The sequence below is a fragment of the Myxocyprinus asiaticus genome, chromosome 25, assembly GCF_019703515.2.
Source record: "Myxocyprinus asiaticus isolate MX2 ecotype Aquarium Trade chromosome 25, UBuf_Myxa_2, whole genome shotgun sequence".
Taxonomy (NCBI): Eukaryota; Metazoa; Chordata; class Actinopteri; order Cypriniformes; family Catostomidae; genus Myxocyprinus; species Myxocyprinus asiaticus.
The window spans coordinates 31,200,714-31,489,071 of record NC_059368.1 but is presented as its reverse complement, the minus strand read 5'-3'; the positions used below and the strand labels follow the sequence as shown (position 1 = coordinate 31,489,071).

At 38.2% G+C, this 288,358-nt stretch overlaps 12 protein-coding genes across 26 annotated transcripts in view; 7 read left to right on the top strand and 5 right to left on the bottom strand.

Moving 5' to 3' along the window:
- The window catches only part of LOC127416100 (myocilin-like), an 8,216-nt gene extending 7,213 nt beyond the window's left edge, over positions 1 to 1,003 (bottom strand). The window contains exon 1 of the mRNA XM_051655248.1: positions 170 to 1,003. Within this exon, the coding sequence (XP_051511208.1) occupies positions 170 to 647 (478 nt within the window). The 5' untranslated portion in view covers positions 648 to 1,003. The remainder of the gene's footprint in view (positions 1 to 169) is intronic.
- Positions 1 to 9,130, top strand: part of LOC127416091 (protein PRRC2C-like) — a 73,905-nt gene extending 64,775 nt beyond the window's left edge. The window contains exon 34 of the transcript XR_007893038.1: positions 8,025 to 9,130. The gene's annotated coding sequence lies outside the window, so the exon portion shown is untranslated. The remainder of the gene's footprint in view (positions 1 to 8,024) is intronic.
- LOC127416116 (vesicle-associated membrane protein 4-like) lies at positions 8,026 to 33,395 on the bottom strand. Of its 2 annotated transcripts, XM_051655269.1 has the most exons (9): positions 33,313 to 33,395; positions 28,542 to 28,673; positions 27,249 to 27,350; positions 20,351 to 20,397; positions 20,113 to 20,163; positions 14,748 to 14,848; positions 11,501 to 11,580; positions 9,427 to 9,478; positions 8,026 to 8,174 (listed from the first exon to the last, which is right to left on the bottom strand). In XM_051655269.1, exons 2-9 carry the CDS (start codon positions 28,542 to 28,544, stop codon positions 8,149 to 8,151), a joined length of 462 nt encoding a protein of 153 aa, XP_051511229.1. In that variant the 5' UTR covers positions 28,545 to 28,673; positions 33,313 to 33,395; the 3' UTR covers positions 8,026 to 8,148. The 2 variants fall into 2 exon arrangements, with proteins under 2 accessions (XP_051511229.1, XP_051511230.1); XM_051655270.1 differs by lacking the exon at positions 28,542 to 28,673 and having other exon boundaries at positions 33,313 to 33,382.
- Positions 33,396 to 48,998: 15,603 nt separating this feature from the next.
- On the bottom strand, positions 48,999 to 56,821 carry LOC127416114 (inosine triphosphate pyrophosphatase-like). The gene is made up of 8 exons (XM_051655265.1): positions 56,713 to 56,821; positions 56,466 to 56,523; positions 56,321 to 56,385; positions 54,956 to 55,029; positions 50,780 to 50,811; positions 50,553 to 50,665; positions 50,017 to 50,093; positions 48,999 to 49,671 (listed from the first exon to the last, which is right to left on the bottom strand). The coding sequence occupies exons 1-8, from the start codon at positions 56,815 to 56,817 to the stop codon at positions 49,539 to 49,541; spliced, it is 657 nt and encodes a 218-aa protein (XP_051511225.1). The 5' UTR covers positions 56,818 to 56,821; the 3' UTR covers positions 48,999 to 49,538.
- A 155-nt stretch (positions 56,822 to 56,976) lies between these two features.
- On the top strand, positions 56,977 to 64,720 carry mettl13 (methyltransferase 13, eEF1A lysine and N-terminal methyltransferase). 2 transcript variants are annotated; one of them, XM_051655233.1, is made up of 8 exons: positions 56,977 to 57,315; positions 58,674 to 59,415; positions 61,160 to 61,359; positions 61,445 to 61,628; positions 61,738 to 61,914; positions 63,267 to 63,479; positions 63,605 to 63,736; positions 63,926 to 64,720. In XM_051655233.1, the coding sequence occupies exons 1-8, from the start codon at positions 57,163 to 57,165 to the stop codon at positions 64,216 to 64,218; spliced, it is 2,094 nt and encodes a 697-aa protein (XP_051511193.1). In that variant the 5' UTR covers positions 56,977 to 57,162; the 3' UTR covers positions 64,219 to 64,720. The 2 variants fall into 2 exon arrangements, with proteins under 2 accessions (XP_051511193.1, XP_051511192.1); XM_051655232.1 differs by having other exon boundaries at positions 63,255 to 63,479.
- Positions 64,721 to 69,562: 4,842 nt separating this feature from the next.
- On the top strand, positions 69,563 to 135,379 carry LOC127416134 (dynamin-3-like). 3 transcript variants are annotated; one of them, XM_051655289.1, is made up of 22 exons: positions 69,563 to 69,844; positions 70,273 to 70,493; positions 83,526 to 83,599; positions 85,487 to 85,636; positions 86,357 to 86,560; positions 86,726 to 86,824; positions 89,385 to 89,545; positions 89,850 to 89,992; positions 90,467 to 90,602; positions 90,705 to 90,772; positions 92,723 to 92,861; positions 93,439 to 93,525; positions 93,691 to 93,761; positions 94,192 to 94,243; positions 96,136 to 96,165; positions 97,590 to 97,703; positions 108,791 to 108,900; positions 113,713 to 113,824; positions 118,226 to 118,390; positions 118,507 to 118,745; positions 120,402 to 120,557; positions 134,968 to 135,379. In XM_051655289.1, exons 2-22 carry the CDS (start codon positions 70,333 to 70,335, stop codon positions 135,005 to 135,007), a joined length of 2,511 nt encoding a protein of 836 aa, XP_051511249.1. In that variant the 5' UTR covers positions 69,563 to 69,844; positions 70,273 to 70,332; the 3' UTR covers positions 135,008 to 135,379. The 3 variants fall into 3 exon arrangements, with proteins under 3 accessions (XP_051511249.1, XP_051511248.1, XP_051511250.1); XM_051655288.1 differs by lacking the exon at positions 96,136 to 96,165 and having other exon boundaries at positions 69,718 to 69,844; XM_051655290.1 differs by lacking the exon at positions 69,563 to 69,844 and having other exon boundaries at positions 70,357 to 70,493; positions 83,528 to 83,599; positions 134,968 to 135,376.
- A 428-nt stretch (positions 135,380 to 135,807) lies between these two features.
- Positions 135,808 to 138,833, bottom strand: LOC127416135 (phosphatidylinositol N-acetylglucosaminyltransferase subunit C-like). Of its 2 annotated transcripts, none has more exons than XM_051655291.1 (2): positions 138,760 to 138,833; positions 135,808 to 137,912 (listed from the first exon to the last, which is right to left on the bottom strand). In XM_051655291.1, exon 2 carries the CDS (start codon positions 137,787 to 137,789, stop codon positions 136,908 to 136,910), a length of 882 nt encoding a protein of 293 aa, XP_051511251.1. In that variant the 5' UTR covers positions 137,790 to 137,912; positions 138,760 to 138,833; the 3' UTR covers positions 135,808 to 136,907. The 2 variants fall into 2 exon arrangements, with proteins under 2 accessions (XP_051511251.1, XP_051511252.1); XM_051655292.1 differs by having other exon boundaries at positions 135,808 to 137,792; positions 138,760 to 138,827.
- Positions 138,834 to 139,991: 1,158 nt separating this feature from the next.
- LOC127416362 (transmembrane emp24 domain-containing protein 5-like) lies at positions 139,992 to 148,657 on the bottom strand. Its single transcript, XM_051655677.1, has 4 exons — positions 148,404 to 148,657; positions 147,022 to 147,119; positions 146,740 to 146,920; positions 139,992 to 142,988 (listed from the first exon to the last, which is right to left on the bottom strand). Exons 1-4 carry the CDS (start codon positions 148,581 to 148,583, stop codon positions 142,770 to 142,772), a joined length of 678 nt encoding a protein of 225 aa, XP_051511637.1. The 5' UTR covers positions 148,584 to 148,657; the 3' UTR covers positions 139,992 to 142,769.
- Positions 148,658 to 151,171: 2,514 nt separating this feature from the next.
- Positions 151,172 to 217,659, top strand: LOC127416037 (SUN domain-containing ossification factor-like). Of its 9 annotated transcripts, XM_051655123.1 has the most exons (26): positions 151,384 to 151,418; positions 151,698 to 151,750; positions 163,639 to 163,733; positions 183,416 to 183,524; positions 184,435 to 184,566; positions 184,814 to 185,190; positions 185,779 to 185,895; positions 186,272 to 186,425; positions 189,646 to 189,757; positions 191,148 to 191,275; positions 191,480 to 191,547; positions 191,784 to 191,891; positions 192,411 to 192,516; positions 196,114 to 196,134; positions 197,602 to 197,657; positions 198,926 to 199,017; positions 201,447 to 201,527; positions 202,253 to 202,336; positions 203,560 to 203,650; positions 205,459 to 206,715; positions 206,824 to 206,911; positions 208,439 to 208,543; positions 208,662 to 208,810; positions 209,086 to 209,177; positions 211,459 to 211,514; positions 213,997 to 217,659. In XM_051655123.1, coding segments are annotated over exons 3-26 (4,089 nt in total). In that variant the 5' UTR covers positions 151,384 to 151,418; positions 151,698 to 151,750; positions 163,639 to 163,731; the 3' UTR covers positions 214,501 to 217,659. The 9 variants fall into 9 exon arrangements, with proteins under 9 accessions (XP_051511082.1, XP_051511079.1, XP_051511077.1 ...); XM_051655122.1 differs by lacking the exon at positions 151,698 to 151,750 and having other exon boundaries at positions 151,172 to 151,418; XM_051655119.1 differs by lacking the exons at positions 151,698 to 151,750; positions 163,639 to 163,733 and having other exon boundaries at positions 151,172 to 151,418; positions 201,462 to 201,527.
- Positions 217,660 to 219,558: 1,899 nt separating this feature from the next.
- On the top strand, positions 219,559 to 235,352 carry LOC127416127 (secernin-2-like). Its single transcript, XM_051655275.1, has 9 exons — positions 219,559 to 219,649; positions 223,895 to 224,057; positions 224,261 to 224,442; positions 225,862 to 226,061; positions 228,042 to 228,257; positions 229,276 to 229,441; positions 233,467 to 233,635; positions 233,875 to 234,037; positions 234,133 to 235,352. The coding sequence occupies exons 2-8, from the start codon at positions 223,896 to 223,898 to the stop codon at positions 234,025 to 234,027; spliced, it is 1,248 nt and encodes a 415-aa protein (XP_051511235.1). The 5' UTR covers positions 219,559 to 219,649; position 223,895; the 3' UTR covers positions 234,028 to 234,037; positions 234,133 to 235,352.
- Positions 235,353 to 237,516: 2,164 nt separating this feature from the next.
- mysm1 (Myb-like, SWIRM and MPN domains 1) lies at positions 237,517 to 249,178 on the top strand. Of its 2 annotated transcripts, none has more exons than XM_051655402.1 (20): positions 237,517 to 237,706; positions 237,935 to 238,007; positions 238,153 to 238,223; positions 238,343 to 238,408; positions 238,521 to 238,593; positions 238,708 to 238,770; positions 239,929 to 240,409; positions 240,511 to 240,721; positions 242,372 to 242,502; positions 244,255 to 244,358; positions 244,509 to 244,586; positions 244,753 to 244,838; positions 244,964 to 245,018; positions 245,186 to 245,236; positions 245,360 to 245,434; positions 245,595 to 245,783; positions 245,894 to 246,026; positions 247,792 to 247,897; positions 248,033 to 248,090; positions 248,586 to 249,178. In XM_051655402.1, the coding sequence occupies exons 1-20, from the start codon at positions 237,648 to 237,650 to the stop codon at positions 248,880 to 248,882; spliced, it is 2,460 nt and encodes an 819-aa protein (XP_051511362.1). In that variant the 5' UTR covers positions 237,517 to 237,647; the 3' UTR covers positions 248,883 to 249,178. The 2 variants fall into 2 exon arrangements, with proteins under 2 accessions (XP_051511362.1, XP_051511361.1); XM_051655401.1 differs by having other exon boundaries at positions 237,518 to 237,706; positions 238,708 to 238,806.
- A 1,165-nt stretch (positions 249,179 to 250,343) lies between these two features.
- Positions 250,344 to 276,859, top strand: oma1 (OMA1 zinc metallopeptidase). Its single transcript, XM_051655403.1, has 8 exons — positions 250,344 to 250,879; positions 253,135 to 253,363; positions 254,040 to 254,213; positions 256,476 to 256,583; positions 260,944 to 261,072; positions 263,012 to 263,086; positions 267,140 to 267,289; positions 275,101 to 276,859. The coding sequence occupies exons 1-8, from the start codon at positions 250,509 to 250,511 to the stop codon at positions 275,362 to 275,364; spliced, it is 1,500 nt and encodes a 499-aa protein (XP_051511363.1). The 5' UTR covers positions 250,344 to 250,508; the 3' UTR covers positions 275,365 to 276,859.
- Positions 276,860 to 288,358: the final 11,499 nt, after the last annotated feature.

The window sequence follows — 288,358 nt, the reverse complement described above, 5'->3', positions numbered from 1 at the left end:
TTATTTGAAACAGTATTAGGTGAATATATTTATGATTATATTTTCATGTACCATATACCGTGATTAATCGCGATTAATTAGTTACAATTTTGTAATCATTTTTCAATTCACAGCCCTAATTTTTATATTTAGCCACACGTGATTCCTGTATGGGTTGGTAAGTACTGACCTGATCCTGGTCTAAAGCTGTTGTCATTTTGTGGCACTCCGGGAGGAGGTTGCTGCATGCAGGGTCTGCTCCTTAGCCTCACAGCCTCCTGTCGGAGCTCCTCCATCCTCTGCTGGAGGTCCTGGACCTTTCTGTCCAGTCTTTGCTTCTCTCTCTGGAGCTGAGTGTTCTCCCCCATCATCTGGTTGTAAGCCTCCTGGAGGCCTGACTGAGATCCAGAGCCCTGTGATAACTCAGGCACAGCTTCTCCTCCTACCAGTCGGGCGACCAGTGCCTCTAGCAGCCCCAGACGAGTCTTCAGGGCCTCCATCTCGGAGCTTGAGCCTAGTGATGGACAGCTCGCCTCTGTGGGACTGTCCACCGTGAAGCTGTACTGACAACGACCATTGCGATCATTTGCCCGACGAAAACTAGCACTGCTTTGTGCCTGAGTGCCCATCAACAAGCAGGAAACACACATAATTGTCAAAAACCACATGTTGAGGTGGACAGCAGAGATCTGGGAAGGTCTTTCTTGTCTATATATGATGCACTTCCTCCAGAAAACCTTCTTGTACCTCCTTGTTGCTGCTGATCACTCGTCTAACCTTTCCTCTTGAGCACCGGCACTAATCTGTTCCTTCCCTTTTATCTTGCTACTTGCACTTAGTGAAACCGTAGAGTTGCACAGTTCTTAGATGTTCCACCAATGACCTCTCACCTGACACTTTTCAGTCTTTTGCTCTTGTCTTCTCTTTCTTGGCTTTACAAAGGTTGGTTACAGATCTTCTTGCTTTGATTGGTGGTTGATCTCTGTGATTCTGCCTCAGTTTGTGTCTTCAGGTTGGGAGTCAGTTTCTCTGAGTCTTGGCACTCTACACTGGGGCTTATTTATACAGTCAGGGAGGAGAGGTAGGGAGGGACAGAGGTAGAGGCGGGATGCTGTGTACTTTAGGGATTGCCCACAAACAAAAAGATCATTCCAGAGCTCTTTCTTTGCCTCCACCTCTTGGAAGGGCATATGGGAGCATGTGTGGGATCGTTTGTGTGCCATTTGTTTGGCTGTGTGTGTAGGAATGCAGTGAAGAGCATAGGTGAAAACAGGTTTTGTTTATACCCAGGATATGCTACTTAATGCTTTAAGAGCTCAGGTATTTTCCTACTGTGTATTGTAGTAATGACTTATGTAATGCATATGTTTGTACAACTAAATCTGACAAAACCTCATTTTAATTCTAAAAATGCAATACGTTTTCTGTCAGGGTTTAGTTTGGGATGATGTTTAGAAATTATACATAGCTTTATAAAAAAGCAATCTAATTCTATTGTATGCCCTCATTTATATAGGTAGGTAAACATACACTCACCGAGCACTTTATTAGGAACATCTGTACACCTACTTATTCATGCGATTATCTAAATCATACCAATTGTGTGGCAGCAATGCAATAAATAAAATCAGGCAGATATGTGTCAGGAGCTTCAGTTAATGTTCACATCAACCATCAGAATGGGGGAAAAAATTTGATCTCTCAGTGATTTCCACCATGGCATGATTGTTGGTGCCAGATGGGCTGGTTTGAGTATTTCTGCAGAATAGCATCTCAGAATGCACAACACGTCAAACCTCGAGGCGGATGGGCTACAACAGCAGAACAACCACGTTGGGCACTTTATTAGGACCATAGTGTTCCTAATAAAGTGATCGGTGAGTGTATATATGTGTGTGTATGTGTGTTCTTGTTTCAGAATGTAACCAAAGGGAGAGTACATGCCTCTCTGCTGCTTTCTAATTTGGGTGTTGCGGTGTATGTGGCGCTATCAGTTTGCTGCTTAAGATTCACAGCCAGGGGATCTCACTGTGGGGTACCCAAGACACAGGCTACTGAGAGGGGGGTACATTTAGATACAGTTACCCCTGCTGGACAGCCCTGGATGGGGCTTTCACAGTGTTGTCTTACATGTGGAGTTTAGGTAAAGGGGTCAGAACGTGACACAAACAGGACAAAAGATCAAGACGTGTTTCGGATGTTACAGATAGTGATGATGGATGGCATTTGTGACCATTTAATATAACGTGAATTACAGCATGCTCCCTGGCTCGTTTCTTGTTTCTCATTTTGTTACCTTCACAACTTCTCTCTGTTTAGGTAACACTCTACTTTTCCACCCCTCTCCCCTCCATAATTCATCACCTCTTTTTCTCTCACTTTCTCTCCTCTGGTTTTTCATTTGTTTTTTTTTGTTTTTATTTCTTCTTTTCAGTTTGCTCTGTAAACAATGGTTCAGAGTGCTTACTCTTTTATCTGTAATAAGGCCCAGATGGCTCTGGACTTGAGCACTGGATCTTTCTAACCCTTCGTGATGGCCATTTGTTTTCTTTGTGTGTGCATGAGAAGTCTGAATTTCGTGCCCAGCACTCTAAATCTTCTGTGAAATTTAGATCAGCGTCCTCCTCCTCTCAACAACCAGGTTCAACTACATTGATTAACCTGGCAATCAGAATGAACAGTGATGTCAGACAGTCTTTGGCTCCTGTAATACAAACACCTTTTTGTTACATAGTCTCCCTGGCCTCTCACAGTTGTTATAAATGTACTTGCTTAAAAATCTCCCTTGACTCTCTCTGGACCACATCTATCCCTGTTTGTATTGCTTTTATCAGTGTGTGAAGGTGAACTGATGGTAACACTTTACACTGATGTTCCCTTTGTTGAGGGTTTGTTCATTAATGACTAACAAGTAATTTACAAATGCATTATAAGTCATTTCTACGCAGTTATAGCAACATGCATAAAAAAGGAAACTTTCATCCAGTACTGTTTTTTAAATAGTGAGCATTTTAACTTGTTATGAATGCTTAATAATACACTTATTCATAGCTTAATTTAAAAAAATGCCCAAATTCATGATTTATGTGACAGTGTAGCAAAATAGATTATTATAGTGAGAGTAAAAAGAGGATTGTGTTAATTAATGTATATTAATTACTGTAATGTCTTGACTCACTTGCGTTGTAACCTTTCTTGTCACATTGGTGTCAAAAGAATGGTGTTACTCCGAGTGCTGTCCCAACTTACTTAAAGTCTTCTGCCAAAACATTTCAGGTCTTCATGCTCGTTCACAACATGTATTATAGAATAAAGCCTGATGACCATTAAACAATTAAGAACTTTATGTACATACATAGGTTTCTAATGTTGGCAACTCCTTAATAATTGCCTCACAGCTGCCCACTTTACATTAAGGTTCATTTCCATAGGTCATAAATATTGGTTATGTGTTAAGCATTTATAACATGTGAGGTAAAAGGGCTCTATTTAAAAAGTCACCCTGTTTATGCATGTTGTCTTAACCACATATAAATTATTTATAATGCGTTTGTAACTGACATATTACTGATTTATGAACCCAGTTATAATTCCTTAAAGGGAACATTAATGTAAAGTGTTACCTGAATATACTGTATGTGTGTGTAAATACTTTTTTCCATCATAGTGAGGGCTCCATTGATTTCTATTATATTTAAACTGAGCAAATAATATTTTCTATCATCTACCTTTAACCTTAACACTCACAGTAACCTTTTTGCATTTTTATATTTTCATTAGGACATTATTCCATATGTTTATTAAGCTGTCGTTCTTGTGGGGTTGACTGGTGCCTACAATAGGCATTCATTTAATGTGATGATATTTGTAAATTTTTAAGTGTCCAAATGATAGGAAGTTGTAACATCTATTGTTTTCAACACCTTTGCACGCAACCCTCTGACCTCTCTTCATGGCCTGCCCCAGTGCTCTCGCCTCACATTCCCCATTTTCTCCGTTACCACATCCGATCTATGGGGGATTGAAGCAAAGAGATCTTTACAGGAAACACTATTTGCTTACAAGACCATGCTTGCAAAAGAAAATCTGGATGTGAAAAAATGGTGATATGCTTAATTTGGTCTGGTGACAGTAAAATATTTATAAAAAGATTTAGAATAAAAGCTTTGCTTCTAAACATCTATTCAATCCATAATCACATTTGTTTAGGCTGAACCCTTGAATGTCTTTAACAGAAAGGATTCTCTGAACTAATATTTCATTGAAGCTGTCACAAACGTGTACAAGTTGTGACCTTGAGACATATTTTCAGCAAGTTCAGAATTGCAAATCCTTAGCAAACATTTGTAGCATACACACTCAATCTCTTTATTCAAGTGCATGTTCCTGTCTCGCAAAGGTTTGAGACAACATGCAAAAAAATGACTTTGAACAGACTTAACATGTCTGTTTTATGTTTGCAAAGGATCTGATCCTGTTTGGGACACACACAAATACACAGATAAGACAGAGAAAGGAAGAACTTATCTTTAGTCATGTAAAAAACGGAACTAACGGTCTTGGTTGAGGAATTTGACAATGCATCACTATGGCCCTCGAGCAACCTAGTTAGAGTTTGAGAATTTCAAAAGCTGTTCTAAACACTTTCATTAATAAACTTGAGAAATTGAATTTTTTTTAAACCCTTAACCTAAGAATTACACCTAATCCTTCACCGTTTGTGCTTTGGACATGATATGTCAAATCATGTGGCTAGTTGAGGAAATGTGCATTATTATTTTTAGAGACTTTTTATTATTATATTTTATTATATTATATTTTATTATTTTTTATTATTTTTTTATCGTCTAGCAGACGATAAAATGGACACAAAAATCTAGAGATAAACCGATAATCGGTTAACAGATATTACACTTTCCCACTCAAAATGAGTTTTGTAAAGCGGTTCACCAGAGGTTAGTGATAAATGATCAAGTTGCTGATGTGCCTAATGTAGAAATAAAACAAGGATTAAAAATCGGTTGTGCATATCTGTTATCGGACACTTAAAAATTAACAGTATTGTAACGGTCATTAAAAACCAATATTGGTCGATTTCATCAAAAGACTTCCAGACTTGACTGGAAGTGATGAGCCACACAGGGATGGGAATGATGGGAAATGACAAGGAATGCCGAGCATTTACAGCAGGATAATCATCGAAATTCCATCTACTACATTTGAAAAGTACATCAGTCTAAACGCACTGATTTTAGCCAGTCTCTGAGCTCTATTTCCAGCAGGTTATAACATTTGTAAAGCTGTTTTCCGTGAACACATGGGAACCAGAGCACATGACTGAGATGAGAAGAACAGAGAGAGGCGTAAAAAAGCTGGAAAAGAGGGATAAAAGACAACAAGCAAAATAATACACTGTGAGGAATGTAGTGAGACTCGGAGAGAGGGATGAAAACAGATCCATCAAACCTTTAAGCGCTGACCAGGGAGTTGATTTTTAACATTAACAAGAAATTCAATACAAAGTGCTATAAAAAGTACCACAAATGGAGTGACTGAGCCAAATGAAAACTATTAGTTAGGGTGGCCCATTTTCTTTGATGTGCATGTGTTAAGCGGTTCTTAAACAGTGGGTCACAGGTTAAATCGAATACACCATATAACCGTGCATGGAAAGGATAGCAAAACAAATGGCTAAGTTTAGGCTTGAAAATCTGAATAGCGCAAGCTAATAGTTTTTTTTTAAACCGTTATGTTAGCCAATCAGCTCGCTCACGTCAGGTGCGATGTTAAGCCAGTCAGCTCACATGATGTAAGCTGACAGGTCCTTTGCCATGTAATCGGGTAGCCAATCAACTTCCATACTCTCTCTTTGCCTAACATCTACATTTGCTCAATGTGCAAGTAAGCCTGTTTCACTGCAGTGCACTATGAGAATTTTCTGTGAAACCCTCCAGCTCCCCAGCTTCACCTGTCTAGATCTGCTACATGGGGATTGTATTTGCGTCTAATTATGCAGCAGCATGTCCACATGTTTAACTTAGTGTGTCTGTGTATTTCCTAGCAGTAGCAAGTCTCTGTACTTGCTCTGCGGCAGAAGCATCAGTAGCGTAGCAGATCTAGTTCGACAGGACCAATTGCCTCTCAACATGTCATACCCACGTTCACATGCTTAAATCTCCATGAGAGTTGTCATGACTGAAAAAGGTTTGTCAACTTTTAAAAGGAGAAAACGATTCCCATGTCAAAAGGTCATGCGTCCAATCAAATAACAGTATTTTGCCACAAATGCGTGTCATTCTATAGAGGCTAGATGCCAAAATAGACATGTCATGTGACATGCCCTCATTCTTGAAAGTAATGAACAAAACTATTCAAGGTAAAAAAATACTGCATAGGCTATATTTAATGAAAAATGTGGTGAATTATTGGCTGATGAAATTGGCCTGAAACTATCAACATTCAAGTGAATCCTATTGCATCCTGTTTAGCCCATGTCATAGTAATTTTTCATATTGTTGGGCCTATGCTGTTCATTGTAATATTAATAAATATATACAGTGTGAAATTAGATTTTAAGGATATTTTATTCACCACATGACGTACAATGCAAAATCTGGATCTTGAAGCAAAACTAGTTTAGAATTACTGTGCCAACAGTCCATCAGTTTCCTTTTCTCCTTTGTCTACAAAGACTCACATCAGACGATCTTTAAAATCACTTTATTTCAAGATTCAAGAGTAATTCACAGTCTCCTAATGTAAAGCCAAGGTTGACATTAAGATAATGGATATTTACAAATAAAACGAAATAAAAAATTACACATACAGAAGTCAGTAAAATAATCTGGGCTGTACCGAGTTCACAGGTGTGTTCAGGTTCTCTTCAGTATCTCACCAACACTCAATCAAATCATCACACACAACTATCACATTACTGACCAGTCAACACCAGTGAAGATAACTACATTCTTTACATAAACAACTTTTACAAAAACACTTCCCTTATTTCAAAATAACTCAACACAATTATTAAAGGTGCTGGAAGCGATTTTAGCGTTCTGAAGCTTTCCTGTGACTGAGCCATTGAATTAGCCACGCCCCCTTATTCCAAAACCCCACCCTCCGAAGATCATTTCGAGACCAAATCAGAGCAAAATAGCAGCATTGTTTGTTCCTGTGTCTGTCAAATTCAACAGTGGCACAATAGCGCCCTCAACTGACAAACATTATGAATCAGGGCCTCGATGATCCGCTTCAAATACAACACTATGAGAACGAGCAAAATAACTGACAGGTGAAAAGCGTCATTTTTGTTTGCTGTTTACAAAGTCTACAGCTATCACAGAGACTGATGAGATATCAGGACACTTCATTAATATCTTTAAGGGAGTAGGAATGTTTTTTGCATACTTTTCCATGAAAAAAAAAATCACTTACAGCACTTTCAATCATAATAAATGAAAAGTTTGTATAGTTGCCAAATATGAGGGGGGAAATTTTTTTTTGAGAAACTGGTAATAGAGGCAAACATTAAGTAACATTACTTGTACCTTTCAGAGTAGCAGTAGATATACCCAATGTTTCATCGATTTTAAAACATACAGAAGTTATATAGACAGGTGATGAGATCACATCCATGGTGCAGAGTGACATCATTATTCATAAGAAAACATTATTCCATAGTCCTATCTATGTGGGAAATTATTCCTGTATAATTCTAAATGTGTGTTTGAATGTATGCGTCATGGTGTAAGCTTCTATCTCTAAAAAAGACATCAAAAACTAACAGGATGCAGGCCTAAAAGTTTGTCTACATGTTCCACTGTGTAAAGGTTTCTTAAATATTTGCCTTTTGTCTTATTGACTGCATATAAAACAAAATAACCGCAGTGGAGGCTTGTGTATGTGTGCATACAAGAGAAAGGTCTGCACCAATGTTGTGAATGTTTGATATGTTGTGTTGTTATACATGCACACATCCTAACACACACACACACACACACAGATGCCCACAAAATTAACTCTGCCCCTGTTTATGTTTCCAGACCCTGCCAAAGTAGGCAAACACAGTGGGCAGCCCAACTCTGTGCAGCGCCCCCTCTGGTATGGAGGAATGACAGCAAGAAGAGGAGGAAGAGTACGTGATGCCTCTAACCTCCCCTCCAGACACTAGCGATACCGCAGGATCACAGGAACTGTGAAAAAGATAGGGAAAAGAGGACAAGAGGGATATAAAACAAGAAAAAGACAACTTAAAGAGCACCTATTACCTTTCATGTAGTGTGTTATATAGCTGTTTATGTAAAAAAAAAGTCTGCAAAGTTTCAAAAATCAAAGTGAACGACAAATGGAGTTATTGACTCCCAAAAGAAAGAACCGATTCTGAACACCTGAAACAAGTCGTTAGTAATTCCAGACTTCCTGTACTAACCTACGTAATTTGGTAACAAAAAACCCGCCTCTGGTCTGTTTTCATGTACAGCCAGTGCACGCTGTTAGCCTCTGCTAACCGGCTAACTCATGTTGTTATTGTCAAACTACATATAAACTTACCACAGAGAAACATCCTGTTCTCGTCGTGCTTGCGATGGTGGTTCGGGTTGATCTTCCGATGTATCACTATCGGACTCGGGCTCAAATTGGTAAGGTAAAACAGACATTTTTTCAGACAGAGCTGAAACTCGGATATGGTAGTGGGCGTTTCCTTTCCGACACGCGCTGTAAGCGGTAGACCAATCAGAGCGGAGGAGTTAAGAATGAATCCTTTAGAACGGATCATTGAATGAGTCGTTTTTGACAAAAAAATTTTTTTTGCTGCAATTTAAATTATGAGCAAATTAAAGTGTTTTTTGACCATGGATGCATGTAAATCTATTGTATGAGACCTTTAAAACAAAATTAGGCAGGTTTAAAAACCATAATAGGTGCTCTTTAAAGCCAAATAGATATCTCAGGTGCAAAAGCAGTTGCTTTGACATTATGCTTGTGACTGGGTCATAAGGTTGTCTGAGATTATAACATCTTTTAAACAAATACAAATATGATATTTGGGTCCATGTTACAACAAAATGGCTATCTGCATGTTGGATAATCCACCTGACTTTGATTTCACTGCTTAATCTTTTAAGAAATAAAATATTTTTTCAATCTACTCATGTCAACATTTCTTTTTTCAAGACTTTAAGCCTTTAATGAGATTTATTTATTAAAAAAAATGTATGTCACTGGATGGTTACACCACTTTTTATGACTAAATCCCTTAAATTTTTTGTTCAAAATTGACTGAACTTGAACAACGTATACAAGCACTTGTTTCGTTTGAGTTGCATTTTTTTATGTTTTTTTTGAATAACTTTTTAAAAAATGAGCATGCGTTCTAAATCTCCCATTTTACACGTTTATTTTTTGTATGAGCGTGCATGCATAAATATGTGTGTGTGTACTTACCGATAATGATAAGTAGGAGAATGACCACCACCAGCACCACGATCATTGTCACCTGGGGACAGAAATAAAGAGAAAATGACAGTTATGATATATTATTTACTAAAGTATTGACACTTCAGATGAGCCATTGTGTAAGACATCTAAAAACAAATACATTTTGTCAAGAATATATGTCTGGTGCTTGCTCATGCAAAACTCACTGCCATGATGCTAGGGTGTTGTGGGTGGTTTCCAGGGTGTTGAAATACAATTGCTAAGGTGTTCTGAGTGTTAATTTTACACAGTTTTTTGTTTGTCTATTGACAAAAATGCCCTTTAACCTTAGTATAATATTTCATCATGTCATATTCATTCATTTTAGTTAGTTTTAGTCTGATGAAAATAATATCTTATAGTTGATGATGAATGTGCAAAATGAAAAAAGTATGTCAATTTGGAACAGACAAAACTTTAAGCATATATCAAACAGATAAAAGATACAAGCAAAATACAATTGTCCTTGTAAAAACCTGAGCTCCTGAAATAAAAATGAATAGACTGAAGAATTAGCTACTTTTTAGAAGGTAGTCGACTATATTCTGAATTCTTCATGCTTTAGAGACTGTTATTAATTTTCAAGGTTTATCCAGTTTAGGATTTAGCATTACGTGTGGCATGCTATTACAGAAACAGCATATTCACAATGCAAGTTACACATATTCTAAAAAGTGCTTCACTTCAAGTTCACCTCTTCATTCGATTCACTCTGCAGATGTTAGTTGTAATATAGTGATTTTTGTATAAATAGGATGCCTTTGAGTGTGGTAATTAAACCATTTTAAAGTGCTTCATTTTGCCAGTGTTCAGCTCTAGCGGAGAAATCCATATCTAATATTTCCTTCTATAAACAGATGTTTCTCTAGATGTTCCTTCTTCTGTTTATATCTTGCACTGTTAATGTCTTGTCATATTTTCATCAACAGTATGCTTTAGTAAAATCGTTTAATTATCGTCATGATGTGCCTTTTTCGTCGCGTTTTCATTATCGCTGACGAAATCAAATAACCCTACGTCAACAAACAATTTCGCCAGTGATTTCATAGACGAGATTAAATTGATAGTTCACCCAAAAGTGAAAATTCTCGCATCATTTATTCACCCTCATGCCATCCCAGTTGTGTATGACTTACTTTCTTCTGCAGAACACAAATTAAGATTTTTAGAAGAATATTTCAGCTCTGTAGGTCCACACAATGCAAGTGAATGGTGACCAGAACTTTGAATCTTCAAAAATCACATAAAGGCACAATGAAAGCAATCCATAAGACTCCAGATGTTTAATCCATGTCTTCAGAAGTGATATGATAGGTGTGGGTGAGAAACAGATCAATATTTAAGTCAAATTTTCTTTAAATCTCCACCTTTGACCGGCCCAGACCAGTAGGTGGCAATATGCACAAAGAATGTGAATAGACAAAAACAGAAACAGAAGAATGTAAAAGTGAAAGTGGAGATTTATGTTAAAAAAGAACTTAAATATTGATCTGTTTCTCACCCACATCTATTACAATAGTCCTGAAGACATGGATTTAACCACTGGAGTCTGATGGATGACTTTATGTTTCCATTATGTGATTTTTGGACCTTCTAAGTTCTGGTCACCATTCACTGGCATTGTATGGACCTACAGAGCTGAGATATTCTGCAAACAAAAATTGTGTTCAGCAGAAAAAAGAAAATCAAACACATCTGGGATGGCATGAGGGTGAATAAATGATGAGATAATTTTCAGTTTTGGGTGAATTATCCCTTTAACACTGATTGCTGTTCAGTTGTTAGGGTTTTCTGGGTGGTTGCTAGTTCCTTAGATATGATTCTTGTCCCTCCAACAATGGATTTTTTGGCCGTTTTACCATACACCAGGTGAGAATCATAAGTGCGATTGCTTAGGAATGAGTTACGTGTCGCAAGTGTAATGATTTCTGTAACCAATCAAATTTGAGCATTAACATGCAAACCTAAAAGGAGTGATTTTACACTAAAACCTGAACAAAGCACTTCAGATGTGGTAGATCATCTAGGGTGGAGGCCTTACCTTCTTGTCTCTCCACCACATCCTCCTGTGGATCTGCTTGGCTCTACTGCTGAATGCCGACGCATTGTCCGATAGGCTTTCTGAAAATCATGTGACATAAAAGAGGATGAACATGGGTACTAATGTTGGCTTTCTTGTATGATTGCGCCATTAAGATCTTTGTGGAGGAAATCAAGTGTTGTTCCACTTTTTTCATGGCCCTGTGTGCTATTACATGAGCTCTTATTCATCTGGGACTGTTTGAATACTGATACTTCTGTCTCAAGGAGATGCTTGTTGACTTTCTTAATGATGTAATAAGATGTCACCACTCTACAACATGTGGAAACACAGAGCTTCATTAGTGGACTAAACAAGAGTATATACAATAGTCTTCTATGGTTTAAATCTGCCACAATTCAACAATATCACAGAGACTGACTGTGTACTGGCAGAAAGATACAGAGAACAGAGATGTCTTACTAATGCAGACTGATTACACCAGCATTACACTGTTTCTTTGTGTTTAGCCTAAAAAAATCATTTTTCTTGGACTGATGATTGTTACATAACTACATAACAGCCTTTAGATTACATCTATTTTTCACCATTAGGGCAAAGCCATCTAAACATTGAAACCTAAACAATACTGTTTATTTAATCATATGTTCATCATTATGCACGCACAAAGGCAGCATTGCAGACAACACATGGCAAACATTCCCTTGTGCAAGTGACAATATCTTCCAGATGTTGCTCTATAAAGCTACTTGTTCTCCATTTGCAAGCAAAGAGAGGGGACGCCTTGTTATGCAAACAAAAGAAATAGTGAGCTCGTTTACATGGACATCAGAAAGACATGTTTTGTGAGAAAGCTGCTTAAGACATGTTTACATTAATCAAAATGCTGCTTTCTGCAAAAACCCTGGAATAAACTGTTATCTTAAGTGCATGTAAGTGGGGTCACTAATACATATCCTCAGAGAAAGCAAAAGCTCTACTCTTTATCCCTTAAAGGAACAGTTCACCCAAACATGAACATTTTGTCATTATTCTCACTCTAAATTCATTTATTCTCACTGTCATTATTCTAATGTCACTCCAAAACCAAACGAATTACTTTTTTTCCGTGGAACACAAAACAATAAATTAAAAATCTTCACATGGCTTTCTGCCATTTAATGGAAAAATGACAAAAGGGCAAAATCACAAAACATTAGTAAAAGTAGACTGAAAAGAAGTAATTCAGTCTCAAATCAAATCCTTGATGAGCTGTTTGCAGCACCCAAAACAAATATGGCTACTACAGCGCAGGTTGGATGTCAGTAACATCAAAAACATCATTGAGCCCACTGGCCCTCCTATTACTTATGGTCATTTTCAACCGTAATCGATTTTTCCAATTTAATAAAATTGGTTTCCTTTATCTGATAGGTACAAGACTTGATGACTTTGCTCCCACTTGCTATCTGAACACACACACACAAAACTGACTTGATTCCATAGGTTTAAGTGGTCTTGAAAAAAAAAAAAAAAGCAACACCTTTTACCTTTGCGGTCAATATTGACCGGCCATAGGACAATGTGAAAGACTATAATACAGCAATATTTGGAGGGATTTGTGAAATACAATCTATAAATCAGCCACAATGTAGAAAAAAACACATAGAAATGAAGGGGTGACTATAAAACATCCAGAGTGCAAAACATACACACCCACTCACAGACCCACAATATGAAAAAAAATGGGTGTGACTAAAACTGGCAGAAGGCAGAACACACAAACCAACACATACACAATCACATATGTACTCAGCGTGCACGCACACGCACACACACGCAAACACACACACATGCACGCAAACAAACATGCACACACACATGCACGCACATACACACACATGCACGCAAACACACGTATGCACGCAAACACACACACACACACACACACACACAAACATAAATGGATGAGACTGACACAACCAGAAAGGAGAATGCAGAATACACACTCATGAACTCACACGCATGCACGCAAACAAACGCACACACATACACACACACAAACATAAATGGGTGAGACTAACACAACCAGAAAGGAGAATGCAGAACACACCCTCATGAACTCACACACACACACTCAGAAAAAAGATCAGAGAACAAATTCTGAGTCTGAAAATTACATTTTCCACTGTGGGAAAGTTTACGCTTAGGTGCAGGGCCTCATCATCCAGACGTCCATCTTTTCAAATTGAGAAATGTACATGTAAATAAGATCCAAATAGCATAAAATCCTTAAAAAAAAAAAAGAAGTGCATAATTTTATTGGTATTACTCTAGGTAGAAGAAAGAAAGTCATTCAGGTTTGGAGTGAGTAAATGATTACAGAATTTACATTTTTGGGTGATACCTTTAATGCCAGTTTTAAGACTATTAACAGATATTATCAGATCAGCTTGGACGAAACCATCTGCAAATATATTTACACACCGGTAGTTTATTTTTCACATGAGGGCCCGAAACAAGAAAAATCTCACATCACTGTGTGAGACACGGGACATTTTACCCAAAAATGTCTCCTGGCTATGTGTTCCAGGCTGTTCCAAAACAGAATAACAGCAATGGGACATGACTCACTAGAGTTTAAGGTACAATGAAATATGAGCAGAAATGCTTTAAAACTAATATAAATGATTGTTCCTTTGAAACTGGGGATTCAAACCACTTTCCCAGCAGAGCGTACAGCTACCTAGATCAAGTTTGTTCAAATCTTTTCATTTTGACTCAGTTGGGATAGCGGAGTTTGGTGACACCTGGCTTCCTATTCTATTGCCTAACATGTGTGTTGGCCCAGGAGTGTGTTTGTGTGTGTACTAGGGCTGGGAAAATCAGTTGTATTTAAATGAATGTGCAATTTAATTTAATTGGATTGAAATATGTCGGAAACATGCCTGACATTCAAAAATACAGTATATTGCACCCAAAGCTAATGTGTAATTTAATTTAATTAGTTCAGGAAAATGGCTAACATTCAAAACTCAACTCAACATTTCCACCTGTTTGTTGCTGTCAATTCCGAACAAAGAACCCTCAAACAAGTACAGAGTTCTGAAAGAACTAAGCTAATCACTAGTTTGATCTCCAGCCATTCTGTTGTTGAAAAACTGAGATGCATTGAGAATGATTTGGAATCGCACTGGGACTCCCTGAAAAGTGACTGAAGACTACCTCTTCTACTTTCTATGTAGTGATCCGACTGCATCTGTCTTACCAGATTTGTCCTGCAGGTCTTCCAGACGTTCCCCTCGTTCAATCACTTTGGAGATGTTCTCCTGCATGACGTCAATGACTTCATCAACCTGAGACTGCACTCTGATGGCCACCAAGACAGAGAGGACAACATGAGAAATGCAACAATCTGCCACTTCCATTTCATTCAACAGAACATTTTAACAGCTTAGGTGCACATGTTCTTTTCCGTGACTCCAATATTTTGAAGAGAATTTAGGCAGAATCCATACTTATGTAAACACCTCAAAATTAAACAAGATATTATGACTATAAACTGTTGACCCTGCGGTGTTGCAAGGAGGTGAGAATGTTTTGTTAGACGTGGCCCAGACACATCCAAATAGTTTGAAATATTTGATCTGGTACGTGTGACACACAAAAGACGCACTAAACAGCTTGTGAGGTATTTAGCTGCTTGCACATAATTGGAAAGAGGGCTGGCATGAAGACACAGACCTGCCTAGTACCCATTGCCCGGTCCAATGATCTGCGCCAAAAACCCAATCACACAGGAGCTCTCACATCTTTTGCACCTGAGAGGGTAACTGCCATATGTGCCTATTCTTCTGAATAAGGATGGGTCACAATAGTTGACTAACTAGTCGTCCAATAACAGGGAGTCAATTACTGAGATCAACAAATCTTTTTCTATGTATTAAGGCTGTCAATTTAACATGAAAATTCAGCATGGTTAATATTTTAATTGTACTGTAATCGATTACACTTAATCATGCTCCCTGACCATATGTAAATTCTTTAATAAGGAATTTTCCTTCCAACATTCAATTCAAGCTTGAAGTGCCACCAACAAAAGTCAACGAGTCTTAGTCAGCAGGGGGCAGTAAGCACAACTCCAGCTGTACAGGCAACAAACCGACAGCTGTTTAAAGACAGCTGGATGGACCAGAGTGAAAAAAAATGCTAGAATGCTAGACAGCTAGAATGCCAAGGATCTGTAAATCTGTCATTGCTGCACGTGGACAATTTTTTGATGAGAACTCTTTGAAGTAGTTTAAGTTCTGATTTTTTTTTTTTCAAAAATGTAATAGTAATTTTTCACATTATTAATGTCCTGACTATACACTGTGATCAGTTGAATGCCACTTTGGTGAATAAACATACCAATTTTATTTCCATAAGAGCAAAATCTGTACATTATTCCAAACTTTTGGCCGCCAGTGTGTATATATACATACATATATAAATAAATATACATTTTAGTTTTTATATTTTTCAAATATATTAATCCCTATCCAGTTATCCTTCTGAACTTTAAAAACCCACAGACATGACTGAGGTAATCGCAAGAATCTGAGATGTTTGTGGAAAGGCAACAAAACCACTGGCAAAATCTGACCTTTCATGGTTCCCCTTTAAAATTCCGGACTTTTATGTGTTACTCCACCAATGACTGGCTGTCCTGCATGTGGTTACATAAACCTAGTGTGGCGCTGCTGCTCACACTAGGTCGAAATTCTCCTGGGTTTCCTTTGGGAGAATTACTGAAGCGTACGAGTTTGTACCAAAACTCAAAACAAAGCACAAAGAAAAGTTCACATTCTGGCTACGATAGCTACATCAGGACCCAAAGATGGAGATTTTTCAATTTTGTCTGTTGCTGTTTACTTCAGTCTGCAAATATTATGTTGTGTTATAGAAACCCAGATGGTTACAGTGACTCCATTCTTTTCAGAATGGAGGTGTGTCAGTGGGCAGGTGTTTTCACAGAGGTAATTTAAGAAGTTACATAAACTCTGCAAAACAGAGCGACATTGGCATTGCTGATGCAATGCCAGTGATTGTGCTGTCCACAACACAGTGCCATTGGACGTTATTACACATATGTGTCTACATTCCTCAAATGAACCTGTCCAGCTATTTCAGATTTTGCTCTGGCTGCCTTAATCTCTTCTTCATGTGTCCTTTTCATCTAACATCTGTTCATTTCACTTACCTTCTCACTGGGGTATTTAAAGTTATCTTCATAAGTTTACATACACCTTGCAGAATCTGCTAAATGTTTAATATGAAACAATTGTTTACTTTTATGTTCTGTTTCCTTGCATGTTTACTTACATGCTCTGCACAATGTTTCTCCATTGTGAAAACATGATGTTGAGATCCAGCTTTGCCAGTCAGGACAATTGAGGGACTTATGCACAACTACCACAAAAGGCTACAACCACAAATTTTTTCTCAAGGTAGTTTCACTATCGGTCGACCTCTAATGTATATACACTGGCAGCCAAAAGTTTAAATAATGTAAAGATTTTACTGTTTCGGAAGGAAATTGGTACTTTAATTCACCAAAGTATAGTCAGGACATTACTGATGCAATATATACAGTTGTGCTCATAAGTGTGCATACCCTGGCAGAAACTGTGAAATCTTATGGCATTGATTTTGAAAATATGACTGATCATGCAAAAAAACTGTCTTTTATTTAAGGATAGTGATCATATGAAGCCATTTATTATCACATAGTTGTTTGGCTCCTTTTAAAATCATAATGATAACAGAAATCACCCAAATGGCCCTGATCAAAAGTTTACATACCCTTGAATGTTTGGCCTTGTTACAGACACACAAGGTGACACACACAGGTTTAAATGGCAATTAAAGGTTAATTTCCCACACAGATACTGAGCCATGGGGAGCAGAAAAGAACTGTCAAAAGACCTGCGTAACAAGGTAATGGAACTTTATAAAGATGGAAAAGGATATAAAAAGATATCCAAAGCCTTGAAAATGCCAGTCAGTACTGTTCAATCACTTATTAAGAAGTGGAAAATTCGGGGATCTCTTGATACAAAGCCAAGTTCAGGAAGACCAAGAAAGATTTCAGCCACAACTGCCAGAAGAACTGTTCGGGATACAAAGAAAAACCCCACAGGTAACCTCAGGAGAAATACAGGCTGCTCTGGAAAAAGACGGTGCGGTTGTTTCAAGGAGCACAATACGACGATACTTGAACAAAAATGAGCTGCATTGTCGAGTTGCCAGAAAGAAGCCTTTACTGCACCAATGTCACAAAAAAGCCTGGTTACAATATGCCCGACAACACCTTGACATGCCTCACAGCTTCTGGCACACTGTAATTTGGAGTGACGAGACCAAAATACAGCTTTATGGTCACAACCATAAGCGCTATGTTTAGAGAGGGGTCAACAAGTATTGTGCTCCTTGAAACAACCACACCGTCTTTTTCCAGAGCAGCCTGTATTTCTCCTGAGGTTACCTGTAGGTTTTTCTTTGTATTCCGAACAATTCTTCTGGCAGTTGTGGCTGAAATCTTTCTTTGTCTACCTGATCTTGGTTTGGTATCAAGAGATCCCCAAATTTTCCACTTTTAATAAGTGATTGAACAGTACTGACTGGCATTTTCAAGGCTTTTGATTTCTTCTGATATCCTTTTCCATCTTTATAAAGTTTCATTACCTTGTTACGCAGGTCTTTTGACAGTTCTTTTCTGCTCCCCATGGTTCAGTATCTAGCCTGATCAGTGCATCCACGTGAGAGCTAACAAACTCGTTGACTATTTATACACAGACACTACTTGCAATTTAAAAAGCCACAGGTGTGGGAAATTAACCTTTAATTGCCATTTAAACCCGTGTGTGTCACCTTGTGTGTCTGTAACAAGGCCAAACATTCAAGGGTATGTAAACTTTTGATCAGGGCCATTTGGGTGATTTCTGTTATCATTATGATTTAAAAAGGAGCCAAACAACTATGTGATAATAAATGGCTTCATATGATCACGATCCTTAAATAAAAGACAGTTTATTTGCACGATCAATCATATTTTCAAAATCAATGCCAAAATTTCACAATTTCTACCAGGGTATACAAACTTTTGAGCACAACTGTATATTATATATATATATATACACACACACACACACACACACACACACACACACACACACACACACACACACACACATTATCGTATAATATATATACACTGGTGGCCAAAAGTTTGGAATAATGTACAGATTTTGCTCTTATGGAAATAAATTAGTGCTTTTATTCACCAAAGTGGCATTCAACTGATCCCAATGTATAGTCAGGACATCAATAACGTAAAAAAATACTATCACAATTTGAAAAACAAATTTCAGAACTTCTTAAACTACTTCAAAGTGTTCTCATCAAAAAATCCTTCATGTGCAGCAATGACAGCTTTGCAGATCCTTGGCATTCTAGCTGTCAGTTTGTCCAGATACTCGGGTGACATTTCACCCCACGCTTCCTGTAGCACTTGCCATAGATGTGGCTGTCTTGTTGGGCACTTCTCACACACCTTACACTCTAGCTGATCCCACAAAAGCTCAGTGGGGTTAAGATCCATAACACTCTTTTCCAATTATCTGTTGTCCAATGTCTGTGTTTCTTTGCCCACTCTAACCATTTCTTTTTGTTTTTCTGTTTCAAAACATTGCCTTTTTCTTTGCAATTCTTCCCATAAGGCCTGCACCCCTGAGTCTTCTCTTTACTGTTGTACATGAAACTGGTGTTGAGCGGGTAGAATTCAATGAAGCTGTCAGCTGAGGACATGTGAGGTGTCTATTTCTCAAACTAGAGACTCTGATGTACTTATCCTCTTGTTTAGTTGTACATCTGGCCTTCCACATCTCTTTCTGTCCTTGTTAGAGCCAGTTGTCCTTTGTCTTTGAAGACGGTAGTGTACAGCTTTGTATGCAATCTTCAGTTTTTTGGCAATTTCAAGCATTGTATAGCCTTCATTCCTCAAAACAATGATTGACTGACGAGTTTCTAGAGAAAGCTGTTTCTTTTTTGCCATTTTTGACCTAATATTGACCTTAAGACATTCCAGTCTACTGCATACTGTGGCATCTCAAAAACAAACACAAAGACAAAGTTAAGCTTCATTTAATGAACCAAATAGCTTTCAGCAGTGTTTGATATAATGGCAAGTGATTTTCTAGTACCAACTTAGCAATTTAGCATGATTACTCAAGGATAAGGTGTTGGAGTGATGGCTGCTGGAAATGGGGCCTGTCCAGATTTGATCAAAAATGACTTTTTTCAAATAGTGATGGTGCTGTTTTTTACATCAGTAATGTCCTGACTATACCTTGTGATCAGTTGAATGCCACTTTGGTGAATTAAAGTAACAATCTCCTTCCGAAACAGCAAAATCTGTATATTATTCCAAACTTGTGGCTGTCAGTGTGTGTGTGTGTGTGTGTGTGTGTATATATATATATATATACACACAGTTTTTTGAGAATCACCTGTGAACTTATCAGAAAAGGGGTAAATGTAATCATATGCCTGCAATGCTATACACACTGCTAGACACACACACACATACGTACTGTCTAATTTTATCATTTTGGGCACCAAATCTTGGTCCTGTCGGTCCTCTCCTGAAAGAAACCATAGATTCCATATTATTAACCAAAAAACAGCCATAAACAGAGCTTTGCCCAGAAGGCTGTATGCAAACGATAATTAATGTCAATGTTCTATTCATTCATCAATGCATGGGTCATAATGTTAAACTACTTCATATGATGTCATGGGAAGTCCAGCATAGAGGAAAAGCAGACTCACAGGAAAAAGTCTTCCTCTTCATCAGAGTCTTCCTCCAGTAGGGTTCTCTACAAGTTTAGAAGATCAGGATGACAAAATTGGTGGAGGGTGGGTTTATTGCATTTGTCAGAATTGAGGTGTTTGACATAACAGTGAGTAATCTAAGATCTAAGAAGATCTTATTGTGAAGTATATAGTCATCTGCAATCCATCATGGACAACAGAACAATGTGAAGAACACAATGTGGTAACGGCATGTGTGACGCAATATCCTCAGAACAAAATTCACCTGAGGACCGAGCCATCTAAAGTCATCTATACTGACCAAATTCATCTGATCAAATTTACTGTTTGCAATGAATCACAGATCAGGATGCATCTAGTCCAATCTTTCATTTGTTTTGCTGTAATGCCCATGAATGATCACATTTAACAAATACCTCACCAGTGAATTCAAGATCATTTCAACATCCCAATGATTAATATTAAATAAGACTCCATAACTACATGCAGACTGGTTACACTCCCCTAAAAATCCATCTAGCCAATTCTGTGCAAATGTCAACATGCAGTGTTTACCAAAGGACCAAACCTCTTCCATCGCAGAAAGTTGTAAATTATTCTAGTCAACTGAACATGTTTCTCTGTTAATTGCTGGAATGCTGTCAGCTACTTACATCACTGTCTTTTCATTCGCGATAATCTCAAGGTGTCACGCTTTTTGTCTGGCAGGCTGACCGGCCTTACAGGCTCCATAATGTTAGGGTCGTCAGTCGGTCAGACAAAAAAAGCATGACACGTTCTACTACGGATTCAGTTAAACTCAGTCTGATGTGCCCCAGTTTACTGCGCAGACAAAAGAGTGCAATGCCTTCACTTTGACACAAGCACTGAAAGCAGTGAATTTTAATTAAAAAAAATTGTAATTAAAATTATGGTAGTGTCAAAGAATTTTAGATTGTTTCCCATCATATTAGAATTGCACGTCTTTAACACTGGGATTTACTTAAAAAAAAATAAAATAAAAAAAAAAGAAGAAGAAGAAGAAGAAGAAAAAAGACACTTAAATCACATGTTCTTGAGAGATAACTCTTCTCCATTCTGTGGGTATTATAGTTCCTGAATTGTTAAATTGTGAAATTCAATTCACAGCCTTTCTACAAAGTGCATTGTGTCCCAAAAAGTGATATCCATTTTTGTCACATCTGTAATGCAAATTAATTTCCCCATCTAGATTGGAAAAAACATAGACTGATACTTTGATGTCTAGACAGACTTTTCTGTGTCTGCAGGGGTTTAGGAAAACACATTTAAATGATTCCATTTACTGGTAATTTCAACTTTCTCCGAGAAGTTAAATTTCTCTCTTGACTGCAAATCCCAGACTGATCTCATGAAATTAAAGTGAACATGACAACATTTTTGCAATTCAAAATGTACATGCTGTATATCACGTTTGGCTGCAGGTTTCCAGTGAAATGTCCAGCTGGGGGCACCAAAAGCAAGTAAAATGGTGTTGCATTTTATTGTGAATTTTACCTTAACATACCTCCCTAATGTGAAACTTTTGCCTGAATCTAACCAATATTGTTTTAAAATATAAATGAGACATTTAAAAAAAAGACATCCTTACAAAATCAACACCTAAACTTAACCATTAGTGTTTTAAAATATTTATGAGATGTTAAAAAAGACATCCTTACCTTATCAATGACTAAACCTAACCATTAGTGTTTTAAAATGCAGAAGCAAAATGAAAAATCACATTTTCGGAACCAACCACATCATTTCGTGCCGCTTCTATGACTCTGTAATGTCACTAGGGGTGGACCGATATATTTTTTTTTAGGGCCGATATGATAATGATTATTAGTAAACAAGGATATTGATAACCGATATTTGGGTCCGATATACTGTACATTTGCAGTAAAAATGAAAATTGTAGTGTCTAAATTTACACTTACACAAACTCCAACACAAAACGTCCTTTAAATGCCTATGAACACGTGTTTAGTGAAATACTGCAAAAAAGAACATTTCACTGTTATCTTTTGAAAAACACTAGAACACAACATATATATATATATATATAAAATTCTTCCAAAAATAAAGTGGAGGGAGCTCCTAGCAGCATTTCTTTTGAACTGATCCTTTAAATATAAAAAAGAATGAACTAAACAGCTCAGAATGTTATGTATTAACATGTGATAACAGATGACAATTAACGTTATTGGAGTTGACGCTCTTCATTGAGCTAGCTGGCTAGCCCGTTTAGTCAAGCACAAAAAGTACAATGGGATTTTATTCACAACGGAGGTAAAAGGATTTATCGCTAGCAAAGTTGACATTACGTTTGCTAAACCTCCTAACGTTGGTTAGCTAGCTACTACTATCAAAGCCATCATCAGCTATAACATGTAAAAACACCAACTCATGTGGGTGAGTCCTCTGTTAAATCAGTCCTTATCTCTGCCGCCCATGACTTGAGTGACAGTGAATAAAACACACACATTTCACCTGAAAACTGTAGGGAACTGTACCTGGAGATGTGACCTACAGAGTCACGTTTTCACTATGAGACCAGGTATCCTTAATTGCCCATTTCCAGATAGTCAAACCTTTACTACAGAATATAAAAAGAAAGACGAAGTCTTTTCACCAGTCACAGTCAGTGGCAACTACATAACCAGCACGTGGAAAGCCACATTCATCTGATGTCTTACAACTAAATTAAAAGTCCAAGGATTTAAATTAAATCCTTTAAAGTCCAGATGCAAATTGAAACATTTAAAAAAAAAAAAAAAAAAAAAAAAAAAAAAAAAAGCCAATAATAAAACACTGGTTTCTTTTCTACTGAAGACTTGAAGACTGGAATTACTGTTAATTTTGCTGCTACATTATCCAGTATACTAGTTAATAATAAAGTGTTTCTTAATAAGCTATACATTTATATTGAAATAATGTGTAGTTAGTGAGGTTTGTGTTTCTTTACGTATTAAAGAGTACACCCAATTAGTTCCACACAATAATGTAAAGATATTCTAAACTGATTATGCAAAAAAACAACACCGGTATCGGGATCGGGATCATTATCGGCCACTACTGAGATTTCAGATATCGGAATAGAATCGGAAGAGAAAAAGTGGTATCGGTCCATCCCTGCTCTTAATCACACTTCAGACAGGCGTTATATCCAAGTGAAATACAACAACAAGTTTATCACTATACCCTGGCTTTGGCTTCTGGGTGTTTTACTGTGGTTTTTTTAATGACCCAGTGTCTCAGTGCTCAAAACTTGCACAAGACAGACTCATCTAATGTCAATTGTAGGATCAGTACAAACAGATCCTACGGAAGGTCTCCACCAGTTTATAAACCCAGTGAGATCAAATCTTGACTTTTGTACTCCAACTGTAAGACATCAGATACTTCATATGCCACAGCCTGAACCTTGGACTTAGGATAGACCTCACCGAAATTACTCGCCGATTGAACTGTGATGCACCTCATTGATCTCTGCCTGGATCACCTTTGTTTACTGATGAACTACTCTCTTGAAATGGAATACCTAGATTATGATTTAATTGGCAACAAAACCCTTCATCAGCCAACTAACAAAGGACAATGCATCTATGTGAACTTCTGCAGTTAATCCAGGATGAACTTCAAAGACATTAGTCATTAATCTTACAGTTCATAAAAATCTTTGTTTAAACACTGACCCTTAACACTTACTTAGTTTAATCATTTTAAACCATGACTTGCACTGCACACAAATAACTACTATTGGCATTATATTCATGGTGTTTAGCCAGAGGGGAACTGGCCCCCACAGTGAGCCTGGTTTCTCCCAAGGTTAATTTTCTCCATTAACCAACATCTTATGGTGTTCCTTGCCACAGTCGCCTTCGGCTTGCTCACTGGGGTTCTAAATAGAATAATTAACTATTTAATTTTATAAATGATTTACCATTACACAATGATGACTCTCAGACTTTATAAATATTAAATTTTCATTTTCTGTTAATGCATGACTTTCTGTAAAGCTGCTTTGAAACAATGTGTGTTGTGAAAAGCGCTGTACAAATAAAAATTACTTGACTTCACATTGATTTTGCCATTTTCATCCTGATTTTTTGCTCACATACTGTATATAAGGTATTATTTGGGGTGTCCCTATTACCCAACTCTATTACCTTTGTTACAATTTAAAGGGATAGTTCACCCAATTTACTCACCCTCATGTTATTCCAAACCCTTATGACTCACTATCTTTCTTTTAAAGACTTTAAAAATGACACAGGGAGACACAAACTATATTTAATGATAATTTTGGTTCCTTTTTTAAGCTTTTAAACATCCACTGCCATTGTATTGAAAAGACAGACAGCAATATCCATTAAAACATCTCCTTTTGTGTTCTGCATAAAAAAAATATTAAAAGTAATTGGAGTAGCGACTCGTTTGTTTCAGAACACGTACAAATCTAGTTTACATATATTATTATTTTAAGTACTTATTCCTCCTTCACATCAGTTTGTCCATCAAAGCTATCATTAAGACATGTGGTTACTGCTTGTTGTTGTCAAGGGCAAATTGCTCTCTGAAGTGTTGTACAACACAAGGGTATAAAAGTGTGCAGTTGTGTGTGACAGTACATGGACACTGCTGTTTTAGATGAATTAGTTATGTAAGAGCATTTCTGTGTTCTCCTGCAGTGCAGACACTAAGGAACATGAGGGGAGAGCTGTTTATTCTTCCTGTAAACAACACAAGCAGATCACAGAGCACAAGGGCCTTCTGGGGTATTTAAAATTGCAGAGACATGCAATACAGGCCTGGCTCTGATCACCTACTGTACGAGCATCTTTAAACCTCATCACATGCTGTTCATTTAAAGGGACAGTTCACCCAAAAATGAAAATTCAGATTTACTCACCCTAATGCTGTTTAAACTCATAGCCTTTCTTTATTTCGTGGAACACAATGGAATGTTAGCCTCGGTCACTGTTCACTTTCACTGTACGAAAAAGGTGAAGAAAAGTGAATGGTGACCGAGGCTCTGAGTCTTGAGCGTTCTTTCTAAAGGCCCATTCACACCAAGAACGATAACTATAACTATGATAACTTTAACCGTAAAGTTTAAAAAATTGTTCTAACTGTAAGAGAATAGCGGAACGATAACTTTAACGATAACGACACAGAGGAAAGATATTGTTGGGATCACTTTCAGAGTGATTTTTTTTCCAGCTGATGAATCAAAAAAACATTGACAGCCAATCAAAAACCATCCAGCTTTAAAGGGCTCAAGCCGCAACGTGCACTCATCTTCAATGTAACACATTCCAGCACCGGATTGCCACTTATTATAACACATGCAAACTAAATGGAATCTCCTGCTCAAGAACCGTCAATGTGTTTCTGCATTTTTCTTCAGTATTAACGGAGATGAATAAAAGGCATTAAGGTATAAATTACCTTGGTTATCCAGCGCTAATGTCGACAACATTGTCTTGACTCTTTTGAAGTTGTTTGCGTCTGTTTTTCTTTTGGTTTCTTTGCAAAACGTAGAGCAGTAGCAGTTCATCTACATCTATTTTCTTGACTGTGAACATAACTGCAGCGCGCGCTTATAATAAGCAAAACGTTATCATCCATTGGTGTGGACGCTAATGTAGTGATCATCACAGTTATCGTTATAGTTATCTTCCTTGGTGTAATCGGGCCTTAACATCTATTTTTTGGGGTGAACTATCCCTTTAAATCAGTGTTATTACTGACATGTATTTTTGTATTATGTTTTTTACACAAAACATAAAAGGAGACTTTTTTTTTTTTTTTTACAAATCTTTATGCAGCTCTTGCCATACATAGACAGTTTATCGTGACCATGTCTGTAAAGCAAAAAATTTAAATAAAACATATTCATAAAAGTATCATAAAAGTAGTCCATTTCACTCAAAAAAAAATGTACTTTCATTATTGTCAGTTTTACTTAATACTCCCAAGTTCATATTACTCAAAAAATGTATGTAGCCAAGGGAACTTAAATTAACTGAGTTGATTCAACTAAAAAAGGTGTCTTGTTAGCTTTACTTAATCCATTTGCATTGGGACAACATTATTTTTTTTGTTTAGTTAACTGAAACTGGGCAGAGGATTTCTAGTTCCCAGCAGGTTTTACATGAGACTTAACACTCAAAATGTCTTATGTTGTAGTAGCCTAGGTTGAGGACCAGTACATGTTGAGTATTCTAAATATTGCTTTATCCACTGTGCAACTGCTGTGCTAACCATAGCTTAGTGACCAAGTTGCACTCAGTAGTTCTTCCCACCAGCACGTATTTAGAATGCTACCATTTACTGTCACTAGCTGGCATATCACTAAAAGGGTTTAATTGGACTTATATTGATATGTTAAATTTTGTTGGGTTTACTTGATTCAGTTAGGGTTCCTCTACTTTATTTCAAATCTTCTTAAGCCATATAACAGCTCTGCATGTGGTAAAGACCAAAATGTAAGTCTTTATTTAATTATACTATTATTATGCCCCAAAGCTTCCCACCACGGGTCATATGGCAAAAAGACCAAGCCACCCAACCCCCAACACCCACCCCTCTGCCCCAGTTGGATGGAGAAACAAGAGAACCTATTGCCCACCCTAAAGGTCAAAATGCCTACCAAAGATCTTATTCTTGTACCGGCACTGCTTTTTGTTCTACGGAATAACAACATTATACAGGATTGAAATGACATGAGGGTAAGTAAATAACAACAGAAATATTATTTTTTTGGGTGAATCATGCCTGAAGATTAAGGTCAAGACATGTTTATCAATGCAATATTACTCATCTACATGGTAAGAACTATTAGTGGTGAATCTTCCAGAACTCTCATTTTGGAGATGCCGTGACTTACCCTCTCACTGCGAACAGAGCCGGTGACCTCATCATCGTTCAGATGCCGTTTGAATTTTGGAGGCATGGTGGGGTCGAGCTGCTCCTCCCTCTCTGGCTCACTCTGCAGGCAAACACAGGAAACACAACTATGATTGACCAGTGTTTAAACTGAAATCAAATTTAGCTTATACTAAGTATAGGCTAACTAGCTAGAAGTAGTATAAAAAATATTTTCAAAAGATAATTTCGTTAAACTTGTTAAACGTACACCCAGCTTGAGGTGAGAGGTTTACTATTGCCATGCAACATAGGAACTTAGTGCATTAATATAAATACAGTCACGGGTGTGCATTTATTTGCTATTTTAAAATGGCACCAAACGCAGCTCATCCAATCAGATTTTATAGCTGAAACTATCCGATCTATAATCCTTAATTTAAACCACACTGTGACCAAAAAAAGAACACCTATACTGACTGAATAGCCAAGCACTGAACTCTTACTTGGTTAATTAGAGTGAACTTTAAGCCATAAAAGTGTGCTACTTTCAAGTAAATCCAGTCGGAATCCAGATGAGAGACCACCCCGTTATTTTTAACTAGTTTGGTCATGGGCATAAATCTAGCCGTATCAATTGTAATATGCTGCTTGCAAACATCAAACAGACCAGTTAAAGAGAGATTTCCAGGATTTGTGAAAGTCATAAGGATCCTTAAAGTGTCTTTACCTTAAATTCACACTGCAGTTCATGTATGGTTCTACCATTCAGCCTTTCTTTTACAAACCTGTAGCCCCTAGCTTTGATGTCACAGCAGGCTTTCATCTAACAACAATCAGACTTATTTAATTCTAGTATATGCTAAATACGTGACTAATTCTCATATGGACCCTCTAATGGCCCTAACAGTTTCTCACACTCGGTAAGAGTGTAAATCTGGGATCAGTCATGTCCTGATGAGTCTGAATATACAGTAATAACATGTCAGATAGTAGTGTAGTGTCCCTACTTTTAGATAGACAGCCTGCTCCCCAACACTGGTCAGCTGTGAGAATATGGAATAAGTAACGTGTGCATTTATGGAAGACTATGTATAAAAGCTGTTCCCCTAATAATAATTAACAATGCCATCCATACAGACTAGATTAGAGATTAATTAGAGGGTATCAAGCAAGCCATTAATTAATAATTAATTCTTGCATTTTTTGAGAAGTGTGGCCTATTCTCTTCTTCTAACAGATAAAACGAAATCTGCTTCCTTCCTTTCTTCTACCCTCTAGACAACATGCTCAACCCAAACTCCATGTCTGGTACCATTGAGTTCACTGTGGTCTCTTTGAGACTGCTCTCTGCTTCTCTTGCTGGAAGAGATGATGGAAAACGGCTTCTCTTTTATCCAGGAGCACAGCAGAACGTTCCAGAAAACAGGAGCAGGGGAAAGAGAGGCTGGGGATAGGGAAGTAGAGAGGGAGGTTGGAGGAGTGATGGGGAAGTTGAGAGAAAGCAGAGCATGAAAAGGTAAATAAGAGATGCCAAGACGACAGAGAGAAAATGATAAAGTATCTAACATTTATCCACTGAGACCATGCAGATATTTAAATATTTCCTGATCTTTCACACTCAATATTTCAGTGCAAGAATAATTAATTAGGCAAGGCCAACATGTGCAGGTAAGACTACTTAGTAGGGCTGCACAACTAATCTGAAAAATAACCAAGATTGCAATTACAGCTGGTGCAATTAACTAATCTTGAAAACTGTCAATTATAAAATTCCCTTCGGATATACTCCAGTCGTCTCTAAATTTTCTATTTACAATGCAAATTTTCTAACAGAATCTGACTTCTTGGCATTTTCTGTGCTGATTTTGATGGAAAATCTCAAATATTTTAAAGTACTACTGTCTTAGTGGCTACAGAAAGTATTATCAATTTAGCTAAAAGATTTAATCAACAAACACACAACGGGCAGGGAATGTTTGGAAATTAGTGGGTGATGTGTTTCCCAATTCTGCGGAATTCTGTGCATGCAAATTCCTTTTGCATATGGCCATCAGACAAAGTCATAAGGAGTGAGTTTAATCTGATGCGTGTTTTATGTCTCACATGGACACAGTTCTCAGGTTATTTTTGGATTTGTGGCCTAAAGAATATGGCATGCAGTTAATATTAAATGTTTTTTAATTTAAATACTATTAATAGAAATTAATAATCCCAATTAAAATATCAAGGGAAATAAATTGACAATTATTATTTTTAATTATGCAGCCCAACTACAGTGCTGTGAAAAAGTATTTGCCCCCTTCCTGGTTTCTTCTATTTTTGTGTATTTTTCATACTAAATTGTGTTAGATCGTCAAATGAGATATAACATAAAACAAAGGCAACCTGAGTAAACACAAAATATATTTTTCATTTCTTTTTTTTTTTTTTTTTTTATTGAAGCAAAAAAGTTATCCAACACCTATATCACCCATGTTAAAAACTATCTGCCCCCTTAAACTTAATAGCTGGTTGTGACAACTTTAGCAGCAACAACTGCAAGCAAACACTTCCGATAACTGGAGATCAGTGTTTCACAACGCTGTGTTGGAATTTTGGCCCACTCTTCTTCGCAGAACTGCTTTAGTTCAGCCACATTGGAGGGTTTGAGCATGAACTGCCCTTTTAAGGTCCTGCCACAGTATCTCAATCGGGTTCAAGTCAGGACTTTGACTAGGCCACTCCAAACTTTAATTTAGCTTATTTTGAGCCATTCAGAGGTGGACTTACTCCTATGCTTTGGAACATTGTCTTGCTGCATAATCCAGTTGAACCTGAGCTTCAACTCACGGATTGATGACTGGACATTCTCCTTTAGTATTTTCTGGTAGAGAGCAGAATTCATGTTTCTCTCAATTATTGCATGTCACCCTGGCCCTGAAGCAGCAAAGCATCCCCACATCATCACACTACCACCACCATGCTTGACCGTAGGTATGATGTTCTTTTTGTGGAATTCTGTGTTTGATTTACGGCAGATGTAACGGGACACCTGTCTTCCAAACAGTTCCACTTTTGACTCGTCAGTCCACAGAACATTCTCCCAAAAGGTTTGAGGAACATCAAGGTGCGTTTTGGCAAAATTCAGATGAGCCTTAATGTTCTTCTGGGTTAGAAGTGGCTTTCACCTCGCCACTTTTCCATGGATGGTATTTTTGGCCAGTGTCTTTCTGATAGTGGAGTCATGAACAGTGACCTTTATTGATGAGAGAGAGTCCTGCAGTTCCTTAGATGTTGTCCTTGGCTTTTTTATGACTTCCTGGATGAGTTGCCGCTGCGCTCTTGGAGGAATTTTTGGCACGTCGGCCACTTCTGGGAAGGTTCACTACTGTGCCAAATTTTATCCTTTTGGAGATAATCGCTCTTAATGTGGTTATTTGGAGTCCCAGAGTCTTTGAAATAGCTTTGTAACCCTTCCCAGACTGATGTATTTCAATCACCTTTTTCCTCATAATTTCTGGAATTTCTTTCGGCCTTGGCATAGTGTGCTACAGGGTGAAACCTTTTAGCTAACTTCATGCTGCTGAAAAAGTTCTATTTATGTGTTGATTTGATTGAACAGGGCTGGCAGTAATCAAGCCGGGTGTGTCTAGTCCAACTGAACCCCATTAGCAGTGGAGTCATTCAGGTTCCTACCATCTCACAGGACCTGAAGTGGAAGACCCACATTGACTCCATTGTGTAAAAAGGCCCAGCAGAGGTTCACCAGCTGAGGAAGTTCAACCTGCCACAGGTGCTGCTGATCCAGTTGTACTCAGCAGTCATTGAGTCTGTCCTCTGCACTTCAATAACTGTCTGGTTTGGTTCAGCTACGAAATCAGACATCAGAAGACTACAAAGGACAGTTTGGACTGCTGAGAGGATTATTGGTTGCCCCCTACCCCCCCTTCAAGAACTATACAATTCCAGAGTGAGGAAAAAGGCTGGAAAAATCACTCTGGACCCCACTCATTCTGCCTTTTACCTTTTTGAACTGTTGCCTTCTGGCCGACGCTTCAGAGCTCTGAGCACCAGAACCGTCAGGCACAGGAACAGTTTTTTCCCTCAGGCTATCCATCTCATGAACAGTTAAATTGCCCCATTGAGCAATAACTATGTGCAATACACAGTTTAATCTCTTTTTATATTTATCCAACACATCCAACCTCTTCTGCCATTTCATTCCTCTAAAAATAATAATAATACAAAAAAATTTGCACTGTACATAACAGATTTGTATTTTGCACTTTACATAACAGATAACAGATTTGTATTAGATTTGCACTACCCATGTGTATGTGTGTATGTATGTATGTATGTATGTATGTATGTGTATAATTACAATTATTTTTTATTATTATCTATGTCTTGCTGCTGTTTTAGTATTGTTGTACACTGGAAGCTCCTGTCACCAAGACAAATTCCTTGTATGTGTAAGCATACTTGGCAATAAATCTCATTCTGATTATGAATGCAGTTTCATAGATTTGGGGATTTAGTAACTAAGGGGGTATTGGATAACTTTTTTGCTTCAATAAAAACATTACCATTTAAAAAATGTATTTTGTGTTTACTCAGATTGCTTTTGTTTTATTAGATTTTGTTAGAATTTTTTGAAACAATTTAGTATGAGATATACACAAAAACAGAAGAAAACAGCACTGTGCATAAAGGTGCACTCAGTAATTTAAAAAGGTTTTACTCCTAAAGAAATGAATTCTAATTTGGAGCATATGTATAAAATCACGAGCACTCACACTGAGATGAAAACTCCAGTCATATCAGTAACCTTATAAAAGCGGTTTTATTCTACATGTAAAGGGTCCCCTCACGGGGGCTGCCACGTTGGGATCACATGACCAGCCGAATACTACTTGTTTTTTATCGCTTTAAGCAACCACCCTGTGCTTGGACACTTTTACTCTTGGATTAAATTAATCAGGGCTGACTGCAAATAGTGAATTTCAACAATGGCATCAATAACTGAAAACTATTTTGATTTTGAATGATGCTGCATCCACACTGCTCGGTGTCAGAGTGACTCCAGGACGACTGTCATAGCACCTTTACTGCACCTTTAAAAAGAACAGTTCACACAAAAAGAGGTGTATAGCTGGGAACTTGGGACATGATTAAATATATCTGGCCTTGCTGTTGTCAATACAAAACTCAAACAAACCCACAATGAACAGTCAAGAAATATGACTGTTGAAGCATCACTGCCATTAAATTAAGAAATGCAATCAAACTGAATCAGAAACTGCTTAAATTCCCATAAACTGAGTCTATCCATAGCCTAATGAAATTATCAATAAAGTCATCATTCACTCACCGGTGAATAAACTTAAAATCAACCTAACAACCTTGGCTTTAACGTCTATATGGCTCTCTATTATGAGTATAAAATCAAACAACTCCTAAATGTACAGGTCTTTCATATAATGACAACATATTTCCGTTAATTTCTAATTAAATCTGTAACAACCTGTTAAACAGAGCTGTATGCTAGTCCAGTGGTTCTCAACCAGGGGGCCGGGACCCACTAGGGGTCCTCAGCACACTTCCAAGGGGGCCTCAAGATGACTTAAATTTCATTTTAAATAAGAAATATTAAAATGATCCACCTTAATTAAAATGCTAAAAAAAAAAAAAAAAAAAAAAAAAAAAAAAATTACTTTAAAGTTATGCCTACAAATCATAAACAGACTCCTTCTGAAACTTCTAGAATCAAAAATTATCCATGATTAATTGTTTTAATCAGACACGTCTAGTTTCGAGCGGTGGGGGGGGGGGGTCTTGGAGTCAAAAACCACTGTGCTAGTCAACATGCAAGCATGTAAACATACTGACCCCGCACGATACTAACAAACCGAGACGAGAACAGAGATGTTGGGAAACCAACAAGCAAGGAATCAAATAAATGTGTTTATAGGAGAAGGGATTTGTGAAGAGATGGATACAATGACGTGGAAAAAGATGACATGACAGCTAGCATCAATAAACGCTACACTGACACATAAACACACGCACAGGCCTCACAAGAGTCAGCTCTCCACATGATCTACCTGAATGCGGCTGTTTGTAGCGATAGAGTAGATCCTTGTATGAATAACAGCGGCAGTTTCTTCTTCTTCGTTTTATGGCGGTTGGCAAACCAGCTAATGGTTCATATCCGCCACCTACTGGGTTGGTGTGAAACGAAGATGAAAGGGAAAAAACAAACAAATCCTAAGCTAAATCCTACTAAACAAGCCTGCTTCCTTTAAATATCTTAACAGAGCATTGTACACCCATGGCTCTTTCAGTGCATTTTAGGATATACTTTTTAATGACAGATTATTCATTCTTATGCTACTTAATACTTCTGTCTGCTGGATTCTTTCTCTCTCATACGCAGAGCAATACAACAGCACATGTTCAACAGTCTCTGGGAGGCCACACTGTGCACAACACTCAGATTCACTTTTCCCAGTGACAAAAGGAGAATGGTTAAGGGAGGTATGCCCAATACGGAGCCTGGATATTATAGCATCCTCCTTTCTGTTTCCATATTTATTTCTCTCAACCCCAATTTTATTTTGGATTGTATATACCATGGTGGCCAGAATTTTGGAATAATGTACAGATTTCAGAAGGAAACTGGTACTTTAATTCACCAAAGTGGCATTCAGCTGATCATAAAGTATAGTCAGGACATTACTGATGTAAAAAACAGCACCATCACTGTTTGAAAAAAGTCATTTTTGATCAAATCTAGACAGGCCCCATTTCCAGCAGCCATCACTCCAACACCTTATTCTCGAGTAATCATGCTAAATTGCTAATTTGGTACTCGAAAATCACTTGCCATAATATCAAACACAGCTGAAAGCTATTTGGTTCATTAAATGAAGCTTAACATTGTCTTTGTGTTTGTTTTTGAGTTGCCACAGTATGCAATAGACTGGCATGTCTTAAGGTCAATATTATGGCAAAAATGGCAAAAAAGGAATGAAGGCTATACAATGCTTGAAAATGCCAATAAACTGAAGATTTCATACAAAGGTGTACACTAGAGAGCAGGGTTGGGAGGGTTACTTTTGAAATGTATTCCACTACAGATTACAGAATACATGCTGTAAAATGTAATTTGTAACGTATTTCGTTAGATTACTCAAGGTCAGTAACGTATGCTAAATACTTTGGATTACTTCTTCAGCACTGGTAGATTTTTTCACTTGTTTTGACAATAAAAACTCTACCAGTACAGTAAGACAAAATACACGTTAAAAATACATTCTCTGAAAAACCGAAATATCTTCTGTAGTGTTGTTTCTAAAACAAGATAAATCAAATTGATCTTGTTTTAAGGATTTTTAGATATTTTTACAGGAAAACAATAAAACAATTATTATCTAAAATACGATTTTTGCCCTAATATCAAAGGTCTTACTAGAAAAAAAGAAATTATGATCCAACGTGAATTTTCTTGATAAAAAAATATGACGTGCCTGGTAACGTGTGCATGTAAAATGGCTAGAAATAGCATTTTAACTTAGCGTAAAGCTGACAAATTACACAAGGTTTATTTCTATTTCTTCTGCTCTAAACTTACTTCAAACTTACTTCTCTGTCTGCTTGTATGAATGTAACACATCATAAGAAAGTGTTTCACCGCTGTTCAAATGCACTTTGGATCGCATTATTTACATGTATAAATGTTTTCCATCTGAAAGGACTAAATATTAAATGAAACAAATGACAATAAAATGCAAAATGATCTCTTCAGTAATCAAAATACTTCTTGAATGTAACTGTATTCTAAATACTAATGATTTAAATTGTAACTGTGGTGGAATACAGTTACTTATACTTTGTATTTTAAATACGTAATCCCGTTACATGTATTTCGTTACACCTCAACCCTGACTACAGTCTTCAAAGACAAAGGACAACTGGCTCTAACAAGGACAGAAAGAGATGTGGAAGGCCAGATGTACAACTAAACAAGAGGATAAGTACTTCAGAGTCTCTAGTTTGAGAAATAGACACCTCACATGTCCTCAGCTGACAGCTTCATTGAATTCTACCCGCTCAACACCAGTTTCATGTACAACAGTAAAGAGAAGATTCAGGGGTGCAGGCCTTATGGGAAGAATTGCAAAGAAAAAGCCACTTTTGAAACAGAAAAACAGAAAGAAAAGGTTAGAGTGGGCAAAGAAACACAGACACTGGACAACAGATAATTGGAAAAGAGTGTTATGGATCTTAACCCCATTGAGCTTTTGTGGGATCAGCTAGACTGTAAGGTGCATGAGAAGTGCCCGACAAGACAGCCACATCTATGGCAAGTGCTACAGGAAGTGTGGGGTGAAATGTCACCTGAGTATCTGGACAAACTGCCAACTAGAATGCCAAGGATCTGCAAAGCTGTCATTGCTGCACGTGGAGGAATTTTTGATGAGAACACTTTGAAGCAGTTTAATTTTTTTTTCAAATTGTAATATTAATTTTTCATGTTATTAATGTCCTGAATATACATTGTGATCAGTTGAATGCCACTTTGGTGAATAAAAGTACCAATTTCTTTCCATAAGAGCAAAATATGTACATTATTCCAAACTTTTGACTGCCAGTGTAGATGTCTCCATTTTGTCTCCTTGTCCCATATCTCCTGCCACATCCTATTTAGAGCCACTTTAATTATTCCTTTAACTTCAGCTTTACTCAGAGGGACATTCATATCAATCTCAGTATGACTCAGAGCCTTCTCTGCTAAAAAATCCATCTACTCATTACCCTCTACCCCTACATGAGCCGGAACCCATGTAAATTAAATGCTTACTCCTAATTGGCAGATTCTGTACAAATTCTGTAGTATTTCATATAAGATATCCTGCCTGGATATTTATTTCCCACTGTTTAAACTCACTATGCTGAATATGAATCTGAACATACCACTACTTCCATAGGATGAATATCTTCCACCCATTGAAGTGCCATTAGAATTGCAATAATTTCCATTGTATATACTGAGACATGATCTGATAGTCTTTTCACAACACTATATTTAAAATGAGGAATATAAACAGCTGCTGCCATTTGTCCAGAGTCTGAGTTTTTTGATCCATCTGTACTGTATATACAGTATACATTATTGAATCATTCTTGGTCCAGATGCTGCTTCAAAACTATATCTTTTGAAATATATCTTCCTTTTTCATGTATCTTATTTAGCATCTGAAGATCAACGGCTGGTTTTGGGAACAGCCAGGGAGGTGTTACAGGCATTACCACAGTGGGACTTATGTTTATGTTGTCTATTCCTATGTTCTGGGCTTCTTTTTGTGCATTCCATCCAAAGCTATTTAATTCTGAACATTCATGTTCCCAAAATGTTTCTAAAACTTTTTTAACTGGATGCATTTCAGCGTGTTCCTTTAATGAACTCCAGTATGTCATTCTTAATTTTAGTCTCCGGATTTCCAAAGGCATCTCTGCCATTTCCACCTGTATTGCTGGGACAGGGGGAAGTTCTAAATGCCTGTATGAATATATAATTTATTATAATATTGAATAGGATTGGGCTACATACACTGCCTTGGGGAGTGCCATTATCTATTGAGTATATCTTTGATTAGCATGATCCAACACTGACCTGTATGGTTCGACCAAATAAAAATCCATGATCCAATTATATAACCTCCCTTTAATAGCCATTCTGTCCAATTTAATTAAAAGTCCCTCCTTCCACAGCATATCATAAGCTTTTTCTACATTGAAAAACATTCCCACTAACACTTCTTTATTCATTAACACCTTTCTGATTTCAGACTCTAAACATATAATAGAATCCATCGTGTTGCGACCTTTCCTAAAACCACTTTGATGTGGACACAAAATACTTTTATATTCTGTCATATAAATGAATGTAGCTATTACCATTCGTTCCCCAATTTTACATAAGTTAGATGTTAGAGCAACTGGTCTATAATTAGCTGCTATAGAATGGTTCTTTCCAGGCTTAGCTATAGGAATAATTACTCCATGTTTCCAAGAAGAGGGAAGCTTTCCTAACTCCCATACTTTATTAAAAAGATGTAAAATAGTATACAACGTTAAGTCTGATGAATGCTTTATTATTTCATAGCATAAGTCATCTTTTCCTGGAGATGTATGTCTTGCCCCTGACAATGCCTGCTTCAGTTCATACAATGTAAAATCTACATCCAAAGTGCATCCAGAAGGCCCTCTTTGGACCAGGATATCAGAATTGTCTCTCATAATTTATTCTCTTTGTGTTTTCATGTCCTCTGATATATTACTATTGCTGTGTACCTTAACAAAGGCCTTCACCAAGATCTCTGCTTTTTCACTGTAAGATGATATATTTAGCCCCGTCTTTTATTACATGCATACTCCTGTGTATTTGAATCCCTCCCATCTTCCTTATCATGCCCCACAATTCACTTATGCCTAAACTTTCACCGATTTCATCACAAAATTGTCTCCAGTCATTTCTTTTGGCAGCCCTAATTACTTTTCTGACAATTGCCTGAGTTCTCTAATATATTAATAAGTAAGGATTACATTTTCTTTACATTTCTAAGTGCTCTATTTCTGATTATAATTACCTCACTGCATTTCTCTGTCCACCACGGCACGGCCTTCTTTCTCCTCTCCCCTGAATTTTTCCCAATTATCTCTTCCGCTGTGCTACAGAAAATTTCATTTATTGTATTATTTAACTCCTCTACATCCTCTATATTATTTCTCATTCCTAACATCTTAGTTTCACTTAATTCTTTAAATTGATCCCAATCCATTTTTTTTAAATTTCCATCTTGGAATGTTCTCTTCCAGGCATTCTTCCACTCCTATCTCTATTTTGCATCTGATGGGGTAATGATCACTACCCATAGTACTTTGGTCTAGTACATCCCATGTGCATTGTCTAGCCAGACTTGTGACACAGTTGTTAAATCTATTGCCGAATATTGCCCCCGAGCTACATCTATCCTTGTTGCTCCTCCATCATTTAAGCACACTAGGTCATTGCAATCTAATATTTCTTCCACAATGTATCCATTATGATCATTATGTGCATTAAAATCATCGCACTACACCAATTTGAAGTTGCCCTCACCTCCAAGTTTTTGTATTAAGTCTTTTTTTTTAGTCTATCACATGGATTATAAAAAATTAATTACTTTTACACTCTGATTTCCTGTCCATACCTCCACCACTACGGATTCATACTCCCCATTCACTTCTACCACCCTAAATCCTACTCCTCATTTAATGAAAGTCACTACTCCACCACCATTACCTTTATTCCTATCCTTACGTACTGCTGAATACCCTTGAACCACTAAATTTAAGTGAGCTTTCAACCAAGATTCTTGAACACATATAACATGTGGTTTATCATTAAAATCATCTATACACTTATTACAATTATTGCCCATTAACTATTAAGCTTCTTGCATTCCACTGCAAGACTATAAGCACCATTATGATCCACCACTTACTGTCTGAATGCTTGTAGTTTGCATCTTCAATTTCTCATTTATCTGGTCTACTGTTATTCCTTCTACATTCAAGTACTCATCTGCTGCTCTAACACTTATTCTTATTCTTTCAGTTCTACTCTCAGTTTGGGCCGAACAATATACTACTTCTACTATAAAGGTAAAGAATGCCAATTTGTCCACAGTCATATAGTTATCGTTTACTATGCCTCGATTCAACCACTTGCTTTGCATCCTTGGTGCTTCTTCATTCTCTTCTGCTTTCTTCTGTTCTGTCCACTTCACTCGTTTAATCATGTCCGCATAAGTCAATCCCTCTGTTACCTTAAAATGTTGTATTTTGACAGCATTCTTTCTTACCTGACATCCTCCATATCCAGCACTATATTTACCCCCACAGCTGCAACACTTAGGTTTCACTCCTTCCTCACACTTCCAACATTCATAATCTCCACCACATCTTGTACAACGCTGCTTTCCATTACATACAGTCGCCACATGACCATATTTTTGACACTTATACATCTCAGTGGGGGAGGTATATATGGCCTTACTGTGTAACTCATAACTCCTAAAAATACTCTTTCTGGCATTTTTCCCTCATCGAAATGCAACATCACAGAGGCTGTCCATCTTTTCCTTATTTCTGATGTATTTTAATCACCTAGTGTCAATCACTGTAGCTTCTGTTATGCTTTTCTTAATTACATCAACAGAAACATTAGTAGGAATCCCTATAATCACTCCTCTCATCCATTTCTTTTCTCCCATCATAGAACAAGTGACTTTTTGTCCTAGCAGAGATTTTAGCCCTAGAACTTTCTTTTGGTGTGTGCTATCCTTACAAAACTTCCGCCCATCTTCACTCCAGTCACAACCCAGTGTTGCCAACCCCTTACCCTACAGTCCCTGATTCTGATCACACAGACGAGTCCTGATGTCTCTCAGCTTTACGGCAGAAGTCAGCACAGCTGCACTGATTCTGTTTCCTGTTGACACATGATCATCATAATCATCATCATTATCTTTACAGTAGAAGCCCAGTCACTGACTGTGAGTACTATATAGTGGGTCATTCATTCTGATTAAATGGTTACATAAGACCACATGACCAATTGTGAAAAGCTTGTCTTAATATGGTTTAAGAGCATAGTGTTTTGACTGGTCATGCCAGATTTCCTCCTACATATGTTATACATTATAAACTATATATTATATATAAGATAATTTGGTAATTTTATACCAGTATGTATCCTATATAGCCTACCATATACTGTATATAACCAGACCCGGTCTGCCCTTAAATATGATAAAATAGGGGCCTGGGTAGCTCAGCGAGAATTGACGCTGACTACCATCCCTGGAGTCGCGAGTTCGATTCCAGGGTGTGCTGAGTGACTCCAGCCAGGTCTCCTAAGCAACCAAATTGGCTCAGTTGCTCGGAAGGGTAGAGTCACATGGGGTAACCTCCTCGTGGTCGTGATTAGTGGTTCTCGCTCTCAATGGGGTGCGTGGTAAGTTGTGCGTGAATCGCGGAGCCTCCACATGCTGTGAGTCTCCACGGTGTCATGCACAACGAGCCACGTGATAAGATGCGTGGACTGACTGTCTCAGAAGCAGAGGCAACTGAGACTTGTCCTCCGCCACCTGGATCGCGGTGAGTAACCGCGCCACCACGAAGACCTACTAAGTTGTGGGAATTGGGCATTCCAAAATTGGGGAGAAAAGGGGATAGAAAAAATTACAAATATGATAAAATATATCATTTTGAAGGGGAGACTGGGACTTTGTAGTCACACTTTTTACTCCAGTGAATACTGAGAATGTTGAGTCAATTTGGAATGTATTTCCATTTCTAATGGGATAGTTCAACCAAAAATGAAAATTCTCTCATCATTTACTCACTCTCATGCCATCGCAGATGTGTATGACTTTTTCCTTTGCAGAACACAAACAAAGATATTTAGTAGGATATTTAAACTCTGTAGGTCCTCAAAATGCGAGCGAATCATGACCAAAACTTTGAAGCTCCAAAAAGCACATAAAGGCAGCATAAAAGAAAACCATACAATATGAGTGGTTTAATCTATAACTTTAGAAGCGATATGGTAAATGTGGGTAAGAAACAGATCAATATTTAAGTATTTTTTACCAACAATCTCCACTTTCACTTTCTTCATCTTTCTTTTTTTTTCTTTATTCACTCTCTTTAAGCATATTGCCACCTACGGGGCAGGAGAATGTATGTATTTAACTAAATATTAAACTATTATTTTGGCCAACAGATATTGTAATTAATCAGTTGTATGAATTTACTTAATTTTAACAATGGAAATGTGCCAACCTGCCCCAACCTGATATTTATGGAAAAATACCAACTGTTCAACCAATTGGCTACAATCTTATTAATCATTAATTGGCTCTTGCCAGAATGTATGCCAGTGTGGTTTTATTGTGTTCACTTGTTTACCCAACAGCAAGACAAAAATATGATTTTGGATTTCTTTTTTTGTCATGATTAACATTTGTATTTTTATTAAAACACAGAAAAACAAAACATAAATACACAAAATCAACTTTTAACACCCACTACCACCCCTCCTCCTCCTCCTCCCCATCCCCAACCCCACCCGAACCTCAACAAACACCCCTGTGGTCTTACATGAACACATATAAAAGAAAACTAAAACCAAACAGCTAATAGAGGGGGAAAAATAAATAAAAATACATATAAACTCAAAAAAAGAAACGTCCTTTCACTTTTAATTGCTTTTATTTTCAGCAAACTTAACACGTGTAAATATTTGTATGAACATAAAAAGATTCAACAACTAAGACATAAACTGAACAAGTTTCACAGACATGTGACTAACAGAAATTGAATAATGTGCCAGGGGCGGTCAGGAAAAAGTAACAGTCAGTATCTGTTGTGGCCACCAACTGCATTAATTACTGCAGTGCATCTCCTCCTCATGGACTGCACCAGATTTGCCAGTTCTTGCTGTGAGATGTTACCCCACTCTTCCACCAAGGCACTTGCAAGTTCCCGGACATTTCTGGGGGAATGGCCCTAGCCCTCACCCTCCGATCCAACAGGTCCCAGGCGTGCTCAATGGGATTGAGATCCGGGCTCTTTGCTGGCCATGGCAGAACACTGACATTCCTGTCTTACAGGAAATTACGTACAGAACGAGCAGTATGGCAGGTGGCATTGTCTTGCTGGAGGGTCATTTCAGGATGAGCCTGCAGGATGGGTACCACATGAGGGAGGAGGATGTCTTCCCTAGAACGCACAGCATTGAGATTGCCTGCAATGACAACAAGCTCAGTCCGATGATGCTGTGACACACCGCCCCAGACCATGACGGACCCTCGACCTCCAAATTGATCCCGCTCCAGAGTACAGGCCTCGGTGTAATGCTCATTCCTTTGATGATAAACGCGAGTCCGACCATCACCCCTGGTGAGACAGAACTGCGACTCGTCAGTGAAGAGCACTTTTTGCAAGTCCTGTCTGGTCCAGCGAAGGACCTGCCTTACAACAGGCCTACAAGCCCTCAGTCCAGCCTCTCTCAGCCTATTGCGGACAGTCTGAGCACTGATGGAGGGATTGTGCGTTCCTGGTGTAACTCAGGCAGTTGTTGTTGTCATCCTGTACCTGTCCCGCAGGTGTGATATTCGCATGTACCGATCCTGTGCAGGTGTTGTTACACGTGGTCTGCTACTGCGAGGACGATCAGCTGTCCTTCCTGTCTCACTGTAGCGCGGTCTTAGGCGTCTCACAATACAGACATTGCAGTTTATTGCCCTGGCCACATCTGCAGTCCTCATGCCTCCATGCAGCATGCCTAAGGCACGTTCATGCAGATAAGCAGGGACCCTGGGCATCTTTCTTTTGGTGTTTTTCAAAGTCAGTAGAAAGGTCTCTTTAGTGTCCTGAGTTTAAATAACTGTGACCTTAATTGCCTACTGACTATAAGCTGTTAGTGTCTTAACGACTGTTCCACAGGTGCATGTTCATTAATTGTTAATGGTTCATTGAACAAGCTTGGAAAACATTGTTTAAACCCTTTACAATAAAGATCTGTAAAGTTATTTGTATTTTTACAAAATTATCTTTAAAATACAGTGTCCTGAAAAAGGGACATTTCTTTTTTTGCTGAGTTTATATAAAATATATACAAATATAAAAATCACACACATTGACAATTACCCCTCTCTCCACTATTCCACCTGAGAACCCTCCAAGAATGCTAAATATCCACCCCATTTTCCTACAAACAAATCCAGATTCCCTAGCCTTCTATAAGACCCCTCCTCTAAGGCTGCAACTCTCCCCATCTCCGAGCACCACTCCTGAAATGGGGGTGCTCCAACTGACTTTCAACCCCTCAAAATCACCTGTCTGGCTACCATAACACAGGTTAGGACCCAATCCTCCACATGGTTATTCTCCACATTGATTACTGCCCCATCTCCCAAAATACAGAGTCTGGGGCAAAAGGAAACCCAAGTGCCCAATGCGTCACATACAAAATTCTGAACCCTCAATCAATACCCTTGGATCTTAACACACCCCCAAAAAACATGGGTTGTATCTCCATCCTCCAATTGGCATCACCAGCAGATAGGTGTGTCTTTAAGGCCAAGCCTATACAGTCTAGAGGGGGTCCAATAGAACGATGTAAAATCCTGAATTGCATAAGGCGCACCCTTGCATCTCTAGATACAGACTTGATGTTTTTTAGAATCCTAGCCCACACTCCCTCCTCCAATACCAAGTTTAAATCTTTCTCCCATAATCTCTTGAGAGAAGTTGAAGCTCCATCCCCCAGACTCTGAATTAGCAGGGAGTAACACACTGATGCCTCATGACCTTTTCCAAAAGCAGTAAGAGGACTTACTCTTAAGAAAGGGGACTTGTTGATACATAATTTGGGGTTCAGCCATATGCTTGAGGCAACATTTAAATAAATGTCCGAATTAAACACTCTGGGCACTCTTGTCCAAATCACGTGTAAATGTTAAATAACAGGGTGCAACTTAACTTCTCCAGTTAGTTTGATAGAAAGGCTTTGCAATGGCGAAATAGGGGCAAGGACTTCCTGTTCAATTCAGAACCAGGGAGGGGCTCTTTCAGGTAGAAGCAACCAATGAGCCAATTGCCTGAGACCGAACGCCTAATAATAAAACAAAATCTTGGGTAGGCCTAGCCTACCTTTGTCAATCGGCCTATGTAATTTGTTGATGATTTTGGATTTCTAATTTGGAGGACAAATTCAAACTAATAATAAAAATGACCTTGTAACTGTCAGCATTTGGAATATTAAAAGATCTTGATATCACTTAATCACTAATTTCAAGCACAGGTTCCCAAACATGTGTCAAATATTTCAAATATTTCAAATATTTGAAACTTTTATTTTAGACTTTTTTTTATGTAAGGTTTAGGTTATGATATTCCCTGAGATTGGAAACTGATCAAACATGCACTGAAATAAATAAATAGAAGCCAAGGACTTGAGAAGATTCATGGAGCATTTGGAGCTATAAATTCTGATCATCCTGTCACATGAACAAAAATTCAGAGTGATGCAGCTCTTCAGAGAAAAGGAGAAATGGTTTTGTGAGCAGGCCCGGAATGTGTCCTGTGAGGTACAGGAGGTATGATCCGTAAAACAGGCAACCTTGTGCGATGTTTCACATGGGGATAGAAGGTGTTTTGCTCTGTGAAAAGATTAGGTTGTGTTTCCCCAAAAAAGCACTTGTCAAAGGTGAACACTTCTAGCACATAATTCCCATGCAAGGATGCACAAACACAGAGACAGTTCATGATATTTCTTTTGCATGTGTCTTTTGTGCACAAAACTAGCTTGGTTTGTCTCGGCTGGACCATGGGTTTGGAATGTATAACAGAAAATTCTGTATAGATTACTGTAACCTTTCCATGTTACCATGTCCAAACTAATCCATTTTAGTTTGAAAACGATTTGGCTATGTTTAGCCTCTTTTAGAACTGCGTTTTTCCTCCACCGAAAACCGTGGAAAACGATGATGTTTCGTTTGTGTTTTCAAACTAAAACGGATTAGTGCGGATTGGGCCTCCTTAAGTCTCTTGTCAATTGTCTCTTCTTGAGATCCCTGTGAGACATTGAAGGATATGGAAAAACCAGTGAGAAATATAAGGAAATACATTAAACAGTAAGAGAGCCAGATCAGACTTTGAGTATTCCACTAAATCACTTGGCTGAAGATATTGATGCTATTCTAATGGGAGCGGCAACATTTTTGACGTAAGGAATAGTATTTGGAACCGTACAAAAGTACTGTAGCCAGCTCTTTCTTTGCCCTCCTTGTTTAAACAGACTCCTCCTTGTTCTGGCCTCCACTCTCTTGGACCTCTGAAATGTGCCCTCATACTCTTTAAGTTTCTGGATGTCCGCACTTCTTAACTTCTAATATCTTTCCATGTGATGAAGTGAAACGTGATTTAAAAGTAAAAAACAAATGAAGGCTTACTCATACTGTATCACAAAGCACACAGTATGCAATAAATATACTCCAAAATGTATTACAACACTGAAGCAGCAGATGTATGACCTTTGACTTCTAAATGTCATTTAAAGGAAGTATTTAGCTGACTGCTGATCCTAATGTTTATGCACACAATGAGAGTCCTGGGTTTGGCTCACGTTGAAAACGGGTCAAATAAACTGTCCCATAATCTTGATGAGATGAGCAGACTTTCCCCCAAGCTTGCAGCACATCTCTGGCGGAGTATAAGCAGGAGAGATACAGTCACAGAAGATTTGGTTGAGGTCTCTAGATGGACATTAAACTAAACTAAACTAAATTAAAACAGATTTTCAATGTTGTCTCAAACTTTTGGACCCCACTATATACAGACAATTGCAATTTTGTTCTTTGTCCTCTGGTAAAGGCCTCTCTTTTTACCACACCCCTCAATCTGCCCAAAACGCAATCACTTCCCTGCCGTCTAGTCAATATGGCAATAAACATGTTTTTCTAAAACAGGAACTTACCTTCTAATCACTGCACGAGTGCCACAGAGGTGTTACGCCACAAATATGTTGTTCTGAAGATGAGGAGCAGAACACCAGATGCTTCTGGCCTCCTAATGGCTCATTGCAATGTGCTGCCGTTGATTATGACCCCTTTAACTGGATTCCTACACTTTATAGGGCGTCTTGCTGAGCGAGAGTGCCGTTCAGGGCCTCATAACCCACACCATTTGTGATCACTTTCTTACCTGTGAACTTAAAGGTCCACAAGACCAGTGGGTTCATGGACCCACAGCCTTTGATGTCAATGACAAAATATATGCGAAACATTTTGTCCTTTCTTTTAAATGTTGATAGGCCTATTCCCCCCCGCCCCGCCAAAATCTAACTTTGCATTGCTATATGGTTACTTGCACTTTATTATTTGCATTTAGCATTTTCCCCTGCTGTCCGTGACTTGCCGATCAGAACAAAGGCCCAGTAGTCGAGAATCACGACATTAGAACATATTGAGATTGCATTGCTTTATGTTTGATTGAATTGTTTGATGTTACATCATATATTGTATGATTTTGAGTCATCTCCGCATGCATGCAACAAGATGCACGCAATAGTACAGGTCCTTCAAAGTTTTCGCAAAAATTATTGTAACCTACTGTTATTCTATGATAATGTCTATAATAATGTCAATTATTAGAATTGTTTAGAACTTCTCAAATTTTTTTGTGAAAATTGCCAGACTTATAGCTTTGGTTGTCTGTATTAATGATTACAGGATGTTTCTTCACCTGAAACACTTATTTTCACAAACCAGACGGACATCCAACAACATGTTTACACATTGTGAATTCCTGAAGCATTAAGGCAAGGGCATTTCCACACGATTAAGAGTCGAGGAATGTTGTTGGGTATAATTGAGGGTCATCAAGGTGCCTGTTTTTTTATTATTTCTGTCTGTCTTTGTTTGTTTTCCATGAATGGCACTCCTTGATCTTTATGGACACTCTCATAAGCCCAGCAGGAGTTGGGACGGTGACGCAGCACATGTTTTGATGTGGTTCGGACATATACAGTTTGCACAAGCTCCTGCATACCAGAGATATTTTCTTAGCCATTTGCCTCTGTTGTTTGCATCCCAATCATCCCTTACAACCATCAGGAAAGAAAACCTGTGGCACTTTAAAAAAATAATAATAATTTTACCAACGGGGTACACCAACAGTAAAATCTGTGATCCAAACTCGAACTATTTTTCTGAAATTTAGATTAGTAGACATAAAATTATGATCCACCAAAGGATATTAACTTTCAATAAGTTTCCTTTACAGCCCTATTAACTTTTGTAGCTAAGTGACTATTTTTCAATTCTTGATGCATCTAACAGGTTCATATAGAGATGTTGAACTCATTAGAGCTCATGTAACAGCATGGATCTATAGATCATATGCAGAGATCTTAGGCCTCTACTTCTGGCTTTAATAGGAAAGGTCCTGCAGAACAAAGAACTGTATTGCTCTGTGTAAAGCATATTGATATTTTTTCATGCAACTCACATATTTTTCATAAGTCTTTAGCACATACTTGGTAAAATCATGCACATGATACAGATGCAATGATTGAAGTAGATCTTTATATTGGTGGCTCTTATCCAGACAAAAATTGCCACTACAATGCCAGGGTGTTGCTATACGGTTGCTACGGCATTCTCAGTGTTTTTATTATATTGCTGTGTGCATGAAATGACATTGCTAGGTTGTTCTGGTTGTTTGCTTACTGTGTAAAAAGCACCCACCCCCAAGTCTCAATGAAATTCTGGACCTTAGATATGGTTTGGGTTCCATGTCATGCAAGGAAATGGGAAATGTGTCCTTGTTTTATAGTCTGCCGGGCACATATTCTAAGTCCAAACACTTAAAAGTAATAGAACTTCCTTAAAAGTAATAGAACACATGTCCTAAACAAGCCACATGATTTGAAGTATATCACTCACACCCATAGCATAAACTGTGCAGAATGAGTCACATAACAAAGTTTAAAAATAAAAGGTACAGTTCACCAAAAAATGAAAATTCTCTCATCATTTATTCATCCTCATGCCATCCCAGATGAAGATTTTTAGAAGAATATCTCAGCTCTGTTGGTCCATACAATGCAAGTGAATGGTGGCCAGAAAACTTTGAAGCTCCAAAAAGCACATAAAGGCAGCATAAAAGTAATCCATACGACTCCAGTGGTTAAAAAATTAGAGTTAAAAATTGATCTGTGTCTCACCCACACCTATCATATCACTTCTGAAGATATGGATCTAACCACTGGAGTCGTATGGATTACTTTTATGCTGCCTTTATGTGCTTTTTGGAGCTTCAAAGTTCTGGCCACCATTCACTTGCATTGTATGGACCAACAGAGCTGAGATATTCTTCTAAAAATCTTCATTTGTGTTTTGCAGATGAAAGAAAGTCACACGCATCTGGGATGATATGAGTGTGTGTACTGTAAATGATGAGAGAATTTTCATTTTTGTGTGAACTATTCCAATTCCCTACTCCAAGTATGAGCGATAGAATTGGTGATGATCTTTTTATTTTTTCAAAATGAAAGTTTCTCAAACCTTTTTTAGAGGAGTGTTGGGTGGGTGCAGTACTGCTTTTTGAATCACATGCATCCATGTGCATGTGTTACAAAAGGTTTCTTTGTCACAAGGCATTAAGGGACAGGAAGAGAAAAAGAGGGAGTGAGTGAATGAGAGAGAGAATGTGAGAAACAGCAGTGAAAACACTGACTGTATGCCATTAGTAATGAGAAACGCAAACCATAGATGATATAACTGTAATACAGAGTTACGTCCCCCCAGTGCGGGGTACAGATGAACAAACATGAGGTGTCACAAGAACATCCTGAAGATTTAAGACTCTCAATTCCCACTGTCTCTATCTCACTCACACACACACACACTGTTTTTGCATGCTTTTACAACTAATTACAGTATATTTACTTTAGACAAAACTTACTCAAATAAATATTTTAACAACTTAAATGTACGCATTTCAATTTCACAATAAAATTCCATCAAACTGAATCATGTAAAGTTTAACAAAAGTAAATAAAACTTAAAATATTTATTTTTTTAAATTTCAAAGATTATTTCATTCAATTTGATGGAATTGAAATGCGTAAACCTTGAAATAATTTTGTGTAACCATATCCCAAAAAGAAAACTTTTTTTGCTATTATAGAATTTTGTTTTATTTTGGTTTTATTTATGAATGGATTTTCCAATTATGAACATCCTGAATGTCCCCAAAGTGAGGTTAAGCCTGGTTTAGCTCACTTTTGTGAACAATTTGATTTTCAAACTATAGCGATGAACATGCACACACAAGACACCTGCACACCACAGCCACAGGGTGCGTTCACAAGTGTAACGTTATCTACAATAGATGACTACAACCAATCAAGTAACTAATTAACCCATTTAGGCAAAGGGTTGTACACCAGCTAACCAAGTTATAGAGCATGTAATGTCACATCGTCATGTAATGAGACCCCTTTAGCTAATATGCCAATTAAAATAATTTTTAAATAAAAATAAAGAGAACAGGAAGATATCAGTAGATAGTGATTTTCATCAACAAATAATTTCATTCAAATGCATGGAGGATGAAGTACAACCAGCTAATTGAACTATTCATTCTTTGGACTATTTCATGTTGACGAGCCAAAATGAATTCTGATTGGTCGAATCGGCTTGAAAAAGAACTACTCAGTCTCGTGCTTTGTGCAGTTGGTCTCTGGTGCATCGTTAAGCTGGGAAAAGTGTTCTGACAAGGCGGCCAGTGCACGGTACCGATGGGAGATGCTATTCTTCACTTCTTTAGGGAGCTCAGCATACCTGCCCCCAGAAACACAGCATGGAATGAGGATATTGTTGCAATAGGCTTCAACTGTGTTGACACGCTGTTGCCACAAATGTACATAAGGCATAGTTATCGTATTACCTTATCAATGTTTGAAGCTAAGGGTACATTCTTTGTGGATAGGTGCAACAATTTTTATAATACATTTCACATCAATGTCTTTTCACAATGTTAACAACTAAACTATAAGAGGATTCATTCAAACATTTTTGTAAACATTGCTCATCCAAGCAGGAGTCTCTTCAATTTCTTTAATTAGACCAATACTGTCATCTACTGGTGAAACCGAGAAACACCACTGTAAAGATGTGTATACTCACGTTTTCTCATACCCATCAGGCTGAAAACAGGGATCCCACCCGAAATCCCTCGGGCCCCTGGGCTCAACAATACGGCCCTGAAAAACATTAACAGGATTGTTGGAGGTAGGAATCAAAACCTGCAGGGTAACACTTGGATTCAGTATTTCGTGCGTGTACTGATTTCATTCTTGAATATGTCATGAGTGAATGCATTTGAAGGGAGAGAGATTTATTTGCCATTTTACTACTTCTGTTGGTAGTAATAGTGGAGAGAGAACAGGAGGGGAAGCAAGACTGAGAAATGATGCAATGTGGACTTACATTCGCAATGGGAGAAAGGTGCCCCAGGTTGTTCCTGGCAGGGAACTTGGTCTTACAAGCTCCATATGGTTATGATTAGGGCATCTGCTGCCTCCCAGGAACAAACACAGGCACCTTTGTACAATGGGCACTTACATTGCCAGCATGAACACCAGAACTCAATGTGTGCTAACCGCTACACCACGGCTCCGACTGGAGAGTGAATTTCATAATAGTCAATTGTGTGTCCTCACCTCAGTAATTCCTCTGAACAGCTGGACTGGCTCCTCTTTTCCAGCACAGAATGCAAATGTACACAGTGCCCAGGCTGATTTATCCTCAAAACCTGCCAGCAATTTATACAGTCCTGCAGATGGAATAGTAATAATAGCTCAGATTTGAGTCTGCTTTAATTTTGGTATCTGAAAGCCTCCATTGGTTCAAATAGATATAAAAGATGTAGCCTGTCAAAATGTCTTACCCTCTGGCTTCAGTTTATCCAGGAACCATTTTCTGTGCAGAGAGAGAGAGAGAGCGAGAGAGAGAGACTCAAACTGAATCATTTTAATGCAATATGCAATAGATCTATGTCATTTATTTATTAAACGCATACCTCGGGTCTTTAGTGAAACAGGATGTAATTTCACCCCCTGTACCTATCAATTTTTTGCCTACACTGCTTTAGTATTCCTCAAGCTTTCTCGTATAAATAGTGTAACTATTAGTGTAACACTATAAATAGTGTTTTTTTTATAATTATTATTATTATATATATTTTTTATAATGGCTTGAGTACCAAAAGTGCATAGGTTCACCAGAGACCTTAGGTATGTAATAGTGTTGGTTTTTTGTTTTGTTTTTCTGTACAAACATGGAGAATTATCAGTGTTCCAGATGCGTGTACACATACATATTATCCATGCTATTTGTTGCTCGAGGTGGCGCTGTTGTTTCAGTGACTGACTTGATTTACATTTGACATTGCTGTTTGATGAAGAAACAACATGGTGTAAACTATAGCAAGCGTAACACATGAATAGTCACTGCATGAAAAGAGTCAAATCTGGACAAATGTGGGGAGAATAAACTCCCACTTAACTTCAAGTTTGTCAGATGTATTAGGGAAAAAACGGACCCAAGAAACATAAAACCGTTTACGTCCACCAAAAGCCACATACAGTACCTCAATTCAGCAGACATGTACAGAGAACCATGAAGTTCGATGGAACTTTACAGTTCGGCTGGTTGTGATGACTGATGACAGTCCTGCTAAGAGGGCTTTTTAATGTTTTATTCACAGCCAATCACTTGTTTACCTCATTTTATCTCATGTTCTCATCTGATTATGACTTAACTACTGATTTGATTTAACTACTATACGAACTATATAAAGAGTTAAAGAAACAAAGTGAGCCCAGTTTAAAATCTCTTTGGTCCAACTGCATCTTAATTAGGCTATACAACAGAGTGTTGCCAGGGCACTTCTCAATGAAGTGAAGTAAAATATGTGCAGAATAATTCTCTCACAGACATTGCAAGTCTGCCTCTGCTGTTGGTGTGCACGTAGGTGACTTTGCGCAATGGAGTTCAGTTCAGTTCAAGAAGTCCTCACTGCGGACCATCATTACGTAGTGGATTAAATCCATGTTTTAATGGATTTAAAACGTTCGGAGCCGTGATATACTGGATGTTTTTAATGCAAATATTTTATTCAGCGTGTGCAGTATGTAGCATTATGTGTAAATAAAAAGTTCCTTAAAGTAGTATAGTATAGTATAGCGTATTAATAACTTTTGAGCTTTGGGGAGTTCGGTCTTCTAAAGAATATGAGAGGTTGCTGACTATTTGGAGCGAACTTGTTTGGTATGGATGATAACTATTAAATAGCTTATATATTTTTTTTATTCATTTGATTCCATTTCGAGAACATATACAGTCCTATTTCTTCTTTAATTTGGGATTCAAATCTTATTTTATTATAACATGCCTTTTATAGGCCTACTTAAGATGACAAGAATAAAAAGAAGAAAACGTTTCTTTATGCATCCTGCAATGGTCGATCACAATACGGCACAAGTAGTTTCTTGAAGATAAAATACAAAATGCATATATCCAGTTTTTCAAATAAACACTGAACTTTGAAGCTGCCAGAGAGAAAATAACATTTGTTATATGGATTATTTTAAACATTAAAGCTTATACAGACACAGATGTCTACCGGCAGTAGTTAAACTAGTAACTTTTAGTAGCCACTAGGCTAATATAACCTGTCAAACAAAATTGTGTATAGGCAGGTTAAATTGGGATTTCAGAGGAGGGGGGGACCCTAAAATCGGGTGATGTCGCACCATCTTCTTTTTTGGAATCAAAGGTGCTGGATCGCCGTTCCGGACCGTACCGGCCCAATTTATCCCCTGTGTATCCACCTTATTTTCCAGTGAAGCTAGGGCACCGCCATAATCAACCTTGAATGTGGTCCACTTCCGGTATCAGCCACTTAAAGCTATTTTAGCGATACAAAAAAATACTACATTATGCTGCTTTATATTACAGGTTGTAATAATAAATGTCCACATTATCATTAATGAAGATTTTCATAAACTCATTGGTTTTAAGCGCATATAGTTTTATCGTTTATCGCATTTTGCCATCGTTTTATCACACAGTGTTGCACAGGCGGAATGAATGAGAGATCAGGCATTGACAGGACAGTCTTCCGCACCGTCTGACACACCACAATCTTTAAACAACCAGCAGAGAGCAGAAAGCTGACGGGAAAATGCTGCTTTAACTTTCTTTGCACCAAAACTGCATCTTGTTTCATCTTGGCAAAATAATAAATGCATTTTACTCTCCGTTGTTGTCAGAGAGCATTCTCTCTTTCTTAGCGGTTTATAGTAAACAGACACGCAGATCAAATTCAGCATGGCTTATGAAACACTGCCTTTGGAATAAATAAATGCATCATCGGAGGTTATGTAGGTACATATGAATGGAGGTTCATATGGAGACAAGAAACACTACATTGTCACGACCTCGGTAAAGTAAGAAGCAGATTTTATTACTGTCTCTTCAATACAACACACAGCAACAAGTGAATGATTTACTTACTCTATTAAAAAAGCTGACGTTAGAAAATTGTCCAACATTGGCACATAATTCTGCTGTACATCCTGTGGTTGTGTGATAGTTTTTTTAAGCCCACGTCACTAGATTCTGGTATTATAACCTTTTAGTTATTCACACTGCGGTCAATGCCAGCGGAACTTTGCCAAATTCGCCGGAAATGCAGCCACTGCTTACTTCTGCGTTGCAAAATAAGGTGGATAGGCTATATGCCACACTGACAACACTAAATAATATAATATTGTAAAGAGAATCTAATATAATATGTAGCTGTGCGCAAGCACATTAAAACATCCAGTACGTCATTGAAGTCGACTACGATGCGGATTAAACCAAACTACGTCATTGTGCTACAGTCCGCAGCGAGTACAGTCTCCCTGAACCCGCGACACGAGCACCGTCTTGACTGCAAAAAACACGGTTCCACTATGAGAGAAAGCACGGCGGTTTTGCCGCGTTCCTACCAAGCCCTCCTGGATACTGGAGCATGCAGGCTGTGCAGATATCGCAGAAGACTGGTGTTGTCAATAGGAGGCCAGTGTAGGTTGTAAAACAAGCAGGTTTGCGAATCTCTGTTCCAGAAGCTACACAAGAGACTTGATGCAGACCCACACTATACTGAGAAATAATCACTTTTGTGTGATGACAAGTGACACAGGGTCAGATGCCAGCTAATTTACTGAACCCTAACTGAAGCTTCACACTGTTTCAGATGTTTGTATATTTTTACCATTGATATATTTGATATATTTCACATTTTCCTTTTAACTAAGATATTTAAACCCAATTATTATCTTAGCATTTATATTGTGTCAATACCGATTAAAGGTCTGTGATAAGAGGCATAGGCTAAATGCTGACTGGGTTTTTGGTGGGCTAAATGTTAAGTTTAACCAATTAAAGACAACGCATCCAGTGGCCCAATAGCTGTCAAGATTTAGGGATGTGCTAAATAAATTGTACCCAATGAAATGAAAGCCAGTGTATAATGTGATCCAATAACGGTCAAGATTTAGGGGTAGTTTAAAGGTTAAGGTCAGCCAATCCAGTTTGAGATAAATGACCAATATGGATGACCATTTTATCCAGAAGGTGAGAAATGCAAATGTGACTCAGATGTAAAACAATCCCCTGACAGACAACTTAAGAGGATTACTTACCATGGCAACAAATGGCTATAACGCAGAAGGAATCATCAGTCACTAACATCCGAAATGGTATATGATCGGATTTATACGGGCCAGTACTTTTCTGAATACGACCAAAATTCTGCGGTTTCTACAGGAGTCTACTGGTCTGGATACATCTCTTTTCATGCAGCGAGTATGATTTGACTATTGTGATTAGTCTGTACTACTGAAATCATGCATGTTGTGCATCTATTTAGTCTCAATAAGTGCCTGAGAAAATACATATTTGTAGCTTCTGTGTAGCTTATGTGAAAGCCATACAGGTTTGAAACAACATGAGGGTGAGTGGTATCTTATAATTTTTTAGATCTACAGCACAAAACAAAACTCGAGAGACTCACATGTAAGGCCCTGGTAGTCCTCCTAATGCCTTGAAACACAGACAGGTGTCTTCTACCAGCACTGGCCCATCCACCTTAATACAGAAACCACACAATACAAAGGTGAGACATTAATCAAGGATACAGAATAACAGTGTACACTAGTGGCCAAAAGTTTGGAATAATATACAGATTTTGCTGTTTCGGAAGGAAATTGGTACTTTGATTCACCAAAGTGGCATTCAACTGATCACAATGTATAGTCAGGACATTACTGATGTAAAAAACAGCACCATCACTATTTGAAAAAAGTCATTTTTGATCAAATCTAGACAGGCCCCATTTCCAGCAGCCATCACTCCAACACCTTATCCTTGAGTAATCATGAAATATTGCTAATTTGGTACTAGAAAATCACTTGCCATTATATCAAACACTGCTGAAAGCTATTTGGTTCATTAAATGAAGCTTAACTTTGTCTTTGTGTTTGTTTTTGAGATGCCACAGTATGCAGTAGACTGGAATGTCTTAAGGTCAATATTAGGTCAAAAATGGCAAAAAAGAAACAGCTTTCTCTAGAAACTCGTCAGTCAATTATTGTTTTGAGGAATGAAGGTTATACAATGCTTGAAATTGCCAAAAAACTGAAGATTTCATACAAAGGTGTACACTACAGTCTTCAAAGATAAAGGACAACTGGCTCTAACAAGGACAGAAAGAGATGTGGAAGGCCAGATGTACACCTAAACAAGAGGATAAGTACATCAGAGTCTCTAGTTTGAGAAATAGACGCCTCGCATGTCCTCAGCTGACAGCTTCATTGAATTCTACCCGCTCAACACCAGTTTCATGTACAACAGTAAAGAGAAGACTCAGGGGTGCAGGCCTTATGGGAAGAATTGCAAAGAAAAAGCCACTTTTGAAACAGAAAAACAGAAAGAAAAGGTTAGAGTGGGCAAAGAAACACAGACATTGGACAACAGATAATTGGAAAAGAGTGTTATGGATCTTAACCCCATTGAGCTTTTGTGGGATCAGCTAGACTGTAAGGTGCGTGAGAAGTGTCTGACAAGACAGACACATCTATGGCAAGTGCTACAGGAAGTGTGGGGTGAAATGTCACCTGAGTATCTGGACAAACTGACAGCTAGAATGCCAAGGATCTGCAAAGCTGTCATTGCTGCACATGGAGGATTTTTTGATGAGAACTCTTTGAAGTAGTTTTTTGTTTTTTTTTCAAATTGTAATAGTAATTTTTCATGTTATTAATGTCCTGACTATACATTGTGATCAGCTGAATGCCACTTTGGTTTATAAAAGTACCAATTTCTTGCCAAATATGTACATTATTCCACATTTTTGGCCGCCAGTGTATATTTTACAAACCTGCCTCGCTGCTTCTTGACATTTCTGTATGGAAATTTCATCTGGTTCCCCCTGATATTCAGGCACTGCAAGAGAAGCCAACCATATTACAAATACAGCAAGCTTGTAAATAAGTAAAAGATGAAAACTGTAGCCACATCCTTACAGTCAATCTTCTTGGAAATGAGTTTGTAGGGAAATCTGTCACCAAGGATCTGAACAACCTGTTTTAACACAAAACAATTTTACGAATAAATGATTAAAATCTCCAATATGTGCATTACGTAAACTTGACTTGAATCTAAAAAGTAAAAATACTACATGAAATATTAGATATAATAAGATATGACTGGACACTCACACGCTGTTCTTTATTTATATATTTTCTATTGGAAAACACTCGTTATGCTCACCTCTTCCAATTTTTTCACGTTCCCAGTCACGAAAACCACCGTTCTGCCAGTCGGTCCTGCCATGCTTGTGTTTTTACTGTTTCCACCACCGGAATGGTGAAACATTGCGTTCTTGGCATGCCATAAACCAATCGTTTTCATGGACCAAAACTTTCACCAATCAGCGAACGTTTACAGCACACTTTAGACACGCCTTCCCGCACACTGACCAATCGCTGCCCGTTCAACGTCGTCCTTCCTTAAAATCACTCCGGGTAGAAAGTGCTTAACATGTGGGAGAGCTCAGAGCATCAGCGCATGTCAACTACAGCACCAGCGAAATAAATTTATTAATATAATTTACTTATTATTCAGTGAAGTGGTTAATTATCCAGTGAAGTACTTCGTCGGCCTGTAAACATCTGAATAGGGCTTAATTCAGAGGCTATTTAAAGATCCAGATACACAAGCATGAGTTTACTGCCTCGCACCGCTGAGGAGTTCAGCTCGGCGGAATACTGGGAGCGATTTTTCCGTAAAAGAGGAGAGAAGGCTTTCGAGTGGTACGGAGACTACAACTCACTATGCGGTGTACTACATAAATACATCAAACCGCGTGAGAAGGTAACTGCGTTTTAATGTGAGGACGTTTTCTGTTGCATACATATAATGTCCATAACGTGTATTAAGGTTGAAACCGGCCTCTAAACTTTTACTCTTGAATACAAGCAATGTGTGGTTTCATATTACGCAACAATTTGTTGATAAATGCTTCCCTCTGTCTGCCAAAGCTACTACAGTACTTGATATACTGTTTATACATCTAACGTTAATCTAAAATTGGTTAGATTTGCTGTTAAAGGAATAGTTCACCCAAAAATGAAAATTCTCTCATAATTTACTCACCCTCATTCAATGCCAGATATGTATGACTTTTTCTTTTGCTGAACACAGAGATTTTTAGAAGAATATCTCAGCTCTGTTGGTCCATACAAAGTGAATGGTGATCAGAACTTTGAAACTCCAAGAAGGACATAAAAGCAGCATAAAAGTAATCCATATGAGTCCAGTGGTTAAATCTTTGTCTTTAGAAGTGATATAATAGGTGCGGATGAGAAACCGATACGTTTTTAAGTCTATAATTCTCCACTTTCAAACAGCTCTCTTGAGTGTTCTTCTTCTTTTGTTTTTGGCGATTTGCATTCTTGGTGCATATTGCCACCTACTGGGCAGGAAGGAAAATTTATAGTCAAAAAAGGACTTAATTATTGATCTGTTTCTCACTCACACCTATCATATAGCTTCTGAAGACATTAATCACTAGAGTCTTATGGATTACTTTTATGCTGCCTTTATGTGCTTTTTGGGATTTCAAAGTTCCGGCCACCATTCACTTGCATTGTATGGACCAACAGAGCTGAAATATTCTTCTAAAAATCTTCATTTGTATTCTGCAGAAGAAAGTCATACATATCTGGGATGGCATGAGGGTGAGTGAATAATGAGAAGTTTCATATTTTGTGGTGAAGTATTCCTTAACTTTTTTCAAATTAAACATGTTCCAGATACTATTTAATATTTTTTTTTGACTTATGACAGTATAAAAGCTATATTTTTCAATATTGTTTTTGTAATATTAAATTCACACTTTTGTGTGATATTATAAAAACCCAATAAATGGGTCTTTATACATGAAAATATATAACTGTTGTGTATATGCAAACATTTGTTCTGTCAAATAACTTCATCAGGGCACCTTTAAATAAAACAAAATGCAATTTTTGTGATCTTGCTTATTTAAAAAAAAAAAAAGAAACATCTCGCTGATTCTTCAAGGGGTATGTAAACCAAGAAGCATCATTTTAAGGGGCCGTTCATACTGAACACATTAACCCATGTTGTTCCCATTGTTTTTCTGTGTAAATATGCGCTAGATGGACGTGTTTTATCTGAATGGCCCTTACTCTTGCTTTCTGCTGCAGGTGTTGGTGGTGGGCTGTGGGAACTCTGAGCTGAGTGAACAGCTTTATGATGTTGGCTACCATCAGTTAACCAACATTGACATCAGCGAGACAGTGGTGTCTCACATGAACCAGCGGAACACAGAGCGTCGTCCTGACCTGACCTTCCAGCAGGTGGATGCCACCAAGACAGGCTTTGAGAGTGGGAGCTTCCAGGCAGCCCTGGATAAGGGTACACTGGATGCCATGGCTTCCGAGGAGGAGGGTGCTCTGGCACGCAGGATGCTGGAAGAAGTTGGCAGAGTTTTGGCCGTGGGGGGCCGGTATGTTTGTGTAACGTTAGCCCAGGAACACGTCATAAAATTGGCCGTGGAACATTTTGCCCAGGGCTGGGCTGTACGAATCCACTGCTTAACTGGACAACAGAATGAGGACTCCGATTACTCTTTCGCCCTCCCTGTTTTCGTTCTTGTATGTACCAAATTCCGGCAAGCACCTCCGTTCACAGTGCTTGAGATGTGCCAGGGGGAGGATGGAGCGCCTTCTAGGCTTGCATCAGTATCTGAACTCTTGTCTGCTGTGAAGGAGAGGCAGGCCTACAATCTTCTGCTTCATAGACTCAGAGGGAGAACAGATGCAAGCAGCACACCTTCCCTCACTCTGTGCAATGCAGCCACCGGCCATTCACGATACACTCTGACAGTGCAGGATAGCCCGCCTTCTGCCAAGCTGCCACGCACTAATTACTTTGCCATATTTATTGGTGAGTGCCTCATTCTTTTCTCCATTCACACAGTCAAAATCATTGTAGTGATCACCGTCATGATCCAAGTAATATTTACTGCTTATATTGTTTTCAGCAATAGTTCACACAAAAATGACAATTCTGCCATCATTCACTCCCTCCATGTTGTTCTAAACCTGTAGTCCAAAAAAAGTAGTCTAAATGGCTCATATGCTGTATTCCAATTCAAACCATGTCTTTGCTTGAGAAACAGCCCGAAATATAAGCTATTTACTTATGTAATCTATCTAATCTTCCTCTCTGGCAGAGATGTGTATTTATATCTTCAGCACAACACAAATGAAGATTTTTAGAAGAATTTCTCAGCTCTTTTGGTCCATAGAGTGCAAGTGAATGGGTACCAAAACGTAAAAAGCTATAAAAAGCACATAAATGCAGCAGACAAGTAATTCATACGACTCATGTGGTTTAATCCATGTCTTCTGAAGTGATATGATAGGTGTGGGTGAGAAACGGATCAATATTTAAGTCCTTTTTTTTTTTTTTTTACTATAAATTCTCCTCCCTGCCCAGTAGGTGGTGATATGCACAAAGAATGCGAATAGCCAAAAGTCTAAAGAAAAAATGTAAAAGTGGAGATTGATAGTTAAAAAGGACTTAAATATTGATCTGTTTCTCACCCACACCTATTATATCGCTTCTGAAGAACTATAGGGCTACAGAGATATTCTTCTAAAAATCTTTGTTTGTGTTCTGCAGAAGAAATAAATTCATACACATCTGGGATATAATGAAGGTGAGTAAATGTTGAGAATTTTCATTTTTGGGTGAACTATCCCTTTAAGAAAACCTTTTAGGGTTTTCCTAACATAACGGGTTTGTTGCTACAGGGCCCTGTTCCTCGCACAAAGCTACTGTTTGCTTTAAAAAAATAAAATAAAATTGCAATATTTGATTACATCATCAACCCTCCAGCCCCGCCCCTGCAGAGGGATTGGTGATTATTTTTGCTTAATTGATTGTGCTTTAAATATTAAAATAATGTATTGAAACATGACAAATTTTAACCAAAGATATTTCTCAATTCAAGCTGCACTTCAAACGAAACAAAATACAGGGTTCCCACTCGTCCTGGAAAACCTGGAATTTTGCAGTGCAGTTTTCCAGTCATGGAAAATTCATGGAAAATTAGAAAAATACCTAAATGTCCTGGAAAATAATTAATTGTCCTGGAAAATATTTTAGAATAATAAAACGGCTTGACTGTGTTGCTAGCAAGGTTTCCGTTACATGTACAAAAACATGGTAACGATCTGGACTCGGAATAGGAGTCATATACACAAATTTGTATAATTTTGTCACTGCCACCGGCTGTGCATTGTGAAACAACATCAACTTTTTTTTAAACTAATAAAGCCTCTGATTTAATTGAATAAATAAATACTCTGCAAATGATGCGCACTTCAACATTAATGTGTACAGCAGCTCATACACTGAAAACACATCATCATTATCGTCATGTGCGCTCGTGTGTGTGTGTGTGTGTGTGTGTGTGTGAGATGACAGAGAGCACTCTGAAGTGCGCAGCACATACAGACTATGTAGTTATTTAATTCAATCACAGTTTTACGGGGATTAATAATCATCACAAGTAGAAATTCTTCACTTTTGACTTTTTTGTTTCAGGGAAGAGAGAAAATCATACAGAATTTTCATTTTGGGGTAAACTATCCCTTTCATATAATTTCTTTGCAATTTTAAGTTCCACAGGGCCGTGAATCTGATTGGTTGTACGGCTCAGCTGAAGGTCGGGCTCAGCTAGCATCCAGTGCAAAATTCAGACGCCTAGTCATTGTGGCATTGCATCGAGATCAGGAGTATGAGGACATGCAGGCCGTCCAATCAGAGCTGTCTCCAATGGTGATGGAACTCGCTCCTCCTGGAATGCCAGCCAACCAGCAGGTGGAAGAGAATAACATAGATGAATAGGTAAATCTTGTCATCATTTATCTCTCATGCTCTTTCTCTGTCTTTTCCTCTGGTGTAGGTGCCGTTCCTGTCTGTAGGAGGAGATCTGGGGTGGAGGGAAATCGTTGGACGAGGGGTCAGTGCTTTGACTGGAGAATATTCTGTGGAGGACGTCAGAGGAGAGGATGGTCACCTCTACCGCAGGCTGATCTTCATGAATAATTCCCAGCTAGTGCAGTCAGAAAGTAAACTCCGGTCCACAGGTGAGGTTACAGAATACCTGTATCCTGAATACTGCTGTATGTATTTTGCCATACTTGCAGAATACCGTCTCATGATTGATTTCAATTTGAGTTTGGTCTCTTTTGCCAGCCACTTCTGCTCATAAAAAGAAGAATAGGAAAAAGTCCAAGGCGTCTGTTTCCGAAGTCCCTGCTTTAACGGGTGCTAAAGCACGTAGTGTGGACAGGGGTTTTCTCTGCTGTACACACCATGAAGTCATGGTGGCTGGTTTAGCCATGCTAGGATCAGATGCAATCAGTAATAAAGGTAAGTGTGCTAACGTTGAAATGCTTGCCACAAGCTAGAGGGAGCGTTTACATTTGGAAGGGGTGGTATTGTTTACATTTTTAATTGCAAGTAAAGGTGAAGTGTCAAATGTTAAAATACTTTCTCTTATCCCAGTTTAATGTACAGAGCAGGGCTAAGCGATTTGGACAAAAAAATCGAATTGCGATTATTCTGAGAAATATCGTGATTGCGATTTGAAATGTGATATTACCCGTGACCCGAATATATGACGTAATAACAACAACTGCGAAAATATTGTACTCCGGTTTTGTTAAACAAGGACCATTTAAGCACAAGGAACAACTTTCTTGGTATATACATTATATCATTAACAGTTGAGAAGAGCTGTAAGACTCGCGGTCCACCGCCGTTGTTCTTTTAAATCCAGCGTTTTAAACGTGACATCTCTCCATGAGGGATTATGGTATAATAAAGTCTCGATCCGCACTTCAGAATAATCGCCGGAAATATTAGGTCATCCGGGTATTTCTAGCTCACTGTTTTATGAATACTGAGGATTCAGACATACTGTACTACTCCATTGGTATGCTGTTTTTGGTGTACTATATAGTAGGGAAGTATGGATATTTGGACTCCGCACCGGTGTTATGAGGCTACTTTGATTTGGATAGTAGCTTTTAGCGGTCAAGCATATTTGGAATTAAGCAAATGCGCAGTTAGTGAATCTAGAGTGCTGTAAATGTAACATGCTAAGCTGAGCACAGACAGTAGCACAGCAAGCAGCGCATGCAGACTATTTATTTAATTAATGAAATCGCAGCCCTTGCGGTTTGATAATCGCACTACGTCATCGCGATTTTTAAATTTCTTTCAACTAAACCTTGTAGAGAGACGAATATACTGCATGTAAGACATTTGTAGGTGAATTGACCCTGTTGGTCTGTGGGGCTTTTGGGAAACATGTTTGGAAATTATTATTATTATTATTATTATTATTATTATTGATCAATAAAATAGAGCCCCCCCCCCCACCAATAGCCCCATCCCAAGCTCTATTAAGAATAGGAGAAAATATTTTAACATTGCAAAAAGTGCTCACATCACCTTTTAAAAAGCAAAGATACTGATGCATAAAGGCAAACGATGTTGCCGTGTTGTGTTTAGAACGAGCAATTTTGTGTATAGTTCACAAAATTATTTTAAATTGTCAAATTAAACTATCGAAAACACTTTACTCTAAATGGTAACCGTACTTATGAACCAGTATGCGAGTTCTTCTCAGCAATGATGTGCACAATCCAAACAGAAGTCTATTCATTACGTATTACAAGTCTGTCTCTTTTAATTGTAACTACTAGGTCTTCCAACAGATCATACACTGTCCGTATTACTGGTGGGGCTGGGTGGCGGGGGCCTGCCTCAGTTTGTGCATGACTTTGTGCCATGTGCACGGGTTGAGGTGGTGGAACTGGATCCAGCTGTGTTGGAGGTAGCTCAGACCTGGTTTGGGTTTCAGACTGATGAGAGGCTGAAGGTTACACTTGGAGATGGATTGGAGCACATCAAAACATTGGAGAATGAGGGTGAGAGAACATCTAGTCTTTAAGCTTTTGGTTTGCTGAGCAGTTTCACCCTAACTAGACGCAATGCGATACAGCAACAAGCGAACTAAATCATCCTAAACTTTTCTGTTCTTTTCCTGTTATAGGTGGGCACTCTTTTGAAGTCATCATGTTTGACGTTGACAGCAAAGACACTACCCTAGGCATGAGCTGCCCTCCACCAGCCTTTGTGGAAACATCACTTCTGCAGAAAGTGTACAACTTGTTAACCCTTAGAGGCAAGGGAGACTTCATTGTTATAAAATTGGTTTTGATACTTTTTCACAAAATCTTGCACTGAATGTTCTGATGTAGATTTATTTTGTAAAGTGGACATTTATGTTTCGTTATAAATTGTCTTTGGTCATTACACTATTTTATTTTTCCATGATCACCCTTTTCTCCTCCCACCCTCTGTGCCATCACAGGAATTTTTATGCTGAACCTAGTTTGTCGTGACTCAGCTCTCAGGACGTCGGTGCTTGAACGTATTCAAGCCGTGTTCCCATGTGTGTTCTCTCGTGGAATTGAGGGTGAAGTCAATGAGGTGCTGCTGTGTTGCAGAAGTGCAGGAGAGGGACACAAACCTAATACCATTCCACCATCATTAAAGCTGACAGCAAAAGACCTACAGAAATCCCTTCATGCTAGCACCCAGACTGCACCGTGTGTGCCTCAAATAGACATTACTGCAATGTTGAATGACCTGAAGGTCATCTAAACAATTTGGAGAGGTTTGTGTAAGTGATTTGGCAATCCAAATATATTTTTATTATGAAAAGTTATATAAATTATTATGATTTAAGAAATCTGAAGTTTGGGACATTTGCCATACAGTAGCTTTGTGTTACGAACGGGACAACAAATCAGTTCATTCATGCAATTTGTTATGCAGCTCTCAATTCAAATATGGCACAGGTTGGACATCAGTAACATCAAACATAATTGGTTCTTGTGTGTCTTGTGACTAAACATCATGACGTCAAACCTGCGCCATGTTCGATTTGAGACTTGTTTTTAAATTTGTTTGTTTGTTGCTTTAAGAAATGATCCCAAGTTGGTTATTATGATGATTAACATATCAAACATGACAACATGTCAGTAAAGTGTAACATTTTCTAACATTTCCAACTTCTCTTCCAGCTCTTTGGAAGAAAACACACCATGTCAAATTATCAAAAGTGTAATATGAATGTATAAATACTATGAAAGAACCATTTTGATATCATTGTCATGATGTCTATCTGAAGTCAAAAGATCTAATTTAAAGACCCAAATTATAATGCACTTTATTGAATACTTAACAGAAAAATAAATGTTAATATCAGGATGAAATTTCACATTGAGATATAAGACACTGCCAGGATTTTATCTTGCTGGATTGTCTCACATTTAAACAATCCCACATTGCCAGAGATGATGACTGGGAGTGCTGTTTTGTTAAAGTCAGTTCACAAGTATGTCTGTGAAGTTTCAATGTCCCTTAAAGGGATACTTCACCCAAAACTGAAAATTCTCTCATTTACTCTCCCTCATGTCGTCCCAGATTTGTATGACTTTCTTCTGCAGAACACAAATTATGATTCTTAGAAAAATATCTCAGCTCTGTAGGTCCATACAATGCAAGTGAATGGGTGCCAAAAATGTTACTCCAAAAAGCAAATAAAAGGCAGCATCAAAGTAATCCATACAACATACGTTTTAATCCATATTTTCTGAAGTGATATGATAGGTGTGGGTGAGAAACAGATCAATATTTAAGTCATGTTTTGCTTTAAATTCTTCTCCCTGCCCAGTAGAAGGCGATATGCATGAAGAATGTGAATTACCAAAAACACAAGAAGAAGAATGTGAAAGTGATCTGTTTCTCGCCCACACCTATCATATCGCTTCTTAATACAGCTGCATCTCAATAAATTAGAATGTCGTGGAAAAGTTCATTTATTTCAGTAATTCAACTCAAATTGTGAAACTCGTGTATTAAATAAATTCAGTGCACACAGACTGAAGTAGTTTAAGTCTCTGGTTCTTTTAATTGTGATGATTTTGGCTCACATTTAACAAAAACCCACCAATTCACTATCTCAAAAAATTAGAACACATCATAAGACCAATAAAAAAAAACATTTTTAGTGAATTGTTGGCCTTCTGGAAAGTATGTTCATTTACTGTATATGTACTCAATACTTGGTAGGGGCTCCTTTTGCTTTAATTACTGCCTCAATTCGGCGTGGCATGGAGGTGATCAGTTTGTGGCACTGCTGAGGTGGTATGGAAGCCCAGGTTTCTTTGACAGTGGCCTTCAGCTCATCTGCATTTTTTGGTCTCTTGTTTCTCATTTTCCTCTTGACAATACCCCATTGATTCTCTATGGGGTTCAGGTCTGGTGAGTTTGCTGGCCAGTTAAGCACACCAACACCATGGTCATTTAACCAACTTTTGGTGCTTTTGGCAGTGTGGGCAGGTGCCAAATCCTGCTGGAAAATGAAATCAGCATCTTTAAAAAGCTGGTCAGCAGAAGGAAGCATGAAGTGCTCCAAAATTTCTTGGTAAACGGGTGCAGTGACTTTGGTTTTCAAAAAACACAATGGACCAACACCAGCAGATGACATTGCACCCCAAATCATCACAGACTGTGGAAACTTAACACTGGACTTCAAGCAACTTGGGCTATGAGCTTCTCCACCCTTCCTCCAGACTCTAGGACCTTGGTTTCCAAATGAAATACAAAACTTGCTCTCATCTGAAAAGAGGACTTTGGAACACTGGGCAACAGTCCAGTTCTTCTTCTCCTTAGCCCAGGTAAGACGCCTCTGACATTGTCTGTGGTTCAGGAGTGGCTTAACAAGAGGAATACCACAACTGTAGCCAAATTCCTTGACATGTCTGTGTGTTGTGGCTCTTGATGCCTTGACCCCAGCCTCAGTCCATTCCTTGTGAAGTTCACCCAAATTCTTGAATCGATTTTGCTTGACAATCCTCATAAGGCTGCGGTTCTCTCGGTTGGTTGTGCATCTTTTTCTTCCACACTTTTTCCTTCCACTCAACTTTCTGTTAACATGCTTGGATACAGCACTCTGTGAACAGCCAGCTTCTTTGGCGATGAAAGTTTGTGGCTTACCCTCCTTGTGAAGGGTGTCAATGATTGTCTTCTGGACAACTGTCAGATCAGCAGTGTTCCCCATGATTGTGTAGCCTAGTGAACCAAACTGAGAGACCATTTTGAAGGCTCAGGAAACCTTTGCAGGTGTGTTGAGTTGATTAGCTGATTGGCATGTCACCATATTCTAATTTTTTGAGAGAGTGAATTGGTGGGTTTTTGTTAAATGTGAGCCAAAATCATCACAATTAAAAGAACCAAAGACTTAAACTACTTCAGTCTGTGTGCACTGAATTTATTTAATACACGAGTTTCACAATTTGAGTTGAATTACTGAAATAAATTAACTTTTCCATGACATTCTAATTTATTGAGATGCACCTGTATATTGATTTAACCACTGGAGACTTATGGATTACTTATATTCTGACTTTGATTTTTGGAGCTTCAAATTTTTCACTTGCATTGTATGGACCAAAAGAGCTGAGAAATTCTTCTAAAAATCTTCATTTGAGTTCAGCAGATGCAAGAAAGTCATATGTATCTGGGATGTCATGAGGGTGAGTAAATGATGAGAGAATTTTCATTTTTGGGTGAACTGTTCCTTTAATACAGTAGGGCCCACATTTAAAATCTGAGATTCAAAAACGAATTTTTTTCAGGAAATGGATGGATGGATGGATAAAACAAAGAAACGTAATGACAACATGAATTAAGAAATATTAAAGATTCTGTTCTATTTTTAGGTCACATCAAAAAAAGCACATTTGTGACATTGACCTTGTTAATTTATTTGTTCAAAGATTAGATTTCATTGCTGGGATGGATCATGAGATTTTGCACAAACTGGTGGAGTCTATGCTAGCTCGGGTGCATGTCGTTAACAAGATATTTTGCAATTCATGATAATTTTTCAAAGCAACTTTTCACTGACATCTTATGCTGATAAATGGCAATAAAAATATTAAATTAGGAAAATGCAAAATAACTGATCATCTGTGTATGTACAGTTGTGCTCAAAAGTTTGCATACCCTGGCAGAAATTGTGAAATTTTGGCATTAATTTTGAAAATATGACTGATCATGCAAAAAAATCTGTCTTTTATTTAAGGATAGTGATCATATGAAGCCATTTATTATCACATAGTTGTTTGGCTCCTTTTTAAATCATAATGATAACAGAAATCACCCAAATGGCCCTGATCAAAAGTTTACATACCATTGAATGTTTGGCCTTGTTACAGACACACAAGGTGACACAGACAGGTTTACATGGCAGTTAAAGGTAATTTCCCACACCTGTGTCTTTTTAAATTGCAATTAGTGTCTGTGTATAAATAGTCAATGAGTTTGTTAGCTCTCACGTGGATGCACTGAGCAGGTTAGATACTGAGACATGGGGAGCAGAAAAGAACTGTCAAAAGACCTGCGTAACAAGGTAATGGAACTTTATAAAGATGGAAAAGGATATAAAAAGATATCCAAAGCCTTGAAAATGCCAGTCAGTACTGTTCAGTCACTTATTAAGAAGTGGAAAATTCGGGGATCTCTTGATATCAAGCCAAGGTCAGGTAGACCAAGAAAGATTTCAGCCACAACTGCCAGAAGAATTGTTCGGGATACAAAGAAAAACCCACACGTAACCTCAGGAGAAATACAGGCTGCTCTGGAAAAAGATGGTGTGGTTGTTTCAAGGAGCACAATACTTGTTGACCCCTCTCCAAACATAGCGCTTATGGTTGTGACCATAAAGCTGTATTTTGGTCTCGTCACTCCAAATTACAGTGTGCCAGAAGCTGTGAGACGTGTCAAGATGTTGTCGGGCATATTGTAACCGGGCTTTTTTGTGGCATTGGCACAGTAAAGGCTTCTTTCTGGCAACTCGACCATGCAGCTCATTTTTGTTCAAGTATCGTTATATTGTGCTCCTTGAAACAACCACACCATCTTTTTCCAGAGCAGCCTGTATTTCTCCTGCGGTTACCTGTGGGGTTTTTCTTTGTATCTCGAACAATTCTTCTGGCAGTTGTGGCTGAAATCTTTCTTGGTCTACCTGAACTTGGCTTTGTATCAAGAGATCCCCGAATTTTCCACTTCTAAATAAGTGATTGAACAGTACTGACTGGCATTTTCAAGGCTTTGGATATGTTTTTATATCCTTTTCCATCTTTATAAAGTTCCATTACCTTGTTACGCAGGTCTTTTGTCAGTTCTTTTCTGCTCCCCATGGCTCAGTATCTAACCTGCTCAGTGCATCCACGTGAGAGCTAACAAACTCATTGACTATTTATACACAGACACTAATTGCAATTTAAAAAGCCACAGGTCTGGGAAATTAACCTTTAATTGCCATTTAAACTGGTGTGTGTCACCTTGTGTGTCTGTAACAAGGCCAAACATTCAAGGGTATGTAAACTTTTGATCAGGGCCATTTGGGTGATTTCTGTTATCATTATGATTTTAAAAGGAGCCAAACTACTATGTGATAATAAATGGCTTCATATGATCACTATCCTTAAATAAAAGACAGTTTTTTTGCATGATCAATCATATTTTCAAAATCAATGCCAAAATTTCACAATTTCTGCCAGGGTGTGCAAACTTTTGAACACAACTGTATAATGTAATATTTTAAGACTTTTTTTTTTACTTTCTTTGAAATTTATTTTTATTATTATTAAATGTACTGCTATAAATAGACAAATTCGCTTTGGTATTATACAGCAGCAATCTATCTGGCAACCCTGTGGTCAGCGTGCAGTGTTATTTTTACTGGATGAGTCTACTGTACTGTGCTGAAATGAGGGCGGATGTACCCTACGTGACGTTTTGCTTTTCTTCATATCTTTGTATTTTAATGCGATGTACTGATATTTTCTTTGTCGTGTATCATACTTATGCGTGTATTAAGTAAATAGGAAAGACTATGAACTCGCATAATTTTTAATCGCACTAAATCTGAACCTTCAAATCCCTGAGGAGTGGCGTCGAGCGCGCGCAAGCGTACTCATCGGACAGCTGGCTGTCAGTGCGCGAGCACAAACAAACGACCGAGGAAAACACGGCACTTCAACCGAAGATAGTTTATTTCGTGTCTTCACTTGTTGTGTTTTATCGTTGCTTTCGGTTTGTCGTGTACAGAGAGAGCGGTGCCCGGAGCGCCGTTATTAAATTACAGAGACTTCTGAATTGCTCCGCCTGGCAGGATCAAACGCTGAGAATAACGTACTTCAAAATTAACCACTTAGTAAGTTCATTATGTACACTTTGAATCTCTATATAAGTTTGTTTTATTGGTTTTAAATGGACAGTTGCCGAAAAAAAAAATTTATTAAAAAAATTCTGTCATCATTTACTCACCCTCATGTTGTTTCAAACCACTATAACTTTCTTCTGTGGAACACTTTCACTGAAAAAATAAAATTAAAAAAATGCAATGAAAATAATTAGTGACTAATACTGTCTTTTAATAAAAGCCTACCTAATATCTTTTGTGTGTCCACAGAAGCAAAAAAGGAACTTGAGTGTTAGTAAACGATAACAGAATATTCATTTTTGAGTCAGGAAAAACTGGATCTACAAACCCGTTAATAATTTAACTGGTTGTTTTTAAGTGCTTTCAAGTTTTAACACAAAATGTGCACCCGTCTCGCGCATTATTCTTTTATAACACAGAGAAAAAGTGTTTGTTGCGCACTTGTGTTTCCCGCGCCGCATCCTCGCGGCTCTGTCACCATGGGCAACCGGGGGATGGAGGAGCTCATCCCGCTGGTGAACCGCCTGCAGGATGCCTTCAGCGCCATCGGACAGAGCTGCAACCTGGACCTACCCCAAATCGCTGTGGTCGGGGGTCAGAGCGCAGGCAAAAGCTCTGTTCTAGAAAATTTTGTGGGAAGGTATGTCACTCACAGTCAGCTGCTGGACTAACTTTTTAGTACTGTCCAGAACGTTATACTGTATATTGTCAACTAATAGCACTTTTAGTTTCAGCACTTGCTAAGATGTTATTTAATGTCATGTTTGGTGGTGGACGATTTTTTATTTTTTTTTATGGCCAATGATATAAAAAAAAAGTATTGATACCTACAGAGCCGGGTAATATACATCATGCATAATTTACTGACAGCAAATGAGATGGATACTTACTTTAAACAATATTTACTTGAAATGCACCAAAAATGGAAAACTTAAATAATTTATTATTATAATACATCTGTTAATCTGCTGAGCAGAAGTTATGGGCCGATGCTGATAATCTCAAAATACTGACTGATTACTCGGTTTGACCGATATCAGTCTATAGTCATAATATTGATCTGATGCACTTTTCTGCAGAGGCAGTGTGTACTGTATAGCCACAGCAGGTGCAAATGGTAATGCTCTCATCTGTAGTCGGGAGCAGTCACTACCTCTTCCTCCATCTGTGTGATGGCCTGCCAAGTCCATGTCCGTGAGCCATGCAAAATGAGAAGATTGACTCCGTTTTCTCCGGACTATGCAGATCATGAGAACAAGCTGTGGTTCCTGTTTAAAACTGTGGCTGCATCCGAAAACGTAGGCGGCTGACTTGCTGCCTAATAAGTTAAATGCTTAACCACATGGTTTTTGAATGAATTAAACTCTTAAAGGGATAGTTCACCCAATTATTTTAAATAATACAGTATATGGTCTGATATTCCCTAATATTAGATCACTAGCAGTCAAACTGTTACCAAACACACTCTACTCATTGTATAAGCTGCTTCCAAAAACAGGAAAATGCTGCCTTCGGAGCCTGTTAAAAGAGGTAGGATGGAAATAAGGTGCTTTTCAAACTGTTTTGAGACCAGGGATAGTTCACCCAAAAATGAAAATTCTCTCATCATTTACTCACCCTCATGGTATCCCAGATGTGTATGACTTTCTTTCTTCAGCAGAACACATTTGAAGAAAAATATCTTATAGCTCCAAAAAGAACAGTCAGTCAGAATAAATGTCATCTATATGACACCAGCAGTTAAATTAATGTCTTCTAAAGCGACATGATCGCTTTTGGTGCAAAAAAGATCAATATTTACGTTTTTATACAAACTCTAAATCATCGCTTCCGGGCAGATGCGGCATGCATGTGTGACGTAATTGCGTTGGTACGTGAGAGAAGCAAGAACTAATGCATGTACGACACATGGAAGAACAGCGCTGTTTATAACTGACTAGGAGGAACGCTGTACAGAAGCTTCAATGATTTTGGTTTAGATCTATATTTGTATCTATTTATACTCACAATGGTGCGTTTGTTTGCTTATCCTGGATGTCTCAAACGAGAGGAGAACGTGAGATTACGCCCGTATCCTGACAACGCGAATACGTCATACGAGAGACTGTGTGATCTCCAACCTCTCATGAAGCTTACCAGAAGAGTTAGATTATAGTTCAAATGTACTTAAATTTTAATCCTTTTTTGCGCCAAAAGAGGTAGTATCACTTTAGAAGACATTAATTTAACCGCTGGTGTCGTTTGGATGACATTTATGCTGACTATTTGTTCTTTTTGGAACTTCAAAAGTCTGATCACCATCCACTTGCATTTTAAGGACCTACTGAGCTAAGATATTTTTCTTCAAATGTGTTCTGCTGAAGAAAGAAAGTCATACACACCTGGGATACCATGAGGGTGAGTGAATGAAAGAATTTTCATTTTTGGGTGAACTATCCCTTTAAGGAAACTGGTCTTAAAACAGTTTGAAAAGCACCTTATTTCCATCCTACCTCTTTTAACAGGCTCCGAAGGCAGCATTTTCCTATACTGTATTATTTAAAATGATAGTCCACCCAAAAATGAAAATTCTGTCATTATTTACTCGCCTTCATGTTGTTCCAAGCCCGAATGATGTTATGTTTTTGAGAGGAAGTTAAAGAAGGGAATTTTGAAGCATCTTTTCGAACACTTCATAGTGACCGTGGGCTGTTAAGGATTTACAAAAAGCACCATAAGCACTACAGTATATTTTATATGGAATTGAGCTGTTAATTATGACATTCCCTTTTCTGGATGCCCTAGACTTTATTATTAACATATGACCGATATTTAGATATTTTAACAGTCACTTAGTTGTGTGTCACCTTTTATTATCTTCTGATGTCTTTGCGTAAGAGGACCTCACAGGATCTTCTCTTTGCATGCTGGTTTCCGCTGGGAAAGACTGAGCCTGTCCAAAAGGAAGCTGTGATTGTTAGTGAAAGCCATTGTTTGCTAAGGTTCAGTGCTTATCAGTTTGGTGAGCTGAAGTGAAGTGGTTTTCACCTGCTTGAGATGACTGTGTCTGGCTGAGAAACAGCGGTTGCATGCTTATCTGAGAGAGAGGAGTGCATTCTAGCCATCAACCTCAAAACTCAGTTCTTGTGCAAAGCAACATGCTCCAAGGCAGTTTATGGAGATCCAGTATATTCTGAATGACTCTTTCTTTATTCCACAGTATAGCTACTGTTATACTATATAGAACAAGCTGTGATGGCCCAAGATTGCCATTTCTATCTTTGAAATGCTGCAATATGTTTACAAATATTCCCATTGTAAGTACATGAATGAGATTTTTCTAAATTATCACCAAATTGGATTAGAATTGCAGGCAAACATTCTTAACTTGATTTTGAGTCTGGTAGCTGAAAGAAGAGGAAATGTAGTGCTGGACTTGCATAACCCGGGACAATGAATTCTTAACTAGAAAATCTGGGGAACCAAATCAGGAAATGAGGGCAAGCTTGAACCAGCATTCTAAACTTGGTAAAGGAATTGTCAACCTAAAAATTAAGTTTTCGAGTCACACTTGGAATGTAACACTACCGTTCAAAAGTTTGGGGTCACTTGCCTGAAATGTTTCTCATGATCTTAAAAATCTTTTGATCTGAAGGCGTATGTTTAAATGTTTGAAATTAGTTTTGTAGACAAAAATAGAATTTTGCCAACATATTTATTTATTTAATTACAAAACTAAAATTTAATTAAAAAAAAAAAGTTTTTGAAATGGATGACTTGGACCAAATAATTAAGAAAAGCAGCCAATAAGTGCCCAACATAGATGGGAACTCCATCAATACTGTTTAAAAAGCATCTCAGGGTGATACCTCAAGAAGTTGGCTGAGAAAATGTCAAGAGTACTTGTCTGCAAATTCTAGGCAAAGGGTGACTACTTTGAAGATGCTAAAATATAACACAGTTTTGATTTATTTTGATTTATTCACAACATAATTCCCATATTTCCATTTCTATTATTCCATAGTTGTGATGACTTTACTGTTATTCTAAAATGTGAAAAAAATAAAAATAAAAAAAATAAAATAAAATAAAGAATGAGTAAGTGACCCTAAACTTGCAAAAGTCTTAGGCACATAAGATGTTTCACAAAAACATTTGTCTTAAGATGGTTATTTATATCTTCAGCTTTAGTGTCAATAGGAAAAATACATTTTAGACTCCCAAACATTACATTTGCAAATAGAAAAGATTAGAATAGAAGAACAGGGAGCCCTGCAACAGATGTCATGGCCCCCACAGAGCCCCCCACTGAACATCATGTCTGTCTGAGATTACATAAAGAGACAGAAGCAACTGAGACTAAATAGATAGAAGAACTGTGGTGAATTCTCCAAGAATCTTGGAACATCCTATCTGCCAACAACCAAGAAAAACTGTGTCCAGGTGTACCTAGGAGGATCGGTGCTGTTTTAAAGGCAAAGGTTGTCACACCAAATATTGATTTAGCTTTTTTTTCTGTTTACTGGACTTTGCATGACATTAATTGATAAATGAAAACTATTTATGTCATTATTTTTGAAGACATCCTCACTATGCAACATTTTTCACAAGTGCCTAAAACTTTTGCACAGTACTGTGTATGTATATGTATATATATATATATATATATATATATATTTATTTTACTGTGGAACACAAAAGGAGTCAACTAGCAGAATGTTCTGGCTGATCGTTCCCATGTTCTGGCTGATACCACCAATTCAGCAGAAGTGGATGGTGACTATGGCTGCCGAGTTTCAAAAAAGACAAATGCCATAGAAGTACCATAAAAGTAATCCAAATGACTTTATTGCAGTATATTGCAATTCTTCTAGAGCCCTTCAATAGGATTGTGAGGAACCAAAAAAATAATAAAAAATTGTATATATATATATATATATATATATATATATATATATATATATTTATTTACTAAAAATCTTATGTTCTACCTAGCTCTCGAATTTAATTTGTTTCAGAGCACTACATACTGTAGCAGATTAAGTAGTTCCTGCCTCTATGATTGATGATTTAAAGGGTTAGTTTACCCCAATAAGAAAATCATTTCTTAAGCCATTATTTATTTACCCTTATGTCATTCCAAACCTGTAATTTTTTCTTCGAAGTAACTATTTGCTCTTGGTGTAAAAAGCACCCTCCACACAGCTCGTCTATTTGCACTCCAGTAGTCTGGTGGAAAGTGGAAACACACAAACTGAAGACAAACTACAGCCCAAGTGCCGCTGCAGTGGCGTGATGAGTAACACCGCTGTGGATTTGCTTTTTCGTGCGAAAAACCCGAGTTCGATTCTGCCTTTTGTCCCACTTTTTCCCATGCTGTTTCCTGTCTCCACTCTTAATATTTTCTTTAACACTTATAATAATGAATAAAAACTGAAGACAATGGTTGATTTCCTTGCAGAGATTTGGTCATGGTGAAGGTCGGGGTGTAACCATGATTTTTTTACCATAGTAATATTGTAGTAGCCATGTTTTATTTGGTGGAAGCCATCATTTTAATGCAGTTTACCATGGTTTTACTACAGTAATATGGTGTTAATATAGTAACCATGTTTGATTTTATGGTGATACTATGGTTACTGTAGTTAACCATGGTTCATTTTTGTAAGGGAAGGTTGTAGGGTTAGGTTTGGGGGTAGGGATTGGTGTAGGGTGTCTGTGGGACTCTAAATAAACACAATAAACATGCTGTAGTGATGCCCTTATACTGTATGTTAGTATTTAATTAGGGGTGCAAATAGCATCTGCCACTATTTGCACTGGGATGAAAATAGCATCTAAAGTTTTTTGCACTTAGTGCAAAGAAGATGCTTTTTGTTGCTATTTACACTTAGTGTAATGAAGTGCATGGTGACTGAGGCTCTCAGTGTACTGTCATTCTGTCTAACATCTTTGTAAAGGAGGAGGCGAGAAGCAGCTTTCCTTTTTTAGGTAAGGATTTATTTTCTGCGTCTGTAGCACAATTACAGTCTCACAGTCTTTGTGTTATCCACTAAGTTAATCTCCAATCGCCTACCGCTGCACAAAATAAACTCTCGTCATTTGTAATAATAACACTCTTTGTTTCATTCCGGTCTGTGGTGCCCAGGCTCTCCCTCTTCTATTTGCGGTGTGTCTCTATTTATGCCGCTCTCCCCGTGCTCACTGAAATTAGAGACAGGTGTTAGACATAATTTAGCTCAGGTGTAAGCGCCCTTACCGCTTTCTCTCTCTCCGGAGAGATGCTTGACCACGCCCCCGCTGCCACAATCTTCTTTGGTCCCCGTTTATATCTGAGGTGTATCCGCTAATCCATCCTGAATGCGTCCCGGACAGCAGTAAAGCGCCACCCCTAACCTGTCAATCCACTGCTGCGCTAAAACAATAGTTTAAACTTTGCCAGTTACGAGCGGCTTTAAAAGGCAACAACCGTCCAAATGGAAAATTTGAAAAAGCGAACACATACACAAGCACGAAAACTTCACAGATCTTCTTCAGTGTGTCTGACATTAACATGCAGGGAAACAGATGAGAAGTAAGAACATCTGAAGCTCCTTTAAAGGAATATTCTGGGTTCAATACAAGTTAAGCTCAATCGACAGCATTTGTGCCATAATGTTGATTACCACAAAAATTTGTTTAGACTCAACCCTCGTTTTCTAGAAAAAAAAAGAAGCAAAAATCATCAGAAGTTTACAGTGAGGCACTTATAACGGAAGTCAGTGGGGGACGATGAAAGTGAATGCGGCCTATTATTGGAGGGTTTAAACCGAGAAATGTTAAGCTCATCATTTTCTTTCCTTTTTTTTTTTTTCTTTTCTCCCTAATTTGGCATGCCCAGTTCCCAATGCACTCTAAGTCCTCGTGGTGGTGTAGTGACTCACCTCAATCCGGGCGGCGGAGGACGAATCTCTTCACGTGGCATGTTGAGCGCGTTACCGCGGAGGCGAAGCGCGTGCGGAGGCCCACGCTATTCTCTGTGGCATCCACACACAACTCACCACATGCCCCACTGAGAGTGAGAACCACACATTATAGCGACCACAAGGAGGTTACCCCAACGTGACTCTACCCACCCTAGCAACTGGGCCAATTTGGTTGCTTAGGAGACCTGGCTGGAAGGCTTATTGTTTTCTAAAAGCACTTGCATGAATTCTTCTGTTAAAACTCATGTATTATTTGAGCTGTAAAGTTGTTTAAATGGTCATTATTACAGTCATTTTAGGGTTTTTTGACATTACATTGTCATGGTAAGTTGTATAATTGTCTATAACTTTACACAGAAAAGGTTTTTAAGGGATTTTATCCCACAAAAATATTTTTTACACGCGTATCCTTTATCTCTTGAGGCTATACTTTTGAAACAGTGAGAATTGTAATGTTTGCGGATTGGCCACATTGACTTCCATTGCCCTTACTAAAATCAAGCGTTCATGGCAAATTCAACACTGATCATTTTCACATTCAAAGGAGCTTTGCGGCAAACTTACGGCAAATTGTCCATTGTTGCCAAAGGTTTGCCAGAGATTCACCACTACCGGCGAAGAGCCGCAAACTTCTGACAAACATTTATAGTGAATTAAAAGCTCATTTGCATGTGAAAATAACAAGTGGCAAATTTACTGCAAGTTTGCTGCTATTTTAGAATTTTTTGTAAGGGAGTGCCTCAATTGAACCAAGATTTTTATTTTTTTATTTTTGCTTTTTCTCCCAATTTGGAATGCCCAGTTCCCAATGTGCTTTTAAGTCCTCCTGGTTGCATAGTGATTTGCCTCAGTCCGAGTGGCGGATCCCAGTTGCCTCCACATCTGAGACTGTCAACCCATGCATCTTATCATGTGGCTTGTTGAGCGCGTTGCCACGGAGACATAAACGGAGGCTTCACGCCATCCACCGCCACAACCATGCTCAACTCACCACTTGCCCCACTGAGAACGAACCACATTATAGCGACCACGCGGAGTTTACCCATGTGACTCTACCCTCCCTAGCAACTGGACCAATTTGGTTGCTTAGGAGATCTGGCTGGAGTCACTCAGCACACCCTGGGATTCGAACTAGCGAGCTAGCGAACTCCAGGGGTGGTAGCCAGCGTATTTTTACCAGTGAGCTACCCAGGCCCCCTGATTTTTGCTTTTTTTAAAGAAAAGGAGGGATGATTCCAAATAAAATTTTGTGGTAATCAATAATATGCCACAAATGCTGTTGATTGAGCTTAACTTGTATTGAAAATGGAATATTCTTTTAATACAGGTACTCCACTAAAATAACTGAGAAAAAGTGCCCTGGTTTTATTTGCGCTTTCTTTGTATTTTATGATTTTTTTTTTGCGGTTTATTATCATGCAGTAACACACTGACATAGTGACTGATGTGTTAATGTTCTGGCTGATCATTCCCATTCAAGGGAATTGGGTGGTGACTACGGCTGTTGAGCTCCAAAAAAGACAAAAATACCATAAAAGCACCATAGAAGTAATTCAGATGACTTGTGCACTACACTGCTAGTCTTATAAAGCCTTTTAATAGTATTGTGTGAGGAGCAAAAAAAAAAAAAAAAAACGATAATAATAATTTGTTATTCACTAAAAATCTTACCTTGCCCCTAGCTCTCGAATTTCATTTAGGTTTTCGTATACTTAAGAGACTATATAGCAGATTAAGTAGCTCCTGCCTCTATTGATGATTCAAAGGGTTGAGTGTTGAGTGTATGTTGACATTTAATCAGAGACCATCCCCTCAAAATCCAAACACAAGTGGTCACAGGGGACGCATTTAAGCAACCAGGTGTAAACAATGATGTGTCTCACCTGACCACATGTGATCGGAAGAAAGAAAGTAATACGGGTTTGGAACAACATGAGGGTGAGTAAATGATTACAGAATTAAAATGGGGTAAACTATCCCATTAAGTGATTATTGCAGCCATATTGACCTGCTTTTCTGATGTTAGTTTTGAACACTGTGACTGAATATGCTACAGTTTGAAAAAAGGATTTGTTTCCTTTCAATGCAGATAAGTGTGGAATGAAGTGGAATTCTGTGGTCTTTTTCATGCACCAGTATGAACTTCCGTGGTGCATTCATATAATGGCCTACTTAGAGCTGATATAGAGGAAGTAATGAGTACACGTATCCATAGCAATGAGTTATATATGAATGGCGGAGAGCACTGCACCCTCAGCCATCTGTCCTTTCAGTATCACTGCCAGCCAGGGGAACACCAGAGATGCCTGAAGAAATGGGTTAGTGAAATGAGATCTCACTGATGGAGGGAGAGTGCTTGGTTTTGGAAGTTGATTTTTTTACATGACAAACAGTTTTACGGGACAAACAGATGAAATCAGAAACAGAAGTGATGACTTATTTTCTGACTTAGTAATTCAACTGATCAACATGGAATATTAAATTTAATTTAGTCAGGTTCTCAGACTGGTTTGTATTACATTTGCATTTATTCATTTAGCGGGCACTTTTAAGCAAAGCAACTTACAAATGAGGTATGCTACAACACAAGCGATTCATCAACAGTACAATAATAAATGCTGTAATAAGTTCCAAACTTGGCCTGAACAGCACAAACTAGAACCGATATTTGTAAGTACAACTGATTATTTGAATAAATGATGACAGAATTTAAATTGTTTGGGTAAACCACTCTAATCTCCAAATGATTTGTTAAACTGTTTTAGTAATTTAACACTCAGTTAAACTCCCACGGAAAAGTATAAGCATACAGGCTATGTTACAAAGATGCAACGCTCAGTCCTGTATTATTGTACATGTCTGTTTACTACAGTTATGCTGGGTACTGGGGGAGTGACAGGGTGAATTGACGGGAAAGTAGAAATGAAAGGAAAGAAAAGGGGAGAAGAGGAGGGTGGAGCAGTGGAGTAAAGAGGGGCTTTGTTAAGGGGGCTAGAAAGTGGAGGTCAGGGGTAAGTATTGAGAATGACTGGAAATGTAAAGGACATTGTTGAAGTTGTATGAGCCATTTGTCAAATACAGAGACAGGTCATTGCCTGGGTGAAAGTTCGAGTTAAATAACACAGGCTGGCTTGCTTATTCATGCTAGCCCAGATAGATTTTTTGGCTAGTCTGTTCTTTTAAATTGGACAGAGTAATTAGGATTAATAAATTTTTTCATTTCCCAAAGAAAATGTGAGTGGTGCTTGCCATGCAAGCTCGTCCTCACAATGCTGGTATGGTGCCAGGGCATTACTGGGTTGTTGCTAGGGTGTTCTGGGTGATTGCCAGACTTAGGTGGAATCTGCACGCACAGAATTGCGACATCTTTGGTTCATAAAAGTTGTACGCATTCCCTATCCCTTGAATGTTTGTTATGAAATATTTTGGTTTAAATTACTTCCACAGAATTCTTGTGATTTTCCCTAAAAAATTGTATTAGCCGGGACAAGGGTTGGGGAGTAAAGGAATACATGTAACAGGAATACGTATTTAAAATACAAAATATAAGTAACTGAATTCCACTACGGTTACAGTTTAAATCATTGGTAATCAGAATACAGTTGAGGTTGTACTTCCTTCGCCAGTTGAGGAAGTTCAGCCTGCCATAGGCGCTGCTGATCCAGTTCTACTCAGCAGTCATTGAGTCTGTCCTCTGCACTTCAATAACTGTCTGGTTTGGTTCAGCTACGAAATTGGATATCAGAAGACTACAAAGGACAGTTCGGACTGCTGAGAGGATTATTGGTTGCCCCCTGCCCTCCCTTCAAGAACTATACTCTTCCAGAGTGAGGAAAAAGGCTGGAAAAATCACTCTGGACCCCACTCACCCTGCCCACTACCTTTTTGAACTGTTGCCTTCTGGCTGGCGCTATAGAGCTCTGAGCACCAGAACCGTCAGGCACAGGAACAGTTTTTTGCCTCAGGCTATCCATCTCATGAACAGTTAAATTGCCTCATTGAGCAATAATTAATGTGCAATACACAGCTTAGTCTTTTTATATTATCCAACACATTCTACCTCTTCTGCCATTTCATTCCCTTGCACTGCATATAACCGATTTGTATTTAGATTTGCAGTATGTATGTATGTATAAGTGTGTATATATATTCATATATATATATATATATATATATATATATATATATATATATATATATATATATATATACACACATACATAAATACACATATACATTATATATATATATATATATATATATATATATATATATATATATATATATATAAATTCCTTGTATGTGTAAGCATACTTGGCAATAAAGCTCATTCTGATTCTGATTCTGATACAGTTACATTCAAAAAGTATTTTGATAACTGAAGAGATTACTTTGCATTTTATTTTCATTTGTTTCATTTAATGTTTAGTCATTTCAGATGGAAAACATTTATACATATAAATGATGCACTCCAAAGTGCATTTGAACAGCAGTGAAACACTTTCTTATGATGTGTTACATTCATACAAGTTCATACTGTTGTGAGTGAAAAGGTGGATTTGACATCGAGGAATTTTCCCTTGGGAGCTTAATAGAGGAGCTACATCACGTTTCTACAGCTTAACAAGAAAACAGTTAGAAACGCTTTGACAGATGAAACATAAATCCAATAAATACATGATTACACGCCTTGTCAATGTTTTTTATGAGGTTAGGGTATTTTTACAAGAAATGCTAACCAATGTAGTCTTTAACATCATACATAAAGCTACAACCAATATATCTATGATGAAAATGCACATTGGAGCATAACTTTTTTTTTCTCTAGTAAGACCTTTGATATTAGAGCAAAGATGTACTGCAAAAATCTTATTCATAATGAGAATTTAAATATTGTTTTTCTGTAAAAATATCAAAAAGTCCTTAAAGCAAGATAAATTAAAGTAAATTTTCTTACTTTATTTACTTGTCAAAACAAGTGAAAAATTTGCCAGTACTGAAGAAGTAATCCAAAGTATTTAGAATACGTTACTGACTTTGAGTAATCTAATGGAATACATTACAAATGACATTTTACAGCGTGTATTCTGTAATCTGTAGCGGAATGCCTTTTAAAAGTAACCTTCCCAACCCTGGCTGGGACATCCCGTATTTTGTCATATTTTTAAGGGGCAAAACAGCATTTTAAAGGTGTCCCATATTAAAGGCATCATGAAATACAACCTCCATCCCCTTACCCATCTGTCAGATGGTAAAACATCTCCTCGGTCTCATGGCGGAATTTCTCATATTGACACACTCTAAATGTTCAAGTGTCTCGTATTTGTGTGGCAAAAAGTCGGAAACCCTACCCCAAGCCTCTTGATATTCCGGCTCAAGTCCCTCCTACAGTGTAAGTTTATGGGATTTTATTCACTTTCATTCGCTAGGCAAAATTATAAACTTAGTAATAGCATGCCTCTCCTTAACAAACTACACGATTTGAGGTATCATCATGTCTGTAGCAGAAATAGTGCAGGATGAATTACTCACCAAGTTTAACTTTTAGGGTTACGTGTTTGTTCAAATCTCTAACCCTAAGTCTATGAGCAAAATAATAGTGATGCTTGCCCTAGCAACAATAAGGGCACATGGGTAATTTTCATTTTTTATCTAAAGTATCCATCCAGCTGTCGTGGTTGGTACCACCTGCATCCTGGCCCCATGTGAGGATGCCTTTAACTGGGTTTGATCCAGTGGGAGTTCCCCTCTATTTTGGGCCATAGTTCTGTTTTAGTACTGCACACATTTTATCATTCAGTATAGTGACTATCTCAAGCTTTGAATTGATCAGACTGAATGGGAAGCACATTTTTCCATGGAGAAGTCCAACTTTTCCCATCATTTTATTGTTGCCTCTTATAAAACTGGTTGGATAAAGAACAAATATCTAAACAGTTTTTAAGACATACAGGCCCCAAACTCACACCATTAGATGAGCCAAAAGCTGACATGTTGGACCACGAACAGGGCAATGATGAAAGTGTTGCCGTGTTTACGCTTTTTATGGAGCTCAACCTACTAATGCTTACTTAGAGTTGTCTCTGTGCATTAAACTGGGATAGGAGAACGTATTTTAGCATCTTAAAACACGCATATCACCTTGTAAACAATATTAGTCACCCAGATATAGTTCCTGTGCTGTACTATTTCATTAATAGTGTCCACTCATTTCACCTCTCATGTCCTCTGCACACAGACAGTGAAAATGAACTTGTTCTGGATTCTGACTGGACTAATATCAGTGAAATCCACTGGTTATTCAAGGCTAGAATGTCCCACAACTCATCTATAAATGTTCAGGGCTGCGTTTCCCAAAAGCATCGCAAGCTTAAATTGATTGTAGAGACCACTGGCACCAATGGTTTCTATGTTCTACTTAGCTTATGATGCTTTTGGGAAACGCAGCCCAGGCCAGTAGATGTTGTGTGTAAACCTGCCATAAATAGTTGAGGATGAGGCGATGAGTGAAGAGGTGTGACGGGGCACAGGGTTTATGGTTCACTGTGAGACTGTACACACTGACTGAACTAGTCCAAGTATGCACTGACAGAGATTCTGGCTCTGTGCCCCAGACAGGGACTGTGTCCGTGTATCATGTGAAGAGAGTTTGTTTGCTTGAGGATTCTTCTGTCTATTGTGTTTATTTATATAGGCTTTTGACAAAATGGCCAATACTTTCTTTTTAGAGATTTCCTGCCAAGAGGCTCGGGAATTGTTACAAGGAGACCACTTGTCCTTCAGCTCATCAGTGCAACCTCTGGTATGAGAGATACTCACACACATACACACAAGCATACCTATTATTGGTTGTTGTTCTAAATTGCCCTTTGATAATGTGCAATAACATTGACTATGCAGTATATGGACAGTGGTTCCCAACTGGTGGGTTGCAGTTTTGTGTGTTCTGATATGGTTGGGGACATCAGCGAAAAAAAAAAAAATGGTAATTTCAAATAATAAAATGTATCAACTAAATGTATCAACTTATCAAGTATAGTTAGGGTAGCGAAACAGATGGGCACATCCCTGAAACCATGAACACAAAGTGCAAGTTAAAAGAAAATACTACCCAGGCTATGGTGAATATGAGTTTGTTCACTTTCTGCAAGGATAAACATGATTTGTGCCAACCTTAGTTTGTTTTGTACTTTGAATTATAGTCTGGCTGACAGTCATTAGAAGCCCTTAAAAATCTATTTTCTATTCAGCCCATATAGTTAACTATTCTGCATATTTAGGCCTATGCAGATTATGGAAAAATAAATAAATTTCAATGTTTGATGTTAAAGACATTTTGCTTGTTTTTATATGATGAACAATTTTGGTACTGCGTAGGGCTGGGCGTTAGGATGATGTAATTATTTTCCAACGATATCTGACAAATATCCTGATGCCGACATCGACGCTCATTGACAGATAATGTTCAAAAATATTGGGAAATAACAAAACCATGGTGCTGGGAAGTCACCAGATATATTAAATGGTAGACCAGTGTTTGAAATTAGCACCCGCGACCCGCAAAATGCAGGTATTTCATGTGGAGTGGCGGGTAGATGAGCAAAATTACCCACCACTGCATATGAAACACCCGCATTTGGCATGTCGCGGGTGCTAAAGCAAGGCGTCCAAGACGTCTCGGAGTGACACATGACAAGAAATGCTGTTAGATACAAAGACACGTGCTTGAAGAAACACACTTTATTATATTTTGAAGAACAAACGAAAGAATAGCCGTCAATGTGTTTCTGATTCGCTGTTTGTTCAGAGGCGTGCAGCGCAAGCGTGTCTCGTGGAACACGAGCATGCAAAGAGTTCTCACTCTTTTCTGAATAGTGTCGTCTATGAGAATGCTGCAAATGACCTAAGACATTCCCAGGAGGTGCTCGGAGTTAAGTTCGCTTTATTTCCACTGAACAGTTCGAGCTTAACATGCATTGTGAACTCTGCAGGTTCGCAAATAATAAATTAAACAAAAACACCTTGAGCCTTAAATAGATTTATATTTTAATTATAATTATTATTATGTTTACATTCATAACTTTCTTTAGATCTTAATTTGCGCAAGTAATTTTCCACCTGTCTTTGGAGACGGATACTTGCATGATGGCAAATGAGAGGTGGTTAAATATACATTTATTGACCACTTCGTTATTTTAACTGCTTTTTAATTTCATTTGAAGTGCAATTTGAATTTAGAAATATCTTTGGTTTAAGTTTTTTATGTTTCAATAAATTAGTTTAATTTTTAAAGCAAAAATATTATATACACCCTCGGCACTCGGGGGCAGGGGGGTTGACGATTTAATCAGATATCGCAGTATTTTTTATATAAATATAGTGATAAAATGTATTACATATCGCCCCGCCCATGTACTGTGTAGGATCCTCACTTGATGTCCAAAGTAAAACTGCACAAAACCAGTTAAGAGCACTGACCGTTGAATGTTGGGTGCATTGATTGACCACAAGAGGGCAGTGTTTACCATGTTAAGGAGCAGAATAAGTCAGCTTTAAGATCCATTAATGAGAGTAAATTCTTTTTAAATGGTTTTAGACCGTCTTTAAAAGGCATAGCTGAATACCAGTCTTTGCCCCTTCCAACAGTTGTTTCACTTTCGTAATTCATGCTTTCCACCCTTTGCCATAGAGTATGCAGAGTTCCTGCACTGTAAAGGGAAGAAGTTTACAGACTTTGATGAGGTTCGACGGGAGATTGTAGAGGAAACAGACAGAGTCACAGGAGCTAATAAGGGCATATCTTCCATTCCCATTAACCTCCGTGTCTACTCTCCAAATGGTATTATTTTCACAAAACAATCAGTAATTTATTAAAGCTGCTGTAAGCTATTTCTTTATTTTTTTTAAAGAATATAATGCATAAAATGAGCCTACAACCTGACAGATATCACAAATAAGTGTCCTGAGAAATTACACTTGTCTCTGTGATGGCCCTAGGCTCTGTAAACAGTAAAAAATAAAAATAAATAAAAAATCTCACCTAAGCCAGCGAGTGTTAGCCTTCAGAAAACTAACACAGAAAAAGGCAGACCTTTGAGACAACTCTCAGTCAATGTTGTGAGTTTTGGGTGGGACTGCCTATAATTCCAACAATGGAAGGCAGAGGGAGTGCTTAGGTAACCTACATTTTATGCATTTGGCAGACACTTTTATCCAAAGCAACTTACAGTGCCCTTATTACAGGGACATCCCCCCTGGAGCAACCTGGAGTTAAGTGCCTTGCTCAAGGACACAATGGTGGTGGCTGTGGGGATTGAACCAACAACCTTCTGCTTACCAGTTCAGTGCTTTAGTCCATTACACCGCCACCACCAACCTGTTTGGAAACATTATTTGTCTGAAATTGCTCACAGCACGCTGAATGTACATGCTTGAAAAATAATTTGACTGTGAATTTTAATATATATAAAAAAAAATCAGCTTCATTGACTGAATCAGAAATTATTTTACAAAATATGTCTCTCTGTCTGCTTTTGTCTTTGTATTTCTCTTTCCGCAGTTTTGAACCTGACCTTGATAGATCTTCCAGGCATAACTAAAGTCCCAGTAGGAGATCAGCCCCCTGACATTGAATACCAGATCAGAGACATGATTATGCAGTTCATCTGCAGAGAGAATTGTCTCATCCTGGCTGTCACACCCGCTAACATGGATCTGGCTAACTCTGATGCTCTTAAACTGGCCAAAGATGTGGATCCACAGGGTGAGAAAGAACTTAACGGCTTGATGTCTTTTGTTTGACTCAGCTATAATTGTGTGGTAAAAGAGTGGTAATTTGGTAATCGGTTAATAGTTTCCACAATTATATCACAGTTATATATGTTTCTCCCCTTATTTTGCTTCCTGTTTTGCTTGATCTTTCTTTCAGGCCAGCGCACTATTGGTGTGATCACTAAGCTGGATCTGATGGACGAGGGCACGGATGCCAGGGACGTGCTGGAGAACCGGTTACTGCCACTGCGCAGAGGTACAGCGCATATGTAGTAATGTGCTATCGGTAGAGGCCCATGCAGTTAGTTCTTGGATCTGAATCAGTGCCAAGCAGTGCCTGCTGTAGGCTATAGTGGTTAAAACAGGGCCAGGTGCAGAGTCTTCATGCTTCCTGCTGCTGCTTTAATGCATTAGACACACACATACAGTAGTCTAGCCATGGAGAAGGGTTGAGCTCTAGAAATCCTATTCCTGTTATTTATGCAGATAAAGATACAGTCTGACGTCTAGTTATAGGACTTTTCCTTCACATTCTTTCTGTTTTGTTGTAAGCTCTGTTTGAAAATTTTTCTTTCCTTTCCTTTCTTTCTTTCGAAAAAAAAAAAAAATATAAGGAATGTATGTCACGGTTTCATTCATCATCTGAAAGGTTATGCGACTTATTATCCGAAGCGACTTGTATACATAATTTATACGTGATTGATGTGAGCCGATCAAGTACACGCACACCAAAACACACAAGCTTACACACAAACCAGGGTTTCCGTTAGCCGGTAATTACCGGTTTTTGACCGTTAAAATGTCCTAATGTCCGACAAATTCAAATATTGTCGGACACAATGTCTGGTAAAAATATTAACACGAAGTGTCAGCAATCCCTATTTGAGCCACAAGTGCACAGAGAAACGCCATGCCAGTGATAACAGCGCTTCGCTACCACGGAGGTTCAAACTTTCCCGAAGCTTGCAGAGCCCTAATCCACGAATACAACAGGTTGTGTCTCGCATGCTGGCAAAAGCAGCCGTTAATCCTGTCTTGCATACCCGCAGTGAGAAGCTTCGAATTTCAGAATCACATCATAACAGCCTTGCGTTGTCGTCTTCTGGAGAAGCCTTTGTGCTAGTCATAAAAATAAAGAGTTGGTTTATATATTAAATAACCATATTGCAATGCCTATTTCTCTATAATCTAGTTAGTGAATAAAATACTTCCTCTTATATAATTTTCTCTTTATTTGGAACTTGACAATAGTCAAAGTAAAAAAAAAATAAATAAATAAAAAAACACCAACTTGGATTTAAATCATTACCACAATGTTACATTTCAGTCTGATATGTTGTTGACCATTATTATTATTATTATTATTATTATGTTAAACTCTATCTTCCAAAAGCAATGCAACAAAGAAAAAAAAAAAAATACAAAATAAAGCAAAACACAATGAAAATAAACACGTCTTGCAGAAAATATCAGAAATTATTTAAACACTTCTTGCTAAAAAAAAGCACATCTTTTGGCTTTAATATCCTTTTCAATATTTTGAGGAGATTAACCCACACCAGATTTTGCTTCTGCTTTAATAACAAGCTCCTCTTTGTTTTTTTGACTCGTTTGGGAGTTGTCCCATTCTGTAGAGTTGCTTTTTCTCTTCAGGGTTTTCCCTGGGTCAAAAATGACTGAGTAGCGTGAGTTATCCCGCTCCGGGAGGCCTGATGGATTCATGTGCACCCTAGACATTACCTAACGATTTTTGTTATTTTTGAAACTAAAAGATATGTGGCAAATTTAGTTTAGTTTTTTGGCTTTGTCCACTTTTGCTCTCTGTTGACAGACGTTTTTTACTATTTTTTATAGAAAAGCAGCTATATAGAACAAATATTTACCATCATTATTATATTACATTATTATGCATAGTCCATCGCGTTACAGCGCAAAATTAACACTGAAATGAGATGACCGGATTTTTTCCAGTTTGTCCGGCAAACTGTAGCATTCCCGGACACGCTGGACGGCACCAAAATTTCTTAGTGGAAACTCTGACAAACATATGAAGGCATCAGTCATAGAGATGCCAGTGGCGTTTTAAAGTTTATTCAAAATATTTTGCCTTAACAGATTATTTAATTTGTCCATCATGTCATTATTGTTGTAACAAAATCTAGACCGCTGTCAAACGCAACTCCTCGCATGCCCACAAAATGACATTTCATCACACTCGTAGTAAAACATTTAGTCAGTGAACTGGATAATTAGTTCAGAGCAAAGAGGGTTGCAAATATCAGAAATATCCACAGATGCAGTGGCTCACATTAACAAATGAATAGAATGCAACAAGCATATTGTTTTACTCAGACTAAAAGCTGTTTATTTGTATACAACATATGTTATAAACAGATGTTTTCAAGCCCGAAAATAGGGTGATACGATGCGTAGATCTTTAGGTAATCTTCAGAGAGTGAATGTTGAGCACCACTGAGCAGCTGATGGGAAGCAACCTCTGACAGTCTTTTGTTACAAAGCGGACCAATCACAGCTGTTGTAGTCTGCGTTAACGCAACGTGTTGTTGCATTTTTAGAGAGGTGCATGTCAGGATATGCCACAGGTTACGCCGTAACCGCCGTAGCTACGCATAGCCTACGCCGTAGGTTTGACACAGAAGTATAGAATGGCCTTTACACAAAAGTCTGTATTTGCTCTCCATTGCTGTCTATCAGAAACGACTGAGCTATCAAACCATATAATTTGTGAAATTTAAGAGAAAGGGCACACTATTCTCATTTACTCATTTAATTCAGTCTCACTGTGGTGATTACAGGTTATATTGGTGTGGTAAACCGTAGTCAGAAGGACATTGAGGGGAAGAAAGACATCAGTGCAGCTATGGCTGCAGAGAGACGGTTCTTCAAATCACACCCAGCATACAGACACATGGCGAACTGCATGGGTACTCCATACCTACAGAGGGTCCTCAACCAGGTGACAAAGAATGATGCTATACAGAACACATTGCAAAAAGTACTGCATATTTTAAATAAATAAGGGTCTACAAATGATTGAGACTTGAATTATTAATGGTGCTTGTTGAGGCAAGCATCACTATTATTGGTCAAACTTAGGGACTGGAACAAAATATGCAACCACCTAGCAACCACCCAGAACACCACTACACTTTGGCATTGTGATGGCGAGTTTTGCACGGGCAAGCACCACTCACATTTTGTTCAGAAAATGTCCAAATCTAGTTTTTTGTCACTCCTAAACCTCTATCATATCTCCTTAGCAACTCACCAACCACATTCGTGATACATTACCGGCATTTCGGAGTCAACTGCAGGGTCAACTCCTGACATTGGATAAAGAGGCTGCGGAGTACAAGAATCTGAACCCAGACAACCCCTCACGCAAGACCAAGGCTTTAATGCAGTGGGTCCACACACAAATACTCTACAGATAAACATAAAAACATGCATAATTTATCCATGTTGGCATTGCAGATAATGGTCTGAGAGTGGATGAATCTTTAAATGTGTGCAGTGCGATGAGCTTCAGTCTTGTAGTGTGCGCATGACTTAAAGGGTTAGTTTACCCAAAACATTCTATCATCATTTACTCACTCTCATGCTGTTCTAAACTTGTATGACTTTTTCTTCTGTGAAACACAAAAGGTGATTTTAGACAGAATGACAGCAATTATTAAAGTGAATGGTGACTGAGGCTGCCAGTCCCTATCATTCAATCTAACATCTCCTTTTTATGTTACATGGAGGAAAGAAAGTCATAATGGGTCTAGAACAACATGACGGTGAGTAAATGATTTAAATTGTTGTGTAAACTCTCCCTTTAAGACCAAAGTTGAAGAGCGCACATTGAAACACCTGTCATGTCTCTGCTGTCCAGGTTGATACAGCACTTTGGGCTGGACTTTGAGAAGAGGATTGAGGGATCTGGTGATCAGGTGGACACGGTGGAGCTTTCTGGAGGAGCCAAAATCAACCGTGTCTTTCATGAGCGCTTCCCTTTTGAACTCATCAAGGTGATGTATGAAAGATAAATCAATCAATTACTTACCTTGTTGCAATTCAGAGCTTAGAGCTCATGCTGATTTTCTGTTCTTTGTGCCCCCGCACTACATCAGATGGAGTTTGATGAGAAAGAATTACGAAGGGAGATCAGCTATGCCATTATAAACATCCATGGGATCAGGTACACAGACATTTATTAACTGATTTAATACCCAATCAAGGCCTCACCGCAGAAACATTTACACAAATGGCAGTTGTAGTACAGTTACAGATGGGTATTTTGAATAGTGTCCTGCGGTGTTGCATGTTATAATTTAGCTAAAATTATTTACATAATTTTTGTAATTGTTCTATTTTAATATGCTGTACATGCAGTGGTTAGTTTAGCTTAGCTTAGTTTAGCTTAGTTTAGCTTAGCTTAGTTTAGTTTAGCTTAGTTTAGCTTCGCTTAGTTTAGTTTAGTTTAGTTTAGTTTAGCTTAGCTTAGCTTATCTTAGCTTAGCTTAGTTTAGCTTAGTTTAGTTTAGCTTAGTTTAGCTTAGTTTAGTTTAGCTTAGTTTAGCTCAGTTTAGTTTAGTTTAGCTTAGTTTAGTTTAGTTTAGTTTAGTTTAATTTAGCTTAGTTTAGCTTAGTTTAGTTTAGCTTAGTTTAGTTTAGCTTAGCTTAATTTAGCTTAGTTTAGCTTAGTTTAATTTAGCTTAGTTTAGCTTAGTTTAGTTTAGCTTAGTTTAGCTTAGTTTAGCTTAGTTTAGTTTAGTTTAATTTAGCTTAGTTTAGCTTAGTTTAGTTTAGCTTAGTTTAGCTTAGTTTAGTTTAGTTTAGCTTAGTTTAGTTTAGTTTAATTTAGCTTAGTTTAGCTTAGTTTAGTTTAGCTTAGTTTAGCTTAGTTTAGCTTAGTTTAGTTTAGCTTAATTTAGCTTAGTTTAGCTTAGTTTAATTTAGCTTAGTTTAGCTTAGCTTAGTTTAGCTTAGTTTAGTTTAGCTTAGCTTAGTTTAATAGTTTAGCGCCATGAGGATAAAAGAACGCATGACAGAAAAGAGATGCGCAGAAGAGATTTGAAACCCATAAGGGCTTATTTGAATACCTCACCTTTTCTATGACATGTTTACAGCAACTTGTGTCAGAAATAAAATAAGAAAAAACAAAGACAAAAATTATAAGGAAAAGAAACAAACAACAGAAGATCAAAAAGTAGGACGAACATTTACAACTTTAAGAAAGTAAAAAAGCAATTTTTTTTGTTCATGACCTTATATTAATTGAGAGAATACATGTGATTTTTGTTTATTTAAAAATTAATTTGTCACACCACATGACCATTTAAAATGAACTAGTGAAGGCAAAAAGGTGATTAAAATGTAATAATAATAAAAAATATGAAAAGCATGACCAGTCACAGGACCTAAGATATTCGTACATCTTCAAGATAAACAGATTTACTTTTGTTTATACGTTCATCTATATATGTATTTAAATGTTATAAAATTATAATTAACATTGTTATATGTTAAATACGCTTATAGAGCGTTTATATATTTCTCCTGTGGGTAGATTTACTTGCCCTAAAAAGCATTTGGACAAATATACGCCACACTTAAAAATGTATGCCTTATATAATGCAAGTATAATGCAAGACATTTATGAATGCATTATATAACACAATATTAAACCATGTGGCTTTTCTTTTTAAAGAAATATAGCACAAACACACTTCAACCAAAGCACAAAAAGTAGTTGGGTTTCAAATGATTAAACGATAGATATATTGTTCAAAATTAAGAGAAAATGTATTTGGACACTCTCTGATTGTCAAACTCTGGTTAGTGGAACATGTCCATAGTCAATGTGTGTGAACTTAAGGGGAACTGACTTCAGACCAGTAAGTTAAAAGTCATTGTATTATGCAAAAATCTTAAGTTAGTTAAGAGAAAAAGTCTAGCATCGTTTGTTTGCAGATGCTACTTGGTATTTGATATTGTGTCATCTAATGCATTGACATTCAGACATTTTTAGTGTAACTTTAGTGTCCAAAAGTTTCCAAATACATTTGGCCATTGTATTTTCCTTTTACTTTGTATTCCAAACTGTATTCAATTTAGTCACATTTCCTCTCATGTCTTGGTGATGTAGGACAGGCCTTTTCACACCTGATATGGCCTTTGAAGCCATAGTGAAGAAACAGATAGTGAAACTGAAAGGACCATGTCTCAAGTGTGTAGATATGGTGATTCAGGAGCTCATCAGCACTGTACGACAGTGTACTAACAAGGTACAGCATCTTGTAATTCTGAGTATATGCAAGTACAGTGTTTTGACAAATGTAAAAGAGAGTCTTTAAAGAAGACATATCATGGAATACAGGATTTATTTATTTTTTTTAATTAAAAGAGATTGATGCAGACTTACTGTAAATTCACAATTAAAAGCTCCCTCCCCAGTCCACCAAAAACAGGTTATTCAGAATGTATTGCGGTTATGATGTCAGAAATCACAGATATGCATATTAACATATGGCTGCCCACATATTTACACATTTACAATGTTTTTTCAGTATTCAGCAACATTTCCCACCTTGATGCATGCCTGTACATGCAAAAAGTCATCGACTTATACCATTGTTGTTTGCTATAGTAAAAACAGCCTGTTTAATTCTAACGATCTGAAAGAGGGATGAAATGGTCATGTTAATCTAAATTACAATGCAAGAAACCTTAACTATCTAACCTTGAAGTGGTCTTAAAGGAAAAAGGTGTAGTATATTCCCCCTTTATGGAAAAGAGATGTTATGATGGTTTGATTTGAGTGCTTTTTACTTCAGCTTAAGTTTTTAATGTGCATGTCCTCAGTTAGTGGCCTTTCCTAAACTTCGGGAGGAGACAGAGAGGATAGTGACCACACACATCCGAGAACGAGAGAGTCAAGCCAAAGACCAGGTCAGACCAATACCTGCACATAACCAATCCAACAATCTCTTTCTCATCAAGACAATTTAGTCTGTTCAGTTATGGACTAAACAAACAGTATCAGCATGGGTTCGTAAATCCTTGTTTTTATGTCATATCTCATTGTGTGTACTGTATGTGTGTTTTTACTCACAGGTTTTACTCTCACTAGAGATTCAGCTCTCCTATATCAACACAAACCATGAAGATTTCATTGGATTTGCAAAGTGAGCGCACAAAGCAGAAATAGAATAAATAACCCATATTACAATTACAGCTGCTGCAGTTAACTACTTGTTAAATGTGTTGATTACAGCATTCCATTTAGGCAGTCGCTTAATGTGTGTAATTCATTTTGATGCTGCTGAGAGGGCAAATGTGAGGGTGACTGTTTATTTGATTTCCACTGTTTTCATTTACTGATGTATAAAACAGCAATAAAATAATTTAGGAACACAATTCTCAGCTTGTTTTGGCTGTGTAGCATGAAGAATATGGCATACTGTTGGCACATACAGTATAAGTATTTTAATGTAAATGCTATTGATCAAAATTATAATTAGATTTGCAATATGAAAGGACATAATAGACAATTATGTCATAATCGTGCAGCCCTCTCTCTCCCCTACCTCACTCCCTTTACCCATTTCCTTTCAGCGCTCAACAGAAACCCAATCAGACGAGTAAGAAGGCTTCAGCAGGGAACCAGGTGAGTCAGAGTGTTTTATGAGTTGTAAAAGGGGATGTTATGAATCTGGTGTAGATCAGAAATAATCAGAGAACTTGGTTTGGACAATCCTGTTGAGTTTTTCTTGGAAAGGATTCTCTTTTCTGCATACTCTCTGTTGTTCTTTTGTTCACCTGTCTTACATCAGATAATATGTGACTTATGTGTCTGTCTAACATGTTACATCTAAAACTTAAGCTAGTTGTTGATCGCTTGTGATCTCTCTCTCTCTCTCTTTTACCACTGTTTTCTGCCACCCATTCAATAATCAGCTTTTGTGGCTACTTATCTAGTACAGATAAGGAACAATATTTAAAGATGAAATTGGCTGTAAAAAAAGGAATATTTTAGAATATGGTCAGTTAAATGTCTATACACAGTCTGTGGAATGCTGTCACTCACAACAGACAATAATTTCCACTCATTCCTCAGTATAAATAAACAGACAAACATTTTCCATCGTTCTAGGTGGCAGCACGAGAATGCAGAATACAGCATAAAGCATCAATTAATTTTAACTATATACATCAATTTTAAAAAACTTTGTTGCTCAAGTAACATTTTCAAGAAGAATATAAATTATAAAAAAAAGCACTTATCAAAATTAACCTGAAATATTCCTTCAACATTTGTTAAAATATACTGGCCCAATGCTGTGCAACAAAAGTTGATCTCAAAGCACTTAAGGACCAACCTCTTAGTTAAAGGAATAGTTCACCCAAAAATGAAAATTCTCTTATTATTTATTCACCCTCATGGTATCCCAGGTGTGTATGACTTTCTTTCTTCACCAGAACACATTTGAAGAAAAATATCTTAGCTCAGTAGGTCCTTAAAATGCAAGTGGATGGTGATCCGACTTTTGAAGCTCCAAAAAGAACAGATAGTCAGCATAAATGTCATCCATATGACACAAGCGGTTAAATTAATGTCTTCTAAAGCGATACGACCTCTTTTGGTGCGAAAAAAGATCAATATTTAAGTTCTTTTTAACTCTAAATCATCACTTCCGGCAAGCTTCACGAGAGGTTGGAGATCTCTTGTGTGATGTATTCACGTTGCCATGATACTCCACTCAGTTGAGACATCCAGGATAAGCACAGGATAAGTGTTCCTCCTCCTCACTTGTAAACAGCGCTGCTCTTCCAGCTGTGATGCACGTATGTCAGTTCTTGCATGTTTTAAATGCCAGTGCGATTACGTCACACGTGCGTACCGCTGACGACTGGAAGCATGATTCAGAGTTAAAAAAGTACTTCAATATTTATCTTTTTCACACCAAAAGTGATCGTGTCTTTTAGAAGATATTAATTTAACAGCTGGTGTCGTATGGATGACATTTATGCTGACTGTCTATGAATTTTTTGAGCTTCAAAAATTGGATCACCATCCACTTGCATTTTAGAACCTGCTGAGCTAAGATATTTTTCTAATTTTCTTCAAATGTGTTCTGGTGAAGAAAGAAGGTCATACACACCTGGGATATCATGAGGGTGAGTAAATAATGAGAGAATTTTCATTTTTGGGTGAACTATCCCTTTAAGTGTAAGTTTCTCCTTCCACTTCATCCTCCCTGTTTGAATTTATTGATGGTCTTACGTGCTGATCTGTTCATACTTCTATCTCCTGCACTCTCCACTGTTCAGTATTTGCTGCTCTCACACAGTGAACACATTCTTTCATTTCCCACTGTGCTGCATTTGTGCTGTTACTGTTTCATAACCAGAACATGTCCTCATTATATTAAACTTTTTAGTGTTTGGATTGTAAGAATGTGTGCTTTTTACATAAAAATATGGTGTGCCAGGAGAAATGCCCGTACCCGCTGGTGCCATCTTAATGGTTTTATTCTCTCCCCTCTGCTGATGTTTTAGGGTGCCGCCCCTCCTCCACCCAGTCAAATTGTACGAGTCCAGTGTCTGTAAGATTTACCTATTGTCTACCAACATCAGTTTCTGTGTTTGTGTGTTTGTGTATACAGTATATGTGTGTGGAAAAACCTCTTTACATCTTTCAACTCTTAATGTTCCACACTTTGTCTGATGCTGCAGTCATGTAAATCAAAAACATACCCAAGACATTCTGGGACTCAGAAATTCAGATTTTTTACAACTCGTACTTAAACAGCTCAAGTCATACAGTGTGTATTTCATGTATTTTCATGCACTACATTTCCCTGAAGACTCCTCAATCAGTCTGGATACCCAACAGTCCAAAACATGACTCATTTGACCTTTGAACTCATTCTGAATCCTGATTTGTCCAGAGGTGTCTTAAATTCAGACTGTCTTACGAAATCTTAAACCACATCCTGATATCATCTTATTTTAACTTAATTTATCTTGCTGTAATTCATCATTTGAATTTCTCTGAATCACTGTAAATAAATATCTTCTGTTCTTAAATGACTGCCTGTGATTGAACCTACTTACAGTTTGCAGCCTTGTAAACAGAATTGTATGTGTGTGTGAGGTTATGCGCTAATGTTAAAAACAGGTTGGATTATGAACCTCCTCTTTGATCTCAGTCAATTTGGTGTGTGTGTATTTAAGATTTATGATTTTGAACAAAAATACTGCTGTACTGCAAACTTTAGGCAGGTACAGTCACAAAGTAAAGAAATTTTTTTTTTTTTTTTTTTGTAATTTGTTTTTTGAGGTTTCATTCAAACGGTAGGTAATGAAACAATGCATTAAGTGTAAAGGTGATATCAACATTTACAGTGCCATCTTGGATTTAAATGCTTAAGGTTACATGTTGTTTATGCTACTGAAAGAACAACTTCATGATTGTTTGTAATATTTTTTAATTGAATGAATAAGGCACAGGATGAAACTGTGTTTTCAAATTATAGAGTGGGACGATCAGGGACTGTGAGCCAGAACATGACTCACATTTCCTATTGAAACGGGATATTTTGGACCTTTCCCCTCTTCTCCATTGCCATCCTGTCTCTCTGTTTCCTTTGCTTTCTTCACCTCTGCTCTCTCATCCTTCCATTTTCTCTCTCTTATCCTCATCTATCTATCTATCTATCTATCTATCATTCTATCTGTCTATCTGTCTATCTGTCTGTCTGTCTGTCTGTCTATCTATCTATCTATCTATCTGTCTGTCTGTATATCCATCCATCCATCCATCCAATTTGAATTTGCTATTTTTTTTATTGTCAACAATATATACAGTGGTGACCTGTTTTTTTCTTTTTCTTTCACCCTTACATTTTCTACCATACTGGAGGACCAGAGAATCTCAGCCTTTGCCTCATGCTTCTAATGTACCATGAACCCAGACTGTTCACCTCTGACCCCTGTCTTTGGCCCCACAGGTGATCCGCAAAGGCTGGTTAACCATCAACAACATCGGTCTGATCAAAGGAGGGGCCAGGGAGTACTGGTTCGTGCTCACCGCTGAATGCCTGTCCTGGTTTAAAGATGATGAGGCGAGTATAAAACAGCATTAGAAATTTGTAATCTTTTATTAATTTAATCACTTTATGATGTTTATGGTGAGTGTTTAAAACAAGATCTACATTTCCCATAGTTCCCTGTGCAGTTATGGTAAGTGAGAAGGAACGTCCCCATTGGTTCCCATTGGCTGGTTTCTGTGTCAGTCACACTTTGTGGTCTGTAAGGCGGGCTGCCATCTGTCTGCCTGTCTGTGCCTGCTGTACAGGTGCAGGAAGTTCTGCACAGCAAGTGTAGACAGGCAGACAGACAACGCTCTCAGTCAGTGGCAGCATGGCCTGCTTCTCTGGACCGGACACCGGAAATGTGGAACAGATAATGTATTTCTAAATACAAAAATACTCACAGGTCCCCTACATGTTTACATATGGGTAGTTGACAAATAACATGTTTTGGACTTTTGTTTATTGGCATCAAGATTTTAGGTTAAAAATTATATTAATGTACAAGGCAAATTTTATTTTTAACTGCTTTGACTGGCCACTTTTTCTTTTAATTTCTTCTTATTCTTCTTCTTCTTTTTTTTTTAAAGAGAAAATTCCATTCAGTTTCTCAGTTGGTATGAAGTCATAACTGCATGAATAATAATTATAAGAGAATTAATAAACTGCTGTTTGAAACAATAATTTTTGATGTAGTACAGCATGTCATACAGCAGAACATGCCAGCTTTCCAACAGTATTCACATCATTGCATTTATTATTTTTTTCTTGCCTTATGCCATTTACTGTTTCTGCTTTTGCTCACGTGAATAACTGTTGATTCTTTTAAAAAAAAGAAAGCAAAAACAATGAATTCACACATTCTTAATCAACAGTGCATTTAGATAGCAATACAGTGAATAACTTTGCAGTATTGAGATGGTTGTGGATTAGAAGGTAACCCTTTTCTTGGTTATAAAACCTGTCTGTTCTCCACTTGTGTCCCAGCCCCACAGATCCACATTTTTAAAACAAATTTTCCCCATATGTCTTCCACTGAATCAATCATTTCTTGTTTCATTGGTTCCCTATTCTCCTCTGTTTCGTTTACTTCTATTTCTTGCTCCCTTTCCCTAGTTTACCCCCACCATCTCTTTCTCTTGGGAATAGAGGCATTTGGACTGGGTCACCCTGACATAGCTGGAACCCCCCCAAGTCAAACTAACACACAAACACACACTCTCAGACACACACGGATATTGATATACACAAAATCTTAGAAATTAAACATGCACAGTCGTAGACACACTCATCCGCCCTTGCTCGACTGCCAAATACATAGGACTGCATAAGCAAACAGTAACTTTAATAAATATTGAAACGTAAAGCCAGAACTTCAAATGTAGAAATTCATATAAACATGGGTGAATTTTCCTGAAAGTCAAACACATTTGTACACAAGCTCATAAGCATAAGATTTTATCATATACGGTCATGCAAACATACACCGATCAGCCACAACATTAAAACCACCTGCCTAATATTGTGTAGGTCCCCCTCGTGCTGCCAAAACAGCACCAACCCTCATCTCAGAATAGCATTCTGAGATGATATTATTCTCACCACAATTGTACAGAGTGGTTATCTGAGTTACCATAGACTTTGTCAGTTCGAACCAGTCTGGCCATTCTCTGTTGATCTCTCTCATCAACAAGGCGTTTCCATCCACAGAACTGCTGCTCGCTGATGTTTTTTGTTTTTGGCACCATTCAGAGTAAATTCTAGAGACTGTTATGCGTGAAAATCCCAGCAGATCAGCAGTTACAGAAATACTCAAACCAGCCCATCTGGCACCAACAATCATGCCACGGTCCAAATCACTGAGATCACATTTTTTCCCCATTCTGATGGTTGATGTGAACATTAACTGAAGCTCCTGACCCGTATCTGTGTGATTTGATGCACTGCACTGCTGCCACACGATTGGCTGATTAGATAATCCCATGGATGATTGTTGGTACCAGACCGGCTGGTTTGTGTATTTCTGTAACTATTGATCTCCTGCGATTTTCACACACAACAGTCTCTAGAATTTACTCAGAATGGTGCCAAAAACAAAAAACATTCAGTGATCAGCAGTTCTGCAGATGGAAATGCCTTGTTGATGAGAGAGGTCAACAGAGAATGGCCAGACTGTTTGGAACTGACAAAGTCTACGGTAACTCAGATAACCGCTCTGTACAGTTGTGGTGAGAAGTATATCATCTCAGAATGCTATTCTGAGATGTGGGTTGGCGCTGTTTTGGCGGCACGAGGGGGACCTACACAATATTAGGCAGGTGGTTTTAATGTTGTGGCTGATCTGTGTATAAACTCAGAAATAACATACAATTCTCACCCACATTCACTACTTATATATACTCTTTGGATCAATCAGCAAGGCTTTTCATAAAATTAACATTAGATTTTACATCTATGGTTTTAAGCTAAATAATAGTATTATATAAGTGTTATATATAGTATAAAAGTTGGCTTATATACTATAATTTCATATACTCACAATATTACTTATGTAAGTAGAAAATAACTTATAGAATAGAAGTTGGCTGGCTGCACAGTTCCTGCAAAGTACTGCTGAATCCATTATTTCTTTTGTATATGCTCATATACAACCTCTGAAACCTGCCTGGACAGCTTTTTCAATTCTACAGTTGAATACTATAACGAATTTTTATGTTATCTCTACATAAGAATGTACGGCCTCTTCACACATTTTCCTTTGCCTCGTTTTTGCTCTGCACACAATCGCCGCAGTAATTTCTCCAAATGTTTATATTTGCCTTTATAGAACACTTTATGTCTTTTTCTCCCTATATATCTGTTTTCTGTCTCTCCATCTCTTTCTTTGTCTTTCTCTTTATTTAATTTTTTCTCTGTGGTTGGCAGTCTCTCTGGGGCCATACACATTCCTGGGTGAAAAATTGTAAGACTTTGTCCAAACACCATCCAGCCTCTTAGAGCCTCCTGAGAGAGAAAGAGAGAGAAGAAGAGAGAGAGATACAGCCCCTCACCCCTTGCAGCAGATTACATTGCAGTTCTCACACTTTCTGCATGCACACACGCATTCACATGAATATTCCTGAATTTAAAATAAAATAAAATAAAAAAAAACAACTTCGGTCATACTTTTATACAAACTGTCATCAAACATCCTCCTAGTTCCCTTCCTTTCTGTACATCTGTCCCAGGAGTAATGACATTCGTGGGCTGGGACTGCTGGTTTGGGTTAATCAGCGCCCAACACTAAACAGACATGCATTCCTGCAATCTTCCATCTCTCTTTCTGAGCTGAGCTTCATGAGGGAAAACAGATGACTCGTGCACCCCTCCACTTGTGTTTGCCATCTGCATAATCACCTCTCCTCCATGCCTCATGGCACATGAGTTAACATGCATACATGCAACTGCATGATTACGCTGAAAAATCTAGGCCTTCTGGGAGCATCTGAAGTTTCTTTACGACGCAAGCAAATGTTCGACGTAAAACTAAGACAACTAGCCTCACACCTGGAGTTCCACAAGGAGCTTTTATGTAAACCATATGTGTGCACGGTTCGGCCAAGTACATTCACATTTACACATACACACCGGTAATGTATAATGGAACAGTCTTAGCTACATATTATGAAGCTGATGTGCAGTACATGCAATCTTTTTGGTCCAAACCTGCACAATCAACCTGAATCCTAGACAACCTGAAAAACAACAACTGTCATTTTTGTCATTACTGCTAACAGCGTTCACCTGTCAGTCCACAAAGACATGCAATATCACCAACAATGGCAGAGGAAAATGACAAAGTGAGACAGAGAAAGTAAAGAAGCTACGATTGACCGTTGTAGACAACAAGCCAACATAGCAGAGCCTGACTTTTCACCTGCAAAATCATAGTGTGTGTTTTTGCTTGTGTTTGAGAGTTTACATCTGTTCTAGTGATGTGAGTCCATGCACAGTCTAACCAATGTGCAGACTACTGTACACCAGCAAGATCCTGAACAGGTAGTCTGAACACTGGGATGACGGAGCAGGAGATAGTTCCAGCCCTCTCTGACCCTCTCTCTCTCTCTTTTCCCCTTTACTTTCTCTTTATCTATTTCAATCGCTCAGTCCAACCCTGCTGGCCCATGACCTTAACAGGAGGCAGTAGAAGATGCAAAATAAACAGGACCGAAATAGTCTCCATTGCTTCTCTCTCATTCTCAGTCGAGATGAAGGGAAGGTAGAGGACGGAGAGAGACCGATTCCAGATGCCCGTTTACCCGTTCATGTCCTGAGTCGCAGCATTGCTGTTTTTCCGCATCGGCGTGCAGTATCCAGCCTTGACGTGGCACTTTTGCTCCCACAGCCGGCTATCTGGCAGGACGTTTATGGAAGGCATAGCAAAAAAGAAGGAAAAAGGAGTCAGAGAAAGAGAGGGAGGGACCCCACTAGCCATATAAGGGTTGATGGGACCCTTGGGGAATCAACTTTGGAGTGTGTTTTTTTTCAACTCCTCTCTTTCCAATCTTTTGGTCTGACTCGCTCCTATCCATTCCTGTCTTTCGCCCTCCGTCCTCTCGGTACTCCCAGCCAACCTCTGGACTTCCTTTCCTCATCTCTCTTTCCCTCACTCTCTCTCTCTCTCTCTCTCTCTCTCTCTCTCTCTCTCTCTATCTCTCTCGCTAAAGCGGTACCAGATGTTGTATTCATAACGCCAGCCTGCCATTTCTAAGTTTTTTTTTTTTAACCTCTAAAAACTCTGGCAGGAAGTGGGCCCCTCTGGAATGAAAAAAGTTTTTGAGGGGAGCTAAAAAGGAGGGGTGCAGAGAGTCAAGTTGGACAAGAGAAGGAAGGAGAGATAATGTGATAGTTTAAAAGAATAGTTTACCCCTTAATGAATGTTTAGTCATCATTTTCTCACCCCCATGCCATTCCAACCCGGTGTTATTTTTCTTCCTTCCATGGAACACAAAAGGAGATCTTAGGCAGAATGTACAAGTAGCTCTTTTCCATACAAATGGAAAGCTCCAAAATGGACAAAAATAAATAATACCGTAGTATTAAAAGTAGTACTAAAAGTAGTTCATGTGATTCATGCAATATATTCCAAGTCTTACGAAGCCATATGATAGCTTTGTGTGAGGAACAGAGCATTATTGATTCATAATCTTTCCCTTGTCCATTGTTATTTAAAAATTATTCACACTTATACTCACTTTAAAAATGGCTCCTTTGGATGCCAAAAGCCAGTGGTTCTCACTTGTCACATAACCAGTCGTGACATTTTAAAAAAACTTGACAGAAAATGATTTTGTCAGTGAATGATTACTTTTAAAGACTTTGAACATTGCACACTAATCATATGAAATATTTTTATGATACAGTTGAAGTCAGAAGTTTACGTACACTTAGGTTGAAGTCATTAAAACTAATTTTTTAACCACTCCACAGATTTAATATTAGCAAACTCTAGATTTGGCAAGTCGTTTAGGACATCTACTTAGTGCATGACACAAGTAATTTTTCCAACAATTGTTTACAGACAGATTGTTTCACTTTTAATTGACTATCACAATTCCAGTGGGTCAGAAGTTTACATACACTAAGTTAGCTGTGCCTTTAAGCAGCTTGGGAAATTAAAGAAAATGATGTCAAGCCTTTAGACAGTTAGCCAGTTAGCTTCTGATAGGAAGTGTACTGAATTGGAGGTGTACCTGTGGATGTATTTTAAGGCCTACCTTCAAACTCTGTGCCTCTTTGCTTGACATCATGGGAAAAGAAATCAGCCAAGACCTCAGAAAAAGAATTATGGACCTCCACAAGTCTGGTTCATCCTTGGTAGCAATTTCCAAACACCTGAAGGTACCACGTTCATCTGTACAAACAATAGTACGCAAGTATAAACACCATGGGACCATGCAGTCATCATACCACTCAGGAAGGGGACGCATTCTGTCTCCTAGAGATGAACGTAGTTTGGTGCGAAAAGTGCAAATCAATCCCAGAACAACAGCAAAAGACCTTGTGAAGATGCTGGAAGAAATAGGTAGACAAGTATCTATATCCACAGTAAAATGAGTCCTATATCGAAATATAGCCACTGGTCTAAAACCGCCATAAAAAAGCCAGACTACAGTTTGCAAGTGGACATGGGGACAAAGATCTTACTTTTTGGAGAAATGTCCTCTGGTCTAATGAAAGAAAAATTTAACTGTTTGGCCATAATGACCATCGATATGTTTGGAGGAAAAAGGGTGAGGCTTGCAAGCCGAAGAACACCATCCCAACCGTGAAGCATGGGGGTTGCAGCATCATGTAGTGGGGGTGCTTTGCTGCAGGAGGGACTGGTGCTCTTCACAAAATAGATGGCATCATAAGGAAGGAAAACTATGTGGATATATTTAAGAAACATCTCAAGGCATCAGCCAGGAATTTTAAGCTCAGTCGCAAATGGGTCTTCCAAATGGGCAATGACCCCAAGCATACCCCCAAAGTTGTGGCAAAATGGCTTAAGTCAAGGTATTGGAGTGGCCATCACAAAGCCCTGACCTCAATCCAACAGAATTTGTGGGCAGAAATGAAAAAGCATGTGCGAGTAAGGATGCCTACAAACCTGACTCAGTTACACCAGTTCTGTCTGGAGGAATGGGCCAAAATTCCAGCAACTTATTGTGAGAAGCTTGTGGAAGGCTACCCAAAATGTTTGACCCAAGTTAAACAATTTAATGGCAATGCTACCAAATACTAACAAAGTGTATGTTAACTTCTGACCCACTGGGAATGTGTTGAAAGAAATAAAAGCTGAAATAAATAATTCTCTCTACTATTATTCTATAACATTCTTAAAATAAAGTAGTGATCCTAACTGACGTAAGACAGGGAATGTTTTCTACGATTAAATGTCAGGAATTGTGAAAAACTGAGTTTAAATGTATTTGGCTAAGGTGTATGTAAACTTCTGACTTCAGCTGTATATTAATAGGGCTTTTTTGTATTTTTCAGATGAGTTAGAACGCACTCTCTGTTTTTTTTTTTTTTTTACGTTGCTGGCTAGATTGCCTAGCTGATTTTACAAAATACTCACACTTTCCAAGAAATGTCTACACACTGCGATCACGTTGTTAAAACACAATCACTGATAGTGCCATCAGATGGCTGTTTTTCATTTTTACTCTTTCATGAACCAGTGTTTCCTTCACATTTTCATCCCTTGTTCCTCTCTTTCTTTCCCACATCTCCATTCCGTTATTTGCAATGTAATCCAAGCCGTTTCCTGAGACCCCAACCCCTCCTGCACAGACAGAGAGAGGGGGAGCTCTTTTTCTTTTTCTTCTTTTTTTTTTTTTTTTCCTGTAGAAATGTTGTGTTTTAGAGCCTTGGTCCAAATAATGACTTCCACATGTGGGTTCTCACTCTCTATCTCTCAATTCCTCTTTCATTCTTTCTCTCTCTTCTTTTCTCAGTACCTCACTCAAAGAGTGAAAACTTGTGGTATCTCTTTTTGTGTGTCCTAGGCCTGAAGCCATTCTAAGGATGATCACATGAATCTACATTAGATTTAATACTTTTGATCTCTTAAACACAGCTGTCTTTGTTTCTACGCTCCTATCTCTCTCCCTCCCAGTCATCTTCCCCAGTTCACACCATTTTTGAAAAACTCATAATTCAATTTGTTTACACTACACTGAATGCTGTTTAAGATTTTCATTCTCTGTCTTAAAACCTAGACAGCATTTTTGGGAATCATAGACAAGTTCTAAAGTATATACACTCAAAAATGATGGCCAAAAATGCTGTCTTGGTAGGAAGCTCACTAGGTTTTAATACCGATCCATTTGTCTATTTCACATGATACACCTGAATTTTTTTAGCATTTGTGAAAATTTTGAAAATAATGATTTCAAAATATACAGTGGGGTTCAATAGTCTGAGACCACATTAAATATATGGGATTCAAAATCTAATTTAAACTGAAAATAAACCAAAAATTTCAGGATTCTTAAAAATATTTAAACAGAAATGTTATGACATAAAAATTCTGCAGTATTTCCATGTCACTAATCAAATTAGACAATTTGGGACATTGATCATGTTAACTCTTTTATACAAAAAGTCAGATTTCCTTGCTTCCGAATCATGCTGGATAACAGGGGCCGGTTGCACCAGCTATACGTAAGTTACAACTTAGCCTAGTTGTGGCGTAAATGGGCACTAAGTCACAATTTATGCACTACTAAATAATTGAGCATTGCACCATTAAACTTAGGTAGGACGTAACACTACGTATAAACTAAATATTTATGGAAGCCTCCGACCAGGAGTAACTAATGGAATAAAAAAGCAGACTGATATTTTATGACATCAATGAGCTCATGTTTTGCGTGACAGGCTTCAATCCTTTCGACATCCAGTATGATGTTGACATTTACAGTCATTTACATTTACGAGAGAGAGAGAAAAAATCTTACTTTTAAGCAGCTCTTCAGCATGTCAAACTGTGCGGTTTTCAGGGTGCTTCGACTGGTGTCAACACATTCAAAATATATATAGGATATTAAAATGAATAAATGTCTGTTTTTCCAGCCTTGTTGTATTAGCATTTATTTATCCCCCCTTATTTATTTTAGATACAGTTCCTATAATATTGTTATTTACATAGGGCAAATATACTATTTATCAAATCTACTTTTATTACATATCCTGTTTCAATGGGGATATCATTTATTACAGCTGACATTTACGTGAGCAAACAAGGTTTGGACTACGCATTACTTTACAGAGAGCTTACGACCTACTAGTTAAGTCTTGCCTTAAGAACAGGTGGTGCAATTAAATCAAGCACTGACTTAGTTACAAACTAACTAGTAGTTACTAAGCCCTTAGTGTGAACTTTACATCTCAACTTACATGAGACCTTACACACAGCTGGTGCAACCCTACCCAGATCGTCAGGCTTTGCAAAAATTTCAGCTTCAGCTCGAGTGCACTCAAAAAGGGGGCATATCAAACCTTCTGATAATTATGTAGATTTTTCAATTTCAATTCAAATTTTTTTTTTTTTACAAACTAGAAGCATTTTCCCACTATTGGGGATGCTATTTCATTTCTGCAGAGCTACGCGCCCACTAGAAGCCTGCGGTCGGCTAAGGAACGTCGCCTTGTTGTACCAACACAAAAAGGCACCAAAACACTTTCCCGGACTTTCGGCTTCATCATACCACGTTGGTGGAATGACCTTCCCAACTCCATCCGTGAAGCTGACTCATTTTCTGTCTTCAAAAAACAGCTAAATACACATCTTTTCCATGAGCACTTAACCAGTCACACACACACACACAAAAAAAAAACTTTATTCTGTTTTGAATGCTACTATTCTGATGCTAGTGGAACTTTGTAATATGGCACTTTTCGTACCACTGTCTCCTTAAGATTATTTGCTTATGTTTTCCTCGTTTGTAAGTCGCTTTGGATAAAAGCATCTGCCAAATGAATAAATGTAAATGTAAATGTATTTAAGAGCACTAGAGCTAAGCGCAGCGCTATGCCATAAATCATAAGCGCAAAGTCATTTGGCATGGCCATGAAGTTTTGGTATTTTCGTGCAAGCATGTGCTAAGTCTAGGCGCAAGTGGGTTTGGCGAAATCTCTAATGGGCTGGGTCGAGTGCAATTTAATTTAATAAGTGTAATAAACTGTTTTTCACTGGTTATTGCAGTGTCTGCATCCTGTATAGTTGAGTCCCTGTCAATCACCAGTGATATAAACAAAGACAGCACATTCATAAGAAGCTTGTAGTGTAAATGGACTTTATGCAATGAATTAGAATAATATAAATATTTCTGTGACAGTGACACGCTCCTTTTGTAAGCATAGAAATGTGATTCTTGTGAGGATTTGGATGTACGTTTCGTTAAATTATAGAAGTGTAAGTATTATTAATAGTTTTCATCTACTGATACACAAATCATGGCTAGTATTAACAGTGATTGTATCTTCACGCACTTCACTTCTACTGGTCGATTTTGATTTTGACAAATTAAATTCATTTTTTGAAACACGAAATTTTTTTACCAAAAATATTTCTAAATTCAAATTACAATTCAAATGAAATTAAAATATAATCAAAATAATGAAGTGGTCATAAAAATCATACCAAATCCAAAGATTTTACCCTCTCCAACTTCTTCCACCATCCTCTTTTACAGTGACTAAAAAAATCACTCTATGACAACAGGTGGAAAAATACCAATACAAATAAGATCAAAAATACAATCGTAAATATAAATATAATAATAAAAAAACAAACCATGACCTATTGATAGTTTTACACAAATCTCATACATTTTTGTTCCATAAAACGGCAAGTGTCAGGGACATAATTTGATGCTCCAAAATATTGGACATGAAGTTAATTAGTTAGTATGGAATCTCCAAACTGCAAATGTAGGAACTGAATTTAGACTTTGCGCTGAAAACAGACGTGCTTTTGAAACGTCTTAGCTCAGTTACCTATTTCTCAGGAAAATAGCAAATTGCACTTTGCACCTCTTCATTACACCCATAGTTTACGCACATACAACCACAGGTGGCGAAAACACTCCCACCCACATCCATTTGCGCTTTGTGCTGGCACAAAAATCACGCTTAGAATTAGTGCTGTCACGAAAATTGGATAAGAAGTAGCGCACGGTCTTTGCGCGTAGCGTTGCGCTTTGCATGCTTACTAAAATAGAGCCCGTGGTCTCATGTTTGGACTGTACTGTGTATTTCTCAAACACTCAAATGTTTTGCACTATAGCACATGATTTAATGGATTGATATAATCAATATAATTTTTTATGAACTATACTTTATTAAACTAGATTTTTTGATTTGTTATGTTATTAAGGTGCTGGAAGTGTCTTTTTCTGATTTTATTTGTAACTTTTTTTTCTTCTTTTTTTTTTAACCTATCTAGTTTTATCCACATAGTTTTATCAATGTTTTATCCATAATATTTATTTCCATCACTGCATCACAATTCTTTATTAAGAAAAAAAATAAGAAGACTATTAATAGACTATAATTGTAGTTTGATTTCTGTACTAAATGTCACCCCTTAGGAAAAGGAGAAGAAATACATGCTTCCTCTGGACAACCTGAAGGTGCGAGACATAGAAAAGAGCTTCATGTTCAGCAAACATGTCTTTGCCATCTTTAACACAGAGCAGAGGTCAGTCACACATCAACACACCCACTTACTTGTTCAGAGAACTTGTTTTTTCTATCGCTAAAATTACGTACGAACAAAAACACACTCTCAGATAAAGTACATGGCACATGAAGTAGATGTTACAGTGTATACGACTGGTTGATGTGCGGCAGTAGACTGGGTTCTGGAGACACAAGGACTTACAGACAAACCACACTGACCTGTGTGTGTGTGTGTGTGTGTGTGTGTGTGTGTGTGTGTGAGTGTGTGTGTGTGAGTGTGTGTGTGTGTGTGTGTGTGTGTGTGTGTGAGTGTGTGAGTGAGTGAGTGTGAGTGTGAGTACTCTGGCATTAGCAGATGGTAATGTTACTTAAACACAATCAAACTTATCATTAAAACAAAATACAAACAATTCATTCACTGTCTACACAATTAACTACTAAATTTTCTTCACTGTCTTCACTGAATTGAAGGTGATTCAGGACTTTATGGCCACGTTCACACAGCAGCAGAATACGGTTGTCAGAGCTGTTTTGAGTGCTTAATACGGTTATGTTCACACACGGTTCGGTTATTTACGAGAGTGACTCATTCTATAACCGAACTGACACCCGCAAATTTTAAGGTCTCACAACCGCATTCTCGACAAACCTGTGCTGTGTGAACGGAACGTACTGGACAACTAGTTGTCAGTTATGTCATGTACAGTGAGAGACACGCGGAACTGTACATGCATGTACCTCGTGTGATTCATGTGGGGTTTGTTTACTCACGGAGACGGAGAAATGATCTGTATCATCCAAAGATCACTGTAGGGTTGTGACTTCGGTTGTTAGTTCATACGGACAGCATTCGAACTGCTACTGTAAGCTGTTGTATGAACGGGACATTTCAAGACTCAAGACTAAATACGGTTGTCTACTCAGACTGCATCCCTGTCTCATTCCACGGCCCTGCTGGAAGAATGCACTTCTCTGATTTCCCATTTTTACTGCACATTGACTCTTTGCGTATGTGGGTTGTATAATATCAAATGTTTTTCCACCAATGCCTGTTTCTCAGAGTTTGTAAAGTAAACCATTACCAAACTCTCTCTCTCTCTTTCTCTTTCTCTCATATTGTCCTGACTAGCAATTTGATTGGTTTCTATTTCTGTGGCTTGGGAAAACTCAGCTGACCCAAAGCCCACACAACTGTATAATAAAGGTAAAATACACCCAAAAATTAAAATTATGTTCTTATTGACATACCTCTTGTTCTTCCAAACCCATATGCTGTTATTTTTTCTGTGGCGTGAAAAAGAAGAAATTTGGACAATCCTAATTTGAAGAATAAAGAATCCTTACACAGCTCTTAAGCCCTCAACCATACAATGGCTGTTAACAGTGACCACCACTGTCAGGTTCCATAAAATTATCCAAAAAGTTGTCCATACAACCTGTGAGCTATATTTCAAGTCCTCTGAAGCCATGCGATAGCTTTGTGTGAGGAACAGACCCAAATTTAAGATGCCCCAGGTCACTATGGCCGCTTTTCCACCATCGATAATGTATAATTATCAAAGACAAATATTTTCTAACATAAACACTCTACCTCCACAGTAATACTTCACAGAGAGTGAGGCGGGAACAGGGGGCGCAGTAGGACACATTTTGACACATTCCTGGCCAGTGGCGTGGCTCTCTCTCTCTCTCTCACTCTCTCTCTCTCTCTCTCTCTCTCTCTCTCTCTCTCTCTCTCTCTCTTTCTTTTTCTTTCTCTCATTTTCTCTCTGTCTTTGACATTCTTTCCTAACAAGTGCAGCCTCTTTCATTTCAGAGTACGGGTGTGTCTGGGATTGATTAGCTGCTTAATTGGAGAGATGTCGGTATGCTGTGGTGAATGCACACACACTGTCACAAACTCTGTCTTACAAACGCACACACATATGGCTTTGACACAGAGGAAGGCATGGCAGACTATTGTAAACACACCCTAGGCTGCACCACAATCAATCAGATGCTCTTGCATGGTACACACACACACAAATATTCATCACTCTAAGCACTCTGTATAAAGATATTCAAGCTCTCACACACTCCATACTCATTCCCGCTCACAAGCAAGAACATACCACCCAGCACTCTGAAAAATCCCCTTTCGCTCATTCTCACTCACTTACTTCAAACACAGACTCTAATGATCTGATGTTTCACACTGTGCCATCTACACCCACCAACAAGAGTCAGAGCAAGCAGTGATGTCAGGTGGCAGAAGTAATTTTGCCACAGTGGTGACACCAGTCTGTCATGAGGAAGAGGAAAGTACACACACACACACACACAAACATACGAAAAGTGCTCATGAGAAAAGCATAGAGCATGTTCTCATCCACCTCGATGCGTGTATGCGTCAATGCATGCACATTTGGGTCTTTGTGCTTTACGTTCAGGTTTCGATTGTAATGCCATGTGGTTCTGTGCTATTCTTGTCTCGTTCAGGACCATAATTAAAGGAATGTTCTGGGTTCACTACAAGTTAAACTCTATCAACAACATCTGTAACATGCTGTTGATTACCACAAAGGCATTTTGATTTGTTCCTCAATTTGTAAAAACAAACAGAAATCGACGTGTTTACAATAGTTCTCTAACAATGGAAGTGTATGTGGTAAGACATTCTGGAGGGTGTTAAAGCAGAAATATGAAGCTAATAATTTTGTTTGGACTTTGTGTTACTGATTTTTATGGGGTTTTCTCCATGTAAACAGTACTTTAAAATATTTATTTATGTTGTATATTTGCACGCATTATGTGAAAGGTATCCCGTTTACTGGTTTTACATGATCATGACTGGAGTTGACAAATTTGATATGTTACACAGACTGGGTTAGTAAGAGATTTTATCACAAAAATTTTATCTTAACATGTATATTGTTTCTGTCTTGTGGCTGTACTTTCGAAACAGTGTGTATTTTAATGGTTACTATGCTGGTATTCCTTGCCCAGTAGACTTTTACTTTAAGAGAATAGTAAACACAGATTTTGTTTGTTTTTAAAAACTGATGGATGAGTTGAAATTACTTTTGAGGTAATCGACAGCATGTCACAGATGTTGCTTAACTTGTATTAAGCCTGTAGCATTCCTTTAACATGCATCTAAGACTTTAGCACATGATCTAAGGTTTAGTTCGAGGAAAACTCCATAATAAGTCCAAGAAGAAGCTAAATAAAATCCTTTGGTAAAGTCAGAGCCATACTCTGTGGTTTGGAACAGAAAATAAAGTTCAGGGTATTCATGACCATAGTGGTTGTCCTGTCATAAATGTCACGAACTACCGATGAATTTAACCACAAAAAGTATCCCATGTATTACACCTTATTAGGAGGGACTGCAAAGTAAAAGATGTTTGGACTCTTGAATCAGTTCCAGTAGAGGTTCTAGCTTGTATGGAGCACTGGGCGAAACCCCCTTCAGCACCCCACCAATGAGACGGCTGGTGGACTTCAGGGCACCCACTTTTTTGTGTGGGCGCCTCGTACTGCCCTTGGCAAGATGCCGCCCTGGGCGGCTGCCCATGTCGCCCTTGCCTAAATCCGCCCCTGATCAGTTCATCACTTGACATAAGCAGTTATACACTTAAACGTCAGATTAAGTCATAATGCAAGTGGTTATAGCAAAGTTACACAAGGGGTTTTAGGAGGATTTCTCATTTATAGTAATAGCCAATTAGTAGCACTGAGTTATAACTGTGCTTGCAAAAACTGCATTTTGTAACTGAGTTTTGAATGGGATCCAAACATGTGAGAATGTGGTTGGTTTGGTGTGTGATTTTGTTTCAGTGTGTGTGAGTTGCCTGTGTCCACACACATGGGTGTTTGTGTGCGTGTGTCCGACTTGACCCCAATCTCAGGTCACGTTTTTACAGACGTATTCTTATCAGCCACAGACTAAATCAAATACACATTGAACATTATACTTTAAGCCTCTTACCCCACAGGCACAACAAACAGAAACAATAGCCACAAAAAAAGAGGGAGAGAAACAAAAAGAGAAGAGGAACAACAGAATAATTAGGGGGAATGTGAAACAGATGGAGAGAGAGACGGGCTCCAGATTCCTGCCTCTTTCGGAGCTGGGCTGGCGTGAACGAGGGGAAAAAGAGAGGGAGACAGGTTGAGAGTGACTGGGTTAAAAAGGTGAGAATGGGAAAGCCGAATAAAAAAAAGGTTAGACAGAACAACAAAACCTTCATAAAATAAATCAAAAAGAAAGAAAAAAAGGGATAGATTATCCAGAAAGAAAAAAATATGTCATAATTTACTTACTCTAATGTTGTTTCAACAACTTTCTTTCTGCTATGGAGCAAAAAGGACATTTTAGGCAGAATGTTAGCCTCAATCACCATTCACTTTCATTGCATCTTTTTTCCATACACTGAAAGTGAATGGTGACTGAGTCTAACATTCTGCCTAACACCTCCTTTTGTGTTCTACAGGAGAAAAAGAAAGTCACGTGCATTTAGATCAACATGAGGCTGAGTCAATTATGACAGAATTTTTATTTAAGAGTGAACTATCCCTTTAAGAAATAACAGCAGAAGTGATGAATGATGAAAAACAAGAGTGATTGATGAAAAGAGGGGTGACGAATACAAGAGAGGGATCGAAACAGACATGACTGAATCAATATTCACGTCAAAGAGGACAGGAGGGGTGGTTGGTGGTTTGTGGTTTTGAATGGACGATGTGTGCGAGAGAATGAGAGATGTGTGCGAGAGAATGAGCATTTGTTTGTGTGAGATTGTACATGCTGCCATGGGAACTGGCTAACGAAAGATTACTTTCGCCGTAGGAACGTGTATAAGGACTACAGGCATCTGGAGTTGGCCTGTGACACACAGGAGGAGGTGGACAGCTGGAAGGCCTCTCTGCTGCGGGCCGGGGTCTACCCTGAGAAAACCACAGTAAGCACAGCGAACCCAGTGGCTTGTGTACTTGATCACTAACCCCTCTATCCTTAACTTCACACTGTTGCAAAACAATGGTTCCAATTAGAACCAAAAAGAGCTTTTATGACCAGATGATTTAGAGCAATTGGAAAACCTTAATAAGTTCCACAAAGAAGTCTTTCTTCTGAAGTATGTTCATGCTGCTCTTTTCCACACAGCAAAAATTAGAAATTGACCAGAGACTGTCAAGCTCTAAAAAGAGCAAAAAAAAAACAAAACAAAACAAAAACAACAACAACACAAAAACATATAAAAGTAGTCCATTCTACTTGTGCGCAATATCCTCTAGAGCAGTGGCGGCTGTTGCTTTTCAAAAGTGGAAAAGAACGGACTCAAACTACTACTCAAACAGTGAAATATCGAAATGAAAATAATTAACTAAGCTCAAAACAGTTTTTGCAACAAAACTGGAAAATATCCAATAATGAAAGCTGAAATAATTGTATTACATCAGATAATCAGATTACAAGTAAATCCGCATATATCTCCGAGCCACCAAACGCTCTTTGCACTTAACATTTCATACGCTGTCAATTACGTACATCATCATTTCAATTATTGTGCATTTGTTGTGAACTCTCGCCCATTTGAGAGCTCGTTTATCATTACCAATCGTTGTGTAAAGAAGCCGGGCTTCCTGATGGGACAAAGATACATTGATCGAAAGCCCAATGTCCAATTGGCAATCAGTTGCTGATCTAATTCAAATAGGGCTCATGATGCTCACATAGACTCCCAAAGTAGCACAGCATCTGGGCGGGACTAAAAATTACGTTGTGGCAGTGGGGGCATGGTCGAGCGTTTGTCTGGAGAGAGAGAGAAAGCGGTAAGTGTGCACATACCTGAGCGCTATAATGTCTAACACCTGTTTCTTTTTTTTTTTTTTCTTCTCCCCAATTTGGAATGCCCAATTCCCAGTGCGCTCTAAGTCCTTGTGGTGGCATAGTGACTCACCTCAATCCGGGTGGCAGAGGATGAATCTCAGTTGCCTCCACATCTGAGACCGTCAATCTGCGCATCTTATCATGTGGCTTGTTGAGCGTGTTACCGTGGAGACATAGCACTTGTGGAGGCTTCACGCTATTTTCCGCGGCATCCACGCACAACTCACCACGCGCCCCACCGAGAGCGAACCACATTATTGCGACCACGAGGAGGTTACCCCATGTGACTCTACTCTCCCTAGCAACCGGGCCAATTTGGTTGCTTAGGAGACCTGGCCGGAGTCACTCAGCACCCTGGATTCGAACTTGCGGTTCCAGGGGTGATAGTCAGCGTCTTTACTCACTGAAGTACCCAGCCCCCCCCCCAACAACTGTTTCTGATTGCAGTAAGCATTGGGGTGAGCGATATAAGGAGGAACCACGCCAGAGGGGAGAGAGAGAGCTACCACAAACAAGCAGAGACTGTGTTGAGCTGGAGACGCTAAAAAGCTTGATTATTGAGTGTTTGCTGAAAAGCCATTTTGAGTTTGTCTAATTAAAGACCCACCTTTTGTGTTAAAGTCCCAAGTTTCCCGTTTCCTCCTTTCCCACCTAACGAACCCCTTCACACTGGTGCCGAAACCCAGGAAAATTGGAGGAAATACGCTGGCATGGATCCTCCTTATATTGCTCTTCCCAGTGCCTACTGCAATCAGAAACAGGTGTTAGACATTATAGCGCTCAGGTGTATGCACCCTTACTGCTTTCTCTCTCTCTCCCAACAAACGCTCGACCATGGCCCCACCGCCACAGACGTGTTCAGAGCTTCGTCCAATGAACACTGATTTATACTCCACTAAAATTTAATGGGACAAGTATCTGCTGTAGGCTCTCATTCAAATGTGCTCTGTGGGCCATGCTTCCACTGACATCTGTGAACACATTCAAGTGAAACGTGGTGTGACTGGTCGAGTTTGAATATGTGAAAGAGCGAATGAGATTTGAGAGCTAAATTTTTAGCAAATAATGAGTAAAATTTGGGTCTGTTGCTTACACAATTGATCATATAGCCAAAAATGACACAGCACACATATAACACAGTTATATGGACATTTATGATGCCTTTTTGCAGTTTGACAGTCACTGGTAACTATATGAGTATGTTCTGTGAAAAGGAGCAGCACGAACCTTATGCATAATTTATAAAAATCTGAACACCATCATCTACAAGCTGCAGTATTCAAAGAAACATACATTGCAACTGTGTGTGCACCTAATAACCTAGTGGACTGTAGTTTCTGCTCCAGTAGTGTTTCAGTCTGAGTGTGTTTGACTCTACGGCTGCAGGATTCATGGTGGCTCTGCTCTGGGGTCAGGAGCTCTGCTGCATTCCTCAGCTCTTGTGTCACTCCATGGAGGATCAGAGAAGGAGGGGGCTCTGAGCTCTGTTTCTAATCAGCTCACTTGCATTGTTTCTTCACGCTCCCCTACAAATCCACCCCCCCCCCCCACCATTCACACACACACACACACACACACTCCAGTCTCCATGTATGCTTTGGAGCAAAATGTTGAGTGATGTCACAGTTCTGTCAGGATTCCCCATAATTTGCTTTGACAGAAGTCTACCACACCCTCACCGACACTCGTTCTTTCCTTGCTTCTCATCCCACTGTCTTTTGTTCATCCTCGTTCTCTGTCTCGTTATGTGTGTACTCATTGCTCTCATTGGGTCTCATTCACTAACCGCGTATATGCAAGTATTTGTTTGCAACAATTTCACACAGAAATCATGATTCATCAATATGTTAGAGTTTTTTTGTTTTTTTTCTCCAAATTTAGAATAAAATTTACCATCAACTCAAGCTACATGCAAGCAAAAATCACAGACTCCTGGTGGCCATAGAAATATGGAGGGGGTAATTCACTAAGAATTAATTGTACCCAGCAAGGGTGCTTTTTATTTGCATGCATGCATTGTTTCTGCTGGCTTAGCGGCAGATTCACTAAAAGAATAATGCAGATCAGGCACTGGTGGAAACACACACACAAAAATAATTTGTGTGCCGCGATTCTGATCTTGCGAGTCAGTTCCCCTTCTGTCACTCACTCGAAGTTGTGTCGATGTAGTGACACTAGGGGTCACTCTTGGGAGCCCCAAACACCTCTAATCTTTGAGAAAAGGCCAATGAGAATTGGCGAGTGGAATCTGCATGCCACTCCCCCCGGACATACAGATATAAAAGGAGCTGGCTCGCAACCACTCGTTCAGATTTTTCCTTCGAGTTCGAGTTCGAGATGAAGCAAGGCTCCTGACTCCTTCGGGTCAACTGGGAAAAGAGCAAGCTCTCCCGGTTCAGAGCATCTCTTTTCTCGGGAAGGAGTTAGACTCAGTCTCCATGATAGCACGCCTCACGAGCGAGTGCACACAGTCGGTGCTGAACTGCCTGAAGTCATATCAACAGCCTCATGTTGTTGGCGGTACTACTCGCACTGCGGAGGCTTTTGCCATTGATCCAGGGAAAGTGCGTGTTGGTCCGGCCAGACAACACTGCGACGGTGGCATATATATACCGCCAAGGCGGCTTATGTCCAAGTCGCATGCCACAACTCGCCCGCCTGAGGTCACTGCGGACTGCGGACCCTTGTTTGTTCTGACCGGAAATGCTTTAGCCAATAGTTCCATGAATACTACACATCTCAGAAAAAAAAGTTACCAGAATTGAACGGAGTGGGGTTGTTTTTGAAAAATAGCCTAGATATAAGGCTATACTTTTGTGTAGATTTCTATACCCCCAGATTAAATGCTGCACGCGCCCATGCTCTTCTCCATTATTTGATCATTATTTAATGAATTACTGCTGCCATGGTCAATAGCAAAATGTACACAAACATCTCTTAAATAAAATTCAGTTTACTGCCTGGTTTCCTTATAACTATAATGAGTCTAATTTACATAGAAAGGAGACATTTTTGAGTGGAAAGGAAAGACAATGGCTTAAATACTGAAGAGGCAGCGTGATATACCATGCGCAAAAGTGGTGAAACTGTTTAGATAATTCGCCTCGGAATGGGTTAAAACTAAATATTTTTTCACAAATACTGTATTATTATTAGAATAACTAAGAATAGCTATTCAGTGTAACAAAAATGATGGTGATTCTGCATAAAAACACTGCTGATAACATGTAGCCTAAGCCTATATAAAAGGTGTTTATTGTGTTTCAACTGGTTTTGAGAACTCTTTTAAGTAAGTGTGCACCTTAAGAGAGCATAACGAATTCTGCACATATAAGAAAGAACACTTGTACACCGTTATTTGTAAATAAGGCCCTTTTTCTCTGAGGCACCATAGTCATCCCTCAACGCCACTCTTACCTCTGTCATCCAGATTTTACCACGTCCTCATCTATCTCTGCTCTTGATTGGTCAGGTGGATGGAGAGAGTTCAGGCCAGGCAGAGAGCTTCTCCATGGACCCTCAACTGGAGCGGCAAGTTGAGACCATCCGTAACCTGGTGGACTCGTACATGAGCATCGTCTACAAAAGCATCCGAGACTTGATGCCCAAGACCATTATGCACCTTGTCATCAATAACGTCAGTGCCATGTTTGAAGTATCCTCTGCATCTAACACCAACACTCTTTTTTTATATTTGTCCTCTCAATATTCTGTATCCTAACTTTCTATATTCCTCCTGTCCTCCATCTGCAGGTGAAAGAGTTTAACCACTCTGAGTTGCTGGCTCAGCTTTACTCTTCAGGAGATCAGTTCTCTCTGATGGACGAGTCTCCTGAACAGGCCAAGCACAGAGAGGAGGTGCTGCGCACGCACGCTGCCCTGAAGGAGGCGCTAAACATCATCACTGATATTTCCACCACCACCATTTCTACCCCGCTACCGCCCCCCGTGGATAACTCCTGGCTGCACGGTGGCTCCACACTGCACCGCAGGTACCTCACCTCTCCACATAAGCCCTAAGTATACTTAGATTTTTGCAAGTATGCTAGCATATGCATACAGTCGAGTGCTCCACCCTTTCAAGGTATATTTTAAAGTATAGGCTACTCCATTTGGCCATATCTCCTCCTCACCTCTTCACACACCGCTCTTGACATGCAGGTCCACTGTTGTTGTTTCCATCTTCATCTACTGTTGTTCACTGCCGTTTACGTAGTCTTTTTGCACTACTTCGTTTTACCAATGGCCCATCTGTGAGTGTTGCCATCTTGTAAATCAGCTAATTAGTGCAAACAATTAGGCTACAGGCACATGTGCAGACTATGCATACAGAAGATACACAGTTAGAGAAACCAGGCTGCACATGTACATGTACATCATGTGCTCTGTATGCATACGCTACAGGCTTATAAGTTTAGTTTAGGCTTGAATGTAAAGTGTTTTCATGACCACTTCATCTCTTTATCTCATCCAGTGGTGTTTAGGGATGTGCAAGGATGGTCGACTAGTCGTGCAACAGCTGACTAGTAATTTTTTAAACAAAAAAATAAAATAAAATGGTTTTCCTTTTTTAATTTTAATATTTAAGACAGCATGTTAATATTGGAATTATTGTAGTTTAAATAATTCTTTTAATCACAAATACCATTACAATTAGTATAAATAAGTATAGTATAAACATTATTTCATAAATCTGATGGTTTACCTCATAATTGCTGCAGGCTCTAAACTGTTAGTGTGAGTCACGTCACGAAAAACAAGTGCTGTGTTGACAAGTTTTACAAAAGTGTGGACTGATGTAGTACAATGCAATATTTGCAAAATAATGTCAAGACAATGTCAATAATGCTAAGAATGTCAAGGATATGAGCTCAGAATCAGGCGCAGAATATTAATCTGGTGTTGCAGAAGTGAAAGCGGCCAAACGATAAAGGCCGTCAATCATTTTTCTTTTTTGGCCGAGGAATACTACTCAAACACACTGGAGATATATGACAAAGATCACTGCATGGACTCAGACCAAAACCTTCTCCAATGTTGGAAGATGAATGAGAGTCAATATCCTAATCTCTCACATAGCTGTCCCTTCCACGTCTGTCCCAGCCGAGAGAGTGTTTTCTGCGCCAAGTGTCAACAGGCTTCTCTTACGTCTCCTTCCTAAATATGTAGTTTTTGTTTCTGAATAAAAATATGTAGATGCATGAATGATTAAGCCGTTTTTATATATATATATATATAGGCCTATTTATTTATTATAGTGGTATTTTGAAACACTGACGTTCGGCCTATATCATCTAAGAGTTATGAACTAATCAGTGCACAGGCCCGTACAACTGAACAAAAAACTGTAAACTTGCTTTAAGTGAATTTGTTTAGATATTCTTGACAATGTCACAAAGCCCAATACCAAAAACGATATGGTATATGTGTTTATTCTTTACTAAAAACATTAGCAGTCAAACGTACCTAATCACCACGGTTCTCATGGTCATGGTAAACCGGGGAATATCAGGGAATTGTGTTTTCATTGGCTACAGATTGCTCTGAAGTAGAGCACAACCTGTTTGAATTGTAACAAAAATCCTTATCCAAGTAATCAAAAATGACTGAAAAGGTAATAGAAAAGTAATAGAACATCTTTCTTTCAGGTCTCCTCCAGGTTACAGTGTTCCTAAGAAGCATCCCGCTCCAGTTGCTCCTCCTCTCCCTATTCGCTCAGAAACCTCTGCCAAACCCGTCTCAAATAACACAGACACCACCAACACCACCAGCCGCCCGAAACGAGTCCCTCCCAGTGTCCCCAGGTAAATCAGCCACTCCAGCCATCCACCTTTAAACCAATAACCAGCCGTCTGACCTGCGGTCACTCTAGCTGCTTGTAAGGTACGTTCAAGTCCTCCTGGGAAGTTCATACTTACAAGGTCGGAGATCGTAAATACGTTGAAATACAATTTCAAGTGATTTTTGTCAGAAAGAACATACCCGTTTTGCAATTTCATATTTCTTTCTCTCCATTTCAATTACTGGCAAAGGCAGGAAGCTTTTTTAGCACCAATACAACAAAATAAAGAGGTTAAACCGTGCATTAGTTGTGTAATTAATGATTTAACTACCTATTTTATCATTTACGTGCAGCCACATACAGTGATGGGAAAAGTAGTTTTGTTGCACACCCCTGTTGCCTCATAAACTAGCAAAATGCAAAATGAGTCTTATTTTCTGGCAACCTTTATTGTTATTCTTTATTAACAGTACAAACAATGCATACAAACTAAACTGCACAGTGAAAGTCCACAAGTAAAACTGAATTATTACCAATAACAATTTGCTTATGCCTTGTTTTTTAAACTGACATATCCCCAACTCGGAAAGTCAGGCTCCAACAAAGTCCCACTCATAATTACTCATAATTACTACTCATAATCATAAAATCATTCATGTTTTTTCATTCTATGTTGGAAAGAGAGCTTTGTGCCACTCCATTTGAATGTGCAGCTGCCACGATCTGTCACACAAAGCATTAAAAAGCATTAAAACAATATTTGTTTGGATTTTGTGATAAAACTGACATATTTGAAGGCTGAGCAGTGTTTCCCCTAGGATTTTTTTCAGCAGCGGTGCTATTGTGCACGCATCCACAAGCCTGCAACGCCGGACCCGTTTTAACATATATTATGATTCAATAAGTCGCGAGCCATCACGTTATAATCTAGCTGCAGCAAGTGGGCGCTCGGGGACGAGCGTCCCGCAATAGAGTGTGCCTCAACCGGGTGCAGTTTCAATCTCTCCCCCTTAGATCGGGACACTTCACACAACTCATAGAAGAGGTGCTGACCGCACAGAGAAATGCCAGTTTCGGAGTTTGTAGTTATTTACATGACCTGCTTCCTTAGTATTTGAACTTGAATAAAACTATAACACATTAAATATAACTGCATTATAGATGTAACGCCGGGGTGATTCCTTTAAAGATGCTCAACACACAAGTTTTGCTTCAGCGAAGCGACAGCTCCAGCTTCACTTATTCCACGACGAGAGTGCTATAGTGTATAATTCCCTCATACTTTGTGATCTACATCACCTGAAGCTGTGAATGTTTAGAGTGCATCTGGACTGTGAGCTGTGTCTTCTTCCTCTCCTCAATCAGTCGCGAGCTACAGTGCTCCTCTCACACGTCATCATTAGTTTTATATGATCTCATGTTAAGTTAAATTCTAGAAATACTACTATACTAAATACGACTATTCTAGAAATACTCCTTCATAGCCCACATTCAAATGTTATTGGCTCGTGCTTTAGTCAGTCTTTACAGGTATGAAAAGCCACCAAAGCAGTCTTGCACTTCAAACTAGACCTCATTGATTATGAAAGGGAGAGATATCAGTGAACATGAAATAGTCAGTGTATGGAGGTGAATGAGAGCAATCTGTTCGCTAAAAGATTTGTTCAAAAAGACTGATTCGTTATACAAATACGTAAATATGTAAATATATAGTCTGCTGGTGCTGCACGCTTTACAGGAAATGTGAGCTCTCTTCTGACATCTACTACAACAAGCACAGTGCGTGATGCTCATAAAATGTGGTGTTTTAATCATTCTGTTTTTTTAGCTTATAAGCAGCTTCACACATTAACGTGTGTGCTGAAGCATGCAGCACATGCAGACTGTATTTATTTAATTAAATCTGCGGTTTAATAATCAAGGTTTAATAATAACACAAGGACATATCACTATTTTAATTAGATTAATTGTCCATTTCAGTGTAGCCATCTTTCAGTCAGACAGCGAACGGGGACTGAATTGAGTCTTTGCACGGTAGTACTAGTACTGCAAAAACACTGATATCGTTACATCTTTTTTATTTTATTATCGACTTGTACTTTTGACTTAACAGTAGCATGCTACAGTGTTGTCATGACCTCATGACATTGCCTTTTTAATTAAGAAAGAGGCACCCAGTTATCATCTAGGAAATTAAAATGACAATTGTTGATTTTCTTTTTCCCATTTTGGATTTAAATCCCATTTTGTATAAAAATGTATAACATTTGGCAGTCCAATCAAAAAAGGAGGATCAAATTAGGAAGAGATGTTAAAATTGTGGCTGTAAAAAATTCTGGTTAATTTGTCACACAAGAAATTGAAGGTCAAGTCGAGTGCTCTACATTGTGTGAAGCAGTTTTCCACATAATAGACTTGGTGTTATTCTGCTTATTTTGGCAAGTGTACTTGATCATCCAGGTGTGCATGCATGCAGAAATATTATGCAGTAAATTAATTCTGTATTTTGCAGAAATATTAAGTAGCATGGTATTAGGCTATTCCGAACATAGCCATTGTCTTGGTCCATTTCATCAATGTTAATTTCTGCACCACTAATACCATGACATGAATCATCAAACCTAAATTTATCTACGGCATGAAAGGGGATTTCACAAATGTGTTCTCTCCATAAACAACACTGAACGCTGAATACACTTTAAATTAATCAAGTGCCCTATGATTAGAGGGCTGGAATCAGGTGTGGAAAAAGACAGAATATTTTAAAAGAACCCAGTGCTCTGTAACTAGACACCACTTTAAAACACTTTTCCATGGCTCCAAGCTTAAAAACTTTGGTGAACCATTGCTTTCCCCTTTTCCATCGTTCCATGTTTCCATTTTGTTTAATGTTCTTCTGCTCCCTTCCTGTTCCTGTTGCTGCTGGCGCTTTAGCTTGAGTCTGTGTTTGTAGCCTGCTTAGCATTGCTTATCTTTCTATTTTCAGCGTTTAATCTTTTTTTGCACGTGCATAATTTTCCTCTTTTGTACTTTTTAATGCGATACAACTACATACATTTTACTGTGTAAACCCGCCTTTCTACTTTTATCGTGAATAAACTGCGTGCTATTACTGCATGCATTTTTTACATGGATCGTTGCATCGATCTCAAACCACGGGTGATCACCACAACAAAAACAACAATTACATGAGGGATTCAAACCCCTGCTGATCAAAAACCACCACCACAACAACAACAAACAATTGCGGTAAGTCATGGCATCACCTCACGTTGTCACTACTTGCACCACGTCACATGTTTACTATAGCTTCTTCCATCAGCAGTGAGGAATTTTCATTTAAAAAATGTAAAGAATTAGTAAATCAGTAAGAGATACAAGATAAATCAGTAAGAGACACGCATCGAACACTAGTGGAGGTCTATGAGAAAGAGAAGCCGGTAGATACTGTTTCGGATGCAGGTAGTACAGCGAGCATCACACACTTTGGTTTTGGCTGTAGGGCCTCCGCAGCAGGGCATTTGGGTGACGTCTCGGCAGCATACTCGTAGGGCAAAGCGACATCACTCTCCCATTCCTGTTAGGATTTCCAGTCAGTTCTCCCCACTCAGTAATGCACCCACTGAGAATCATGTTGAAAGCATCCTTGTTATAGGTGACTCTATTGTAAGGAACGTGGCAATAGCCACTACTGTTAAATGCATATCAGGTGCCAGAGCGTCTGACATCAGATCAAATTTACAAGTGCTGGCTAATGCTAAACATAGATTTTCTACGATTCTTATTCATGTCCGCACTAATGATGGCCGGCTTTGCCAGACGGAGATCACTAAAGATAATGCTAAAGAGGTGTGTGAACTTGCAAAAATTATGTCAAACACTGTAATATGCTCTGGCCCCCTCCCTGCTCGTTGTGGTGATGAGGTTTATAGTAGATTAGTGTCACTGAATGGCTGGATGTCTGAGTGGTGTCTGGAGAATCGCATAGGATTTATAGACACTTGGAAGAGTTTTTGGGGTAGACTGACCTGCTAAAGAGAGACGGACTCCATCCCTCCAGGGAAGGTGCCACTCTCCTCTCTAGTAATATGGCTTAAAATCTTAATAGTGATAGTATTTACTAACTGGGGCCCAGATCAGAAAGCAGACAAACTGGCTAATCCTAACGTCTGCAAGCTGCCTTGAGACATCACACAGGTCACACAAACTACAACACATAGAGAATGTATCACCTATATATCATACAGAGACTGTGTCTGTTCCCCAAACTACTAAACACAAAACCCTCATTAAGTCATTTAGAAAAAAAATTATTGATGTCAAACTTGAACATAAAAAAAAATAAAAGAAAATAAAGGAAAATAAATATCATATAAAGGTAGGGCTACTAAACAGTTGATCGCTTTCATCCAAATCACTAATTATAAATGAAATTACTACAGATCATAATTTGGATTCACTGTGTTTGACTGAAACCTGGATTAAAATAGATGAATATATTAGTTTCAGTGAGTCTACTCCCTCAGGTTTTTGTTACAAACATGAGCCTCGTCTGAAAGGTCGAGGAGGAGGTGTTGCTACAATTTACAGTGATATTTTTAGTGTTACTCAAAGGTCAGGATATAAGTTTAATTCTTTTGAACTGATAATGCTTAATGTGACATCATCAGATATAAATAAATAAAAATCTTTGTTGTCTTTTGTTCTTGCAACAGTATACAGACCACCAGGGCCATATTCTGAATTCCTTCGAGAATTTGCTGATTTTTTGTCAGATCTAGTAGTTGCTGTGGATAGAGCTTTAATCATCGTGACTTTAACATCCACATAGATAACGAAAATTATAAACTGGGATTAACATTTATCGATATTCTCAACTAAATTGGGGTTATAAAAAAATGTGACAGGTCCAACCCATTGCCAAAATCATACACTAGATCTAATTTTGTCATATGGAATTGATGTTGATAATATAGAAATTCTGCCGCAGAGCAATGTTATCTCAGATAATAACCTTGTCTCTTGTATGCTGCGCTTAGCAAAGGTCACTCAATCTACACAACTTTATCATTCATGTAGAACTATTCTTTCAACAACTAAAGATAGCTTCACTAATAATCTTCCAGATTTCTCTCAAATACTCAGTATGCCAAAAAGTTCAGAAGAACTTGATGTTGTCACAGAAAAAATGGATACAGTCTACTCTAGCACTCTAGATTGTGTTGCCCCCCTTCTATTTAAGAAAGTTAAAGAGAAAAATCCCACATCATGGTACAATGATCGCACTCATGTTCTCAAGAGAACAGCTTGGAAAATGGAGCGTAAGTGGAAGAGTACAAAATTAGAGGTATTTCACAGTGCATGGAAGGATAGTGTCTCTAACTTATAATAGTGAAGGATTGGAGTTGCTTGTAGGGAATAATTTGAGTCTTCTGGGGTGTTGTGGCAGACGGATGCGTAATTCCAATTTTGTTTCTGATGATTTCGATTTTATCAGTAAAGAAATTCATAAAGTCTACTATGCTGTGATGAAATATCTGGTTCAATCGAAGATTTATTCCTAACCAATTTAGCCACAGTACTGATAAACACCTAGGACTGTTGTGGTTATTTTCTATGAGTTTCCTCAAATATGCAGACCTGGAAGTTTTTAGAGCCTGTCTGTAATCAGGAAGAGCTAAAAAAATGATCAAAACATAAAAATCAACAACATCAAAGTTAGACTCCTATATGAGGTGTTTCCTGTAATCTCAGAAACTCTTCTTAATATTATTAACTCCTCATTATCCTGAGGGCATGTCCCAAGAAACTTTAAACTGGCAGTTATCAAACCGCTTATCAAGAAACCACAGCTTGATCCAGGAGAATTGGCTAATTATAGACCGATTTCAAACCTCCCATTTATGTCGAAAATACTAGAAAAAGTAGTTTCCTCCCAAATATGTTAATTTTTACAGATAAATGGTATATATGAAAAATTTCAGGATTTAGGACCCATCATAGTACAGAGACTGCATTTATCAGAGTTAAAAATGATGACTCCAGTCAGGCTTCCTAAGCAACCAATTGGCCCGGTTGCTAGGGTGGGCAGAGTCACGTTGGGTTAACTTCCTCGTGGTTGCTATAATGTGGTTCTCGCTCTCGGTGGGGCGCGTGGTGAGTTGTGCTTGGATGCCGCGGAGTATAGCGTGAGCCTCCACACGTGCTAGGTCTACGGGGTAACGCGCTCAACAAGCCACGTGATAAGATGCGCGGATTGATGGTCTCAGACGCGAAGGCAACTGAGATTCATCCTCCACCACCTGGATTGAGGCGAGTCACTATGCCACCACGAGGACCTAGAGTGCATTGGGAATTGGGCATGCCAAGTTGGGGAGAAAAGGGGAGAAAATCCAAAAAATATAAAATAAATACAATTAAAAAAGATTTACAAATTACTTGCTCTTATTATCTGATTGTGTCTGCATTTCTCTTCTAGTGCTCTTAGATCTTAGTGCTGCCTTCGACACCATAGATCATGACATTCTCTTGGATAGGCTTGAGAAATATGTTGGAATTTGTGGACAGGCATTAGCTTGGTTTAGGTCCTATTTCTGACCACTGCCACTTTGTCTGTGTAAATGAGGAACTGTCAGATCAAATTAAAGTTAAGTATGGAGTGCCACAGGGATCAGTTGTAGGGCCTCTGCTTTTCTCTACTCATATATGCTTTCCCTGGGAGACATTATCAGGAACCATGGAATTAGCTTTCACTGTTATGCCGATGATACTCAACTTTATATTTCTTTGAAACACAATGAAATTTCACAATTTTCCAAATTAGCAGAGTGTATAAATGATGTCAAAGAGTGGATGTCTAGAAATTTCCTTCTACTCAATTCCGATAAAACAGAGGTACTAATTATTGGAATAAAAACCTAAAAAAATAAGACTAAAATATAATCTGACTCATGATGGATGTACTGTAACGTCAACTTCAGCAACAAACAATGTTGGTGTTATATTTAATAGCAATCTAACCTTTGAAAAACACATTTCCAGTATTTGTAGAACGCCATTCTTCCACCTCAGAAATATTGTCATACAGTATGTTATGACACATGCTATTTATTTCTGATGCCGAAAAACTAATTCATTCATTCATGACCTCAAGACTAGATTATTGTAAAGCATTACTGGGAGAATGTCCTGCAGGATTAATAAATAAACTTCAGTTGGTTAAAAATGCAGCAGCTAGACTGCTAACTAGAACCAAGAAATATGATCATATCAGCCCCATTTTATTGGTGTTACATTGGCTACCTGTTAAGTTTCGTATTAATATTAGGATTCTGTTAATTACTTACAAATCTTTGAATGGTTTAGCTCCAAAGTACCTAAGTGACCTTCTGTCATGCTATATAATCCATCACACTCACTACGATCGCAAATCTCCGGCATGTTAACAATAAAGAGAATATTAAAATCCACAAAAGGAGGGAGATCATTTTCATATTTGTCTCCTAAACTATGGAATAGTCTTCCTAGCAGAGTTCGGAACTCAGACACATTCTTTCAGTTTAAGTCTAGATTAAAGACTTATCTATTCAGCCAGGCATACACCTAATTTATCCATAGTTATGCTGCTTTAGTTATGTCTGCCGGAACCGTAAACACTTCTCTTATTCTTCAACCTTGCTTTAAAGTGAATGGCATCTACGCTAATTTTATTCTATTTTTTCCCTGTCTAAACTTGGGGATATATATACCGAGGTTACCAGAGCCTGGCAGATCAATCTCCGGTCCTGACTTATGTCCAACTCGCACAGCTACGTGTCGCTGAGTGATGATGACAAACTGCAACATGTGCCAGCCGGGCTTCATTTCAGTCTACTAAGAATTGTTGCAAACCCAAAGACATGGGATTCTTCATGAGCCACTGTCTGAAGCATGGGCTCAGGGTAAAGTTCACCAAAAATACCTGCCATAAGCTTCCAGCTGGACTGCAATGTTCCTCACTGTATGATACCTATATCATCTTGGTCAAAGGAGGGACAACACTCTCTTAAAAAATGAACTATATAGAAAAGGATTTAATCACTAACAAAAGCCTTCATCGGCCAAAATCAAAGGACAATGCATCTATGTGTATTTCCTCAGTTAATTTGGGATGACTTCAAGGACTTTAACACTAAAACTTATAGTTCATGCAAAATAATTTTGATCAACTATTGACCCACAACACTTTCTTAGTTTCCTAATTTTAACCACTAATAGTTCTAAACAAAAATCACTAATATTGGCATTATATTCATTCATTTTCTGTTATAGCATAATTTCATGTACAGCTGCTTTGAAACAACGTCTGTTTGTGAAAAGAGCTATATAAATAAATTTGACTTGACTTAACTCATGCTGCCTTCAAGTCCTTCAGGGAATGTTGTTCTTAGTTCGTAATTGCAAAGTGGTGTGAGTGATTTTGTGATTGAGTAATTTTGTTTGGATTAAAATAGAGGTGTTGGGCAATTTCATATTTTTTTGGCTGTGTCCGAAATCTGAAAAATGCTGCATTTGGACGCTGTAGGTGTAGGCTATATGAAGGTAGGAGTGCATCAAGGCACATCCGAATCTAATATTTGTATCACATTCTGACTAATGAGATGCCTTCATCTGGTCAGTTTTTTAAGGCAGCATAGATCCAAGCTTGGTTTTTTAAAATGTATCTTTAGGGTACGTTTACACAACAATGATATACTAAAAACGGAAACGTTTTTCCTTTGCGTTTTTGAAAAGTTTCACATACAGATGACAACATTGTCAAAACGATCCCCGTTCACACGGATACGCGAAAACAACTAATAACGCTGTATTATGCATGCCAGGCCAGTAGTTGGTGATGTCACTTTGTAAAGAAACACGACGCGCCTGTGCACATAAGCATTCTTCCACAGAGCGGTGAATACAAACAATGAAGATGGCGATCGCTGGTCGTAGCAGTGATGCAGTAAATCTACACTTTGCTGGAGAAGCGTCAATAAACTCAACATTTTGAGCAGCACAAACACAGTCCTGTAGTCTGCCATTGTAGTTTTGAATGTCTCGCGCGTTGTTTTGAAGTACCCGCGCCCATGCCTATAGACTGAAATAGCGCGTATTGACACATGACGTCATAGTTTTAACAAATTCGCGTTTTTGTATGTTTACACGGAGACGATAACGCCATCGTTTTCAAAAACTTGCACTTTGAAACCCGTTTTCAAAAGTTTGCGTTTTCAGGCCCCAAAATGCCGTTGTTGTGTAAACGAACAGCCAAAACAAATAAAAAGTTTTCCATTTTTAGCTGAAAACGTTGTCGTGTAAACGGCCCCTTAGAATGTAAAAAAAACCAAAAAAACCTAGTCTTTTCTTATTATGATGGGCACAGAGGCTACAAGAGTCCAAAATGTAATAAATAAATACCAAATGCAGTTTATTATACAACCAAAATCCCAATACAAATCCCCCAAAAATGAAGATTTGAGCATAACACAAGACCTGAATACGCTGGAGACTCTTATTTTGAAATGACAGAGACTGGGCTCCATTACAGTGCTCTATATTTAAATATTTACCAAATTATTTTTTTATATTATTTGCATTTATATGTATATTTAACCAGATGAGATTTAATGATGAATATGGTTTATTGTTATTCATAAGATATGTAGTTGGAGACACAATATATGTGCTGATGGATACATTTCCATATAGTTGCATTTTTCTTTGCATACTCTCGATTCAATTTAGAACTTTTGATTAACTAATCAAACAACAAAATATGCTTTGAAGTCAGGAAAAAAATATGGATGAATTTTGTCAATGATAAAAGACTTAGATACAGCCAATTCCTACATGATTGTTTTTATTTCACCTCTAGAGACGTTACTAAACTGTAGAGTCAAGACGTTCTAACTGTAGAATCCTTCAGTGCTGGCCACAGAGGAACACAGAGGAATTTAAAAAAAAAATCTGCATAGATATTTGCAGATAACCGGTAGTTTCAAAATGCAACTGTCGGCATGATTAATCTGTAAAACTGATTTATTAGTCTTCCTTGTACCTCTAGTTGAAAGAATAAACATTGAATCTGAAGGAGCGTTTGAAATCAGAATTCAATGTTTAAATATCCAGTTTTTTTATTTATTTTTTTTCAATTTATGACAAAAATTTGCATTTTAGTTACTAAATATTTTCTTGGTTATGTCTAAAGCTCACTTGAATTTGTTCTAGAATTTAGATCATTAGACATTAAATTATGGTGCATTAGAAGGCTGTCCAAAATCAGCATCCTTACGAGGTGCCTTCCTATTCAAAACTGTGCCTGTTTTGTCATTGATTGACTGGGCAGTGAGGCATCTTTTCTTTCTTTTTTACTTCCCGACAAACAATGAACATTTCTAGCATTAATGCAACTAAATGCAGAGCAAATGATGCACATTAGTTGTGTACTTGATGCATTTTATGCTACAGAAATAATTATGAGAAATGTACTGTAGTTTTGTTGCACAAACCTGTCAACTCATAAACCGGTTAAATGTGTAGAATTTCCTCGCAAGCTTGATCGCTAATCTTCTATAACAGTCCACAAAATTCACACAAACTGAATTGTACAGTCAACATTCACAATTACAATATATTAAAATCAATATCTATTCACTTACGCCATGATTTTTTTAATTAACATGCCCAGCTGACGTGATTCATATATAAACATTCCGACATGACAAGGCAGCATAAAAGTCTGGAGCACTACGGGCAAACACAGGCAACAAAGAATGTATGCTCCACTAGTTCTGTTATCCTTCCCAAATATTGAAAGGTATGCTCTTACTGAACACAACTATTAAGACCCTCTGTATGCTGAGAGTGAGGAAAGCTCTTGGATCTATGTTTAGGATTAGTCTCAAAGCAGTTTAATCAGAGACCTGAACTCTTCATCAAACATAGACATACCTACCTTTACATGCATGATAGATGAGACCACATGCTCACTGGTCCCTAAACTACAGCACTAGATCACCGTTACTTCTGCCTGCAAGTACCGTCAACAGATGGTCCTGTGTGTAAAGAAAAAGATGAACAGATGTACATGCACATTAACACCTATATACATTTACAATAGAACATTATTATTATTATATATGTATATATTTTAAATCACAATCATAGTTTACCACTAATGTGAGAATGGTGGGAGTCTTCTTGAAAGTATGTTGTGGGTGAATTTCACAAAAACTGCCAAGAAATGTTATATTTGAACCCCAAGTAAAAAAATTAATGTGTGTTTAATAGTAAAGAAAATAATGTCACAATGGAAAAAAAAAAAATCTTAATTGTCCTAAAAATAGGCTTCCCTTTTTTTCTTTTTTTTTTTTTTTTTTGCAAAATATACTCTCTTTTTTTTCCGGTGGAAAGTGACCCAGACATTTTTTAGTGAGATCAATTTGGGCGTCTCTTGAGATGGGCGGAGGTCTTCTGGAAAGTGTTTTTTTTTTTTTTTTTTCATATTTAATTCCCCATTTTCAGGTCAGATGGTCTCTAATCTTTTCTTCTTTTTCTCTCTTTTCTTTTTCTCACTTATTCTAGCTCCTCATCTCATTTCGATGTCAAAGCCATATCACCACAGACAAAGCAAGACTCGAGAGTCATGGTCAGCTTGCTGTTCAAACTGTCATATTAATATTCACAAACTGGCTCCATCTTTTCCTTTCTCACCATTCCAGTGGGCATTTGTTTCTTTCAGCACTCTCTTCAGTTTTCTCCCTTGTAATCTCTCTCTCTCTCTCTCTTTCATTCCTTTAATTTTTTGTCCCTTTTCCCTCTCTCTTTCTGTGTTCAGAAACGGGTCTGTTTGGACCTCCACCCTTTTTCTCTCTCTTTCTCCTTGTTGCCCCTTTCTCTAGTTCTCCCTCTCACTTTTTTTTTTTTTACATTTCCTCTCACCATCACTCATCCCCACTCTCCAACTTTCCTCTCCCTCTCCTTCCACCCCCATACCCCTTTTCTTTTTCTCCCTCCATTTTTACAGAAATCATATGAACCTTTTCAAAGTTCTGCTGTTGACTTTACTGTGACCCTGTCTCAAAACCTTTTGAGCTGCCTTCATAGACAGCATATTTGGGCATCATTGGCCTATAATACCCAAAAATGTTGTTTAGGTAGGACACATCCAGCTTCTCATCAAGGGAGGTTCTTTTGCATCTCATCCACTCCTCCAATTAAGCGTCAGTCCTCTTTTATGCATACTTGTACTCTTAACTGTTTCTTTCTCTATCCAGTAAACCCCTGGTATTTCCAGGCTGCAAGACCTCACGTTTCTTCATGCGTTGTTTTGCTTTTCTTTCTGCCATCTCTGTCAGTTCTCTTTCTTTCTTTCTGTGAAACCACAGTCCTGTGCTCACCACAGCACAGGAAAAATAAAAGCCACTCTCTTCTCTTTCCCATTCCAGAGAGCTGCTCCCTCTGCCAGCTCCATTAGAGAGTTAGATTCCTGCATCTCCACAGGGATCTTTCCTGGACCAGCTCTGCAGGAATGCTGGACTCATATTCCTTCTCCACACACACACACACACTAGTTTAGATGTACTGACAATGTAGCCTGTCACTGTAACATGGTCATCTCTCAAAAATGATGTCTTTTGGGCTTATTTAAAGGTGTGCGTGTCCTAATTAATGTTGTTGTTTTTTTCAATGTTAAAATACTTTATCATTTCCAAGCTTAATATGCAGACAAGAGAAAGCCATTTGTAAGTTGATTCCCCTGAAAAGTGTAAACACAGTTACTCTGTGCTGCTATCAAAACATTACTCTGTTTGTTTGAGCATTCTGACCAGCCTGAGATAGTAACATTGGCTATGTCCGGAATAGCATCCTACCACACTACTCTTACCATTGCTTTAGTAGTTAGCATATTATGTACAGTAAGCAAATTTTCTGTATGCACAGAATAGCCGTATGACCTAGTACATTTGCCAAAATTAGCAGTATACAACAGAGCGTACTCTGTGTAATACTGTGTCCCACAATGCAATGTGCTTGACTTGACCAATTTCCAGTGTGATGAATGAACCAGAAGTAATATCAGCCACATTAAAATAATAATAATAATAATAATAATTGGTTAAAAAAGGCAAAATATCTATTTATTGTTCCAAGATGATAACTAGACGGCATTCATTGAATTAAACTTGCCATGTCAAGCGGTCATGTGACAACAATGCAGCATAATACTCATTAAAATATTTATCATAAAACAATGCCCACTGTTTCACTAACTATTTAAAAATAAAACATTTTGCAGTACACAATGTATACTGTGCAGTATTAAGTAGTAAGCTAGTATAGAGCGCACCAGTGCCCACCCACTTTTCCAGCAGTCTTGGTTCTGGAAGTATTTTTCCCATGAATTTTTTCCACAAGGTTTTCATAAAATTCTTCTTAATAATTCCAAGTCAAACCAACCAACTGCAAGGTGAATCACAACATTACAATCTTTTATTTGGACTTCTTTCATGAGGGCAAGAACTACAATCCCATGAAGCATTGTGAATGATGTGCTTGAATTAAAAATGATGATGGTATATAAAACTATTGATTTAAAGTTGTTTATTATAAGTATAGAAACAACATATTTTAATTTTATTGAAAAATATTTTAATATTTGCAAATATACAGTAGAAGTACTTTAAAAATGTAGGAGGACCGACTTGATTTCATCATTCACACAACACCATGCGCGTGGGCGTGCTCTGAAGAGCTTCCTTGATGTGCTTTGTTGGCCGCAGTTCTTTGATTGGTGGAGTGTTTCTCCTCAGAATCATAGGTAGTGTAGTAAATTTCGCTATTAAACACGATTTTTATGATGAAGCTGAAATAACGTGGAGTGGTAAATGGTAAAAATGGTCTGCACTTATATAGCGCCTTTTTTAACCTTAACGGTTCTACAAAGCGCTTTACACTGTGTTTCATTCACGCATTCACACACACACCAATGACAGCAGAGCTGCCATGCAAGGCGCTAGACTGCCATTGGGTGCAACTAGTGATGGCTGCAACAGAAGCACAGTATGCCATCAAATAACAACCTCAGAGCTCATGGTAGGTCTTTAAATGTTTATAAGTTATCATTAAAAAATGTTTTCAATTTTTCAAACCATCTTAAAAAAAAAAAAAGTATTTTGCAGTCTTTTCAGTACTGTAGATTTGATCTGGCCATTTGCATTCTCCATTTGATCTCCATTTTAACTTTCATTTTCACCAAACTAAACATATACACAGGCAATTGTAAACACATGCCACCATCTGAAGCCGTGGAGTTTATGGGAGATTGTTGTTATTTCCATTAGCTGAATTGGCAGAGCTGTGATCTCTGGGAGTCTGTTCTAAAAGCTTGGGTTATGTTTAATTTGTTGCAGGAGACAGCCACCAGCAGTGCCCACCCAACTGCCACAATGAGACCTAAACGGTGTCACCTGCGAGAGAAGAATCATCAATGACAAGATCTGCTTGAATTTTCATTAAACAGACTTCAAGAAAATCTGATACTCGAGGTTCAAATTCATGTCTTGGGCACAATGGAAAAACCTCAGCTCGAATCATTACTCTGTATTTGTTTTAGACCAGGGTTTTTTTTAGTCAACTGTCCTTTTGCTCACCAGTTTTGCTTTTAGTTGTCAAGATCGAGCCGTATGATGTCATGCTGGAAAGGTTTGCTTCTGTTGTGTTGAATTCTGTGTGTAGTTTTGCATTGAGCACGCGTACGTGTGAGTTTCAATCACACTGGTTGTACAGGCTTAAATAAAATGATTTTTTAAACAGTTTGTGCTTTGGAAGTTATACATTTTCCTGCAATTGAATCTAATTGGTGGTGCTTGCTAAGGTAAGTATCACTATTAATATTGCTTCTATATACAAATATTAAGTTTGTTCAAATCCCTAACCATATGTATAAAACTTTGGATTGTAACTTATCCTGCTCTATCCAATAGACTTGCATTGAAGGAGGGATCTAGGGACAAGTATATCATAGAATCTTGGAGATGCACTCTTTTGAAATAGGCCAGCAAATAACCACTCAGAACACCCCAGAAACATGCTAAAAACAACTGTGAACATCTTAGCATTGGAGAGTTTTGCATGGTAAAGTACCACTCCCATTTTCTTCTGCAAATTTAAATCTTAGGTTGTACTTTGCTGAATGTATACCACTATAATAACTTGAATATTATATAGAAGTTGTAGATATAAGAAGTTCCCATTTATTTTGCATTGTGCCACAGTATCAAAATGCTTCAGTTTGGTGAGTTCCTACAAAGATAATTTTGTCAGTCATAAATTACTCTAAAGAAAGCATACAAAAGCTTATTGAAGACTGACAGACATGTCTTGCTGACTGCTGTTATGTTGTCCTTCTTGAACAATAGTTAACACTGCAGAAATACCAATAACAAGCCACAGCTCTCTCCTCAGAGTAGGCCCACCCTAACAGCAGTTTTTTTATCTGGCCCAGTAAAGAAGTCAAGGTAGGACTGACATCTTGTGGACAAATAATTTCAACCCTTGTAACTGGTTTCAAGATCACCTCCATTTAAAATAAATCCAATGTATTTGTGTAATAACATTTCAACACCAACATAAAGACAACATTTATTTCAAACACAGTTAATAAAATAATTGCATTTATAAAAACATCTAAAACTGTTAAAACTTTTTTAATCAAGCAATTCAGGAATACACAATTTTTTATATAAATACTGTTAAAATGTTTATAACTCCCTAACCACATTTACCACTTTATCAAGAACATGTCCGGGTCATATTTCAAACCAAAATCAAAATAAAGAAATTATATTTTGCTTAAAGTACTATTCAGTACAAGTTCCTTTACAGAAATAGAAGCCTTATGACATTATGACAATTCAAGCACACTTTTCCCCAATTCTCATTTCCGTAATACAGTAATGAAAATCATCCTGCCTGGACACAATTCTTTAATTTATGCTGATGTAAATAATAATCAAAGACAGTAAAACAAATACTACTAAGCCAAATTTTATGCATTTAATTGTCATTATCTTAACATGGGCTTCATTTTCTTTATGCAAAATAGAATTTCTTCTTTTATTCCATTTGATTTTTGTGGTGAAATGAGACTCCCACACGTTTTCATGATATTCAACCATTTAACAGTTTTCCAAACAGTCTTATTTTTCAACCATTCTTATTTGTCCCTGAGCTTAAGAGAAAGTGCAAAAGATTCTCAAAACTAGCCCTTTTCTTAATTCCGTCAAAAACAACATATAAAATAGTTAAAAACTGTCTTAAAGCCCTTTAGCCCAGTCAGTTTTAAGCTGTTTCAATTGAGGAAGCGGGAGAGGTCCTCTCTGATCTCTGCCTCGTCCCATGGACCATGAATATTGTCCTTATGCCTCTGGAGGTGGACCAGTAACAGTGGACAGATTAAAGTTAGTGTTAGCAAAGCCAGGGAGAAGAGGAGTGCCCCCTCAGGCCACAGGCTACCCAGACCCCTGACTCCAGCGAGGCACACCAGCCCTGCTGCCCACGGGAAGCTCCACTCTGCCTTCTCTCGCATGCGATGCAGCAGGCAGGGCCAGAGAGCAAACACAAGGAGAGCGCAGCTCAGCATGGTGAAAGTATGCAGGGCACCGGGCAGCCGGGACGCCAGGCACACTGACCCAAAAAGTGCTGCATTGAGGGAAAGGCTGCCCGGTGGACTTGGTTGGGCATAAGGGAAGGACACCATGTGAGCCAAGAGCATAACGGCTGACATGGCGTATACAGTATCTGTACTAACCGACTCGGTCAGTGTCTTTAAAACAGGGGAGAACCCGAAGGTAAAAGCCAGGAAAATGGTCGCGCTCTGCAGGTCTGCCAGACGTGTGCGCTCTCTAACACAAGTTCTTCCCAGGATCTCGTAGAGTCCGTAGCCCAGCAGAACACAGCCCAGACAGACCCACAACACTGTGGATGGCACCAGGTCTCCCTGTTCCATATAAGACCATAATGTGAGAAAGACAGCCACGCAAGACACCTGCTGTGCGATCAGTCCTGTTTCTCGCACCACTGCCCAGTAACGGTACTGACGGACGCTGATGTTGCGCTGTAGCTCCTCTAAAAAACGGCGGTCCACGTAATTGTCCGGGAACGGCTGGCGCTCATAAAGCACTTTATGCCAAGGGACGGCCGACGGAGCTCCCGGACCACTGTCTGCCCCCATCACCTGTCAAAAGAGACATGCATAACCCCTATATAGAAGATATATACACGTACAACCCAACAAAAGAGGAATACAGTGGGGTCCAAAAGACTTGAGCCAACATTGAAAGTCTGGGATTTAAATCTGGAAATAAACAAGCACAAACACAACACATTAACGCAATAAAAACAAAGCAATGCTGACATTAAATGAATGAGAAACATTTGAGATTCTGCACTATTTTTTTAAAGTCTCTAATTGTGACAGATTCTCGTTTCCACTGAAGCACACAAGATTCATAAATCATGCTGGCATAACATGGATCATCCAGTTTGCACAAACTTCAAGTTCATGCCAGCTTGAGTATATGCTGTCATTAAAGCAAAAGGGGGAAATACCAAATACAAAGAAATTCTGAAAATGTTTTGTTTTTCAGTAAAAAGGAAAAAAAAAAATGTATTAAATATATTACATTTTAAATAGTAAAATAAGTCTCTTGAGATTTTTGTCAGTCTAAATACACATACACAACCCATCCAAAAATTGGCATAATGTTGATTACCCTCATCCGTACTTTTCTTATAATAATAATAATAATACAAATAAAAATAAATAAAAAAAAATCGAGTTGCAGTTAGGCACTTACAATGGAAGTGAATGGGGACCAAATTTTAGAAGGGTTTAAAGACAGAAATGTGAAGCTTATAATTTTAGAAAAGCACTAACATGAATTCTTCTATTAAAACTAGTGATTTATTTGAGCTGTAACGTTGTTTAAATCATCGTTCTTGTGGTCATTTTTAGGGCACCACGTCGTCATGGCTCGAAAAGTGACAGCTGTCCATCAGACTCATCAAGACCTGATCAAGAGATATTAGACTCCAAACTTACCAATCGTGCAATAACTGAGGCTAATGTGTGTGGAGGGGGAAAAAAGTGAATATTAATAGCGCCAACATAGTTTACATTTCAGACAATTTTAATAACTTACCGATTAGCAGGATTTCTGTCTACCTGCTGCTGTCACGCTAACGCCGTCACACATCTCGGAAGTGACGAAACACAAAACAGGAGGATAAATTGGAGAGTCTGCGGAACAGCGCCCTCTTTCGACCTTATCTCAAGCCTTACACTGAATGTAAAGTATGATTATGGCTTATTTTTTTTTTTTTTTTAATAATCCTGTGAATTTTAACCTCAATCATAATCTCCACGTGTTGTTCCGCGGAATAAATACGTTCATTCCACTGGTGGTGTTTAAGGAGAGTGTCCCGTTCTCTATATAAAGCCAGAGAATATTTAACAGAGATGGGTCACTTCAATTCAAATAAATGTGAGAAATTGGAACGCCCAGCCAAGGAGCTCTAAGCGCCCAACGGTCAACGGAGTATAAAGGAAGTCCCGCCTTACAGGTAAAAGAGCCAATCACCTTTTAGATAGAGACATCGCCTGTCAATCAACTCTAGAGTGCGCATGCGCTATACAAGCTGGGAATTTTTTTTATTTATTTATTTTTTTTTTTAGCGTATTATGAGGTAAAGAATCACAATATATGATTCCAGTGTTGTCAGATTTTATTGCTGATTTGAAATATGTTTTTTGATCGTAATCTTGCACAACCGTTTTTGAGATTTCGGTCTTTCTCCCATTCAAGTAGCTAGGAGCTGCACTGGCATGACTGGAAGTAGCCTCCCGAGAGCATTCCAAACATGGTCGACAGTGGAAACTTTGGTAAAGAGCTTTGGTGTAGTGTCAGGCAATACACTAGATTGTATATCAATGTCCTCCTTACTCAAATATTCAAACGTCAGAAGAGATGTAATATAACGTAATTAAACAATTACACTAGAATTAAAAGCACAGTCCAGAAAACTAAATATAATGTTATATTCGTTTTAATTGTGTAGACAAACATAGGAAACACGACAATGGCACAGTTGGTGAATTATCACAGGTTATTGGCACTCATTTGACAGAGATTACAGGTGTAATATATATATATATAAAAAATATATTTTTCTTTTGTATTAAGTCACCATTGGCCTGTATTCATTGTATGGAAAAAAGATATAAGAAATAAATACATTAATAATAATACGGTTTGGAACAACATGAGGACGAGTAAATTATATATATATATATATATATATATATATATATATATATATATATATATATATATATATATTTTTTTTTTTTTTTTTTGGGGGGGGGGGGGGGGGGTGAACTATCCCTTTTAAATCGGGAGGTGAGGAAGATTTAACTTGGAAAAAACTTGGAGCTTTACAACACAGATCAACTTGCAACACTGACATTTAAAATAAAATAAACCCTTCTGACAATTATTTTTCAGACAATGTTTAAAGATACTTCGCTTATAATTGCTTCACTTTAATAGCTCTGTTGACATAATTGACAAATGTCAGTTTGCACTGATAAAGCCACTAGGTGGCAACATGGGATTAGAATGAGAATTCAATGAGAAACTTTCTGTGGAAGAGTGCAACCATAGACTCTTAACCTAAATTTAAAGGAATATTCCGGGTTTAGTACAAATTAAGCTCAATCTACAGCATTTGTGCCATAATGTTGATTACCACAAAAAATACTTTTGACATCTAACAAAATGCAAAATTCGAGGTCACAGTGAGACACTTACAATGGAAGTGAATGAGCCAAATTTTGGAGGGTTTAAATGCAGAAATGTGAAGCTTACTGTATAATTTTATAAAAGCACATACATTAAATTTCTGTTAAAACTTGTGCATTATTTGATCCTTTAAGTTGTTTAAATTTGTCCTTTTTGCAGTCGTTTTAGGTTTTATGGTGTTGTGTCATGACAACGAAGTTGTAAAACTGGATATAGGCTAATAGTACACAGAAAAGGTTAGCAAGCGATACGTTTATCACACTGAAATCATGTTAGCATGTATATTGTTTAATTCTCGTGGCTATACTCTTGAAAAAGTGAGTATTTTTATGTTTACGGATTGGCCCCATTCACTTTCATTGTGTCTCACTGTAACCCAGATTTAGAAGAATATGAGGGACGAGTCGAAATTAATTCTGTGGTAATCAACATTGTCACAAATGCTGTCGATTGAGCTTAACTTGTATTGAACCCAGAATATTCCTTTAACATAAATCCACGTGTTAAATGATGGCATTTTATTTAGCCAGGAATTAAAATCACATGAGAAATATCGGACTTGAACTGGCCTTTTGCGACTGGGCACTGAAAACAGTGCAACTACTATAAACCCAGAATCAAATTTAAAAGCACAAATGAGGGTGATTTGATCAAAAGACCACTCAATGCAGTAAACTTAATTTATTGTTTCTGTGTGTATGGCTCCCCAAAGGCCAAATAACTCTGGAAGATGGTTGGCGTAGTAAGAACACAGAAGTAGCCTGACTGTCACCATACAAAGAACACAACACGGCAAAATATTCGTTCCTTAAAGGAATAGTTCACCCAAAATGAAAATTATCTCATCATTTACTCACTCTCATGCCATCCCAGACGTGTATGACTTTCTTTCTTCTGCAGAACACAAATTAAGATTTTTAGAAGCTGCATAGTTCATACAAACTGCATAGTTCACCCAAGTGTTCCTGTGCTGAAACAAGGCAATAAGCACTAAAAACATTTTAATCAAATTCACAGCCTTCACAGAACACCAGTTCATCTATATCAGGAGCCAAATTCACCAATCTTTGAGGAATCCAGCCTCAGAATAAACTTTAAAGGAATATTCCGGGTTCAATACAAGTTAATCTCAACTGACAGCATTTGTGACATAATGTTGATTACCACAAAAATTTATTTCAACTCGTCCCTCCTTTTCTTTAAAAAAAAGCAAAAACTGAAGTTACAGTGAGGCACTTACAATGGAAGTAAATGGGGACAATTTTTGAACATAAAAATACTCACTTTTTCAAAAGTTTCATGATGATAAACAACTTTACAGCTCAAATAATACATGAGTTTTAACAGAAGATTTAATGTAAGTGCTTTTATAAAATTATAAGCTTCACATTTCTGCTTTTAAACCCTCCAAACATTGTCCCCATTCACTTCCATTTGTAAGTGCCTCACTGTAACCTCGATTTTTGCTTATTTTAAAAGAAAAGGAGGATTGTGGTAATCAACATTATGCCACAAATGCTTTCGATTGAGATTCACTTGTATTGAACCCAGAATATTCCTTTAACCCCACACCGAAGCCAATGCATAGGTCTATCAGGCTGCCCCCTGCCCGGCTGCTGTAAGAAAACCCCACTGTCACTGAAGGATGAGGGATTGAGCTGCTGCTGCTGTCATTACCAGGTCATGTATCCGTGATTTATAGAGCTCAAAGGCCTTTTACTTACTCCACATTCTGCCTGGCCCAATCTCAGCTCTGCTGACCAGTAACTCTTGCCTATGTGCGAGAGGATGGCACAGATCGGGGCTTCTAAGAATGGCCATGTTAAGTTGGCATAGTATGTGTATGTGTTAAAGAAAAGTTCACAAGAAAAAGGTCATAGCAATGTGGGTGCGGCTTGCCTTATCAGTGACAGACAGGTAAACAAACAGAAATTGGGCATAGGGTGTGGTTAACGTACAAAAAAATGCATTCAAAACATTTCATATTTTAATCATACATCACTACTTCTCACAAACACTTCACATCTGTGTAATATCAAAATATTAAGCCTAGTTCTTAAAAAATATAAGAGTATAACCTCATCAGTGCCTGGAAGAGTTCAGCAGCAGCAGCTTAGAGATCCACTTGAATCTCTCATTTTATCGGCACCAGAGTTCCTGACTCGTGAAGAGTAGAAAATGATTGTCTTCATCACAACAAGGCAAGACGGATAAAAGGAGGGGAAGGAGGAGAGAGATTCCTGCTATCATCAGCTCAAGGACACTTTGATGGGAGGAACTGAGTTAAGGGAGTTTGACAGAGAAATAGAGAGATTTACGTGTGTGTGTTTTGTGTCTTGCAGTGGGCGAGGCTATGTGCGCGCTTTCCTCTTGTCGTCGAAAAGGCTGCGCAGCAAGTAGACCTGAACCCCGGATACGATCACCATGACGACAAGGTTTGTACATGACCACATGTTGACCCGTTCGTAGTTGCTTTCTTGCAGGTTGCGGTCACGTGCCTCGAAGGCTCTCAGTACTGTCTGGATCTGGAGACTCTTGCCCAGACGAGCTTTCACACTGTTGATGGTGTCCTACAAAAAGGAGACGCTCAGAATGTAAAACTTGCATCAGTTCCTACACAGCCCTTGCAAGGCAAGGCAGAGTGTGCTACACAAATATATAAGAAAAACTAAGTTTGGCAGTGGTGGCTCAGCGGTTAAGGCTCTGGGTTACTGATCACGAAGGTTGGGGGTTCAAGCCTCAGCACTGCCAAGATGCCACTGTTGGGCCCTTGAGCAGGGCCCTTGACCCTATCTGCTCCAGGGGTGCTGTATTATGGCTGACCCTGCACTCTGAGCCCAACTTATATGTGTAAATGTATAACGTGTGATAAATAAATAAAATTATAAAAAAAGGGATTTGATTAGCATGTGTGCAAACTGAAAACAATCTCTCAGTGGACAAAGGCTTGGGAGGTGAACAAAGAGAACTGCAATGCCTTGGCCCACTAGGACCACATGACTTCCTGCACAGATGTGATTTCAATCTAATAACTTCCTCTTGTTTCCCCAAACAGGAAAAGCTTTAAAGTCTAGAGGTCAGATGAAATTGGATTTTGCAGATACCAATAACTCAGCTGATGGAAGTCAGATAACCGATTAATCGGCCGATAGTTTTTAAAATGTATTTATTGAATGCAACAAATTTTCTTAAAGCAAGGTCACATATACTTTTGTGCAGCGAAATTAATTTAGTATTAAAAAAAATAAAAACACAGATTTTTGGGGGCCTGGGTAGCTCAGTGGTAAAAGACGATGGCTACCACCCCTGGAATTTGCTAGGTCGCTAATTCAAATCCAGGGTGTGCTGAGTGACTCCAGCCAGGTCTCCTAAGCAACCAAACTGGCCCGGTTACTAGGGAGGGTAGAGTCACATGGGGTAACTTCCTCGTGGTCGCTATAATGTGGTTCGTTCTCGGTGGGGCGCGTGGTGAATTGAGCGTGGATGCCGCGGTGGATGGCGTGAAGCCTCCACACACGCTATGTCTCCGTGGCAACGCACTCAACAAGCCACGTGATAAGATGCCTCTCGGTCTCAGACGGGGAGGCAGCTGGGATTCGTCCTTCGCCACCCGGATTGAGGCGAATCACTACGCGACCATGAGGACTTAAAAGCACATTGGGAATTGAGCATTCCAAATTTAAAAAAAAACAACAAAAAAAAACAACTCAGATTTGAAACATGTTTTGTCTCTTATCTCAAGAATCAGTGTTTTGGTAATGCAGGCATTACACACTTCAGCTTTAATAAAGAATCAGTTTATATAAGGACAAGTATTTTGTGCTTGTTCATACTGACAAGTGGTCCCCTCTCCTTTACTAGTGCGCCATTTCACAAGCAGACAGGGTCACACTGCAATGCATGTTGACATGCCTGATCTCTTCACCTACATTGCTTTGGTTCAAACAAATGTCACCACAAATGCTAACTTCACCTGTAATCATGTACCTTTTAAAATGGCATTTTAACCAAGTTTGAATCGCATGCCAAGAACGTTTGCAATGACAGTGATGAGATCATTGATTGAATAACATTCAGCAGGTCAGTTCTCGCTAATCCACATTTCAAAGAGCCGTTCAGGGTTACTACACTTTAAATTTTAAACTATTGCAACTTCCATGACTTCACATGGTTTTATTAATTTATGTTAATTTCATTTCTCTTTAATACATTTTCCTGATCTGGAAATCACAATTTTCGAATTCCCTGATATTTCCAGGTTGTCCATGACCATAGGAACCTTGACAGTTTTGCAGATATTAGAAGTTTAAAGGGATAGTTCACACAAAAATGAAAATTCGATCATCTTTTACTCACCCTCATGTTGTTTTAACCCGTGAACACAACTGATATCAGGCACAAAGTTTGCCTTAGTCACCATTCACTGTCACTGCATCTTTTTGTACATACCATGAAAGCGAATGGTAACTGAGGCTAACATTCTGCCCAACACCTCCTTTTGTGTTCTGATTATCAAATAATCATCTGATCGCGGTTATTTTAAGTGACTACGCATTACTTAAGGAGAGCTTTACGACCTACTAGTTAAGTCTTACCATAAGAACAGGTGGTGCAACCAAATTAAGCACCGACTTAGTTACAAACTACCTAGTAGTTACTAAGCCCTTAGCGTGAACTTTATGTCCCAACTTACATGAGACCTTACGCACAGCTGGTGCAACCCTACCCTGTGCGTGCTGTCAGCAGAGGCTCGCGCCAAACTCCCGCAAAAATATCAACGAACAAGTATAAACAGTGATAGTGAACGCAAAGCGCTCCGGTTTCATTTTAAACGATTGTGTAATGGCAAATGTTCCTGGTTCATACACGCAGTGACACAGAGGAGGAGACGCACACTTACTCTATTTCTGTGTGGAGTGATGAAATGATGAAACCTAATCTCAAAGGTTTTGCTTCATGACAAATAAGAGCTCGTGGGTTTAATCAGAGCATTAAAATAATGTGTGAGAGTGAAGAAATTAGGACAGAAATATTTTACTATTGCATAATATAATAAAATATATATAATTTTTTTATTATTTTTTTTTTTAATTAAAATATAAAATGTAAAATAGATGAATTAAAAAAACAACAGTGTAAATGTAAAATTGACCAAAACTAAAGATGGCCAAAAAGGGAGACATATTTTAAGTATTTGAAATATTTGGATATTTAAAACATTATTGTGACCAGGAGGAGGGCGGGGCCTGGCTGAGTCCGCACGGCCAGCCCACAATCTGACTAATCAGCTGAGGAGATGGATAAGGCCGAGCCGGATGCGGCAGCTGCGTGTGGCTCTCTCTCTCCCGAACTGCCGCATCCGGCTCGGCCTTATTCCTCTCCTCGGCTGATTAGCCCTATTGGGGGCCAGCCGTGCGGACTTACTCGACCACTCCTCCACCTTCTAGCGGATGACAGCCACTCCTCCCCGGGTGGACCGGAGCAAGCCCGCTGACCCCTGGCGGATGGAACGCCCCTCCGCGTTCTGGCGGCCGGTAGCGAGCCCCTCCGCACCTGGCAGCGGCTCCACCGCTCCAGGCAGCCGGCAGCGACTCCTCCGTCCCCCAGCGGACGGCCATGGCTGCTCCTTTGGGCAGACGGCAGTGGCGAGGACTCCACAACAGTGCATCCCTCCTCCTTCCCGGGTTTCGGCACCAATGTAACAGGGTAAAAAATGGGCAAGGAGGAGGCGGGAACCGGCTGAACAGTCAAAGTAATATTTAATGAAACAAAAAGACACAAACATAAAGACACACGGCAGCTGCGTGTGGCTCTCTCTCTCCCGAACTGCCACATCCGGCTCGGCCTTTTCCCTCTCCTCGGCTGATTAGCCCGATTGGGGGCCAGCCATGCAGACTCACGGCCCGGCCCAGCCCTGCCCTCCTCCTCATCACAATTATTTTTCATGTCATTCATACGTTTTTAAAGCCTTAAAAGGAAATCACATATCCCTATTTTATTATTTGATTTATATATTTCAAGTTAAATGTGTAAAAGTGACTTTTTATGGTGTTTGAAGCACACATACAGGAAAAAAAAGGCACACCTTAAGAAATATGACAATTTATCGTGAAAGCCCTAAAACAGACAATCGCAATTATTTGTTTGACAATTAATCGTCAGCCAAATTTCATAACCGTGACAACCCTAAAGAGTCATGCAGGTTTGTAACAACATGAGGGTGAGTACAAAATGACAGAATTTTCATTGTTGGGTGATCAGACATTGATTCTCTCCACACTGTCTTTGGTGTATCCTTCACAAGCACATGACCATTCTCACCATGATGTCCTCTAGTTTCATGTCCAGAAGATCCGCTCCCTGCACATATGCTTTCCAGTCCTCCGATTCCTCGCCATCATCCATATTGTCCAAAATCAGCTCAAAGAAGATAATTTTCTCAGAAACGGCACTGAATGTGTTATCAAAACAGAACATGTAGTCTCCCTCCTCTGTTTCCACTCTAAAGTAAACAGGCCACACAAAAAGAAAGACAGGCACTGTTAAAAAGCTTGCATTAACGTCTGTGTGTAATACTACAATGTGTCTGCAGGTGAAACATACGTGTGAACCCCATCAGACTTTCTGTGGTCAAAGGCCAGAACGTGGCCGTTGGGTGAATGCAAGAAGAAGTCCACATCTAGACCCGCTCCATCTAAAACCTTTAGGAAAACAGACACAAAGACACATGCATTACCATTAATGATGAGTCAACAGAAGGATTTGCTGATTTGGCCCTCATGCTCAAGTCATGAAGGTTGCAGTTAAGTTTGGATGAGTTACAGAATGAATATGCAAGTCTGAAGAATTGCAGCCCTTTTGGTTCTTTCCAAATCCAAAAATGACCTTTAGCTCCAGTTTGTTTCTCTGGATTTCTCCAAATTCTGTCTTGTGTCACAAGTCTAATTTTCACAATGCAATACACTGCATTGCATAAGATCACCTGACATTTGACAGAGTAAAGGCATTGCACTTTGTTTTGCAACCAGCACATTCAGATGTCCTGTAAGCAGATGTTTCACACCAGTCAGAAATTTAGACACATTTGTCTGATATTATGTTTCCCATGATCTTAAAGGGATAGTTCACCCAAAAATCTCATCATCCCAGATGTGACTTTCTGTCTTCTGCAGATTTTTAGAAGAATATCTCAGCTCTGTAGGTCCATACAATGCAGCTGAATGGTTACCAAAACTTTGAAGCTCCAAAAAGCACATAAAAGCAGCATAAAAGTAATCCATGTGACTTCAGTGATTTAATCCATGTCTTCTGAAGCAATCTACTTGGTTTTAGGTGAGAACAGGCCAAAATATAACTCAGGATTTTAAGCTTGATTACACTTCCTAGTGCTTGAAGCATGCACAGAGTGCTAGAAAATGTATTCATGTGATAAGATGCCTGGGTTGATGGTCTCAGACGGGGAGGCAGCTGGGATTCGTCCTCCTATGAGTTTGAAATCATGATCGCTGAGGAGACTGCTGATGTCAAGGTTTATAGGGAAAAAGGAGTTACATGTTGGTCTGTTCTCACTCAAAACCAACTGGATCGCTTCACAAGACCACTGGACTCTTGAGGATTACTTTTATGCTGCCTTTATGTGCTTTTTGAAGTTTCAAAATTTTGCTCACCATTCACTTGCATTGTGTGGATCTAAAGAGTGGAGATATTTATCTCAAAATCTTCATTTTTGTTCTGCAGAAGAAAGTCATACACAGTAAATGTAAAATTTTCATTTTTGGCTGAACTATCTATATAATTATACTTAAATGCTTGAAATTAATCAGAGTTGACTGATGTATAATGAAAGGTCAATCCCTTATCTATTTGTATTACACGATTTGCATGTAACCGGTAGACTCAGATAGAAGATACTGCAGTTACAAGACCTTACCACATATTTTATGTCAATTCAAATGTAATAGAGTTCAATAACAGGATGAAAGTACCTGATACTCGATCTCTAGTGAAGCGTCTTTCTTCATGCTCTGGAAGAAGCATTCTTTGCGTCCGGCTGGTAGAGTGAAAGTAAAGTCACTGTCCAGAGACTGAGAGAAAGCGTTGATTACTGACACAAACAATGATGAAAACGCGACACACACTGTCAAAACCTCCATGCTCCACCACATCAAAAAGCTGCGCTTCTGTCAACTTCAGCAGCTGTTTGGGACAGCTCACAAAACGAGTTGGGAATGTTGTAACTTGAGGACCCCGCCTCATAAACTTCAGAGAGGTTATTAATCATCACTGAACTGTCAACACAGGCGCAACCTGTTTTTAAGAGATGATTTAATGATATTTATTTAACATTAATGGACAGAGCTATTTTACGTGAGTGCAATAAACATGTAAACACGTAAAACAACCACTGGCGTGTTAAGCGACGTCCTAAAATGTTGCACTGTGGGATATGAAGTTTTTAAATGCAACATCTAGTTCTGCGCTTTACTTCACCAAAGATTGTTTAGACAGACGGACCACTTGTATTAAAATGAATGGGGGGAAACTGGAACGCCCAAAATGGCGGATGTAGAAAGGACCATACAGGTTAAAAAAAAAAAAAAAAATCACCTTTCAGATACAGACATCGCCTGTCAATAGAGCACTACAGTCGGGTTCCGGAAGTAAAATTTCTATTCATTGTTCCTTAGACAATTGATTTTTATTGATAATTTACAAACCTTTAAAGACAGGCCTACCGTGAGCTCTGAGTTGTTTATCGACGGCATATGCTTCGGTTGAAGCCATCAGTCCACTATATTTAAACTTCATTGTTTAAAAATCATGTTTAATAGACCTAATTCATGCTAACGGCATCTTTGAGGCTGAGGGATAGACTTACCATCTCTTCAATGACACGAACGGTATAAAGCTGTATAAAGCTCCTAGATCACATCTGATTTTCCACAACTCAAGTTGTCTGGAGGTCTTTGTACACTGAATATTCCTGGACAGATATTTTATCAATGTTTTGGCCACGTAACGACCCAGAAACATTTTAAACTGCAGTACAGCCCATTGAAGAGACGGTAAGTCTATCCCTCACAGACTCGTTGTCATTCCCATTAAAAATCAAAGATGCCGCTAGCGTGAATAAGGAGTTTCTGATGAACAACTACACTACTCGTGGTCCGGTGTCGTGAGAAATCGAGTCCCCCCTGAAAATCGTGTCTCCCTCTGAGTAGAAATCATATAAAATCGTTTTATGATATATGTCGATATAACTTTGTAAATATGACATTTAATGACTTTTAAACCATAAGTTACACATAATAGTATATAACTGAAGTTAGAGATTGTGTCGTTGTTTGTGTTTTACAGTTAATAGACTTCAATGACATGCAATCACAATAACATGATAGGTTTTTGCTCAGGCATTACAAACAGTTACTCCCATGGGGACTCGATTTACTGGGCGGACAATTTATCATGACACTGGCAGAGAAAGCTTCACCAATCAGAAACCTGAAGGGTAGAAAGCCCGCCAAGCAAGCTCGGAAGCAACCACCCACTCCCATGACGGACTGTGAATAACGCAATCTAGTTGGCCCATAGTTTTATCCACAGTTTCATAGATTTCCATCATTTTACATTCCATTGCGTCATTTGCAATGCTTCATGGGATTGTAGTTCATGCCCTCGTATGCAGTTATATTTGTCTTTTTGTCTGATTTTCAAATACTTTTTTGCTTCAAAACAAAGTTTGTAATGTTGTGATTCACCTCGGAGCTGGCTGGTTTGGTTCATGGCTTAGAACACTTTTATGAAGTATTTTATGAAAAGTCTGTAAAAGAAATCAATAGAAAAAATACTTCCAGAACCCAGACAGCTGAAAAAGTGGGCGGGCCTTTTAGCATGATCTGAGCTAAAGAAGCTCAATTTATGATACCATTGTTGTCAGAATTATCTGCTGATCTAAAATATCTTGACCAACCATTTTGGAGATGTCAGTCTTTCACCATTAGAGTTGGAAGGAGCTGTGCTGTTATGCTGCTTGTATCCATAGAAAAATCACTAAAATGGCCTCTGAGTGCACTGACTTGCTTTGACAGGTACTTTGACTGTACTTTCCAGAATGCCACTGAAAATTACAGAAGTTGAGTGCAGATGAATAGTTTTTGCATCAGAACGTCAAAACGTTTTTTGTAATTTATTGATATCATGATGTAGTGATCACAAGCAAACTTGTTTATTACATAGGCAGTAAGCGCAACTTATGAAATTTTAAAAGTGCAAAAGAAAAATGATAATATTCTGTTGAAATATTTGCCATACAACAAATCAAGAGCATATAAAATACAATTTGCTCTTGGTGTAGGACCAAAAGTGTTCTTTTGGGGGCGCACGAGCCATGACTGACTGAATGGTTTCATTGACATTCTTTGCAAAATGTACTTTTTATTCAAATTAACTGTCAAAAAGAGTGTTTATGAAGTCGAGGAACTGTTTTAGCCCAATAGACTAAGGTCTACAACGAAAAATGTGGTCAGTTAAAAAGTTAAATAGTAGTTTGAATGCTCAGTTATTCTCCTCCGATAAAGATGATTTGGCATTGTTTTATACCTCTTATCATTGAGGTGACGCGTCTGACGATTAAACTTCCAACTCATCTAGACCTCGAGGGCTGGGCGGGGTCGAGTGTAATGCTCGATTCCTATTGGCTGCCGCAGGAGGGTAAGCGCTGGGCAGCCAGAGCAACAGCAGCGAGTATTCGCAGACGGGAACTAGGCAGACAGTCGGCGCTTCCCGGCGGGGGGTTCAGCAAGAAAACTAACCCAAGTGTTTGTTCTGTACCTTGAAACACACCCCCTTTGTCTGTATACAGTTGTAAACAATTGCCGTTGTTAGCAAGTCGTTAATATTAGAGGACAATAGATAAAAAGCGAGGATGTTTGTCCCCGCGGGAAGATAATGAAGAATCTGCGCGTGTTGTTGCTGTGCGTCAGTTTAACTCTCCTGTGCTGGTAAGTCAAAACAGTCATTTTTATTCACTAATGTAATGTTATAATATCTCTAGCTGTGAAGCTGAACAATGAAATCATTCATACATCGACAGCTACATCATATACCATTCAAGTCTCTCACGATAGCTGTATGCTAGATGCTAACGTTAGTTCAATAGCAACTGAAGGTGGGATGTGTTCACGTGCGTTGTGTCTTTAGACATTGAAAAATATGAGTCAAATGAGCCTACAATTTTATATAGTTTGTGAATTTTATTTAGCCATTTAAACTTCACACAGAGATGTGCTGTCAGCCTGTTGAAAGGAGCCTTGGACCACCAGCTGTCCACTGTGTAAGTACATTGGGGGATGTATTGTACACAATGTTAAGAAAGCAGCCCACCTTGCATTTCTGTAAGAAGGTAGACTTCCCACTTCTGTATGTATGTAATTGTAAATGGTAATTCAATGGTTCACTTATGCATTTTTCAGTTGTATGCTTTTATTTATTTGATAAACAGCTGCCTGCTTAGTTAACTAGTGATATGAGCTGATCAGTTTAAATGTGTTGCCCACATCAAAGCAAATGTATAGCTTTTATGATCAGTTATGTGCTGATGTCAAATTTGTCTTATCATACTCGATATGCCGAGCTGTTTAGACAAGGGACTGCTTGGTCTTCTGACATTTGCTTGAAAGTTATTACGATACTGTCCAGTGGACTGGACTGGTACAGCCTAATTTGGACCTGACCACAGTGGCAAACTCTTAGCCTAGTTTGTTCACTATATGACAGGGGTCTTCAACCATTTTCAAGGACCCCTTGGTATGTAGAGAGACGGAGCAGGGACCCCCGTTGCATATTGTCTAAAAATTAAGTGTTGCATTTTACGCCTATAAAAACGTGTATGGTACCATATTATTGTATGTACATATTTTACAATGTTTACATTGCAAAGCCATTAAAATAATCATTAAATTAAGTATAGCAGAGGTCTGCAAACTTTTTGACAACCTTTTTAATCACTGTGCCACACACCCTACAAAAAAATAAATAAAAAACAGACAGGTAAACAGAGACAGACAAACAGAAAGACAGACTGTCCATGCAGAATAAAAAAAACTTTTATAAGGGTACTGATAGGCCTATACCTGAAGTCTTCATCTCATGTTAGTGATTGATTTTATACATACGTTTCAAAATTAAAGTTAATTTCTGTAGGAGGAAAACGTTGTAATGAGGACAAAATGACTGTATGCACCTTTAATTATGTTGAATTGACAGTCACCGTCAGTGTAGCCTATGGCAGCTTGATAACTATATATTTATAGGTAAATCTATCTATCTATCTAGATAGATAGATAGATAGATAGATAGATTTACCTATAAATATATAGTATATTTAGTATGTGTGTGTGTGTGTGTGTGTGTGTGTGTGTGTATATATATATATATATATATATATATATATTTAGACATATTACATATACATAGGTCTATACTGTATATTAATTAAGTATAGGCTATTGTTCTGAAAGCAAAAAGCAACTAATAATACAAGAATCTGTAGGCTGACATTCGCACACCGCGAAAAACGCACAACAGACGCGTTTACTTACGCAACCCTCTACTGCAGTGCTGCTTAACGTGATATGCATTGCGTTATGAGCGGCACGTAGTGAGCATGGGCGATGGGCTAATTTCGCCAAACTTTAACAGTGTTCGGTGTTCCATTTAATTCATATCAAAATAAAACGGGATGCTCAAATATGAAGAAGGATTACTGCAAGAGGAAGATTTGGCATGCAGGATCGAGGGGCTTCAGAATGTGGATGGACTAAAATACATACTCCTCTCTCGCCAGGGACGTGTGAGCGCGAGGATAAAGTGCAAGCTTGTGTTCCGCGACTACTACCGGGTCCTTGAATAACGTATAACCTGCGAGTAAGGGCAGCCGGTGAAGTTTCTAGTGCCCCCTAGGGAGTTGGTGCCCTACGTAGACTGCGTAATATGTGTATAGGGAGCGGTGGTACTGTCTCTCACTCACATGCGAGTGATAATTACGAGTGCCGGTGGTGGATCAAACAGTAATTTGCGGACCCCCTCTGACCCCCTGTTGAAGACCCTTGCTATATAATATTTTGAAAACATTTAACATGTTCAAAAATTTGTATACCCATGACATATTCAATAGCTTTGTGGCACAGTTTTATGTGTCCGCACTACATTTCTGCCAGGCTGATGTGGCATCCACAGTGGACAGGTGGTGGATTAGGGATGCAAGCATACAGAGTGCTACTAACGCAGGTCCCAGTACCTGGTATGAGACGCAAGAAAGCGATTACACCCTGTGCCAGACCAGCCCGTTGGATTGATGATTTTAATAATAGTCTAGTTTGTGAACTCGCTGCCATTTTCATAACATCTGATTATAGAGTTGTATTATTGTTTTTGCACTGCAATATGCAACCGCAGTCTCGAAATGTGAGCTGGAAAAATGCTCTCATTTTTGGTTCTAAGGTAGCCCTGTAAGAGGTGAAGTAGAGGGGAATAAATGTTTTTCTCAAGCTGTCTAACTAATTGAGGTTGTTTGGCTGTTTGCGCATTTCATCCCTAATGCGAGTATAAAAACATGGTTTGTTGCATAAGAATAAAAAGGCTTTCTCACATTATTGTAAACCGGCACCCTTTATTAGTTCTGATTAATTTATTGTGCGTTATTAGTGGGATGGATCTTAGACTAGAGCTTAGAAGAGCCAAAATGAGCAAAACTTTGTCTGAAAGGCCAACATTTCTTCAAGTCTGTGTTTTTCCAAAGGTCCCACAGGTCAAAGTTCAGAATGCAAAAATCAAAATATCTGACTGATGGGATAGACCCATTTCTTACTCTTCATTGGGACAAAAAGTGGAAAGCACACTCCTGATGTCGCCAATGTCATCTTTCAGCACTTAGGGCTATGCAGACTGGGCATATTAGTTGAATTTAATTAACTACAAATAAATCATCAGAATCTTCCATTTTTAAACGAAATAATCTAATTCTTTGATCTGGTCTCATAGAAACACTTTACTTACTATACATTTTTATAAAGTTATTTTTACGTGGCACGTTGTACGAATCACAGCAGTGTCTTTGTGAAATAAACATGAGACGCAAAAACGACTTTATTCTCTTCTACACAAATCAAAAGTAAAACAGCAGATTATCAGCTCATAAACACTTACGTTTTGCCTTATGACATCTAAACACTTATTATAGCGCAGGACTTGTAAGAGATACATTTTAATGTTTGCATTAAATAACCAACAACCTGTCATAGAATCACCAAAATTATGTGGTTGTTTCAGCAATTGCTTTTCTTCACACATTTGCTTTAAATGACACTATCGGTTTAGGATAGGGAGGTAGGTTTGATTTGAGCCTAAAACTCGATAGATCTGTTTGGGAGAAAATGTATTTATTTATTTTTAGTGCCACACTTTGGACATTTTACCTCGGAACTGCTGCAGTGTGTGTAAGGAGCCACATGATATCCATAGCCACAGGACAATTTCTGAGTGTTTGCTTTCAGTGCATTACATAAACTCAAAGAAATATTCCTTCGTTTGATATCAGTCCTTTGGTGAAGGCTGCTTGAAAGGAAAACATGCAACTCTTGCCAGTGCTTGACATTTGGGTCAAATGAATTTCCATGGATGTTCAATCAGATTTGCCATATTTAAACTGCGTATCACGCTCTCATATTTGAATATGAATATATGTATCTTTGCAGGAGAGCACACAGACAGGTGACAAGTTCTCCTGCCATTCCACTTTTTGCTCAACACTAGGGTTGTCATGGCCAATCATTTTAAATGCATTATTGTTGTTCCGTCACATGTGTCTGCAAGGAAAAAAGTTAAATCCACATGTAGTGTTGTACTCTGAAAACTTTCATACAAACCACCCTTGATGCTCTTGACACTCCAAAGCAAAAGTGCGTGGAAATGTATACGCACAAAAGTGGTGTAGAACAGACTCACACAATACATAAATGGGCACTCTGTTCTAGTGCTGGATCTTGACCTACAGTCTGACTTCAGTAAGGAGAATTGCGAGAGCACTCCTTACGAGTCTGTCTCCTGTCCTGCTCTTTTTAATCTAATATGTCTCTATCTTCATGGAGGGACATTTGTTTTCAGTGTATGCCTGCATTGAGGGCATAAGAAATCAGAAAGAATGAGTGGGAAGAAATTTAAAATAGTGTGAGAAACGCACAACCTGCAGTTATGGGCAGGACATGGCACTGCTTTGGCACACTTTCAGACCCACAGACAGTCTTAAATTTCTGCTTACTCTTTCTTTCTTTATTTCCTTCTTACTTGTAATAGCTGAGAATGTAGCATACTGCTGTGACATCTTCCTCCACGCCTCCAGCACCAAAACTCACAGGCTCCTGCAGAGGCCTTGTTAAACTCTGAGACACAAACATGTCTTAACTTTCTCAAGAACATTAACGCTGTGTAAGCAAGCAGAGACGGTAAAAATATTACCCAATAAGGATATCCCAGTCTAAACTGCCCATCACCTACTTTGATCTCTAGGCTCAAAGTTGCCAGTGGTGATATTACCCCTAGATCATTAGGTAGGTTCATCTTCTCACTTGGCCTTGAGACCATACAAAGCATAGCTGTGCTGTTCATGGCTGTTTGTTTTGATGTAACCGGAAAAAGAGAAATGAAACTTATGTGTCTTTCATAGACTTTCAATGCAACACAGGTGTGAAATATAGCACAACTTTTTTTAATTTTTTTTATTGTGTGGCGAATTGTGATGGTGACCTACAAAGCATTTTATGACTATTTGTTCTGTTATTAGCTCCATTGTACAATTTGGTTGAAAACATACTCTTCTTGGTTCCTTTGTGGGCTTTTTTTTGTTTATTATTTGACTTTCTAGGCACCGAAGCATGGCCATATGGGGAGGGGCCCATGTTCCCTATGACTGAGAACACATACTAGCAGTGTAATGTGCGCACTACTAATGTCAAAAGTGGGGTTGGTGGCACAAATACACAGTTTTTGCATGTTAATCTTACACTTGCTTGGACTATATATTTTTTGTCATATTTTGATCACTGAACATGCAGACTGTTGTTTGACATGCACATAACATGTCATGTTAAAGAACATGGTGTTCTCCCTTCCCTTTTTAGGGAAATCAAGTTTGACAAAATCTTATTTTCACACTTAACAACATTTAAGCATGGGCTCACAAAATGTGTTTGAGGGATTAACCCACATTTTCCATTTACATAGATTTACCCTGTAGCCTGTCTAAATGATAAAGGCAGTGTAAAAAAATACAATTTAGCTTTGCACAGAGAGGGATGTGTGTAGGTTGCTGTCAATCTCACCTCTCATCTCAGATGGTATGATGATATCACTGTAAATGTGCTATCAGTCCCCTGTCTAATTATTTTCATTTGAAAGTTTATGTGAGCCATTTATACCTTCCAACTGTTTCCCATTGTTGCAGCTGGATCAGTGTGGCACATATAACAGCATGAGACTGATAATGATTTAGAGGGATAATACTTTTTCAGCCTGAGCTTTGAGTAGTAAGCAATGACGTTATGTAATAGAGTATTAGGTAAGTGGGATTGAATTGGGAAGGCAGATGGTCTGCAAGCCCCGTGCTTTGTTTGCTGGTGTGTAATGATGTCTTGTCAGCTTTTGTATGAAGCCAGTAGATACATTTATTCATGCCAGCAACATCAAATAATCAGTTAGAGCTCTCTTTTTTTAGGTTGTATTACACACATGGCATGTGTTTCCTACAGATTTCTGTTTTTGCAGACTGTTCAGTATATTTAGTAAGAAAAAAAAAAAGAATACAACAGTTTATAGTTCAACTAAAATGATTTATTACAATAAATTGTCCTACTTTTAATGCCACTAGGCAACGTTTTTACTCAGTTTTCAGTGGATGATTTCAAAAATGTTTAAAAATGTAAACATTTTTATCAAATATTGAAATGAAAGATCTTACATATGTTCATTGTGTATATTACTGTATATATTACCTTTTAAAAACTACCTTGATCTTGCCATGAAAATAGCCAGTGATGCTGACATGGAAATAGAAATAAATAAATATTACAATAACTTAACTTTTTTATTTACATGTTTTCATATGAACAACCTGTAAGTAATGATACTGATAAGTTTCACATACCTTCTCATGTATGCAAAACAGATCTTGCTTAATGTTTTTGAAAGTAATGATATTGGTATCTTCAGTTTAGTGAGTGAAATGTTGATTCTTTAACCGCTTTGAGTCATTCAGTGAAGAATTTTTGACTTATTCAAACTGATAACCCGTGAGTTTGAGTCCTAAAATACTCATGAAAAGAACCAGTTTAAAAGAATAATTTGCTTGTGAATCGGACTACACCGGTTGCTTGGGGTGGGAATCTTTAAGGCCCCTGTATACTTCTTACGAAATCGAAGAACGAACATGTGAGACGTCATTTAGAACAAATTAATTCCAAAAAGAAAGTGTTTTTGAGTTTGTTTCGGTGGTTCATAACAGTTTGCCATGGCGAACTTTGAGGAAAACTTCTTACTGACTGCTAACCACCTTCTTACTGCCATTGGCCCACGTCATCGGTAGGTGTGACCTGGAGCTCCACTCAGTACCGCCACTCCCTGTGCACATTACGCAGGCTGCGTAAAGCATCAACTCCTTAACTCCTTACTTTGTGAATGACACAAGTCATTTTTCCAACAATTGTTTACAGACAAATTGTTTCACTTTTAATTGATTATATCACAATTCCAGTGGGTCAGAAGTTTGCACACACTAAGTTAACTGTGCCTTTAAGCAGCTTAGAAAATTCCAGAAAATGTCAAGCCATTAGGTAATTATACAATTATTTTCTGATAGGCTATTTGGAGTCAGTTGGAGGTGTACCTGTATTTAGGCCTACCTTCAATCTCTGTGCTTCTTTGCTTGACATCATGGGAAAATCAAAAGAAATCAGCCAAGACCTCAGAAAAAAAATTCTGGAGCTCCACAAGTCTGGTTCATCCTTGGTAGCAATTTCTAAATGCCTGAAGGTACCACGTTCGTCTGTACAAACAATAGTACGCAAGTATAAACACCATGGGACCATGCAGCCATCATACCGCTCAGGAAGGAGATAAATTCTGTCTCTTAGAGATGAACGTAGTTTGGTGTGAAAAGTGCAAATCAATCCCGGAACAACAGCAAAAGACCTTGTGAAGATGCTGGAGGAAACAGATAGACAAGTATCTATATCCACAGTAAAACGAGTCATATGTTGACATAACCTGAAAGGCTGCTCAGCAAAGAAGAAGCCACTGCTCCAAAACCGCCATAAAATGGCAGACAGAAGTACACATGGGGACAAAGATCTTACTCTTTGGAGAAATGTCCTCTGGTCTAATGAAACAAAAATTGAACTGTTTGGCCATAATGACCATCGTTATGTTTGGAGGGAAAAGGGTGAGGCTTGCAAGCCGAAGAACACCATCCCAACCGTGAAGCATGGGGGTGGCAGCATCATGTTGTGGGGGTGCTTTGCTGCAGGAGGGACTGGTGCACTTCACAAAATAGATGGCATCATAAGGAAGGAAAATTATGTGGAAATATTGAAGAAACATCTCAAGACATCAGCTAGGAAGTTAAAGCTCGGTCGTAAATGGGTCTTCCAATAGGACAATGACCCCAAGCATACCTCCAAAGTTGTGGCAAAATGGCTCAAGGACAACAAAGTCAAGGTATTGGAGTGGCCATCACAAAGCACTGACCTCAGTCCAATAGAACATTTGTGGGCAGAACTGAAAAAGCGTGTGCAAGTAAGGAGGCCTACAAACCTGACTCAGTTACACCAGTTCTGTCTGGAGGAATGGGCCAAAATTCCAGCAACTTATTGTGAGAAGCTTGTGGAAGGCTACCCAAAAAATGTGAACCAAGTTAAGCAATTTAAATGCAATGCTACCAAATACTAGTAAAGTTTATGTAATCTTCTGATCCACTGGAAATGTCATGAAAGAAATAAAAGCTGAAATAAATAATTCTCTCTACTATTATTCTGACATTTCACATTCTTAAAATAAAGTAGTGATCCTAACTGACGTAAGACAGGGAATGTTTTCTACGATTAAATGTCAGGAATTGTGAAAAACTGAGTTTAAATATATTTGGCTAAGGTGTATGTAAACTTCTGACTTCAACTGTAATATGAGGTTGCACCTGCTTGAAATTTGTCGTCAGGTGTACGCACTGCCCCAATGTGCAAGAGACTGACAATAAGCAACAGCCAATAAAATAGAGAGAGAGTGCAAGAGGAGAGAAAGGCATTGGGGAACAGTCAACCAAAAATTATTCGAAAATAAAAACATCACCCATGTCTCCCAAACTGTTGTCTCGTCATTATTTTTAATTATTTTAATAATTCTTTTTTTTTTTTTTTTCGTTCTGTGCAAATCAGTGCAATAACGGGTGTGAGCTCATCTTTCATGCTGTTTGTTGACATGTTATCATGAACAAACTTTCCCTGTTACTATGTCCATGAGGTTGTGAATGAATTTCGAGATCATAGTTTCAGTCTGGCACGAATGGTTGTGTTGTTGATGCACCCAGTCTGCAGTCATGTGCACTTAGCTTTTGTATATGTGCGTTTCTAGCATCTCACTCTGTCTCTGGCACGCACATAAGCACCACTGTGCTGCCCTGGTTTAAAATGAACTCTTTATCGATTCTTAATTTTTGAGAATTCCAAAATTGTTGGAAATGAAATCGCGATGCAATGGTGAATCGATTTTTGTTCTCTCACCCCCTGCTAGATCACAACACGGGTAAAATTTCTTTACAAAACAATTTATTTTGCTGTGGATTCAGAAGTGGCACAGTTATACATATCATCAAACATTTGATTTATAGATTTCCGCTTCACAGATCAAGCCTGTTTTGCAAAATGGATGTTTTAAAGGAAATTGACTGGCCTGTTCCTCACCAAACCAGTTTCTATTATTTGCCCTGAAGACAGCTCTAGTTCTCTATTCAAATCACACAGGAACCACAGCACTGCATGCTGTAACAATTAACACCTCTTTACGTTTACAGCTTTTCAGTTTGTGTTATCGGTTTTCAGTTGCATAATTATTGTCTTGTTTGAATCAGTAAACTAGGTAATGCCAATATGTAGGAGCAATCCAAGAAATAATCCAATTAATAACCTTGATCTTGAACTAATGTGGCTAGTCTACAATATTCAGCATGTTTACATGGGGGGGGGGGGGTTGGATGGTGGTGGGCACGTGTGTTTGTGCATGTTGGGTACAAGTTAAAAAGCCAGTTGTGCTGCCCTCTTACGTAAGTCCATCCCATGAGGACTGTTACCATGGTCATGCCTCTGGCCCCTAATTATCACACAAGCCTAATGGTTTTTAGCATATGATTTAGTTGGAAATATTCTAGTGCTGACACAGGGAGGAAGGATGACTCTGCCTGATAGGATGGGGGTTGGGTTTGTGGTATGCAAGGCCAGAGATCCCGTCCTGGGTCAGAGGCTTTGTTTTTCTAGTAAAATGTGGCTGTCTAGGATATAGGTTCAGCTTGTTTGTTTACTTGAATGAAAGTCTTTGTGTTACGTTGTCATCTTTTTACAGTTTGTCTGGTATTTTCCTTGGAAGAACATTTTCTGATTCCTCAAGAATTTCAAGAGAAATATGCAATGTCACAGCACTTTAAGAATCTCTGTTGCAGAGAAATTTATAAGAAATTTCCCCAGCACATCTGCTTAGAATGAAGGTTCCTATTTGCGCTGAGCTAGGTGTGGGTGATATGGCCAAAAATATTATCACAATGTTCTTTTTCATATCGTTCAATATACGTTATATATATCACAAATAATAATCCTATTAATAATAATAATAATAAAATCCTATTGATTGATGTTGGTAAAAACTTTTATTTGATCTGTCTTCATTTGGGTTTACTGTGTAGTGGCCTGTGTATTAGCTGACACAAATTTGTGTTTTAAAATTGAGTTTTATGCCAAAAAACTAAAATTCTTAAACAACTTCATTACTGTTATCCTGTATGACATGTTCAGTTCAATATAAAACACTAAACATTACGTAAAAGCACATAGTTACTTTCCGTTTCTGTGATGCTAAGTGGAATTTTATGGTAAGTATAACACATATTACTTGGTTAAAGATTCTTGAGCAAAACAACCTTGTTTTCTCTTGTCTTGATTATTTCCCCTTTGTTTACCTCCTGCCATGATGTACACTATTTTCCACTTGCTTATTCTCACTTCCTTTTGCTCGTTGGTGCCCACACCATTTGGCCTGCTCTTAAAAAAAAAAAAAAAAAAGTAAATTAAATTGAGGAAAACATTTCCACGCAATTATCTCGTTCAAACAGATGTAATTCACAAACCTCACGAAAATACTGCGTTTTCTTCCCGTCGAGCGCTCATCTAATCTTCCTCTGAAGCGCGTATTCTATCAGCCAGAATCAAAACTTCAGGATCAAAAGTTCTTCTGATTCACAAATAATGACGGTCACTCCGTGACAATCCAAGTAGGTGATCCAGGCCGTTTAAACCGTCAGGAGATTGTTGCTGCTCGCGCTGAATCCACACAAGTGTTTGAGTGCAACTTCTAGGCTGCATCCGAAACCAGGAAAATGCTGCCTCCGGAGGACGTATACGGAGGTATGATGAAAATAAGGTTCGGAGATCAGTTTCTTTAAGTGCTCCATTCGTCCACAACAGATGTCAGTTAAAGAGCACGTATTATGGTTTTTCAAATATTACCTTTCATGTAGTGTGTTATATAGCTGTTTGTGAATGTAAAGAAGTCTGCAAAGTTTCAAAAATCAAAGTGAACGACAAATGGAGTTATTGACTCCCAAAAGAAAGAACCGATTCTGAACACCTGAAACAAGTCGTTAGTAATTCCAGACTTCCTGTACTAACCTACGTAATTTGGTAACAAAAAACCTGCCTCTGGTCTTCATTGGCTGCTCGCGAACAGCTTTGATCCGCCCTCAAACATTACACTAAGCGGTAGACCAATCACAACAGACTGGGACATCTGACCAATCAGAGCAGAGTAGGCTCTCTGAAAGGAGGAGTTTAGAATGAATCCTTTAGAATGGATCATTGAACGAGTCGTTTTTGACACTGGAAAATAAATGTAATGCTGCAATTTAAATTATGAGCAAATTAAAGTGTTTTTTTGGCCTTGGATGCATGTAAATCTATTGTATGAGACCTTTAAAACAAAATTAGGCAGGTTTAAAAACCATAAAAGGTGCTCTTTAAGCCATTCACTGATTAAGCAGCAAGTTAGCAAGTCAACTGCCTGTGTTTTCGGATGCAGCCCAAGGTAAAAGCGCATCACGTGTGCTGTAAGTAAATGTCTTATTCACTATGCACTGTATGTACAATTGGTTTGATTCAGTTTGTTTTTAGTAAATGTGATTGCTAATGTGGACATGCCATCTATGGTTGCTGGACTACTGTGTGTACTGTTATTTCCTTCTTCCTAATATATTAACAATTTCTTCATGTGCAAATAAATTACTAAAATTTGATGACTAAACAGAAATCTGAAGAAACTGCTATCTACCATTAAATATAGTACTAAATAAGAGTCTTATTTTTTTAACAATTTTATGTTTGTTATTTACTATATTAAATTGTGTGATATACTGGCATTGTATCGGCCTATCGACCACCGTGCTCTCTGGATATCAGCATCGGCTTTTATGCTTGTTCAATGAGCTGAATTTCACATCTGAATGTCTGAGTTTTTTGGGACTTGCTTGGTCTGATTGTTGCAAAGGAATTCCTGGCAGGGAAGACACTATTCATTGTGTGAAATGTCTGTATTTGAATACAGATTTTACTTAAGCGCCACATTCATTCATTCACTTCACTAACAATTGTTAAAGAATCCAGTATTGAATGAGACACTGAATTAATGTGCTTTAAAGATAGAGAGGCATAAAGAGAAAATTTGGTTATGTTTCAATAAATGTTGCTTTTTCAGAGACAAGAACACATTTTGCCGGCATTTGGAGTAGCTCTCTTTTATCTTGCCTTCACTCGTTTGGATTCTTATGTCCAGATCCACACAGTTCCATTTATTGTTGCTTCTTTCTGTCTTTGTATCAATCTTTTCTTTTTGTCTCTCTCTCTCTACCTGGGTATACAGCTCATTTAGATTAGATCCTGTCAACCAAAGTGGACCATCTGAACTCCTCTGAAAAACCTGCACCTGCTCTAAGCGAGTCAAACGACAGAAAGAATGTACAGAAATTGGTATTTTTGTTTAGCAAATGCAAAGAAACTAAACCTCTTGTAGCTGTTTATAATTGGAGTTTTGGTTTAGTTTGAGACAGTCATTTGTAAACTTCAGAATAACCAAATGTTGCGTGTAATATGAATGAAACGCACACAGATGTGAATGTATGTGATAGATGTCATTAAGGGTAGATGGCAGGACAGTCCACATGACATGTATTGTTTTAAGGTCCTAGCTCAAGTCTAATTTTCGCAACCCATGTTTTCTGGAGGTTTTTTTGTCCACTAGAAATGTGTAGTGTAGCATTCTAGTGTAGTAGTAATGTTTACGGTGGTTGCAATAGACTATCTATATCCCATCCCCCACTTCTCCAAGCACAGGGTTCATTTTCTCTTTTTCTATCCCACTCACACAGACATTTCTCACCCCACTCCCCCCACTCAGGTTGTGTACTAGGACATTTTGTACTAATTGTTGAGAGCATAATAGTGGCCCATGATGGCCAGTCTGAGGAGTTGAAAGGTTAGACATGTGCCTTAGTCTGACACTAATGTAGTATATAGGCTATCAAAATTTCAGTTGTCGATTCCAGTACCAGTGAAATTTCCAAATATTCAATACTAATTTCAATACCACACCACAGAAAAAAATGAAAGTAATTATTAAATAATTATTAAATTTAATAATTTTTTCTTGTATTGTTGTTTAATATTAACAACATAATTAGAGGTCGACCGATAAATCGGTTTTGTCGATTAATCAGCACTGATAACAGATTTCTGGAACTGTCGGTTATCGGCAAAAATACACCGATAGTTTTTCCCCATTGCGTCTGGTGCTGAAGCAGCTGGGAAGTGTCTGCTGTCGTTCTAGAGGCGAAATAAAACTATCACTTCACCGATGGCTTGTGGTGTTTGTTTTGACACATGAGACTACAGTCTGCATGGAGCGGAACACTTCGGATGCGGATATAAAACATCAACAACGAAAAGGTATGTATACAGTACACTACCGTACATGTTGCCATATCATTATAAAGTAATTCATTTGTTGACTAGATGCTGCATTAGTAAAGAACAGCAGTATGTTTGCTGACAAGGCTGAGAGGATGCTAACATTAAAGCTAACCTCAAGCGGTTAGAACAATGTGACAAAAATACACGCAAGTCTGACCCAAATGTTTAAATGTCACGTTTGTTACCAACTATTACCATCTATTTGCATTAGTTTATATCCAGCTGGTCACATTTATGCATTCGTTTGCCAGCTAAGTTGCATATTTAAAGCTAGTGACGTGAGAAAGCAAATTAACATCTTCATGCAACCGAGAGAAAAGTTTAAACAAATCAGAAATGCATCTGATTTCAATTCAATATTTTTATCCTCAATGTAATACAATGACTTCAGATCGATCACATTCTTGTGCTAAAAAAAGCTAGACAGCGCAACAAAGTTGAACAAAAAGCAAGTGTCTCAATATGCTTATAAAGTTCTTTTTATTTAGACACATCATGTAAAAAACAATACTCCTGCATGAGACGCTGAATAAACAAAAACAAAGGGAAACAAAGACGTTCGTCTAGCGCGCGTTTACATAGAAAAACAAATGAATTGTTGCAAAAACGTTCGGTGTGAACAGCCCCTTACAGTTGGTGGAGGTCTTTGGCCACTGCGTCTTGCTCTCATATAAGCGTTGCTGAGATTAAGCAATGAGTTGTTTAAATGCTTTGTCAGGAAAGATGTTCAACTTGGAAATGTGTGTCTCGAGATCCTCGCATTCGGTTTCAGTTTGTTGTGTTCCATCTGTTTGAACAGCCCCTGGCCTGGGCTCATAGTCTGAGCCGCTTCACCACCAAGTTCAGTCGAATACCACTGCTATCTGTGAATATTGCTACTCTACATACAACTGTACTGAGTAAAAAACACTGGTATTTCTCTGTTATTATGAAGCTGCAGTCTGGAGTAGTAGGAATCAGTGCAAGTGTAACACCATGTGAACTGTCTATTGAAGTGTTTTCCCCCCTCATTTTACTTTTGATTTAACTTTTTGAGAATATGGACTGACTAAAACTTTTTATTTTTATTTTATGCACATTAGTTGAAAATGAAATGCTCTTTTAAAAAAAAAAAAGCCAGTTCTATTGTTCTATTCAATAATATAACGGTGCTGAATGGTTTATGTATTTATTGCACCCTCTTCTGGACTAAGAAACAACGTCTGTTTAAAAATCAGCTGACTTTAAAATTTGAATATTAGTTCATATATATTAATATTTATATATTTATTTCATTTTAAAAGGTACAATACATTTTCATGGTTCAGTCAGTACTGTTTATTTTTGTAGTAAAGTTCAGCACTATTTTAATTTGTTATTTTTTCATTCAGTATCAATTTTAAAAACTGTCAGTTGATTAATCAGTTATTGGCAGGTACTGACCAACTTAGTTATCGGTATCGGTAAAATCCACTATCGGTCGTCCTCTAAACATAATAGACAGTGGCATGTCTAGGCTGCATTTACACGTCAACGCCTCATGCACAGATCACGTTAGTGATGTTCGATTTTTAAATTAATAACTTTTCGAGTTGGTTCTCTTAGCAAAGTGGTCTGAATCAGTTAGCGATTCAGTCGGAATCATTTAGACAGTTCACACAGTCTTAATCTTTTAAGAAGCAGTTTCTCGCTGTTTAATGGTAATCAGATACTTTAGAACACAGAGAACGAATGCAAGCTGAATGGTAATATTTACCCACAATCGGTTCACTTACGACAAACCGACTCCATTTACATTAATACCTGAACAAGACGGGCATTTTTACTGAATTGTATGTATGAAGTGTATTTGACTGTTCAGATGTGTTACTTTGCAGTGCATGCACAGACCAGCACCCACTGTAAGATAGTGCACAGGTACTAAATTGAGTCTGTATCAACTATCAACACTGTAGAAAGACTGGTACCGTTACATCTTTTTAATTTTAGTGTATCGACTTGGCACTGAAGTACCGGTTCTTTTGACATCACTACAACACATATACTTGACTAAGCAAATGTCTTGCGCAGACGTCAAAAATAGGTGTTAGATGGTCCCCAGCATGTTTGCTGAAAAGTTGCGGAACAGTCAAAAAGAGTGGTTAGCGTTGTGCATCCATTTAATAAATGAATGCACTATAGCAGTGCAATCTCAGCTAAGTAATCTAAATGTTTAATGCATGTACAGTATGTTACTTTGCAGTGCTGTTGGCAGTAGTGTAAAACGTGTCACACTTCCAAAAGCTCCTGTCATTAGCTCACATAATCTTTCTCTCACTGACCAACTTCCCAATCCCAACATGTAATATAGCCTCTGATCATGCTTTTTATCTTCCTGGTTTGCTTACCAAATAGTTTTCCAGTTCTCAAATTTGGAAACTAATACCTCATGCTCTTTGAAAGTTCCTGCAAGGAAAAAAAATAATGCTGCCTTAGAGAGGCATCTCATTCACCCTGTCAGTACAACAATTCATTTGCCAAGTTCTTTGTGCACTTACTAAGCCTGTTTCATTGTAATGTTGTTTGTATGTTGTTTTTTTTATTCATTTATAAACCTTACACTCTACACCCAGCAGGCTGCATACAATGTGTAGAATAAGTTCAACGTGATCATGTCAGTACCTGGCGGCTTTATAACCAGGATGTTCTTGCTTAATTTTTGCATTCAAATACATCCCTAGCTCATAATGACTGCATTCCTTCATGTACCCCCTATAGACTGATCACATGGTCTCAATTATATGGTCAATAGTAAGACTTATGTCAACATGTTGAGCTGTGGTGTTGAGTTTCATCAAGTGTTGTGAAACAGATCCTTTGGGCTGATTAGGAATGTGCCAGCACACACAGAGACTAAACTATTTGAGAGTCAAAGACAATGCTAGATGATACTGGCAATTACCCGATCGTCTTATGTTAAAAAGATGAATGCGGAATTCAGTGTGGATGTGTTTGCTGTGAAGGGAAAGTGGAAAGTTTCTTTCTATTTCTACCTGTTGATGTATTTTTTTTTTTTTTTTAAATAAGCATATGCTGGCAGTTGTTGGAGAATAGATAAGGCGAAACTATAATTAATAATTTAATAATTTTCTTTATCACACATTATACATTTTGCACATATACAGTGAAATTCTTCTTTTTCACATATCCCAGCTAGGCTGGGGTCAGAGTGCAGGGTCAGCCATGATACGGCGCCCCTGGAGCAGATAGGGTCAAGGGCCTTGCTCAAGGGCCCAACAGTGGCATCTTGGCGGTGCTGGGGCTTGAACCCCCGACCTTCTGATCAGTAACCCAGAGCCTTAACCGCTGAGCTACCACTGCCCCCCATCTATCCCATCTCAACTTTCTCAAACTAATATGTAGACCCCTCAGTACAGATTTGTGTATATTTGTTGACTTCGGTTACATGGACACCAGAAAACAGCTTATTGCGAGAAAACAGTGTTCCCGTTTACATGCACAGTTTAAGTGACGTACTCTTTACTCCCGTATGCATGCGGCTCCGTCAGTAAGCAGCTTTCTCCACTGCAATGTACTTTTCCCACGATGCTTGTGTAAAAACGAAGTCGGAGAAAGACTTCAATATTTTACTCTGATTCGCTTTATTTCCAGATATTCCAGAGTTGTTGCTGTGTTTGTTTGCTTGACTTACTATGGCGACCTGCAGCTGAATTGTGATACAGTAGTGGGGGTTCCCTCTTACATAAAACTCGGGGATTCCCCCAGTGTACCAGCGCATACATATGTGGACGTTAGGGACAGTCGATATTTTACATTTGTGTGTATAAATGGGTATAGTTTGTGTATGTGATTTTCCTACTGTACACCCAGAAATGTTGAATTCTTTCCGCTGCGTTGTCATGTTGTTGGGCTCCATCCTATGACGTTTGTTATACCGGTCTGTTCTAGGGATGTGCACGAGTAGTCGAACACTCCATTTGTTCTGCAATAATTATTCGTAAAGTAAAATACAACTAGAATTTCGCAAAATGTTGCTTTGCTGGCAGTAAATACAGTGAAATGCACTTTTAAATCCTTAACATGCACACTAAAACTCGCAGTTATAACTGAATGCATTGGTTGGCGCTGTGGATACAAGATGATCACATTTGATCAGCTTCGTCTGGCTCCAGGAAGAAGTTTGGAATTACTGTGATCAGCAAGCTTTGTCAAGTGAATCTGAGCTATAACAATAGCACCACCACAATGAGAAATCATATCAAGTTCAAACACTGAACCGTCAGTATTGATCAGTCGAATGAGGAAAGGCAGCTGTCCATCACTGCATTCAGCACTGCAGGTAGGCGCAGATTTACCCCTGAGCAAGCCAAGAAGACCAATCACCTTTAAGTTTCGTTGAGGGAGACGGGTTTAAGGAAGTCATACTTGAGCCAGATTCCTACATTCCCTCACGGAAAACCAAAACTGCGAGAACAGAGCTTCAATATCAGACTACTTTGATGGTAGACTTCGTGGCCATTACATTTGACAGTTGGACAGCATTAACTACGGAGTCCTATGTCACTATAACGTGTAATTTTATCGCTGATGGGAAGGTGAACAGTTATTAAAGCGCTTCAAGAAACTTGGTTGCTTCGCAAACCATTATTTGTGTGTCCCTGCAACGTCTTATTGTTAACAAATTATAGAAAAATGCCCATCCCTAGTCTGTTCCACGCATGAGCTCTCTTCAAACACCCATAAGAACGCTGCTTATGTGTTTACATGACCACAATAAGCTGCGCTCTCTGTTAGAAACCTAGGTGTGTTAAACTGCTTTCTCTTAATCCCTTAAACAGCATAAGGAAATCGGCGTTCTAGGTTACATGACTTTTCAGAATGCCGCTTTCTGCTAAAGCCCTGGAATAAACCGTTGTCTTAAGTGCATGTAAGCGTGGTCATTATTGTCTGTGCAGAAACAGTTCAGAGTGTCTGGTCTGGTATTAAATATTCAGCTCTTTTAACACTGTATGCTCTTCAGAACAATTTCATCTGACTTCAGCAGAATGCTCATTGTCACCTGTAACAGGTAAAGATCATGCAAGGAGGAGTCGGGAACCAACTGAACAGTAAATAAGGTTTTAATGTCAAACTTAAAACAAACAAACACAGACACAAATGCAACGCAGTCACGTGCGTCTCTCTCTCTCTCTCTCTTGAACTGGCATCTCTGGCTCCCCTTTATCTCGCTCTCCTGCTGATCAGCTGATTCATTGCCTCGCGGCCCGGCCACGCCCTCCTCCTCCTCGTCACATCACCTAAATAGGGGCAGGTGAAAGGAATGCTGGTCAGGTTTCTTGTTTGCTGTCATGCCATTGTTGATTGGCTTATCCGGAGGGATTCTTGTTTAAATATGGCATTTAGACACTGTGCTATTTCTGCTGTCAGACCATGCACCAACAATCATGCCACATTCCAAATCAATGAGATCAATTTTTTTTTTCCCCCATTCTGATGGTTGATGTGAACATTAACTGAAGCTCCTGACCCATATCTGCATGATTTTATGCACTGCACGATTTTATGCACTGCACTGCTGCCACACGATTGGCTGATTAGGTAATCGCATGGATGATTGTTGGTGCCAGACCGGCTGGTTTGAGTATTTCTGTAACTGCTGATCTCCTGGGATTTTCATGCACAATAGTCTCTAGAATTAACTCCGAATGGTGCCAAAAACAAAAAACGTCCAATGAGCGGCAGTTCTGCGGGCGGAAATGCCTTGTTGATGAGAGAGATCAACAGAGAATGGCCAGACTGGTTCGAACTGACAAAGTCTACGGTAACACTGATAACCCCTCTGTACAGTTGTGGTGAGAACAATATCTCTTAATGCTATTCTGAGATGCGGGTTGGTGCTGTTTTGGCGGCACAAGGGGGAGTTACACAATATTAGGCAGGTGGTTTTAATGTTGTGGCTGATTGGTGTAAATGCATGATGAGATACAGTAGCAGTATTTTCTATCTGGGACTGAAGAATCCCATGCTCTGTGACATCGTCTGCCATGGTCAGGTCTCATTAGCTGCATGAATGCTTGCGGTCACTGCTGCCTGTGGCTTACTTGGGCCTCTAGAAGCTTTGAGCTAGCTTCACTAAGTGCTCTTATCAGTTTAATAAATGGGACCCTCAGACTTCCACAATCCTCCTTTGCTCTCTCTCTCTCATTATAGTATTCTGCAGCTAGTAATTATATGCCACTGATAACCTGTCTCCTGTTCTTAGGGCTGTGCATATCTGGTTATAGCTAGTGTTCAGTTTCAGATTTGACTTTACCCACAACCCTCATCTATTCATCCGTTTTCAGCTAAAATATATTACAGCTGTTGTGAAGGTGATGTGTGTAATTACTGCACCACCAGTGACACCAAACAGTATTGCAAAAATTATTTCCAAACACTTCCTCTGTCGTCCATTGTTTGCCAAACAGTTTGTCCCACCCCAAACTCCAACATCACACAAAGTTGGAATGTTGCTTCCAAATGTTCCAGTACCCTGACATCAGCCGCATTATGCCGAGTTACTGACAAGCAGCATCTCACATCAGACATTTGCACAATTGGTTCAGGCGTTGCATCTATGTTCCTTCTGCTGCGTGGGAGATCTGGGTTCTTGTCCCAAGTCACAATCGCATAATCACTGATGAGCAGAATTCAGAGGTTCCATTTTCCCTCTAAGATTACATAGACGGTTAGGTATGGGGGTAGAATTAATAAAATAAGTAATTCTTTTCACTGTATTACATCCTTTACAGCTAAAAACAACTTGCTATACAACTCCATTCTGGCGCCATTCTGCTGGCATTAAATCCAGAAATTGCTCACATGTGCCCTTGCGCTCAAAAAACACTTCCCCCTTTGGCCATTGGGGGCAGTGCTTTGAATTTTGTTAAGCACAGACTGAGTTTAGATCAAGAAAAGTCAACTTACTGTTTCTGAATCCACTGTGAGATTAATCCGCAAACTCACTCCATTGGTTGAGCCAGAAGTTGACATGTCGAGCCACTTAAACTAACTGAGCTGACTGATTATCAAAGAGCCACAGTATTTACACTGTTCACAAGAATCTACAGATTGCTCACAAATTTTCTCTGCATAAGATAAACTATTTTAACATTAGAAATATTACAAGAATGACCTTTTAAGTTCTATTGTTTCCTATGCAGAAATGAAACCGCAGTGATACTCGATTTAGTGAAGTTGATCATAACCACAAACACAATCATCTGTAGCCTGTGGGATTTTAATAGTGTCTGTGGATTGATAACATGACTCATTACTTGTTCACTACTGTACAGCTCAATTCAGCCTCATCTGTATCTAGAGATGTTGAGTGAGAAAGGTAGAGGTTATGTTATGATGCACAGGATTTAGTGCTAATTATATTTTTCTTCATTCACCATTTCCAGCTTTGTCAGCTCAAGCATGCTCAAGCATTTCCCGTTCTGTCTTTTGCTTAGCTGCAGAATGCTTTTGTCTAGCCCCAGCATTGGCCTACTTTTTGGGAGAGCTCTGGCTTTGTGCCCTACAAGCCTGTTCTTCTGTTCCTGCCCTGGCCACGTGGCTCCATGCACATTTAAAGTTTCTCAAATTCTGATTTACCTCCACTCAGTTCATTGATTATTAATCACTTCATCATATAGCATAATTCATAACACCTACTCTATGGATGTGGTTTATCCTCACCTTACTATTATTAAACTGTTGCCTCTTTATGCCAGAAAGTTTTGATCTGTTTGGAGTCTGGTGTAGGAGTATGTGTTTTTGTGTTATATATTGCAGAATACACTGCAAAAATTAGTGATTCGTTTGACATTCGTCTAGTCACACTGTGTTCACTCTGTGACGCAGATGCAGTTTAGACAGTTTTTTTCTTTTTTTCCTTTCATGCACATTAATGTGCCAGTTGCTCCATTCCAGTGCCACATAGTCAAGTCAAAGTCCGCTCAACGAATGTAAAACAAAACCAATACGGATTTCTCCTCCTCATTGAGCTTTTTGCTTATCACACTCAAACACGTATGTAAGCAGCTGTTTGAATATTGGCCTAAATTCATCATAACCTTTTGGTACTAGGGCTGGGCGAAATGGCCAAAAATATTATCATGATAGTTTTTTTCAGATCGTTCGATATGACAACACGATGGATCATGAAAAAATGTTGTGACAGCACTATGAATCATGAAAAACCTTTTAATTAAATAGTACATAAATAAATAGCAGTAGTTGTTGTTGTTGTGTTCAGTAGATAGCTTTATATTGCATTGTCAGTGCTATTTTGTTAGGTACACAATGATATTATATTAGCCGGATAGCTAGCTAGAGGCTACTTAGCCTCATTACTTATTTCCATGACAGCAGTTCTATGTAGCCACAAGCCTGCTAATACTTGCTAACCAGCTGACTTTACGACTGTGATTCAGTTAGATAGTTGTGTGTAAAACTTTGCCGAACTGCTTGTGTTTTAAGTGACATGTACCTGATCCGATCGTCTAGATATAGAACATCGGCTACATTTAGAAAATTATCGCTATCAAATTTTTTTTTTTCTTAAAATACAGTATCAACAGTTGAAGTTAGAAGTGTACATACCCTTAGGTTGAAGTCATTAAAACTCATTTTTTTAACCACTCCACAGATTTAATATTAGCAAACTATAGTTTTTGGCAAGTCGTTTAGTACATCTATTTTGTGTATGACATGAGCAATTTTTCCAACAAGAGACAGATTGTTTCACTTTTAATTGACTATAGCACAATTCCAGTGGGTCAGAAGTTTACATACACTAAGGTAACTGTGCCTTTAAGCAGCTTGGAAAATTCCAGAAAATGATGTCAAGCCTTTAGACATTTAGCCATTTAGCTTCTGATAGGAGATGTACCTGTGGAGGTATTTTAAGGCCTACCTTCAAACTCAGTGCCTATTTGCTTGACATCATGGGAAAATCAAAAGAAATCAGCCAAGACCTCAGAAAAAAAAATTGTGGACCTCCACAAGTCTGGTTCATCCTTTGGAGCAATTTCCAAATGCCTGAAGGTACCACGATCATCTGTACAAACAATAGTATGCAAGTTTAAACACCACGCAGCTATCATACCGCTCGGGAAGGAGACGCATTCTGTCTCCTAGAGATGAACGTAGTTTGGTGCGAAAAGTGCAAATCAATCCCAGAACAACAGCAAAGGACCTTGTGGTGATGCTGGAGGGAACAGGTAGACAAGTATCTATATCCACAGTAAAACGAGTCTTATATCGACATAACCTGAATGGTTGATCAGCAAGGAAGAAGCCATTGCTTTAAAACCGCCATAAAAAAAGCCAGACTACAATTTGCAAGTACAGATTGGGACAAAGATCTTACTTTTTGGAGAAATGCCAAAATTCCAGCAACTTATTGTGATAAGCTTTTGGAAGGCTACCCAAAATGTTTGACCCAAGTTAAACTATTTAAAAGCAATGCTACCAAATATTAACAAAGTGTATGTAAACTTCTGACCCACTGGGAACGTGCTGAAAGAAATAAAAGCTGAAATAAATCATTCTCTCTACTATTATTCTGACATTTCACATTCTTAAAATAAAGTAGTGATCCTAACTGACCTAAGATAGGGAATATTATCTATGATTAAATGTCAGGAGTTGTGAAAAACTGAGTTTAAATGTATTTGGCAAAGTTGTATGTAAACTTCTGACTTCAACTGTGTATCGTTTTATCGCCAAACCCTATTTGGCACTATCACATTGCATGAAAATAAACTTCGCGATTTCTCTTGAAGTGATCAGGGAAGGTCAGCAGGCATCAACTACTCATGATTATGTCGTAATTATGTGGAAACAATTTATACACCCTGACCCAAGTCTTATTGTGACACCTCTTTTTTGTTAATCTCAGTCTTCGAGTTTAATGTGTGATGTCATCATGGAGGTATTCAAATGGGTGTTAAACTGGACTGCTTTTGCATGATACCAGGGGATCATAAGGGGTGCTTGCTAAGAAATGTACAGGAAAGATGCCTCAAATCGTGTGGCTTGTTGAGGAGAGGTGTGCTATTATTTTTATTAGCAAATTTTTTATAAAACTGGCAAAGAAATCCTATGCATTGAATGAGGGACCCAAACCATTTCCAGTAAGATCTAGCCATGAACACCCTAGTAACCACCCAGAAACACCCTAACAGCGATCCAGAACACCCCAGCAACCACATAATATGCACAAAAAAAACAAAAAAAAAACAAAACAATTTGTTGTCACTCATTGCGGCAGCGAGTTTTGCATGTACAAACAAAATTCAATTTTTTTGGTAAAAGAATGTAAAAAAGTCTAGTTAATAGATTTACAATTACTTGAAGATCGCACTTGAATCCCCTAAACCAGGGGTACTCAATTAAAGTTCCAAGAGGTCCAGTCTCTACATTTCCTTCCCAGCAAAGGTCTGGAAAATAATACGTAGTTTACACTGTCATATGGCTATGAAATTATAACATATATATTTTTTAATAGTTTTTATAACTTGTCACGTTGGCAGTAATAGTACCTTGTAAAAAAATAAACAAATAAATCCTAAACAGTCAAAATAGTCTCTTCAAAACTGGGCAGGGATGAGGACATTGGGGGCCCAGAGACAGCCAAAGTAGTGGAGTGTGAGGGATCTTCTACCAAAACATTAAAATATTTCATCAAGTCTTCATCAGTCGAGGGCACTTGGATATGAATATTAAAAGATAAGTTCAACAGTTTGTTTTGAAGCTGAATAACAGCAGTCCAGTTTTGTGTTTAAATATTTTTGCATTCAGAATATATGTGAATGGGACATAGGAGGCATTTTGACAGACAAAAATGGGGGCTCACTGGTGTCCCCTGAGACAAAAATTATAAATATGTTAAAGTCTGGATGGTGGAAAAGTCTGGAAGTGAGACTCTTCTAACAAACAAACAATTTACATAACAGTGAAACATAAAAATACAGTTTGCTTAATTTAAGTATAAATAGGCTTTTGTTGCCCCCATGCCATGATGACGTCTCTGATTAATTTTCACAAAAGCACTGGATGCGCTTTATTCCCACTCTAGAGAGAAATATTTATCTCTAGCACTGAATGTGCTATTCCCACTCCGCGCGTGTATTCACGTATGCTTACGCAATCACTTAGCCAGGTGTCAGATAACTAGCACAATGATTTAGATCTTTGTCCATATTGAATTGTACTTCGGTCCGGATCCGGACTGGAGTCCGCCTATTGAGTACTCCTGCCCTAAACACTCCTTCCTGATTCAACTTTTCAACTAAGATTCACTTAACCAATTCAGCCAAAGCATGTTAGACCACCATCATAAGATCTGTCTTGAGACTGGTTCTTGAACAATGTTTGTCGCCTAATTTTAGACATAAATGTAACTAGCCCAGTAGGCACAGCGTTATGAAGGAACCCGTGTTCAGCAAGTAGCTGCGGTTTCAATGACATCCATTCCTTACTAAGAACTGTGACGAATGCCCGACAGGGTGTAGTACTACTTCAAAATCTCAGTGGATCACGGCTGCCGTTGTTCATGTATATTCATGTAGAACCCTTCAAACATTTCTTCACTTAATACGTCATTGTAACTTCAGGGATGTGTACAGAGGTGATGTAAAGAGGTGACACACCTCAGAATAGCCAAAGGTTTTTTTTTTCCAACTCTGACTATTTGGCTCACTTGTTTTACCACATAGGTGCTCTGTGCCAGCTGCCTGCTGTTTGAGCTGTCATGTAGGAATTGTGCTGGCGAACAAAAACCAGGATACTGTGTGCATCATTTAAACCCTCTTAATTATGGGATTTATGTGCCAGTGCAATCAATAACATCAACCCTCAGTTAACATTATTTATTACTACGAGTTATAATTATTCTGCTGCCTGTCTAGAAATGATTGGAGAGGGCGGTCCGAGTGTTATCACACTATTTTCTTAAAGGGATACTTCACCCAAAATGTAAATTCTGTCATTTACTTGTTTTTCCACACCTGTATGACTTTCGTTCTTGCGTGGAACACAAAAGCATGTACTCCTTTTTACTTCCATGGCATCTTTTTCCTTACAATGCTGAGAACTTGGAAGTGCAAACAGGGTTGGTAACTGAAGTTCAGTTTCTAGTAACTTTTCACCTGTAACCTGTGGTGAATGGGCCTAACATCTGAACACCCTTAGAGGTGTCAGTCAGGGTCAGGTAGACATTGACATGGTAACCTGGTCCATCAATAGCCAAGGTCAGGCTTAATGTGTGGTCAGTGCTGCGTCAAAGCCACTATAATCCCACGTACATGCCTAGCTTTTCAATACAGTCAACAGAAAAGGCAATCGATTTATGGTAACAACTTTTGCTTAAAAAATCAGGAAAGTGAGAGGAAAAATTAAGTGCTTGTTCATATAACAAATTGTAAAGTTTATATTGATACTACAACAATGGTTGGATGGCATACTTTTATAATTGGTTAATGGGCTTGGAGTTTTGTAAAAAACCAAAAATGTTGTTAAATAATGTGGGACTTCTATCAACCATACTTCACTTTATACTGAGTGTTGGTGTTTTAAGTGTCACTTATAATCAAGTTTAGGCCTATATGCTACCACTGGTGGACCTGGTCCATTTTAGTTGATCATTTGTTTTTTGGACCTTCTGTTTTGACATGATGGCATTTATAGCATCAATTCCTTTAAAAAACAAACAAACTGGATTGAGCTAATAAAACACAATGATACTTTAATGGCTCATTTCCTGTCTATTAAGTGCATTATCTGATAGCTTATGCAAAGTTTGATAGTAGCATAGGTGGTGAGGATTGTGGTACAGTTGTGGCTCAGGTCTGCTTTGGCAAGAAGATTAGGGCTAAAGCTAACAGGAAATGTTTAGGGGATTTTGCTGGGCGCCTGTCCTCTCTAGACCTACTCATCCAGACAGACTGAGAGAATAAACACTGGCACAAATTGAAGTGATCTGTCGCATCAAATAGAGCACCGGCAAATTGATTGCCATCGTTTATTTTGTTGTGTCCAATCACCCGTTTTCTTTCCTGCCACATACTTTCAGTCCAAGACCCAACCCAACATTTAATCAGCGGTGTGTTCCAAGTCTAAGGTCATAAACTGGTTTGGATAAAATATGAATGCACTGGAAACCTCTTCATCATAATAAATACATTGGTGACCCATTTCAAACTCTAAATTACTAAATTAGTACAGCTAGTTTGTCAATACTGTACATGTGATGATGCAGGTGCATTGAGACCAGCTGATTCTTATTTCTCATGAAGAGGTCTAGTTTCGACTTTTGGAGGAGGTTGTGAAACTGACCTTTTGGTCTAAAAAAGGAAAAATGTAATGTTTGTACATAGTTACAGTGAAAAGGCAGATTTCTCATCTTTTGCCCTAATTAAAGCGATGTTCCGGGTTCAATACAAGTTAAGCTCAATATACAACATTTGTGGCATAATGTTGATTACCACAAAGATTAGTTTCGACTCGTTCCTCATTTTCTTCAAAAAAAAAAAAAAAAAGCAAAAATCTGGGTTACAGTGAGGCACTTACAACGAAAGTGAATGTGGTGAGTTTGTGAATTTTTGGAGAGTTTAAAGGCAAAAATGTGAAGCTTATAATTTTATAAAAGCACTTACATTAATTCTTCTGTTAAAACTCATGTATTATTTGAGCTGTAAAGTTGTTTAAATTGTCTTTTACAGTTGTTTTAGGGTTTGTTGACATTACATCATCATGGTAATGAAGTTGTAAAATTGGCTATAACTTTACACAGAAAAGGTTTGTAAGTGATTTTATCACACTTAAATCATGTTAACATGCATATTGTTTGTCTTGTGGCTATACTTTTGAAACAGTGAGTATTGTAACATTCAAAAATTGGCCTCAATTAACTTCCATTGTAAGTGCCTCAGTGTAACACAGATTTATGCTTTTTTTTTAAAGAAAAGAAGAACGAGTCAAAATTAATTTGTGGTAATTAACATTATATCACAAATGCTGTCGATTGAGCTTAACTTGTATCAAACCCTTTAAGCCTCATCCTAACTAAGCGCAACCTTGAAAGTTTCAAGAGTGAAGTAAGTCCTCACTGAAAGCTGAAATGATGCACAAAGCAACAAAATCCCAGCCAATAAGAACTATGTGCTGGGATAAGGCACAACACTGTTTTTTTTGGTCAGTGAGATTTTATTGTGGGTGGGACTACCCATCACAATGCGTCAAAAATATAAACATTTTTTTTTTTTTTTGGTCATGCTAAGCTGTTGACACTTTGCTCTTGGTTAGGATAAAAGCTGAAATTTATATATTTGAGATTTTGTCCTAACATCAGGTAATTTTATCACTGTTGCATTTTAGACTAGTAACTCGGTCTGTGCAAAAATGCTCAGTTTTTTGGACCAGAACACCTGTTTTGAAAGCGACCTGTTTCCTAGTTCTGGTTTTGTCCTCTGTGTCTGCTCGACCCCTACTGCTGTGCATCTTTGTAAGTGCATCTTCATAAAGCTAAATGGGAGACGATGTTGTCCTGCTGAGTTCCCATAAGCTTCATGTCTAATGGAAGAGCAGCAGTCACTCTGATTTGCCTGTGGGGCCACATGGCCTCCTGTGAGGAGAGAGAAAGTGTCTAAATGTGAACTCCTCGTTTATGGTAATTTAACTGTGATAGATCATTGACATGCTCAACATCACTTGAGAAACTGGAGGCAGTTGTGGAACTTCAGATAGAGTATATATACTGCCTGGAGATGGCCTAAAAGCCAGCCTTCACAGAAGTTTCAGCTACTTTTTCCCCCCATTCAACCTTTTGTTTTTTTTTTTTTTTTGGAAGGGAATGTAAACATCTTTTCTTCTCTCTTTTCGGTTTGCGTTTGACCTAATTCTTCTTTGTCGTGACATGTCAGATGGGTTTTGCTGCATTTACGTCTGGTGAGTAAAAAGATATTCTTCTAGGACAGCATGCAAAATTGGAACCAAAGGCTCAAAAACTGTAAATATCTCTACACAGGCCTAAAATGAGGATCATGTGTGATGTGAAGAAATGTAAACTGAGTCCTTTTAGATCCTAGGGAGTCTTCTTAATGTCATTTATCGGTTTGCTCTGAGTTTTCTATGAAAACACTGTGTGAAAGAGTGTGATGAATCACTCCATTTGACCTACATTTGAGTTTTTCTTGTTGTTTATTACCTCTTGCTCCACCTCTCCCTCTCTTAAGCTTGATTCCATTTATAAGTAGAGCCATTCATGAACCCTAACCCTAAGCCAAAAATGATTTCCATGATTTAAATCTATTTGGAGCATGCCTTTTGAATATAGATCATTGGATATGTTTAGTGTGAGGATCACAGTAAGGCTGAAAAAGCCTTAGAAATACAGACAAAACAGGTTTTGAAGGTCATATTTATTAGAGGTGTAACAGTTTACCGTGGCACGATACATTGCAGTTCAGAAATGTGGCGATGCCTGTTGTGGAGATTGAACTAGGTTTTTTCTTTTTTCATTTTTTAAAAATTATTTTAGCATCTATTCTATCCAATATGTGCGACGTCCTACACCTATGTAATGTGGGCATACAAATGGAAATCACTTCATTGCACAGAAGGAGCTCTAAAATATGATTGCACACTTGCAGCCACAGGTGCTGTACGATGAGTACGACTGAAACTGAGAAAAACTGAAACCATGTAAATGAATGTAATACAGGGAGCACCAGGAGCAGGAGAGAGACACGCCTTTTCAGCGCGAGGGATCAAATGTCTGTATGGAGCACGAGAGTGATCTGCTCTGACTGCACAAGAGAGAATGAAAGTTTACAGAAGTTTAATGATAGTGCCGTATTAATCTCCTACTGTATATATAATGCTGAATAGTATGTATAATAATGCTATGAGGAAATATAATCCTATAGATATGTTAAAGTATCATGATATTTTTCCTTGTGATATTGTATAGATATTTCCATGCCAAATATTGACATTATTATTCAAATGTTTCCACTTTAATATTGTAGTGATGGGAAAACTAATTATCTTTGCCAAATCGATCTACGAATTCAACAACAGTCCCTTAGAAGGTGCAGTTATCATGCTTTACACATAATCACCCTCCCTTACTAAAATGTATCACGATTTTACAGTAGTAATTGACATATTTTGACACAAATGTATCATATAAAATAGGCTAACATTTTAGGTGACATCTATTATACTTTTTGTGTATTGAAACTGTGTTGTAATGTTTTTAAAGTGTTTAGGCTACTATTGTATTCAAAAATACTATAATTTATTTTCAGAAAGACTAGCTACAGCAACTCATAGTTTTTAAACTCAGATTAATATTTTGTGTCCATTTGTTTAATTATTTGGTAAGAAGCCATGTATTGAGCAGCATAATGTACAGTCAACCAGTAATTATCGCAAAATAAACCTCTTTAGGGTCCAGATAACACAGTTGGGTCTGACTGTACACTATCCCTTTTATTCTACAGTTTTATGCTTTATGTATACTTTGGGCTACTTAACCCACAGGCATACATTTGTTGCTCTCAAAATCCCAGTGTCAATAACTTATCGCGGATATTTCTATGGACACACTAAATCTTTATGTATGTATGTTGAAGGTTGGACCCATTCATCATTATCTCAGAGTAATGTGCATCAAAATTTATGGAATCTGAGTGGTGTAAAAAACATTATTTTCCTCCTGATGTCCTACAAGCATAAGACAACACTGTTTTGGGGGCCTGGGTAGCTCAGCAAGTATTAACGCTGACTACCACCCCTGGAGTCATGAGTTCGAATCCAGGGTGTGCTGAGTGACTCCAGCCAGGTCTCTTAAGCAACCAAATTGGCTCGGTTGCTAGGGAGGGTAGAGTCACATGGGGTAACTGCACCATGGTCGCCATAATGTGGTTCGCTCTCTCGGTGGGGCCCGCAGAGAATAGCGTGAGAGATTCGTCCTCCGCCACCCGGATTGAGGCGAGTCACTACGCCACCATGAGGACTTAGAGCGCATTGGGAATTGGGCATTCCAAATTGGGGAGCAAAAAAACACTGTTTTACAGTGGGTCGTTTTATTGCTCCGTGCGAGTTGTTCCTTGCTTCATTATGTCTTAAAGTGAGTGTGTCTCTATTGCTGTGACTTGCCCATACACGCTTTCCTAAAGTAAACACCTAATTACAAAGTGCTGATAATGAAGAGCAGGATCCCATCAGTTGTTGTTGGTTAATTTTGAGGTTGATTTTAAGGGTTTTACCTTTTAGGCCGAGGAGATTAGAGTGTGCAAACATGTGCCTGCATGTATGTAAGTTCTGACTTCTAAATCTAGTCAAGGTGAAGATCTTAAGTTACGGTGTGTGACTGTTTGAATCAAGAGTGAGAAAGAGAGTACTTACAATGAGGTGCCCCAGCTGTTGTTCATAAGTCATCTGATAGTTGTCTTTGGAGGACAGATGCATAGTACAAGATTTTTTACAAGACTGGTTGAATTGGACTTGAGCAAGATTAGGGAGAAGATCAATATGGAATATAATATGTTTGGTGCCAAGCAGTTTGGATACTGTTTTCTGTGCAGTTTGCATTCGTTTCCAAACATGGAATGTCAAGGAGATATGAAAACACAGCTAAACAGACTGTGTTGAATAAAGATAAGGTCTCAGATTGTTGTGTTTTGCCATGTAAAATCTGTCTAATGATTAACCGCCTGTTTCATTCACACAGTTAAATTCTCAAACTATTGGAGATTGGATAATAGTTAGCCAAGCAGAAACTTGTTCAGTGGGGTAGAACTAAACTTGAATTGTATTTTAGTGCTATGGATGAGAAGAAAATATATGCTAATGTCTGTAATAGATACGTTTCTGTGCCAATATATTCACCTGTGTTCCTTAAATTCACAGTATTCACCTCCACTCCCACTGACTTTTTAGTCTTTTTTTCATAAAGAATAGGTATTAATAGCCTACTCATAGTGATCAATTTGTATCTAAACACATTCCATACCTTTGTTGCCCTGACTAAAAATGCAGCAGGTATCAAATTGCAGTTGTTTCTGACAGCTTCCACTCAGACACCATTTCCCAACTAAATTAGGTTTTTAAGCTTACGCAGCATTAGTCCCCTAATACCGTGAGAATGATTGGCACATGTTTTGGTTCATTCTCAGTGGTAAAGTCCATTCTGTTTGGGTGAGACGGGCTTCCATTAGAGCTCTAATGCATTGGGATTAAGTCAGAATAACTTTCACCATGCTTTAGGATTTGACGCCATGCATAGAAAACAATGAGTGGAAAAGAGGTGTAAGCTTGGTGCCCCACCACCCACTTTTTTTTTTTCTTTTTTTTTTTTTTCTTCTATGCTAATGGAGAAATTTCAGCAAGTCACACTTGTGGTTTGTATTCACATGAGGTCTTTTATTCTCTGTAGTTTAGAATGTCCTCAGTAGGTGTTTGGGAGATGGCCCATGATGAATGATGAGACATTGTGCTGAGTGATCGCTCAATGTTTCTGTCCTCTTCATAGGACATTTTTTTCATGGCAAAGAGGAACTGACATTGTCTTGGCTGGAATGCTCTTGTTTTGTGTGCGTAGGGATGCTGGTAATTTTAAACCATTCTTACGTTTGTCTCTGGTCTCTGTGTTGCAGGCACTTTGGTCATCATGTTTATTGTTCAGAAGAGATTCCCTCTGGCCCAGGACACCCTGCACAGGATGACAGCCCTTACACAACGCAGGAACCGGGGACTGACGAAAAGGTATCAACCACGACTCTTTGCTATTACCAGCTAAATCCACAGCAAACTAAACCTTCTACTCACTCCAAAAATAGTCAAATCAATCATTTAAAGATCAAGTTCAAGATCAAGATAGTGAAGTTTGCCGATACGATAACTAAGCTGGTGTAAAATGTAAAAACAGCCTATTAATTGGCCAATAGTTTTTAAAATAGATTTATTGAATGTTAAAAAGAAATTGGGATACACAGCGTGCACACAAACAGAAACACGTGCACTGTCCGAAGTCAGTGGGAATCATATAATAAATCACATCTTTTTCATTTTCTGCCCAACATTAGCATAATCACGGAAGTGAACTCCATTATATTTGCGTATAGCACAGGAATTGAAGATCAGATTCATATCCGTTAGGCTGAGACACATTGATGTGGCCAAGTGTAAATGGAATGTGCTTATTCAATTGGATGGCAATCCGATCAGTAAAAACGCATGAATGACCAAGTGTAAATAGGCCCTAAGATTGCAGTCTTATGCCGTTTAACAATCACTATAGGACATGTCATTTTAATTTGATTTAATTGTGCATTTATTTTCCCAAAAAAATGTCACATTTGTGTGCGAGCATTTGAAAGCAGTTGTGTCAGACAGCGCGCCGGTACCGAATTGAGTTGGTGCTCGGTACTACCAGTACTGCAGAAAAACTGGTATCATTTTTATCTTAGTACCAACCTGGTACCATAGTACCCGTACTTTTGACATCACTAGCTGCAAATATATTGGTAAAACCGATATTTTGGTCAACCTCTTCTGCTGATTGGGGACGCTCTGCCTTTTCGCTGTGGTTGAGCTCCGTGTTTGACTTTGTAGCTTTTTCTTATACTTCATTTAGACATGAAAAGGTCAATTAAAATTTGTTTTCCTCTTTTAGGTTGAAGACGAAAAGACGACACATACTCAGTCATCGCACGACATGGGGCTGGAGACGAAGACAGAGAACGCAACATTAAAAGAAGCCTCATTGCACTCACAAGACTCCCCACACGAAGAGAAGCAAGAACAGGTGCCCTCACAATCCAACCATTATATCTGCTCTCTCACTGACAGTTTTCTGTGTACTTCAACTTTCCATATATTCCATATCTCAGCCTGACCTCCTACCTTGAATTTGACTTGCGTTAAATATCTGCCTTGGTACCTTTTAGTCTTTGACAATTTGTTAGTATAACGTTCTACAACAGTTATATCCAATCTCTCCTTTTCTGTTGCTTAATTGCTAATGTTTTTAATCTGCGTTTCTGTTGTTTTAGACTGTGAATCTAGAGGAGGTGGTGGAGGAGGCTCAGATTAATCTTGAATTGGCTCTTCCCGAGCCAGAACAAAAACAACAACAGCAGCAGCAGCAGGAGCATGAGCAGGAACCAGAACCCCAGAACACCCAACAACCAGACCAACCACCAACACTCACACAGCCCCAAACACCGCATCCTTCATCCCAACCCCAGCCAGACCCTAAAGCTCTACAGACCACTGCCACAGAGGACCAGGCTGACCATGCCTCTGCTGCTCTAACCCCTACCGAGACCGACCCACAGGCTGAAGACCCCTCCGGACCTGCTGCTGATCTCCAGAGGAGCCCAGAATCAGTCTCACCTACCTCAGTCACCTCCTCTGAGAGCTCCTCCAGGTGAGTACAGAGACAACAGTGTGGAAGAAAGGGGAGGGGGGTTGACTGTTTTGATGTTATCTTATTGTCTTTTTTCACCATTTTTACTTTATTCAGCTTTCCTTTGATATTATATTTATTCTCAATTCATTGTTGCTTTGATTTTTGTACTTGTGGACCTGTTTCTGCATCAGAACTTTGAAATCGAGTCTGTTACAATATTTTTTAGCACAGAATGGACCTCAAATTCGAACTGCTTTGGAGTTTTTCACTGGATCTGAGCTATTCAGTAGTCCATTACAGCTTGTTTTTACTGGACTTGGACCATTTATGAATCTACCATTTCAACAAGGACCACAAAGCCAATATTGCCTGTTATTGAATAGATAGACCTTTTAAATGTAATAATCCAGGACCACCGGAACCATCTACAGAACTCCGAATAAGTGAATCCGGCTTCATCCCTTATCTAAAGCGAGCCCTGGACTTTCGAGTTTTCTCTCTCTTTCCCTTTCTTTCTCTCTCTCTCTCCCTCTTTCTCTCTCTCTTTCTCTCTATTACATCTTTTTCCACTCTCTCGGTAAATGGCATATGATTTCTTTCCTTCAGTGGACTAGATGTTCCGCGTGCTGGTGCCCCTGTAGAGAACTCTAGTGCCAGTCAGTGTGAGGTGGGCTCTGTGCCCCCCTTCAGCCAACCTCTGCCCCTGGGCAACTTGCCCATTAGGTGAGTACCAACCCCTGACAGGTAAACGGCAGGTAACAAAGCAGGTTACATGGTAACATTACGATAAAGCGCTCAAGTAACATGAGGTGACCTCTTAACTGCTGGATAACCACGAAACGGAGCTGCTTCGGGCACGTCAAGCCTCGTATTCTGACCTTGCTCTACTTTTTTACTTCTCATTTTATCTTTTTTTGGCTGTTTTGTATTCTGTTAATCATTCATTTCCTGATGGCCATGATGCACTTTGATTCAATGCTGATTTCACTATCATTTAAGTGATCAAATATATTTTAAGTTCTTTTCTTAGTAGCAATCCACGTACATCTCTTTCATACCTCCAACCTCTCTTTGTCTCTCTCTGTTCTGCTCTCTTTAGTGTTGTGGAGGAACATACGGAGGATAAGTCCAGCATGTTGGGACAGAGCACAGAGACCATTGCTGACCCAGCTGCCTCTCTGGTCCCGAGTGAGCTGGATCTCACAGAGCTGGAGCCGACAGCCAACATCCCTCCACCTCTAGAGCAACTGCAGGTGCACAGAAACTGCAGGCATTATCGGTCTAATTCATCATTACAAATTAATGCCTAATGGGCAACTGAGGCCGTCGACACACTAGCTATCTCCAAATTGGGATTGTGTATTTATCTCCTCTGAGCTTGCCGTAGCAAAACGATGTCCATATGCAGCTTTCAGTGAGTAAAGGATTCATGTTCAATGTAAACAGAGTGTTCTGCCTCCTCATTCTGATTTTATTAGTCATTTTTGTGTAGGAGATCCCCCAAAAAACACTTGGTGACAGAATCACTATGGATTACAATCAGCGTTTGTAGGCGGCTGTAAGTACGATCACTGATGAAAACGTTCAGATCAGAGAATGACGGTTCTTGTCGGTTCTTCAGTGAAAGAAGCTTAGTGGTCACTTGACGAGACCACTAGTATCAGCCCCGGCGACTGAACAGTTTTTTTTGTTGTCATGTTTGATCTGATTTCCCATGTTGTCGGAGCCATTAACTCGGACGTTAACGACTCCTGCTCGCAGTCTCCTTCCTGCTGGCCAGTGATTATGTAAAGGAAGGTTACGCCTGAAATTCGAGGCAACATCGGCTAGTGTGATGCCGACTTGAAAGAAAACCTCAGTCTTCCTGGCTATAAATGCTAAAGTATACTTAGTTTTTTAGATTTCTGTGCACCGAAAGTAATTGCAAAAGTAATGATTGTTTTTAATTAGCTTTCCCCAAACTCTCCTCCCGTATTCCACCGGCCGCCTAAACGGGTAGATTCAGAGTTGCTATGTTGCATTGCTCAAACAAATGGAGCAATGTTGAAACAGAGCAAAGTATTTTAACATTTGATAAATTGTACACATTACCTTGAAGCTCTGTGTATTAAACCATTTTATGCACCGGCATTTCATTTTATTTGTGCATATTTTTACCAAGCTGTAGTGTTGCAGAATAGTCCCAGAACCCCTTACACTGAGCTTTCACCACCTACAGTATGAGAACATGAAAATAATCTTTACTTTTTCCACCCTGTAGTGTTTTTCTCCTTGCCTTTTCCCCCATTACACAGACAGTGAAAGGGCTTGTATTCGATTACCACTCAGCCTGTCCACACCCTGCTGTTAGAGATCCACAGAGCTGAAAAATTCCCTCCTCTCTCATAAAGCCGCTCTGTCACATACACACTAAATGGAGTAGATGATAATAGGAAAGAGCGAGCAAAAAAAGAGGAATGGAAGTGGGACAGTGCTGTGCTAGAAGTCAGCATGTTTGTTTTCCACAAGACAGCCTTGTAAATGTTTAATTAACTAAATGCTCACTCAGTGCTGCTGTTTAGACACTGACAAACTCAGAATGAAAGCGAAATGGAAAAAGTAAAAAGGAATGTGATGGGAAGGCAGAGAGAAGGTCTTGCACAAAAATGAATTACACTGTCCGGCATATACAGTGACAGAACTCAGCCCGCAGAGCCGTTGTGTCACTTACATAATGCAGTCATTCACACCTCAGTGGCCACAGAGCCCTCGTGTAAATTAGAAATGTTATAATGAACATATTTTGGTTAGTAGAGGACAGGTCACATGCAGAACTTGACTTTAATGGGTTTTTGGCCAATACGAAACAGAGCAAGGTTGACAATAGATAAACCATACAATTGAATCATAGTAAATGTGACGTACACAAAATTGCTGAAATTAAATTAACACTACACACGGTACACAATATTGACAACACTTTACGATAGGGTTGTGTGTGTTAGTATTAAAGGAATAGTTCACCCAAAAATGAAAGTTGTCTCATCATTTACTCATCCTCATGCCATCCCAGATGTGTATGACTTCTGCAGAACACAAATTAAGATTTTTAGAAGAATATCTCAGCTCTGTAGGTCCATACAATGCAAGTGAATGATGACCAGAACTTTTAAGCTCCAAAAGGCACATAAATGCAGCATCAAAGTAATCCATACGACTCCAGTGGTTAAATCCATTTCTTCAGAAAAGATACGATGTGTATGGAAGAGAAACAGATCTATATTTAAGTCCTTTTTTACTAGAAATTCTCCTCCCTTCCCAGTAGGTGGCGATATGCATGAAGAATGCAAATTGGCGAAAACAAAAGAACAACTGTTAGGAGATAAAAGAACGCTTAAGAGGGCTCTTCGAAAGTGGAGATTTACATTAAAAAAGGACTCAAAGGGGCCTGGGTAGCTCAGCGAGTAAAGATGCTGACTACCACCCCGGCGTTCGTGAGTTCGAATACCAGGGTGTGCTAAGTGACTCCAACCAAATTGGCCCGGTTGCTAGGGAGGGTAGAGTCACACAGGGTAATCTCTTTTTGTTTGCTCTCGGGGGGGTGCGTGGTGAGTTGTTTTTGGATGCCGCTGTGGATGGCATAAAGCCTACACACGCGCTATGTCTCCGCGGTAACACGCTCAACAAGCCACGTGATAAGATGCGCGGATTGACGGTCTCAAACGCTGAGGCAACTGAGATTTGTCCTCCGCCACCCGGATTGAAGTGAGTCACTATGCCACTACAAGGACTTAGAGTGCTTTGGGAATTGGGCATTCCAAATTGGGGAGAAAAAAAAAAGGACTTAAATATTGATCTGTTTCTCACCCACACCTATCATATCGCTTCTGAAGACATGGATTAAACCACTGGAGTTGTATGGATTACTTTGATGCTGCCTTCATGTGCTTTTTGGAACTTCAAAATGTTGGTCACCATTCACTTGCATAGTATGGACCAACAGAGCAGAGATATTCTTCTAAAAATCTTATTTTGTGTTCAGCAGAAGAAAGTAAGTTGTACGTCTGGGATGGCTTGAGGGTGAGTAAATGATGAGAGAATTTAAACTTTTTGGGTGAACTATCCCTGATCAGTTAACATAAGTTGACAATAGTTAACATGAACAAACAATGAACAATGCTTTTATAATGCGTTACCCAATATTAATCGAAATTCACTCAAACATCTGAAAAAAATGTTTTATTATCCATTGACAAAGCTGTTGGTAGATTTTAGAATTGTCACACGAGCGAGCAGACATGTTTATTGGCCAGTGCTGATGATCCCAAAATTGCAAAAGATTGGCTATCACTGCTACACAAACCTATGCACCTTTGTCTCCGTTTAGCATGTTTCTTAATCCAAATGGACCTCTTTACCACATTAATAGTTTTAAGAATGAGAGAGGGTGGATTGTGATTTGGTCACATGTGTTTGCTGCTTTTGTTTTTGCAGGTGGTGGACCATGACAAAGTGGCTGAAAGTCCTGTACCTGTACCCACTAAAGATGACATCCCCACATTCGATGAGTGGAAGAAGAAAGTGATGGAAGTAGAGGAAAAGAAAAGTAAGGGATGAGACACGAGCACGCTCTTACAGCTGCATGATCATCAGTGCATCATTGCATGCAAGGCTGCTCCCGTGTTTCTTCTGCATCAATGCATGCTCACACGCACTTGCTTTAGGTCACACTTCTGCTTGATTTCACAGAATAGTATCTCTTTCCTTCGTGCATTTCTATTTTTCCCCATGCTTTTTCTTTCTCCTATTTTAACCTGTCCCTACCATTTGTCAGTTCTGTGGGACCAGGAAACAGCATGCACAGGGTTGCATAGCCTTGTGTGCACACATGCAGGCTGCTGTAATGGACTGCTTCAGTCCAATGAAACAAAAGTAACAAAAATCTAAGCTTATTCCCTAGGCCTTCGGAACAATATAAGGAAATGTTCACCCAGAATTTTTAATTCAGTCATCATTTACTCACCTCCATGTTGTTGCAAGCTTATATGGCTTTCTTTACACTGTCGAACACAAAAGGAGATGTTAGGGAAAACGTCAACCTCAGTCACCTTTCACTTTCATCGTATCTTTTTTCCATACAATGAAACTGATTGGTGACTGAGGCTAACATTCTCCACATCTCCTTTTGTGTTTATCGGAAGAAAGTCAACATGAGGAACAACATGAGGGTGAGAGAATGAGTACAATTTTGAGTGTGAAGCCAATAAATTAACAAGTCCTCTGCTGTCACACAAGCGCTTGCTAATAGCGAGTATGTTAATTGACCCTGATTAGCATTAATTAGTGGGTGCTGTAAACCCAGTAACACTAGAGAGCTCTCAAATAGCTACCACCTCTAAGTGAAAATTCTGTAGAGTTCCCCAGAGGCTTAGGTGGACTGCACGAAACAGTTGACACACATACTTTTTGATAAATTTCCTTAATATATAAGTAAGGATTTGTGTTTTTTGTAGCCCGGGCTGCTTGACCTAGAAAGTTCTCAAGAAGCAAAAAGAGGAAAAAAATGTGTAAAATCAAATTAAAATAACCCAATTACTTTTTTTAGTGATGATTGTGGGGTCTACAGCTGCAAAGATGTACAAGTTGCTTCTTTAGGTCGCTTTTGCAAGCTGGTGTCAGCTCGACATAACTGAAACTGAATCTTATTTTCCTGAAGGACGTGACTTAAAGCATTTACAGTTTGTGAGAGCAGCTATTGGTTGTTAAAATCCAAAAATAATTTTGCAGTTTGAATCAGTGATTACATATATGTATGCTGTACCTTGCATGCATACATAGTTTTTTTTTTTTTACATTTCACATAGGTAGTTGGCAGTTAAACGCATCTACGCAGTCTATGCAGGTCACACACAGAATATATAAAGATACTAAACCAGCCTGTTTCATACTATAGAAATGTTAGAAATCACCTATATATCCTGTTTTGTTGGTTTTAGGTCAGTCTCTGCACACGTCATCAAATGGCAGTCCTCATCCAGTGAAAAAGGTCCAAAAGAATTTCAAGAATAACTACGCTTCAGTGGAGTGTGGGGCCAAAATCCTCTCGGCTAACAATGAGGCCAAGGTACGACTCAGAAGAGCACACAGTAGCATGTGTGGTTAAGAGAAAGATAGACATTATTGGGCAGTCTTTCAAATCAGTGTTACAGTTCCTGCATCAGAAATGTTTTTGGTTATATTACTGTAGCTACTCTAATTTGTATTTCAGCTGTTGTGTCAGTCTTTGTGATTGTCTAACCCTTTGTGTGTGTGTGTGTGTTCTGTGCAGAGCACATCTGCCATCCTGATGGAGAATATGGATCTGTATATGCTGAACCCCTGCAGTACTAAGATCTGGTGAGTCACTACAGAGAAAGAGAGAAATGGACAGCAGCAGCTGCAGAAAGATAATACACAAATGCAATTATAGAGAGGCTGTTTTCCTCTTTTAGTAACTAGATTTTATGTTTAAGCAGTCCTGTCTCTTCGAAGAAGTTGTGTCATTGTAGTTGATTACATAACATATTCAATATATTAATTCATTTGTGTACACTTCCCAAACAACCTTTTTCTCTGCCAATTTGCCCATCCAGGTTTGTTATTGAGCTCTGTGAGCCAATCCAGGTGAAGCAGTTGGACATTGCAAATTTTGAGCTGTTCTCTTCTACGCCGAAAGATTTCCTAGTGTCCATCAGCGATAGGTAAGAGAACTAGAGATTGACCGATAGTGGATCTTGCCTATAACAAAGGTGGTGGGAAAGGCCGATAACCGATTAATCGGTCGATAGTTTTAAAATTGATTTATAGAATGTCAAAAAAATGTCTTTCCTTACTATGATGGGAACAGACAAAGTGTCCTAAATGAATAAAATCCCAGATGCAGTTTATTGTTCAACCAAAATCCCCAAAATAACCAGAAAAAATGAATATTTGGTGCATAACGTGGAACTTTTAAGTATAAACAAGCTCTAAACACAACGGGCACTCTTATTTTGAAATGATGAAAAAACTATCGGCAACTATCGCCGTAGATTTTTGCAGAAAAATGCATCTATCGACACCGATATATCGGTTTTACCGATTAATCGGTCTACCTCTAGTTAGAACATGCACACGAACATACACAGAGTGATAATCTGACTGGGCATTAGAAGATATACAAACACCAGCATAACCTCATCACACTTTTTTATTTTTTTTTTTTATTTTTTTTACCTCAGGTATCCGACCAATAAGTGGATCAAGCTGGGCACCTTTCATGCCCGTGATGAACGCACAGTACAGAGCTTTCCTCTAGATGAGCAACTCTATGCCAAATATGTCAAGGTAAAGGGGGAGAAGCATTTCACAATTTATTTAACTAAAAGAAACATAAAACACTTTGCAAGGACTTCTGGCAATACAATTGAGTGATGACTCAAATCATACATTTTTATAAATGGGCAAATTAATTTGATAAAATAAACTGGACTTCCCAAACCTACTTGACAGAAAGAGGACACACTAGGTGGTTGGATTTCATTGTTGTTTCTGCTTGTTTGTAAGGCTGTGTTTATTATACAGTGTAATGCTTTGCCACACTACACCACTAAGAAAAGCTATGGTCACATTTCTGGAAGTGAATTAAGTTGGTAGCATCACTGCTTAGTTACTGCTGCCACACTGCACTAGTAGTATACTACTAGTTACTTCCCAACACTAAGTGGGAAAAATTTGACATTTAGCTTTAGTTGAGTCCATGTTCCTTAATCATACCACACCCCCCAATTTAAGACAAAAGCAAGGCTTGAAAACATTGACCAAAACCACCATAGCGTTTAAAACAATATTATGACATCAAGCATCTGTGCTCTGGCCTTTAATTATATTTGAAACATGAAAAGCTTTAAAAAAGATCACACACACACATGCTATCTGTCCTCTGTGATCTAAATAACATTGAATTGCATTAACAGTGCATGTTTTTTTTAATGTGAATGAATAACATACTGGATAAAGGGGAACAGTACAGTCATTTGAGAGAAGCTGTGCCCTTCCCTGAGGGCTGAGAGCCTCATGACTGTATTGTTCTGTATAAATACATGTCATTTTATCATACTAAATACATGCACATTCATGACCCCCGAACTTACCTATGGATTTAGAGTTAAAGAATTGCGTTTGTGTTTCTGTGTTTAGATATGTCAGTGTGTTAGGCATTGGAAGCTTGGGTAGAAAGTAAAAGTCACATTTACTTGACTATCTGTCATGCTAGGACATTTCTCTACTGAAAGGCAAAGAAAATGTGCCTATTCACTCTTTTAACTTTACTTAATTTCCTTAATTTTCTTGGGGATTTGTAACTGTTATGCTTTCTTTGTCCTATGCTTTGCTTTAGCTTTTTTGGTTTACCTTTGATCTGAAATAATTTCTTCACTCATTGTAATTTATGAGCTTTCAGATGATTTATGACTTTTCAGGGGCTCATCTGAAAAGTTGAAAATTAGGGGTGCACTGATCGATCGGCCACCGATCGAAATCGGCCGATATTCATCTTAAATCCATGATCGGCCGATTGTGCCTAGATTTAGGGCCGATCTTTTTTGCAGCACACAGGGCATCACACATACACTGCTCCTCTAATGAATGAGCGCTTGCTCAGCCCTTGAAGCATGACAGAGTGGCCTCTGGAGGGTGAGTTGTTGGCAATTCTAAGTATTCACGAATTTAAACTTTCAGACATGCTGTAATTCAGATGAATATGCTGTTTTGTTTTTAAAAATGTGTAAGAATGACCTGTGTTTGAATATTAAGTTGCCCATTTTCTAGAGTCTTTATGGTAGTTATTCTGACTCACTGCACAGTGAGCAGGAACAGGATAAAGAGGCTGCTAACGGGTATAATAAAACGAATTAAACAACAAATAAACATGCAAATACATGATACATGACATGAGTCATGACAATCAGACGCTGTGTGGCACGATAGAGACTGTTAGAGCGATTATGAGCACTTTCAGCTTTATTCTCTTCAATATGAGCACTCGTGGTGTCAATCAAACATGCACGCTCTCTCCAGATGGTCTCCATCTCATTATCAGTTACTCATCTCAGTGCTATTCTGTGAGAATCCCAAATTAAATCAGATTAATGTTGGTCACAATACCACTAATCACAGCAATTACATTTTAACCTTAATGGCACCGTGTCTTCACATATATGCTTAATAATTAATGATTTGTGTTACAGCAAAACACCAAAGACAGTTAACAAATCATATATATTAATGATTTCTCACTGGAGCAGTTTTAGAGCTTGCAGTGGATATATTTTTCTTCTATTTGAAAGAATCTCTGCTGTGTGTTATGCGCTCATGGTTTTTACTGCTTACCAGTATGTCACAATGGCCTTTTGATATTGACAACAGAACTATTAATAACTGTTTTCAATACAAATAAATGTTAGCAATTCTTAATTCACGTAATTTTAATGTCATTTTGGTAAAACTTAATAAAAAGGTTTCATTTCTCTAACATTAGTTAATGCATTAGTTATCATGAACAAACAATGAACAATGTTTATACAGCATTTATTAATCATAATGTTAGTTAATAAAATTACAACTGTTCATTGTTAGTTCATAGTGCATTAATGTCCATTAACTAATACAACTTTTGATTTTAAAAATGTAATATTATATGTTGTAACTAACATTAAGTTCATTAGTTCATTTTAACTACAGTAATGTTGTTAAATAATGTTAACAAATTGAACCTTTTTGTAAAGTGTTACTGTAATTTTACTGTGTGGGGCATAAACATAACTGCAGCATATAACCTGCAAAAGTGTGGCAAAGGGCAAAAATCGGTATTGGACGATCTTAGTGTTAAAAAAATAGGAAATCGTATCGGCCTCAAATTTCCTAATCGGTGCACCACTAGTGCTTAATATGCAGTTGTTGCCTCTAATTTCAAATAGCTACAGATATTTTTTCCTTAAAGGCCAGTTTGGCCTGTAAAAGAGTAAATAAACATTGTTTTGATGAACTCTTTCATTCTTTCTTGTCTGTTGCTTAAACAAAGAAAAAAATCGGCTATCGGAATTGGCCCATTTGCTTGTAAAAAAAAAAATCAGAATTGGCCATGAAAAATCATGATCGGTGCATCCCTATTGAAAATTCTCTAATCATTTACTCGCCCTCATGCCAAACCCAGATGTGTTATTACTTTCTTTTTAAGGCAGAACACACATGAAGATTTTTTTGAAGAATATTTCAGCTTTGTAGGTCCATACAATGCAAGTGAATGGTGGCCAGAACTTTGAAGGTCCAAAAAGCACAAAGGCAGCGAAATCCAAAAAGGAATCCATACGACTCCAATTTTTAAATCTACTGGAGAGAAATGATAAGTGTGGGTGAGAAACAGATAAAAATGTAAGTCCTTTTTGACTGTAAATCTCCACTTTCACTTCCATGTTCTTCTTTCGTTTTTTGGTGATTCGCATTCTCGTGCATATCACCACCTACTAGTCGCCATTTACATATTGATCTGTTTCTCTCCAACACCCATCATATCGCTTCTGAGAACTTGGATTGAACCGCTGGAGTCATATGGATTACTTTTATGCTGACTTTGTGTGCTTTTTTGAGCTTCAACATTTTGGAACCTGTTGACTTGCATTGTATGGACCTACAGAGCTGAAATATTCTTCAAAAAATCTTTGTGTTCTGCAGAAGAAAGTCATACACATCTGGGATGGCATGAGAGTAAGTAAATAATGAGATCATTTTTTATGTTTGAGTGAACTATCCCTTTAAGTCATGGAAGTGGAACAAACAAGAAAAATGCAAAATGCTTGACTTGCTTATGGCATGAATCCAGTCTTTTATACTGATCTTTCTCTGTGTTTTTCTGTTTCCGCTCTCTCCTGTCTTCTCCTGCATCAGATGTTCATCAAGTACATAAAGGTTAGCGTTCTTCTCTCTCAATGCATTGTAATGCTACTTTGATTGACAGGACACAGATACAGTAATGCATGGCAGTGACACTTCCTTGATCACTTAAATACACACATTCACACATATCCATATATACATCTTTTCTCACACTTTCTGGAAAATTCCAGAACATTATGTCAAGCCTTTAGACATTTAGCTAATTAGCTTCTGATGTGTACCTGTGTACCTGTGTACCTGTGGATGTATTTTAAGGCCTACTTTCAAACTCAGTGCCTATTTGCTTGACATCATGGGAAAATCAAAAGAAATCAGCCAAATTCTTTTGTGGACTGGTTCATCCTTGGTAGCAGTTTCCAAATGCCTGAAGGTGCCACCTTCATCTGCACAAACAATAGTACGCAAGTATAAACACCATGGGACCATGCAGCCATCATACCGCTCAGGAAGGAGACACATTCTGTCTCCTAGAGATGAATGTTGTTTGGTGCAAAAAGTGCAAATCAATCCCAGAACAACAGCAAAGAACCTTGTGAAGATGCTGGAGAAAATCGGTAGACAAGTATCTATATCCACAGTAAAATGAGTCCTATATTGACATAACCTGAAAGGCTGCTCAGCCAGGTAGAAGCCACTGCTCCAAAACCACCATAAAAAAGGCAGACTAAAGTTTGTAAGTGCACATGGGGACAAAGATCTTACTTTTTGGAGAAATGTCCTCTGGTCTGATGAAACAAAAATTGAACTGTTTGGCCATAATGACCATCGTTATGTTTGGAGGAAAAAGGGTGAGGCTTGCAAGCCAAAGAACACCATCCCAACCGTGAAGCATGGGGGTGGCAGCATCATGTTGTGGGGGTGCTTTGCTACAGGTGGGATTGGTGCACTTCATCAAAATAGATGGAATCATAAGGAAGGAAAATTATGTGGATATATTGAAGCAACATCTCAAGGCATCAGCCAGGAAGTTAAAGCTCAGTAAATTCAAGGTATTGGAGTCGCCATCACAAAGCCCTGACCTCAATCCGAAAATTTGTGGGCAGAACTGAAAAAGCGTGTGCGAGCAGGGAGGCCTACAAACCTGATGCAGTTACACCAGTTCTGTCTGGAGGAATGGGCCAAAATTCCAGCAACTTATTGTGAAAAGCCAAAATGTTTGACCCAAGTTAAACAATTTAAAGGCAATGATACCAAATATTAACAAAGTGTATGTAATTTTCTGTCCCACTGGGAATGTGCTGAAAGAAATAAAAGCTGAAATAAATCATTCTCTCTACTATTATTCTGACATTTCACATTCTTAAAGTAGTGATCCTAACTGACGTAAGACAGGGAATGTTTTCTACGATTAAATGTCACGAATTGTGAAAAACTGAGTTTAAATGTATCTGGCTAAGGTGTATGTAAACTTCTGACTTCAACTGTACACTGGTCGTGTTGACAACTTATAAAGAAACTTGTCTTTTTACTTTTCTGTAGGTTGAGCTGCTCTCCCATTTTGGATCTGAACACTTCTGCCCCCTCAGCCTTATCAGGTAGGTTGAATTTTTTCCCCCTATATGTTTTTTTTCTTCTTTTTAATAACACATCAGATTTAAATGAAAAGACGTTGGCCAAGCATTCACATCTGCATTTGCATACTGTATGAGCATAAGAGTATGTTTGTGGCCTAAGGCATGCTTTGAGGGATTTTTGGTATGTATCATAAAATGACGTATTAAGAAAACATTAAAAACTGCACTTTAAATACTTAATTATTCATTTCCATGCTGATAATACTTCTTAAAACAATTATGATATCAGTCAAACGTATTCTATAACCAGAGCATAATGCACAGCAACATTATACCATAATGAGAAACGGGCAGATTCAAATTTAATGATTCTTTTTTGTTGAATTTACTGTTTAAATTTCATTGAAAAGGACACATAGCTTTTATAGGGGTTTTAAAAAGGAAACGTTCTTGAGTAGAGTGTAGAGTTGATCTCTGTTCTGCCTTGGGCTCCTCTCTGGTCCGTTTGCATTGGCAGGAGATTTAATCTGGGTTAGAGGCCCATATAGGGGCAGGTCTGACTGCACTTCATGAGGCACATACTCTCCCATTATAAGGAAATTACTGTATATACTGTGGGAGGCAAGCAAAACACCACTGCCAGATAGAAGCGGAAAAAAATTAAAATTATTCTTCCCAAGTGACCATGTTCTGTACCAGCCAAGCTTTCACTAAACATTTGGTCCGATTTTCTTCAGTTGACCTCCACAGATCCTAACTAGTGAGTCACAAGAAGCTACTTTTCAGATCAGTTTAGTAGAAATTATATTGTAATCCATCATGTGGCCATCCGTGTGGTTGAGTACAAATCTATAGCATTAACATTTATTAGGGTGCTCTACAGATCAAAATTCCCACTTCCTCCTCTTTTACTGAGAATGCTGGTTTCGCTGGATATCTCTTCTTTCACTGCAGTTACCCCCTCCATAACTGGCCCCTGATGATTTAAAGGGTGCTATAAAACATGATTTTAAGAGTGATGTAGGCCTAGTTTTTTTTGTAGAACTCAAAGATAACTTGTGCTGATGAGTACAGTGGGCTTTGCTGTACTCTTTTATCTGTGCAGGGCTGTGAGTTTTTTTAAGATAATATGGGTACAGTTTTACATTTGTACACATTCTGTTGTTAACAATACCACCCACTTTTGTACACACAGTTTTTCAATCCTTCTCCTATTTCTGTATTATTCCTCCATGTTCTACTGTCAAGTATTTGATCTGTGTTGGCCATCTGTATTTTGTGTATATCAGGGTGTTTGGCACCAGTATGGTGGAGGAGTATGACGAGATAGCCGACTCTCAGTACACCTTAGAGAGAGCCGAGTATCTAGATGAAGACTATGGTGAGATGATCTCTCTTAATGCTCACTACAAACAACCCCACTGCTCTTTATGTGTGTGTACTGTACATGCATACAATGTTCTGTATTTTCCTCAGTTAAACTAATGGTTAAATGAATCGTTTACCCATAAATTAACATTTTGGCATCATTTACATACCCTTATGTTGTTACAATCCCGTATGACTTAATTTCTTCCGTGGAACACAAAAGAAGATATATTGCAGAATCTCGAAGCTGCTCTTGTCCACACAATGAAAGCACATGGTGACCAGGGGCTGTTCAGCTCCAAAAATCACAAAGCACTATAAAAGTAATGCATTAAACTTGTACAATATATATGAAGTCTTCTGAAACCATTTGATACCATTTTTGTGATGATCAGTCTGAAATTTAAGTTATTATTCACTGAAAACCTCCTGCGCTGTAGTTATAAAATAACATTCGCACTTGCGTGTATTCAAACTTCAAACCATGCATTGCAATCTGTTACAGAATGTGAGAATCAGTGACCGCGTTTACATGCACTTAAGAGTTTTACTTTAGTTGGAAGCCCCACTATTGCAGCACAATCCCGCTGCAGGTTACAATGGAAAGTTCAAAAAACAAACACAGCACAACTCAGGAATATTTGGAAATAAAGCAAATCAGCAGTCAATGAAATAGCGAAGTCTACTTCAGATGCCATGTTTGTTATTTACACAAGCGTTGCAGGGAAATGATGTTGCTGTGGAGCTGCTTACTGACATGTATATGTGAGTAAAAAGTACGCTGCTTATACAGAGCATGTAAATGGGAAAGCAAATTTCTCGCAATAAGCCGCTTTCTGTTGTCCATGTAAATGTCATCAGTGGCATTTGCTATCATTGACGTCAAACCTTCAAATGCCAAGTATGAATATGCACAAGCGTGAATGAGATTTGAGTTTGGAATTACATGAGGGTGAGTAAATGATGACAGTATTTAAATTTTTGCATGAATTATCCTTTTAAATACAGTGCGCAAAACATTGTCAGTTTTTTACCTCAGCGACACTTTATGTACACTATATTGCCAAAAGTATTCGCTCACCCATCCAAATAATTGAATTCAGGTGTTCCAATCACTTCCATGGCCACAGGTGTATAAAATGAAGCACCTAGGCATGCAGACTGCTTCTACAAACATTTGTGAAAGAATGGGCCTCTCTCAGGGGCAGTGAATTCCAGCGTGGTACTGTGATAGGATGCCACCTGTGCAACAAGTCCAGTCGTGAAATTTCCTCACTACTAAATATTCCACAGTCAACTGTCAGTGGTATTATAACAAAGTGGAAGCGATTGGGAATGACAGCAACTCAGCCACGAAGTGGTAGACCACGTAAAATGACAGAGCGGGGTCAGCGGATGCTGAGGCGCATAGTGCGCAGATGTCGCCAACTTTCTGCAGAGTCAATCGCTACAGACCTCCAAAGTTCATGTGGCCTTCAGATTAGCTCAAGAACAGTGCGTAGAGAGCTTCATGGAATGGGTTTCCATGGCCGAGCAGCTGCATCCAAGCCATACATCACCAAGTGCAATGCAAAGCGTCGGATGCAGTGGTGTAAAGCACGCCGCCACTGGATTCTATAGCAGTGGAGACGCGTTCTCTGGATGACGAATCACGCTTCTCCATCTGGCAATCTGATGGACGAGTCTGGGTTTGGCGGTTGTCAGGAGAACAGTACTTGTCTGACTGCATTGTGCCAACTGTGAAGTTTGGTGGAGGAGGGATTATGGTGTGGGGTTGTTTTTCAGGAGCTGGGCTTGGCCCCTTAGTTCCAGTGAAAGGAACTCTGAATGCTTCAGCATACCAAGAGGTTTTGGACAATTCCATGCTCCCAACTTTGTGGGAACAGTTTGGGGATGGCCCCTTCCTGTTCCAACATGACTGCACACCAGTGCACAAAGCAAGGTCCATAAAGACATGGATGAGCGAGTTTGGTGTGGAAGAACTTGACTGGCCTTCACAGAGTCCTGACCTCAACCCGATAGAGCACCTTTGGGATGAATTAGAGCGAAGACTGTGAGCCAGGCCTTCTCGTCCAACATCAGTGTCTGACCTCACAAATGCGCTTCTGGAAGAATGGTCAAAAATTCCCATAAACACACTCCTAAACCTTGTGGAAAGCCTTCCCAGAATAGTTGAAGCTGTTATAGCTGCAAAGGGTGGGCCGACGTCATATTAAACCCTATGGATTAAGAATGGGATGTCACTTAAGTTCATATGCGTCTAAAGGCAGGTGAGCGAATACTTTTGGCAATATAGTGTGTGTGTGTGTAATATATATATATATATATATATATATATATATATATATATATATATATTATTATTATTTATTTATTTATTTATTTATTTTTTTCAAAAAAAATGCTGAAAAATGACAGCTAATGCTGTCTTCTTAATCCTAGACTTTCATTTGACAGATTACCCTCCCGGCTACTTGCCATCAGAGGACAAGACATCAAAGAATCTGCTGGGCTCTGCCACAAGTATGTCCTGTTCCTCCTTATACAATTTGTTACACTTCATGCATATGCTGTATGTAGTTGCCCATACAGAATTAGTTCCTTAACAAGTTAGTATATTTATAATTGTGACGAAACCGTCAGTCACACATCATACTTATGTCTGAAATGCCAGTTTATCAAATCACATTTGCACAAGACTCTAGTGGCAGTTATTTCCATGAGCTGTTGATGCATGATTTTGTTTGTGGTTTCACTGTGGAAGGGATTGCAGGAGAACCAGTTGAGAAATCTTTCTATAAACTTGTACTAACTTTAACATTCAAGGAAGTTGTCTGGCCCCTGCCTCGGTTCCAGCTTTTCTTTTTAAGTAGTTTCAGTCTCCATCAAGTCCATAATGATGGACAACAATGCAGCACACTAGAAATGTTTTACACATACTGTATGTGACGAATATGATTGTGCTTTCACACACATACTGGCAAACACACACACTCTTTCTTAAAGAAGCATGGAGACCACCAGGGACAGGCAGAGAACAGAGCATTCAAGTGTGTTGGTACTGTTTGACATTTACCCCAGTTTCTACAGCTCTGTATTTAGGGACACCAATCATCTCTCATGGTTTTTGTTCATACATATTAATATTGTGCTATTTGCATAATAAGTATGCATATTTGCATATTAAATGACATCTTAAACATTTTTTAAAATGTTCCTCTTTTTTTTTTTTTTTTTTTTTTTTTTAGATGCGATCCTGAACATGGTGAACAATATTGCAGCAAATGTTCTGGGAGGGAAACCAGAGCTCGAGATCAGAGCTGAAATGGAAGGTACGGACCTGATATCCTCCCTGTGGTTAAATATATTAAAATCCCCCTGGTCTAATTCTTTTCAGCTCAACAGCACAGTGAAATTACTCCACTTAGTAGCTCCCCTTTGCTTGGCAGCTGTTTGTGACTAGTGAGGGCTGTCACCATGCCAACAGTGCTAGAACTGTGAGGCCTGGCAGTGAATGAGCGTCTTTGACGGGTTCTGTAGCTGCGCTTGCCAACATCAAACTCCCAGGGTGTTTGTGTGTGCGTGCGTGCCCCCCAAGAGAGCTGGTACAAAATGCTGTTCAAATAAGCTTGTGGCTTTCCTACATGCAGAAGTGAAGTTTAAAAACACTCTGCTGCTCTGTACAATACCATAAACAGTCTGATTGTGGGCGTCTATTTAGACTATTTAACACAATATTTTTACTATAGCTCTTGAGAGATTGCAGTCTAATGAATCACTTATATTAGAAAAGTTTATATTAAGTTTGTAAAAGGTAAAGCACAGTATGGACAATGTTTTTTTTTTTTATGGTTAGATAGTGGTTGACAGATATCGAGAGCAGGGTGGCCAATAGCCAAAATAATGCTGATATACATAATATGATTTAATGATAACAAATGTGATGTACACAAAATTGCACTAACTGATCAAATAACGTGTATACCAATAGAATCAATGGCTTATGGACTGGTCCTACCTGTTGGTAAACATACTGGCAGGTTTGGTCTTTTCAGAATGAAATCCTCCTGATAATTTGGTGGCATCATATGTTAAAGAGTGTCTTTTATAGATGTATGCAAGAGTAGGTTCCTGTTTTTCATAATTAAACATGACTGTGACACAAATATTCTAGGTAATGTAATCTTCCCAGTTGCAAAGATATGCTAGATATGTGACATTGAGATTGCTGCTATAATTCCCAGTTGCTGCAAAACATCTGTCAGTTCAAGGCTGTCTCCACCGTGTCTGTTTGTCCTGTGTTGTTCTGGATAAGTTTAAACCATGCCATATATTTGTATCATTTCAGCCTATCAAGAGTTCTTCACCTGTTTCTAGTTAAGGGCACAATTGTGTGTGTTTGATGTTGGCTAACGCGGGTAGGTTTGTCTGAACAATGGCTCTCATTGTGTTGAGATAGGGGAGTGTGGAGACCAATGTTCACCTCCTCTTTTTCTCTCTATCCCTCTCGCTCACTGTCAAAATCTGTTCTCTTATTCTATATTCTCTCCTTCAGCAAACGTGTCCTCTGGGACAGAAAACGTCACCCAGATGTCAGCAGAAACCACACTTACTCCGGAACCCACCCCCACTGAACAACCAGCTATGTATGTCTCATACACACCTCGCTCATCAAGCACATTAAAACCCCAAATGCTTACTCAGTACTGAGCCCCGAGCTACTAAGCATATTCCAGCACAAACTGGTTTTAATTGTTTGCTTATATACCAAATCAACAACTAAGTCTTTTAATGCAGTAAGAGCTTTTATAACTCTAATAAATTATAGCTGCTGCATAACCGAGAGACAAATGTACTGCAACAAAGGTTGGACATTCATATAATCAGTTTATACATTTTAAAGGATAATTAAAAATGTTTGAAGTCAACATTGACCCCGGTTACTTTCCTTATACAGTTTCCTGGTCTTATCTTGCACGATTCATCTGTCTTCATATTTTTTTTTTTATCATTACGAAATAATTTGCTCCACTTCTAAAATGACTTTGTTTTTTGGCTGACATCACCTAGTCTGTGTGGGCGGGGAAAATAATGTTAACCATTAGCCAAATAGCTATCTGGACTTTGTTTTAGGTTACTGTTGTTGATAATGCAGCCTTTCTAAAATTCTAGTGCAGTAATGTAGCGCAAATTCTCTCATTATTTACTTAACCCCATGCCATCCTAGGTGTGTATGACTTTCTTTCCTCAGCAGAAAACATTTGAAGAAAAATATCTTAGCTCAGTAGGTCCTTAAAATGCAGGAGGATGGTGATCCGACTTTTGTAGCTCCAAAAAGAACAGATAATCAGCATAAATGTCATCCATACTCCAGCAGTTAAATTAATGTCTTCTAAAGTGAAACAATCCTTTTTGGTGCGAAAGAGATCAATATTTAAATACTTTTTAACTATAAATCACCGCTTCCTTTCAGCAGCAGTATGCGCCTAAACGAGAATGCTAAATTCACACGGTCTCTTGTGTGACGTATACGTGTTGGCATGTTACGGACGTAATCTCATGTTTTTCTTTCGGTTGAGACATCCAGGATAAGCACACAAACACGCCATTATGAAACATGCAGATACAAATACAGATCTAAACCAAAACCAGTGAAGCTTCTGTACAGCGTTGCTCCTACTCAGTTGTAAACAGCGCTGCTCTTCTGGGTGTGACGCACGTGCGTCAGTTCTCACGTGAACATGCCAACGTGATTACGTCACACACGTATACTGCTGCTGACCGGAAGAAATTATTTATAGTTTAAAAAGTACTTAAATATTGATCTTTTTCACACCAGATCGGATCGCTTTATAAGACATACATTTAACCACTGAGTCGTATGGATGAAGTTTATGCTGACTGTCTGTGATTTGTTGAGCTTCAAAAGTCTGATCATCATCCACTTGCATTTTAAGGATCTACTAAGCTGAGATTTCTTTCTTCAAATGTGTTCTGCTGAAGAAAGTCATACACATCTGGGATGGTATGAGGGTAAGTAAATGAGAGAATTGTCATTTTTGGTTGGACTAACTGTTTAACGGTAATGTTATTTAAGATAATGTCAAATAATGATAGATTTTAAAAAGTTTCCTCAATAGTGGGTGCTGGAGTGTTTCTGGATGGAAGAAGTCCTCCATAATTGACAACAAACTTTTATACATTCTGTTCTGGAATGCCCACTTTTTCACGATCTGATCAGTTCCTGATGGATAAACTCAAGTCCTGCCCTACAATCTTTTCTCTATGAATATTCTGTTTTACTCTGAAGTACAGTGGGTTGTGAATACGGTTTCATGTTGACTTGAAACGCATTCAGTGAATACGCCTTATTTTTAGATATTCACTCTACTTTAAATTTCCATTAAGAGACAAGAGATTTAAGTGTTTCCATTCCCTGTCTTCCTGCCTCCAGGCTGGACCCTCTTGAGTTAGATCCCACTCTAGTGAAAGAGGACTCTGAGGTTCCTGATCTCGTAGCTTCTTCAGTTCCTCCCCATGAGGAGAGCCGAGTCGTCATCCTCATTAAAGAAGAGGAGGACGAGGAGGCCCCCCAACCAACAGTGACCCTGCTGGAGGAGGACATTGAGGAGGAGTGGAGACAAGCATACATCTGGGAGAAAGAGAGTGCCTTTTACTGTGGGCACCTCTCAACTTTGTCCTGCTTGGCATCTTTGCACGAGCACATTTATTGCTACTGTTCAGCAGCTTTAGCACTACGCCGCCAGCGTAGAGACTGCCGCCACAAAGCACAGCGCACGCAACCTGACACAGACACACAAACTGCTCCTCAGCAGCCCCTCCCTGCCACCACCGCGACCCAAGAGACCCCTGTGCTCTCCGAGGATCTTCCAGAAGCAGAGCGGCCCTCTCAGGCGCAAGCCGAGAGAATTTCACCCACTGAAACCGTAACCGCTCCGACTCAGCCTTCCAGCGGAGAGTCCTCGGTCACCAACCAGCTCCCACCTGAAACCATCCTGTTGGAGCCCAGTCGCACCTCCACCCTTCACCCACACAGCTTCTCTGACACCCCCACCCAAAGCATCCCCGAGTCCCTACCACCGGAAGAGCCCATGGACCAGCGTCCGCAGTATCTGGAGAACATCCCAGAGACCCGTACCCCTGTCAGCATCTGCAGCAGCACCAGCAGTGCCCCGACTCCCAGCGCCACCTCCTCCATGCTCACCTCCACCACCACTGAACATCACAGCGTGGAGACGGAACACTCCAAACTGGAGCTCCTCATCCCCACCAAAGAGCAGCCAGTTCAGCCACTGCCCACCCACACTCGGCCTGCTGATATCCCGCCTCCTACTGAGCTCCCCGTCCCAGTTCCAGAGGCCTCTGACAACGTTAAGGCCACAGGGGTGGAAGACCCACACCACGGTGCTGTGGCTTCCCAACCAGAGGTCTCTGAATTCCCTCCGTCTCAACAAGAGGAGACTGTAGACGACATTCTGCTCAGCCAGACAGGACCACACCGGACTGCTGGAGAGTTTTATGCAGAACAGCCAAATGCAGAAATTGGCCATGGGAATGGAAACGGCAATGGGAATCAGGTGCATGGATCCAACCAGAAGGAATCAGTGTTCATGAGACTGAATAACAGAATTAAAGCACTGGAGATGAACATGTCACTCAGCAGCAGATACCTGGAAGAGCTTAGCCAGAGGTACACAATTACAGACAGTACACACAGGCTACCCAACTCAAGCTAGCTTTGTAGACCACATTTCAGTCAAATATGACCTTCTGATTGATCTGTGCTGCTGTCACTCAGGTATCGTAAACAGATGGAGGAGATGCAGCGAGCTTTCAACAAGACCATCATCAAACTGCAGAACACCTCCAGAATTGCAGAGGAGCAGGTTATTATCAGTCCCACGTAGAGGTTGACCGATAGTGGATTTTGCCGATAACGATAACTAAGGTGGTGGAAAAGGCAGATAACAGATTAATCAGCCAGTAGTTTTTAAAATCGATTTATAGAATGTTTCTCAGTCTTTCCTTACTATGACGTCACAGACATAGAGGCCGCAGGATTCCAAAATGAATAAAATTCCCAAAATCCCAATAATAAATTAAGATTTGGTGCATAACGCGGGACTTTTAACTATAAACAAGCCTGAAATACACTTGCTTATTTATGGACTCTTATTTTGAAATGAAGAATATTTGGCAGTGTTACAATGCTCTATTATTAGGTATTTACCAAATTAAGCTTTTTATAGCCTATATATTTCACCAGAGGAGTTTTTATTTTAATTATTATTCACAAGAGATGAGTTTGGAGACACAATAGCCATGTACACACTATGTTTTGTGTGTGACAACCGCATTTAAATGCAAGCGTAAATCTGCTAAATTTTCATTCCATGTGTGTATGAAATACAAGATTTTCTCCCACAGTTGCAGTGATTGACAAGTGATCACCATAGCAGTCAGACTCGCTCCTGTAAACAAGAAACAATAATGCCCCCATTTTGACCTGAGCAAAGGGATTATCCACCAGAGACATATTATCATCCAGTAATGTTTAGTTAGCTGTCATTGACAGAGTCGCTGTGTTTTGTGTATGCGCATCTAAGCAATTACTGTTAAACAGCATGCGTGCTCTGGACTGTAATTTCCGGAGGAGGAACCCGGGAGAATAAAAAAAAAACCTATCTGCAACTATCGACATTGATTTTATAGAGGTAGACCAATATATCGGTATTTCTCTGGTCGCACAGATCTTTTAAACTAGGCCATAACATGAACTATTACTTTGGATCCTGGAACATACAGTGGCCCCAAAAAGTATTTGGACACTTAAGCCGCTCTTATTCATGTATGAATGCCTTTGCATTAAACATCAAAATAGCAAACCAAGTGGCATTTCTTTTAAAAAAGAAAGCACAATTTTCATACAAAACATTTCTTACAAAGCTTGATTGGCTTTAAATGATGAAACAATATATATTGTTCAAAATAAAGACAAAAGTATCTGGAAACGTTCTTGCTGTCAAATATTAGTAGAACATGGTTGATGTAATGAACAACACCTGTGGTTACTCAGCTAGGTCACCTGTTTGAAATTGAGGGAAACTGATTTCATATATCCACTATAAATTAATTTGAGACCAGTTGGTTTATAATCATTGCAACAATGGCTCAGAGCGAAGTTAGTTCTGAGAAAATTTCTAGAATTATGTTTGCAGATGCCACTTCATTTGACATTTTTGTTATCTTATAGAATTACATTAATGTATTCTAGTGTTGATTTAGTATCAAAATACTTCTTGGGGCCACTGGGGCATGTGTAGGTTTTCAGCTTAACATTTAGATGAACAGTTTGTGTTCTGGATTATGTCAGGTCAGTGATGTTATCTTAATCCATGCATGTGTGTGTTCAGGACCAGAAACAGACAGAGTCTATTCAGATGTTACAGAGCCAGCTGGAGAATGCCACCAAGATCATGTTGAACCTGTCTGCCACTGTTGCCCAGCTACAGAGAGAGGTATACAAACACGTACATCTCATTCCTTTCCAGTCTAATGCTTAAAATCACATGCCACCTTGTAATGTATGTTAAAGATACAGTATATCAAATCTATTGTACAATGTTTGTGTTATAGGTGTCTGACAGACAGAGTTATCTGGTGCTGTCTCTGATCCTGTGCCTGATGCTGGGTTTTCTGCTCTGTATGCAGTGCTACAGGAGCTCACCCAATCACAACAGCAGCTCAACCATTCCCATGAGCAACCATTACCCCAGCCCTAAGAGGTACAACACACAACTGTGAAACGAGTTATGAAATAAAATAAAAAAATTTATTGAAAAGTTGAATTTTCAGAATGCGTAACAAACATTATTTCAATAAAGTGCCTAGTTGAAGACTATTCTTGACTCATTAGCTGATCAGTATAGTTAAGCTAAAGGATTTAACTACCGGTAGTTGCAGATAATTATACTGTAATGTTGGTCCTACTGAGATTTGTTTACTTAACTGCATTGAACTACATTCAGAAGAATGAAGAATGCCTCTCTCTTATTCTCAGGTGTTTTTCCTCATATGATGATATGAGTCTGAAACGGAGAGTGTCTTGCCCTCTTGTCCGTTCTAAGTCAGTTCAGCTGCCTACATCAGAAGGTAAGAGTCACCTTTGACCCAATGGGTTTTGGTGTCAGAGCTCTCTCTTTTTTTCTGACTTCTTCCCTCTTTCCCACCACTTTTCATGTAACACACATTGTTTCCCTCTGCTGTAGTTCTTGACATATCATGTCTTTTTCAGTCAGACCCAAATCTGCCATATTCATTTGCTACAGCTTGAGAATCCGAGATGGATGCCCACTAACATCACACCTTCCAACTTAACATGTGGCTTACATTGTGTGCTCTCATTTTGGCTGCTCTTCTCAGAAGAATCAGGCCTTTTGTTTTCCATGCCGCACAGATAGCCAGATCGGTTTACAGCTTGAACCTAGTTGTGATTCCAGCTGTCACAAGTTTCACGATGTCTGGCGATGGTTCAGTATCAGCCTGACTTAAACTGGAGCACAGTGTGATTTGTAGTTGAATGTCAGCACTGAGTCTTGCATTTTGTTTGGTGCAACAAAAGTCCCCTGATCAAATACAGTGACCCCAAAAAAGTATTTGGACAGTTAAACACACTTAAAAAATGCCTGAATGTCACTGCATTAGAAAACAAAATATCAAACAAGGTTGCAATGGCAAACAGATTATGTCAGACTTTTTCTCACAACTAACTTTTTTCACTTTTCTGAGCCATTTTTGAAATTAGTTTTAAATTCTCTCATCATTTACTCACCTTCATGCCATCCCAGATGTGTATGACTTTCTTCAGCAGAACACAAACAAAGGTTTTTAGAACAATATCTCAGCTCTTTAGGTCGTCACAATGCAAGTGAATAGTGATCAGACCTTTGTAGCTCCAAAAATCACATAAAGGAAACAGAAAAGTAATTCATATAGCTCCAGTGGTTAAGTCTATATCTTCAGAAGCAATGGAACAGGTGTGGGTGGGAAACAGATCAATATTTAAGTCCTTTTTTTTTTCTTCTTTTTCTTTTTACTATAAATCTCCCCTTTCACTTTCACTTCTAATAGTCACATGTGGTGCCTGTTTAGTTTCACTTTCACATCTGAAAGTGGAGATTTAGAGTAAAAAGGACTTATATATTGATCTGTTTCTCACCCACACCTATTATATCGCTTTTTAAGATATGGATTTAAACACTGGAGTCATATGGATTACTTTTATGCTGCCTTCATGTGCTTTTTGGAGCTACAAAGGTCTGATCACCATTCACTTGCATTCAATTGTATGGAATACAGAGCTGAGATATTTTTCTAAAAATCTTCTTTTGTGTTCTGTTGAAGAAAGATGGCACAAGGGTAAGTAAATGATGAGAATTTTTATTTCTGAGTGAACTATCCCTTTAACTAACTAGTCTCAGGACTTATTGGATGCATGAAGTCATTTTCCCACAAATTCACATAGGTGTCTCAAGAGCAACCACAGGTTCATCATATTAACTATGGACATTTTTCGACATGTTCCACTTAATTTTGAACAGTAGTACATCTATTGTGTTTATCATTGACAACCTAGCAAAACAGCCTAACTTGTTGTGAAATCTTTTGCTTAAAAAGATTGAAGAAAAAAAAAAAATCCACTTGGTTTTATATTTTATCAAATGCAGTGACGTTTATGTGTTAAGTTTGGTGCAAGTATATCCATTGTATACCCTGTGTATCCACTTTATATCTCTTTAAGCATAAAACATTAAAAAAAAATTATGTAGCTTTAAAAACTCTAATACAACAAACACAGCCAGATAAACAAACAGCCGAAACTACTATACATTAAATACCAGATCCTCCTTATTCTTTCTGTTTTTCTTTTCTTTCGTCCTTTATTCCTCACATTTTGCTTCAGCATGTGTATCTGTGTGTCTGTGTTGGAGCGTGCAAACATGCCTTTGGGTCATCAGTGGTTTGTATTCATGAGGCAGATGTTGGATATTTTTAGCACATGATGCTTTCGGCTGGCACATGTTAGACATTTGCAAGTAGTAACAATGTAAAATGTGTTTGCACTCAATGCATCATGGAATGAAGCATATACACAATACTGTATGTGAAGACAAATTCAACATTCATATGCTTCAAAATGACCAAATTATGCAAATGATTTATGCTGCATTCAAGTGCAGATTTGTTTGTGAAGAGCGGAATGAGATACAACAGCGTGAATTAGAATTGAATAACAGTTTTACCTGTAAAGAACTGCAGTAAGGTACTTTAAAAAGTCACTATAAGTTGAGCTACTACTTGCAAGGGCTGTCATGCTTGTGTTCTTGTTTGCCATTCCATTCCGTTAACCTTCCCCCTTCTCTCCCCTCTTTAGTAGGTCCTGATGACTTGTACATTGTAGAACCTCTAAGATTTTCTCCAGAGAAAAAGGTACGGAGTGTGTTTTGGCCACTGTGTGTATGACAGTAGTAAGACCCACTCACTCCTTCACTTTCAGCCCGTACTGATGTCTGTTAAGCAGGTCTTACTCATCTTTTAGTTAAGTTTACTGTTACAATAGGTAACAATAAGGACTGCATTAATTACATAAATCATGTCTTATAAAAGAAATGCACCTATAAATGTAAAGAGCAGTAAGTGTTTTGGAAGGCAGCTCCTTCTAGTTAGTTTGTCTGACAGGCCGTGGAGTTAACCATTTCTTTTCTGACTGAGGATTTGGGGTGGGCATCGTAAGGAATTTAATGTTTCTGGCTCCACTTAATGATTTCGGTTCATTAATGAACCCATTAATGATTAAAAAAAAAAAAATGGTCCTAACTATTTAAGATTCAGTGAGTGAGTTGTACTGATTCAAACTGCTAACTCGTGAGTAGTGAAAGACCGATACATCGGACAGGCCGATTAATCGGCCGATATTTGGCCATTTTGCGATTATTGGCATCAGCCCAGTAACCATGTTCGCTTGGCCAATTAACAAAAGTGTTAACTTTCCCTTCTGTCATTTCCAAGATCTACCAATAGATAATGTCAGTGGATTGTGAACATTTTCTGTTTAAGGTTTTTTTGAAGTTTATGCAAATTTGAGTCAACATTGAGTAAAATAAGTGTTTGTTTCACTTTAGAAATTTTGTGTACATCTATTTTGCTGTTGTTAAATTGTATTATGTTTATCTGCATTTTTAATTGCCATCCTGCTCTCAAGATATCGGCATCGGCCACTAGCTGGGTTTCCATCCAACTATTTTTATGCACATTTTGAAATTGTGCATAAGAAATCCTGAATGGAAACGCTTAATATGCGAATAAACTTTCTAAATTTACATACAATTTAATGTGCTAAGAGGAGGTAGATTTTCTAGAGTTTCGCATTAGTTAAAATGCACATTAAGGTGATGCAAACAGTTTGTTCACAAAATGATGATGCGTTTTGACCAATCGTGCATGTCTTATGATAATTATGATTACAGTAGCTTGATGTGACTGGCCCAATGAAAGATAAGACCTTGGCACGCAAGTTTTTTAACATAGCGCTTATCATTCGGAAGTGTTTAACCCCCACAGCTGGTCGATAAAGTGGGTCCTCACAATCTGCCAGAACAGTTTTGAGAGCGGGTGCTCCCAGGTATGCAGAGACTGGCTTCATATGGGCATCGCAGCTATTTCAGCCCCATTATATCAAATATTACACACTTAAAATTAGATGCTTGCTCCAGTCTTGCAAATAAAACTCTCCTCGAAGCAGGGAAGTCATTCAGCTGCTCCATCATGACGAGGTGGTTCCCTCATGAGAATGTGCAATTACGCAGTGGATGGAAACGAGCAACATTTTGTATTTTAAGTCTAATTTTTAGAAATGCGCTTGAAAAATGCTAAACATTTCGATGGAAACCCAGCTATTGAAATATCCATATCTGTCGAGCACTGCTCATTTGTTAGTCTTTTTGAGCGATTAATTTAAAAGAACCTGCTCAGATGTGTCATTTGTTTGTAAAGTGGACTATACTGGTTGCACTGTAAATGTGTTGTGTTTATTATTGTGCCATCAGTTTCTGATTTATATTGTATCTTTTGAAGTGTTTCATCATACTCATAACATGCGTAGTATACAGCAGCGATGTGATTTTTCATTTTTATTTTTATTTTTTTTATTTTGCAAAGATTTCAAACAAACTTCTTTCACGTTGTCAGTATGGGGTATTGTTTGTAGAATTTTGAGGGAAATAATGAATTTAATCAATTTTGGAATAAGGCTGTAACATAACAAAATGTGGAAATAGTGAAGCGCTGTGAATACTTTCCGGATGCACTGTATATAAAGTAACGTTCTTAATATTAAATATACCCCTCAAACTTTTTAAAATATTTAATATTCTAAAATATTCATTTGGCCACCTAAAATAAATTAATAGCCTATATATCTCTTTCCGGCATGCACGCAGAATGTTAACGTCACTAAACATCACCTTTCGGGGGCCGAATTATTATTATTATTATTATTATTATTATTTTACATGAGTTTTTAAAGAAGCGGTGTGCTTCAGAGTCAAAGCGCATGCTTATCATGTTCTACTAAAAGGAAAGAAGCCTAATTTTTTCAGGCAACATGAAGTGTTGTAATTCCCAAAACTTTTCTGTGTTAAATCCTTTGGTATTTGGCTCATGAAAAAATTCTCAGAACACAATTAACCAGTTATTAACCGGTTACCAGCATTAGAAATAATTTTTTCTCTCCAGAACAATCGAAAGGGATTTCCTTTACGTTCCTATTATCAGCACAAAAAAACTTTTTCATTTCCATTCCTTTTTTAGTTCCTGCTCAGCACAAAGATGGTTACAGCAGCACTAAATTTTTAAATAACCCTCTAAATGCATGGTCTAGACATAAAATAAATATGTTTATTGTGTCTTTCAGAAGAAACGCTGCAAGACAAAAGGAGGAGACAGAGTGGAGACGCTCCGGCCTTCTGTCCCCACGCAGACGGACACTAACTGCGGACCCAAGTGCAACGGTGAATCTTCTCTTCACTTCCTGCCTTCGGGATTCGACGGCTACACGTCCACCTGCTCATCATCCAGGGACTGGGCGTCGGAGGGCAGCTCCGAAAGCTTCGTCTCTACGCTGTCTGAGGAGTCCTTCAGCTGCACTCCCTCGATGAATGGCCATGACCCCGCCCTCTGCAACGGAGATGTCCCGCCCATCATCCCTCCCTCCAAGAGCAAGATAGAGAAGAAGTCTCTAAAACAGCGGCGGTTGAAGAATGCCGAGCAGCAGGAGGGGCAGTTTGGGGGGGAAATACTGCACACACCCCTTCCCGTAACTGTGGGTGTCATGCCGACGCTGGAGGAACTCATGAAGGGAAAGGCAGAACTGGGCGTGACCACATTTGGAAGGACAGCTGTAACGGGACGAGTTTGATTTTTTTTTTGTAGCTGTGTTACTTAGTGAGTCACTTCACCGGTATCCTAGAACCCGCTTTCGTGCTGCCACCTTTCTTTTACTTCCTTAAGCTCACCTTCATTTTGGATCGCTCCAGTGCAGTGGTGATCCTGGCTTCATCTTTCCCCACATCACTACATCCTTTTCAGAACTCCTGGTTTATGTGCCTTTTTATTAATTTGAAAATCCTCACAATGTATGACCACCAGAAATCTGAAGGATCCTTGTTGTTATTCTCTTTAACAGGGTTTTTTTTAAAATTATTATTCTGGTAAAAAATAGGACTGAAACTTAGCAAGTGTGAATTAAACTTAATTTAATGTCCTCCTATCCTCTGTACTGGACTGTTTATGTAGTGGATGTTAACACTGACTGAGAGGGGAAAGGTGAACTGTCTGAATCCAGCAGTCCTTCTCCAGCCCCTCCTCCACAGAACATAACACTGTTGCTCCTGGAGTCTGGGATGGCGCTCTTTCAAATTACACTAACATGACCTCAGGTGTCCATTTCTTTTCTTTCATCCCCCTTCACTCTCTGACTTTTCCTTGTTGGTGATGAAAGTGATCGTGTCTGTCTTTTACGTGTGAGTGCGTAACGCATGCCAGTCATTCTGTGTGGTTGGTTTGTGGGACCAGTGATGTCACAAAGCACAGGGCTTCAATCCAGTGAACAGAGCTGAATGAAGTACAGATCCAGTCCTCTTTCTTGTTGTCTTCTCTATTTCTTATTCATCTGTCTTTTACAGACAACTTATGTATAAGTTCCTCCAAATTGCACTCTAGTGTGACCAACAAACCCAAACTGGGCCTGAACGAACACATGCATATACACACTTGCATTTATACATATACATCTATGAATATTTACATATTTTCACACCCCCAACAGCACCATCATGTGCTCAGTCTCCAGCTCTTTCAAATGTTTACAGCTTGTTATGTGTGTTTAGTAGAGCCAACTTAAGAGAAAGAGACTAGTTCGTCATTTAAAAACACTTTCAGACATACATTTGTTAATTCTTCCACACTTTATATGTACGCAGGGAGTTTGTAGGGGACTTTGTTATTTTAAGAGATGATTATTTATGTATTTATTTATTTAAAAGTGACCTGGGCTCTATGAGATCACGGTCAAGTGACAAACGAGCTGCAACCTCCATATGTAGAGCTCTCAAGTTTTAAAGATGCAAGCGGTAAGTTACACATACCTTCCTGTTCTCCAAAATTTTTTTTTTTGATTTTGATTGAGAAAGCTGGATTCTGAGTCACTTTACACTTTCTGAATACATTTTGACTTCTTTAATGACATTATTAATTTTGAATATTATTTAATTTATTCATTTGTATCAAAATCTAATAAATATTTTAAAAAAATACAAAAATAATTGTTTCTAATGCTCAAAAGCATAGTTAACCCAAAAATTTGAATTTTCCTTATCATTTACTCAATCTCATGCCATCCCAGGTGTGTATGACTTTCTTTCTTCTGCAGAACACAAGATTTTTAGAAGAATATTTCAGCTCTGTTGGTCCATACAATGCAAGTGAATGTTGACTGAAACTTTGAAGCTCCAAAAAGCACACACAGGTAGCATAAAAGTAATCCATATGACTCCAGAGTTTAAATCTATATCATCAGAAGCGATATGATAGGTGTGGCTGAGAAACAGATCAATATTTAAGTCATTTTTTACTACAAAGCTCCACTTTAACATTCTTCTTTTGTATTTGGCGTTTCACATTCTACATGCATATCGCCACCTACTGGGCAGGGACAAGAATTTATAGTAAAAAAGGACTTAATGCTTCTGAAGACATTAATCACTGGAGTCGGATTACTTTTATGCTGCCTTTATGTGCTTTTTGGAGTTTCAAAGTTCTGGCCACCATTCACTTGCATTGTATGGACCAACAGAGCTGAAATATTCTTCAAAAAATCTTAATTTGTGTTCTGCAGAAGAAAGAAAGTCATACACATCTGGGATGGCATTAGGGTGAGTAAATGAGAGAATTTTCATTTTTGGGTGAACTATCCCTTTAATGTTATCATGGAGATGTCAGAATTTTATAAGCACATCTGATTGGCTCAGCATCTGATTGGTTAAATTGGATGCTAGAGGAAGCTGAATCTGTGATTGCTGTTCTTTTGGATCTGTTCTGACAAGCTCTGAATTTGTTTCTGGTTTTGAGATAAATTGTAAGAAAGCCAGAGTTCTCATCTTTGTGCATATTATATGCATGTGTCCAGCAAAGCAACTGTTCGATTTGTCTTTTCTGTGATCCACAATCTATCATGTATGTGTAATGCTTATATGTAATGTGTGTCCAGCATCCTCTCTCTTCAACTCTCCACACACTCCATGCTGCTCTTAACACACTTTGTGTGTGTGTGTCCACAGGGTCGTAGCAAGGAATTCTGGGCCCCATGAATATACAATCTTTACCACCTTTCACCCCACTAGCTACGGCCCTGTGTCCACTGCTTGCTTAAATGTTTGAGACTATTTATCACGTGAATAGGCTGATTGATTGGTCATAAATGTTTTCTTTCATGCAAATGGTTCCATCATTGACCATTTATCAAACTGTGGGATTAAAGCATATTAATTTAAGTTTAAATAAAAGGGAAATATTGGGATGGTGTAGAATGGACCATCTCTGCGTGAGACTCTGCTGTGATTCTTCTTACTACCTTTTATGATTTTTTTTTTTTATTTGTATTTATGTTAATTGATCTATGCTTGTGGAGTTGTTTTTGAGTGTGTAAGGATGTTTTCTCTACCAGTGTGTATGTTGAAAAATATTTGGAGATTAATCTTTCCAGTACCCCAGTTAGTATAGACCTCTGCGTGTCTCTGTGACGCAGACTCTTCTGTGCACTTTGGAGAACCAACTACACATGCCTTTGTTTTTCTACACCACACCTCGTACAATTGCTTTTTTCTTAGTAGGGCGCCCTCTAGTGGCCAAAGTTCGTTGTATTAATCGTCCGTTAGGTGGCGCCCAAATTCAATCTGATCATGTTTGAGGATGAACAGCACAGTATTTTATTTTTTGTTTTCCAGAAGCAACTGTAACTAGAGAGGTGTAGTGCCATTAGAAACTGTGAATTTATTAATAAAACACTTTGTTGTCTTCATTCAGTGTGTATTTATTAGTGTGTGAATCCTTCACAGTTTTGCACACTACAAGAAAGGACTGGGTAACTGTATATATAGGTGTGTGTGTGTGTGTGTGTGTGTGTGTGTGTGTGTGTGTGTGTATATATATATATATATATATATATATATATATATATATATATATATATACTCTGATCAGCTACAACATTAAAACTACCTGCCTAATATTGTGTAGGTCCCCCATCGTGCCGCCAAAACAGCACAAACCCGCATCTCAGAAAAGCTATTCTTCTCACCACAATTGTACAGAGTGGTTATCTGAGTTACTGTAGACTTTGTCAGTTCCAAACAGTCAGGCCATTCTCTGTTGACCTCTCTCATCAACAAAGCATTTCTGTCCACAGAACTGTCTCTCACTAGATGTTTTTTGTTTTTGGCACCATTCGGAGTAAATTCTAGAGACTTGTGCGTGAAAATCCCAGGAGATCAGCAGTTACAGAAATACTCAAACCAACCTGTCTGGCACCAACAATCATGCCACGGTCCAAATCTCTGAGATACATTTTTTTCCCCATTCTGATGGTGGATGTAAACATTAACTGAAGCTTCTGACCCGTATCTGCATGATTTTATGCACTGCACTGCTGCCACACGATTGGCTGATTAGATAATCGCATGGATGATTGTTGGTGCCAGACGGGCTGGTTTGAGTATTTCTGCAATTGCTGATCTCCTGGGATTTTCACACACAACTGTCTCTAGAATTTACTCAGAATGGTGCCAGAAACAAAAAACATCCAGTGAGCGGCAGTTCTGCAGATGGAAACACCTTGTTGATGAGAGAGGTCAACAGAGAATGGCCAGACTGGTTTGAACTGACAAAGTCTATGGTAACTCAGATAACCACTCTGTACAATTGTGATGAGAAGAATATCATCTCTGAATGCTTTACTGAGATGCGGGTTGGCGCTGTTTTGGGGGACCTACACGATATTAGGCAGGTGGTTTTAATGTGGCTGATTGGAAGTGTTTATTCTCTTGGTATTTGAATTGCGATTTATTAATTTCAATGAACAGAATGTACATTAAAAACACTTTGTATGGGTCAAGTGCATGCCATATACTTTATTTAGGCCACACAACCAAAACAAGGTTAGAACGGTTCATTTAAGACATACTGTAAAACATGCATCAGACTGCAATAAACACTCTTTAGGAATGTTATTGATAGCCATGTGTAAACGGAATCTGCATGCACAGAATTCCGCAAAAAACTGCACATATCCACAGAATTGCAACACAAATTATTCACAAATGTCCATAGTCCTCTCAATTCAGTAAAACACATTTTATCCTGTTTAAATTCCTCAAAATGTTGTTGATGTTGAAGAAAAGCAGCACAGAAAATGCCCCCCAAAAATAAAAAAATTCTGTGTGAGTACACTAATTTAAACACCAATTTATCATTGAGTTCATGTGCACAGCCCATACTGTACGTCTCTGATTAGTTGAAGTGCTCAATGTTATAATATTGTAATTATAATAATTAAATTATATATTACATTGTTAAAATGCTTTAATAATTAATTGGGCGTAGCTACAATCTGAGCACAGAATCTGGGCAAATTTACATATTCTCTGTTTAATATTAGCCAGATAAACACGTTTGTTTAATATATATTTATATTCCTGCGCAATGGGCAGGAGTTATTTTCCTTAGTGTTTTTCCGTTAAAATGTTGCGTCAAATTTCTGTTGCAATATTTCGGGTTAATATACAGTATACAAACCCCTGTCAGTTCAGTGGGTTCAGAGGACTTTTATTTTGAAGTGTGTCTCTTCCCGTCGGTTCAACAGATTGAGCCCCGCCTCTCACAGGCTCGCTGTCAGATCAAGCTTCATGAATCGGTTCATTGTGGGAAGGGGACTTTTCTTTTGAAGTGTAGCAGGTTGATCAGCCTCAGCCCTGCTTCTCAAAGTCTTGCAGACCGATCTGGAGCTTATAAAGGTAATAACATCATCAAATCCACTCGAACACGCGCTCGAAAATTAGAACAACGCTTTTAAAAATCCATTTAAAGCATACTTGTGGATGTCACGCGTTAATTTTCATGCATGAGATAGATAGTTAAATTCATATGAGTGATCCGCTGTCAGACACAGGCAATCAATAGACTAAAGGATGTTAAAAACATCTCCAAAACAATGCATTCAGCATTTATGACTCTTTAAAGAGCAGATTGTTTTCTGATGTGCATGCAACTGAAGATCGGAGCTGAAGAATGGAGGTCGGCGATAAGCCGCATGTACCGGTCCGGCACAACAATCCGCGGCACTGCATGACATTTAACTACAGCTACTCAAACACGAAGGTTTATGATACAATATATATATATATATATATATATATATATATATATATATATATATATATATATATTCATTACATTTCTACATATACTTATATTTCTACACATGCTGCATCCCAAAAAATAAACAAATAAATAAATACTCCATCCTTTGTCAAATATCCTATAGGAATCCCGCTTATTGTTTGATTCTTGTAAAATTGTGTATTGTATATTGACAATATTAATACTTTTTTATCTTTAATTAAATATTAAAACGTAATCCAATTGAGGATTACCACTTTATGTGTTATTTTATTCAGTAACATTATTGAATATGTTATTTGATATTGTTGAATTCTTAACAGAACCCTTCTTGTATTGTAGTGGAATTATTAAAGGAAATTACAGGGGGAATTTTAAAATTCGAAAAGATTTTCTTTACATTTCTTTTGATATCAGGGTCATTTATCCCATTGGTAGTCATAATACTCCCACTGGTAACTGTAATCTACTCAGGGATTTTCAAACTGGGGTCCAGCTCGCCCCAGGGGGCCGAAAGGGGGTGCTAGGGTGTTGCGATTATTAAATAATCGTCTGATCGTGGTTATTTTCTCTAACCGGTTATTTGAGATAACCACGATTATTGTGCTCTTCAAAGTCCAATCACATTTTAATGCCCAAATAAGGGAATTTTAAGCAAAATTATAAATGTCATCAATGGCGCATTTGTGTGTCATTCAATTGAACTCAGAGTGTCACTGAGCTGCACCGTGGATGTCAAGAGCGTATTAAGTGCTTCTCAAGCGCTTTGATTTGCGTACTGTCAGCAGAGGCTCGTGCCAAACTCAAATGAAAATTTCAACTAACAAATATAAACTTTGATAGTGAACGTAAAGCACTCTGGCTTCACTTTAGACGATCGTGTAATGGCAAATGTTCCTGGTCATAATGGGTTCATATATGCCGTGTTAATGACACACTGTGACACAGGAGGAGATGCACACTTACTATATTTCTTTGGTGTGATAAAATGATGAAACAAAATCTCAAAGGTTTTGCTTCATGAGAAGTAAGGGCTTGTGGGTTTAATCAAAGAGCATTAAAATGACGTGAAAGTGAAGAAATTAGGACAGAAATATTTTTTTATTGCATAATATAATATAAAATAATATTATATAAATATAATAAAAATATATATTTTATATTATATAAATTTTGTATTAAAATATATTTTTTTAATGATTTCCAAAAACAGCAGTGTAAATGTTAAATTTGACCAAAACTTAAATTGACCAAAAAGAGAGACATATTTTAAGTATTTAGAAATATTTCGATATTTAAAACATTTATTTTTCATGTCATTCACAGTTTTTAAGCCTTAAAAGGAAATCATATACCCCTATTTTAAGTTAAATATGTAAAAAAGGCTTCAGCTGTATGAAGCACACTTGACCAAGAAATACGACCATTAACAGTATATGACAATTAATCGTGAATGTCTTAAAAGAGACAATTAATCGTTATAGCCTTAAAACAGACAATTAATCGTCATAATCGATATTATTTGTTTGACAATTCATTGCTATAGCCTTAAAACAGACAATTAATTGTATAATCGCAAGTATTTGTTTGACAGTTAATCATTATAGCCTTAAAACAGACAATTAATCGTATAATCGCAAGTATTTGTTTGACAGTTAATCATTATAGCCTTAAAACAGACAATTAATTGGCATAATCACAATTATTTGTTTGACAATTAATCGTTATAGCCTTAAAACAGACAATTAATCATCATAATTGCAATTATTTGTTTGACAATTAAGCGTTATAGCCTTAAAACAGACAATTAATCGTATAATCGCAATTATTTGTTTGACAATTAATCATTATAGCCTTAAAACAGACAATTAATCGTATAATCGCAATTATTTGTTTGACAATTAAGCGTTATAGCCTTAAAACAGACAATTAATTGGCATAATCACAATTATTTGTTTGACAATTAATCGTTATAGCCTTAAAACAGACAATTAATCATCATAATTGCAATTATTTGTTTGACAATTAAGCGTTATAGCCTTAAAACAGACAATTAATCGTATAATCGCAATTATTTGTTTGACAATTAATCATTATAGCCTTAAAACAGACAATTAATCGTATAATCGCAATTATTTGTTTGACAATTAAGCGTTATAGCCTTAAAACAGACAATTAATTGGCATAATCACAATTATTTGTTTGACAATTAATTGTTATAGCCTTAAAACAGACAATTAATCATCATAATTGCAATTATTTGTTTGACAATTAAGCGTTATAGCCTTAAAACAGACAATTAATCGTATAATCGCAATTATTTGTTTGACAATTAATCATTATAGCCTTAAAACAGACAATTAATCGTATAATCGCAATTATTTGTTTGACAATTAAGCGTTATAGCCTTAAAACAGACAATTAATTGGCATAATCACAATTATTTGTTTGACAATTAATCGTTATAGCCTTAAAACAGACAATTAATCATCATAATTGCAATTATTTGTTTGACAATTAAGCGTTATAGCCTTAAAACAGACAATTAATCGTATAATCGCAATTATTTGTTTGACAATTAATCATTATAGCCTTAAAACAGACAATTAATCGTATAATCGCAATTATTTGTTTGACAATTAAGCGTTATAGCCTTAAAACAGACAATTAATTGGCATAATCACAATTATTTGTTCGACAATTAATCGTTATAGCCTTAAAACAGACAATTAATCATCATAATTGCAATTATTTGTTTGACAATTAAGCGTTATAGCCTTAAAACAGACAATTAATCGTATAATCGCAATTATTTGTTTGACAATTAATCATTATAGCCTTAAAACAGACAATTAATCGTATAATCGCAATTATTTGTTTGACAATTAAGCGATATAGCCTTAAAATAGACAATTAATTGGCATAATCGCAATCATTTGTTTGACAACTAATCGTTATAGCCTTAAAACAGACAATTAATCGTATAATCGCAATTATTTGTTTGACAATTAAGCGTTATAGCCTTAAAACAGACAATTAATCGTATAATCGCAATTATTTGTTTGACAGTTAATCGTTATAGCCTTAAAACAGACAATTAATCGTATAATTGCAAGTATTTGTTTGACAATTAATCGTCAGTCAATTGTCATAATCGTGACAGCCCTAGGTGTCAGAGAAAAAAAAAACATTATTTGAAATTATTACTTTCATTCTAAAACCATGATATTAATCTCAATTATTTTATTCTAATGACAGCCATAGTTTTAAACCATACAAAATAAAAACAAGTCTGCATAAGTTAAACATTAGGGGGAAAAAGCATTTCTTATTTGTAAGAAATAAGGGTTGTACTTCACTATTCTCTTTAAGACTGCTTAAAAACAATAAAAATTTATTATAAAAATAAATTTGAACTGAATAGAAAATGTTTCTCTTCGGGTTTAATCGGGGTCCTTCGCAAGGGGATATTTTGGGGTGCTTAGTATAAAAAAGTTTGAAAACCGTGTTCTAAATGAAGTAGTAAATTTTGTTTTGTGTAATGATAGAGTCCCAAAAAGAGTGCTAAAGAGACCTTTAGGATTGGTTCCACATTATGATAGAAAGTCCTATATAGTTTTCTTATTGTGTTCCTTTGAATTCCTTTTGAATTGCTTTTTTGACTAAGTATGATATTTATCTATGTGCTTTAAACTTTGACTGTGTCAAAGATTTATTTAGCCCCCTATGCCTTTTTTCAGTCCATACTTTGTCCATCCTGTCTTTCTTTCTATTACATCAAGTATGGGCCGGTATTGTATGTCCATGTATCATTTCGAAATTATCCACTGCATTGATCCCTGTGTTTTGATTTGATATAGGATGGCTGAACCACCTCGGTCATGTGATTGTTTTGTATCTCTGCCTCCGGGTTCAAAAGAAGATTATGTGATATTTGGTAAGAACTCTGACCGCCCGAGAGATGAGGTACAGGAGGTGGTGTATTACCCTGCGAACTCACACTCTCCTGGGTCTACAGTCCAGGTAATACACCCCAACAGCTTCCTTTACGTACTCATGCTTACAAAACATATTTAATGTCAAAATAAATGGCGGTCCCAGCGGTCCTTTGTGATTTTCAATTTGTCTGATGTCTCATGGCTTTTCATGACCAATTGTAATATAATGTAAAATGGAGTTATGGCCAAACCATAAGGAATTTACAGAGGATTTCCTTTTGCATATAGTGCACATACATTTCCATCCCTCAAGTAGAGCACACCCTTGCAGTTGTACTGAGCAGACCCGCATGGCTCTGGGGGGCTGAGATGGGGGCTAATGAACACGGGGTGTGTATTGGAAATGAGGCAGTTTGGACCAAGGAGCCTGTGAGTCCAGAGGAAGCTCTTCTGGGAATGGACCTGGTTCGGTGAGCCCAAAACATCTGATTGTCTTTTTATTGTCTGTTTTCCATCCTTAAAGGGGAAGTGTGTAATTTTTTTCACTGTTACAACAATATCTCCTACAATCCCAGCATAAAGGTATATTCCAAGTTCAATACAAGTTAAAACGCTGAATGCTAAAATACTCACTTTTTCACAAGTATAGCCACAAGACATTAACAATATGCGTGTTAACATGATTTTAATGTGATAAAATCACTTACAAACCTTTTCTGTGTAAAGTTGTAGCCAATTTTACAACTTCGTTGCTCTAAAACCCTAAATGGACTTTAAAAATGATTTAATCAACTTTACAGCTCAAATAATACATGAGTTTTAACAGAAGAATTAATGTTAGTGCTTTTATAAAATGATAAGCTTCACATTTCTGCTTTTAAACACTCCAAAAATTGGCCCTGTTCACTTCTATAGTAAGTGCCTCACTATAACCTCGATATTTGCTTTTTTTAACAAAAGGAGGGACAAATGAAATACATTTTTGTGGTAATCAACATTATGCCACAAATGCTGTCGTTTGAGCTTAACTTGTATTGAACCCGGAACATTCTTTTAATATGCTGAGACAACTGTACTGTAAGTAAGCCTTTTGTAGGTTGATTTACCTGAAAAGTGTAAACACTATGGTGCTATCAAACTCTCCTTTTTTCTTTATTTGAGTATCCTGACCAACTCGACACAGCAACATTGGCTCAACCAATATTGTGCATTGGGTGCGGGACTATCAGTTTGTTGCCCAATGGCATTTGGGAAATGGCCTTTATTTATGCATTCCGTTTGGTTGCGCAGAAATTACATACATTTCCTTTAAAAATTGACCATCACTGGTAATTTTTAACTATACAACAATTCAACTCTGTGCTTGAATTTGATTGGCCAGTAGGCGTTACAAGGGTGCTGATATTTTATAGAATATCACTGGGATGCATCACTATTTGTATCACTCTGTTTGTCTGTGTTCGCAGCATTTCAAACGGTTGAGAAGATTTTGATTCATCCCAGTGACTCGATTCTTTTGAATCCATTTACCAAAAAAGATTCATTCAGATTCGTTCACCGTTACCATTTCTGCAGAATACATCTTTACGCCAGTAGGTGGCAACAAACGAGCGTCTTTTATGTTTTGAGTGAGCATTGACCCATGACCCGATTATATTACTTAATAACAACAACCAAGAAAATAACTAGCTCTGGTTTTGTTTCTTTTGGAACAATTTTCGCTGGCGCAGAGGAAAACGAACTGGCCTGTTTTTATCTGAAACGCACGTTATTCTATTATATATTGTTAAATATTTACGTGTTTGTTGAACTGTTGTATAAAAGCAATATCGCACTTGCAGTCATTTTGTTGTTCGAACATCTGAAGCAGGTGTTGTATGTGTATTCAGGCTGGGTCTTGAGCGGGGGGTCAGCGCGTGGGCCGCTCTGAATGTCATCACAGGCCTACTGGAACAGCACGGTCAGGGCGGAGCCTGCAGGGAGACCACCGAACCCTTTAGCTACCACAACACCTTCTTACTGGTGGACCGACAGGAAGCCTGGGTCCTAGAGACTGCTGGGAAACTGTGGGCTGCACAGAAAGTCACAGGTGAGGGAGAGAGGTGCTCATGATTTACACATTATCATCAACTGTGAGTGGCGTTTAAGTTGCACAGGTTTTGTGTCTGAGGATTCTAAATGAAGTGTGTTTATGTTTTATTCTGATCACGAGTTAGCATCATTTAAGCATAAATTATATGCATTTGGGGTCCAAAAGTCCAAGACCACTTGTGAAAATGCTTCCATTTTGCATTTTTCTAATTGACTACAATTTTTTATGTTACAAATTATATTATTAGCATAGCCGTTTCAGTGAAAAAGTATTTCAAACATTTATATGAATTTAGTTCATCACTCTTTTGCTTCATTGACAGCATGCACTCAAGCTGGCATGAACTCCACAAGTTTTCGCAAAACCTGATGATCCATGTTGTCCCAGCAGGATTTGAAAATGAGCATCTTGTGTGCTTCAATCGATACAAGGAAATCTGAGCTTTTGTACAAAGAACTTAACATGCTCACAGATTTGCTTACATTTGATAAGTGACCTAGAAATAGAGCAGAATCTTAAATATTTCTTCTTTATTTTACATCAACTTTTCTTTCTTTAAGAATTCTCCAGGTTTAATGGGATTCTAAATCCGAGGTTTTCAGTGTGGTCTGAGACTTTTGGGTCCCACTGTATGTATTTAATATATACAGTATATTTATTCTAGGACTGTCAATCAATTCAAATTTTTAAATCAAATTAATTACTTGATATGCAGATTAATCAAATGTATCAATATTTGCAGAGAAAGTTCAATATATAATGATTAAATAATTAAAAATATTTGTATTTAAATAATTATAAATATAATATACATGATAAAAATATTCAGATAATTAAAATGCATTATATTGTTGTAGACGAGTAAAGCATTGATTAGGAAATACAAAAAGTAGCTTTAGAAAGCAATGTAGTGTTTATTTTCATTGAACATTAGCCTTTCAATGGGTTACAGTTCACAGCAATACATTTTGCAATTGAATTCATGAATCTGTATAAGGTAGACTTATTATAAGGGCTTTTCTAATGACACCTCTATGTACACATGTGACGGACTGACGCTTTTGGAGCATCTCACTTTGGTTGCGTCACATCATAAGCAGTGTTTCAGGACGCTGTATTCAGTTAAAGGTGCGCTCAATAACTTTCTCATGTCATTTTGGACTTACAGTGACACCTAGTGGTGTGGATGCAGCATCATTCAAAATTAATAGTTTTCAGTTACAGATGCCATTGTAGAAATTCACTATTTGCAGTCAGTCTTGATTAATTTAATCCAAGAGTGAAAGTGTCCAATAACACGACGGTTAGTAGTATTTAGCTGGTCATGTGATGCTAAAATGGCAGCCCCCATGAGGGCGACCCTGCCCCATGTAGAATAAAACAGCATTTATAAGGTTACTGATATGACTAGAGTCCTCATCTCATGTGAGTGCTCATGATTTCATACATGTTACAAAATTACAATTAATTTCTTTAGGAATAAAAATTTTTAATGGGGAAAAAAATACTGAGTGCATCTTTAAACATAGTTTGCAAAACACATCTCAAGAAAGACACTTGCATTTGGAGTTGCGCTCCATCTAGCTCTGTTTGAACGCAAAAACGCGTCCTCAGCTTGTGCTGTCTGCTGTCAGTAGTGTGGCTTTTTGCTTGTTCAGCTGGAGCTGCACTTACTGCCCCCTGCTGACAGGGAGTCGTAAAAACATAAACGTGGGACTTCAAGCTTGAATTTCTCAGATGGCAGGGAAATTCTTTATTACGGTCCGGGGGCATGATTCATTGCGTAATTTTTTGTAACAGTGTTACTTTTTTATATAATTTATCACACTGAATTAATGCTTAAATCGACAGCCCTTATTTATTCTCAAGCTATATCAGCGTGATAAATGTAACATTGTGTTGTAGTGGGCTAGTCTTGTGTTCAAAAAGCTCATAATCTGCCTCTAAAAATAAACTTGGTGTTATTTATTTTGTCAGAGGGAGTCAAGAACATTTCTAACCAGCTGACGATAGGCACAGAGATCTCTGCAGAGCATCCGGAGCTACGCAGTATGGCTCAGTCTCAGGGCTGGTGGAGCGGTGAGGGGGAGTTTAGCTTCACTGCTGTCTTCAGCCCTGACAATCCCCCTGCTAGGATGGAACTGGCCAAGCAGCGCTACGAGGGTGGCACAGCCCTGCTCCAAGAACATGACGGTAGATGCACTTCACTCTGCCATCATGACTAAGGCGTCACTGAGGGGTTACATGAAAAATAATGAGCTTGAATGTTCTAGTTGGGTTCCCGAAATTATTAGTATATTTTTAAAGTTAAGTTGGTGTGATTCTGAGGAAGATGCAGAGGATTTTATTATCCCCAGTGTTGCTGACTGGCATTGGATTTTGTTACTTTGAAGAGTCTTTTTATTAAATGTGTTGAACAGCATCATCTAGTGTTTGGATCACTGCACTTAGTGTGCATAAACTAATCTGTGAAAGAATTAAAAAGAAAACTTGAAAAAAACAAATCAGTGAAATTTTAGAATTTTAAAACGTGACATTCATTGGTGACATTTATTTATTAAGGATATAATAAATTAATGAATACTCTGAATCCCACCAAGAGGCACCTTTTTTCATGTTTGGTTTAACAGTTTTGTTTGTCACTTTTTATGCCATTGGCATGTGGTGTAACACATTAAAATTATCTGATTCACCAGTTCATACTTAACATTTTTGGTTTGAAAAATTTCAGCTCTGTAGGTCCTTACAATGCAAGTGAAAGGTGGAAAATAAAATCATATAAAGGCAGTATAAAAGTAATCCATAAGACTCCAGTGGTTTAATCCATGTCTTCAGAAGCTATATGATAGGTATGGGTGAGAAACAGATCAATATTTAAGTCCTTTTTTTACTATAAATCTCCACTTCCACATTTATTTTCACGTTCTTCTCACAATGTGCAAGACTTTCTGAAATGTCAGAATAGGTTACAAGAAAAGAGCGAGTGGTGTTCATTTGTTGGATTTTACATTGTAACTTTTCTTTGTTTTATTCAAATTTTTTCAAAATCCTAAAACTTTTTTTCAAGATTTCAATGGGATTTCAAATGTATTTGATTCTTTATTTGTTTGATGTAACTCTGCTAAAACTCGGTGTATCCACTGTATTACAGAGTAATAATTCCCTGGCCATTTTTCTCCTCTCCTGGCCTCTGACCCCTACCCACTTACAGGCTCTGTGACTGCAGAGGTGATGATGAGCATCCTGAGGGACAAGGGCAGTGGGATCTGTATGGATTCCAAGGGCTTCTGTACCACAGGCAGCATGGTGTCAATCCTTCCACGCAACCCAGATGTGCCCTGCGTTCACTTCCTCACTGCCACACCCGACCCTGCCAGGTGTGACCCTGACTGCCACAGCTGTGCCCTGAAGATACATCTGCACTGCACTAGATAGTAACTTAAAACTTGAAATATAAAACGGATAGTTCCAGCTCTAAAATCTGATTGGAATAGCTGCGTTTGAAATAATTGTGAAATAGCCGATATATGCACATCTGTGACCACACATCAGTTGAATTCTGTTTTAATGAGGCAAGTTGCCATGTTGCTTAGCAACCATAAACAACATACAGTTAGTTTAAAGGAATATTCCGGGTTCAATACAAGTTAAGCTCAATCGACAACATTTGTGACATAATGTTGATTACCACAAAAATTAATCACGAATCGATGTTACAGTGAGTCACTTACAACGGAAGTGAATGTGGCAAATTTTTGGAGGGTTTAAAGGCACAAAGTTGTATAATTGGTTATAACTTTACACAGAAAGGGTTAGTAAGTAATTTTATCACACTATAATCATGTTGACATTCATATTGTCTTGTGGTTATACTTTTGAAACTGTTACCCAGATTTTTGCTTTTTTTTTAATATAAAGAAAAGGAGGGGTAAGTCAAAATAAATTTTTGTGGTAATCAATATTTTGCCACAAATGTTGACACAAAAATGAACTTAACTTGTATTGAACCTGGAATATTCCTTTAATTTAGCAATAAGGTATGAAAGGCTGTGCATCATGAAAATAGTCACAGCTGAAGGGTGTTGTTAGGCACAGTGTGAAGCAGAGTATCTGCAACCCCTTCAGATGTGACTAAATTAACACTATAGCAGCCTTAAGGTGCTTTTGTTTTTATAAAACAGTTACTACAACTCCAGTTCTGAAAAAGTTGGGACATTATGGAAAATGCTAATAAAAACAAAAAGGACTGGTTTTATAAATTCTATTCACCCTGTGCTGTTTTGAAAGCACTACAACAACACAGTATTTGATGTTTTACGTTGTGAATGTCATTGTTTTTTTATATATACCGTACACCAATTTTCAAATATGATGATTGCAACACGCTCCAAAAAAGTTGGGACAGTCGAGTGTTAACCAATCTGCAACGTTGCCATGGGAGAAAGGTGCCATCTGTTGTTCCTCGCAGGCTACTCTGCCTTACAGGCTCCATATGGTTAGGATTAGGGTGGGGGCGGGGTTAAGGTATCTTCTGCCTGCCAGGAACAAACCGTGGCCCCTATGTACAATGTGCGTTACATCACTGTTTCTTCTGTTAAGACTTATTAAGCGTTTGGGCATTGAAGACACCAGTTTTTTAAATTTAGCAAGCAGAATTTCCTCCCATTCATCCATTATGCAGGTCTTCAGCTGTGCAATTGTACGGGGCCTACAATACGGTTGCCATATTGTGCGCTTCGTAATGCACCACACATTCTCAATTGGAGACCGGTCAGAACTGCAGGTATGTCAGTCTAGCACCCGCACTCTCTGCTTACACAGTCATGCATTTGTAATCTGGCAGTATGTGGTTTTGCGTTGTCCTGCTGGAAAACCTTTTCTGAATGAGTGTGATCTCCGATCACTCAGACGTAACTGTCTTAAAAACCGTCATTCGTCTGTAATGGATATCATGACATGGGCTTGGGAATACTTCTGTAAACATTTGTCAATCAACATAATTTGCCGCTGCATCCACAGATGCAAGTTAAGGCTTTACTATGCAAAGCAGAAGCCATACATCAACACTGTCCAGAAGTGCCGCCGACTTCTCTGGGTTCGGTCTCATCTGAATTGGAAATTAGAACAGTGGAATCGTGTTTCGTTTTCCGACGAGTTGTTAGAAAATACACAGTCTTGAACTGTCTCCAACTGAGAATGTGTAGCGAATTATGAAGCGCAAAATACGGCAATGAAGACCCCGTACACTTGCGCAGCTGAAGACCTGCATAATGGATGAATGGGGTAAATTTTGCTTCTTAAACTTGACAAACTTGTGCCTTCAGTGCCCAAATAATTAACAAGTGTTATTAGAAGAAATGGTGATGTTACACAGTGGTAAAAACTCAACTGTCCCAACTTTTTTGGAGCTTGTTTCAGTGATGTGATTTGAAATGAGTGTATATTAAAAAAAAATTTTTTTTTAAATGAATGAAATTCACAAGGTAAAACATCAAATATTGTGTTGTTTTAGTGCTTTCAATAGCCGCTTTTCCACCATGGGGCTGAACAGTTCTCATCGCAAAACCATGCATATCCGGGTCAGCTGGCGCTGTTAAGGTTTCTTTTTCCTCTGCGGTACGTACCAGATCCGTCTTTTGGCGAAGCCCTGAGAAGTAAACATGGAGCGAGTGCAGTGCGCTATGGAGGATGATCGCATATTCCACTGCTTTTTTCCCTGATTTTACTCTGCTAACAGAACTGCAAAGACACGGACCATGTCACAAAAAGGAAAGTAAAGAGAAAAAGGTGCGAGGTTTACCATCGTTTGCTGAAGGGTTGTGTTTACCACCAGACACGAACATGCAGAAAGGTAAAGGTGCCCAGACTAGCTAAAAACGATATTTATTGACTAAATTTTATATACGTATTATATGAAAATAGTTTATAAGAATATATTGATGCATTTTGAGTTTAAATGAGCTAGTAATCTACTTCCCTGACAAAAAAGGCATGTCGAAAATAAATGTAGTCTACAATACTACTAAAACCATAAAAAAAAAATTTAAAAATCGTGACGATACAGTAAACGAGTCGCCACGTACTAAAGCCATTCTACCAGCATGCTTGAGAACAGTTGAGTACGGTTAGCTAACCATGCCAAGAATTCCGAGCCAAGAACGGTTTATAATCGTGCCGTGCTGAACCATGCTCAAGTGGAAATGCTAATGTAACCGTTCCGTACCGTGCTCAGAACCATTTTGCCCGATGGTGGTATACATTAAAATATTATGGACAAATATTCAATAAAACTGTTATTTCAATAAACAAATTAATTAAGTGCCATCTTTCCGCCAGATGTTACAATCCCTAACATGTAAATGAAGTTTAATAGTTGGCCTTTATGTGTGTTGAGCAGTGATATACACAGTTGTGTTTTATTAGGATTCCTCCAGTAGGAGGAAACCTATTGTTATTGGTGGTTTTATTGTTATTATTATTATTATTATTCTCCTTGCGCCCCAATATCTCAAAAAGTCACTAGTCAAAAATTTTCTAATTTTGCACATTGATACTAAAGGCCACCGGGAACCCCCACACCAAGAATGGCCCACATTCGCCCTTAGGGGGCGCTACAGGCCACGCCCATTTCCAAAGTGATGGCATTTCCACCCCAGTTGTCCAATTCTTCTGAAACTTGGTGTACATGCCTCATTTCTCATGGGGAACAAAAAAGCCTCAAGGACCCATAAGGTCCGCCATGATGGATTTTCCTGTACCGTGCAAAATTTCACCTTGATATGTCAAAAGATGACTGAATTACAGCTGTTTGAACTTGGGCCAAATCTGACAATGCTAGCCACTGGTTCTTTTTTTATACAGAAACTGAAAGCAGAAATACTCAGCAATGAGAATAGCTAACTCGGCTAAGACGTTGTGCTGGTAAGTGAAGGGTCAGAGGTTAAAATCCAGCCATAGCCATAATTTTTTGTTTAGGATTCAGACAGAAAGACATGTTTTTTAGGATTCCTCCATCAGGAGGGTTTAACCCCAACCATCTACTGATCAATTTTTAAATGATTTGCCATTTTGAGGAGGAATCCGCATTGCTGCTTGCAGCTATATTTATACCTGTATTTTGTATTTAACACTTGATTAAGCAAATCAGCATCCAGGACCGGAGCTATCTGTTTTATATTACTTGTCGAAAAAATCGTTTATTTCAATTATTATATATTTAATAATAAATATAACTTTTTATTGAACATTGGTGTCTTTTATATTGTTTTAGTGGCATTCTATAAAAGCTTCGTGCCTAAGAACACTCCTTACCCATTGATTTTACTGTGGTAAAAGCCTCAAGTGGCTTATTTCTTTGTTCTCAAAGCAGACACATCACACTTTCATTATTCTTTACTTGCAGGTCTGTATTCAAGCCTTTTATCTTCTCAGAGAGCATGAGGCCCGTCAGCATGGTGATGTCACCACAGTACGGGCCTGATGATCCTGTCAGGACGCAGCCTCGATTCCAGCACCAGGTGGACCGTAAACATGAGCTGTACAAAGCCCACCAGAGCGCCGTAAGCAATCCTGTAAGTCTGAAGCGTTTGCATTCAGAACACAAAGCATCTTTTTAAAGCTGTTTCTTGCTAGTGGTGATCCTAAAATTATTTTTGGTTTGCATTTTTCAGCTTTAGGAAATTCAATGCATAGTTCACCCAAAAATTTTAAGTATATCACTATTTACAACATGAGGGTGAGAAAGTGATGAGAGAACTGTCATTTTTGGATGAGCTATTCATTTAACAGTATTTACATGTGTGTGTAACAGGATGCTGGAGCCTCTCTACAGGAGACTATGAGATACTTGGAGTGTCAATGTCTTGAGGAGATAGAGGCCATGCTTAGGGGAGAGATACAGGGCCAGGAGCTCGGTGACCTGTTCTTCGACTGCGTGGACGCAGAGATCAAATTCTACCAGTGAGACAGAACAGGTAGACTCTCAGCGAACATTGTTCCTGCCTGATCTGATTTCTGAATTCAGTCTTTTTCTGTCTGATATTGCCTGTAACTTGTGGCTGTTTTGCAGTTTGTCGTTGTGAATGTCAGTAGTGCTTACTGATCTGCCTGGAGAGAGAGATAGAGAGACAGTCCTGAGCGCACTGGTTCCTGCCTGCTCAAATCCTGCTCTTCTAGTCCCCTGACACCATGCCAAACTAATTGTGATATCCATGCCACACTAACTGTAACTTTTAAAGACATGCTAGATGTTCATTTGAGTAATTGTCACACAGGGCGCTCATATATGCATAACATTAACCAGTTAGATTACGAAGGTGTGTATGTGAGATGTTAGTGAAATACACGTGTCATTCCAGGAAGTAAAAGGGATCAGCTACCAGACTGACCCTCTGAGGAGAAATACAATAAAATGTCAATGATTCAACACAACTGTGATATTTAATATAACTGAAACTATGTATTTCAAGTGTGTCTGAAAAGGCAGTGTTTTATTGTAATTAGTACATTATCGGAATAAATCAGAAGATTATAAGCCACAAGCAAAAGATGCAAAAACAAAAAAAAACAAAAAAAACAGGCATGCTCCTGAAATATACCCCTTTAGTGGTCTGAAATGATCATTCAAACACCTTTCCAAAGACAAAAATTCTCTGCAAGAATCTGATAAGGAAAAAAATACAACATTACACTGTTTATGTGGACACTTAAACTGGCCACTTAAAGGAATATTATGGGTTCAACACAAGTTAAGCGCAATTGACAGCATTTGTGGCATAATGCAAAAATATGGCATAAATAAAGCATAAATCTGGGTTACAGTGAGGCACTAACTATGGAAGTGAATGGGGCCAATCCGTAAATGTTAAAATACTCAGTTTCAAATGTATAGCCACAAGTCAGGAACAATATGCATGTTTACATGATTTTAGTGTGATAAAATCACTTACTAACCTTTTCTATGTGAAGTTATATCCAATTTTATCCAATCCAACTTTGTTGCCATGACGATGTTACCACGTAAACCCTAAAACAACCATAAAAACGACAATTTAAACAACGTTACAGCTCAAATAATACTTGAGTTTTAACAAAAGAATGAATGGAATTGCTTTATAAAATTATGAGCTTCACATTTCTGCCTTTAAGCCCTCCAAATATTGTCCCCCATTCACTTCCATTGTAAGTGCCTCAATGTAACCTCGATTGAACCCGGAATATTCCTTTAACCAGCAATATTGCAAATGCATCACTACACCAAGCACCAAAATACTTCAAAATGTCAAACAGTCCCACTAGCCAATGTAAAAACAACTTGTGAAACAGTACTTGTGATTCTGAAAAATAAGTTAAACAAATATAAGATTAAAAAATAGAAATATTCTGGTTATTGGTTATATGACTGAACATTTCTGGTTCCATGGGTAATATTAGACTACTAAAAAGTTGCATTTACTTCAAAGTTGTACATGTTACTATCGTGAAAAGAATTGCTCAGTGGTAATTACTAGGAAAGGACGTTTTCATACTTGCTGTAATCCGCATACAGTTTTGACCATAAGAACTCTATTAAAAAGAATAGTTAACATATCAGCCAGAACCTTAGGATGAATAAAAAGGGCCACAGATGAGTATTGCTTTGGATCCAAATAATCCTGAGATTACTTAAATTAGAGAAAGAGGACCGTATAAGAGATAATAGAGGAGTATGAAAATAAAGGCCGGACCCAGACCAGAAACAAGATGACATGGCAGAATATACTGTAAAGCTCCAGCCTTTGTTCCCTGTCATTTATTTTCAAAATTTATTGCAAATATGAGTTGGCCTATCATGTCTCAGCTAAGCCCATTTTCCTAAATAGACTTTAAATATTAATTTTTAATATAGAGAGTAAAATATTTATTAAATGTGTTGTGTTGTTTTGATTTTGCATTTGATGTATACCTATAGGTTGGGATACTAATTTGACTGTTTATTTTAGTGACATTATAAGAACCCTTGCAGACATGAGAGTAATTGTAATTCAATTAATTACAGTAATACTCAATTGCTTGCACACTGAATCCCATTTCAGTAGCCAAACATCTTAAAAACCTATGTGATTTTCTAGGAGAAAGATGGGTTTTTACACAAGTTGCATATCTTTTAACCATATTTTGAACTCTTAAAACAAATGCAGTATCTTCAAAGTGCCTTTCCAGGCAAGCCAGTCCACTCGCTGCCATCTTTGGATCATTCCCGGGCAGCTGTTTTCTATGTATACAAGTGGCATAAAAGTACAGCTCTTATCTACTTGAATGGGAAAAGATCTAAATCTCCAAAACGGTTGGTCAAAATTATGATCAAAGAACATATTACATATCAGCCGTTAAATCCAATGTGGACCCTACCTATTAAGCAACATAAGCGGCTCCATAGGGTCCCCACGGCCACCAGGGGACCCCCTACTTCTGGTTCAGTATAGCCAAATAATTATTTGCAATAAGTTTAAACTACTCTCCTCCTATAGATCCATGTAAGCGAAGACAGACTGTGACTGTACACCATCTGGAAATCATTCATTTTAAATAAAAACGAACACATAGCAGTGCAGAGAAGGGACTGGTTTAGGTAGGGAGTGGGCAGGCCCGCCCCAGACCGGGAAAGCAGCTTAGGTGGTGGCTTTTTCCAGCGGCTCGGCATCCCACAGGCGAGCGGACGGCAAGCCGAGGGTCATGACAGCGATGCAGTTACCGGTTCAGGTGCATTCCGTCCCGCTGCCAGCTCTGTATTTAAGTTCCGTCACCATAATTATCCTACATACACTGACTCTGTTCTATAATACACCAGGGTGAAAATAGCATGTGCCGCTATTTATGTATAACAAGTATAAATAGCATCTACCATACCTAAATTTGGTCTTTCTTATTAATTTGCACAGAATTTCATAAAATATATTTATTAATTTGTGCATGTGATATGCGAGTTTGCTTTGTTTAAAATATAATGTTCTTAATTTTTTTGTAATTCTGAAGTAATTATACCTGTGCTGATAAACTACAGTTGATAGTTTCGCATTTTAAGCTTTATGATTTTTAATAAACAGATGTGTTTATTTGCACAATTTTAAGCTAGCTTAGTTATTGATGTTGGGTGTGTTTGGATAGGTGTACTTGTAGGTAGGGGGGACCCATTTTGAATTTTGAATATCTGCTTAGGACCCCCAAAATGCTAGGTTAAATCTGACAACAATATTATCATAAATTGTGCTTCTTAACCTAAGATAACTCAAAAAATGCTGTTTTTCATGCCGATTCAGCTAATGCGCATGCGCGTTCTCGAATGAACTGACAGGTGATGTCTGTATCCAAAAGGTGACTGGCTATTTTATCTGTAAGGCGGGACTTACTTTTCGACATCCGCCATATTGGGCGTTCCAGTTTCTCCTATTCATTTGAATACAAGTGGTCCGTCTTTGTTATCTCGCACTTATGTGCCAGCAAGCGGTAGCGGTAGCATCATCATCATCCTGCCAGAGAGAGCGCTGTGAGAAACACACACTCCTCTAAGCGTCTCCTCTCGTCTCTATCATATCCGTAACAAATATGGCAGATGAGTGTGATGTTGTTGACATCGAGGGAGATGAATGTGATGAAAGAGTCGGGTAAGACTGTTGTAAATTTCGACTCGTCCTTAGTTGATAACAAAACAAATATCGCTTTTACTGTAATGCACTTACTGTACAATGGAAGTCTATGCGGCAAGGCATTACACCGGAATATACGTGCTAAAAATGCTAGCTAAATTTGTTCAGAGTTAAATACATTTTTAACACCTGTCATGACCATGTAAAGCCAGTAAACAAGCAGCTGGATTTTTGCTGTCTTTATAGTGACCTGAGCAGTGCTGAGATTCTCCAGGATCAATACCTGCAGTCTGCATGGAAGACAAACAGCAGTGTACTGGTACAGCAACATTATATCTGTATACTGTTGTTATCTAGTTAAACTATTAGAGAATATACCACAATCAAAACATCATAACTGGTCATGGATATGTGTGCTGAGTATCTGAGAAGGTCATAATGTTTGTGTGTGTGTTTGTAATCAGCCATGGATGCTGGACAGCTCCATCAGTGATGAGAACAGACAGGCCATTGAGAGCATGCTGCTGGAGGAACAGTATCCTTCACTCTTCTAAACATCACTCTGATGCTCGTTTTGTTCACATTCTCTAATGGACATTTTAATGGATGCAATCATTCACTATAAGCATGTGGTTGTTTTCTTAATAAATGAAGGTATTATTTTGCCAGTAAGAAAGCACCAAAGGTGGCCTGGACCAATGAGAAGACTAAAGTCAAAAAGTGAGCTAAGATCCCTCATTCTCATTTTATTTGTTTATGCTCATTATATTTAAACAAATCAAAATGAATTCATTGGAAACTGGTATAGTTTTTCCTTTCAATTTCTTTCTAGGTCATTGGTGAAGAGTTCTGGGGCACCAGCTCGTTGGGCTGAAGAAGAAAAGGATCTCTTTGAGAAAGGACTGGTATGTTTTTGAATCCTTATATATATATAAAACACTAGCTAAGGTCTGAGAAAAAAAAATAATGTCCCCTCTCATGAAAGGAATCAATTTGATCACCTATTTTATGGTTTTTAGGCTCAATATGGCCACAGGTGGACCAAGATCGCCAAGCTAATCGGCACTAGGACGGTTCTACAGGTGAAAAGCTATGCTAGGCAGTACTTCAAAAATAAGGTATGATGTATTTAGCCCAAATGAAAAGTCATATGCCCTTACTTTGAATGGTTGAAGCCATCTGTGTTTGTAGCTATTTAATTAAAGCGGTTAATGCATAAATAGAAGGGCTGGGAAATTTTCAGCGTTTATTTCTGCGATTTAATATTCTTTGTTAAACGCGTTAAAAAAATTAACACAATTAATGCAGTATCCGTAACTTAACGCGATAGGAGAAAGATGTCCCGAGTTGTTCCTGGCAGGCTACTCAGCCTTTAAGGCTCCGATCAGGGTGGGGGTGGGGTTAGGGCATCTGCTGCCTGCCGGGAACAAACCCAGACACTTTTTTTTTTTTTTTTTTTACCATGGGCAAAATTTCACCAATGAATGAAGACTTCATCTGCAAGCGGGTGAGTGATACGGGCAAGCTACTGTATCTCTTCTTCGCAACACGCGAAAACACTCACTGACTTTCATCTGAACCCGTTACAAAAAGCGAAATTACGAGAGAGTCCCAGCATGTGCACGAGAAGGACCTGGCCATTCAGCAAGCTGAAGACAGATTTACTTGTAGAGACTGAATGACAGCCAGAGAAAATAATAGTTTTGAGATTTTAAACTTCAGCATTCAATCTGTATGTATAGTGTCTAATAATGAACTGGCAATGTACACTTAAGTTTCTCTTGGCAATAAAGCTTGATATGAATTGACTCTGCCCATTTGATCCTATTATTAAAAAAAGTCTACTGGAAAACACCAGAAGATTTTGCCCAAATGGTAATTAACATATCCACTGATTTTATGGCATGTATACACATACTTGTATCAAAGATGAATACCTGTAAAAAAAAAATTAACATGTACATAATTAAATCATTATAATAAATGATGACTAACCACAAAGAATGAAGTAAATATATTTATGATGATTTTTTTAATGTATGATGTAGTGTATCATGTACCATAATTTAATCATGATTAATCTTAATTAATCAGAGAAAATATGTGCAGTTAATTAGTTTATCAATTCACAGCCCTAATAAATAGCTGAACAGTTTCTAGTAGAGGTCGACCGATGTAAGATTTTGGCGACTCCACTCACCCCTATTCAATAGCAATTTTATCCTGTGTTTCCACTGTAGACTAAAACGGACAGACCTGCTGAAGTGTCCTCCACTAAAGTGACTTCAGACTCAACATTCCCCTCTACAACTGTAGATTCCTCTGTTCAGCCTCATTTCTCAGCACTGACCAATGCTGTGCGCATCGAACAACTCTCCGACGACGAGGATGTGGACATCACAGATGACTCCAGCGACGATGGGCTTCAGCTTGAAAATCAATTAGAGCCTTTGGGTACACATAAAGGATCACTAGATTGTGACGGCCAAGGTGAGCTCAGTCCATTGCCACCCACAACCGACAGACCCTTCAACCCTCTGTCTGAATCAGATTCCATAGCTTCTGATGGACCAGATGATCTAAACACAAATGGGAATTCTGGCATCTCTCATACCGGGATTGATCCAGAACCAGAAGAGGAAAGTGTGACCCAGCTCTCTCAATCAGGCAGCCCTAGCAAACAGAGCTTGTCTGGGGATGAGGGCAATGAAGAAGAAGGAGGTACATTATACTGCATCACTACCATTCATTTTTTTCCCCTGTAACATTAGCAACTCTTCAGCTTTAGCAGAATTATGGATGATCATCTTTTTGTACTCCAGAAAAGACTGAATTAGGTGAATGTCCTGAGGAGGAGGTGGAGGAAGACCAGGAGGATGAGGAGGAGCTCAGAGCTCCAGAGCAGGAGGTCATAATGGATTTGAACACAGTCACAGAGGAGGAGAAGCAGGCCATCCCTGAATTCTTTGAGGGTCGTCCATCCAAAACCCCTGAGAGATATCTGAAAATCCGCAATTACATCCTGGAACAGTGGTGAGGATTTAATGCACACTTCTGAGAGTACGTCAGTTAGGAGCTGGTTGTACCTGATATTAACAGGTGATCAGACGAGACACATCCAACGAGTGCTCACTCATAAATATGCGCTCATTTACAGATGCACAGTACAGAGCAGCCAGTTTTCTTAAAGACACAGTACCAGTTTATAACACGTTCAACAAATTAATGCAAATACTTGTAAATGGTACATATTATGCAATTAACCTATTAACACGTAACAAAGTATAATATACTGTATGCAATATCATTTAATATTTATTGATTTAATACATGGATTTGTTCATTTTTAAAAAGCAAAAATGTGACCAAAATTAGGAAAAATGAATAAAATATAATTAGTAAAAATAAAAATTTCGTCATGTTACTAGTTAGAAGGTCCCCTGTATAATTAACAGCATTAGCTGGGAGAGAATTTCTTTCAAATGTAAGCAAAAGGCTTTTAAAGCCTCAAGATACTGTCAAATTTTAAAACTCTTGATTTATCGCAGTGGTTGATTGAAAAGTGAGATGGCAGTCCATTTTGGACCACATTTAGACCTGTATTCATTATCGCCCCATTTCAAACAGATTGCTCGAATTGAATGTTAAATGTATTTTGCCAATACTGTTAACCAAAAGGCCAAAAGCCGATTAATCGTCCAATAGTTTTTATAATCGATTTATAGAATGTAAAAAAAAAAATTCTCAGTCTTTCATTACTATAACGGTCACTGACACATAGGCTATAAGAGTGCAAAATTAATAAAAACCCAGATGTAGTTTAAATTTCAACCACAATCCCAATAATAATCAGAAAAAAATTATTTTGTGCATAAGATGCAACTTTTAACTATAAACAAGCCTGAAAAACATGGACTTTTATTTTGAAATGATGGAGACTTGGCTCCATTACAAAGCTATTAAAACTCATATATTGTCCAGATTAAGGATTTTGAGTGTATATATCTCACCAAATGAGGTTTAATGAGGAATAAGATTATTATTCACAAGTTATGAAGTTGGGCACACAATGTTTGTGCTGACTAGACATTTCCATACAGTCACATTTTTCTTTGCATGCCCTCACTTCAATTTAGAACAGTTAATTATCTCATCAAAAGATGCAATGAAGGATAATAATATGGATGATTAATGTCATTTAGATACAGTAAATCCTCACAAGGTGTGATTGTTTTTATTTCACTTCTAGAGTCCGCTGTTGTATTGCAGAACCAAGCCGTTTTAACTGTAGAATCCTCCAGGGCTGGCAACAGAGGAACACGGAGGAATAAAAAAAAAAAGAGAGAAAAACTATCAGCAACTGTTGGCATAGATTTTTACAGATAACTAATTAATCGGTAAAACCGATATACTGTTCTACATCTTGTTAATACCAGGTGTAAATGGGGCCTTAGGTATGGAGAACCGTTTCGAGACCCACTTCTTGGAAATATCTACTGTTCTGTTAAACTTGCTGAACATTTTACAGATTTTTTCCTTGCGTTAAAAACAAAGAAACGGCGAAATGTCTCACACATATCTAAGTCAGGGGATGTTTTTATTGTTGTTGCATCGTTTTTGGACTTTAGATGTTTCAAAAACTTAATCTTTTCTTACAAATGATCTTCTCAAATGTCTGTTTAGGGGGAGAAGTAATCCTAAGTACCTGAATAAGACATCAGTACGTCCAGGCTTGAAGAACTGTGGGGATGTAAACTGCATCGGTCGAATACACACCTACTTGGAGCTCATTGGAGCAATCAACTTCAAATGTGGTAATGTTTATTTCTTGTCTCTTTTTCGAATATCCGTCAAATTTTAGATGAAAATGCACATTTGAATATTGGAGGTAGACCGATATATCGATTTCACTGATTAATCGGTGCCGATAGTTTATTTTTTGGAACTATTGGTTATCGGCAAAAATCAATGCAGATATTTGCCTATAGTTTTTTTTTTTTTTTTTTTTATTATTATTCCTCCGTGCGACTACATAGAAACGTGCCCTGTCATATACATCGTGTCTCATACTTAATATCTTCTGAATAATAATAACCTCATCTGGTGAAAAATTATACAAATATATAATATACAAAACCCTCCATCTGGTGAATATAGGCTATAAAAAGCTTCATTTGGTAAATACTTAAATATAGAGCATTTTAACAGAGCCCAGTCTCAGTTATTTCAAAATAAGAGTCCCGAAATAAGTATGTGTATTTCGGGCTTGTTCATAGTCCTGTGTTATACTCAAAATCTTTTTTCCAATTATTGGGATTTAGGGGTTGCACAATTAACTGCATCTGAGATTGTATCTGTTTTGGACTCTTGTAGCCTCTGGGTCTGTGCCCGTCAAAGTAATGAAAGACTAAAATCCTTTCTTAACATCCAATAAATCGATTTTAAGAAATATTGGCCGATTAATCAGTTATCAGCCTTTTCTACCAGCCTTTTTTTCGGCAAAACCCACAATTGGTCAACCTCTACCAAGCATTGACGATGACTTAAAGGCTGTTTAGACCCATCGCATTCTTGGGCTAAAACAGACACAGTCTTACGAATAAAACAGAACGCTGGTGTCTCGATAAGCATTTTAAGGCTGAATTTCCTTTGAAATTGACACAGCTTCTAAGAAAAATGCATCGCTCCTGGACGAGAAGCTGAAAACACTGCAAGACATGGCGCAATAGTCAAAGACATCCGTCTAGCGCATGCTTACGTAGAAAAAGACGAACGTGTTCGAAATTAACAGGTGGAGGTATTTGGCGATTGTGTCTTCACTATGCCTTAGCTTGCTCTTATGAGCATCTCGCTGCATAAGCGTTAGGTACATTCATACAACTGTATTTAATCAAAAATACTGTGGAACCACTGGGATTATGAAGCTTGAGATAGTGATAGTACTATGGCACCGATATATAGGCTACTGTGCAAACCGCAATTGACATAGAACCATCTATTGAAGCATTTTTTTCCTCGTTTTACTTTTTTACTTAAGATTCAACAACATGGGGGCCTGGGTAGCTCAGTGGTAAAATACGCTGGCTACCACCCCTGGAGTTCGCTAGTTCGAATCCCAGGGTGTGCTGAGTGACTCCAGCCAGGTCTCCTAAGCAACCAAATTGGCCTGGTTGCTAGGGAGGGTAGAGTCACATGGGGTAAACTCCTCACGATCGCTATAATGTGGTTCGTTCTCGGTGGGGCGCGTGGTGAGTTGAGCGTGGTTGCCGTGGTGGATGGCGTGAAGCCTCCACACGCGCTATGTCTCCGTGGCAACGCGCTCAACAAGCCACATGATAAGATGCGCAGGTTGATGGTTTCAGACGCGGAGGCAACTGGGATTCGTCCTCCACCACCCGGACTGAGGCGAATCACTATGTGACCACGAGGACTTAAAAGCACATTGGGAATTGGGCATTTCCATTATCCTGCACACTTTCAATATGGACACTTTTACTAATGAAAAACAAGAGCACCTTTTCCTCAAACTTTTCTTTCTTTCTTTCATTCTCACCCTTCCTCTGTAGATCAGGCAATCTATAACCGCCCGCGGCTGGTTGATCGGTCTCAGTTAAAGGAAAGCAAAGACAGCCTGGATGCTTATCATCTTGCCCAGAGACTGCAGTCTATGGTGAGAGAGAATGAATTGGAATGAGCTGAATTAGCTTTACTACCTGTTACAGTTCTCATCATCATTATCTGTTTATGATTATCCATACAGTTTTGTTTGCATGTCCTATTTAATGATCGATCTAATGTATTTTGGTGTGTTGATTTGCAGCGCACAAGGAAGCGTCGCATTCGGGACATGTGGGGAAACTGGTGTGATGCTAAAGATCTGGAGGGCCAGACGTACGAGGTACTCCGAGAATGCTTTGGATCTTCATGGAATTGAAATGTAGTATATAGACAAGATTCAGTTTATGGCCTGCTACAGCCAATGGTTACGTGTCAAGATAGTTGTACATTGAAGACGCTATTACAGTTTTTTTTTTTTTTATATTGTCCTTCTGTGTGTTCTTCAGCATCTGAGTGCAGAGGAGCTGGCCATCAGGAGAGAAGAGAGGAAGAAGAAAGAACCAAAATTATCTAAACTCCCCAAACGAAGAGGGTAAACCCACAACTCATATCTGTAACGTCTGGAACTGATCATTACTACAGCAGCAAAGAATTGAGTTGAATACTCTTTCTATATAATTCCGTCTGCATGTCTGCTTTTGTTTTTGTTTTTTTCAGCTCTTTTGATCCATTTCAGCTTATTCCATGCAAGGCATTTGGAGAGGGAATACAGGTAATATTACTTTGGATCTTTGATATTTCTGCTCTGATGTCAAAGATAAGTACAAAAGACAGCAAAAATGAAAAAAGTAATTCAGTTCTACTTTGTACTGCAGTGCTATTTGTTGCAGTTCTGAATTAGGTCACGTTTATTTTGTCTCTTGTTTCTTGTTCTCTCAGGAACCATACAGAGTGATAGTTTGTGCTGAGGCTTTAATTGTCATGGATATAGTAAGTGTTAAGTGTTGTTAGTTATGAAATATTGACCTCAATTGTCTAAAATGACCCTCCCATTCATTCCTCCATATTTGGTCATTCTGTACTGATAAACTGACCTTTACCCAATTTTACCAGCATGCTCATGTGTCTATGGGAGAAGTGATTGGCCTTTTAGGAGGGACATATGAAGAGGAAGAGAAGGTGTTAAAGGTAAGTGAATTCATGGGTTGATTGGTTCCGTTTGATCTGACACCCAGACTTCAGTTCCTTCTTTCATTGGTTCTTTGGGTGTGCATTACTGTAGGTCTCGTAGGACACTCGATTCAGTAAATGCATAACTGTTGAGCATTTGTAATGTTGCTGTGTGTAGATCTCTGCAGCAGAACCATGTAACAGCCTGAGTACCGGTCTGCAATGTGAGATGGACCCTGTCTCTCAGACTCAAGCCTCTGAGGTGCTTGGGGTCAAAGGTCACAGCGTGGTGGGTTGGTACCACTCTCATCCGGCCTTCGACCCCAACCCCTCTCTCAGAGACATTGACACTCAGGCCAAATACCAGGTAACAGATCTTTGTATTGTAGTTAGACTGCCACAGTGGAGGGGGCGGGGGGTGGATAGGATGATGTCTTTGTTTTGATCTCATATTCTCTCTATCTGTCTTGTTTGTAGAGTTATTTCTCTCGAGGAGGCGCTCCATTTATAGGGGTGATTGTCAGTCCGTATAACCCTAGTAACTCTTCCCCCTTCTCTCAAACCACCTGTCTGCTTGTACAGGAAGAGACCGGACCCTCTGGACCTCAGAGTATGTTATATCATCTCTACAACATGTGCCTATTGAATGCAGTTAAAGTGAGAGTGCACCCATAAATGAAAATTCTCATCATTTATTCACCCTCATGCCATCCCAAATGTGTATGACTTCTGACTCTTCTGCTGAACGTAATTGACGATTTTTAGAAGAATATTTCAGCTCTGTTGGACTATTCAATGCAAGCGAATGGTGACCTAAACTTTGAAGCTCCAAAAATCACATAAAATCACCATAAAAGTAATCCATAAGACTCCAGTGGTTTAATCCATATCTTCAGAAGCTATATGACAGGTGTGGGTTAGAAAAAGATCAATATTCAAGTCTTTTTTTTTTTTACCATCAGTCTCCACTTTCACATTCTTCTTCTTTTGTTGTTGGCAATTCATATTCTTCATGCATATCGCCCCCTACTGGGTAGGGAGGAGAATTTATAGTATAAAGGTCTTTAATATTGATCTGTTTCTCACCCACACCTATCATATCACTTCTGAATATATGGATTTACCACTGGAGTCTTATGGATTACCTTCATGTGGCCTTTATGTGCTTTTTATAAATGATGAGAGAATGTTCATTTGTAGGTGAACTATTCCTTTAAAGGTGCTTTTAAGTGATTTCAGCTGTTTGGCTAACTTTTGCTAGACTTGGCCACTGAATTAGGCTGCCCACATGCCCTCGTTCCAAAACCCTGCTCTCCAAAGACAATGTCAACAAATCTGAACATATGATTAACACTTAACAGTCAAAAAGCATTTATTGTTATTATGTTTTTGCTATTTGCAGGTGTAATTTTGTCAAGATACATATTACAGTGATAACTGTCAGGTGTTTGGGATATTTTATGTGTGGTATTAAAAAAAAAAAAATGCTTACAGCAGCAACAACAGCCCTAACCGTAGGTTATCTGTATTAAAGGAATATTCCAGGTTCAGTACAAGTGAAGCTCAGTCAAAAGCATTTGTGGCATAATTTTGATAACCACAAAAAAATAATTTTGACTCATCCCTCCTTTAAAAAAGCAAAAATGGAGGTTACAGTGAGGCACTTACAATGGAAGTAAATGGGGCCAAATTTTTGAGGGTTTAAGTGCAGAAATGTAGAGCTTATAATTTTATAAAAGCACTTATAGTTACATTCTTCTGTCAAAACTTGTGTATTTTATGAGCTGTAAATATGTTAAAATCTTCATTTTTACAGTCGTTTTAGGAATATAGATTTTGTTGACATTACATTGTCATAGCAACAAAGTTGTAAAATTGGCTATAACTTTACACAGAAAAGGTTAGTAAGTGATTTTATAACGCTATAATCATATAAAACACATACTGTTTACGTCTTGTGGTTATACTTTTGAAACAGTGAGTATTATAACGTTTACAGATTGCCCCCATTCACTTCCATTGTAAGTGTCTCACTGTAACCCAGATTTTTGCTTTTTTTTTTTTATAAAGAAAAGGAGGAACGAGTCGAAATTAATTTTTGTGCTAATCAACATTATGCCTCAAATACTGTCAATTGAGCTCAACTTGTATTGAACCCGGAATATTCCTATAATAAATGTGTGTTCTGTAAATGTTTAATGGTCTAAGACATGAATGAGATTCATAACTGTTAAAGAATAAATGAACAGAGGTGTAAATGATAAAATATAGCAACAGCAAGTCTGACCCATCTGGTGGTTGAATCTGAACTCTCTCTCTCTCTCTCTCTCTCTCTCTTTAAAAATATGTGAAAATGTGTATTGTTTGTGTTTTAGAGCTTCCATATCGGTTTGACATCCAAAATTCATCTGAGCTTCCTGATTGGTCAGAGGTGATGAGAAGAGCAGAATGGGTGGTGTTCAAGTACATGCACAGTCATGGGTGAGCGGTGTGTTTCATGTGTGGGCAACCTTCTCTTTGGCTAGAAGAGGAAAGAAAAAGATCTGAACTGTACAAAATATACTGCTGTAATGCAAAAATTATAAATGTCATCTTGTGATTGTGATTTTCTTTCAGGAGAATACCAATAGACAGACTTTTCCGTAGAGACTCTTCTCTTACTTGTCTGGAAAAGGTAATATGTTTCATTGAAACAGCCTCTAAATATAGTGTCTCAGCCTCTCATGGCAAGGCCCACAGACCCTTGACTGACTGTCTGAGCTCAACAATGACAAAAGCTTGCCAAACTAGCTAATCTGATCTTGGTCTTGGTTGCCACACACTTTCGGGGAGTCAGGGTGCACAGGTTTTTGTCAGTCTGCTAGGAAAGAAAGTTGTGTTTCCAGGCTGCTACAATGGCCGCAAAGATCAGAATAAACTGCAAAGTGGACCAGACTTAATGCCTGTAATCAGAAGTCTGGCTCTGCGATTTACTGATGATCATCTATATGTAATATTTCTGAAACAGCAAATTATGTCTTTGAAACATTGGGACAGTTTCACTGTTATGCCATACTACAACAAAGGGTTCACAGTGTGTAGCATTGTGTAGCTGTCTTTAAATTAATGTAGCATGTTAATTTTTTATTAAATTGTAAATTATGCATCTATATCATCTGTCTGTCCATAGATGCTCGCATCAGTCCGGAAGACTTTGGAGCAGGTCTCAGAGGTTGACATAGAGACGTACCTGGTACAGATTGAAACCTTGTTTCAAACACATTTTCTCCCTGAGACTGGCTCCTCCTCATCTCATTTTCATGAACCAATAACACAGCACCATTTACTGCCATTTTCCACCTCCGATCCAGTTAACAGCAGCCATGTCATGGAGGAGACGTGTATTACTGAAGAGCAGTGCATTGTTCAGTCTGACAGCCAAGATGAATTGTACACTACTGGAACTGTCAACCATATTATAAGCTGAAATGAAGAAGAGGATGCATCTGTTACACAGTTAGTCAGTGCAGAAATGGTGTAAATAATTCCAATGAACTTGGCAACATGAATGGAAGGACTTACTGTAAAGAAATCTGCTACTGCAGAAAATGAATAGAATTGTTTTATGTGTACACTGTACAGAACTAATATTACTATGTAACATTGCTTTCATGTAGATTTGTATACTATAATAGAATTTATCCATTAAAGTGTTATCTAGTTTTTGTGAAAGTTGAGTATATAAAACATATTAGTCTGAATAAAGACAGTGGTTATAAACAGTTTAATCACAAAGCTGCATTTAATGTACATTTTTGATAAGTTCACTAAAACAAATCCTGTTTTCTGTGTTGTTTTTAAGTAAAAAAAAAAATATATAAACACTTAAAAACTACAATTTATTGAAGTAATGATATAAGATATTTTGTATTGTTTTCAGAGAAATTTAACAAAATTTAGCAACATTTATGCTTAGAACACACACACACACACAAAAAAAAAAAAAACTACTTGCCAATGGGTTAAGAAAAAAACTTAATTGTATATAAAATTAGAGAGAGTTGTCTCTCACGCCACCTCCTCCCCAGACTCAAATCTCACGTGGGTTGCCAGGTTGAGGACACGCAACAGGAATGAGCAAACTGACAATGTCAAGCAACAAGCCTTACAGTGTAAGTTGATCAGCTAATGTATACGTTTGCTCATGGATTTTTTATAAATCTGTAATGTTAGCTAGATGTATTACTGGCTTCCATGGCTGCAGCGCGCTGTGTTTGTCCGCTAACTTGTTTCAAATCTGGCAACCCGGGGTGTTGAAATACTATTGGGAAATGGGCAGTGGGCGGGATCACAGTCCAAAATACAAACAGAAATTCCGGCCCAGAACGGACATTTCAAAGTAGAATATACAGGCTGTAGCATTGTTTTTGGATTTAGCCAGTATTTCAATTTAGCATGTTTCTTAAATCTCTGATAACATATTATGATAATGTTATGCTTTAGTACAGTAAACATATTACATATTGCACCTTCAAGTTTAGCAAGCCATGAGCTGAGTGATACAAACGGTGAAGAGTCTGAGTGCTGATGGTGTCAGACATCAGCACTCATGGAACGTCTCTGTCCAATCAGATTCGAGGACCGGAACTAACTGTTGTATAACACTTATAAAAGCTTGGGTTATTACAAGTCAATTACAAACATGCAATGTTTTGCAGCTGTAGTTCAAGGACATTTGAGTAGGAGAATGCAGTTTTATTAATCACATTCACATGAAATATTATTTTAATGTACATTCATTATAACTGTTAAGTAATGTAATAATGTTATTAATCAACGTTGTTTTAAAAGATGTAGCACTACAGTATATCAGATATTCTGACATGACTGAGGTGCGGAACTGTGGTGAAGTGTTGCTGTTTGCAGGGGGAATGTTTTATCTGTCGCAGAGAAGAAAGTAGAGGAGAGTTTATCTGATAGTTGTAGCGATCCGGCTAAAGTTTAATACCGCTGGATCATTACACTACACGGATATGGACTTCCTACTTCGCTTTTAGACAGGGGGCATTAAAATAGCTTCGGGCAATTTATTTATGAAATATATTTTATAAGAATGGAGCGGATGTGTATACGCTTGGCCAAACTCGACATTTCTTCGACTTTAACTACATTAAAAGTGATCAGATGGTGTGGACAGAGACACGTTCACTCCCGTCCATCTGTGTCTGTCCCTGCTCGGGTTGATCTGATTAGGACATACTCCTCTTCCTCTCTGAAACCAAGAGGATCTGTCACTGTTTCCCCTTCACATGTTTGTCTAAGGTCAAGATCAGGGCTGCTCAACACATGTTTAACTGCATTCAAACCTCCAGTTCAACCCGCACATGAGTTTCACACGTCAGGCAGACTGAGAGCTGTCCCTGCGCCCTTCATCTGGCTGCTGCTGAAGCCCCTGCAGAAGCTCGTGGCCATCATACTGGGCAGGTGAGAGAATATGAATGAGAACTTCATCATACACTTCAAAAATATAGAATATAGTCAAGAATACATGAAATTGGGTCAATGAACATTTTGGTTCATAATGATAAAATTGAATTGATCTTTTTTATTTTTTATCTATTATTATTATTATTATTATTATTATTATTATTATTATTATTATTATATCCATTAACTGACATGGCTATTATTATATTTATTTTTTATTTTTTATTTTTTTATTTTATTTTTTTTAAACGGCGGTATGAAAAACCGATTGTGCATTTATAATTAATTATTTACATTTATTACGTTGTATAAGTAAGTTTAATATAATTTTTTCTGTGTCATATAAAAAAACGCCTACCAAAACAAATAAAATTTGATAAAGCATGTTGAATATGCATAAAAATGAATTTGTAGGCCTAATGATTTATCATAATGTGTAATAATAGAACTGCAAAAATGTTTTAAAAGTGTAAAATAATTTTTTTTTTTTTAATTTGTTTTTTTTTTTAACCATATCAGTTATCATCTAATACAAATATATATTTTTTTCTTGTATTTATCTTTCATTATAGCTCTCTTAAAATGTTGCCATGTGTTCAACAGATCCAAATGTTCAATGGAAACTATTTATTATTATAAAATAGCTTTTGTACTATTTTGTAAACGTTTTAAAGCATAATTCCTAAAATAAGGTAAGTGGCAAAGTATTGGTATTGGCTAAATGTTTTTTGTTCAAACAGGTATTTTGTTGCATTCCTAGTTATGTTCGATAACCACTATAAAGATCAGGGACTGAAAACTAAATGTTTTTGATTTTGGTTCGATCTGAGCAGAAACATATTTTTTCTGTTCCTGTTCCGGCATTCCGCTGCCTTCTTTCCAAAAGGTAACTGGTTAGAACGAAATAAAAGAATGGTTCAGAACCCTCTAAAATGACAGTATCTGTGCAAAGGGTGGCTGATATACCAGTTGCAGTGTTTTCAGATTTCACAAGAGAAACAAGGCACCTGTTTTGGAAAAACAAACTTAAAATTAGGGACTTGCCTCACCCAAAATAAGCCAAAATAAGCGATTATTTTTTTTCCCATATGGGCAAATTTTCAGGACAGAAATCATAGCAAGCATAGTATACTGCAGCCTATATAAAGTAACGTCTTTTCAATAAATGTTTTCTTAATAGTAAATATATCCCCAAAAATATTTCTAATATTTTAAGTATTCATTTGGCCACCTAAAATCAATTAATAGCCTAAATCTTTCTCTCCTACAAGCACACACACACTGCGTGGGCACGTTTGGACTTAACGTTACATTTTGCAGGCTGAATGATTTTTATTTTTTTAACATCGTTTTTTAAACTAGCGGTGTGCTTCAGAATCAAAGCACATGCTTGTAATTTTCTACTAAAAAAACAGAAGCCTCATTTTTTTCAGGCAACATGAAGTGATGTAATTCCAAAAATTTACTGTGAAAAATCCTTTGGTCTCATGAAAAAATGATCGGAACAGAATTAACTGGTTGTTAAGCAGTCACCAGCATTTAAAGATAATGTTTTATTTGAAAAAATTGAAAGGGAATTCATTCCCATTTTTGGTTAAATTCTGCAAAACATTTTTACATCCTTGAACCATTTTTAGTCTCTGATGACCATAGCTTAAATGTTTACTGCTTAAAAAAAAAAAAAAAAAAAAAAAAAATCAGGTTCAAATATTATTATTAGGGCTGTCAAGTTGAAAAAAATGTACACAGTTGTACTGTTCCACTGTTATGTTTTTATGACTCACAGTCACCAGGGGGCAGTTAGCACAACTGTAGCTGTACAGGTAACAAACCACACAGACAGCACAAGATGAGGACGCATTCTTGCATTCAAAAACAAATGGATGGAGCGTTACTATGAATGCTGGGGTCTCAAATTGTGTTTTGTTTTAAACTACATTTAACATTACACAGCACCCTAAAAACGCAGTGTTTATGACTCAATGATTAATCAACATATCATGTAATTAATTTTATTACAAATTGTAATTGATTGACAGCCCTATTTATAATGTTAAGTAGATGTAGAAGAACAGATGGATACCTATTTGTAAAGGAAATGTGTATAGGAAAAGCACTTCCTATACACATTTAAAAACAAACAATTAATACACAACCTGATGCACTTATCACTAATAAGACAGGTGGGTAAATGATGACATCATTTTTATTTTTGGTTAACTACGTGAACTTAATTGTCTCTCTGTTATCAGGAGCATCAGAAAGTGGTGGTTGGCCCTGCCACCCAATAAAAAACAGTTGTTTCGTGAATGGACTTGGCGTAGACGCTGGCACTTGGCGGGGTCTGGGGCGGGACTGCTGTTCTTCATCTCTCTCTTCTTCCTCACCCACCTGGATGAGTCTCCAGTTACAGGAAGGACCAGGCTGCTGGTGTTCAGCAGAGAGAACTTTATGGAACTGGCTCAGTTCACTGCAGAAGGGGTACGACTACAGCCATAGAGTCATGACCTCTCTAAGTCAATTTACAGTTACAGTTACTTTTTGTTTGTCAGCAATTCTGAAAACACTCTGGAAAAGCTGTTGTTGATCATATAAAGTTTAATAGTGTATGTAAATGCCTGTAGTCAAATAACAATTCTAGCTCTGTTCTAAAACCTAGTGAGCTGCCTTGCTATATACTGCCTTATAAGGCAGCATCCTAAATGGAATTGAACCTAATAAGTGCCTAAACTGGAATGCTCTACATATGCAGTCACATTACGCAGCATGCGCACCACACAAACAGTTCTCCTCACAAGAAGGGCATGGAGACTTGACAAAAAAAAAACTAGACTCGACAAAGGCATTTGTCAAGGCAGCATAATGATGACATCGACCACTGAACCAGCCTTTGCTTAGGGACAACTCCTATGATGTCTTAAATTGCTCTTTAGGTAGGCAGCTCACTAGGTTTTGTAGCATACTTTTAGGTTTTATACTTTTGTATTTATTTTTATTTATACTATTTGACAATGTAAAAATTGAAACCTTACGTTTCATTCCTTTAATCGTTTAATTTGATTCCATTTAATTTCATGGGCCTAATGCTTATAGAGCTTAAGCAAAACTTTGCTGTCCTCCTCCCTCTCTTGCTCTTCTCATTCATTCTCTCTATCAGTATTTGGAGGAGTTTAAGGAGGCTCTGATCCCTGCATCCGACCCCAGGCACCAGGTGGTGGAACGAGTGGTTCAGCATTTGGCACAGAGGAACCAGGACATTGCTGAGATTTCTTCTGTCAGCTGGAATGTCCATGTGGTGGACGGCCCCACCATCAACGCATTTATTTTGCCTGTGAGTCATATCTGACGACGACCATATCTGAGGCTTTGTCAAATAAATGAATCTATTCTATGTAGTTATTAAAAGGGGTCATCATTTTTTTGGTACCAAAAAAACATTTTCCATCCTTTCTCTGATCCTTATTAATCGGGCAGTTTTTTTGCTGCCATTCCTTTAAAAGAATAGTTCACCCAAAAATGAAAGTTCTCTCATCATTTACTCAAGCTGTGTCTCAAATGACAGACTATAAACTATGCACTTACAAAATGTACTATGCACTCAGCCATGTAGTGTATGAATTTTCAAAGTGTAGTATCATCCCAAATGGAACACTTAAGGTTTTTCTACTATTCGGAAGCATTCACCTTTTAACAATTGACTGAATTATGATGTTTCAAACCCAAGCTATGCGTTGCCGCTAGCTTTAGCCCTCAGTTCAACACTTATATCTCAATAACATACATATTCGCACAGCATGGTTTGGTGGTAAATCATTTAACTGTCTTCACAGAAGTTCCGCTAGTTGCCATATTCTCCATTTACAATTGTTTTGCCAGATCACCATTGCTGCCAGTAACTCCGCCACTTCCGCTATGTTTGGCAAGCCACGTGCACGAATGCACAAAGTGTCCAACATTCCACACTCCGTTTTGATGGTTGAAAAAGTGCATCATCCGGGTACTCGTAGTATACTTCATTTTGTTGCATTTTCAGTGTAAACATACTACTCGCACTACTTACACTACAAAATTACGTAAAATAATGCAGACGTGTGCGGTTTGGGACGCATCTTCACCCTCATGCTATTCCAGATGTTTATGACTTTCTTTCCTCTGCTGACCACAAATTTAGATTTTAGAAAAATATTTTAGCTCTGAACAGAACTTTGACACTCCGAAAAAAAGCACGTAAAGGCAGCATAAAAGTAATCCATACGACTCCAGTGGTTTAATCCATGTCCTCAGAAGCAATTTGATAGGTGTGGGTGAGAGACAGATCAATATTTAAGTCTTTTTTTTTTTTTTTTACTATAAATCTCCATTTTCACTTTCTTCTTTTGTTTTTGGCTTTTCGCATTCTTCATGCAAATCACCAACTACTGCAGAGGGCTGATCAGAGGTGGAGATTTAGAGTAAAAAAGGACTTAAATATTGATCTGTTTTTCACCCACACCTATCATTTCACTTCTGAAGACATGGATTAAACCACTGGTGTCATATGGATTACTTTTATGCTGCCTTTTGGAGCTTCAAAGTTCTGGTCACAATTCACTTGCATTGTGTGGACCTACAGAGCTGAAATATTCTTCTAAAAAACTTAATTTGTGTTCTGCAATAGAAAGTCAAGCACATCTGGGATGGCCTGAGGGTGAGTAAATGATAAGAGAATTTTAATTTCTGGGTGAACTAGCCCTTTAAGGCTTTTAATTAAACGCCCTCTTAGCACATGAAATGAGCAAGATGAGCTCAAGATGAGGACACGTTCTTGCGTTCAGACACAGCTGGACGGAGTGCAACTCCAAATGCAGGGGTGTAGAGATGTGTTTTATGTTTCAAACTGTTTAACTTGACACAGCATCCTAAAAACGCTGTTTATGATGCGACGAATCTAAAGTGAGACGCTTCAAAACCGCCTGTCTGACGCATGCACATAGACGTGTCCTTAGAAAAGCTGTTACAATAAATGTGTCTCGGACAGATTGATGAATTCAATTGCAAAATGGATTGCTGTGGACTGTAGGCCAATGATAGGCTTATGTTTAATCATATGGCAATAAACATATTGTATTCTAAAATAACTTTTTGTATGGCCTAATCAGTGCTGTACATGTCTGCCACAACAATGTAATATATATTTTAATTATCTGAATTATTATATTGAAAATATATTATATTTATAAATAATTATTTAATCATTATATATTGAATTATTTTTATTTGGGGGCCTTTCTCTGCAAATAATGATAAATAAGATTAATTGTGATTAATTCGATTATTTAATCTAAATATTATGTCATTTATTTGCTTAGAAATTTAAATTGATTGACAGCCCCAGAAATAACCCTTTATAGATATTTTCTTTGATGAGCTACATATACGGCATGACTCTTTATAACACTACCATAAAGGAAGATTAGACTGTTCTTAGTTCAATGCAAATGATTAAAGAAAGTCTCGAGACACAATACTGATTATTACTAAAGAATTATTAAGATTTAACAGCTACAGTAGAATGATTAGTGTGTGTGTGTTTGTGTGTGTGTTTGTGTGTCAGAATGGGGAGGTTTTTATCTTTACAGGTATGCTGGAGGCTGTAGCAGACATCCATCAGCTGACCTTTATAATGGGGCATGAAATGGCTCACGCTCTGATTGGTCATGCAGTAAGTCCCGCCCCCAGACTGTCAGACCAATACACAGAAACATCCTATTGAACCTTATTTTTGTCATTTTATCAGAATCTATTTATTTATTCCAGTAATTAACTATGCTTGAAGTTACATAACCAAGAACATACTATTTACTGTCTTGCTAGTTTTTCTTAAAGTTTGTGCAATCTCTACCTTTGGGTCAATTTGGTTTAAATGTAAATGTATTTGAGCAGTACATGGTCTGCTCTCAGTTTCCTATGCCATATTGTTGTAGTCGTTATAGTTTAAATCAAATTAAATTTGTACTTTAGCGTTCGCGTCACTCTCAGCTTTTTTTTTCTTTCTGGAAGTAAAGCCCCTTCATTGATTCAAGTGCTCACTTTATCTCGCTTTTGCATGCGTCATGTTTTTCTTTCATCTCTTCTCTTGGTTTAAATGTAGAGAAGGAGGCATACTGTCTCAGAGGCACTAAGCACTGTTAAGAGTTCCATTTAAAGAGGTGTTTTTAGTTTCAGAGCGGTTGCATCAGTGCATGGTTGTAGGTCTTGTGAGGGTGGAGGAATAGAGAGCTTAATGTTGGCAGTGTTATTGCATTGCACTGATATTTGGTCTATCATGATGCAGCTGTAACTGACTATTTCATATCGATTCAATATTTTTTCAAATGATAAACATTGGGTGTAAGCAAAGTCCTTTTAAACCAAGTCAGTTCACTCTGCCACCATTTTCCACATAGTAGGGCTGGGTAATAAAGCTAAAAATTATATCTCCATATTTTAACAATAATGATAGTCAATATACATCTCAAAATGTATATATTTGCTCTGAAAATGTTTATTTCACTCAGAGGAACTATCATTTCAACAAAGCAGCCATTGTTACAAAATAGATACAAAGGGCTTTATTTTTGGGAGCACACTAAGCATTACATGCAACGACCTTGCGCTACGTTTTATCTGCAATTTTCGTGTCAGCGCAAAGCGCAAGTGCCTGTGGGTGGGAGTGTTAGCACGTTAGCGCAAGTGCGTGTGGGTGTAATGCATGTTAATGAAGTGGCGCAAAGCGCAATATTCCTGAGAAATAGGTCATTGTGCTAAGATGATTCGGGAGCACCTCTGTTTTCAGCGCAAAGTCTAAAATCAGTCCCTGCATTTGCAGTTTGGAGATTCCACCAGCAGGTGGTAATAAAGTTCATGTCCAAACACTGAAAATATAGTGGAACATCAAATTATTTCCCTGACAGTCGGAGTTGTAGCCATTTTATGAAATACAAATTTATGAGATTTGTGTCAAACTTTCTTGAGATCATGGTTTATTTTTCAAATACTATTATGTTTATATTTACAACTGTATTTATGATCTAATTTGTATTAATATTTTTCCACCTGTTGTCGTAGAGTGAGTTTTTCTTAAGCCAATGCAAAAGAGGACGGTGAAAGAAGTTGGAGAGGGTAACGTTTTTGGATTTAGGGAGGCGATTATATTCAATTTTTTTTTTTTTTTTTTTTTACCACTTCCTTATTTTAATTATATTTTAGTTTAGTTTGAAAAGTAATTTGAATTTAGAAATGTTTTTCTTGTTTCAATAAATTTATAAAATTTTGAAAGCAAAATCGAAGAAAAAAAAAAAGATCCCTCGATCCACAGCCATACCTGGAAGGCCGATACAATCACTGTTAACACTAGCCATGATTTGTGTGTCACTTGATCAATATGATTAATAATACTTACATTCTCTATAATTTTACAGAGCATACATCCAAATCTTGACAAGAACCACATTCTCCATGTGTATAAAAAAAAGTGTGCCACTCTCATAGAAATATGCTTGACATTCAACAAGGATGCAAGTCCTTTTTTCTATTCTTCTAATTCATTGTATACAGTCCATTTACAATACCAACTTCTTATGAATGTGCTGTCTTTGTTTATTTCGCTGGTGCTTGAGGGAATGGACTATAAAATAGGATGCAGATGGTGGAATAACCGGAGAAGAACCTCAAAATTTAATTGCACTTGACCAATCCCATTAGAACTTTGCAACCCACCTACGCCTAGACTTAGCGCAAATACCAAAACTTCACGGACATGCCATTGTTTTTGCACTTATGATTTATTGCATAGCGCTGCGCTTAGTGCTAGCGCTCTTAAAATAAGGCTTGTAGTGTTTAATACGAAAAGTGAAATACAGTAAAAATCTAGTTAAGAATAGTCATTTAGTTTTTCACTAAATGAACACAAGAATGATATTTAATCATCTTCATTTGTACATTATTCACTGATATAACATATAAACAGTAATATTTACCTTATATTTTACTGCAACATTATAGTTATGATGAACAAACTGTCATTATTTACTCATCCTCATGTCGTTCAAACATGATTATCTTTCTTACCTTTAGAACAATGTTCACGCTGCTCTTTTCACATGGAAAATGTGGCTCAGTGGCTATCAAGCTCCAAAACAGACAAAAAGTACCACAAAGGCAGTCTAATGGGGCTTTTCCACTGCACGGTACGGCTCGACTCGACTCTGCTCGCTTTTTTGGGGGTTTCCACTGTGGATAGTACCTGGTACCTGGTACTTTTTTAGTACCACCTCGGTCGAGGTTCCAAGCGAGCTGAGCCGATACGAAACGTGACATCAAAACCCTGCAGATCACTGATTGGTCAGAGAAAATCATCACTACCAGCGTCATTGCTATAAGCTAGATGGCAGGTTAGCTTACCCTCGTGCGTCATCTTTGAGCTAACACAGTGATGTCCTCGTCTGCGCTTTGGTGTATGATTTCCCAAACTCTCCTGTTTTTTTTAGCGGTATTTTGTCTTGCTGCCGTCAGCCTCTTTTGAAACAAAGTTTGTCGTCTTGCTGTGAAAAACAGCCACATGCCGAGAATCAAGAACACCATTCCTTCGATATCCTCCATTGCTCCTTTGTTGTGTGTTTGTGTCATGTTTAAGATGATGTCACGGCAGTAGAGGTGGTGCAACTATGATGATCAGCCTATAATCCCACCCACGTTGAGGCTGCACTAAACTGCAGTGGAAAAGCAAGCTCAGAAAAGTAAAGCGAGCAGAGTCGAGTCGAACCGTAACGTACAGTGGAAAAGTGCCATATATGACTTGTGTGCTACATTCCAAAACTTTTGAAGCGGCACAATAGTTTTTTTTTTCTCCCCTTTTTCTCCCCAATTTGGTATGCCCAATTCCCAATGCGCTCTAAGTCCTCGTGGTGGTGCAGTGACTTGCCTCAATCCAGGTGGTGGAAGACGAATCTCAGTTGCCTCCACGTCTGAGACCGTCAATCCATGCATTTTATCACGTGACTTGTTGAGTGCATTACCGCGGAGACCTAGCGCATGTGGAGGCTTCACGCTATTCTCCACGGCATCCACGCACAACTCACCACGTGCCCCACTGAGAGCGAACCACATTATAGCGACCACAAGGAGGTTACCCCATGTGACTCTACACTCCCTAGCAACCGGGCCAGTTTGGTTGCTTAGGAGACCTGGAGTCACTCAGCACGCCCTGTATTCGAACTTGTGACTCCAGGGGTGGTAGTCAGCGTCTACTCACTGAGCTACCCAGGCCCTAGCTTTTTTTAATACCGAATAATTAAAGTTAATTATTCACTATTCACTCAGTTGTGAAAATTGTATGTAAAAGAGGGGCTTGGATATTCAGCTAAACATCTCCTTTTGTGTTCCACAAAAGAAAAAAAAAAGAAAAAATTAAAATGTTTGGGGATGAAAATAAAATGAGACTAAATAGATGATGACATAATTTTGTGTGGATTTTTTATTTTATTTATTTATTTTAATTTTTGGGGGTGAAATGTCCCTTCAAATGCACAATAAAGTATTGTAATAGATTTTATGAATATAGAAAATGCAAATTTACATAAACACTTTTTTGGTGTTTATTTTTTGAATAAAGAAATTATACACCTCACCTTTAACATTTATGACCATAAAACTGGCATAAATACTCAACAAATTTGCATTGCTGCATCTACTCGTCCACTCATGGACATGTGTTGTGGCATATCCATTGCCCTTTATCAGAAGAATGTGTATTGAAATAATAATTCAGTGTTATTCGTTATGTCTCTTTGTTAAATTGCTTCTTTCTTTTTTGTTTGTTTTTCTACATTGTTCCTAATTAGGCATGCTGTGTCATTGTCTGGGCTGCTGAAGAAGTGTACAAAAAAACTGTCTCTTAACAGCACCAAAATGCAAACAAATTAGAATAAACTATGAAATCAACAAAGAAGCAAACCCATAATGAATCTCTGCCTTTTTAGGCAACAGTTACTTAGTCATTTATTCCCCCCCCCCCCCTCTCTGTCTCTCTCTATTTTTCTCAGGCAGAGCAGGCCAGTTTGTCTCATGTGGTGGAGCTCTTGTCTCTTATTCTTCTAACGGCGATCTGGGCGATCTGTCCTCGGGACAGCCTGGCTGTGCTGGGCCAGTGGATTCAGGGCAAACTAGTGCAGGTGACAGCTGACCTGAAAGTCTCTCTCATACCCTTTTTTCACCGACACAATGCAAATGCCCAGTCTGACTCTGTTCCACATGTTTGCACCAAAGAAAAAGTGGTTCGGGGCTAGAAAATTGTTTCTGAACCAGACCTGTGATTCCCATATAATTTTGATTTCTTATATTTAAATTCATTTGAAGAAGAAATGAGAAAGGAAATTGTGTTTGTTCAGAATTAAGCACAAGACGTTGATGGGAGTCAGTTCAATATATGTTTGTCTATTAGCAAGGCAAACACTTCTGTAATATTGATTATAGGCTGTGTCTCGTTTGGAAGGCTGCGTCCTCCGGAGGTCGCATTTGTCGGCCGCATACGTCATCGAGGCTGTCTCGTTTCATAAAAGCGAGTAGGACACTCCGAATACAGCCTTCGAATGCGACCTTCTTTCACGGGAATTCGGAGGATGCATGAGGTGTGTTCTTCGTGGGCACTCACAACCCACAATTCTTTGCTTCAACGGAAATATCTAAAAAAAAATGACGCTAATTTGCCCGTAAATATGATGTTCAAACACAAGTATTGTTAATTCCCAAGTTGAAGTACCTCAGTAGACAGGTGCAGAGTATATATTAATATATAATTAAAATAAAGTATTAGACTGAAAGTACACCTGTAAAATCTATTTTCTTTTCTCTTTACATCATTATAACTCTCCTAAAATTTACCTCATATATTCCCTTCCAAAGGGACTTCCTTTCCAAGGGTTTCCTTCTCACTCAAAGTGCTCGCGCTTGTTAAAGAGTGGCGTGCTATCATAGCAACCATGTTACGTTCTGTTTCCGTTTGTCCTACGAAGGCCGTCTCATTTAAAAAGGCTTGTTTAAAGGAGGACGCTCAGTATACTGCAGCTTTCAAAGGACGCGTCCTTGCTAGCACGCAGGCTTCGAAACGAGAGACAGCTATAGAATCCCCTAAAGCACCCTTGAAATGTAAGTTATACTGCTCCACTAAAGCTCAAAGAAGCCTTATCAAGTGCTCTCTTGCCACCATTGTAAAACACGCTACTGACAATAACAATATCTCACTGGAGATTCTAAGGACTTCAATTTTTGGTTAGTTAAAAGTCACTTCAGCTACATTTATTTGTCTCCTAAATGGATATTGAATTAGCTTTTTTCTTTTATTTATCCCCTTTTCTCCCAATTTGGAATGCCCAATTCCCACTACTTAGTAGGTCCTCGTGGTGGCGCGGTTACTGACCTCAGTCTGGGTGGCGGAGGACAAGTCTCAGTTGCCTCCGCTTCTGAGACAGTCAATCCGCGCATCTTATTACGTGGCTCGTTGTGCATGACACTGCGGAGACTCACTGCACGGGAGGCTCATGCTACTCTCCGTGATCCACGCACAACTTACCACGTGCCCCATTGACCCACTCATCGTGACCATGAGGAGGTTACCCCATGTGACTTTACCCTCTCTAGCAACCGGGCCAATTTCGTTGCTTAGGAGACCTGGCTGGAGTCACTCAGCACACCCTGGATTCGAACTCACAACTCCAGGGGTGGTAGTCAGCGTCAATACTCGCTGAGCTACCCATGCACCCGAATTAGCATTTTTTTAAAGCACCGTGTGGCGTCATAAAGGCTCCCTTTCAGTGTTATTGTACTTTAGATGTTTTATATTGTTTTCCTTCTTATGTAAGATGAACTCCTTTGTTTTGCTTTTTATGTGGATATTTTAACCTTTACTTTTCTTCTTCTTTCTCCATTACATTTCAAATAAATTACATTTCAATGGTTTTGCTTTTTATCTCCTAGTCATTTTGTTCTCCAAATCTGCGTTTTCTTCTGATCTGTCCATCTTCCTCTGTTTGCCTAATATAACTCCTGTGTGCTCTGTCGGAACAGCTTGTTTATCTGAATATTTTTTTCACTTTCTGCTTGTCTGTGCTGTAGTTCTTATTTGACCGACCCTTCAGTCGCAAGTTGGAGGCAGAGGCGGACCAGGTCGGATTGCAATTGGCTGCCAAGGTAACACAGATATTATCTTACACAGTTACTAATAAATGATCAGATTTTCTTTCTCATCAATGTCTCTTCTTTCGAGATTCAGTATTACTTACTTGACTAATTACAGTACCAGTCAAAAGTTTGGACACAACTGACTGAAATTATTTTCTTCATGATCCTAAAAACCATTTGATCTAAAGGCTCATACTTAAATGCTTGGAATTAGTTTTGTAGACAAATATATATTTTTTTATGTATAGATTTCTTTCCAAAACTAAAGTTGAATTAAAACATAAAAAGTAGATTAATGAGTTAGTATCATTCACTCAAAAAAGTGTCTTTGGCTGAACTTGATTCAATCATGGACAGTGGTTCCATGTGTTTGAAATGGGCTTTCTTAAATAAATATTACCATGCAATTTCAATTTAAATACTTCAAGTAGAGGGAACCTAACTGAATCAGGTAAACCCAACAAAATTGAACATGTCATAATAACTTAAATGAAACTCTGTTAGTGATATGCTATCTAGTGACAGGAAATGTTATGGTTAACACAGCAGTTGCTCAATGGATAAAGCAATATGTAGAAAAATGGTTTTGGTCCTCAGCCTAGGCTCAAATTCCACTCTTCACCATGATGGTAACCCCCAAAACTACAACATAACAGAAGTTCTTCTAAATCTCTACATAACAAAACATTAAACTCTAACAAGTCTCCCCCTTTATATTCATCTTGCACAAAGACCCATAAAATGACACCTAATTTTAATATTTACTTTCCCTCTTGAGTCCTATGCAAAGAATGCTGGGAACTAGAAATCCTCTGTCCAACAAAAAATATCTATGTTGTTCCAACGCAAATGGATTAAGTAAAGCTGGCAAGACACTTTTTTTTTTTAGTTGAATCATCTCAAATTTCTTCTTGGTTACATGAGTTTTTTGAACAATATGAACATGGAAAGATGAAGTAAAGCTGACGATAGTGAAAGTTCTTTTTTTTTTTTTTTAGTGTAGCTAACATTTTATGTATTCTAAATAAAATGAAATTATATTTTCACACTTTTTGCAAAATTTTTGTCAAAATAACACCTTGATTGGAATTGATGCCCAATAAAAATGTTCCGCTCACGAGTGATATTTACCTAGATTTTTCTTTGTTTTCTTTAAACACTCAAGAGTGGTCTTCACTGACAATTTTGTCGTCTTTGTAAGCAAGTAAATGTACTTTTGAAAAAAGGGCAAAGTTGTCTGGTGTGGTGGAAATGACGACAACTGTGGGACAGTCGTAATTTTAGAAAATTTTATAGAAATTATTTTTACACAATAAATAGTGATTTTTATTTATTTATTTATTTTTTGTGTTTATTTCACTCTTGTTTAAATTATCATAGTTTTAAACATAATAATTTCAGAAAAAGTTTATAGATAAAACTCATTTGAAAAGTTGAAATCTGTTTATTTGAATAAAAACCAACCCCTGGGATATGAATTTGCCCCATGTTTTAGAAAGAATGGAGGTAGATCCAACCTTTGACTGGTAGTCAAATAGACCTGAATAATCACAGATGGGCATAATGTAGCCAAGTGAATAATTTGGCTGAACGTGACAGGGATAGGGATGTCCTGATTTTTTTGAGAATGAGTACAATTACCCATACATCATTTACGGTACCTGTTTTTCTTTTTTCATTTTTTTTTGAATTCCATATTGACAGTTTATTTCTGTTTTATCATTAAAATTGTGTCTAAATTAATGAATTCATTAAAACTTTAATCAAATAAAAATTATTAGTTTTAACATAATATTGTATTATTTTTATCAAATGAAATGATTTTATACAGAACCTCACAGCGCAATTCAAAATACAACATTGGAGTTATTTTTGTCAAATAAATGCTACATAACAGAGCATCACAGATGTGAGATATTGCTTAAATATAATACAATTTCTATTGATTTATTATTATTATTAGTAGTAGTAGTAGTGGCATTACAGAGAATGTTATATAACTACACAGTAGTGTAAAAGTATTTCTGTCGTACTTTTTTCCATTTAAATTAAGCTTTTATTTTGGCGGAAGCTTTTAGTTTGAAGTGAAGCACTTTCCATTTCTGTGTGTTTTGGATGGTAGCTTCTCACCTCTGGAAAAGCCGGTAGCTACGTGAGCCAGTGTGATTATTAAACCGCAAAAGGCTGATATTTTATTAAATAAATATGTAGTCTGTATGTGCCTCGTGCTATAAAGTGACTTAGCGCTGTGCTTGCTGTCATTTGCTACAAACAGAGCGTGCGATGCTCATGATGGTGTTTTCCGTGTATGAGGAGCTCTAAAAGAAGCAACCGGCATCTGCACAACACCGGCTCAACACATTCACAAGCGCTCACATTTTAAGTGCACAGCACATGCATATATACTAGATATTTATCTCATTAAATCGCAGCCTTTGCGGTTTAATAATTGAACTAAGACATAACATGATTTTAATTTGAATGCTGAATGTTTACAATGTGACATTATTACGTCAGACGGTATCTGTTTTTGGTATCGGAGCATTTTACAGACACGAGTACAAGTATATGAGCACAGTATCGGTGTCAGGACATCCCTTCCCTAGACAGCTATAAAACAAAAAATGTATAGAAAACCAAAGCACACAGTAAAAGATTAGAAGAATCCCTCTGAGTGGTGGAGAAACTGTCTAGTCATTTATAGTCGCTGTATCCTTCAGGACCTCTAGAGGGCATTGTGTCTTTACAAACAGCTTGGGATTCTCCTGATCCCATACTTGCTTGGCACAATTATGGAGAAACACAGTCAGTTCCTCTCCATATCTTATTGTAGTAATAACAGGATGCCTGCTGCTAACGGGCACAGATCCTACCTGACTGCCATAACCCGCCCAGTGAAGGACACTGGCATGGCGCTGCCGTAATAGTGAGAGAGGCTAGCTAGACTAGTCATGAGTCATGCTTTCTGTGGGACGGCCTGCTCTCAGCTTCAGTTCCAGTTAATGACAACGTCCAGAGCTCTAAGCGCCCCTGAGGTTGTGTGTGTGGTGTTATCTCTGTTTGATTCCTTTGATGATGGCAGGGCTTTAAAAGGATAGATAGTTCACCCAGCATGAAAACATAATTTTCTCAACCTTATGTTCCAAACCCATATGCCTTTTCTTTTCTTTTTTTTTCTTTTTTCTTTTTTTTTTTTTTTTTTGTAAAACACAAAAGGAGAATTTTTGAAGAATACTCTGGCTACTCTTTTACAGATAATGAAAGTGAATGGGGACTGGGGCTGCGCCATAAAAGCAGTTTATACGACCACTTAAAAGATACTTCAGTGGTGCTTTTTTGTCATTTTGAGCTTGATAACCCCTTAGAGTTTCCTTAGACTTGTTTAGTCTTCCACAAAAGATGGAAAATCATATGGTTATGGAATGACATAAGGATGAGTAAATGATGACAGAATGTTTTAAACTGTTTTTCAGTTTGTTTCAGTGGTTCATAACAGCTTGCCAGGGAAAACTTTCAGGCCATTGGTCCACGTCATCAGTTGATGTGACCTGTAGCTCCACCTACAGCAAATCCCCTTTTAATCAGTTAAATCACCAGTTCTATCAGTCATTAGTTAACTGGTGCAAATTTACCCAAATCTGTAGGATCGAATTCAGAATGTAAACAAGCCAAATTATGTATTTATTTACTCTGTATACCTGTATGTTACCTTAAATCATCTTTGAGTATTTAATGCAGTTTCTTTTACTGATCTCAAGTGAATTATATTCATAGAATGAGGCATGAAGTCATTGATAACACATTTTAATGTCATATAGTTTATGTTTTACATATAGTCTTGAGTGTCCTTTTATTTAAATGCTCATCTAAACGCCTTCCACAGCAGTGTGGCCTGTGTCTGAATGTTCGTAAACAGTATGTCATTGCTCAGCTGTTTCTAAATAATTTTTACTTCTGAACAAAGAACGAACAAGAACCTCACTGTAAATGTGCTGAGGCCTTTAACATGCAAGCAAACCATTTGTGCAGGTGTTTTTACTGAGATTTATCTTGTTTCTGCAGGCATGTGCTGACGTGAGGGCGGGGCCAGTGTTTTGGCAGCAGATGGAGATTTCTGATCAGCTGAGAGGGGAGCCCACCATCCCCGAGTGGCTGTCTACACACCCCTCCCACCAAAACCGTGTCAGACAGCTGGACCGCCTCGTCCCTGAGGTGAAACACACACACATCATTAGAGACAACTTGAACACAATCTTTTTACACACACTAAACCATAACATTTACCATCACCATTACATTTATGCCACAAATGGTAACAAGCATTTTACGTAGTTAACAGAATTGAACAAAGGAAACAGTCGTCCAAGCCTCACAGGTCTATTCAAATAGGGTCATGGACAGCATACAGTGACAATGCTAAATACAAATAATAAAGTGCTGTTACCATATAATTGTATATAGTTTGGATATAAATGTGTGTATATATATATATGTGTGTGTGTGTGTGTGTGTGTGTAAATATATATATATATATACACACACATACATACACACACACACACACACTACCTTTCAAAAGTTTAGGGTCACTTTATTTATTTTTTTAAAAATTTTTTCACATTTTAGAATGTAAAAAGTAATCACAACTATGGAATAATAGAAAAGAAAATATGGGAATTATGTTGTGACTAAACAAAATCCAAAATAAATCAAAACTGTGTTATATTTTAGCATCTTCAAAGTGGCCACATTTGCCTAGATTTAGCAGACATGTACTCTTGGCATTTTCTCAACCAACTTCTTGAGGTATCACCCTGGGATGCTTTTTAAACAGTATTGAAGGAGTTCCCATCTATGTTGGGCACTTATTGGCTGCTTTTCTTAATTATTCGGTCCAAGTCATCCATTTCAAAAACTTTTTTTTTTTTTTTTTAAATACAATTTTAGTTTTGTAATTAAATTAATATGTTGGCACAATTATATTTTTGTCTACAAAACTAATTTCAAACATTTAAGCATACACCTTCAGATCAAAAGATTTTTAAGATCATGAGAAACATTTTAGGCAAGTGACCCCAAACATTTGAACGGTAGTGTGTGTGTGTGTGTGTGTGTGTGTGTGTGTGTGTGTGTGTGTGTGTGTGTGTATGTATGTATGTATATATATATATATATATATATAATATATACTGTATGTGGATTCATGTGCATTGTTGCATTTTTACTTTGTATGGATGTGTGTGTGTATATATATATATATATATATTACACACACACAACAGTTAGTTCCGGTCTTCGAATCTGATTGGACGAGAGACGTTCCATGAGTACTGATGGTCTCACATCATCAGCACTTGGACGCTTCATTGTGTGTATCACTCCGCTTGTGCTTGTGCCATTCTAAACTAAAGTGTAAGAGCAGTGCAGATGTGTTAAGAGCTATCTGTCTCTTTACATTTAATTTTGTGACATTACATATTTTAGCCAGCAGGAGGCAAAAGACCATTTTTGTGAATATGAGCCAGTTGGTGACGTGAAGTCAGCGTCAGTCAGTGTTTTCATTCATCAGCACTCTGTGATCGCTCGTATTACTTCTACACTACTAAAGCTAGGAATTAGCTTTAAACTAACAACTTCAGCATTAAGGCTCATCACAGCTGAGAGACACAACAGACCGATTAATTACACAAAATCAAGGCACTTACCTCTTACCAGAGTTTTCACATTGGAGAGGACACACTGCTGAAAATGGCGGAGGAGATTGCAGTTTCAATAGTGAATGACACTTGCGCACTGGCCACTGTGAAATAGGGAGGAATATCCCCACTTGGACGGCTATTTTTCCACAGAGGAAATAGGATGAATTTCACCAAAATGACATTATCTTCAGAAAGCTGACTAACACACTACAGCATCATCAACAGGTGATCGCACACGCTCCATATCTCTCTTTCTCTCTCTCGCTCTCTCTCTCTCTCTCTCTCTCTCACACACACACACACACACACACACACACACACATCACTGTTTCTCCAATAACATGTTAGAAACAGCCCAAGCCGTGATACTAGTAGTTCTAAAGTGATGTTTTTGAGAGGCTTGGACGCATCATTTGATTTGAACCAGCAACGGCCAATTCTGATCCATGGCGTAAGAAAGTAGTTCCATGCACAAATGCGTTTTTTATAACCGTACTCAGTTTTTCTTAATTTTTTTAAATGTACTTGTTCATTGAACTGTTGTATATAAGCAATATCACACTCGCAATCGTGCTATATGGCCCTACATCAGCACTGCTGTGATTGCCTATGGTACTCAGCCTGCGTCCGAATCACAGCACTCTTGCTCATGTGATATTGCTTAAATATATATATATAAAAAGTAAACATACAAAAATGCACATGAATCCATATGTTGTTTGGAAATTCTATTGTAATCTGATACTTTGGAATGCATCTCAGTGGAAAATAAATCAGATTTATATGCAGTTTAAACAAAGCCAAAGTGCAGCCCAAATAGACTGTTTTTGGATTATTGTAACTCATTGATGGATGGCTAAGAAAGCCCCAGAGGTCATAGTTCAGCTATGTAATAATACCAGCATGTCCAACACCACTAACCCTAAAGCTCTTTGTCAAGGACGGACTATTGTTTTGTATTTAAATTGAGAAAAATGTCCTGGGTACTTTCTGTTCTCGATTTTAAAAAAGTACCCATCAGAACACACACTGTAGGGCTTGCAACCGTGTCTGAAATCCAGACTACACTACAGCTAACAAGACGTCTAGAGACCTTCATGTTCTTCAGCAAACTCTGCCATCTACACACATGCCTCAGACCACATTCAGTGTGGAAATGAACAGATAAATGCTCTTCTGCGGGCAGGACCAGACAAAACACAAGGGCCATGAAAAGCCTGGCGGATCTGTGAAAAGCAGGGATGTGAACGCATTCAACGGGAATGTGGTGGAATCCTTAGATCAGTAGCAGAGAGGTTAGCCATTCAACAGCAACCACAAGAGAGACCCTTCTTAAGTGACTGAGACTACATAATTCACCATGCAAGTCCAAATGCCGCATGCTATATAGTAGTGAAATGCGTGACAGTGATTTGTCAGTGCGTTCATCAGTAATATGCATGAAGTTAGCTCCATCAAGCACAGCTAGGGCTGTGCCAATACAATCATACATCCATAAAAATAATTTTTCTAGATATTTCACAATATTGCACAGATTCTTCAATGCATTCTTATCACTGCCAACAGTTCAGTTAATGAAAAAGAAAGTCAGCTAAATAAGCAGAAACTCTGAAACTGGCTTTTGTCAGTCACAAAAGTGACACAAACCACACAAGAGAGACTGAAAGGCCCTTTCACACCAAATACAAATATTCGGCGCAAATGTTTGGCAAAACCAAGAATTTAATGCTTTCCTGTATGGAGCTATTTATACCGGTGACGAATATTCGCCCAACGACTAAATCTGAACAACCACAATGTTCATGACTGCAGTGAAAAAATCATTATATAAACGGGAGTAAGCAATCAAGGATTTCAGTATTACGGTGTGTGATAGTTTATTTGATAAATTGTGTGTGTGAGAGAAAGAGGGATTTTCTCATTTGATTTTGGATTACTTTTATGCTGCCTTTATGTCCTTATTGGAAGTTCAAAGTTTTGGACCCTTTTCACTTACATTGTATGGAAAAAAACACATTATACATCCTTTAGAAAATCATTGTTTGTGTTACGCAGAAGAAAGAAAGTCATATGAGTTTGAGATGGCATGAGGGGAAGTAAATTATCAACTATCCCTATAACTATAAATTATAAATACTGTCTAAAGTATACCTTAGACAGACAATTATTATTTTCTTAATTTTATAATCTATCCTTAATAATCAACCATTAGACATATAACTTTTTAAAACTATTTGCATTAATCTGCAATTGGTGTGAAACATAACTGCAATAATATGATATATTGTTTATTTTTATGGATTTTGTTTTAGTTTTTTTTTTTAGAGCATCTACTAAATGTTTTCATTTACAGTTAATACCAATTTTTCATTTCACTTTTACATTTTTACAATTAAATATGAATATTTTATTTATTTATTTTTGTTAAATGAGAATGTATCTTGACATATTATAGAAATTGTCTATAAAAATGTGGAAAAATGTCTTGATGATCGTGTTTACAATAATTTCAGACATCCCTTCTTATGTTCCAAAAGTATGAAATGAACAGAAATTAAAAAAAGTAACTTGAAAAAAACAAAACAAACAAAAAAACCACTAGTCACTAGTTTGAAATGAATCCATTGGCCCAGCATTGCCAGGCTGTCCCAAAGAAAGATCCATATCGCCACCAGAAGGCTGTGTTCATTTTGGTTTGATTGCTTGCTATTAGTATAGTAGACCCTAATAGTCCCAATGATATATATATATATATATATATATATATATATATATATATATATATATATATATATATATATATATATATATATATATATGAGAGAGAGAGAGAGAGAGAGAGAGAGAGAGAGAGAGAGAGAGAGAGAGAGAGAGAGAGAGAGAGAGAGAGAGAGAGAGAGAGAGAGAGAGAGAGAGAGAGAGAGAGAGAGAGAGAGAGAGATATACACGCACACAGACACACATCTATTAAACAACCTACTAGGCACACCCCAACATAAACAATGCACTTAGCAAAGTCAATAACATAAACTACTAGAAGCATGTAATCAAACAAACAACCACATTTGCACGGTGGCCCAATAGGCTTTTAACATATAGCAAACAGACATAATAAATGTGAAATTAAACCACATACTCACTCATTATAGCTGCACTCTCTGGGCCTTCCTTTCGGCGAACTCTTCCACAATGTCCTTTGTGTTTAGTTTGCAGCTTCTTATACTCTCAATGGAAAGAATGGCTAGTGCTGGGAGTCTGCCATGACCCATGGTGCCCCTCAAATAATTTTTTGATTAGCTTCAACTTTGAAAATGAGTGCTCCGATGAAGCCACAGTTACAGGGATGGTAAGAAAGAGAAATAAAACAGTACAGAATTCACTGAAGCTGGGAGAGATACTGTTGTTCTCGACTATCAAAAATCTGGCCAGATCTTGAACTGATCTTGCATCTTGAACTGAGTATCCAGCTCTGGTCTCTTCAGTGGCTGCTTCATTGTTCCCTGACATCTGGAATTCTGCCGAGCTGCCAGCTACGTTGCTGTTCTCATCTGAAGCACTGCAACTGCCAATATTAGCTGGCAAAACATCCCTCTCACCTTCAACGTCAGTGTCACTCAGGTGAGGACGACACAAAAAACTGTCAATTTTGGTTAGTTTTTGTGTTGCGGCTAACTTCTCCACCCTCTCTTTCATCTTTAAGGCCCCGCTTTTATGTTTGTATTTGAAATCCATTCTTAACAACGTTCTTTTCGACTAGCTAGCTACCAACATCTCGCAAACATAATTTTTTTGTAAAGATTTGGCGTAACCACATTTGGCATAATTTGGCATATGATAATGTACTCACCATGATGTTGTTCTAAACCTGTTTGACTTACTTTCTGCGGAACACTAAAGATGTTTTTATTGAGAGAGCAGACTGTAGACTGTAGAGCTGTGTGGACAGCCATCAACAATGTTTTCTCCACCGTCACACTCGAGTTGCTCCAAAAAAGAATATAATACATCATCTAATATACAATGCAAAGTGTTGGAAGTGGCATGGAACGGTAGCAGAAGAGTGCATGTGAATGAGTGTGGATTTTAGTGGCATGCAGGGCCCTTACTTAACCTTGAGCTTGAACTCTTAGCAGTGTGTAATGGAGTACTGCCTGCTCGCACACTCCAAACAGAAGGATGGTCAACACTAATTGTCCATCAACTGTAATGCATGCATGTTTCTCTGCATGCATTTCTGAGTGGTGGGTATTACTCCTTCGGGAAGTTACTTTAAAATGCCCTCCATCTCTCCCTCTATTCTCACCCTCCTCAACCTGAGCCAATGGAAAGTCGTTCACTATGTGCTCTCTAATGAGAATTACCATACTGAAATGTTTTCCGACTTCATTGTCAATGTAGTTCAGATTTCCATTGGCAGGTTGACGTGTGTAACATCAGGGTTGTGTTTTGCCTGTGGTGGATGAGAGAAGAACAGTGTGAATGGGGTTTATAGACCCTACAAAAATCAACATTGGAGTTTTGTAGCTTTTAGTCCATGTCTGTTAGTTTTGAGGCCATTTCTATGGTAGTGTACACCTAAACATTGACACAATTAACTTTTGGCAGATTTACGCATTTCAAATATAGTCTTTATCTTCTGGGAAAATGGACCACAATTTTGTTCAATAAAACATTTTCTAGAATGAGAATGCCCCTCTTGCTTGTACTACATGCCTCTGACTAGCCAATGCATATAGCAGTGCAAATGATTCATAGCTATGGTGTAAACTAAAGGCTGTTGGCTATTTTGAAAGAACAAGAACAAGGACAAACCTTTTGATATGTTCTGCTCTAACTTATTGTTACAACTGGAAAACATCAACACAGGAAAGAAAACTGTGCTCATCAAGCCATTTCATTGGGTCTTTAAAGGAATATTCTGGAATATTCTGGAATAGGAATATTATTGCACAGCGGTTTATTAATGTGGTGTCATCTTTTTAAGATTTACTTGCCCCTAAATGCAATGTAAAAACAAAGCAAACTGTTATTAGTCACTTACATATCAGTCAGACAGTCTTTTCCTCTTTAAGTGGGCGGTTCTTGATTAGAATAAACTAAAGAGGTACAAGTGTTCTGAACCCAGTGCCAGTTTATTGTTACTATTTAATTTAGGTTGCTTTGCAACAGAGAAACAGTCAACACTTATTGCGAAATCTGTGGAGTTTATTCACGCTCTTACGAATTCTCTAAACATACACTATTTTTCTTACTCCTCACAGCTGCTGAGCCGGTTCTGTTTCATCTGTGATGTGCTATTTAAAGAATAAATGTTCTTTGTCAGATTGGTCCTAAGTATGCATCTGATGCGTCCTTCTTGGGTAATTGTTCTCAGTAAGCTTTGGTCCAGCTACTCTTTCATCAAGTGTCATTTACATTTTAGAGTCCCCCTAATGGCCTTATTCTCAAACATTGCAGTGTTGCTTAAATCTGCACTTCTTGCTGTGTGTATTTATCAGCCGAATCTGATCTGTTCTCCTCTGGGAAGATGGTTCTGCATAATAATTTTAGAAACTAGAAAATGCTTTTGCTAAGTGCCTTTTGGCTGATCCTGGCCTTTGAGTTCATGCTTTCGCAAAAAAATTATTGATCCAGTATTGTGATGGCTGTTTCTCCATTCCCACTAATGGAGGTCAGAGGTCATAGTCCAAGGGTCACAGAAAAAGTCAAATCAGTATTTGTAAAAGCATCTGGATGTCTTTAATGTTGAAGAACTTCTTGGTCTTAACAACCAACCTTAGACCCAGGGGCATTTCATTATCCATTCATCAAATCACTATTTCCATCCATCCATCCATCCATCAAATCATTATACCATCCATCCATCCATCCATCCATCCGTCCATCCATCCATCCATCCATCAAATCATTATACCATCCATCCAACCATCCAACCATCCATCCATCAAATCACTATTTCCATCCATCCATCAAATCATTATACCATCCATCCATCCATCCGTCCATCCATCCATCCATCCATCCATCAAATCATTATACCATCCATCCAACCATCCAACCATCCATCCATCCATCAAATCACTATTTCCATCCATCCATCCATCCATCAAATCACTATTTCCATCCATCCATCCATCAAATCACTATTCCATCCATCCATCCATCCATCCATCCATCCATCCATCAAATCATTATACCATCCATCCATCCATCAAATCACTATTTCCATCCATCCATCCATCCAGGGTGAAAGTGGAGAGATGGAACATACACAGGTCAGAGTTCACATCCATCCGCACTAATTTTTGTCCTCCTATGTTGTAGGCTTTGGAGCTCCGTGCACACTGCGACTGTCCTGCCCTTCCCACAGCCGACCCCCGTATCATTTTCTCCCAGAGTGTTCGACTACTGCTGGAAAACGCCAAAAAACAAGAGATAATAGAGGAAGAGGAAAAGAAAGAGAAAGAGAGAGCTCGAGTTATATTACCCCTCCCTCTAATCCCTCCTGTCCCAACTCAGGGGTCTCAGCCGCAGCTTGGGGGAGTGCTGGCCACATCCACTCTGCCACAGACTCTGCTTAATAAATGAGATTTGATGAAAATGACTGTCAGAGACAAATTCAAGTTTTCCTGTTCAGTTCTCTCTTTCCAGTCCAGTAGCCCTGAAACAAGGCCTGAGTGTATTGGCGGATAGAAATGGACACCTGTTCTTGATGCAATACATTTGTTGTCACTTTGATAGCCACAAGTCTGCTGATGTGATGTTAGTCAGAAAGTGGGAGTATGTATTTCATTTGTGTGTAAAGTTTAACAGGAAAGTTCAGCCAAAAATGAAAACTCTGTCATCATTTACAGTACTCACATGTTGTTGCAAACCAATGTGACTGGCTTTCATTTGTGGAACACAAAAGGAGATGTTAGGCAGTATGTTAATCTTAGTCAATATTTACTTACATTGCATCTTTTTTCCATACAATGAAAGTGAAGGGTGACTAAGGCCATAATTCTGCCTTACAACTCCTTTTGTGTTCTACAGATGAAATAAATTCATACTGGTTTTAAACGACATCCATGGCAGTGCTATCAAGTTAATAATGGAGGAATTCTAAATGGACTTTTCATTAGTTTTAATTATGTTATTAGCAGACCCCTGTGAAGTTGAATGCATCTTGGTGTACATTATACATCAAAGATCTGCCTCTACTTTAATGTCCTCTATAGGTTCCAGGCTGTCATGTAACTCTGCTGTATAGAGTAGCTGCATATGTCAGTGGGTTTAAAACTGTGTAGCTCTGGGCTTTCTACATTATTTATTAACAGGGACAGCTGGCATCAAATGAACCCAACGTTAATATTTTGGAAAAGCATCGAGTTCACGTTAAATTTACTCTCTGTGCAAGACTATGAAGGTAAGGAAAATGGGACTGAAAATACGCACAAGTTAAAAGAAGGCCTTTACATGATTTGTGTATCCACCCTTTTAAATCTGGATTTTTTTATGCGTCTATAAAAGCTTTACTGTGTAAACTGCGGCTGTTTTAGCTGTTTCGATGTGACTGATATTTGATTTAATTATACAATCCTATGTAAATGCTGTGGACAAATTATCAATCTATCCAGTGTTTTAGCTGGCTGCAAAAATCTTTCTGAAGAGTCATATTGTTTTTCAAAGTTTGTGTCTCACTTCAGAAAATAGGAACATGGAGTGATTAATATCTTAAAAAAGGGCTTTCTCACATTGTGGTGTTTTCCTTTATTATTCTATTCTTCTTCAAGTCAACTCAAAATAGCAATTAGATCTCATTTTACTTTCTTAATGTGACATACTGTATTTTTTTTTAGGTAAACAGAATATTCAACAAGAAAAAAAAAACCCTGTAAAGGACATTGGACACTGTATGTGTGTGTGTGTGTGTGTGTGTGTGTGTGTGTGTGTATATATATATATATATATATATATATATATATATATATATATATATTTCAAATCTTTGCTATTTGCCGTAATATTGATTACTAGGTAAACATTAAATTAAATTAAAAAGAAAAACATGTTTGTCATGTGAATAACATTCACTATTAGACCAGGAATGTGTATTAAAGGAATAGTTTACCAAAAAATGATAATTCTCTCATCATTTACTCACCCTTATGCAGTCACAAACTCAAATGACTTTCTGTCTTCTGTGAGACACAAAGATATTTTTATGCAGATATGATGAGAATATATCCACACAATGCAAGTCAATGGGATCCAACACTTCCAAGCTCCAAAAGAACATAAAAACAACATAAAGGTAATCCATATGATAAAAGTTATTAAATCCGTGTCTTCTGAGGTGATATGATTGGTTTTGGGGGAGATATAGACCGAAATGTACCTCCTTTTTCACCATAAATGACATCTGAAGCCTCTTTGGTGCGATCATGATTTGAAGCTTTATTGAACGTCCTCCGGCTTAAAGATGTCCTTTTTGGAGCTTGGAAGTGATATAATTACATAATATTTCCATCAGAATATTTTTGTGTTCCGCAAAAGAAAGTTATATGAGTTGGAGATGGCTTAAAGGCGTGGTCACACATACCTCTGCATGGCAAAATTCTGCGGCCGAAATACAGTCATCTCAATGGGAATCCACGCAATCGTGAATTTTGCGTGATGGATTTCTGGCGGCAAAGAATTTCCTTGCGCTGATTTCACCTCAGTGAGTTCAGGTCAATATCATCTGAAAAAACCTACATGTTTGGATGGAGAGAGGCACCATCTGAGGTGGGTAGTAGCTCGCTACATTTACTCTGTTACATATATATATATATATATATATATATATATATATATATATATATATATATATATATATATATATATACATAGTATTTTTTGGATAAAATTTACTTTTAAGAGTAGGTTTAAACTTGGGTACTTTTTACTCAAGTAAATTTTTAATGATTTTTTTTTTTTTACTTTTACTTCGTTACAATGGGCAACGTTACTTTCGTTGCATTACTGGTTTGAATTAAATACGTTTTAATAAACGCATAATTTATTTAGAGATTTTTGAATGAGACTTTTACCACAGCTGAACTTTACTGTTGCGCTCTGTCACTCCAGTCGAGTTCATGACTGCAGCAGCAAGCGCTCAAAACAAACACTTTTGTCATGCAATGCCTTCATTTTACACCAAGACAAGCGAAAACTTGTGGTGAGTTTTGACGATTGTGATAACGTGAGCTTGTCTGTGTTGTGGTGATGGTCATTTTCAGGGTGATTCTGTAACTATGGGCTCTTATAACCACCGTTTCTAAGTATACATTTTTATATCAGTGCTGAAATATATCAGTGCCTACTGTACAAATCCATGTAAACATCCGCGTTAAGTGTTAATGACTTATGCTCTGCCGATCGCGTGTGCGTGACTACTGGAGCGCATCTCTGCGCATGCACACTGCACAGCAACTTCACGTTTGACAGATGCAGTGCGTTTTTCTCATGGACAACAGAGAACAAGCTCTGAACTTAAATAAACCTAACACGCATCCGCATCATTATATATGATTGGGCCTGTGGAATATTGTTCACGTTTTTCATCGTAATAATGACTAGAAACTGGTTTCCAAACTTCTCTTCTAATTGACAGATTTGTCCAAATCCGACAACCATCCTTAAAGTGATAGTTCAGCCATAAATTAATATTCTGTCATCATTTCCCCACCCTCATGTTGTTCCAAACCCGTGTGACTTTCTGTATTTTGTAGAACCCAAAAGATGTTACACAGAATGTTAGAGACTGACAGCCTTAGTCACCATTCCCTTTTAAAATATGGAGGAAAAACTTTACTTTTACTGAAAGTAAATAGTGACTGAGGATAACATTCTGTCTGCCATCTCCTTAACTGTTTCATTGAAGAAAGAAAGTCATACAGGTTTGGAACAACATAAGGGTGAATGATGAAAGAATTAACAATAATAATAATAATTATTATTATTATTAAATTATTATTAGTAGTAGTATTCTGTAATACGTGTTAAATGTATTTTATGTAATGGAATATTGGAGATTAAACGTCCATTATGTTACATATGAAAGTAACTAGTTACTCGCTACTTTAGTATTTTTTTAATTGGATACTTTTTTACTCTTACTCAAGTAATTATTAACATCATTACTTTACTTAGTAATTACTTTTTTCAAGTAATTGTACTTTTACTTGAGTACAGTTTTTGGCTACTCTACCCACCTTTGGGCACCATGGTAGGCCAAATGTGACCCTTTCCCTTTTCTGGACAAGTTAATTTAGTAGTTTACCTCCTCAACCCTGCCAAAATCCCCAGAGAAGGGATGCAGAACCTTGTTACCAGATGTAAAATTGCATAAGAAACACCAAGATGCTCCCCGTCACTCACAGATCCAATTAAAAAGTGAACAAGAAAGCAAGACCAGAGGATCTGCAGGGAGGGCAGAGAAAAGGAATAGGTTCAGCTTCTTACACCTTCCGAATGAAAGAATGACTAAGGCAAACACTGTCGTTGCAGGTAAAAGTCAGATTTTTTCGGTTTGTGTCCGGAGCACATCTTTCAAAGCTTCTAGATTGAGAGGGAAGATTTCTGCATGTTTAGTTGAGAAGACAGGATCTGTATTTGAAGCAAGGGAGAATGAGTAGACTGGTTGTGAACTCACTGCAAAAATACTTTTTTGTTAGCTAGAAGGCTAACATCAACTATAACCATAACCACCATGTAATTTTGAGGCCAGTATAGCTATACTAATCTTTGCTTGCACTTTTTATGTTTTTGCAAATGTTATTAGTGCATCATAGGTCAAAGAACACAAGGGTTGGAAAAAACATTGTCAACATATTTCGTCAATGGTCAATACATTCCTCATCAAATTCATTACTATGACAGTACGAGGGTTCAAGCGTGTTTGCTCGGAAAATGAGTTAATATTTGTTTGCTATAGCCTATTCATCTTCAGTCATCTCTGTAGATTTGATTTCACAGGTAGCATATCTACAATTATATTGATGCTTAAATTCAAAGGCATAGAATAAAAAATCTAAACCAGCAGACAAAAAGCCTGATAACCGAATCTGCTGCCCAGTGATCAGCTTCCTCCCCTAGAGGCCAATTGTTATTGAGCGATGGGCCCATAAAGAGTGCCACATGTTTCTGTCTGTCAGACAAATGTGATGCTGCATTTTGGGCCTCTAACAAATGAAAATGGAGGAGGACGATGGATTTGCTCTTTGTGGGAAGATTTTCCAGCAGACAGCTACCCACCAACCATTTCTATGCCGACAGAGAGTTGAGAGGTGTCACAGTCCTCAGTATTAAGACATGACTGTGTGCATGTGTGTCTGTGTTTATGACTCACTGTATATGTAGGTCTTCTTCATGTTATTGACTTTTGGGCAAGTTGTAGTTCATTTCCACAGAAGAAGAGCCACTGAAGCCACACATAGCAAGTGTGAATGTGTGGGCAGGAGAAAGGGCGTGTGGTGCACAACGTTGTTGGTAAAATCTCCCAAAATTTTGTAAGTTATGTTGACCCAAAGGTGATCTTAAAGTGGTCATGACATGAAGAATAAAAGTTTCCTTGATCTTTTGACATATAAGAGTTCAATGTACTATAAAAACACACTGTAAGTTTCAGAACTCAAAACTTCCTCCTCACTGTAAAATGAGCATTTGTTGAAAACAAACTGCCAAAACGACTTCTTCTTTACGTCCTCCACATTGTGATGTCACACTGTGGTAGACATTTGCATCTGATCGTCTCCACAACAACACATCAATGCCTATTTTACTTTATCACTTCTGTAACCGTGCCCTGAGGTGTCATGCCCATTTAGAGTGAGGGAGCACGTATCCCCTCAGATTTTTTTAGCCAAGAGGATTTTGATTTGATAATTAAATTAATTGATTATTGCATTTACAAACGAATGCCTGTGGCAGAAATCTTTATTCACGTGCTTAGATTTTGTCTTTGTTTGATCGGTCGCTGTTCATTTACTTTATTGTTGAAATGCATTTGGCAGGTTTTGTGGCGTCTTTACACTTTCTTACTGTTTAAAAAAATGCAGCAGCTTATTATCTTATTTCAGTGTGAATCCTCTCCTTTTCAGTCATGATAAAAACTTTAAGTAACAAAAGGCGGTTTTAGATGGTTCCTCGGTAGCAGCATGTTCCGTATTTTCAATGGGAGAAAGGCCACGCGGGTGGCTGAACAGATTGAAGCATCAGTGCTAGTGTTCACGAGACAGCAGACACTGTTTCATGACTGCTTACAGCACACACTGCGCAAGACAAAAAGGGTTGTGTTATTTTTAAGGGTTGTGGTGGCTGACCTTGGTGCCCCCTTGACCTTGGTTGCCTGGTCCAAGATGGCTGACCAGCTGTATTACCTGGCTGAGCTGGTAGACCATTTTCCCTGCTAAAAAATCACCAGCTTAAGTTGTGTTTTGTGTGCTGATCCCCCAGCATGGCATGCTAGGGTGCTGGTGACCCTGACAGGCTTTTTAATGAGCTAAACCAGCTTCACCAGAAAGACCATGCTGGTCAACCAGCTTCACCAGCTTATTTTTGCTGGTGAAAAGCATGGCTATGCTGGTCCATTAGCTAGACCAGTACCAAACCAGCACTAACCAGCATTAACCTGCTTAGACCAGCAGGGGAATTGCATGCTGGTTAAGCTGGATTTTTTTTAGCAGGGTTGTTTCACCTTGTAGACCAGTGTTTCCCAATCCTGGTCCTGGAGTACCCCCAACACTACACATTTTGGATGTTTTCCTAATCTAACACGCCTGATTTAATTCATTAGCTTGTTAGTAGAGTATTCCATGTCCTGAACTGGAGTCAAATAAGGGAGACATCTGAAATGTGCATTGTTGGGGATACTTCAAACCAGGATTGGGAAAAAACAGCTCTAATCCACTATGAACAAGCAACAAACAGGCTTCCATGTTCTATAACCTCCCACCATATCAAACTAGTATGACTAAGCTGATATGGCCTGGTTTTTCCAACAGGGCGTTGACCAAGATGGTCTACCACCAGCCAGGTCCCTACTCAACCACCTAAACCATGTTCCAAACAATGGATAAAACCTTTAGGTGTTTCCAGGTGGATATTCCTGCAGGTTACAGCTGCATCTGAAAGCCTTGATGCTTCACTACCCAGTCCGTCAATGACTTCACAGGCATCGATTTGCATATGAAGGCACCTCATAAGTAAGCTGGTCTTGGACAGCATTACAATTTATCAATTTACAGCTTTCGGCTGCAGCCAACATCTTAGGGTACCATGGCAGTAGCAAGTCCACACAACTGAGCTGTTGACTTGGAAGTTCAGGCCTCCATTTGTGAAAGAAAACAGAAAATATTTTGATCAAAAACACCATCAGACACAGCAATCAGTGACATCTAGTATTGGGGTTGACATAATTATCTGTGTCTTCCTTCAGGTCCACTTCAGTTCTCTGTGTGTAAGCTTTAAAATGCCTGCTGTCTGATTGTAAGTAGGACACATCTGAAGTTTTGCTGCACTTATGATAATAATTGTGTTTTGTTCTCAGTGCTTATTATACTGTTTATGTCTCTTTGTATCTCTCTGGCTTTGACTCACTTAATCTTACAATATGAACAGGAGTATCCTTTAGTGGTGAAAGAGCACCTAGTGGATGGTTTTAGTGCAGTGGCATTTGTTTGTGTTACCTGTACAAATGTCTCACCATGGCCCCTGGGGCAGGATTCTGACCCACTTAGTAAAAATACATAATCTAAAACCTTTGCCTTGATGGAGGAGCCCTTTGAAGGTGCAGGGGAGAAAGTGTGTCTGTTTAATTTCGGCAGCTGTTACCATGGTTTTGTGATCTAAGCAGCTTATATTCAAATTGGATGCAAGCTCAACGGGATACTGAAAGAGTGTTTAAACTTCCAAAACAAACACAAAAATTAAAGTGCAGGAAAATATTCTTATTTCACCCTCTTTTGTGTACCTGAGTGTGGTATAGTGTACTTGGTTCTAAATCCTGATATTTATTGAAGTCACAATTAATAATAGTATCTTTCCAGTAACTTATTTTTTGGAAAGAAAAACACAAATACAAATAGTATGGTCTTTTGTAAACTTTCTTTTAACTTATAGGATGACACAAGTGTCACTGCATTAAAAGGGGTCATATCATAAAAAAAAATAAAAAAAATCCTTGATATTCTGAATATTTCGATGTACTATTAAAACCTACTATAATTTTCATTATAATTACCTTCCCAGTCAAAAAACAATGTCTCGTTTTGAACTTCCCAACATTTAAAACGAGTGGCTCCACCCCACAGCAACCCTAAGTGTTGCATCTGTTCAATAGGAGTCTTAAAAAAAACTTGCCAAACATTACAAGTAGAATTTAGAAATATGTACACTGGTGGCCAAAATTTTGGAATAATGTACAGATTTTGCTCTTATGGAAAGAAATTGGTACTTTTATTCACCAAAGGGCATTCAACTGATCACAATGTATAGTCAGGACATTAATAACTTGAAAAATTGCTATTACAATTTGAAAAAAATCTTCAGAACTTCTTAAACTACTTTAAAGAGTTCTCATCAAAAAATCCTCCACGTGCAGCAATGACAGCTTTGCAGATTCTTGGCATTCTAGCTGTCAGATTGTTCAGATACTCAGGTGACATTTCACCCCACACTTCCTGTAGCACTTGCCATAGATGTGGCTGTCTTGTCGGGCACTTCTCACGCACCTTACAGTCTAGCTGATCCCACAAAAGCTCAATGGGGTTAAGATCCATAACACTCTTTTCCTGTTATCTGTTGTCCAATATCTGTGTTTCTTTGCCCACTCTAACCTTTTCTTTTTGTTTTTCTGTTTCAAAGTGGCTTTTTTTTTTTTTTTTTTTTTTGCAATTCTTCCCATAAGGCCTGCACCCCTGAGTCTTCTCTTTACTGTTGTACATGAAACTGGTGTTGAGCGGGTAGAATTCAATGAAGCTGTCAGCTGAGGACATGTGAGGTGTCTATTTCTCAAACTAGAGACTCTGATGTACTTATCCTCTTGTTAGAGCAAGTTGTCCTTTGTCTTTGAAGACTGTAGTGTACACCTTTGTATGAAATCATCAGTTTTTTTGGCAATTTCAAGCATTGTATAGCCTTCATTCCTCAAAACAATGATTGACTGATGAGTTCTAGAGAAAACTGTTTCTTTTTTGCCATTTTTGACCAAATATTGACCTTAAGACATGCCAGTCTATTGCATACTGTGGCACCTCAAAAACAAACACAAATACAATGTTAAGCTTCATTGAATGAACCACGTACAGTACCTCAGATATCCCCTCTGTACAATTGTAGTGAGCAGAATAGCATCTCAGAATGCACAACATGTCGAACCTTGAGGTGAATGGGCTACAACAGTAGAAGACCACGTCGGGTTCCACTTCTGTCAGCAAAAACAGAAAGCTGTGGCTGCAATAGGCACAGGCTCACCAAAACTGGACAGTTGAAGACTGGAAAAACGTTGCCTGGTTTGATTAATCTTGATTTCTGCTGAGGCACACAGATGGGTTGGGTCAGAATTTGGCACCAACTACATGAATCCATGGACACAACCTGCCTTGAGTCAATAGTCCAGGCTGGAGGAGGTGGTGTAATAGTGTGGGGAATGTTTTCTTGGCACACTTTGGGCCTGTAATACCAATCAATCATCGCTTGAATGCCACAGCCTACTGGAGTATTTTTGCTGATCATGTGCGTCCCTTCATGGCCACAATTTACCCATCTTCTAATGGCTACTTCCAGCATGATAATGCACCATGTCACAAAGCAAAAGTTGTCTCAAACTGGTTTCATGAACATGACAATGAGTTCACTTTTTTTCAGTGGCCTTCCCAGTCAACGGATCTGAATCCAATAGAACACCTTTGGGATGTGGTAGAATGGGAGATGCACAATGTGAATGTGCAGCTGACAAACCTGCTGAAATTATGTGATGCAATCATGTCAACATAGACCAGAACCTCCTAGGAGTGGAATCCATGCCATGAAGAATTGAGGCTGTTTTGAGAGCAAAGGGAGGCCCTAACCTGCATTAGTGTAGTGTTCCTAATAAAGTGCTCATTGATTGTATATATTAAAGTAATTTCACTCGAGCAAGAGTGCTGTATGGCCCTACATCAGCATGGCTGTGATTTGGCCGCAGGTAATCACAGGCGTGCTGATTTAGGGCCATACAGCACGATTGTGAGTGTGATATTGCTTTTATACAACAGTTCAAAGAACAAGTAAATAAAAAAATGAGGAAAAACTAAGGACTATCACAAAAAAGTGCATTTGCGCATGGAACTACTTTATTACACCATGGATCTGGATCTTCCATTGCTGGTTCAATAGATGTGCACAAGCCTCCGTTACATCACTTCAGAACTATTAATGATGGCTTGGGCTGTTTCTAACAAGTTTTTGGAGAAATAAGGATGTGTGTGTGTGTGTTTGAGAGAGAGAGAGAGAGAGAGAGAGAGAGAGAGAAAGATAAAGAGAGCAATTGAGATTGTGCGATTACCTGCAGTGACAACTCCCAAGCAGTGGTGTAGTGTTAGTCAGCTTGCTGAAGAATATGGGCATTTGGTTAAATACATCCTATTTTCTCTGGGTAAAAATAGCCGTCTGAGCGGGGGTCCCCCTGAGTATTTCACAGTAGCCGGTGCGCAAGAGTCATTCACTGTAGAGATCCATTCTCTCCTCCGCCATGTTGATTACATCTCCTCATAATGCGGAAACTCCGGTATCAGGTCTCTAGAGTTTACTCAGAATGGTAATGTGATAAACCTTAATGCTGAAGCTGTTCCCAGGTGTAGTGTACTAGTAATCCGAGCGATTATGGAGTGAGAGACAATGACTTTAAAGAAACCGCTCGCTGACTGATATGCGCTGACTCCATGCACATCAAACTTTACTGGCTCATAACACATAAAAATGGTCTTTTGTTGCCACAAGCTGCCTAAAACTTTTAATGTCACAAGGAAAAATAAAAAGACACACATCTAGCTCTTTTGCTCATCTGCCCTGCTCTTACACTTTAGTTTAGAATGCCACGAACCCAAGAAACAAACAGCGAAGAGTCCGAGTGCAGCTGTTCTGAGACATCAGTACTTGTGGAACGTCTCTCGTCCAATCAGATTTGAGGACCGGAACTAATGTTGTATAATATTATATATTATATTTATATTATAATTCATATTAATAATAATACAATTATTTTTAAAAAATAGGTTATGACCCCTTTAAGCTGTGCTGAGACATTGTCCAGACAGCTAACAGATCACGGAGAATTTTTAGTGGGTTTTGTTTGTGTGATAAGTTTAACCACCAGGGTGCACTACTTGTTGCTCTAGCTGTATATCCTGCTATAACACATTCTTTGAGACAACAATCTTCAATTTTGAATGTTCCATTTTTGCTGCATATTATAAATGTCCATATCTAATATTTCTTATCAGTCCCCAAAACTGCACAGCTTACAGCTGTTATCTATTTTGCAAATATCTATTATCTCATATGAGTTTCTTGATTGTGATCCCCCCATTCCATTACAGATAAGAGCAAGAAATGTAAGTGTGTTTAGCCATTGTGCAGAGATTAGTGACGCCATGACAATATGCATTTGACTCTATGAAAGAACATACAGTTTTTCTTTTTCCATTTTTAAAAAAGAAAAATCCATGTCCATGCACGTTTTCATGCACGTTTGATGAGTCTTTGAAAATCTGTTTCTAATATGTTCCGATTATACAAAGATGACTGTGGGTTTACAGTGCAGGGACGTAGCAAGGACCCTCCTGATATGCTTGAACGATTTGTGTTTTCAAACATAAAGCTCATGTCTGGTTGGGAGGGAGCATTTATGGATGATGATTTTAAAGGAATAGTTTGCCCAAACATTTAAATTCGGCCATATATATATATAAAATAATAGGCAATATAAAGTGTATACTTCGTAGTATTGAGTTATCTGTAAGCTTGTACCATATTCCATTCTGATCATAGTCTAAATGATTTAAGATGCACCGATAAATCTTAAAATGTGTTAAGAAAGTAAATAGGATCAATTCGGATTCCATATTGACTTTAAAGCTGAGATGGTGGAGACACTGGGAAGAGAAACAGAAGGCAGGAGAGGTCAAAACTGGAGTGGATCACCGCCGGACAGTCTATTTTCTTTCTTATTCAGTTTGTGTGATTCTTCATCTGTACTCACCAGAGCAGTGAAACAGGGCAGCAAACTTCAGAGCGTACTGCTTCTACAGGGTAGTGTTATGAAGGGCATGTGAGAACACAGGGACATGTACACACACACATACACTGGCCGACACAAGACACACAGACACGGGTCACTGGTGCATGTTTACAGCTCAGAATGCCTCATTTCTCCTGCAGCCATCACACTGAGAGCGGGGAGTGGAGCTTCAGCCCAAAATCTCCTTCGATGGAATGGCTTTATTCTTATTATGTATCTAATACTACTGGAATTGTATTCTAACATGCCTGTACATTTTATTCCAAAGTCAACTGGCCCTCACTATCTATAAGCCCACTTAGTCTTTTGGTATATATTTACTTATAAGGTTATTTTAAGAAAATAAGGATAGTTATCACTTTTAATAATTTGAAAATGTGGTGTGTATAGATTGGATTCTGGATCTGGTTGTTGCTGTCTTAGCCAGGTCTCTCTTGTAAAAGATTGAAGGCTTTATAATAATAAATAATCATAATAAAACATTTTAATACATATTTTTTTTTTTAGGCTTAGCTATTGGCTGAAAAAAGGATGAGCCCTTCAAAATGTCCTGCCCACCTTCATATGCCAATAGGAAATGCGTCAAACCATTTCATAAGGTCTAAATCTGAAAAACAAAGAAGTGTCAGCTCAGCCTTGTCCTCAGACTTTTTTCTGTTCATCTTTTCAGATCACTCCCCTCTCTTCTTTCTATGGGGCAGTTCCTCTGTGAAACACACTTTGCATATGGATTTATGCACATTCACTTCATCAAAGTGCTGTCTGCTCTCTCTATATCGAATAATAATCATTCTCCAGTCATTCCTCCATTCAGGGCTCAGTAATCACCTCCTGCTTTCATTTGCTCACTTTGCTTATTTCTCCCTCCCTTTTTCTGTGTTTCTCACTTCAAAATGTCCCTGAACAGGAGAAATAAAGCCTGATAAAATGTGACTGCATTCGAGGGGCACCAAACTCCTTACCGTCAATTGTACCAGGGCGAGGCGGGATTTACATATGATGAATAAATTTGAATAATTTCACATTAACCTCACGAACACTCGTGCTTTTGTTGTTTCGGAACACATATTCTAATAGTGACATTACAATTCAAAGCCTTGTAGAACAACCACAGCGTGCGGTAATGTCAAATCCCGCCCTTACTTGGCTGTCTGACTTTGCCGATGTCAGGGATGTCAAACGTGGGTCTGATAAAATTCTGTTTTATTTCATAATTTTTTTCTTACTTAGGTGCAGAGCAAATCTGTACCCTATCTGCTGAATAGGGTTTGTTTTGTA

Coding starts and splice junctions, on each gene's coding strand:
- LOC127416116 (XM_051655269.1), bottom strand. Junction 20,398..27,248: donor GCTCTGTTCGCAGTGAGAGG/GTAAGTCACGGC, acceptor CTAAACTTGTAG/AGAACCCTACTGGAGGAAGA. Junction 11,581..14,747: donor AGACCTGCAGGACAAATCTG/GTAAGACAGATG, acceptor CATGATTTTCAG/AAAGCCTATCGGACAATGCG.
- LOC127416114 (XM_051655265.1), bottom strand. CDS start 56,817: ATGTTTCACCATTCCGGTGGTGGAAACAGTAAAAACACAAGCATGGCA. Junction 50,666..50,779: donor GGATAAACTGAAGCCAGAGG/GTAAGACATTTT, acceptor TTCCATCTGCAG/GACTGTATAAATTGCTGGCA. Junction 50,094..50,552: donor TGTTCAGAGGAATTACTGAG/GTGAGGACACAC, acceptor AATGTTTTTCAG/GGCCGTATTGTTGAGCCCAG.
- mettl13 (XM_051655232.1), top strand. CDS start 57,163: ATGAGTTTACTGCCTCGCACCGCTGAGGAGTTCAGCTCGGCGGAATAC. Junction 57,316..58,673: donor ACATCAAACCGCGTGAGAAG/GTAACTGCGTTT, acceptor TTTCTGCTGCAG/GTGTTGGTGGTGGGCTGTGG. Junction 59,416..61,159: donor TTACTTTGCCATATTTATTG/GTGAGTGCCTCA, acceptor TGCAATTTTAAG/TTCCACAGGGCCGTGAATCT.
- LOC127416134 (XM_051655289.1), top strand. CDS start 70,333: ATGGGCAACCGGGGGATGGAGGAGCTCATCCCGCTGGTGAACCGCCTG. Junction 108,901..113,712: donor ATCTTTAACACAGAGCAGAG/GTCAGTCACACA, acceptor CTTTCGCCGTAG/GAACGTGTATAAGGACTACA. Junction 120,558..134,967: donor GTCCCTCCCAGTGTCCCCAG/GTAAATCAGCCA, acceptor AATTTGTTGCAG/GAGACAGCCACCAGCAGTGC.
- LOC127416135 (XM_051655291.1), bottom strand. CDS start 137,789: ATGGGGGCAGACAGTGGTCCGGGAGCTCCGTCGGCCGTCCCTTGGCAT.
- LOC127416362 (XM_051655677.1), bottom strand. CDS start 148,583: ATGTGGTGGAGCATGGAGGTTTTGACAGTGTGTGTCGCGTTTTCATCA. Junction 146,921..147,021: donor AAGTCTGATGGGGTTCACAC/GTATGTTTCACC, acceptor TGTTTACTTTAG/AGTGGAAACAGAGGAGGGAG. Junction 142,989..146,739: donor TGAAACTAGAGGACATCATG/GTGAGAATGGTC, acceptor TCCTTTTTGTAG/GACACCATCAACAGTGTGAA.
- LOC127416037 (XM_051655117.1), top strand. CDS start 151,366: ATGAAGAATCTGCGCGTGTTGTTGCTGTGCGTCAGTTTAACTCTCCTG. Junction 184,567..184,813: donor ACGAAGAGAAGCAAGAACAG/GTGCCCTCACAA, acceptor CTGTTGTTTTAG/ACTGTGAATCTAGAGGAGGT. Junction 203,651..205,458: donor CCCACTGAACAACCAGCTAT/GTATGTCTCATA, acceptor TCCTGCCTCCAG/GCTGGACCCTCTTGAGTTAG.
- LOC127416127 (XM_051655275.1), top strand. CDS start 223,896: ATGGCTGAACCACCTCGGTCATGTGATTGTTTTGTATCTCTGCCTCCG. Junction 224,443..225,861: donor CTGGGAATGGACCTGGTTCG/GTGAGCCCAAAA, acceptor ATGTGTATTCAG/GCTGGGTCTTGAGCGGGGGG. Junction 229,442..233,466: donor GCCACACCCGACCCTGCCAG/GTGTGACCCTGA, acceptor CTTTACTTGCAG/GTCTGTATTCAAGCCTTTTA.
- mysm1 (XM_051655401.1), top strand. CDS start 237,648: ATGGCAGATGAGTGTGATGTTGTTGACATCGAGGGAGATGAATGTGAT. Junction 238,008..238,152: donor AGACAAACAGCAGTGTACTG/GTACAGCAACAT, acceptor GTTTGTAATCAG/CCATGGATGCTGGACAGCTC. Junction 238,594..238,707: donor ATCTCTTTGAGAAAGGACTG/GTATGTTTTTGA, acceptor TATGGTTTTTAG/GCTCAATATGGCCACAGGTG.
- oma1 (XM_051655403.1), top strand. CDS start 250,509: ATGGAGCGGATGTGTATACGCTTGGCCAAACTCGACATTTCTTCGACT. Junction 256,584..260,943: donor ACGCTCTGATTGGTCATGCA/GTAAGTCCCGCC, acceptor TATTTTTCTCAG/GCAGAGCAGGCCAGTTTGTC. Junction 261,073..263,011: donor TTCAGGGCAAACTAGTGCAG/GTGACAGCTGAC, acceptor TCTGTGCTGTAG/TTCTTATTTGACCGACCCTT.